We start from the raw sequence: 287007 nt of genomic DNA, 5'->3' as shown, positions 1-287007 counted from the left end.
CATCCACACTGGGGTTAAACCATTCATCTGTGACCAGTGTGGAAAGTCTTTTACTTTGCAAAGTGTCTTAAAATCACACCAACTTATTCATGCTGGAGTTAAACCATTCATCTGTGATGAGTGTGGAAAGTGTTTTACTCGGCAAAGAGACTTAAAATCACATCAAATCATCCATGCTGGAGTTAAACCATTCATCTGTGGTGAATGTGGAAAGGCTTTCACTGAAAAGAGTCATTTGACAAGGCATAATCTCATCCACACTGGGGTTAAACCATTCATCTGTGGGGAGTGCGGGAAGTCTTATACTTCGCCAAGTGCCTTAAAATCACACCAACTTATCCATGCAGGAATTAAACCATTCATCTGTGGGGAGTGTGGAAAGTTTTTTACTCACCAAAGGAACTTAAAATCACACCAACTCATCCATGCTGGATTTAAATCATTCATCTGTGGGGAGTGTGGAAAGTGTTTTACTCACCAAAGGAACTTAAAATCACACCAACTCGTCCATGTAGGAATTAAACCATTCATGTGTGGTAACTGTGGGAAGTCTTTTACTCTGAAGGGTAACTTGAAACAACATCAGCTCATCCACAGTAAAGCAAAACCTTAAAGTTTTGACTAGAAATGCACCAGTTCTACGTTTGGTTGGTATATCAGTCTTATCCAAATGAGTCAACAAGTTGGATCAGATATCGGTGCAAATCTATTGCTGTTCACTGACTTCAGTTATGTTTTGTGTAACACTTGTTTAGAAGATTTTACTGCGGTCACAGCACCATGAAGTATTGCTACCAACTCAGTTACTATCGTTTCGCTTCAGGTGTTTCAGGTCAACTCGACGAACAAAATATGAGAACAAGGGACAGAGTTCCTGTATGCATTCGTTAAAACATTTTTGAAGCTTTCAAGCAGATTGAAACAGTACCTCTGTATTTTTACTTTGTTTGTTATTTTGTAAGTATAAAGCAATACTTGGTAGATTAATACTGGTTCATGCAAATTTATTGAGCTATATTGTTTATTTCTTGTGCTTCTTGGGACTCTGTTTTGGTTGCTGGTCACATAGGTGTGGTGAGTGTTGACTGTTTGTTGCTGATAGATTTTTCTCTGGGTTTCTGGTGTTTATTTAACATAAAACTGTTAAATGAACACTGTCTGATGCTACAACCTGCCAAATTAACACTATAATTTTATTGTTAGCATAAACTGCTAGTTGCTACATTAATGAGGTCCATGCCCCAGTTTATTGGTGTGTTGTTGCCATAAAATTCAAAATGTTCTTTTTTTCTTATAATTGTACATTTTTATCAGTTTTTGTTTTCAACATTTTATCATGTGTAAAACATGTCTTTATAAGCTTTTAAATCATTGCATCCTGTTTGTAACTATTTTCGTGTCCATTTTTGTTTTTACATATTTACTCTTTATTCAGGGCATTGGACAATGAAAATGGGAGTGTGATTCCCCAAAATCCAAATAAAACATTTTTTGCAGTGTAAAGGTTGTGCAGTCCTGATCAAACTGAATTAATGTTTTAGTCAAATGGGTTTAAAACTCAGAATTGAACTTAATCTTCAGCTCATTTTCCAAAGTTCCCTCACTGCTTAAAAAAACAATTAAAATTTTATCATGTACACTGAAGTTGAGCGATTCAGCTGGGACCAGTGTGGAAGGTCTTTTGCTCAACAGTTCACTCCATTCAAATTCATTTATGTACAGCATAATACTCGGATTTTAGTGCTCTTATGGGACCATGATAATCAGCTCGGCCATCTGCTGCGACTGGTTGGGGTGAGAGAAGGAAGACAGGATAAAAGACATGCTGTGGAAGAGAGACAGAGGTTAATAACAGTTATGATTCAATGCAGAGAGGTCTATTAACACATAGTGAGTGAGAAAGGTGACTGGAAAGGAATAACTCAATGCATCATGGATATCCCCCGGCAGCCTACGTCTATTGCAGCATAACTAAGGGAGCTTCATGGACAGATAGAGCTGGGTGTCATCTGCATAGCAGTGAAAATGTATGCTATGTCTTCTAATGATGCTGCCTAGGGGAAGCATGTATAATGTAAACAGAATTGGTCCTAGCACTGAACCCTGTGGAACTCCATAATTAACCTCAGTGTGTGAAGAGGACTCTCCATTTACATGTACAAATTGGAGTCTATTAGATAGATATGATACAAACCACTGCAGTGCAGTACCTGTAATACCTACAGCATGTTCTAATCGCTCTAATAGGATTTTATGGTCAACAGTATCGAATGCTGCACTAAGGTCTAGCAGGACAAGCACAGAGATGAGTCCACTGTCAGAGGCCATAAGATCATTTGTAACCTTCACTAAAGCTGTTTCTGTGCTGTAATGAGCTCTGAAACCTGACTGAAAGTCTTCAAATAAACCATTCCTCTGCAGATGATCTGTTAGCTGTTTGACAACTACTCTTTGAAGGATTTTTGAAATGAAAGGAAGGTTGGAGATTGGCCTATAATTAGCTAAGACTGCTTTCTTATAAAGCAACAAACTACTTCTCCAGGCTAAATGATGATCCTCTAAATTTGTGACATGCCATTTCCTCTCCAGATTACGAGTCATCTGCTTTAGGGTACGTGTTTGAGAATTATACCACGGAGTCAGGTACTTCTGATTAGAGACCTTAGTTTTCACTGGCGCTACAGTATCCAGTCGTACGTAGTGAGGAGGTGAAATTATTAACAAGATAATCGACCTCTGTTGGGGTAGCGTTCAGATAGCTGCTCTGCTCTGTGTTGGTACAGGGCATTGACGATGATAACAGTGGGTGGATTATATTCTTAAACTTAGTTACAGCGCTTTCAGAAAGACATCTACTTTGATAAAGTCTACTCTCCACTGCTGTGTAATCAATTATTGTAAATGTTATCAGGAAATGATCAGACAGGACAGGATTTTCAGGAAACACTGTTAAATGTTCAGTTTCTATGCCATATGTTAAAACAAGATCTAGAGTGTGATTAAAGTGGTGGGTGGGTTCTTTTACATTTTAAGAGAAACCAATTGAGTCTAATAACAGATTAAATGCCATGTTGAGGCTGTCATTTTTAGCATCTACATGGATGTTAAAATCACCCACAATAATTATTTTATCCGAGCTCAGAACTAAATTAGATATAAAGTCTGAGAAATCAGACAGAAACTCTGTGTAAGGCCCAGGTGGACGATAGATGATAACAAGTAAGACTGGTTTCTGAGTTTCACAGCTGGGGTGGACAATGTTAAGCATCAGGCTTTCAAATGAATTAAAAGTCTGTCTTGGTGTTTCATTAATTGATAGACTGGTGTGAAAAATTGCTGCCACACCACCCCCTCGGCCTATGCTTCGAGATTTCTGATAGTTAGGATGACTCGGGGGTGTTGATTCATTTAAACTAACATAATCATCCTGCTGCAACCAGGTTTCTTTAAGGCAGAGTAAATCGATTTGTTGATCAATTATTAAGTCATGTACTAACAGAGACTTGGAGGCGAGAGACCTAATATTTAATAATCCACATTTCACTGTTTTACTCTTTGGTTCAGATGTGGATACTGTTTTGTTCTTTCTTTGTAATTGTTTATGTTTAAGTTGTTTGTTGCTGGTTTTTAGTTTGTTTTTTGTCTTTTTGGAAGCTGACACAGTCTCTATGGAGATGGGGTTTTTTTTTTGGGGGGGGGGGGGTAGCAGGAGGAGAGAAGCTGCAGAGAGGCGTGTAAGACTGCAACTCTGCTTCCTGGTCCCAACTCTGGATAGTCATATTTTGGGGGGTTTAATAAATTTGTCCATATTTCTAGAAATGAGAGCTGCTCCATCCAAAGTGGGATGGATGCCGTCTCTCCTAACAAGACCAGGTTTCCTCCAGAAGGTTTGCCAATTATCTATGAAGCCCACATCGTTTCTGGGACACCACTCAGACAGCCAGCAATTTAAGGAGAACATGCGGCTAAACATGTCACTCCTGGTCTGATTGGGGAGGGGACCAGAGAAAACATCTCTAAACCATCATGAGTTCAGGCTTCAATTTCAACCCAATTATACCCTGTAGTCTCGCAGTCAAACTCGTCTGGGTTTCACCTCTCACCGGTCTCTGTCCTCTTTTCACAGTGTCCTGTGTTGTCTTGAAATCTCCAGCCAACACAATCCCAAGTCAACGGTTTGCTGCTTCTCTGTTTCTCCTCCGTTGATCTTTTCAGTATTTTCCTTTTAGATCAAGTCCCAGCCTGGCAAAATATCACATTCAGTGCCTTCAGACAGTCATGTCACACTGCTCTTACCAGCCTGCAGTTCACCGTGCATGTTTTCATCACGTGGTTTCTGCTTCTCTGTTGATACTTTCAGTCGTCTCTTTCGAGATTGCTCCTTTCGAGATTGCATGGCAAATCTGAAAATCAGTGTCCAGTGCTTTCCCACAGTCTTTATCCCACTGTTCAACTGCCCAGCCTGTAATTCACAGTATATGTTGCATCACGTGTTTTTCTTACATGCTGCTGCTGGTGTCGTCAGTCGTCTTCAGTGTTAATGGTTCAGTTGCACTGTCTTTTGCCTGCTGTTAATTCTTCAAGTCCACGATGTTCTGTCGGTCTTCATCAGGAGATTAACTGTCCTTTAAGCTTCTCAGGATGGGGACAAAGTGAGAGGTCAAGCTGTAAAATTTTAAGCCAAACCCTGGCCTGTTTCCCCAATTCTGTTAATCTATCCTTTTGCCGCTGTACTCAAGGTTCCAGATTGAGAGAAGTCCACCTGTATTGACACACTAAAGCATACAATTAATATCCTTTTCATTTCTTTTCTTAAAACCTCCATTTGCTTCATCTGCCTAGAGTTTAACTCGTCTGTTTCTCTCTCTGGGTGCTCCCTTGACACAGTCAGTTCCTTTTATGGACATGTAAAGTTCCTGTCACACGCACCATTTCCTGTCACACATGCAGCTGCTCAGAGCCATATTTTCTGTTTCTCTTCCCTATTTTACAGCCTAATCAAACTCTTTGGTTTTACTACATCTTGATCTAAAAACAATGCACCCTTATTTCACGCACACACTTTTAACTATACTAAATTCTTTGCATTTGTCAGCATTCACATCAGTCTTCAGCGTGCTCCACATTGCTCTTTCAAACATCAGAAATCGTTTCACACCCAGCGCCTTTTCTCTCAAACTTTTTCACTCACTCTACTATCAACTTCCGTAGTGCTTTTCTTACTTATTATTTTTGTAACCATATTTTACTTCTCACAACATTCACACCCCTAACCTGTGACAGAAGTTGAGGAATATAACTCAAAATACGCTTTCCTAAGAGTCTTTTAGACATGCCTTTCATAATCAGAAAGAGCAAGTCAAAAAAAAACAAAACAAAAAAACAATTGAAACCTCCAATAATTCTCACAGCACACACAAGAAATTAAAAATAAAACACACCAGCATTTATTGCTGGAGAAAGGTTACTACTGAAAGTAATATGTTAGTCTTAAGCATATACAATGCACTCAATATATTTATATATATATATATATATATATATATATATATCAAAACTCAGTCATAGATCACACATTCACAGCAATCAATTCGAACTCAATTTATACTCTCGTAATGAGCAAAACCAGCATCTCAGTTACAGGCATTTAGCAATATTTGCAAACAATAGTTATAAAGCTCAATAACACTCTAAACCAAAAGCAATAATCTCCATGCGCGTCACCGCTCCTCATTTTCATTCACACACACACACACACACACTGTCTAAAAATAGAAGTCAGCAGGCAGTGCACTGTTGACCCAGAAACTCCTTTCACACTAAGATCCCTTATTTTATATTACACAGACGTCTTATATTTACAACCACTGTCAGACCTGACAGCTTTAGCGCCTAAACAATTTCGACAAATTTAAGTTAACGGTCCAACCGATAAAGTCCAACTTTTTTGTGCTCAATTAACCAGTATCAGACTCTAACTGTTTCTGGTCTAATTTCGAAAATCCCTAAGTCAATTTAAAAGTGTCAACCAACCCAAACTTTGCCTGAAGCTGTATTTTTGGCATTTCACAGCCAAGGCTTACCCCGAAGTTTTAAGTTAAAGTTACACGCCCGAAGTCCATCTTCTGCTGGCCAAAAAAGCACAGACTACCGTTCCAAACGGTAAAGTGGTCCAACCACTAGTTATTCTGGAGTGCCCCAAGCTCCACAGTGACCAACTGACTATCCCTCAAAGAGGACAAAGCCTAGGCGTCCCTAGCCTTGGAAAGCATTACCTCTAAGCACTGCGCCTCCTAGCGGTCTCACCGCCATTCTGAAAAAAATTCTAATACTTTAAAACAACAGTCCACATCCCAAAACAAGTGTCTAACTGATGCAGATCTAATCTGGTGACCAATGGGGACTTTAACCCACGAAATGACCAACACAGGTCTGACCTGGTAACCAATTGGGACTTCAACCCACAGAATGACCAAATTCCCTAAATCCTACGTGAGCCTCGAACTCACTTTCACTGTTTTCCTTTTCCTTGGGACTCCAACCCAGTACTGTTACTTATAAACTTCATCATCATTAATTCAACCACAATTCTCATGAGACCTTCACCAAAATCAAAACAGACATTCACCAGTAATTTCAGTGAGTAGACTTTTAATTTTCACTGTCCAATTTAGCACAATTTGGAAATATAATTCAATAGGTAGTGCGTTACCTCTTTAGATGTGATGCGCCGGCGTACGCCCCCTCACTTTTGACCACTGGTCAGGTCTCCCCGTCTGATCACCTTGGACCCCGGATTTCTCCGTCCAAAACTCACTCTCCCTCCTCAATAACCGGACGAGCCTCCCAAATGTTAAGGGTTCAAATATTGAGGAGAGTTACAGGAGGTAATCCAGGAATAACAACACTGATCCGGCCAGCTGAACTCGAACGATGATTTAATGAAATACACACGTGGGAAGATCACCGCCATACGCAGACAGCAATTGATCTTCGACTTACAGAGCATAGGCAGGTGTTTTATACCTTCTGGGCTTAAATTTAATGACGCCCCTAAAACGTCACTGAAATACAGTTTATACATAGATAGGATTCAAAATCACAATGAGTTTTAACACAATTAAAAATAACATTGTCTCCGTCTCCACGACAGATGCTTCCTGTCAGCCTTCTGACTTTCGCTTCTCGTCTGGAACACCAGACCCACACCCTCCAAGAAACTCTTCTTCTTTTTGCAGAGACAACAAGAAGCTATTCCTCTTTTTACATAGACAATTTTGCAGTTACAAGAAAACATGATTAACCTCTCACCTTACTGGCTGAACTTCGTAACCTTTTCCACTAGACAGAAGGTCAGCACGTACACAACTAAAACTATATGTGTAATATATTGAATAAATGTTTTCATCAAATGATACTACTTAAAACTTCATGAAAGAATATGAACCAATAAAGATAATAAAGAATACCCGGATATATGTGTTTTGTAAGCATGTACGCCCTTCTAGGCCCTAAGCCTCTTTACACAATAGATTGCCTGGACATTTGCGCCAAACAAAGCTTTTGACCTTTGTTAATAGACTGAGCCACAACTCTTTAAAATGCACAAACTGCAAAGTGTATAAAAATAGTTATAAGAGCATGTGGAATACAAGGTTAGTAGGATAACCGTATGCATAAACATTGTAAGGCCATCTTAAAGCTATCTATTACATTGTTAAGGCAATGATTATACTGCAGATTATATTGTGCTGGTAAAATACTTTTGTTCAACCCCACACAGCCAATAGGATTTCTGTTGAGCATCTTGAACAAATGTTGATTAAAAAGTACAATCGTGATTTTAATGAAAGATCCTTAGAGGAGCAGACTGAAATGTCCAGAGAGGATATGTGTTTCATGGATATTGTTAGTAGTTCAATAAAACTTATTGGAAATTATTATCCCATTGATTTGCCTTTCAGGAGGGAAGGTCCCAGCTTGCCAAATAACCTCTGTGTCGCGGAGCAGCATCTCCAGAGTCTCAGACGGAGACTCATTATAAGGATGAATACACTGAATGTGTAAACAACATGCTTGAACAAGGATATGCCGAGCTTGTGTCTCCAGATGAGTTGCACAAAGATGATGGAAAGGTGTGGTACATCCCTCATCACGGAGTGTATCATCCCACAAAGGGCAAGGTAAGAGTTGTATTTGACTGTGGAACAACTTATAAAGGAGCATCACTGAACAGCCAGCTTCTACGGGGACCTGATCTCACAAGCTTGCTGGTTGGAGTTCTGATCAGATTTAGACAAGAGCCTGTTGCATTAATGGCAGACATTGATTCCATGTTCCACCAAGTTCACGTCTCAGAAAAACACGTCAACTTTCTCCGTTTCCTGTGGTGGCAACATGGCGACACTACAAGGTCTGCACAGGAATACAGGATGAAAGTGCATTTGTTTGGAGCAGTATCTTCGCCAAGCTGTGCAAATTATGCTCTACAGAGAACTGCAGATGATAATGCACAACAGTTTCCAGCTGAAATGGTTGATACAGTCAAAAGAAGCTTTTATGTGGATGATTGTTTGAAATGCTTCAGAAGAGGAGGCAGGGCACATGGTGAAGAGGCTGACAGATATCTGCGCTAAAGGAGGATTTAAGATTTCAAAATGGATCAGCAACAGTTGCACAGTGCTCATGTCAATCCCAGAGGAAAGGAGAGCAAAGGAAATTAAGGATCTGGATTTGGACACAGATCAACTTCCAGTTGAGAGAGCACTGGGTTTACTGTGGTGCATAGAAACAGACAAGTTCCAGTTCAAAACCTCCCTGCAGGACCGTCCAACAACCAGAAGGGGAATTTTGTCTGTGGTCAGCTCACTGTATGATCCTTTGGGAATCTTGTCTCCCTTCAGTATGCCAGCTAAACTGTTGCTACAAGAGCTTTGCCAAGAAAATTTGAAGTGGGATGAAATTATTCCCCACTCTCTTTCACAGTGGTGGCATGATTGGCTGGAGGATCTCCAGCTGATTTCAAAGTTCAAAGTGGAACGTTGCATTAAACCAAGTTGCTTTGGAAGACCAAATAAGGCTCAAACTTCATCATTTTTCTGATGCAAGTCAAGATGGTTATGGAACAGTGTCATATTTAAAGTTGGAAAAGAATAACATCACGCATGTTGCTTTTATCCTGGGAAAGGCTAGAGTTGCTCCTCTCAAGCAAACTACAATTCCCAGGCTGGAATTGACGGCTACAGTTCTTGCAGTTCGAGTGAATATGCTGAGTGAACGACTCAGAGGGATTGGTGTTTCCTCCAGATTAAACAAGAGATCTTGTGCTTTTTAGGCAGGAGTGTATAGCACTACACTATTTTTTTTGTTTTGTTTTCAAATTGATTACATTGTAATGTGAAAATGTTACTTGTGACAATGTTCCTCCATGATGGAGTCCAAAGAAAGCAATCTACAATTTATTTGTCTGTTAAGACTGTGTGTAATGAAGTGGGATGAAATTATTCCCCACTCTCTTTCCCAGCGGTGGCGTGATTGGCTGGAGGATCTCCAGCTGATTTCAAAGTTCAAAGTGGAACGTTGCATTAAACCAAGTTGCTTTGGAAGACCAAATAAGGCACAACTTCATCATTTTTCTGATGCAAGTCAAGATGGTTATTTTTTTTTTTATCAGTTTTTGTTTTCAGTGTTTTATTTTGTATAAAACGTGTCTTTATAAGCCTTTAAATTATTGCATTCTGTTTTTAATTTACATTTCACACAGCATCATCCAACAGGCCCTTAGACAGGCAGCCAAAATCATCAACAACCCCTCTCACATTCTTCACCCAGCATTTCAATGGCTGCCCTCTGGGCGACGCCTCCGCTGCATTTCCTGCAGGACTGAGAGGAGGATGGCCACCTTTGTCCCCAACGCCACTCTGCTGTTTAACTCCAGCCGATGAGACCATTTCCCACACCAGAAACATAAACTTCCCTCTTCTTACACTACTGACAATTCTTCACTTTTAGTCACTTTCAGTTATTTATTCACCTTCAGTCACTTTAATTTTTAAAACTGTGTACTTTTAAAACTGTATATACTGTATATTCTGTGTATTTATTATTTCACTCCTATTGCCTGTCCTTATTGTCCTTATTTCCATCGTATGCTGCTCGTTTGTTTGTTAATTGCCCCGTGGGGATAAATAACGTTTTCTGATTCTGCTTTCACAGAAGTGTCACCAATGACCATATAGTGTAAATGCTGGGACTGGAGAGGACCACCACACCAGTGTTAACAGTGTAAAAAGAGCTGTGTGTAAAGGCAGCGAGTTAATAAAGTTTTAATCCAAATAGCGTCAGATTGAGAGCAAGAACCCTTTTTATTGTTTGAGTACAGACAGAAACACAGAACATCTGAATAGACCTTCTTCAAGATACCAATTTAAACTTAAAAAAACTCCACTGAAATCCTATTCATGCAATCATCGCTGGTGACTATAGGTGAGGATGGGAAATGTATCAACCAATCAGAAGACTGCATTGGCTTCGTGCTTTGCCACTATGCAGCAACGCACGATCTGATATCCTCATGTTGGTGTTGTTCCCAGATCATCATACTAAAGGTTGTTCCAGGATCAACATTGCAAGGGACCAATCAGAATGTTATGATGTCATACTTTTGCGACTTCGGGAAAAACCGGCGTAAAACAAAAAACTGTACTTAAGTTGCGAGAAACCGCCTTTGTCCGCCGATCAACGGACCCTAACCCTGACCCTAACCCTAACCCTTTAATAAACGCTAAGCAGAATTGATATTGTCCTTGCAACATTGGAATTTCATAAATGCACGAATGGGTTGGTGCGCAAAAGAATAACGTCACAATAATGTGATTGGTCACTTGCAATGTTGAACCTGGAACAACATTTTCATGATGATCTGGGAACAACACCAACACGAGGATATCAGATCATCCATACAGCAACACAGAGCCCAGATCACTGGAGATGCTCCATTAGTCCTCCTGTCAGTCACCTGCTTCACTTTTCCCTCATTCATGTTGCTTTGAGTGAACATGAACCATCACATTTTTATTATCTCAATAAAAACAGCAGCTGGTAGTTAAAATCATGCAGTTTGTAGGTGAAAGTGTAAAATATCCAAGTCATATCGATAACTGGGACGAGGTCACCTTCAGTTCCATCAATCAAACGTGAAGCCGATTAGCTTCCTTTCACATTATTGTAATGCATAAAACATTCACGTTGCCGGGCGACACTTGGGTTCCCACTGCAGAAGATCCTTTTTTCTTCAGCTCCCTTTGATTTACACTTACATATCAAACTTGTTTTTTTAGTTATTAAGGTTTGGAATCTATAGTTGGATGAACCAGAGGGACGTTTAGTGTATTAACAGCTTACAGGAGACTTTGCTTCTTTAAATCCATGAAGTTCAACTTCTCTGTTAACTGAAATTGAGGGGAAAACGCATTACAAGAATTAGAATTCATCTTTATTTTTTAAATTTCCTGATTGAAGGGGCTTTTGAACTCTGAGATTTACTGACATATTGTCATGCATCTTTTAGATCCATAAGATCAATACAAATATACAAATTATTCCAGTAGTTCAGACAGAACCTAGTTTTACCTCTTTTCCTTTTGCAGTACAGCAAACTCCTGCAGTAATTACTATAATAGTCATGTATGCATTTTCCAAATTAAAAAATAAGGTGTAGAAACAGTAACAAAGGGGGCCCAAGTTTGTCTATAAGTAGGCTCCAGTATTTGAGTAAATCACATTTCACCGTTTGTCAGCAGGACTAAGAAGAGAACCTTTATCTTCCTGCTTGTTGCTTTAAACTCCAGACCAGCAGGTGGAGCCAAATCAGCTGTGAACTGGTGGAACAACCTCCAATCAAACCAAAGTTGTTCACCTGGAGAATTCTTACTTGGTGGAGAACCGAGTTGGTAATGTCTGTTTATCTGCAGAGGTGAGAAAAGCTGTTTGTGCTCTTTGATTAATGAGCCAAAAATTGTTAAAGCTTCTTCACAGAGTTTTTCTCAGTTTGTGCCCTGGCCTCCTCTAAAGGTGAGGAGAACCTTTGTAGTTTTGTCATAGATAGTTATTTTTATACATTTGAAAACTTGCTGTGATTGTTGATTGTGGTTGTTTTTTTTCCTGGAGAAATCTGGAAAAGCAGCAGAAACCATCAGAACTAGGTTACTTTTTTCAACTATTTGAATGTTTTAACCAAACTGTACTTAAGTGGTATTTCTGTGATTGTGTGAGTACGGTCTCAGAGCCTTTGTGACTTTTTGTTTGCTGAATGCTCTTGCAGTTTTCACTAAGACCTGATCTGTTGCTATTGTGATGAAAAATAAGTTGAACTTTGTACAGAAGTGATTCCTGCAGGGAGGGATCAGGATTCACAGGATTCCACCCTCAGGATGACCTTCTTTAAAGCCACCCCCAGACCCAAAAGCTTGGCTCTTGGGTTCAGATGGATTTGGACCTGCTGGACTGAGGAGCATTAATTAGCATTCAGTTTAATTTTCAAATTATATTATCGGCCTCAACTGGCATTTGTGGATGCACAAAATGTATCTGCAGAGTTTTGTTGGATGTTTATCCCAACAGTCAAATTTGCATGAAGCTCAGGGGTTTCAAACATAAGTCATTACTCCAATCCGGCCCGCTGGTTGGTTAATCAGTGCTGGTAATTCCAATGTGTTTAATCTCACAGGTGATTGGTGATAGGAAGAGGAGACTTGAATGGATTCTTCACAAAAGGTAAAAAAATCTGTCTTTTGTTAATGTTATTGTGTGTATCTGTTGAACATCTGTTGTTGTTAGACAGCTGTTTAAAATCTGTAACTTATTCAGTAAAAACAAAAGAATATTTGTCAATTGAAAAAAGTCAAGCACAATGCATATCTTATCCACATTCTTCATAAACTGCATTTAAATTACATTTAAAGGTGCAGCAAGTATTTCTTTTGTTGCAATTACATAACAGCAGAATGTTTTGCTCATAAATATGTGTATAATTTTCATCTTCCAACAAACTGATGCGTTCTCATAAACGTAGAATTGGGCACTGGTTTGTGGAAGCTACTATATTATCTTCCCTCTGTACTTTATATGTGACAGTTAAATATTTTGTGATATTTGACATTTTATTTTACGCAGTCACCCCAGAGTAACTTCAAATGTTCTGCCTGGCGTTTATTTAGTGGGCGCACGCTGTCAGATCACCGTTTACTTCATAATGCCAGGTGTGGAACATCCACTATTTACTGTGGATGAGGCAAAACTTTGAATGGATTTTATTTAGAGGGAGTCAGTGAGGCTCACTCCTGTGACCGCTATGCTGAGGTGAGGGTCAGATGCCTAATCTGCAGAAAAATTGAAATTGTAACAATATCTGGAATAAATAAGCATCTTTTCCTCTGCTGACCAGATTGATTACACTTTCAGATTGTATGAGAGTTTGTTTCCTAAGTGTCTGAGTCCAGCATTGTTCGATTGAGTTCGAAGAACTTTTAAGAAATGTTTGTAGAACTGGTTAACACTGGCCAGCTCGCAGCAACACTTACGGACAGAATATTCTCAACAACTTGACTCCCTATTGCTGTCATATGTCAGAGGTGAGCTTCACTGACTATCAGACTCCTTTCACAAAGATTTACATCCTCCTCCAGAGTAAATACAGACAGACACCAGGTGATGTAAACATCAGACTGACATGACAGCCTACACTCGCTACAGATAGAGATGTTTGTCCTACAGCGGCCGTGATAGGTAGCACTATGAACTTAAATTAGGAGGGATAAGAAGACAGAATTTAGTTGACTGCAGTCTGCTGCTGACATGTAGCAGTGAGATTTTAAACTCTGTACTTTAAGTGACATTTTCATCAAACCTATGATTAAATTATGTTTTTTTAAATGAACCTTCTGACACAGGTAACCCACAGTGACTAATAAACCTAATAAATATTTATTATTTGTGACTGAGGGTGGCCGGTGGTGGTTAGCACCAGGGGCGATTCTAGGATCAGAGCTTTGGGGGTGCTGAGCACCCAGAGAGCTGCCCATCCAGGCGAGGTAAACTTTACTCATCACAATGAGACTTCTTCCCCGTCTGTCAGTCCCTGCATCCCTAAATGCCTCCAGTTGTCCCGAGTTCTGTCTGACTGCCTCCTTGGTGCATTTCAACCCCTGTCCTCATCATCTGTTGTCTTCATCTCCATTATCAGTCATCATAATTTTACCCTCTCTGTGCAAGTCTGCAAATTTCTTTAATAAATCATAAGTTTCTTAAATTCATCAAGTCTCTCTGTGCCTAGGTCCTCGTCACAAAAATGACATCACTGTTTTGTACATTTTAACACAATTTAATCCCCACATTTTTGAAAGAATAGCAAACACTTTTTTTGAAAAGTCTGTAACAAAACCATCAAATCTGATCAAGGTTATTAAAATGCTGCCAAAGAAGAATGGATTGAAATAAAAAAAAAATACATATCCTAACCTTAATTACTGGGGAAAAATGATAAATGATGCTCATAGTGAGTAAAAAGTAAACTGTGTGCATTTTTTGGACGTAGATTCACTTCTAAAGTGTATGTATAATACAATACAGATACATAAAAAATACACTCCAAAAATAGAAGAGTCCTTGAAATATACAAAATATTATTAGAAAATGGAGACACTTGGCCTTTGGTACAATGTATACAATGTATGAAAAGATCTTTACTGCAGATACTGCTATGGCTCTGCAGATTTTTTCTTTTCTTTTAACCTATGTCGCCTCACCTTGAGGTTGGTAAATCTGTCTATCACATTTTGGTGGTCAAGTCTCTCACGCATCTCTTTCTCAACTGACATCACAACCAGGTGCTGGAGTCTGCTTTAACCCATGGTCCTTCTCAGCCAGGTATGGAGCTGACTCAAGACACTAAAAGACCTCTCACAGCTACAGCTGCTAACTGGGTTTGTTAGAGCAACCTGAATAACAGTTTTCAGTTTGGGGAAGATCTGATTATCCAGAAGATTGTACAATGTTAACATATCTGGAATGGCACCAGCCTCACTCTTGAGCTTTATAAAGTCTTTGGCAACCGTGACTTCCTCTGACTGAAGCTCAATATGGTAATGCAGTGCCAGGGCTGACAACCCAGTTTGTTTTGCAGATTCTGTATAGCAGCTTTAATATAGGGAGAACACAACTTCCAGATTGTATTAGTTGTTTGTCTTTCTTTTTCTTTGCCAGTTAAACAGTTACTGTTTTGCCTGTTAGTACTCCCTGTCTGTTTTCTTACCTGGTACTTCCTGATCTTGTACTTTGTCCTCATGTTCCCCTCTTTCCTCTCTCCCTCTTTGGACTGACAATCTGTACACACACACAATAGGAGTTATAAGGTTAATGGGCATCCAGTCAGTTAGCTAGTTAGTACCTTGGGTTCAATATCGGCACATGCACATATGGCAAAATAACCAGTTTCTCTCATTACATTTCAAACAGGACAGTGGTAACAACAGCAGGCTACGGACAATGTTAAGTTTTAGATTTTAAATAGGCTGTATACATTTCAATGAGATCAACAGGGCAGTCAAATATCGCTAATTTTACTACAGAGCAAACATCGTCGGGAAAACACGTTTTCAACTAGGGCTGCCACAAACGATTATTTTGATAGTCGACTAGTCACCAATTATTTTTGCAATTAGTCGACTAATCAGATCATGCATCCATTGGATGTACAGCGTACAGCTTATTGCACCAGCATGCATCTGCTCTCATATAACTACCATTAGCTTACAGCTCTAAGTGTTTAAGGTATGTGCTAACTAAAAATAAAGACAAGATGATAGTTTATTAAATTTGAATGAAATTTGCAGATTGTTTCGGTGAAGTTTAATAAACTCATTGTTATCTAAAATATAACGGGACACCGGAGTATATTCTCGAGCATCTCACACTTCTGATAATCAGTTGTCTGCTTGATGTTTATTCAGCTGTGTAAAAACTATAACTTTAATCTCAGCCTAACCGATTTACTCAGGAACAAATAAAATACTAAAAAAAGCCAAACAATAACATTTTTAAGTTATCTAAGTGACTTATATATGTTTAACCTGAGTAGCGAAAGACCGCAGTGGGTTTGAAAACGATTTGCCGGAGTCCGGTGTTCTCACGGGCTCTAGAGAGCCTTGCCCCCGGCTAGCTATCAAGCTAGTGGGTAACAGACGTCTCCGAAAACGTCGGAGCGCTTTTGAAAATATGTGGTGTCTTGATAAACTGAGCAGATATTTGAGGTTTACACAGCTACATTCTCGCCAGAAAATATGCTAAACATTTATTTTGTGACCCAGAAAGAATAATAAGAGTAATATTAAAACTAACTAGCTGCTGCCATTGTTGGAAACTGAGCTGGGCTGCGCTATGAATTCTGAGACACAGCTCCTTCTTCTTCTTCGGGGTTTAACGGCAGCTGGCATCCTTGTACATGCAGTGCTGCCATCTTCTGTTTCAGTCTGTTATTACACTCTTAAATTCTACTACTTTTGTGATCTTACAAAGCTTCAAACGACGCATCGACTATTAAATCAGTCGTCGATGATTTTGATAGTCGACGTAATCGTGACTAGTCGACTAATCGTGGCAGCCCTATTTTCAACACAGCAGGTTACCTGGTGTATTGTTTTTCAGTTAAAAAGAAACATGGTCTGACTCCTACCTAAATATATAAAGAGTAACTGAAAGTTAAATGCAGCTAATATGTCCTGTTTTAAGCCAGGCACTTCCACTTCTGCTCCGCTGTGTCTCAGCCACCATCGCTCTAGCAGCAAAGGCGCTAAAGCAAGTAGGAGAGAGCCGAGCTGGAACAAACCATTTTGGGAGGGGGGAGGGGTTATCTATACTTTTTTTGTTAAAATGTTCCATCTCAATTAAGTACTGTATGCTTTTTATACTTTTAGTAGTGTGTCCCACAAACAGCAAATATTTTCAAAAAAAGTAAGACATCTTTGGGGGTGCTTTGATTCATTTTGGGGGTGCTGAAGCACCTCCAAAACTGGGCTAAAATCGCCCCTGGTTAGCACAATCGCCTAACATCAAAAAGATCCTTGCGTTCAAATCCACTGGAATGAAGTCTTCATGTTCTCCCCTTGTGCATATGGGTTCTCTCCGGGTACTCTGGCTTCCTTAAATAGAAAATGTAAACTGGCTGTAGGTGTGAATGGCTGTTTGTCTCTCTGTGTTAGCTCTGCAATTGATTGGTGTACTGGACTGGTGTCCAGTGTGTACCTCCCATCTCAACCAGGGTCACCTGGGATAGGTTTCAGCCTAACTGCTACCCTGAATTAGATAAACAAAAGAAAATATATGAATCGATGTACCTGAGCAGAGTCTTATATAGATGCTAGTAACTCTGCACAGTGTAGTTTGATAACTCTGGCATCAAACTGCATTAACTTCATCCACATCATAGGTTAGCCTTTTTCCTTTACAGCATCTCATCGGTTTATTTCTCTGTCACTACAGGAACAAAGAAGCAACAACCAACAGAGACCTCGGCACTCTTCCGATGATGACAATGCTAACCTCACACAAGCAAAGAGAGGGAAATCATTCACTTGTGGTCTTTGTGCAAAGAGCTTTATCACAAGGAGGCAGCTCGGGAGACACCAATGCTTCCACAATAAGAAAAGATGCTTCTCTTGTGATGACTGTGGAAAGGCTTTTACTAAAAAGAGTAACTTGACAAGGCATAAGCTCATCCACACTGGGGTTAAACCATTCATCTGTGGGGAGTGTGGAAAGTCTTTTACTTCGCAAAGTGGCTTAAAATCACACCAACTTATCCATGCTGGAGTTCAACCATTCATCTGTGATGAATGTGGACAGTCTTTTAATGAAAAGAGGAACTTGACGAGGCATAACCTCATCCACACTGGGGTTAAACCATTCAGCTGTGATCAGTGTGGAAAGTCTTTTACTTCGCAAATCGTCTTAAAATCACACCAACTCATCCATGCAGGAATTAAACCATTCATCTGTGATGAGTGTGGAAAGTGTTTCACTCAGAAAAGTGACTTAAAATCACATCAAATCATCCATGCTGGAGTTAAACCATTCATCTGTGGTGAATGTGGAAAGGCTTTTACTAAAAAGAGTAACTTGACGAAGCATAAGCTCATCCACACTGGGGTTAAACCATTCAGCTGTGACCAGTGTGGAAAGTCTTTTACTTCGCAAAGTGTCTTAAAGTCACATCAACTTATTCATGCTGGAGTTAAACCATTCATCTGTGATGAGTGTGGAAAGTGTTTTACTCAGCAAAGTGACTTAAAATCACATCAAATCATCCATGCTGGAGTTAAACCATTCATCTGTGGTGAATGTGGAAAGGCTTTTACTAAAAAGAGTAACTTGATGAAGCATAAGCTCATCCACACTGGGGTTAAACCATTCAGCTGTGACCAGTGTGGAAAGTCTTTTACTTCGCAAAGTGTCTTAAAATCACATCAAATCATCCATGCTGGAGTTAAACCATTCATCTGTGGTGAATGTGGAAAGGCTTTTACTGAAAAGAGTCATTTGACAAGGCATAATCTCATCCACACTGGGGTTAAACCATTCATCTGTGGGGAGTGCGGGAAGTCTTATACTTCGCAAAGTGCCTTAAAATCACACCAACTCATCCATGCTGGAGTTAAACCATTCATCTGTGATGAGTGTGGAAAGGCTTTTACTGAAAAGAGTCATTTGACAAGGCATAATATCATCCATTCTGGAGTTAAACCATTCATCTGTGGGGAGTGTGGAAAGTGTTTTACTCACCAAAGGAACTTAAAATCACACCAACTCATCCATGCAGGAATTAAACCATTCATGTGTGGTAACTGTGGGAAGTCTTTTACTGTGAAGGGTGACTTGAAACAACATAAGCTCATCCACAGTAAAGCAAAACCTTAAAGTTTTGACTAGAAATGCACCAGTTCTACGTTTGGTTGGTATATCAGTCTGATCCAAATGAGTCAACAAGTTGGATCAGATATCGGTGCAAATCTATTGCTGTTCACTGACTTCAGTTATGTTTTGTGTAACACTTGTTTAGAAGATTTTACTGCGGTCACAGCACCATGAAGTATTGCTACCAACTCGGTTACTATCGTTTCGCTTCAGGTGTTTCAGGTCAACTCGATGAACAAAATATGAGAACAAGGGACAGAGTTCCTGTATGCATTCGTTAAAACATTTTTGAAGCTTTCAAGCAGATTGAAACGGTACCTCTGTATTTTTACTTTGTTTGTTATTTTGTAAGTATAAAGCAATACTTGGTAGATTAATACTGGTTCATGCAAATTTATTGAGCTATATTGTTTATTTCTTGTGCTTCTTGGGACTCTGTTTTGGTTGCTGGTCACATAGGTGTGGTGAGCGTTGACTGTTTGTTGCTGGTAGATTTTTCTCTGGTTCTCTGGTGTTAGCATAAAACTGTTAAATGAACACTGTCTGTTGATGCTACAAACTGCAAAATTAACACTATAATTTTATTGTTAGCATAAGCTGCTAGTTGCTACATTAATGAGGTCCATGCCCCAGTTTATTGGTGTGTTGTTGCCATGAAATTCAAAATGTTCTTTTTTCTTATAATTGTACATTTTTATCAGTTTTTGTTTTCAACATTTTATCATGTGTAAAACATGTCTTTATAGGCTTTTTTATAACACAGGGAAAATGGGAGTGTGATTCCCCAAAATCCAAATAAAACATTTTTTGCAGTGTAAAGGTTGTGTAGTCCTGATCAAACTGAATTAATATTTTAGTCAAATTGGTTTAAAACACAGAATTGAACTTCATCTTTAGTTCATTTTCCAAAGTTCCCTCACTGCTTAAAAAAACAATTTGATTTTTATTATGTACACTGAAGTTGAACGATTCAGCTGGCACCAGTGTGGAAGGTCTTTCGCTCAATAGTTCACTCCATTCAAATTCATTTATGTACAGCATAATACTCAGATTTTAGTGCTCTTATGGGACCATGATAATCAGCTCCATTAACACTTGTACTTGAAATGAATTCTGTCAGGTCAAGTACACATGTAAGATGAAACACCATGAAGCCAACTACACTGGGGTTAAATGGCACCTCTATGAGCCGCATGGTCAATGATGTCACAGAAGTGTCATCACTGACCATATAGTGCAGGGGTAGGCAACTCCAGGCCTCGAGTGCTGGTGTCCTGCAGGTTTCCCACCCTGGGTTAACACAGCTGAATCAAATGATTAGTTCATTACCAGCCTCTGGAGAACTTCAAGAAATGCTGAGGAGTCATTTAGCCCTTTAAATCAGCTGTGATGGATCATGGACACATCTAAAACCTCCAGGACACCAGCACTCGAGGCCTGGCGTTGCCTACCCCTGATATAGTGTATATGCTGGGACTGGAGAGGACCAGCACACTGGTGTGAAAAGACAGCGAGTTAATAAAGTTTTAATCCAAATATTAGTGTCACATGGAGAGCAAAGACCCTTGTTATTGTTTGATTACAGAAGGAAACACAGGACATCTGAATAGACCTTCTTCTGGATACCACATCAAACTTCAAAACACTGAAATCCTATTCATGCAATCATTGCTGGTGACTATAGGTGAGGATGGGAACTGTATCAACCAATGAGAAGACTGCATTGGCTTTGTGCTTTATGCAGCAACACAGAGCCCAGATCACTGGAGATGCTCCATCAGTCCTGTCAGTCCCCTGCTTCACTCTTCCCTCATTCATGTTGCTTTGAGAGAAAAATTTGGTCCAGCCATATAATCGTTGTGTATTGTAGGGTCTACCTTACAAAAAAAAGCACCTTGAGGCAACTGTTGTTGTTGTTACTTGGCACTGTAAAAATAAAATTGAATTTAATCTTGATCTTCAAGGCTTATCTGTATCAGTAGGCCTCAGCTGATGTGGTGTTTATAGAGCTTGTGTTTATGATCACTATGGACCAAATGTTGGACATAGCTGAAAAGTTAAGCACATATAGAATTGTGTTTTTATTGACTGAGGTGATGTAGATGGTTGCAAAATCTTTGGTACCTGTAGCAGTCTGTAGTTATAATTTTGTAGTCCCATAGAAATCTTTCCAGCACGCAGATATCAATGCTCTAATCTTAGAAACCCAAACACAGATGTAAATAGATAAATAAACCAAATACAAAAATATTTTAAAAAGTCAAAAACCTGATTGTCCATCACATTTTTATTATGACAATAAAACCTGCAGCTGGTAGTTAAAATCATGCAGTTTGTAGGTGAAAGTGTAAAATATCTCAGTCATAGTGGTAACTGGGATGAGGTCACTTCCAGTTCCATCAATCAAATGTGAAGCCGATTAGCTTCCTTTCACATTATTTTACTGCATAAAACATTCATGTGCCTGGCTGACAGTTGGGTTCCCACTGCAGAAGATCATTTTTTCTTCATCTTGCTGTGGTTTACACTTACATATCAAACATTTCTTAAGGTTTGCAATCTTTAGTTGGATGAACCAGAGGGACGTTTACTGTATTAACAGCTCACACGAGACTTTGCTTCCTTAAATCCATGAAGTTCAACTTCTCTCTTAACTGAAATTGAGGTAAAAGCATTACAACAATTAGAATTCATCTTTATTGTTTGAATTTCCATTTGTCAGACTGAAGGAGTTTTTGAACTCTTATTCTGGAACTTTTTACTGAAATTATTTTGGCTAAGCTGAATTCATCAAAGTAAGATCTCAAGTAGGGAATTCTTATTTGACTAAACTGGCTTTAGGGAATATTTAGATTCATGTGTGAGAAAACTGGTCCTAACTCCATGATAAAAATGTTGTCCAATATGATAACTAATAGCACGGTGTGCATTTTTATTCACAATATTTACTTACATGTTGGGTTCACCACTCTCTGACGCTGTCATGCTGTTTTCTTGCTGACCTGAGACATGTTTTGGATCCATAAGATTGATACAAGTATACAAATTATTTCAGTAGTACAGGCAGAATGTACTTTTACCTCTTTTCCTTTTGCAGTACAGCACCAGGCAGACTGACGATAGGATGCATACGAGTACTACCACCCCTGCAGTAATTGCTATAATAGTCACGTGTGTTTTTCCTGAAACAGGAAAAGAATCTGATTTTTAAATTTCTCTTGGATGCCTTAATATGTTTATTTTGTTTGTACGTCAAAAAGATTTTAAAAGTTTTGAATGATTCTTGCTTTTGTGGATTAGGAGGACACAACATAAATCCCTTTACCTTGACTTATTCGAATAATGGTGTAATTAATCAGCATCTCCTCAACATTACTAATCTCACATGTGTATATCCCCTCCTTCTCTGAAGATAAGCCCAGTAATGTGAGGCTTCCTAACTCTGATACAGCCTTCACATGCTGCTTCCACTCCTTTGAGACGGTGTAGTTGGAACCAGACCCAGTCTTTTCCAAAATTGCACGATTAACGAATCTCCAAATGAGGCTTGTTGGAGAAGTGTTAAAGCTGGGGCAGGGGATTGTGGTTTCAGTGAAGCTGCCAGTAACTGAAGCTGAAACAACACAGAAGAAGGTTGAGCATATGCCAGGTATAGAAGAACAGCCTACACATGAAGTGCTTCTGTGTAAATCTAATGCATGTATATCAGTATTCAACAATAAGCAGCTTTCAACCTCATTTCCTAGCTCATATGAGAGGTCATACTCACGTAGCTGCCTCAGACTGGCTCTCCTCCTGTTCCTCTGAGTGCTCACAGTGCAGCTGTAGACTCGATCACTTTCATTGAGTGAAGCTATCAAAGAACCGTTGATGTTGTAGAGCTGCTGCTTGGTCTGCTCGACTATTGTTGTATTCTTGAAGGTCACCTTGGATGGAGGTCTGGTTGACCAGGTGAGCTCAGGTTTAGGGTAGATGCCCTCTGAGCTGCAGGTGATCCTGTTTCCTACATGCTGAATGCTGACTTTGACTGGGGCTGAAAAATACAGAGTAAACCTGTGGCTTTTCAACGTAACACTACAACTGCTACATATATTAGAGGTTGGTATAAATCTTTTGAAATATCGAGCACTTAAAAGAAAAGAAAATCCCCCAAAACCTCAGATTTGTCATACTGTGCACTTTGAGGTTGATAAATGAATCCTTTTCTGTATTAATGGTGCTGATGTAGCAGCTGTATCTGCCCTCATCCTGAACCTGCACCCCTGTCAGCTGGAGTGAGGCGTTTCCTTTGGAGAGCTGGTCCTGGAACAGCGACGTCCTGTTTCTGAATTGTTGGTCCTGGGTTCTGAGCTGGTCTTTGTTGCCATAGTACAAGTATACAAGAGGGTGTCCCTCTGACAAGTGCATCCAGTGGATGTATACTCCTCTAGTGTTTCCCTGGAAAGTGCACGGTAAGATGCACGTTGTCATGAAAACACAGGAAACTTCAGTATCTGAAACAGATAAAAAGACTGTTAATGACTGATGAAGTTTTGCACATAAAATATTTTGCAGTAACATGAAAGGAAATATTAAAGTGAGCCATTTCTCAGTCTGTCTCAGCTGGTGTTAGTGAATGCTTCACTCACCTCCTCTGGAAATGGTCAGAATCCACAGAAACATGACAATCGCCAGACACATGGTACTGCCAATCCTGGTAATCCTGATCCTGTAACATGTCATTTCACATGGAGCACTGGACTGCAGAGAGATTTGTTTGTATTTTAGAAATGTAGCTTTCACGGAGGGGAACAGGCTTTTATGATTAATGTTACCAAAACTATCCAATTTACCTGCACAACTTCATGATGGAACCTGCTGAAACAGACGTGAGACAAAAGGAAGTCCAAAGGCAGGTAACAGCCCTGTGAACACCTGCACCTGGTATCAAATCAGCCATGTGGGCTTAATTAGAGAGAAGATGGAAACAGGGCAACATGAGAGAGAGAGAGAGAGAGAGAGAGAGAGAGAGAGAGAGAGAGAGAGAGAGAGAGAGAGAGATAGCACTTGGAACATGAGAATAAATTCTAACCAGTGCACACAGTTATCATCCAAATGTAATATTCACTGTGTTGTGGTGATTACAGCTGGCTAGAGTTACTTTTTAAGTACCTTCATTTTAGTTTCAGTTTAGCTGTACGTTTGTACAGCTAAACTGAAACTAAAATGAAGGACAGTAGGTAAACTCAGATTTTAAAAACAAATAAACTGCAAATCCAGTGTTGACTGTTTTTGTCACAATCAATCTAACACAGAAATACTCACAACTCCAACGCCAAGGGACCATGCCAACTCAGTTCTGACCTCATGATTAGATCTCCCACTCTTTAAGGACAACGTGGTACATTTCAACAAACCCCAGTGGAGCTGGCCTGTGGTCCACACTGTTGACAAACAAGAAAGTTTGAGAAAAATGTTCTCAGTTTTCTCAGTTTCTGATATTTAATTGAAATTGACCAATTATTGAAACCTCCATAAAAACTGGCTAACCAGTTCATATATGGTACTGGCTTTATACTTTGCTAGCTTCAAAATGTTACAACAACAAAGGTCCTTTTAAATACACTCTTAACACTGTTTAAGATTAATTAATTTTCTGCAACCCCCCCTGGCTTCTGCTCCGCGGCTGCTGAGTGACCCCTCATCTGGGGCTCTCCTCAGCTCTTTCTGGGATAGTGGTGCAGCTGCCTCTCTGTTGGTCTTCCTTGGTCTCTTGTGTTCTGGGGGCCTCCGGATGTCTGGAGTCTTGATCTCCTCCATACCTGCTTCATGCCCTGGAGGACGGGGCTATGGCCCCCCCACACCCTCTAGCAGATCATTACATGAAGGAACCTTTTAAATACAAGCGCGTTCATGCTCACAGGTGTACACACGGGTGCTCTCACACACAAACTACACCCTTTTTGGTTCCTACCTCAAAGCACACTGTGCGCTGTCGATCTTACGTGCTGCACAATAATGTTTAATATTTAGTATTTACTGTTACATTCCCATAGATCATCGTGATGTTGTTTATTATGTTGCTCTTTTTTCTTCTTCTGCTTGTTTTCAATTTTTTCTTTCTCAACAGGTGATCCAGGTGATTGATATTTGTATTTTTTGTCTGCTTATTTTCTTGGTTTTTGTTTTTTTGCCCTTTATCTCGTCCCTCTTTCCCGCTGTTTTTCTTTCCCTCTTTCTTTCTCCCCTTTTATTTTCCCCAGTCAAGTCTGTCCCGTATTTAGCAAGTAAAAATAAAATAAAATAAACAATAAAAGGTGAATCAAATAGACCATTACAGCAAGACTGGGATGGTCCATATGGTAAAGTAAATCCGTTGGGCATCTTTCCTCGCCTTTAGACAATAATTCTGATGGCAAAAGAACCAAACGGGACAGGCAAAAAAAACCAAACCTGAATTAATTTTCTTTAATAAATTAATGAAGGGTATGATAGAAAAATAGTGACTGTAAAATGCATTTTATATATTATTAAGTAGATTCTGAAAAAAGTATAAGTCTCTTGCTAAAGGGAGTGCCTGAGGAAATATTGTTTTTGTGTTGATGGACGTCAGCAGAGGACACAGGCGTGGTTTAATGTTCACTCACAGCAAACACACCCACAGAGAGAGAAAGAGAAAGCAAAAGGATAAACTGACACAGGTAAGCCAGCACAGTAGGATCCTGACTATTGTTACTATTATTAATAGTAGTATAGGAGTACTGCTACTACTAGTAGTAATTAGTGGTACTAGTATTGATTTTTCTCCAAAATGTGTTTTTCATTTTGCTTGTTGGACTATCTACCCACTCAGTAAAGGTGCATTTTCACTTTATGTTGTCAGCGCGTCTCATCAGCCTTCATTTGGGTCCACAGCCAGTAATTCATGACAACTCTACTAAAATACAGTAAGTATTTGTACTTCTTTACTTCCCATTATTATGACAACATCTGCTAACATCCCATCTCTAAATAAGACCTAAAATACAATAATTAAAAAACAAAAAGTGAACTGCACTGATGTTCAGACTATGTTTAAATGCTTTGCAGTCAGTTTAGCTCTTTGTGGGCTCTTAAAAATAAGATTCAATAAAAGTGCGTAGAGAGAGCGAGAGAGAGAGAGAGAGAGAGAGAGAGAGAGAGCCGTCTGATCTGTTGTAAATGGAAAGAGAAAACTGGCAGATATAGGCCATAGGGGCCCATATCTGCCTGGCTGAGCTCTGCTAAATAACGCTCACTGTATGGACTGATAACATCCAAAGCGGGTGCACAAACTGAGCGAGTGTGTGTTATCTGCTTTATGCTCTGTGCTGTGTGGAACTGGTTCAACAGGTATAAACTATATACACAGTGTGCTGACTGTAAGGACAAATTGTTGATTCTTTTCCACACATAGGAAGAACATTTAGGATTGTGGTCAAACTGGTTTTCACCACTAGATCATTAAAACATCATACTTGACAAGTGACACAGACCGTGCAAATGTTCTTTAACAGTAAGATTTTAATTTCAGGCCATAGCCTGTTGATATGTTTGGACTTACAAACAAAAGACTGTTAAACAAACAGCTCCTTAGACCTACTTGGCACGGCCACTTTTATCCTTCAACATAGCGTGAACTCGCTTAGACAAGCTTTCTTGTAATTTCGTTAAATTATTGCCAGGAATAGTTTTCAACTTCCAAGCTCTTCTTTGCAGTTTGTCTTCCCTTTTCTCCCTTGTCCATCAAAGTGATCTCACTCTGCTTCAGTAATGTTGAGGTCTGGGCTCTGGAAAGGCCAGTCCATGGCATCATGAAGCCTGCAGTGGCTGGTCCCTGATCCTAGATCAGACTCAATTTGAAAAAAGAGTGAAAACAAAAGAAAACACGTCAATCTGATCTTGTCTGACTGTTTGTGTTGGGACCTTATGGTGACAGGGATTTGCTACAGCATCACTTTTAGATACTCTTCATCTTCTGTAGTTTCCTTCTTTTGTCCTCCATTTGTGCAGTTTCCACATTTCTTTTCAAGGGTACACTGGACACTATGTTAAGATATGCAAAATTCAGGTTTAAGATTTAGGTTCAGTTAATGAAATTGGAATAATTTAGGTTTTTGTGATAGTGTGGCAGGCTGCCAGTAACAAAGTGCCCACAGATACACTTTAAAAAAGTGGTCCTTTGCTAAGTCTGGTTTATCCTTCTGCTTTTTAACCAATTCAAATTAAATGTCTTAACCTTGTTTTTCAATTAGCAAAAAACTGTCATGCTATGTGAAATTGGACAAAGAAGTTTATGAGAGTGAAAAATTGATTTTTAGGACACTCAGACTAAAAATTGCAGGCATAATGTTCGCTTGACCAGCTGTTATTTTTAAGCTGGGTTGTTGTAGTATTTGCAACACCATAAACATACATGTTTATGCACATTTATGTGTATTAGAGCCCCAACTTCACTTCAGAAGATAAAGATTGAGGTGAGGAGGAAGAGGATGACAATTTGTTGGTCAGTATATCAGTATACTGTCAGTCGTCTCTTTTTTGTCCCATGTTTTCTTGTCTTTGGTTAAGGGAGCCCGTTCTCAGATGATACAACATCGGTATGATTCATATCTTGAGTCTGAAGGTTTTCCTCTATGGTCTGAACACCTACAGGTTTCTTCTTCTCTGACTTTGGCATAGTACCTGTATGGCCGGTCTCTAGGTACATTCATAAAATGTGATTGAGGTAATGATACTGCCCATCTTAGCCAATGTATTCAACACGGCAGGTTAACATAGCAGCAACCACAAACTAGTGCCTGCTCCTGAAAACTGTCTTCAGATTTACCAGATGAATGAAGTTTCTCTCTATTCCCTGTGTATCGTGATGATCTGGTTTTTAGTTTACATGACAATTCTGAAATTGGCTCGGTGGAGAAATCTGACCGTAACTTAATAACCTCTGCTAATGTGAACTCACTGTTTCTGGTTTACCTCTCAGACTGACTTTCAGAAGTTCACAAGATGAACATTTGTGCTGAGGAAGAAAAGAGTGGAGCAGAGTCCGAAGAAAAGACTGGAGCAGAGTCTGAAGAAAAGACTGGAGCAAAGTCTGAAGAAAAGACTGGAGCAGAGTCTGAAGAAAAGACTGGAGCAGAGTCTGCAGGATCCAGCTGTCCTTCTATGAGAAGTGACAGCTCCAAAGTTGATGCTATAAACTTCAGGGATGAACCTGGACCCTCAGACACAACGTAAGACTCAGTTTCTACTAAGATTTTCTCATCCTCCCTCAGTGTGCAACCACGACTCCATTTAAGTTTGACCTTTATGTGAACAGTACACCCTATTAGTCCAGTTCTTACTGAGGTCATTTTTATTTTCAAATTAAAACGGTTTCAGCACGAGATTAAAATATATTTTATGTTAAATGTAAATGTTTATGTCAGCAATATCACTACATAAACAAGTGTGAGTAACATAAATGATCCTCACATACAAAATACTGAGAGAAAGACAAAGGAAGCATTAAGACGACTAATGCTGCTAGTATACAATGAAGCAACTCCCCACAACTTTGTTTCCAAAAAACAAATAAAATATTCACAGTCAGCTTAAACAAATAAAATTAAGCTGTTAGTTGAAGTATATTTCATACACAAGACATTAAGTGTTTTATTATAAAACATCTGTCCTTTGGCTGAATCCTGTCTCAGTATAACAGGAAGAAAGAAACAAAGTTAGAGATTGGGTGTACTGTACTACCATACAGGAAGAATGAAAGAGAGTAGACCCTTTAACAGGACATAGTAAGAAAAAAGTATCTAAGACTTGATAAAAATGTTCACATAATTTTATGTTTGGAAATTCAGTTTGACTTTGGATACATTTTGCTCAGTTATAGTTAAAAAATGTATGAAAACGTACGGTCAGATAGCTTTAGAAATAGATAAATCCAACATGCTTATTAAAGTTTCTTTAATGAGGCCACATGTGTGAAACAGCAGATGTGACAAATGCACTCCATTGCTTAAATATCCTGTTCAGTAAAGCAGTTTCACCCCGGTTCTTTTTTATTCCTCGGGCATCCAGAGACGGCACCGGACTCAGTAGTCATTTCACAAAACCTTTAATCATCTTCAGTTACGCATGCATCTTCTAGTAAGGAAGACGTGCAAGGCCGGTGTCCCTCTGCAGATCTTCACTTCTTACAACCAGTTTTATAGAAGCGACCCCATCATAAAACCCTGGAGCTTTTCCCTTTTCTCGTTCCTCTTTTGGCCATCAGACCGTCTGCACAGTGTTGTCAAATTTTGATCCATTTTTTAAACCGATAAACAACAATTGACTTTAACGATTAAAAAATGTGTTCACAGAGAGAGGAAGGCGATCTCAGAGGATCCAGTCTCTACCAGCTGTGGACCAGAAAAATCCAGGACTGAAGCACAACTGCAGATATCCAGTAAGAGCAGCTGTCTACAAAGTAGGATTAAGCATCCGCTTATTCATGGACTCATTTCTGAGAAAAACTGTTACAATCAGAGTTATGTAATACATCCTCGGTACTTAATGTGGCATAGGGGAGGGGCCCAGGGAAGTGAACTGAGTTCTCCAGGTGGAACTGTCGATCTTTAATAAGTGGTATTGTGTAATAAAGACACACAGGCTTTTATTGGTTGTTATAAGTTGATTGAAAATAATTAAAAACAAACTGGAGCTGCAGAAAAAGAGTTAAACCAGTATTTTCCTACCAAATATTATCATAATAATATATATTAATAAAAAGGTAATATTGGCTGATTTTTTAACATGTTTAGATATTATTACCATATTATAAGGCATAAATTAATCCTACATTATCTTCCCAATATTCTACTTTGCTTAAAAGCAATAATTTAAATATTATGTTTAATGCTCTGGATTATTAAATGGAAACATTGGTGATAGTTTCTGTGTAAAAAGTGGGAAACAGAGCTACAAATTGAAAACCTACATGTTTCTGTTTAGTAACATATTAATAACAGTGTTAATAAAATTTTAAAACAAACTTAAAGAAAGAGACCTTCTTTCACGGGATATTTTATATCTGGATTCATTACATGACATGGTAAAAATATTTCAGGTACAAAAGAAAGTGCTCAGGGATTAGATATTTAAAATAAACAGGACACCAGAATAAAATGTCATCCCACTCCCACTTATCCAGTTTGTGGTTTGCACAACACCAGGATCCTGCCCAACCTCCATCACTGACTGACCTCTAACAATCCAAGGAGTGAAAGCACGTGCAGCGAATAGCACCAAGCTGCCCACTTACATACTGAAAAATTTAAAGTTTTGACAGAGTGTGATGTAATTGGCAGTTCTTTGACCATCAGTTTAACAGATACAGACTGTCCTAATCAAAAAATGCAGGATTACAATTTGTGTAACATTATGAAACACAGTGGAATACTTTACAGTCTATCTTTAGAAAGAAAGCACTACAAAATTCGTTGATGGTGGATAGCTGTATTCTGAGTACAGCACATCTCTAATCCCCTCTCCTAAACTGAAGTGCTTAATTTTTTGAATTAGCCACATTATATGAGCATTATCTGAAAGTATAACTAACCATAACCACCAGTTCTCTCTTCATATGTATAATAATAAATCCATAAAACTGAGTTTTACTCAACAGAGAGGTTCTATTCTGCTTTCTCTGTCAGCTGTCATATGACTTGATTAAAGTGCTTAGATAAGGACTTCATTTCCCATAAACCTTTGCAATATTTTTTTATCAGCGACATTTCAGTCCACATTGCATAGCAGTTGTTGGTGGTAATGCACAATTTCATTGTTTGGCAACTGCCAACAAAGTAACAAGAATAAGACCCTTTGCAGGCCAAACATTACAGTTAATAGAAAAGATGATCTCATGAAGGTTCACAGAGAACATTGTGTATCAGAAACAAACATCCTAAATCATCCTAAACAAGAGCCACAGACTTTGACCAACAGCTCACAGTAGGTTTTTCTGTAATTGCGCTTCCCTAATTTTCACACGAATTGCTCAGCAGATTCACTTGCTGAACAAAAACAGAAAATAAAACAAAACAAAAATAAAGACAAAACACACTTCTGCCAAGAAAAGCTGGGCATGTTCTAGAAAGCAGGTTGAGTAAAACTTTAAGTTTGTTCCTGCTTGAAGAAGGAAGCTCTGGTTTTCTGTTCCACATTTCCTCATTAAGACAGTCAATATTAAAGCTTACATCAAAACACAAATTTGAACAAGTTTATGTCTTTACAAACATATACAAACAGTAGAATCCCAGTTAGATGTTAAATATGTTTTATATTTAACAAAACCACTTTTTATATCAACCTGCCATCAATTTAAAGGCAGAGACAAGACCTATAGACTGCATCTCTGTAATTTTGTGACCAATAAGGCAACAGTTAGATTTTTAACCACTGCATTCAATCATTTACTATACATTACAATTGTGATCCCAGTTTGAATACAACTATGGCATCAGAGCTCCGCTGACGATAGCTTTTTTCATTATCCATGAACACAATTCATGGTGAGCATGCTCTGAACATTGTGAGTTTTCAGTTAAACAGACATGCAGGCAGATTCATTTGTTGTCATTTAACATGTTAAAACATGAAACATATACATTACTGGGATTAATTTAGCAGGCTAACATTAGAATAATAATAAATAGAATAACTTAATAATTTCTCTGACAAAACAGCTGATCAGAGTTGGTTCATTGACCTCAGAGTTTATTGTTGGACTAGTTTAGTTAAACATGCTTTTGGGAACAGGTCACTGCACAGCTGACATCAAGCTGCAGCCAGAGTAGTAATCATAATAATCAGCAGTAATTATCATCACTAGCTATAACACAGACTATTTCAAAATTTGTCATATGATATAAAAACTTTGCTAATTACTACTGATGAAAATCAGACTGTTTCTGCTCCTTCACAATAAAGGTTTTCACACATGGAAGCTTTTACTGTGAAATGGAAATGCTGTGTTTTTGTAAGCTGACTAGCAGACTTTGTTATTTCTTATTCAATTGTTCTCCACATAAACACATGAACACATCTCGAGGGTCTGAAAGAAAAAAAAAACTTATCTAATGTGTTCTTAAAAATATCTAAATATGGGAACAAAAAATCTTATTGCAAACCATTTAAATAATGTTATGGTTAGATGTAACAAAAGCATAACTGTTTTCTTATTGTGTTATATTTGCTCTTTTTTTAACAGCAGATGTTGGTCTGCAGGAGATTTTAAATGAACATAAAATACATCTAAAGGGGAAATATGAACGTGTGACTGAAGGATTTGGTGAATCAAGAAGTGGAACCCTCCTCAAAACGATCTACACTGAGCTTTACATCACAGACAAACAGAGTGAAGAGGTTCATACTCAACATGAAGTGAGGCAGCTGGAGACAACTTCACAAACAGATACCGTCCATGCCCCAACAATCAAACTCTCTGAAGTTTTAACTCGCCTGAAGAGACCAATCAGAGTGGTTCTGATGAACGGAATCGCTGGCATTGGAAAAACCTTCTCAGTGCAGAAATTTATTGTGGACTGGTCAGAGGGCTTGGAAAACCAAGACATCAATATAGTGATTCTGCTTTCATTCAGGGAGTTGAATCTCGTTAAAGATGAGCAGTACAGTCTTCTGGAGCTGCTCCATCTTTTCTATCCAACATTACAGAAAGTCACCACAGAGAAACTGACTCTTTGTAAACTTTTGTTCATCTTTGATGGCCTGGATGAAAGTCGACTTTCACTAAAGTTCAGTAAAAGGAAGGTTGTTTCTGACATTACTCAGACATTATCAGTCAATGAGTTAGTAACAAACCTCATAGAAGGGAATCTGCTTCCCTCGGCTCTCATCTGGATAACTACCCGACCTGCAGCAGCCAATCAGATACCTCCTAAATGTGTTGACAGGGTAACAGAAGTGCGAGGCTTCACTGACGCTCAGAAGGAGGAGTACTTCAGGATGAGATTTAATGAGAAAGAGCTGTCCAGAGTTATCTCCCACATTAAGAAATCCAAAAACCTCAATGTCATGTGTAAAATCCCAGTCTTCTGCTGGATCACTGCCACAATCCTTGAGTACATATTGAGTACAGACCAAAGAAGCGAGCTACCCAAGACCCTGACTGACATGTACTCGTACTTCCTACTGATTCAGACAAAGAGGAATAAGCACAAGTACCAAAAAGGACATGAAACAAGTGCACAGGAGCTGACAGATGCTGACAGGGAGGTTCTTCTGAAGCTGGGGAAGCTGGCGTTTGAAAATCTGCAAAAAAGAAATATCATATTCTACCAAGAAGACCTGGAAAAGTGTGGTCTGGATGTCACAGAGGCATCAGTTAATTCAGGGGTTTTTACTGAAATCTTTAAAAGACAGTGTGTGATTTTCCAAAAACCAGTTTACTCCTTTGTTCATCTGAGCATTCAGGAGTTTCTGGCTGCTGTTTACATGTTTCACTGTTACACCAACAGGAAAACAGAGGTACTAAAGGAAGTCCTGGGGGAAGAATATAACGAGACATCTCTGGACATTTTTCTGAGCAAAGTCATGGAAAAGTCCCTCCAATGTAAAAATGGCACTCTGGACCTGTTTGTTCGCTTCCTGCATGGCCTCACACTAGAGTCCAACCAAAGACTCTTAGTAGGTCTGCTGAGTAAGACAGAGAACAACCCAGAAGTTATCCAGAAAATCATCAACAACCTAAAAGAGATGAGACGTTCTCAAATCTCTCCTGACAGAAGCATCAAGATCTTTCATTGTCTGATTGAGATGAATGACAGCTCAGTGCTTCAGGAGATCCAAGAATTCCTGAAATCAGAGACAAAACTCTCTGAGATCCACTGCTCAGCTCTGGCCTACATGCTGCAGATGTCGGAGGAGGTTCTGGATGAGTTGGACCTGCAGAAGTTCAACACATCAGATGAAGGACGACACAGACTGATTCCAGCTGTGAGCAACTGCAGAAAGGCTCTGTGAGTCCTGTTGTGATCATTAACACAATTAATCAGATTAGATCAGTAGTTTAGTTCTTCAAATATACACTAAAGTATTTTTATTATTTTTAGGGAGTTTTCACATCTATAGTTGATTTACTCTTCCCTAAATTAGTTGTGAATTTGTTCTGATTTCTCTTCACACAGAGACACAACTCTTTATGGTGTAATTCACCAGTAATTTCATTCATCAATATTTTTCAGTGATTAGCTTCAGCACCTTTTGGTAACAGTCAGCAGATTTTTTTCATGTAGGTAGATGTGAACAATCACGTTGTAGCAAAGAGACAACACTTTTACAGGTGAATATTTCCATTAAACCGACTTTATTCAAAATCTTCTGGAGCCAAATTAAAAACAGGAAACAGTCCAAATGTTTCTCTTCACTCTTTAGTTTATAATCTAAAACCTTGTTATAGAAAAGGTGAATGAGGCAGGTTCTATAAAACACTTTGAGTAGAAAGGTTTTTACTCAAATAGAGTAGCAAGGTCCTATATAAGAATGAATCCATTTACCATCGACGAGGATCAGATTTCACTGACAGAATGTGGATGTTGTCATGGTTTAAATGCAACACAATTTTCTGTGTTTACAATGCAAAATTCCTGCTTTTATGATAACATATTTGATGTTTTCTCTTGTCACAGACTAAAAGCTTATCATCTCTCAGAGACTCACTGTGAAGTTGTGGCCTCAGCTCTGAAATCCGACCCCTCCCATCTGGTGGAGTTGGACATGACTGGAAACAAGCTGCACAATTCAGGACTAAGTATTTTGTCTGCTGGACTGTCAAGTCCAGACTGTCGACTAGAGACTCTGAGGTGAGTTTGCTGACTGGAGCTGTTGTTGTTTAATCAAAGTTTTACACTCTTGGTTAGTAAAGGTTCACGATTTTTATGAACAAAAATATAAAGAAGTGTCATTGATTTCAGAAATGTTTGCTTTTCCAAATGGCTGAACGACAATTTTTACTTTTGGCTCCAAACAGACGTGACAGACTTGAGCAAAGTTCAGTTAAAGGTTGACAGAAGTCAGGTTATGGTAGAGAGATATTTTTACAGTTGTTCAGCCTCCACAGATCCAAAGGCTCAGTCAGTCAGAGAAGATGAGGTGATTGGTGATGAGTCTTTAGGGTCTGTGTGGGGTGTCAGTCACACTGATAAATAGCAGATAAAAACAGGCTACAGAGATTTTGACAACCCACACAGCTGCTTTGGTGATGTATGTGTTAAAGATAATAGCAGCCTAACACAGGCCAAAACATAACAGCAAAGCAGGATTCTGAATGTATGTGAGGATTTTTTAAAAACAGCGGGAGAAGAGAGAGGCTTCTTAAAAAGACTATAAGAAGAGGGAAGCTGAGAGGTTTTTTTTTAAAAAGTTTCTGTTCCTCTAAAAATGATCCCGTTTTAACTCATTTTGAGTATTACAGCACCACAGATAGCTTAGATTGTTATAAAGCAACATAACAACACAAGAAGTCATACAAAAACAGAAGATCTGCATTGACAGCTGACTGAAAGCTGCCTTTACCAGCCCAATATAACCTCACTAACCAGGCAGACAGACTACCATGGTTTGCGAAGTAGCTTAGAGTCTAAAGTCTAAGAGTATAGTTCTAAATCATTTGTTCTGTAGATAGAGAATATTTTCAGCACTAAATCTTTAAAGAAAAGCTACTGACCAGTTTGAGTGTAAAGAACATTTTTTAAAGAGTTGTCAGTCACATTCTTCAGCGAACCATTTCAGGCTCTCATGAACTCAGACGTTGAGCTCAGGTAATGTCACTTCAGTTCACTTCAGGTTTAGAGCTTCAGTCTAGTGTAGAGATTAGGACTGAAACCGTAATAGTGTTCATTTAGAAAATACTAATGAAAAAAGATTAACTGACCACTGTTTCTATTTTAAGAATAAAAGAAACACATTCAGATAACTCTGTCATGTTGGTAGCAGACAGAGATAAAGTCATGTGGTCAGATCCAGCTGTTTCAATGTTTATTTAGTGTCCGCCATTCTTTAACAGTTTTGTACTTTGAAGACTGATGTAATAATGATTTTAAAATCCATGATAAAAACTTCTGTGCGTTAATCTTGAAGAGAACCTCACTGATGACTGATATCTGCATTTTTCATTCTTTATTCAGGTTGGAGAGCTGTTGGTTGTCACATATCAGCTCTCTGGCTTCAGCTCTGAATTCCAACCCCTCTCATCTGAAATATCTAAACCTGAGCCACAACAACTTGGAGAATTCAGGAGTGAAGCATCTTTGTGGTTTTCTGAAGAATCCCCACTGTCGATTGGAGACTCTGAGGTTAGACACCAAATTTTAACTGTGCTTAGATCCCAATCCCAGATAGTATAGTATTTATAGTCTAAGTATAGTATAGTGTTAATTAACAAACATCTTGGGAACATAGTTTGTACCAGGAATTTTGGCACATTTACAAACTGACACTGCTGAACAGTGACAGTAAACTAGATGAAGCTAAGATGACGAGTTATTTGTGTCAGAAAGCACAAAGAGCCACTGCAAAGCTAAAGTTGTACTTTACACCTTCACTGGGGTTTGTAGTGCTTTCATTTCAGTGTTGGAGTTTGTGATCAGTGCCTAATTTAATACATTGCTACATATTTAGTTATTTTAATGAAGGTATTTGCCACACACAGTTACAGTGATCTAAGAATGTTTTCATCAGTGAGGAATGACTGACCAGCAGCTTCAGAGGTAGACCTGCATGACATCTAGAAAAGACAAAGCAAGAAAAACCCTGGAGAGCTAGTGCCAGCCGCACACCAGGACTATCCTAGCTCAGTGCTGACCTTCTTCAGCTCCTGACATATTATGACACTGGATGCTTTCAAGCACAGACTCTTAGTAATAAACACTTTTTTAAAATTCCTTATGCAGATTGCAGCACTGCAGTTTGTCAGAGATCAGCTGTGATTACCTGCTTCCAGCCCTTCAGTCCAACCCCTCCCATTTGAAACATCTGGACCTGAGCTGGAACAACTTTCAGGATTCAGGAGTGAAGCAGCTGTGTGTTTATCTGAAGACTTCAGATTGCAGCCTGGAGACTCTCAGGTCAGACACCATGTTTTAGTTGTACTTAGATATATATGATGTGAAAGCTGGCATTAACCTACACATATATCCTGACATTAACCTAATTAACACTTTAACTGTGGCAGAACAATGGTTCACATTTCAAACCTTAAAACTGTGTTACTCATCTTAAGACCCACAGCCCACATCTGGGCTCCACACTGATTAACATTATTGCTATCAACTCTTGGTATACAACACATTGATGAATAATTTACAGTTAACTCGTTTTCATGGTACAAAGGTCATGACACACAGGAATCTGTGGAACAGAAACAGTTTGTGGCAGGAATAATTGCACATTTACAAATTGTACTGCTGAATGGCATACTGGGTAATGCTAGACAGGTCTGTCAATAGTGGCCAAAGGGTCCGTTGCTACAAAAGGTTTTTCAATCAGACTTGTTTTTCTCTCATTTCTGGTCATGCTGCTTGTGTGTTGAACCTTTTCCCAGATAGACAAAGTTTAGGTGGGGTTCAGGGAGATTTGAGTTTAAAAAAAGTATTATTAATCGATTTAAATAAAAAGGGATAATATACAATATTACTATAAATGTTGCCATTTGATGCATTATATCAGAGTTTATTGGCAGGTTACATCACAAAAATAACATAAAAAAAATTGCCAGCTTTTAAAATTTGTTTGGTAAAAAGTGTTCTCAAATATATAAAATTCATTCAAACAAAATCTTTAAAACTGAAGCAGTGTAAATACTTTTTTTCACAAAAAAATGAGGATTTTTGTCAGAATTTCATACCCCCACTCTCCAAGACCCTATTTTTTTCTTTTTTCTTCAGTGAACAAACAGCATGTCGTCAGTCAGTCAGATTCTTGAGAGCTCTTGTTTTCACTTGTACCTTTTGTCTGAACCTCCATCCTGTTGGCTCAAACTGTTTGGATTTTACATTTTCTAAACTTGAACATTTCAAATCTTCTGAACAAATTATCAAACCTTAAATGATTTTACCACAGACTTTGCTTCATAAACTTACATCTTCTATCTTCATTCAGTTTATGGGGCTGCAAGTTGTCAGAGACCAGCTGTGATTATCTGTTCAAAGCTCTTCAGTCCAACACCCATCTGAGAGAGCTGGACCTGACCTTGAACAACCTGCAGGAATCACATGTGAAGCTGCTGTCTGAGCTTGTGGACAGCCCACATCACACGCTGGAGGTTCTCAAGTGAGTAGAGGCTTGGACTCAGTCCAGGCTGATTTTCCAGTATAACACAGTTAGTGTGAAATCAGTGATCCAGTGTTTCTCGTACATCTGCAGTAACTCAGTGAGGCTGTAAGAAGAGAACAGTGGCAGGCTTCAATATTCGTCAGAAAGACAACAGACATCCAATCAAATGACACAGAAGTTTGTGATCATGCGTTTGAGCTGATGTGAAAATAACGTTCACATCTACAGAGAATAAAGCTGGATTTGTAAGGGTGTCAGCTGGAAACAAGCTCCCAGTTTATAACCAGACCCATTTAATCTCTAACCAGTGGTCAGCCTTCACCTGTAAATTACATTAAACTGCTTACTAAATGAACACCACTGCTCCAGGTGTGGAGTAAATACAGTACACAAAATTATGACCTGGGTCACCTCCAGGAATCAAGATTGCATATGTCTTACTGTCAGTGCTTTCATTGACATTTGTTCAGTAGTAGCCTCCATGTATATTAGTAAGCTGATATTTTAGCAACAGGTAAGAAGTTCAACAATACACAGCAACCTTTGGTTTTAGTGAAACAAGAGAAAATCCATTAGTAAAGTGTTTGTGCAGCAAGAAAGAATTCAGGCCTCTCAGCGGTTAAGCTCCACTGTAGACTTGTCTGAACAAGACTGAAGTCAGTGCTGCCCTTAATAGTATTAATAACACCCAAAAGTTTGATTCTGTTCATCTGCATGTAGCGTTTTTAGTGGGAGAAACATTTCATCACTCGTTCATGTGACTTCTTCAGTCTCAGCTGACTGCAGGTTTTCCTAACCTTATAAACAGTACATTTGCACAATCACTGAAACTAGCACCACTGAATGAACAATGGGCTGTGAGGTCAGTTCCTTAATCATTGATGCAAATTCTCTCTCACTGAAAACACCACGTTCAGATGAACAGAATCAACCTTTTGGGATGTACGCACCTGGATGATTGAGCATGCATCAAGAAATATCAATAATACTTAATACTGGATGTGCTTTAACACTGAAAAATGATGAAGACAGTCTCTGCAAACACTCATTTATCTACTCTGCCCTTTCTTGTCTTTGCAGATGGAAGGACCCATAAACACAGTTGTTTGTCTTTGTTGTGTGTGTGTGTGTGTGTGTGTGTGTGCGTGTCCTGATGGTCCAGAGAGGTTGAAACACCAGCAGCTTGTGTGTAGTGATGCTGTGACAGGGCCAGGCTACAGGGAGGTGGAGTGGACAGCAGAGCTTCATCCAGCAGTGACAGAAATCAGACGTGCAGATGGCTGACAGTGCTGTAAAAATGCTCTGAGAGCTCCTCTGTTAGACACCATGTAGAATCTATCGTCATCCCTTTGTGTTCTTTCATCACAGTGTCTTTTTGCAGACACTAGGTGTTGTTTCCTAAATGCACTTCAATATCTTTTGTATAATTGATGTAATTCTAACCCTGGAGAACCCATGGGGTCAGAGCCGACCCCATTGGTTTTCTAGGGAAGCCATGGGGTCAAATTTGACCCCATGGGTTCTCCAGGGTTAAGTTATTTATCGTGGTTTTGAAATATATCGTGTGACAATGACTTCAAGTATCCTTCTTGAAACAGTAAATGTTTTTTTTCATCTACATAATCTGTATAGTGCAACTGATCAGGTAAAAAATGTTCAATAATTGAAAAAAGATAGATTTGTTTTATACTTTCTAACATAATAACTGGGATCATGTGATATAAACACTATTGTAGAGAATTGCAAACTGTCCAGAGTTTGGTGTACTATATATCTTCAGTAATTTAGATAATGAAAGTATCCAGTGGTGCAGCAGATGAAGTGCAGGAGGTAGAAGTTTTTTCATGGATGCTAAATCCATCAGTTGTGTTGTTACTGTTAGAGATGTTACACAGTCATGTGACTTCCCTGGGTGAAGACAATTGGCAGCAGAGGAGTTTGAAATTCCTCAGCTGATGAATAAGGCTACGTTCACACTGCAGGTCTCAATTCCAATTTTTTGATCAAATCTGATTTTTTTTTTGTCTGGTTGTTCACACTTCAAATACAATGTGACAGCAAACGCGCTCTAGTGTGAACAGTTCATGGCCCTCAAACCGGCCCGCGTGTGCAAAAGAAGATGTCACACACAACACGCTCTGTTTGCAGAAGTAAAAATGGCGGCTACGGAGCCAGTAGGTTGTTGCAGCAGTCTATCAATTTCTGCACAGTCTCAACCGACAGAATTTTGATAAATTAATTACGGAAAGGACACTGAGAAAAAAGAGAGCCTGTGCTTTAACAATGGCCTTGTTTGTAGCAGTAGCTGCTACCTCCGTGCACAGGTATACATGGACACTGAGTCGGAACCAGGAGTGGTGGGACTGGTTTGTCTTCAGATATGTATCTGATTCAGTACCACATACGAAAGTGACCCAGGTCGGATTTGCAAATATCAGATTTGTGCTGTTCAAACTGTCAGACCATGATCGGATATGGGTTGCATAGGGTCAAAAAGTCGGATTTGATGCGTTTTTTCCTGCAGTGTGAGCATAGCCTTAGTTATCTGTCAATAATGAACCTTAATGTTTTATATGGATAACAAGGATCAATAAATGTGTGGATTTGACTCAAAGGAATAACTCTGACTCATGGAACGACTTCCTTCCTGCTTTTCTGTCATGTCGATCAAATTCAGACCTCTAGCTTAATTAGTCACCCACCACCACAGCTTTCCAATTAAAGCTCAACATTCCTGCTTCAGCCAGTCCACAAATTTTAATGAAGTGTTTTTTGTGTTAAACCTGGCAGTGATATAGATTTCAACAGCGTCATACTCCTGTTGCATATGGGATCACCCACATCTGTACTGGGTTACGAGGTGGGGTTAAGGCAGACAAGCCTGCAAATAATTTATAAACTTTTTAAAACAGTTAAAAATGCTTTATTTTATTAGAAGGAGGATATTCCTACGATCTCTCCAGGTTTCAGATTTCACTACACCACAATATAGTGAAAAAGTTTAATACTATACACCACAAAAATATCTTAAGACCATTTATGACCAACATCTTAAAAAAACATTTATGCATGATGATAATGCATACTTTTATTGTAGTAAGATATGAATGGAATAAGCTGCACACAATAAAAAAGTGACATCACTTGAAACATCATATGCACAGAGTGAAACAGGTGACACAGTTTAAATGTATGTGAATTAGCTAAAAATTATTACAATTTAAATTATTAAAAGTTTGATAATCCCAACTGTAACCAAAAGAAGATTGGCAGAAGGAACAGAATGAGAACACATGGCAGCAAATGTTACTGTTTTCATTCATTATGAATGAGAGGCTATTAAAACACAATCACCTGAGTATATAAGAACAGACTTCTGCTTCATTATTTCTTGTTATATTTACGTACCAAGGGAATTTAAATTTTACATTTATTTTTACTTTGTGTGCTGAATTTAAAAAAACATAATTTGGATTTTATTGTGTTTTTGTCCAAGTTAGGTTTGCTTCCCCTACAGAGTAAAAATATTTTTGCTTTCACAAAATATTCAAAAATCAATGAATAAATCCATACATGCTTACATGCACATGTAAACAAATACATAAATAAATAAATGGGATATTTAAACCACAGAAAAACTCAACAATTCATGAAAGAAAAAGTTGCTTCCACTGTAAAATATTTGACCACAGTGCCCCTGCTGGACTGAAGATAAAATACACCTAATGAAACAGGATTAAAGTAGGTAAGAAAAAGAAAACTCAAAAAATAAAACAGCAACAACACATGGCTAGAAAAAAAAGGTTAAATAATTTAACAAAACATGATAACATAGTGCTTTTCTTCCAATGTATTTTTTAAATTCAGGTCAAGGCTCTACTAAAGCCCAAAGGCGATATAAGGATGACTGCTCACCACAGTTTTTGTTTGCTACATGGACAATTTAAGTTCAGCTTTTTATTTGTGTTTCTTTTTTGTTATTATTTTTTAAGAGTTCAAAATGTGTTCATTAAATAAATACAATTTAATTTTTTCTGTAGCACTTCATGGATTTCATAAGCAACACACTATAGTTTATGCAAAGTGTAAAGGTAAAAAAACAAACAAAAAAAACAATATATACAGTCGGCCCCGACTTGACATGAATACATTTTACTCTATATTTATTTCCTTGCACTATAGTTAAAAAAATAAATAAAACTAAACTAAACTCAAGTTTTTCTTTCCACATTTCAACATTTTTCCTTCTTTTTCATCATTCAGTTTGTCAAAAACTCCAAGCTCCACAATCCCGGAAACAGCAGGGATGGATATTAAAATATTTAGGTTATATTATAAAATAAACAGTAAGTCTGCTCTGAGGAGGAGAGAGAAAAACATGCTGTACTTCAAGAGTCGGAGTCTGCTAGTAAAAAATCTTTGTTTGTAGTGTAGAAAATGTGAAGCATTCTTTCAGTGTTCTTGTTCCTCAGCACCAGTGTGTCCCAGTAACAGCTCCAAATCACAGATGTGAAGGTTTTCTTCTGTAGTTGTTCATCTGTTAAACTTAAAATGATTTTAGCTTCTAACTTAATGCTGGTCTGCTTTTGCTTCCCTGAGATCACAAAGAAATTGTAACTGTTCCGTTCTTAGTTGTTGGGGGACAAAATGTGTTTGCTCTGGAATTCATTGAAATCTTCTGGCCATCATTTATTCCTTCATATCCAGAACATAGGATAGGGAAGATAGGAACATAGGATTTTGTTTCCACCTGTCTTAAGTGTAATTGTTACTTGACAGAAGCAGTTCACTGTTCACCGGAAGCTGCTTGGTTGGTGTCAGATGTATTGGTTGAAATGAAAACTCATGTTCATTATTGCAAAAACCTCACTGGTACAGACAAAAAATCATCACATCAATCAACATTTTCTTAATTTGATATTCTGTTTAATTCTGCTTTGATTGAGTTCAGTGTTTTCATATCCTGAATGTTGTTCAACTTTATTCTGATGGTGAATTTTTTTCTTAATTTTATGATGACAATTCTGTCCTTTAATATGTTGTTTTATAAACTGTCATGTGTGCAGTGTTGTAGTTCATTACGATGCATTTCATTTACTTACTCTTGGTTAGTATGGAGATCTGAGGAAACATCTGTATTTAGAAAAACAACAATATTAGTACAAACATGCAAAAAAAAAAAAAAAGTACTAATAAAGGCAGAACTCAGTTTTACCCTTTTATTTTCATCCACCGAAGGACTGCAGCTAATACTGCTATAACAAAAAGTCCTCCAATGATCCCTCCTATGCTGGCTCTCAGCTGGTTTGGATTCAGACTCTGAGAACTGTCATTTGGTGGATCTTTAAAAAAGAAAAAAAATCTCTTCAGTTTAAAGACCGAGACAGTAAGGTAACAACTGTTTGCTTTTCCTGTCACATGCCAGAATGTCCTATGCAACACAGGACAGGGGGTAAATGTGTGTGCTACCACTGTCTCTAGTATGTCCTTATCTTTAGTTGTTTTTAGTACAACTCTAGATTTGTTCATATAAATGGACCCTGGACTGGACTGGACCCAGTGCAGGTAGTGGGAGACAGAAGGACTCTGGCCAAAATAACATCTCTGATGGACAGAGTCTCCCACCCCCTGCATGTAAATGTTGCTGAACTGCAGAGCTCCTTCAGTGACAGACTGCTACAGATGCATGAATGAGCGTATCAGCAGGTCCTTCCTCCCTGCAGCTGTCAGACTGTACAATCAAAACTGCTCCCAACAATCATCGATGTTTACATCAGCGCTGTAACTCCAATAAGTTAATCAACTGATTCACACTACAACCTGGGTTTGCCTCTTATCTGTAGTTATTTTTATTTAATTTAATAACTGTACAGTACTCTGTTTAGAGTAACCATTGTCCTTATGTAAATATGTGTATGTTTCTGTTCTGTGTCCTGTGTACTATTTGTTTGTATATGTGTCTTTCTGGCTGCTGTTACAACCAAATTTCAATTTACAGGCCAATATATGTTTCTATCTGCAGCTATGGGCACCACCTCTGTGTACAGATCTAAGGTCTATGATTGTGAATAAAATCAGTGGAAATTAGTTTCCTCTGAAGTGGGTCCAGTGTCAGCCTTAGAAGCAAGTTGTAGAACTTGGTTATTTGGGAAGACTCACAGTAGAGCTACTACTCCTCTTTACTAAAATAAAAAAAAGCCTGCTAATATGTTTCAGGCGAATAATGTAGGACCTGCAGCAGACCGGGGCATACTGGAGAGGTCACATCTGTTTCAATTATTATAAATTGGGGTCAAAATGACCCAGACTAGTATCATCATATAAATACGAGACAAATAATTTTACTTGGAGTTAATTAAAACTAATACCAGAATCAAAAGATGGCGAATAGACTTGGACTGCCTGTTGGACAAAAACTGCAAGCGGTGTTAAAGAAAGGGTTTACACTAAATGCAAATTAACTGTCACTTTGTAAAGATATTAATACTAATCTTTTTTTTTCCTTAGATGACATTACTAACAACTTATAATAATTTGAAAAAAATTACGTTTTTATCTCACTGTAAAACATTATTATGGTCTCCATGGACCTCAGCTGTACTTTATGTATGTTAAGGATGTTTATCAGATGTGTAAGGTGAAAAGCTGTTTTCTCTGGTCATTGACAGGATGTCCCGTTATATCTTAATTTGCTTCAAACATGAAAGAAAACTGCCTCCTCACACACCTCTTCAAAATCCTCAGACAAGCTTCAGATTCAAACCCAGAACCCTCCTGCATAAAGTGGAAGTACTACCCACCCCACCACCATAATGCCTCAGTGAGAACAATAAATACTGACTAAAGTTCCTACAAAAATATTTACATGTAGATGTATATGAATGGACTAAGCATATTTTAAACATGTTGAGACCAATCCATGGTCCTGGGCTCTATAGATAACATTTACTTGACCACATTGTTGCAGCTTCACCCCTCGGCTTGAAAAATGACTCAAAATTGGACTTTGGAACTAATAAAACTAAAACTGATTAATTATTAAATTGTGTAATATAATTTTAATATTTTTAGTTGAAGCCAACATGCATCATATTTTATTAGATCATACTTTTTAAGTTATATCAAAAATAGTAGCTGAAGATGTCATAAAATACTATTGTAAATGTGTATTGTAAGTATTAACAACTTTACATCCTTACTTGGTTTAAATAAAGTTGCTTTCTCTCCGTTTCTGCGAATGCTGATGGTGCAGCTGTAGTCCCGATCAGTCTCACTGATCAGTCTCAGCAATAACTATTGCTGATGTAAAATGGAAATTCTATATGTACTGAATTAACATGTAAATTTCCACTTAGTTACCTTCATCACTCCTTACATTTGTTTGTAACAGTTAGTTCCTTCCTGTTTCTGCGAGTGCTGATGGTGCAGCTGTACTTCAGATCCCTATCACTGCTCGAAGGGATCAAAGAACTGCTGATGTCGTAAAGAAGCCGTTCAGTCGGCTGGACTGTGATGTTCTTGGAAGTTATGTTGGATGAAGGACTGGTGGACCAGGTGAGTTCAGGTTTAGGGTAGATCCCCTCTGAGCTGCAGGTGATGATGTTTCCTACCTGCTGAATGCTGACTTTTTGGATGGGAGCTGCAAAAGCAGAAAAAAAACACATGTTTTATGTTCACATATGGACCAAGTTTAACAAGAACAAGGATTTCATTTTTTGTATCTGTGTAAGTTCTATGAGATGTTTTGAATCAGCTTTTTGTGAGCAGCAGATCTTTTAATGCTGTGTGGAAGCTTTTTTTATTATATTGATCCATGTTCCACAACAGAAAGATTTATTATCATGGTTGCTTTCCCACACATTTTTGAAGCTACCAGGATAAAAAAAAAGAAAAGCTCTAATAAATATAAATTTTTATGATGCTCGAATGCGAATATGAATATAAACTAAAACTCAACAATCTACTAGCTTTTCAATTCAATTCAGTTTTATTTATATAGCGCCAAATCACAACAACAGTCGCCTCAAGGCGCTTTACATTGTACGCATGACAAGACAGGGACAACACGAAACTGAATGTTAAATATTCAGTCTGAATATACCAAAAACACAAGACATTTGATCCCAGCCATGATCCTGCTCCGTTTCATGCTACACTGTTCAAAAGGTGAAGAGCGTAGGTAAAATCTGACCCAGCTGGTTTGGTTGCTTACGGCATTCACTGTGAAAAGATTCACACCCTTCATACCATAAATGTCTAAAATATTTTTCATGTAACAAACTGAGCCACAAGTTCACGAGAACTCACAGCATTCATGTAGGAAACTGTTCAAAGACAAAAGCTGTACAAAAAGGTTTGAGTAAATAAGAATACAAAGAACCAAAAAAAAGGTCATTTTCATTCATATTGCAGAATTGTGGCTGTGATGTTAGCCTTGAACATTGCCTGGGTTCTCTTACTCAGGCAGTGGCGGTCCTAGCCTGGGCGAACACCCCCTCTGGCTCACTCTGAAGTTGTTTTACTCTTTCATAGAAAATATTCAGGCAATGTTTTAGTTTTAATATCATTTACTGTAAGATTATTTTCTCAATATATGAAAAGGTGTCACTTCAGCACCCCCTGCTGGAGAACAAAGGTAACAGCGATTTATTGTTAGACATTCATTTTTCATTAAAAAAAAATATGAACTAAAACTAAAGAAAATATAACCAGTATGCAAAAAAGGAGATATAATCAATAGAATTGTTTTTCCTACTTTTCTATTTTGAAACATCACAATCACTTGCATAACCAACAATTTACATTATTGTTAAAAATCTTTCAAGAGCAGATCAAAAGAGCTACACATTGAGTTTACAATTACAAGATGTACCGAGAGACCAGATAATCTAATATGTGTTCACAAGAATCACATTACAATATGACATCCTGCTGTCCAGATGTTTCAGGTTTCTGTACTTTGTATTTTGCCCAACCCATCCTTTTTCATTCCTTTGCATTAACCCTTAAGGACCCACAGTGACACTGGTGTCACTGCCCCTTTACACTTAGAGACTTGGTTATATATGATTCATTTGATATAAGACCCCCGTAATTTTCATGAAAGTAGAAATAGGTCTGGGCTCTTAAGGGTTAATATGCTTAGCTGCATAAGTGTTATACTTTGAAAAGTATGAAATAAATATCTTATCTACATCTTGTTTTTAAAAAAGAAAGAAAATAAACAAATAAAAAAACAACAACAAGCAATCTCTTCCTGTTTTTGAGCCCACTCAATAACAAATACTCCTCATCACAACTCCCTACGTGTCTAAAGCACACCTGTCCATAGAACCCACAGAATCTTCCAGCATCTCCACCATCACGGAAAAAAAACAAAGAGCTGTCAAAGGACGTCAAGAACAAGATTGTAGACCTGCACAAGCCTAGGATGAGCTACACACAAATACCTTTCATCTGCAATTTCTATTTCCTTGCACCATAATTACAAAAAAGAAAAAAAGTTTTTCATGTGCTTTTTGCACAGAAAAACAGAGCTGCCTCTTTTTTCTTCTTCTTTATTGTTCAAGCTTCACAATCCAGGAAACAGCAGGGATGGATATTGAACATGTAGCTTAAATTTAAAAATAAACAGTAAGTTGGTTTTGCAAGTCAGTATTAAGGCATGAGAGGGGGAGAGAGAAAACCATGATGTATGTCATGAGCCGGAGTCTGCTAGTGAGGGGAAGAGAAGAAAAAAAAAAATCTCTTTTTGTGGAGTAGAAAATAGGAAGAACAGAGTCTCAGTTTGTGTTGTTGGCAGAATGTGTCAGTAACAGCTCAGAATCACTCATTTGTAATTATTCATCTATGGACGTTCCTGCTTCGTTGTTCGTTGTATGGGAGCCAAAATTATTTTAGTTTCCAACTGGTCGGTTTTTGCCTTCATGCGGTCACAAAGAAACTGGAACCAGTCTGTCCTTAGGTGCTGGAAGATAAAATGTTTTCTCTGGAATTCATTAAAAGCTTCTGAAAGCCGTTTATTTCTTTATGTCCAGATCAGATGTTAGGGAAGTTTTTTTGTTTCCACTTGTCTTAATTGGATTTGCTGCCTGACAAACTCGGCTGGTTGGTGTCAGATGTTGACCTTAAAAACGGCATCAAAAAACACATCATATATTAAAACCATATATTTAGCACAGAAAAATATCCTGCTGCAGACCAAAATAAGCCATAACATCAGTCAGCATTTTATTTTGACTTCCTGTTCTACCTTTACAGAACTTTCCGAATCTTGGATCTTCACGAACTTCAGTCTGAGACAGAAGTTAAATGAGCCTTTTTGTAAAAACTAAATAAATAAATGTTGTAATTTTATAGTCACAATAGTGCCATATTATGTCTAACATATTAGTTCATATGCTGTCATTCACATAGTGCATTAAATGCATTTTCTGCACTTTGGTCTGGTCTGACTCCATCAAATTCAAATTTAAAAAAAAAAAGAATCTAAGCCACAATTAAATTTTACCTTCTGTATATGCAGTACAGTATCAGACATACTAATGCTGCACAGCAAAGAATTGCCACTGCGATGGCTCCCACGTGGGTTGAATGCAGGAAATTAGGGTCCTTTGATGCTTTTTGATGTTTAAAAAAAAAAAAAAAAAAAAAAAAAAAAACTCTTTAGTTTTATGTCGCTTTAATTATATATTAAATAGATTTAATTAATTTGCAAACATCTTTTGACATTTAAACTTATGGTGCCTCACCTTGATTTTTCGGCATCATAATGTTCTCAGACACTTTCGTCTCCTCAGCATCACTGAGTTTACATGTGTATATCCCCACATGATCTGCAGTAAGTTCCCGTAATGTGAGGCTGCCTGACTCTGAGACGTGCTTCACGTGCTGCTCCCACCCTGCATAGACTGTGTAGGAGATGTCAGCCCCACTCCTGGTCACAATGGTCTGACTGTGGTTGAATTTCCAAATGAGGTATGAGAAGGGAGTGTCAGAGGGAGGGCAGAGGATTGTTGTTTCAGTGTTTGACCAAACAAGAACTGGAATAATAAAACAGAAACATTTATTAAGAAATAAATAAACACTTTAGATAACTTTGTTATAAGTGTGTTTGTTCGAAGTGGGAGAATGACAGATTGGTGATGTGGCTCTTTTCCATTATTCCCTAATCAATGTGATTTGATGCGACTCAAATCAGCTTGGCCCAGCTTTGGTTGTTTTCCTTTACAATTGAGTACCACATCAGTGTGGTTGGGGTCATCATAGCAAAGTAGCCTGAAGGTCCTGTGATGTTATTTCCTTGCGACACACAGACAGCAACATCGGAGGCATCAAAGCCCCGCTATACCAGCTTTTGTCAGACTCAGGCTGATGGTAGTGAGCCAGAGAAGGCAACGTGTGGCAGTGTTGGTTTTTGTACAGCTTGTTGTGGGATATCAAAAACAGCATGATTGATTCTTGTGAAGGAGTAGGTCTCGTGACTCATTGAGTGAAACCATTGCCTGGCCAGTCGGTGGCATGCACCTAATGGAAAAACCCTAGAAAACGAGTCAAGTTGAGTCAATCTAAGTAGCTACTAGTGGTAAAGGGCTAGTAGCTACTTAGATTGGGGTCATTATAGCAGAGTAATCTGTTAGTAACGACTGACAGACTAAAATTAAGCATAAATGAGTTTCCTCTGCAGGGAGTCTGGACTCAAGAGAGGGAGTGTTGAGCTTGCTAATGTGGGAGGGGCTCAGTTTAGAGCTACTACTCCTTTTCACTGAAAGGATCCAGATAAGGTGATACAGGCACCTGAATAAAATGCCTGCTGGACCCCTTCAAAGTGAGGTTTTTAAGCCATGTAATGTATTTTAGGCCTGGGGACAGAACCAGTACACCCCGGAGAGATTACATCTCCAAGTTGTGTTTATTATGTCTTTATTTCTATTATAACATATTGGATAATATCTACAAACATATTCTGATTGGTGTAATCTATAAATACAACATCAGTAGTTTTTATTTGAAATTACAAAAAATTGAGTGATACCAGAACCAAAGGATGTTAGATGGACTGAAGTAATAATGTGAACTAAATGTTGGATAAAACCTGGTTAACAAAAATATGCAAATTAATTATGACTTTACAAAAATAATAATACAACAAAGAAGAAGACTTTGTTTTAGAAGTCTGTTTGCTTTTTGTAACATTTTGCCATCATGATCGTTTCTCACAATACATTATCCTTGTGGTCTCCACGGAAGTGTTAAATATGTTTGTGTGAACAACATTAGGATTGGTTCAAATGTGAAAGGTGAAAAGTTATCTCCTCACGACATTTAAAAAAAAAAAAAAAAAAAATCCCTTTAAATGTGAATTTGTTGAAAAGTGAAAGAAAACTACCTCTTCAAACACCTGAAAACTCACATAACCTATGGAGTAACTGCCAGAACTCTCCTGCTAAGAAGTGGAGGTACCAACCACTGCACAAGCATAATAGTAGGAACTATTAGTACTGACTGGGTTCAGACAAGTAGGCCCACAATGCAACACAAAACAAGACATAACTTTAAGAAAAAAAAAAAAAAAAAAAAAAAAAAAAAAACTTCACACAGATGTACATGAACAGGATAGGCATATTTGCATGTTGCATTAAACCACACGGATATGCTTCTACAACAGGACCTCCCATCTTTTCACTCTAATCAACCAAATTTAGGTATGAAAGAAAACCTCTAAAGCCTAAGGTCCAGTTTGCGCAGAATAAAACAAAGACAACACCATCACCAGTTCATCACAAGATTTGAGAGGGTGGATTTGGTGGGTTTCCTAACCTAAAGACCTCGATCCAGATTCACGGTGCTGGATTATAACATTTACTTGACCATGTTGTTGCAGCTTTAACTCACTCCTTTGGGAAAATGACTCTAAATTGAACTTTTATGACAGGTTAAACTAATTTTTATTTCTAATGTCATTTTAATATTTTAGGTTAATTTAATATCTATTAAAGTTTATTAGATGATATGTCTTTAATGCAAAAATAAACCAAAGATCCTGTACATGCTTACCTGGTTTAAATAAAGTTGCTCTGTTTCTGTTTCTGCGAGTGCTGATGGTGCAGCTGTAGTCCTGATCGGTCTCACTGTCTGAAACAATCAAAGAGCTGCTGATGTTGTAAAGAAGCCGTTCAGTCAGCTTCACTGTGATGTTCTTGGATGAAGGACTGGTGGACCAGGCGAGTTCAGGTTTAGGGTAGATCCCCTCTGAGCTGCAGGTGATGATGTTTTCTGCCCGCTGAATGTTGACTTTTTTGACAGGAGCTGCAAAAGAAAGGAGCAGGTGTAATGTTCACATATTTTAGGTCTACTTCATTGATTTTAAAACAAATTTTGTGACACATATGTAACACATGGGGACACTAAAGCAGTCGCGCCAGAATGTCCTACTAAAAAGAAAGATTCTTTAAAATACAAGGGGGAGCAAGCGAGTCAGATACCCAGGGCACAGAGATGAAGCAGGTCTGATCAGAAACAGTTTATTACTAGGCCAGGGAGCACAAATAAAAACACCCTTAAAATGCACATAATAAAATGTTGTAAATTTAGTAAAACTAAATAAAACAATCGTAAAACCCGTAAAACTACCATTTTCTATATTCACTAAAAACCCCTGCTATAATTATGCCACATCTTCATTATGGGTCCATCAGCAGGCCAGGAATTCCGGCTTTAGAGCAGAGTCCACGCCAGCCCCATCTTTAGCAGACAAGGAAGAGCCTCCCATCTTCTTGTCCTTCCACTGGCCCATCATGTCCCAGCCCAGCTTGCGTTCTGCACCCGAATCCATCATGCGACCACCGCCACAGCTCCCCATGCATCGGTGTCCTGTAAAATAACAAATAGGGGCCAGAACAATGGCCATGGCGACCTTCTCCCAACCCAGCTGCACCCAGTAAACAACAGTGGAGACACTACTCACAACCTCTGCCCTGCTGCCAATCACACGCGTTGTCTCCTACTGTTGCCGGTCCATGAGGTCAGGACTGGGTCACCGCGTCACGCTGGCCATCTAGCATTAACTTTCCAGTCTGGGGCTTCTCTCCTTCAGTGCTCAGCTAGCCTGCTTTTAAAAGGTCTTTACACAGCTGATAGGCCACCTCTGGACACACCCATGCCTCAGCAGGTGGTCCCTATCAGCTAATTGGTCTCATGTGTAGCCAGTCCACAGTGGATTAAAAACTATGTCACATAAAACACTAAAACCCATGCAATAGAAACAGAATAAAACCGTGCAAATAAAACGACACTCATAAATAAACGCTAAAAATCAGAATAAAAACAATATACAAGATAAATACAAGTTTCCACTGTGTGACACATATTTATACAAAAATATGAGAAAGTTTTACAACAACAAAGATTTATTTTGTTAACCTATTAAAGTTCTGTAAAGCATTTTGAATCAACCTTTAAGTGGAAAATCTCTGAGTAGAAAATTATAACTGTCTCACATTTTCAGTAAATAAAAATAGAAAACAAAAACATACCAGAGGAGAAAAATTTCTTGAGTGAATAAATTTTTTGTGACTCTTACCATCTATCTTTAGGTTGATAAATGACTCCTTGTTTCCATCGATGGTGCTGGTGTAGCACTTGTATCTTCCTTCATCCTGAACCTCCACCTTTGTCAGCTGCAGTGAGGCGTTTCCTGTGGAGATCTGGTCGTTGAACAGTGACGTCCTGCCTCTGAAGCGCTGGTTCTGACGTTCAAGCTGATCTTTGTTGTGGTAGAATGAGTGGACAGTAATGTCTCCTGCTGATACCTGATGCCAGTGGATGACTACATCACGGCCACCATAGCTGCACGGCAACAAGCATCTCTCCATGAAAATGCAGGACACTTCAGTATCTGCAACAACAGGTAGAGACACATGATCAAAGTCATCAGAGGTTTTGTGTTTGTGTATTTGAGTTGTTTCTGTTGAGTTAGAAGTTTTGATTCTTTTAGTTCAATTTGGATGAATTTTATTTTTTTATTATTCTACTGAGGCTGTTGTGTGTTTATAGAGTTTTAGGTTCCAGTTTATCTATTTTACTTTTTTAATCCCAGTTTTGCATCATTGGTTTTTAGTGTTTCTCTGTCTGTCTGATCCTCTGTCACATTCTTTCTGTGTCAGTCACGGTTCCCTTATTATTATTATTATTACTTTGTGTTTGTTTATTTTTTTTGTATTGTACTGTATCAAGAGAAGAAAACGAGAAATAATAAAACACAGGTGCTCGACTGGAATGTAGTCTCGGTCTGCACCACAAACTGTTAAACTATCAGGAAGCTCTTTCTAGACTTGTTCATTAGATTTAAAAGAAGTTTCCTGAACTTTGACCTGAATCTCAGAATTACAGAAATACATTTGCTGACATATAAATTCATGTTAATGTAATTATTAATCATAATATATTATAATATAATTATCTAGAGTACAAATGAAAAATTGTTTAAATAATAATTTTTCACTAATGAAGGAAAAATGTTTTCAAAACAGGGCCTTCCTATAAAGTCATATATCATTCATATCAAAGATGAGAGTGTGGATGAATTATTGCAGTTATTACAAAATAACTCTAACAGACGTCATTCAGGCTTAAACACCTGAAAACCTGAAGTGCAAGGTTATGAAAATAGGACACTGCTACCATGAGAGCAGAATTTAACAAAACTACATCTGATAAATGAGAATCTAAAAATATACACAATAATAATTACTGATGACCTCACACCTCAAACATAAATTTGTCACATCTGCATGTTTTCAAATCTTTAACGTTATGAGAAATAAAATCATGTATAACGAGATAATTGTTATACCTTGTGGTTACATACACTTTGATTTGCTATAATTTATCCAACCAAACGAAGCAGTTATTTTGACATTTATCCTGACATGTGATCTTCTTAAACTTTACAGATAAAGTTAGAGTAAAAGGTGGATATATTTAAATTTGTTTTATTTTTATTTTTTTTAAAAGTGCCACTAAGAACAATTTTGCTTCTGTGCATCCAAACAATGTATAAACCTTATTCACATTTCATGATAAATAGTTTTTGACATTGTTGCCTCCACTCCCACACGCTGAATGTGTTCAGTTTCATTCTGCCTTCAACCCAGCGCCTACAGCAGGGTGCAAAATGCTAGCAAGCAGGGCATACGTGGACTGCTATGACCAAGTGGCCAGCAGAGTGTCCAGGAACATCTGCAACGTATACCCTGGAGGTACAAATGTTACACCGACCCTAGGGTGGTTAAGAAAGACCGAGCTAAGATCAGAGGGACTTCCAGATACAGATGGACAAAATGGTGGCATAGTAGTAGTGGGCAAACAGAGTAAGACAGCCGTAGTGATAGATTTAGAGATACTGAGTGATGGCAGCATCAGGGAGAATGAACATTCTGGCCATTTTGATCATTTTCTAGCTTCATGTTATTCATGTCATACTAAAATTTTGGGCTGCCCCTCAGTTTATCATCAAAGAAAGATTAAAAAAAAGAAGGAGCTCCCCTAAGATGTAAACATCATATCCATATACCAGAGGATGCTGCAGAAAGAGTAAAACAGGAAATGAGAAAAAGTAATTGCATGTTTTAAAGACTTACAGATTGAGACAACATAACATAACAGAGACATAAAGTCATGTACAGAAACATGAAAATGAAAAAAATAATACTTATTTGAGGTAAGGAGAGACAACACAGTAGCAAACTGAAGTATGTTGTCAGAGATTTCAAACCTCAGAGTGCCAGCTGGTTGTCTGACAGGCTCTACGCCCAGCTGTTTGTGACTCGCCAAGAAGAAAATATTCATGTAAGAATCCATCCTAACAGGTTGTCTTACAATCCTTTAAAGGTCTCTAAAGTTTAAGAACAGATTTACTTCACAATAACCATGTAAACCACAATTCATTAGGATATCTTGCAGTCACAGTTTGACTCCTGCTACCTTACAGAAAGTTGTAAATACTTCAGTTTTCCTTTAATTATAAACTCCTCTTTGTGTATGTTTAATTAAATTAAACTCACTATTGTGCAGTCAAACATTGTGTGGTGTGAAGCACATTCCTACTTCGCTGAATAATGATCACATTAAAAAAAGAGGTTTCTTGCTGCACCTGTCATTTCTGAGATTTATACCTGAGCTTTAAGTTTGACTCAGTCTCTCTCTTCAGTACCTCCTATATTTGGTTTGTAAACATCACAACTGTGATTTGTATTCACAATAGATGAAAGTAATAAGTGCAGTGAAGCTTTTACTCACCTGCTTTTACAAAAGTCCACTGAAAAGTCAGGACCACCAAAAACACGACACACTTGATCCCAGCCATTCTCCTGCTGTTTCATGGTACACTGAGTGACACTAACCCAGCTGGTTTGCTGCTTACAGCAGCTCAGCATATCCACTGTGACTATAATCACACCCTTCATCTGAATGTTTGAAATACTGTTTTGTGACACATCGAGGAACAAGTTAATCATAAACTGCTCACTGTGTTCATGTAATTAACTTCTTAACTCAGACTTCAACTGTCCAACCAGAAAGTGTTTGAATGACAAAGAATAAAAAGAACCCAAAATACTTCTATAATATTTCACTGACACTGTCTGATGTGTGTGGCAGGACTACATAGTACAGAAAAATGTTTCTGTTGTGGTTTAGTCTGAATATTTTCTCTGACTGGATAATTGTGGATGGTAGCCTTGGTCTGGCCTTAGCCTGGGTTCTCTTGCTCTGGTGCTGAAGAGGTAAGCTATAGAAATGCCTTTTTCATTTTAATGTGGAGCATGTTGCTGACTCAGTATAATGTCTAGGATACAATTCTGCTTTAGATCACGTTTGTCTAAATCTGACTGCAGTGCTTTAAAGCAGACACCGAGAAACTGAGCAAGGTTATTTGTACTGGTGTGACACAGGAGGAAGAGAATTTCCTTTGATAGATAATATTTGGGCTATTTTTAAGTTGTCAGACTGTACTGTAAGATTTTCTTCAAGTATATGTTTTCCACATTATATCATTTCAACCATTATTTCCAGGCATCTTCACCGAGTAACGTAGGAGATAACTTTGTCGTTTTGTGAAAAGATTTCACTTCAGCATCCCCTGCTGGAGAAAAAACAACGATTTATTGTTAGACATGATAAATTTTAATTAAAAAATGAACCAAAACGAATGAAAATATAAATCGTAGGTTAACAAGAAGGATAATGCATTTAATATTTTTATACTTTTCTTTTTTTGAAACATCAGAGGAAATTTGATGACTCACAGATGACTGAAAACATCTTCAAGATTTTATAAACATCATTTCATTTTAAAATTATATGCCTTAAAATAACTTGATTTAAAAATAAAATAAGATCACACTCAATAAAACAATCTCCTGTCCAGATGTTTCAAGTTTCTGTTCTTGCTTTTTTAATGTTTTTTGCTTGTGCAGTTTCCGAAAGTACCATCCTCGGTCATTGATGCTTTGTTCTTTTTTATTTTTGCAGTTTTTGCAGGTAAAGACAAACTCAAAGATTATTGCCACTCTTGAAAATACTTAATTACATTAATATCCTTCCTAATCATTTTCCTCTTTAAAAGATGTTAAAGAACAACAAAAAAAATCAAAAAACACATGATCTTCTCTTTGCTTTGAGCCCTCGCTCGTACAAACACAGATTTGTGGATTAACCAAACAAGATTCTTATGGAACAAGTGAAAACACTGTTTTCATCCAACTGTCACTTTTGATTGATTATATTGCCCAACTGTATTAAGAATACAGTTAGAGTCTAAATGCCACATAAACACAAGCACAAGAATGAGCACTTATTTTGATGTTAAAATGTCTAAAATAATGAACAGTGTCAACTTAAAAAAAAACAACAAAAAACCCAAAAAGTCAAGAAAATCAATCAAAAAAGACAAAAAACACACAGGTTCTTCCAGCAGCTCATCTGGTTACAAAAGCTGCAAAAATAATCATCTGCAAAGGGAGCAAATTTGCTAACATTCACCTCAGTTGATTAAAGATTGAAAATGAGTACATGCAGGCACGTGAAAGGGGGGAGGGGTTGAGCACCTGCGCCTTTCCTGTTTGGTGTCCAATTCCCTTTGCCTATTGTTGAGGTGACTTTTTTAAAATTAAATAATAATAATAATAATGTGTGCGTGCAGAGTCCTGTCTGTGCCCCTCAACAATAATATTTATCTATTAATCACAGTTTTGATAAATAAAATTATCTGGCTTGACTTGACTGGCCAGTCACATGACTACCACTAACCAATGCCTTTGATTAGAGTGCATGCTGGTTACGAACCAGGAACGTGCTCGCAAAGAGCACACGCATTTTCTTGCCACCTGAGCGGTGTGGAGCTGTAGGAGGAACACAAATTAACTCAGCGACACAGACTGACAAAACCAGTAAGTAGTTGTAGTCTATAGCACGCAGGAGCATTAGCTTATTATGTACACGTTGGTAAGTTGTCTTAAATAAATAAAAATAGTAATAAATAACAAGGAAAGGATTGTGGATCAGCACCATGATGGAAACTTGTGGCCGTAGTATATATAGTATTCTGAAGAAGCTCTAAAATGTCATTGTATGTGCGTGCGTGATTGTATTTTATGTGTATAGATTTTTACAAGTGATTACTCATGATATAAAATTGTCCAGACATGCCTGGTAAGGACATGAGGAGGAAACAGTAGGAGCTGTGTGAGGCTACTAAAGGCAGTGGATCCCTCAGCAGCTGGATTACAAGCAGCACAGGTAACATACGTGTACCAGTTGTTTCAGAGGTATTCAAGTATAAAATAATAATAAACATATTTGGAAAGTTTTGGTTCTAGCATTGCTTTGTTATAACTTTATTATGAATTAAGTGCAAGAGTTGTTAAGTGTGGATAATTAAATAACAGATTAATGCAATAGCAAATTGTGCCTTATTCTCCGATAGACAGCAAATGGAGAGTGTTGATGAGATGGACGGAGGAAGAGAGGCAAAGAGTGAGTCACAAGTAGAGCCTTGTTTATTTCTCAGTTTTGTTGCCTTATGATTCCAAGTGCTGTCTCAGATCAACACAGCTCTGCCCTCCAGCACTATCAGCAGCCGGTGCAGCAGGAGCAGCAGCAACCCCTCAACAGCAACATTGCACCCCATCAGGTAAAACATATGTTAGGTTTGCGCTGCACTGTCGCCACCTGACGACAATGATGATGCGATTTCATATTAGATTCTTGATGAATGTATGTCTTTCTTTGCCTTTAGACAATAATTCTGATGGCAAACGAGCCAAACCGGACAGGCGAAAAAAAGATGAATGTATGTTGTTGTTATTCAGCCTGGTTCTATATGCCCCTTTTTAACTTTGAGCACCGCCCCTTTAAACATCTCTGCACGGCCCTCGGTACGTGCACGTTTCAGTTTTTAATGGCTCCAAGTCACTGATTTCAAGGTCGTCATCAGCAGGTTTTTCACTTAAGTTTGTGCTTTACTGAGCAGAGAGCCAAAACTCAGCAGAGTTCAGAGGGATCGACGTCTTCACTACAGTCACAGAATTACACACCGGACCAAAGCAGTGCGTTTACCGGGGCGTGTTTGGATGGTTTTAGAGCTTCCATTTCCCATTAGCTGAAGTTTAGCACTGCCAATAACATATAAAAAAAGATAATGAATACAGTTTTTCAAACAAAGAGAAATCTTCTACAGTCCAAAACAAACACCACATCAATCTGAATTTGCCTCATCTTAAATAAATACTAAATATTCTGATTCTGATTCTGATTCTGATCTGATTTACTGTTCATGTCATGTATGTTGTTGAACGATGCTTCACTCTGACACACTATTAAATCATTTTTGACTAAACAGCAGTTACATTAGACTGAATATAGACATCTGGTTGTATCTTCATATTCATGATACTGTTTTCAAACAAGACCATTTTTTGGTGTAGTTCATATAAGATTTACTCACGTATCCTTTTTGCTGTCTCTACGTCGTTGTTCTCGATGCTCTGGGGCAGTGATTATGAAAGTGTGTAGCGCACCCCAAAGGTGGGGCGCAGAGTTCTGACAGGTGGGGGGCATTTTACCTGGCAGAAGCGTTATGCGGAATAAATGTTTAACATTGGATTCACTTTTACGGCGGAAAAAAAATATTTGCGCCAGTTACATTAAAATTGCACATCCGCTGAAAAGCTGCAGCCGCGTGTTTAAGTGAACAGTGGCAATAAGGAAGTGTACTGAAAAGTGCGAACATGCGGTCGGGTCTGTCGCGTGTTGTGTACAGTGGTTCCGAAACCCAGGATCGACCCGACCACATGTTTGCACTTTTCAGTACACTTCGTTATTGCAGATGTCGACTTACCCACGCAGCTGCAGTCTTTTGGCTACAGCCTACACACATCATCAACAACAACAGGACCTAGTTCTGTTTAAAACCGGCGAGGCGTGATTGCGGATGGCGCTCAGGTGCATCCGCCTCCCCCACAGCCACGCCGCCGACCACGACCCGCTCTGCGGTCAAAAACAGGCTCACAAGAGTGAGTAGTATTAAATGCTCACTAAATTATAAATTTTTCATCTCGCTTCACAAGTTTCTGGATTTATTTTTTTATATTTATTTATTTATATTGCTTTTTTAAAGAAGTGGTGCAGACTAATGAAGCAGTCTAGTGATAAAAGTTATAAATAGTTATTTGAAATGAAAGTTGTGTGTTTAAAACAAAAATTACTGAAGGATTTATTGTGAAAGAATTTATTATCTAAATAAAGTTGCAGCAAGGCTTTTCTGTCCATCTGTTTGGTTTTGATGGGGTGTGAAAATATTTCTTAGGGCAATGATGTAAAAACTCTGAGAACCACTGCTCTAAGGAATCGAGTCCAGGAAACATCACAATCAGTTGAAATGACTTGAACAAAATGAATTGCAAAGTGACGAAAAAAAAAGTAATTTACCTCTTCCTCTTCCTCGTCCATACATCTTAACGACCACTGCTGCTAGTAGTTTAAACATAATAGCAACAAACAAAGTTGCTACAATAACGGCAAAAAATTCTAAAACTGAAAGAAACAGAAAGAGGCATTTAGCTCCAATCTCTCAGGATGGGTTTAAAAAAACAAAAAACAAAAACAGTCCCATAAAAAACCAAATCAAATAAAAAAAACACAAGTTTCTTTGTCTGTACGTCGTTGTTCTTGTTTCTTTGAGGAACTGAGTCCAGAAAACATCATAATTGATAGAATTACAAAATAAATTTCAGGGAAGTAAAGTGAGATTGTTTACCTTTTTTGTATGTATAAATTATGAACGCTACTGCTGCTGCTATAATGACAGTGACTACAATGAGTCTTCTTAAACTAGATCCTGAAGTACCTGAAACAGAAAGAAACAGAGTCAGTTTAAATGTCTTTTGGTTTTAACTTCTTCATGACTCTGAATTAGAGAAGTGGAAAAAAATTAATTTAATTGATGAATTGATGGAAAAAAAATAGGTCCATGTAAAGTGAGACACTCTAGACAGGGCCAGAGGTTTTGTTCAAAATTATTAAATAATTTACTTTGTAGTTTAAGAAGAGATTTGAAGTCAGAGAGAAAGACATGGGAGTGAGAACCGTTTTCCTGACTGCAACAAAAGAGTCCTATATTTTAGAAATATGTACCAGAAAAAAATAAAGATTTATTCCTTTGCCCATCACATCAGCATGTAGTCTAATTCAGTACAACAGCAGCAATCAAATTCAGGGCAACTAGATTGTGAACAAAATTATATATATATATATATATATATATATATATATATATATATATATATATATATATCAATCATAGTGTATTGTATTGTCCAGTAAAATCTTAACCATTTAAGTGTGAGAAAACAAGAAATACTTTTTCACTGCACTGAACTTTTGCAAACAGTTTCATGGGTCCAGACTGAAGCTACCTTACCTTTATGAATCATCACAGATTTGAGACTTATTGTTGTCTCTTCAGCATCACGGACTTCACATGTGTAGATTCCCTCCTGATCTGCAGATATGTCCTGTAGTGTGAGGCTGCCTGACTCTGAAAGCTTCTTCACATGCTGCTTCCATTTCTCTGAGACTGTGTAGTTTGTGACAGTCCCACTCAGGATGAGCTGACTGTGGTTGAATCTCCAAATGAGATTTGAGAGTTGAATGTTTGATGGACTGCATGGGATTGTGTTCTCATACTCAAGAACATCTTGAGAAGCTGAAATAATATTACAAAAAACACACAAAACTTATATTTTTTAAAGCACATTGAGAAATTTTCCAATCTAAAAATTATGCAGATTTACTGCACATATGAATCATCATTTTTCAATGATCTTCAACTGAAAAACTGAATCTGTTTAATAACAAATTTCCACTTAAAGCATTAGTTACATTCATCACTGCTTACGCATTTTCAGAAAAGCTACACTCTTCCTGTTTCTGCGAGTGCTGACGGTGCAGCTGAAGTTCAGATCATGATCACTGCCTGAAAGGATCAGAGAGCTGCTGATGTTGTAAAGCTGCTGTTCAGTCTGGTTGACTGTGGTGGTGTTTTTGAAAGTCAGACTGGATGGAGGGCTGGTGGACCAGGTGAGTTCAGGCTTTGGATAGATCCCCTCTGACCTGCAGGTGATCCCGTTTTCTCCCTGGTAAACGTCGACTTTATGGACTGGAGCTTCAAGAAAGGAAAAGAAAATTGTATTCTTTTGCTAACGTTGTGGAGGGATTTGGACTACAGCAGTTTAAAAGGGAGAAACAGGTATTTGTACAGAATGAAGTAATATAGTGAAAAAATATATTGGAAGCAGAACATCTTTCCATGTTGAGACTAGTAACTGGCTACAAACTCTAATAAATATTGCATTTCATGTTTTTTGAATAGAAATCTCTTTACCGTTCTCAGTTTGAACATTTCACATACTCAACAACTATTTAGAGTTTTTGTAGTGTGTGAATAAGGTTTACATCTCCTGGTCAGGTATGTTATCTGCATATATACGACTACTGTTGACCACTAACCCTGAGTAAATAACTTTACACTCTTGCTTTCTAATCATAGCACAGAGTTACAAATGTAAAACTTTATTCAGTGGAAAACAGAATAGACAAATAAGTATAACTTAAAACTGAATTACTAAATAAATGTATCTTTTTTGTCTCATACCATCTGTCTTTAGGTTGATAAATGACTCCACGTTTCCATTGATGGTGCTGGTGTAGCATCTATATCTGCCCTCATCCTGAACCTTCACTCCTGTCAGCAGGACTGAGGCGTTTCCTCTGGAGATCTGGTCCTTGAAGGTTGACGCTCTGCCTTTGAAGTGCTGGGCCGAGTTTCCTGGCTGGTCTTGATTGTGGAAGAATGAGTGAACGGGAAGATTTCCTGCTGACACATGATGCCAGTGAATGACTACATCAGCACCCTCATAGCTGCATGGCAATGTGCAGTTCTCCATATAAACACAGGACACTTCAGTATCTGAAACAACCAGAAGATAGACATCAAAAAAGTTCAGCTTACTAGAAGTCTCTTTTGCTATGTCACTAAAGTCACTTTTTTTTCAGCTTCTTTGGTCGACCATGATGAGGTTTGTCCTGAGTGGAGCCCGTCCTGTTAAACCTCTGTACCGTCTTGGCCACTGTGCCGCAGCTCAGTTTCAAGGTGTTGGCAATATGCTTCTTCTACTTCTTCAGTCAAGTTTAACGACAGCTTGCATCCAAAACTGTTGCATTACTGCCACCTCCTGGCTGTTAATCGTCCGTCATTCCTGAATCCTCAGATCCTCTTGATGAGACCAGTATTTCTCAAAAAATGAAAAACCACCACTTTCCCTTCACCATGACTTAACTCTTTAACCACTCGTTCAAACGTAAGTTCCCTTCCACCACTCATTTCACCCCACACCACCCTCCTGTGACTTGCATACTTCCTGCAACTAAGGAGTACATGCTCAACCGTCTCCATATCAGTGCACCCATCACACAACCCAGTCGGATGTTTTCCTATCCTAAAAAGAGTACCATTCAAAAAGCAGTAGCCTGTTCGTATTCTACTGACAACAACCTCCTCCTGTCTCTTTAATCCGCCACTCCTCTTAGCTTCTATTGTGTTTTGCACCCTATATAAATGTCTCCCTTTTGTTTCATTATCCCATGCCATTTGCCAGACATTCCTACTTTCTGTCCAAACTACACTTTTCCCTTCAAATTTTGACAGTGGTATCTGTGCATCTATATCGACTCTTTGATCAGCTGCTTTGGCCAACCTATCTGCACTTTTATTACCCAAAATACCCCCATGAGCTGGAGTCCACATTATTACTACATGTTTATGGCAATGTGCTTTTAGCCTAGGCCTCTTTATGCAGAGAATCAATTCTTTTTTTCAGATCCTCAGTGAATTCTTTGCTATGATGTGTCAGGTTAAACTTCCAGTGGCCAGTCTGAGAGAGTGTGAGAGCAATTACACCGAATTCAACACACCTGTCCCCGATTTGCACCTGAGACCTTGGCTGTATCCCAATTCAGGGTCTGCAGCCTTAAAGTACGCAACCTCAACGGTCCTCAAGGGCCGCGTACTTAAAGACCGCTAAGGCCGGAAGTGCGAGGCTTGTGAAATGGGACAGTCTAGCCTCCGTTGCGCTGCCCCGGTTGCCTAGCAACCATGATACTAACAGCTGGAAACGTGTCATACAGCTTTGTTTGACAGAAATGAAGGAGAAAATCTTTTGTTCATTTGTTTGTTTGTTTCTACATGAGCTTTGATCATTCTCTGTAAGATTAAGCTCAGCTATTGAACGGCGTATATTTTAAAGTAAAGGCTTTAAAACCAAGTTAGTACAAACGTCACTAATGTCACATAACTTTGCCGACATGTGGCCAACAGGAATGTTTTAATGTTCTTCGTTATTAAACATTTGCACATAAATAAGTGACATAATATTCAGTACTTACTTAAAGTGCACTCTTCGGGCGCCCCTCATCCGCCGTTTTTTTTTTTTTTGGCAAAATTATCCACACCCACCGCCGCGCTATGCATTCTGGGATATGTTGGGCCACGAAGTCTACACCGCCACGTCCTTAAAACTCAGGGATATGAAGGACGCATTTGAGGGCCGCATTTCGAGCAGCCTTTGAATTGGGACAGCCTTCGTCACGTCGCTGTGACGTAATCGGCCTTAAAATGCAACCTTTAAGGCTGCAGACCCTGAATTGGGATACAGCCCTTGTAAACTAACGTGTCACATGACACCAGGAAGGTAAAATGGCTAATTGGGAATAATTTGGTCACTTAGGGGTGTACTCACTTCGGTTACCAGCGGTTTAGACATTAATGGCTGTATGTTGAGTTATTTTGAGCTCACAGGAAATTTGCACTGTTATACAAGCTGTACACTGACTACTTTACATTGTATTAAAGTGTCATATCTTCATTGTTATCCCATGAAAAGATAGAGTAAAATATTTACAAAAATGTGAGGAGGGTGTGCTCACTTTTGAGAGATAGTATTTTGCCCAGTCTCTTTCTTATTGTTGAATCAAAAACTCTGACATTAACTGAGATTACTGACGCCTGCTGTTCTTTAATGTTGTTCTGGGTTCTTTTGTGACCTCCTGGATCTTTGTCTAATATCAAGATTTGCTTGATGAAACATGTAAGTGTGATACGCAAAATACTAGCAAATCAGGAAGGGGGCAAACACTTTTTCACTACTGTATATGCTCTGGTAGAGGACTGAAAGGTTAAAGACTATCCACAGGGCAACTGGGGTGTTCATACATACATAGTGTAAAGTGGAAATGAGTTTTTCTGTGGAGGATGTCAAATGAAAACAGTTAAGGTAATCAGCCTCAGGACTGATTGTGTTCATTTTGATTATTTTCTTGCTCATAATTCATATCATTCTTATTTCTTCTTATTTATATCACACTAAGCTTTAGTGCTGCCCCTCAGTCCGTCTTAAAGCAAAGATTAAAAAAACAAAAAAATATTTTTTTGAAAGAGTTGCAGAGATGCAGACACCACGTTCCCAACACCAGAGCATGCTACAGAAAGAGTTTAGTGCAACAGGAAATAAGAAAACAGTAATGCTTTTTTTTGTTAATGCAGTGGTATTAACAGCAAATTTAAGTTATATCTGGTACAATAGTATCTAATGCTGTTATTGTTACTATTGTTAGATTAATGTAAAGCTAAAGGAATCACAAAGTACTTTTTAATTTTACATGATTTTGATTAATGACAAACAAACACACCTGATACATACATCATACATGCATGTTTTAAAGGCTCCAGATTGAGACATAATAACATATTTTAAATAAAGTCATGCAAAGAAACATGAAAATGAAAAAAAGACATCTTTGAAGAAAGAAGACACAACACTGTGAAGTATGTTGTCAGAGATTTCAAATCTCAGACAGTGACAGACTCGTGCTGGCTCGTCAACAAGAAAATATTCCAAGGTTTTATTTATAGCGATATGCAGGAATCCATCCTAACAGGTTTCCTTACAATCCTTTAAAGGTCTCTAAAGTTTAAGAACAGATTTACTTCATGTAAACCACAATTCATTAGGATATCTTACAGTCACAGTTTGACTCTATAATCTTACAGACAGTTATACATACTACAGTTTTCTTTTAATTATAAACTTCACACAATTAAAGTGACGTTTTTTTATTTCTGTTTTGCTCCTGTGTATGTTTAATTAAATCTCACTAATGTACAGTCAAATATTGTGTAAACTATATTCCTACTTCACTGAATAATGATGATAAAAAAAGAAGAAAATGAAAAACAGGTTTCTCTACACACCAATAATTTCTGAGATTTAGATCTGAGAGTTTTGCCCTGAGAGCTTTTAAGTTTGACTCAGTGTCGCTGAGTTGTTTGGTTTTCTAAACCACATATCCATGATTTATACTGGAATATACTGGAATAAGGTAGCATGTGTAGAGAACATCTCACTCACCTCCTCTTGCATGAGTCCACTGGAAAATCAGGACCACAAAAAACACGACACATTTGATCCCAGCCATGATCCTGCTCCGTTTCAAGCTACGTTAGTGTTCACAAAGTAAACAGCAATGGTGAAATCTGACCCAGCTTGTTTGGTTGCTAACAGCAGGTTAGCATATTCACTGTGAAAGATGTCACACCCTTCATCTATACTTTTTTGTGACACACTAAGGGAAAGTTAATCAACAACAAGAACCAAAAAAAAAAAGAAATATTTCTGTAATATTTCACAGATACTGTCTAAGGCTTGGTGAGTGTTTGGCAGAACGTCTTGGTGCAGAAAACAGACATTTTCATTCATATGTAGAATTGTGGAGGTGATGTTAGCCTTGGTCTTGGCCTGGGTTCTCCTGACCAGGTGCTGAAGAGCTAAGTCATAGAAATGCCTTTTTCAGTTTAATGTGGAGCGCGTTACTGACTCGGTATAATGTCTAATCTGGAGGATAAAATCCTGTTTTAGATTCTTCTTGTCTAAATCTGACTGCAGTGCTTTAAAGCAGACACTGTATACTGAAAAAGGTCATTTGTACAAGTGTGATACGGGAGGAAGAGAATTCCCTCTGAGGTTGTTTTAGTCCTTCATTGAAAATAGTCATGTTTTAGTTGTCATTTTGTTCTGTAAGATTTACATTATTTCGAAACACCTTCACAGACTAATATCAGAGATCATTTTATCAGATTGTGAAAAAGTTTCACTTTCTTCCTGGTGGAGAACAAAAGCTAACAGTGATTTATTGTTAGACATTCTTTATTTTTTATTTAAAAAAAATGAACTAAAACTTAAGAAATTATAACCAATATATGACAAAGAAGATCTAATCTAATTAAATGTTTCTCATACTTTTCTATTTTGAAGCATCACAGAAATGCCAACATTTCACCGAGAATCACTCATGTCTGAAAATCAGTTTGAGATTTTGCATAACGATGATTTAAGTTTAAATTTCTTTAAGTTACTCGAGTTAAAAATCTTTCAAGAGCAGATCAAAAGAGCTGCATATTGAGTTTATAATTACATGTACAGAGAGACCAGACAATCTAATATTTTTTCAATCATTTACATTAGTATGCTCAAATAGAGTCCTTTGCCCCCCGCCCCCCACAAAGACTAGTGTTATACTTTAAAAATTATTAAATAAATATTTTTTAAAAATATTTAACAAAACTATCTAAAAAATGTAACGACATTTATCTACATCATATCAAATAAATATTGTCATGTTTAAAAAATGAAAATAAATGAATAACACAACAACAAGCACATTTTCTCTTCCTGATTTTGAGCCCAGTCACTTATAAATACTCCTGATCCTAACTCCTTATATGTATAAACACACCTGTCCACAGAATTTTCCAACATCTCCACCATCATAGGAAAAAACAAAGACATTGATTCTTGTCCTTGACGTCAAAGGACGTCATAGGGAGCTGCAATGTAAAGGTGAAAGGTCGTCTGCACATGGCTCCAGAGCCATGGGTTGCCGACCCCTGAGTTAGTAGCTAAACTCAACTTATCAGCAGTTTTCACAGACAAATCAAAGCTGCCTCTGTGAGTCAGGCTCATTTCTTCTCCTTAGATTTATTCTGTTGCACACCCGAAGCTCAAGGGTCCAAGATGAAGCAGGGAGGCATATCAAAAATATTTAGGTTATAATTATAAAATAAAAACTTTCCTTTGATAAAATCAAGCATTAGGATATGACGCGAACAAAATGGGAAAAAAAAGGAAATTAATGTCTCAGTGTTCTTGCTCCTCAGTGCACGTATGAGTTTCTATGGCTCCAAGAAACTCATTTGAAGGTCGTCTTTAGTGGGTTTAGAGTCAACACATTAAGACAGTTCAGTGCTGAAGCAGAGCTGCTGGGGTCTGCTTGGGTGGTGTCAGGTGTTTCACCATTCATGGTAGACCTTCCCTTTGCCATCGGCACAAGTTCAGTGTTACTGTTAACAAGATAAAAAAATATAGCTTGAAAACATATCATTATGAGTGGAAAACAGTGTGTTCAGTTCAAAAATAAACAAATAAACATCACATCCATCTCAATGTGCTTCATCTGATTCTCTGTTTTTCATGTCATGGATGTTGTTGAACGCTGCTTCACTCTGACACACTAATAAAATATTTTTGACAAAGCAGCAGTTTAATTAGAGTCATTATAGACATCTGGTTTTATCTTCAAGACCATAACACAGTTTTCAAACAAGTTTCATAGTGTAGTTCATAAAACATTTACTCACGTATGCAGAATCACTGTCTGTACTTTGTGGTTCTTGTTGCTCTGAGGGATTGGGGTCGGACAAAAAATCATACTCAGTAGAAAAAACATAAACAAATTGAACTGCAAAGTGAAGGGAGAAAGTCATTTACCTTTTCTGCGTTTATAAAGCATGAAGCCTACTGCTGCTACTACTCCTGTAATCACGATGGCTGCAATCACTCCTCCTAAAATAGCTCCTGAATTACGTGAACCTGAAAGAAACAGAAAAAGTCATTTGGCTCCAACCTCTCTCTTAAAAATAGAGTCCAGCATCACATGTGACACAGTTGATGGACCTGAAACCAGTAAGTGCGGCAACATCACTATGCTGCTTCCAGATACACGCTCCCAAGTATGATCCTGGCATACTGCAAAAAATATTCATTCAAATCATTGTCTCGCTCGCTCCTCATTCTATTGGACTTTTTGAAGTCAAGACTGTCATCAGCCCCTCTGCAATGAGGCTCAAGCTACCACGATCAGTGCGCATCCATCCCATTTCATGTTTTGAAGGTCAAACTTGTCCCCTCGAGTCCAATGTCCCCAAGGAAAGCTCCTGGGTTCACAGTCGGCTCTGTAAGCAGGACGTGATCTTTGAGGGGAGGGTTTTCATGATTCGAGTGTTCAGTGTTTTTCCATCTTGGGTCTGTTTCTCTTGCAGGTTCCACACCTGCATCTCTCAAAACAAAACAAAACAAAACAAAACAAAACAGAGAAATTTCTTGAATAAATATATATATTTTGTTGTTTACCTTTTATCTTTAGGTTAATAAATGATTCTTGGTTTCCTCTGTCAGTGCTGGTGTAGCACTTGTATCTTCCTTCATCCTGAACCTCCACCTTTGTCAGTTGCAGTGAGGCGATTCCTGCGGAGATCTGGTCGCTGAACAGTGACGTCCTGCCTCTGAAGCGCTCACTCTGGAGTTTGAGCTGGTCTTGGTTATTGTAGAATGAGTGGACATTAAGGTCTCCTGCTGATACCTGAAACCAGTTGATGACTACATCACTGCCACTATAGCTGCACGGTAACATGCAGCTTTCCATGAAAATGCAGGACACTTCAGCATCTGCAACAACAGGTAGAGACACATAATCAACGTTCAGCCCTCTGATGTTGCAGAATTAAAAACTTTTCTCTCTCTTAATAAAGCCTTTTAACATTTTTCTGCTCCAGTTCAGGAAAATTTAACCCAAATATGCAGCACCGGTGTGGCGACTTTGATTAAATGATTTCCTGATATTCATCAAATGTCATCTTTTTCTGTGCTGTGCAGAGAACTTAAAAACATTAATGACACAATTTCCAAAGCAGGCATGACAACTGTTTTTGATAAATATATACTTTATCTGCTGCTTTATTTGACCCTTTGCTAAGTTATTTCATTTATTCATCAAGTTTTTTATGTTTGTGAGAACATGTCACTGTAAAAGATTGGATTAGGCTGAAAACGTAAACATTTCCAGTTTTCTAGTATTGAATGAGTATTGAAGTATAAGTAAAGTGAAACACATACTGTTTCACATTGTCATGAATCTGCAGTTTTGTGTTAGTATATTTGAGTTCCTGTTTAGGTTTCCATTTATTTTCAAGTTTAAAGCTGAGATTCTTTGTAGGGTGAATTTTAATCCCTGATGCATGTCTTATTATTCTTGTAATGTTAAATCACAGTTTATTGTATTATGCGAGTTCTAGCTACTGTTGATTATATTATTATTAGAGTTTAGATGTTTTAAAACTCCAGTCCTAGTTTTGCACCCTCTGTCTTTATTCAACATAATTTAGAAAAACATAAATTTGTCATATGTGCATGTTTTCCAGCCTTTAACATTATAATAAATTAAATCATTTAGATTAATTCACGAATGGAAACAGAAAAAAAGCTATGAGATGAGAAAAATAACACAGGCGACAAAATAAAATATGTTTTGTTGCTTTTGTGTTCATAGGTTTAAAATCTCAAACACTGACAGCTGGCTGTACTACAAACTCTATTTCCTGCTCTTTACACTCTGGATTACTTAAAGAATATGTCATGGACCTGGGTGACCCTGAGATCACGTGTTATTTTTGAGTTTAATGAATATTAAGAGTTTTATTCGTCTTTCTTAATCCTTTATGGTTGTTTGTGGTGTGATCTGCTCCTTGTCCCTCGTTTCACCGTGTGTGTTATTGTGTCAGTTTTGCTGCCCCACCAGGCTGGAGAGTCCCTGCCTTGGAGCCACCCACACTTGGGATAATCACTCACATTTTGCTGATCTGCTTAATCAAGGAGCTCTACTTAAGAGAGCAGTGGAGCAGCAGTCAGTGTGGGATTGTAAAACTTGGAGTTCAGTTAGTGCTCAGCTCATATAGTTGCGTTGGAATGGTTAATGTGTTTTGTCGGCCGGTGGCTAGGACGGTACTCATTATGGCATCTCTTGTTTTCAGGGTGATTACGGAAACGTGTGGAGGGAGCAGCACACTGTTAAACACATGCACCGAGGAGGACTAAACATTACCACGCATCACAGAGAGGAATCACGGCATGGGGAATTGGGAGGGCACAAACTGGATTGTTGGCACTGTTTTTCTTTTTCTTCTGTAAAAAAAAACAAAAAAAAACACACTTTCTCCATTGTAAAAGTCCAACATTTGGGTTCTCCTTCAGCCAATATGTTTCACTGACCTGTCAGTGAGCACAAACTCACTGCCTACATCCAAACACAGTTTAAACCACCTTCCAATTTTACAGAACCAATCTCATAGTTTGTATACTACGAGTATAGTTTGTGAAATTCCCGCCTCCACTCCCACGCACTCCAGTCAATTTCCAATAATTACATTTCCTGGAAGTTTGGGCATTTTTTTTTCGATGAGAGATAGGAAGTAAGAAACGTGCAGTAAACATGCTTTCTTAAATGGCATTTTATATATATATATATATATATATATATATATATATATATAAATCTACAGACCAGGCCCTGCTACTTTTCTTTTTGCTGTTAATTAATAAACACATGTTCATATGTTACAGTCACAGTTTGAAGGGACATTTAACCTGACTTGAAATTGTTTTTGTACCTTGTTATTTATATTACACTTTTCCTTTAACTATAAACTTCACACAGTTACACTGAGGGTTTGATAATTATTTATTTTGTCTTTGTGTATGTTTAATGAAATCCTCACTGCTGACACTTTGAACAAACTCACTATTGTGCAGTCAAACATTGTTTAAACCATAGTCCTGCTTCACTGAATAATGACGATAAAAAATAAAGAGAAAGAACAAGGTTTGTCTACACAACTTTCTGAGATTTACATCTGAGAATTTTGCCCTGGAAGCTTTTAAGTTTGACTCAGAGTCTCTGTCTTTATTACATTTCCTCCAGTATTTGGCTTTCTAAACAACATGACATTGATTTGCATTTATACTAGAATAACGTAATAGGTGTAGAGAACATCTCACTCACCTCCTCTTGCATGAGTCCACTGGAGAATCAGGACCATCAAAAACACGACACATTTGATCCCAGCCATGATCCTGCTCATTTTCATGCTTCACTACCTGAGTGTTCAAACAGAGTGAACAGCGATGGTGAAATCTGACCCAGCTGGTTTTATTACTAACGCCAGCTTAGCGTGTTCACTGTGAAAAACAACACACCCTTCATCTAAATACATTTTTGTGACATAGTAAGGTAAAGTTAATCAACAACTGCTCACAGTGTTCATGTAATTAAACTGTTCAAAGAGGTCGGCTGTCCAAAAAATGGTTGGCTGAATAAGAATAAAAAGAACCACAAAAAAGGAAATGTTTCTATAATATTTCACAGACGCTGTCTAAGGCTTGGTGAGTGTTTGGCAGAATGTCATTCATATTGGCGTTGATGTTAGCCTTGGCCTGGGTTCTCTTGACCAGGTGCTGAAGAGGTAAAGCTATAGAAATGCCCTTTTCAGTTTAATGTGGGGCATGTTACTGACTCAGTATAATGTCTAACCTGTAGGATAAAATCCTGTGTTAGATTCCCCTTGTCTGACTGCAGTGCTGTAAAGCAGACACTGTCGACTAAGCAAGGTCATTTCTGCAGTTGTGATACAGGTTGTTTTTACTCTTTCATGGAAAATATTCAGGCCGTGATTTAGTTGTCATTTACTGTAAGATGATTTTTCTCAATATGTAAAAAAGTGTCACTTCAGCACCCCCTACTGGAGAAAAAAGGTAACAGCGATTTATTGTTAGGCATTAATTTTTTAAAAATGAACTAAAACTAAAGAAAATAAACCAGTAAGTAGTAAAGAAGAAGAATCCATTTAAATGCTTTTCATACTTATCTATTTTGAAGCATCACAGAAATATACAAAACCAACATTTCTCCCGTGGAGATCTTCAGAACATCAGTGGATTTACCTGTTCAGCTCCATAAATACATGGTTTTAATTTGAACCACTAAACTTTACATTTCAGCTATAATAAATTAGCTGAAGAAAAACAACAACAATCATTATTATTATTATTATTATTATTATTGTTGTTGTTGTTGTTGTTGTTGTTGTTGTTGTTGTTGTTGTGTCTAACTGTATTAAATACCTCTAAATAGCATTCAGTCCAAATAGCTCTATATCAAAGAAGGGTGGATGGTAATTAATTACAACAGAACTGTGTCACATTTAATTTTACTTATTTTTGGCTTAAAATGCTAATTAGTACTAAGACCATAATTACTGTCTACATACCTGCTCCCACACTCCAGGAGGAGCCAGAGAACACGGAAACAATGAAATGAAAGCATTATGAGAAACGATGTAAAGAAAAACTGTACAGCTGGTTGTACAACAAAAACTGCTACCTGATGTTTGCCACCTAGTTTTCTAAGAAACATGTAGCTCTCACTACGCAAGTATGCAGGAATGTTTCCGCCTTCGTGCCCACGCCGACTGAACCGAGAGGTTTCCTGGTTTCTTTGTTTTCTTAGATGTAAACCACATAACTGTGAAGAGATCATTGCAATTACGGTTTTTCCCAATTGTTTACACACATTTTCTAAAAGCATGCCTCATATTGTCATATTGCAAGAGTTGCAACTGCAACTACTAGCCTACAGTAACAGTAGGGTTGGGTTTAACTCCTTATCCTGCTTCCCTCATTGTCATTCCATGAACAAGGACATGGTGTGCAATAGTTGCCTGAATTTTATCAGTAATAACTTCTCTTGGTCGTCCTCCTCCCTCGAACGGACTTTTATCCTGTTCAGTTGGTCTGATTAAATCATTAGAAACACATGTGTTCAATTGTGCGTTGCTGTGTGTAAAAGATGACAGCTGTTATACAAGTGTAAATGTGTTTATTGACTGAGCATGTGTTTAAGGTTTTGAAAAAAAAGAGTGTATGAGTTTTGCAAATTGTACCTAAGACCCTGATCAGTGTTTAAGGTTTGGAAAAAAGAAGATTTTATTCAACTACTAAGTTTAGGCCACTGAGAATTTGGTTTAGAGAATGAAGTTTAGTCTTTTCGGAATTCAGTAATGCCTCATTCACCTCTTCTTATCCACTAGGAAGTAACAAAGCTCATTAGTTCAAAGCTCATCTAATTTAACCTGCCTTCACCTAGATGTTTGAATAACTTTGGTCAGACAAGCTTTAAAAAAGTTAAAGATCTATGGTTATATCTTACAGACTTACAGTTTGAAAAATCTTAACTAATCTTCATCACAGCTGTGTTAGTATAAGATGGTTCTAATATAATCAGTGGTGTTCAAAAAAGTAAAGGCCACTGATAGGAAGCCTGTAACCTATGTGAGGGCCTACATTTCTCTAAATTAATTGTTTTTAATTGTTCTAAACTGCTGTAGTTCCTCCCTTGGTCCAATAAACTACATTTTGGAGTAAGTCTGTCTTTGTGTGTGTTACTGTGTTCGTCTTTTAGAGAACAAATGTGCAGATGTTGCTTCCTGCAGGAAGTGCAGAAACCATCTTCAGCTACTAAACATGGACTGAAAAAAATTGTTCTTAATATATTTTAGTCAAGTCGTTTATTTAGTTAAGTTTCTTATGCATTATATACACACATACACACAAAACATTCATTTTCGAGATGGCAGCATTTGAAAAGACACAAAGAAACCTACGAGTTACTAGTTGCTGCTCCTGTTGTGGAAGTTTCCATTTAATAAAGCTTGCAGACAAACGGTGGATGGTAGCTAACATCCTTTAATCAAAAAAAGATCAAAAAGCCAAGCTTGGTGAGAGAAGTCATCGCTGGGGCAGACGGTCAGCAGTGTCTCTCCCTGAGCCCAGGCCCTGGGTTAAATACCTCCTACAGGAACAAAAAGCAGGACATAGCTGCTTCAGACCATCAGCCTTTCTCCCAAAGACCACACTCCCTTGCTACCTCTCACAGTCGTTGAAGAGACAAAAGACTGTGGAGTTGTCTGCTTCCCCCAACAATCACCCGGCTGTTCAATGGCATGAATGTGTGAGACACTGAGTCATACTAAAACCCAGTGGCACCAAAACATTATACAGTAAAACAATACATGAATAAAAGAAATTCCTCTACACTACTCAGCTCTTTCTCTCACCCACCTTTTATTTTTAGCTGCCCTCCGAGACACAGCAGGTGAGATCCTGGTGACAGTGTATTTTTACTACAATACAGTACAAATCCACCTTAAGATGTTCTGTGTGGTTCTTCCAGCAGCTTGACGGTCTCCCCTCTGTGTTTATTCAAACAACAGCTGCAAACTTGATCATCTCTGAAGTTTGATATGAGGTCTGCTGCACTTAAATTAAACGGTCCCTCATCTCAGCCCATTAAGGACTGAAAATAGTTAGTAGCTGTAAACACTGTGCAGGACGTCAGTTTCAAACATTTACATTTATGTTAAACTGCATAAAACAAATCAATCATATGTAAACACAAATAACAAGAAAAAAAAAGTATCTCTCACATCATCTAAAACTGTCTGCAGTGCTTAAAATTATTTTTTCGTTCCACAGTAGAAGAACACATGTTGAAAAGCTACCAGCTAGTAGCTAAACTCAAGTTTATCAGCAGTTTTTGACAAACAAATCAAAGCTGCCTCTGTGACTGAGACTCATCTCTTCTTCTTTTTTAAAAAAAAGTGTCCTTGCTCCTCAGTGCACATATGAGTAACTAAGTAACTCATTTGAAAGTCGTTTTCAGCAGGTTTTTCACTTATGAAAGTTTGTGCTTTACTGAGCAGAGATCCAACACTCAGCAGAGTTCAGTGCAGGGCTGAAGCAGAGCTGCTGAGGTCTGCTTGGAGGATGTCAGATGTTTCACCATTCGTGGCAGAGCTTCTATTCAGCCCCTGAATAGATAGAGGGCTCAGTGCAGGAGCTAAAGCATCACTGCTGGAGCAGTCATGGGCTGACATTCAATGTTACTGTTAACAAAATGAAAAGAGATTGTTTGAAAACATATATTCATTACAAATGGAAAATAAATCAGTCCATGCAGTCCAAAATAAACACAATCTGAATTTGCTTCATCTGATTTTCTGTTTTTCATGTCATGGATGTTGTTGGACGCTGCTTCAGTCTGACAAATCATTTTGACTAGACAGCAGTTTAATTAGACTCATTATAAACATCTGATTGTATCTTCATGACCGTAACGCTGTTTTCAAACAAGTTTGTTTTATAGAGTAGTTCAGACAAGATTTACTCACGTGTGTGTGTCGTTGCGTTCACGTCGCATTTCTTGTCCCTCTGAGGAATCAAGTCCAGAAAAAAAAAAATCAAAATCGGGTGAAATAAGATAAACCAAATGAATTGCAAAATGAAATGAGAAAGCCATTTACCTCTATGGTGTTTATACAGTATGAAGCCTACTGCTGCTACTGTTGCTGCTACTACTCCGCCAAGAAATATAATGCCTGTAATCACCCCTGCTAAAACAGCTCCTGAATTACCTGAAACAGCAGAAACAGAATAACTTTTAAATGTCTTTTGACTCAAATCTCATCATGGTTCTGAATTGGATAAGCACCCAGTCCCTCTATATTATTATTATTTTTGCTTTAACTTCAGATTGTGGTTTAATTAGAATAATATTATTAGAATATAATGAAATCAGAATTTGTGTTTAACTAAATAAAATGTAATCAAAACGTGTAAATAACACTAAACTTGATCATTAACCGATTAAGGTCTAAACTGTATGTGAGAAGGCTGCATTGTACATGCATGTTAAAGAAAATTGACCCTGTAACACAAATTGTGGTCATAAATATTTTGTACTTTGTGAGTTTTGTAACCTTGTAAACCAAAATATCTGAAATTGTTTTGTTTGTGCATCTATAGATGAGAATTTGTGTTTGTTACACAATTAACATTTAATTAATTAATAATATTTATTAATATTTATAATAATAATTAATTACTATTTATTTATTTAAATAATTAATATTTAATTACACAAGTTACAAATTATTTTTTGTTGAGGTCTGGTTACAGATACAAAGCAAAAAACTACGTGTAAAACTGTAAAAAATTGTAACTTGTGTTTTACAAACGCACACAAATTCTCATCAGTACTCAGTACACAAATACACATTTGATTTACAAGTACAAAATATTTATGAGCACAATTTGAGCCCATATGTAACACCAATCATATCATGTATCACACTCATGCATCATATTTGATAGATGAGATTTTATGAGTTTGAGAGTTCAGAGATTTTTTTCCTGATAAAACTGAATAAATTACACAAAAATCAAGATGTAGCCAAATTTATACAATTAATTAATTTCTCCTTTTTTTTAATTCCAATTACAAACAATGTGAATTTATTATTCATCTATTTTGTGAATCATGGTTTGCAGAGTTAAAATTAATTTTAACACTCGGTGTGGATTTCCTTCTTGTATGACAAAACATTATCTGATGTCATTTTAGGATTAAGGTGAATTTAACATCCAGTTCATCATATTACAACATTATTGCCTTCACTGCTTACTTTGTTTAGATGAGGCGGAGGGCCAAGTTACACTCCTCTTGCTACGGCGAGTGCTGATGGTGCAGCTGAAGGTCAGATCAGTTTCGCTGTCTGAAGGTGTCACAGAGCTATTGATGTTGTAGAGGTGTTGCTCAGTCTTCTGCATTGCTGTGTTGCACTTGCTGTTCACATTGGAGGGAGGAGTGGTGGACCAGGTGAGCTCAGGCTCAGGGTAGATCCCCTCTGAGCAACAGGTGAGTGTGTTTCCTTCCCGCTGAATGTCGACTTCATGGACTGGAGCTGCAGAAAAAAGAAAAGAAAGACAGAGTTTATGTTCACATATCTTTATGGGTTCTTTTTTTTAGCATTTATAAAGCAAGTACGGTGAAAAAGCTGAAAAGGAGAAATATAGTCAAGTTTACCAGTGCTTTCTACACTGAATGATGTATTTTAACTGAACTTTTTATGAGTAGGACATCTTTGTCATTAAATCAAGTGTTTCATCAAAAGACTAATTGTAGTGCTTTTCTTTATTCTCATACATTTTCTGGACTGCATCAGTAGCTGCATTTTCTTTGCAGGTCTTTTACTTGCAGATAAATCTAGTTTTTACAGTCAATACATACATGCATGCTACATGATATTGTTTTTTATTTATATTTTAACTAGAGCTATTTCTGCAAAACAATATGTGAATATAAGTAGAAACATTTATACATACACTTGGAGAAAATGATAAAGATTAAAAACATAAATTTCTTTAAAATGAATGCATTGTGTGTCACGTACCATCCATTTTTAAATTGATAAATGATTCTTTGATTCCATTTTCAGTGCTGGTGTAGCACTTGTATCTCCCTTCATCCTGAACCTCCACCTTTGTCAGCTGCAGTGAGGCGTTTCCTGAGGAGATCTGGTCGCTGAACAGTGACGTCCTGCCTCTGAAGCGCTGGTACTGCAGTCTAAGCTGGTCTTTGCCTTCATAGAATGAATGAACAAAAAGATTTCCTGCTGATTGCTGGAACCAGTGGATGACAACTTTAGTGCCTCCCTCAGAGCTGCATGGGAGCATGCAGGTCTCCATGAAAATGCAGGACACATCGGTATCTGCAACAACAGCAAGAGACACATGATCATAAAGTAAGATCTGCAGCTCAAACCATTTTTAGATGCTTTAGAGTGAAAATTTGGGCTGGTAAGTAATGTTTTATTGAGAGTGGGATAAACAAATGCATGTATAGAATTAAATGTCAAACCTAGTAGTCCCCCAGAAATAATATAATCCTTCCTCCACCACCAAATGACTCTGAGCTGACAGGATACAGCTGTAGTACAGACTACTACTGACCCTGAAAACAATCTTAGTATGCCACGCCGACTGGTTTCAATTCCTCATTTGATAATTTCTGAATTATACAAGCCATTGATTGGGGACTCCTTTCTCCTCTCAGCTTGTGTCTTTTTTTCCCCCATTAGCTCAGATTTAGTGGGAGGGACAAAGATACAAAGATGGAGTCAAAGAGAAATGTCCAGTGAATGTGCATCACAGGTGAAGACGATCATGGACGAACCAAACCCAAAGCAAGAAGCAAAGGACAACTATCAAAGTAAAACAGGAAATAGGAAAAGAAAATACTTAAAGGAGGCTCTGATGGATGAATGAGACAACATTCAAGGAAAACTCAGACGGACATTAGAAGGACTTCAGACAAAACTGAGAGCAACACCAGAGACAAATAAAAATCAAGACAGAAGCTGAAAACAGGAAAGTATCTAAAACTAAAAATCATCAGGAGCCCAATAAATTTAAACATGAAAATACAGTAAATTACAAAGCAAGAATTGTAAACTGGAGACTGAAGACTTTCCCTGTACCACAGGCTAACGTCTCTGCTCTTTCCAGCTGACTCCAGAAAAACAGTAACTTGGTTTCAGTTAAACAGGTTCTCCAACAATCTTTTAGAGTTCTTAAGAACAGATTTAATTTATAGCAGTGATGCCAAAGTCAGCTCATCATTTTAAATGTGTATGTAGTTTTGTTTCTCTGTATAACCATTTTAGTTATTTTACCAAGTGACCTTTGACCTGATTTAGTAAAAATATGAGACGTGTGATAATGTTTTTAGAGCGAGGCATGTAAAGGCAGGGATGTTTTTGTTTGCTTCCTTGTTGGTAGAAGGTTTCGTGTTGAGCCGACACATGGAAACATTGCTTTGTTGTGTTGTCCAAAACTGATCTTAGAAAGATTGTGTCCCTGTGACTCCAGAGGAAAACATCTGTCATGACTGAGGCTCTGAGTGAGGCACATGGATCAAGACCAGCAACCTTAAAATGTGGATCCCAAAGATCGAGCACCATAGATTCTGTCATTTCACAGTTTCCATAGGGAATAATTCACAATCATTACTACTGGTTCAAATTTATTGTTTAAATATAAGAAGTATGAGAACATGTGTTGATTTCTAAACTTACTGATGTCTCTATTTGAAAAAAATAAAACTTCATTTTTTAATCACCATTTTCTACTGAAAACCCCATCGATAACTAATTTAATTTCTGTTTGTAACAATAACAGCAAAAATGTAAAGGACGCCCATTTCGAGCCAGAACTCTGAATTTTGATCTAATTAAGAAACTGTTATTAAAAGATGTTTCTGTAAGAGAGTGTATTCCTCCCTCGACAGACCCGACACCACGGTTCGGATAATGTTTTTCGACTTCTCTAGCGCCTTTAACACAATCCAGCTGAGAGAGAAGTTAGAGGCTGTGCAGATGGAGGCTCCACTGGTCCACTGGATCAGTGACTACCTGATAGGCAGACCACAGTTTGTGAGGCTGCAGAGTTGTGTGTCAGAGAGTCTGAACAGGAACATAGCAGCACCCCAGGGAACTATTCTGTCCCCTTTCCTCTTCACCATCTATACATTCGACTTCAAGTACATCACATAAACTTGTCACCTCCAGAAATTCTCAGATGACATGGCCATTATTGGAAGTGTGGAGATGGGAAGGGAAGGGAAGTACAGAGGACAGTGGTGTGATGTGAACCACCTGCAGCTGAATGTGACCAAAACAAAGGAGCTGGTGGTGGACTTTGACAGAAACAGATCCTGACCCTCCCCTGTCTGCATTGGTGGGACTAATGTTGAAATAGTCACATCCTGTAAGCATCTGGGAGTTCAACTGGATCACAAGCTGGAGTGGTCTGCCAACACGGACGCTGCCCACAAAAAGGGACTGAGCCGGCTTTGCTTTCTACTATGGTAAATGGCCTGTATTTGTATAGTGCTTTTTCTAGTCCCTAAGGATCCCAAAGCACTTTACACATCCAGTCATCCACCCAGTCACACACTGGTGATGGCAGCTACATTGTGGCCACAGCCACCCTGGGGCACACTGACAGAGGCGAGGCTGCCGGACACTGGCGCCACCGGGCCCTCTGACCACTACAAAGGCTCAGATCCTTCAATGTATGCAGCAGGCTGCTCTATATGTTTGATTAGTCTGTTGTTGTGAGCACCTTCATCTGTGCTGTGGCGTGCTGAGGTGCAGGCATCAAAGCAAAGGATGCAAACAGACTGAACAAACTCATCAGGAAGGTCGAGTTTCTTCTTGGCATAAAGCTGGCCACCCTGGAGGTGATCGGTGACAGAATGCCGGCAATCACGGACAATGACTCGCACCCCCCCCCCATAACACACTGGGCAATCTGAAGAGTTTCAGCAACAGGTTCCTTTAACCTCGCTGTCTGAGGGAACGTTGCAGGAGGTCGTTCCTTTCTGCTGCTATCAAACTCTTTAAATCATTCACGTGGGTCAGATCCACACATGTGGACCAGAATAATCCCACCTCAATGCACCCTGTCACTTTTGGACACTACGACACACATACTTGTCCTTTTATATTAATATATATGTATATTTATACCTATATTAATCTATTTATCTTTATATTTATTTATCATTACTCTATGAGTGTTTGTTGTTTATTGTATATTTGCTGCTATGACAACTGATTTTCCCTCTGGGATTCATAAAGTTTCTCTGATTCTGAAGTGTGACAGCCAGCCCTGATCTACCGTATATTCTCTATTTTCCTGTCACCAGCAGGTTTTAGATGTAGATACAAACTGATTGTTTAAACCACATTCCCATTTCACTGAGAGTGATAATATTTAATAATAAAGTTTTCAGGAAAATAAATCACAAACATTATTTGTCATGATCCTGCTCTGTGACCCAACGTTTTAAGTTTATCATTGGCTTTTGTGTTGGCAATTATATTTTCTGCTTAGTTTGTTCCTATTCTTGTCATTTAGATTGCCGAGATTTAGTCTTATTTCCTGTTTGTTTCTATTGTATTATTCTCGGGTTGTTGTCTCCTGCCTTGTCGACTGCTGCCTCAGCACAAATAAAGGTTCATTTTCTATTTCTAAGTTCTGTCTTGGAGACATTTGTTGGTTTCTGGTTATGACACTTCTGCCTCTCCTCACACATTCAGCTATTTTGGAGTTTCTCTCGTTGCACTTCCTGGTATTTGTTTTCTCGAGTAGTTTTCTCAGATTAAAACCAGGTAACTTCTGTTTACACTGGAGTAAGCTAGTGTGTGTAGTGAATGGCTAACTCACCTCCTCCGGTTAAAGTCCACTTAAATGTCAGGAGCACCAGAAACACTGCGCACTTGATCCCAGCCATGATCCTGTAGTTTTATCCGTTTGCCGGCGCATTAATGTTGAAGGATCTCAAACTCACCCAGCCGGTGTGTCTGTGAGGTAGTGCATATTAACGCACTGAGAATGAGGAAAACGCTCATCAAACTTCGCCTGAATGTTCAAGGTCAGCACGGAGACACACCTTACAAGAATTAATATTAACAGTTTGTAACTTCACCTGCACTGACGTGCAGAAGAGGCATCTGCTGATCAACGACAAACCGAGTTTCCGAGTGAACAATTATCCAAACAATAAGAAAAACATTTAGAGACGAGTCCCTCTCTGTCGAGTACTGCGCAGAGATTACTTTCGTTTTTATTGGGTGACGCTCGAAGCCTCACAGGCCGCACTACCACGTGACTGATTCAGGAAATGATCGCAGTAATTGAATGATCCGGAGTGGACTCCACCGTCATTCTGCGGACTTATTATGAGTTTGTTTGCACTCTGGTCAAACTTTTTTTGGAAGCAGCAAGAAATTTCACCCGTATGGAAACATTTTCAGCTGATGTCACCTAATAAAATATACACATAGTTATAAATGAGTATTAATAGTATTTATATAATTAATATTAAAAAAAAACGTGACAAGACATTTATCCCTTGTTCTAGTTTGTTTCTTCTAATTTCCAGTATATTTAAAGGTGAAGTGTTGTTTTGGCTCAACAGTAACACCTGATCTGACATTACAGAGCCCTCCATGAAAACCAGACCAGCTCAGGTAACGCTGCGTGGTATGTTTGTATTAAACAACATTAATTTATATTTTAATTGTGGAATTTGTAACTGATATGGCATTATTTGTTTATTTGTTTGTTTGTTTTGTAGTCATCAGTGGAGAATAATGCAGTGGATGAGGCCTTGGTTATTGAAAGAAAAAAAAAGATAGCTTGTTAAAGCTCTGAGTCCTACTGATGTTCTCCCCACAGGACAGGTGTGCATGTGAGCATTTCACCTCATTTCCTCATATTTGCCATCCCAAGACTGGCAAATTATTTCCTTTAGGCTTTGAAAGCTGTAGTGAAGGACAGATAAGCTATAATGATTCAAACCCACAGCCACTGTGTCAAAGACATCTGTAGTTAGTTTAACAGCAAATATGTGAACCTCTATCAGCACCACTGCAAGGATTATATGCTTTTTGTCATTGCAATATTCTAACTGATGCCAATTTGTTTAAGTTGCTGCTGCAGTGACACTTAATATATAATAATTAATAAATAATTAATAATTTAATTTAATTGATTTAATTATAATAATTAATAAATCACTTTTTGTTCACTGATTTTATAGGAGACGCTGACACATGTATTGGAGCAAACAGGTCAGCCAGCTTAAGGATGATTAAAGAGATGGATACACATATTTGAACAGCACATACCATATGCTCCAACATGTTTATGATCCCAGGGAACCTGCTGCACCATGCACCAGAGGAGGAAGGAAATGGCCACTGTCCATACTCCAGAGAGTCTGAGGTTAAAGGAGAAGCTGTACATTTTACAATAAATGAGCATCATGTCACTGGCAGCACATCTCGATCCCTGCTTTAAAAACACAGTCTTCATTAACTCTAGTAAAGCAGCAGCTGATGAGGAGATGCTCACTTCTAAATGTGCTGTTGTTGTACGAAACAGTGCTGCTTCCTCCTCCTCATCGTCACAGCTGCACATATTAGAAGCTTCTCAGTCTGTGCTTCAAGAAGAAATGGACACATTTTAATTATGTTATTGCATTTAGTCACTTACAGCCTGTTTATGTTAGGTAGCAAACTGTGCTGTTGGTTGGACACCACAGTCCTGCAGACGAGGACCAAGCAGCACTGTAGACTCTCTGTGGGCTCCTCCTGTTTGTCTTTTTACATTTTTATTCTTTTTATTATTCAAGCTAAGATCAGAGTGGTTATTATGCTGGGTGCTGTGGTGAGGGATAGGTTGGTGAATGAGAGAAGAAGAGTGTCAAACTGCTGCATCTGTAACAAAACACACTCTAACAACAAACGGCACTCAAAAAAAAAAAAAAAAAAAAAAAAAAAAAAAACAGGACAAGGTAAGCAAACTTTTGCTGTTGTGTGTGTCAGAGAGAGAGAGACATGTGCAAACTTGTAAAAAACTTGCTGGATAACTTAACTTCCTGAACTGAAGAAGCCTCTTGGATAAGAGGTGAAACCTAAACAAGTCCAGTCATGCTCCCAAAGAGCTCCTGAGACAAATCAATGCTTTTCTCAGCACTCCAGTGTTTTCTAAAGCAGGTGAAATCATCTGAAAAAGAAGAAACCGCCTGAAGCCCAGCGCTGTGGAAAAGTTTTTTTTAATTAAATAAAAGTCACTTTTTATAAGTAACATAAGCACAGTTACAAACCCAGTAACACAAACTCATTGCATCCTTTTTCCTAATCTTGTCTTTTGATCCTGCTATTGTAGCATAAACACACACACACACACACACACACACACACACACACACACACACACACCATATTTAAAAGGTCAGAATTAATTAGAGGTTCACAAAAATCATTAAGTCATACATTCACACCAAAGCCATGGTGTCATTGTAATGACTGCCTGTTTTACATTTGTTGTCCACTTGATGGCAGCATAGAGTAAATGAAGCACTGTGAAGCATCAGTGCATGAACGCAACAGGTGAATGGGAAGCTTCAGTGCTTCTTAAGGCTTAATCTCAGCACCACTAAAAAACAAATAAAATTAAAAATACTAATAATTCTTCATTTTGTAATATTTAACCAATACTGTGTGAGGATTGGTGAGTGAGTGGCAGAGCTCCTTGGATCAGGTAAGGGCGATTTTGGAAAAGAGAGTTAAATGTTAAGCACATTTATTCCTGGTCTTCTATGTCGCAGCACACTGCTGGGTATGAGGAAAAAAAATTAGCAGACTTGCTGCAGGTGTATTACTCACTCACCTGACACTGCTCCCCATAAGCTCCGCCCCCTCTCACCCTCAGCAGATAAGCCACAATCCACACATTTTACTCAGACTCTAGGTAGTTTCTTAGACTAGTTAGACCAGGGGTGGGAAATCTCAGTCCACGAGGGCCGGTTTCCCTGCAGGTTTTAGATCTTGCCTTGGGTCAACACACCTGAATCACATGATTAGTTTGTTACCAGGCCTCTTCAAGACATGGGCTGTATCCCAATTCAGGGTCTGCAGCCTTAAAGGCCGCATTTTAAGGCCGATTACATCACCGCGACAAAGGCTGTCCCAATTCGAAGGCTGCTCGAAATGCGGCCCTCAAATGCGTCCTTCATTTCCCTGAATTTTAAGGACCTGGTGGTGTAGACTTTGTGGCCCAACATATCCCAGAATGCATAGCGCGGCGGTGGGTGTGGATAATTTTGCCGAAAAAAATGGCGGATGAGGGGCGCCCGAAGAGTAAACTTTAAGTAAGTACTAAATATTATGTCACTTATTTATGTGCAAATGTTTAATAATGAGGAACATTAAAACATTACTGTTGGCCACATGTCGGCACAGTCATGTGACATTAGTGACGTTTGTACTAACTTGGTTTTAAAGCCTTTACTTTAAAATATACGCCGTTCAATAGCTGACCTTAATCAGAGAATGATCAAAGCTCATGTAGAAACAAACAAACAAATGAACAAAAGATTTTCTCCTTCATTTCTGTCAAACAAAGCTGTATGAAACGTTTCCAGCTGTTAGTATCATGGTTGCTAGGCAACCTGAGCAGCGCAACGGAGGGTAGACCATCCCATTTCACAAGCCTCGCACTTCCGGCCTTAGCGGTCTTTAAGTACGTGGCCCTTGAGGATCGTTGAGGCTGCGTACATTAAGGCTGCAGACCCTGAATTGGGATACAGTCTATGTCCCAGCACACTGCTGTGTATGAGGAAAACAAATTAGCAGACTTGCTGCAGGTGTATTACTCACTCACCTGACACTGCTCCCCGTAAGCCCTGCCCCCTCACTCCCTCAGCAGATAAGCCACACATTTTACTCAGAGTCTAGGTAGTTTCTTAGACTAGTTAGACTCTAGTGGCTGTGGTCCTTTCAGAAACGACTGACTTAGGTTCCCTTGATACCTGCTGAAAAGCTCAGATCTCTAAACTCCACCAGAACGGCCTCCTGTCTGTGTCTGAGTGCAGAGCAGGTCCTCTCTTGCTCTCTTGCTTCATAGAAAAATAATCATGATTTGCTACAACTTGTTGCAGCTCTTCGCAAGCAGCTATGAGGAAATCACAAACTTTGCCTCTTTAGGATTGCAGCATCGATTACTGTGCATGTTGTAATGTTGGTAAGAGGTGGTTTTATCCTCCCCAGTGGATTTCCTGCTCTGCCTGTTTAAAAAGCTTAGACAGTAAATTATTATACCCGTTATGTTGTCAGCCATCACAGCTGTTGTAATTTAATATTTCAATGAGTAAGTAATAAATCTTATTATGTGTTGGGTTTTGAATTCAATGCATGCTTTCAGCTTATTTGTGAATTATTTGTGTCAGTTCTCTGTTAGTTGGTATTTATGTTACTGTCAGCTCTTCTCACAGCGGGTGGTGACTCCACCGTGTCTCCACCATCCAAATCTCCCAATTTATCTCCTTTCAGTGTTTTTGTGGATATCATTTTTGGTTTATTTGTTTTTGCTGTTTTTTGCTATTTTGGACTTTTTTTCAGCTTCAATAAAGGTTTACTTTTTGTTCATTGGACTTCTTCTTTCTTCTGTCATTTAGGTCAATACCTGCACGTTATGGGAATAATGGTTGTTTGTTGAAGTTTGACAGGAAGCACATTCTTATATCTCAAATTTTTTACTTAAATTGAACTTCGATCATTTCATAGCCTCCAAAACAAAATCATATTTACACTTGACTTAAAAAATGTTCCAAATGCAGAATCAGATGAAGTTTTGACAGTGTCAATATAAAATTGTACTTATTAGTCAGTATAAGCTTTTAATGATATAAGTTTGCATATGATAGAATACTGCATGATGACCTTTTTATGACTTAGACTGTTGTTCACTACAAGACTGCTTTATAAATTCTTTCTCACAGCGATAACAGCTGAACAAGCTGTTATTATTTCACTCCTGCCAGGAAGAGGAGACCACTTATCTGCGCTCCCTAACAAGAAGAGGGGCCGTGTCCTTCAGAATCTCATAACACACACACACACACATACACCTGAACCACTCTTATCTTCACTCCCTACACACTAACATTCCTCTGCCTATGAATAGACGTATTCACTGTTGTATTACTTTTGTATATAAATAAAGACAAGTGCAAGAACAAAGCGCACATCACAGGGCCCCCACTCTGGTGTGAGCGTTCTGTGATCGCCCTTGCAAGTAAATGCTGCAGCGTCTGTGTGTTTCTACCTTTAGATTCTTAGATGAAGAAGTGTCTTTAGAATAAATCTCTTGACAGACAGGACTGTATTTTTTTTAATAAGAAAACTTTTTCTTTAATAAAGGAAATTTGTACTTAAGACTAAAAAATATGTTTAGCAAAGTCAAACTTACTTTACTTTTTTGTTTTGCTAAATATAACCAAATTTGCTATTTAACTTCAGATTATGTGTAGGTGTCACTGTGAGCATGAGAGCCTTCACCAGTCTGTAAGCAGGGTGGGCATTACAATAAACTCAGTATTGATGACTTACTGTACATTTACTGCAAATGCTGTAGTCTCGTATGAGCTCAGTAAGAGTACAAACACTAATGGCACTAATACTTCTAAATGCAAACATCAAAATTTATAAAGTCACTACATGAAGGTGTAGACATCCAAAAGGTGCATTAACAACAAACCATGTGACAGTCCATAAAAACGTTAGCAGTAAAAAAAGCAAAAATAAGTTTTCAACAAATAATAAAACAGTAAATCATAGTCAAGTCTTAAACATTTAATATTTATGAATGTTTTTACAAAACACTGAAGACGTGCTGCTTACAACCTCCAGATTTCAAAACTGTGTTTTTTTAATAAAAGAAAAACAAACAACTAAAACTATTATACAAGTAAACATTTTAATTTATCCATCCATCCATTCGCTTCCGCTTAGCCTTTTCAGGGGCGCTGGAGCCTATCCCAGCTGTCATAGGGCGAGAGGCGGGGTACACCCTGGACAGGTCGCCAGTCTGTTGCAGGGCCAACACACAGGGACAGACAACCATTCACACTCACATTCACTCGCACATTCACACCTAGTGACAATTTGGATTAATCAATTAACCTATCCCCACAAGCTGCATGTCTTTGGACGGTGGGAGGAAGCCGGAGTACCCGGAGGGAACCCACGCAAACACGGGGAGAACATGCAAACTCCACACAGAAAGACCCCGGCCTGATGTTGGAATTGAACTCAGGACCTTCTTGCTGTGCGGCAACAGTGCTAACCACCGTGCCACATAATTTATGTGTTATGAAATATAATGAGTGACTTTTTCTTTCTGCTTGATTATTTTGTATCAGTTTATCGAGTAGATGAGGAGGAACCATACGCTGTAATCTCAACCTCAAAATATCAAAGAACTTCACCAACATGTGCAAAGTGAGCATTAGTGTCACTGATGGAGAACAGAAAAGACATCAGAGTGTATCAGCATCATTTAATGATACTGAGTCAGGTACATTTAACAGATACATTTAAAAATCATTTAATAAATGAAGAGGTCACATTGTCTGAGGCCGTGTTTCTACAGGATTCACATTTCTGTGGGTTCTGCTGCTGCCTTTGGTAATAAATCATCTCCCTCATGGTCGTGACTGCAAAATGAAATTATAAAGAATTCTGTCCTGAAATACATTAAGAATAAACAAAAAAGCAAACCAAAGATACGCTGGATTAAAAAGAACGGGCGAGAGAGAGATTTACCCAGGAGCGATCAGTGTTTTCAGTTCCTCTGAAGTTTTTTCTGTCAGGACCAAATCGAGTTGACTTGATATTTCTGAAGCATCAGGAACCTGCTGAGCCTGATGGGACTGAAGAAAAGTTTGTCATCCAAGAGTTTATATTAGTTCTATAGCAAGTAGTACAGCTATTAAATCATGTACTAAAAAGGCTTTTGTATAAGTTTAATATCATTTTTAAAGGGTTGCATACAATCGTGTGAACAGTTTCCTTTTGACATGACTTTAAACATTTTAAAATACTTCCACTGTGTTGTTACTCTTTTGCTTTTGAACTTGCACATGTTGGGCTAAAGCATAGAAATATATAATTTTATTGGTTTGTTTCGTTTTTATAAGAAAAAAAGATCAACGTTGGACATTTAAAAGAAAAAAAACTGAAAATGGTTTAGAATTTAGACTACCACATACATTTCAAACATTATACAGAAACACAGTTGAAAAGGTAAAACAAAACAAAAAAAAAAAAGCAAAAGAAATGAAAGTATTTTTTATTATTATTATTTATTTATTTATTTATTTTAAAGAATTAAAATGGCTTGAATTAAATTTTGGACTTTCTAAGTAAAGTTTGGTCAGATTAAGGGGGCTCATTGCAACATCTGTCCCTGTCTGTACCTGTAACTCCACTGATCCTGTTTCCACTGTAGGCAGCACACTCATTGGCACTGAGCAGCTCTGGTGCATCTAAAATGTTGCATTATTAATTCAACACATCAACACAACAGATCCCCAAATTTCAGAAGTAGATACCCTTCCTGATATCTGTTTGTTTGTCTTTACCTTACTGTTAAATTTATTGCAGCATATCGGTATCAGGCCTAAGATTACCGCAATCATGATGACGCCTGCCACCATGGCTTTAGCGATGCCTGTAGCAAACACACACAGACACAAACACAAACAGACACAAATGAAAAGTGTTGATTTTACTTATTTAATAATCAATATAAATAACTATTATATGTATTTTGTTAATAAAAAATTCTGAAGATTTTTGCAGAACATTTTTTTATTTGGTTGGTTGAGTCTGACTGACTGAGCACAAATCTTAAAACACACTTACCTTCTTTCAGGTTGCGGTTTGACCAAATGGCTGTTTTGTGGTTGCTGCGAGTGCTGACAGTGCAGCTGTAGGTCATATCAGTAAAGTCATGTTTGGTGTCAGGGAATATCACAGAACTCTTAATGTTATAAAGTTCTCTGTTCGGTCCACTCTGCTGGACTATGGTTGTGCTCCTGAAGACGGTTTGACGGCTGGTGGACCAGGTGAGCACAGGTTCGGGGTAGATCCCCTCAGAGCTGCAGGTGATCCTGTTTTCTGCCTTCTCAATGTTGACCTCACGGACTGGAGCTGTCATAAAAGATATACTTTATGAATTATTTACTCTAAAAAAATTATTTTTTCTTGAAATGTCTTTTGTTTATAAGACAAAGATTGCTATATATCTTCATGCAAATATATAGTAAAAAATAAGTGTCTTGTGTTTCCTGTATGTTTCTCGTACCGTCCACTTTTAGGCTGATAAATGAATCATTGTTTCCCCCTGTTGCACATTTGTATCTGCCTTCGTCTTGAAACTCCACTGATGTCAGCTGGAGTGAGGCGTTTCCGTTGGATATCTGGTCTTTGAATAATGATGCCCGGCCTCTAAAGTGCTCATCCTGTTGTGTAAGCTGGTCTTGTTTGGAGTTGTAGGAGAGGATGGAAACATGTCTTGCCTTGAGCAGACTCCAGCTGATAACTGCATCAGTGCTACCCTGGAAACTGCAGGGTAAGATGCAACTTTCCTGGAAAACACAGGACACCTCAGTATCTGCAACACAAAGAGACACCCAACACAGTTCAACTTAGAGGACATTTCTCTGAAATCTAACAATTAAATTAAAAATAGTTAGTTTTTCCACCAGTAAAACCTGGTGTCTACATTAAACACTATGAAAATACAAAACCAAGCTGGTTGCTTGAATGTAGCTGAAAGCTGAAAGATGTGTCATTCTGGTAGCAACATTACATACTCCACATTTTCCCACGCAGAAAACAAAAGTATGTGACAGCTGGAATGCATGCCGACACAAAGGTCAAATTCAAAAACTACATTTCTCATGCGATACCATTTTTAAAGTTTACGCTAACACAGTAGGTGAATAGGAACTCGGACTTTGTAGCAAATCACTATTCAAAAAACGTTATCTTAAGTGTTTAAAATTTAGTTACACGTGTCTAAAATGATGCACAAGAGATCCAGGATTTTCCAAATTTGATGAATAGATAATGATTCTTATAGCTGCTCCCTTTGCTTCCATATCCTCACCATCTTCCTTTGAATGTTCTCTCTCTACATCTTCTCTATGTTCTTCCTCTTTTCTTCCTGCCTAGCAGCTCCATATTCAACATCGCTTGTCCAATATACCCACTATCCCTCCTCTACATGTGTCCAAACCATCTCAGACTTGAGTCTCTAACGTTGTGTCAACCTAAGCGTCTGATGTACCCTTTTCTTATCTTGTCCATCCGGGTCACTGCCAACAAAAATCTTCAACTGTTCCAGCTCCAGCTTGGTCTTCTGTCTTTTTGTTAGTGTCACATCTCTGAACTATGCATCATAGCAGGTCTCATCTCTTAATGAATGATGCACATACAAAATAACACAATTGCGGAAAAAAAAAAGTCTTGGGGCACAAATATCTCTGAAATTTCTGCCATTAAAGTTTATATCACGGAACATAACAGAAGACTGGATTTCTAGACAAAATACTAGTCATGCAACGTCAAAGTAAAAAAAAACAAACTCCTTCAGACATACCATCTATATAAACTTTCTGAGGAGTACAAACAAAATATTAATACATTTCTTATTGTAATTCTAAATGCTCGTCATATTTTCTGGCATGTTCATTTTTTCTTTGAATAAAAACCACCATGACCCGAAACACACCTGTATTAACGACGGTCATGGCAGCCTCACTCACCTCCATTTGTAAGAGTCCACAGAAAAGCCAGAACAACACACTTGACCCCGATTATCCTGCTCAGTTCCATATTCCTGCTGCTGAATCAAACTTCATAACAGAAGAAAAAAGAAGTCTCTCTTTGAACATGTAGTTTTGGCGTTCTAGATTTCTGCCTCCACGCCCACAGAATGAACTGTTTCTCTTTAGCCTGCCATATTGTTTCCTGGTATGTTTAGATCCATTCATAATAACTACCATGATAATGGTTAGTTATAATGGTTAGAATAAGGTATTATGCGTATGCACGCATAAGATAACACCTCACTCAACTCCTTTTATCCACCGACAGTTCAGCATGGTCAAAAACACGACGGACTTGATCCCAGTCATTAGCTCGTTCAGTTCTAGTTGCCTCCCTGTTACTTCATCAGTGTTTGAAAAAAGAACCAACATGTTACTGGCTCAGAACAAAACTCATTGAGCTTGTTTGTTTGCTTGTGACGCTCTCAAGTGTTTTCAAACTATGACTCAGGGAAGTGTTTGAAATAGCTAGGTGTGGTAAGAAGAAAAGAATGACTTGTCAATCATCAACTTTTCACAAGAAGAGTCATTCTCTGAAATGCTACCAAACCTTTTACTGCGTCTTTCTTTATTTTAGCTGCTCTCACAATCCAGGATTCGAGTGAAACTGTCCTCCCCTCACACATGCGCACACGCTAAACACTAAAAACATTGATTTCATTTATACAAAAAAAGGTAGGACTCCCGAGTGCCTGTGATTACTGATCCAGCATAGGTTACTTTGTAGGTAAACCTTTTCAGTGCATTCAAATCACGAGTGCAGATCACATTATGTTAATCAATAAATATCACTTTCATAAAACAGCATGAGCAACAGTGCAAGAGAATCATGTCATGCTTTTTGTAGTTATTTAGCAAATCGATTCATAACTGCACACCAAAATCACGTATAATATTCAATCACCAGCCACTCTGTTAAGTACACCTATTCAGCTGCTCATGAATGCAAATATCCTATCAGCCAATCATATGTCAGCACATCAATGCATTTAGGCACATAGACATCACCATCACAACCTGCTAAAGTTCAAACTGAGAATCAGAATTGGGAGGAAAGAGGTGATTTTGGTGACTGAATGTGCAGAAAAATAACATTTACTTATTGCTAAAATACAAAATTCATATATTTATTCTTTCATTTTATTACTCAAGTTTAAGAGTGCTTGAGGTTTGCGTGTGAGCTAAACTGCTGGGTGTTGTAGCAAACTTTCAACCAGAAGATGTCACTAAAAATATACAACATCTATAAAAAGACAGTTTAAAGTTTAGCTGCTCAGGATCAAACTCCATCAAGGAGTTTTTCAGGTCCTCGCAGAAGAACCTTTAAAATTCACTGATGTAAAGACAGAAGGACAGTGAGTCAACCCTGCAGGTTGGGGAGCCCGGCTAGTTGGGAGTCGGATTTTTGTTTTAAAACGTGAAAAAAAGAAAATTTAAAATTTCTGCTGCTTTAGTTAAACTTAACTGTGACAAAGACATAATTTTATTTTATTTAATACACATTACAAATAATCTACATCTCTTGTTTTTGTTGTGCTGACTACTTTTTTCCGTAAGAAAGACTTGGTCACATGATAATTTTTAAACAGTGAGATGATGCTACAGATTCAGTTAATTTCAGTGAATTAAATTACTGAGGTGAAGTAAATCTCTGCAGTTTTTTCCAGTGATACTGACAGACCAAACAGTTCATGACAAAATAAATTACACATATCTTTAAATCTATCTCGTTCATACTATTTTTTCATGAGCACTGTTTGTTCATAATACAAGACTCCACAGAAAAGTCAGAAAAATGCATTTGATCTCAGTCATTATGCTGCTGCTGCACCAGTGTTAAAAAAGGATCAAGTTAAATCTACTAATGTTTTTCTTTTTTCTTTTTTACTTTTTAAAAATAATTTCTTTTGTCAGACTTCATAACTCCCCAAATTTCCTCCCGTATTTGTATTATTTTTTGTAAAATTTGTACTACTAAATAAAACAAAACAAAAACTAAATAATTAAATCAATTAAAGACTGTGCAATCTAGACAGCTACTTTAATGTAGCTTATATAACTATATAATTTAATTCCTCAGATGTAACCACAGACAAGTTGTAATCTTGTTGTTATTTCATCATTATAGCAGTCAGTAAATATGGATGAAATGAAGCCAAACCTGACTGCAGGCTCGCTTGTGGTCACTGGACAGGTGTAAACAAATCCCTGCAGCTCAGTGGTTCCTCTCCAGTATCACATTTTGTCTTATCTACAGATGACATAAACTAAATCATGAAAACACAACATACTGATATTTACTGAAGCTTTTCACTAGAAAATGACAGAAAAACAACAAAACTTCTTCTTTAAGAGGAACACGTTTGTAAGAAATAGTTTAGAACAGTCAATGAAGCGTTTCTGAGTGAATGAAACAGAAAACAGTTGGTGTTTCTCTAACAGAAGGAGCTTCTTCATACTAAACAGGACACAGAGACACTGATGCATTAGGATTGAAACCAAATCCAGGATAAATAGGTTCAGTGAATGTGGTGTTAAAGGTGTGGAGGTGAATCAGAGTGTCAGAGGAGACTCTGTAGAAGGACAGAACGCCAGCAGGACAGTCCACGTACACGGCTACTCTGTTAGAGGCAGAAGAGGTGGAGGAGGAGTAGGAGGAAGACATGCTTCTGTTATTGTGCCACACAGAACGAGGGCGACCATCGCTGTAGCATTCCAGTCTCCAGGACTGATCGTTCCTTCCAAACACGCAGTCTTTACTGTCGCCTTTCCTTTCAATTCCTCTGTAACTCACTGATATATCGATCCCTCCACTCCACTCAACCTCCCAGTAACAGCGACCAGTCAGACCATCTGTACACAGCAGCTGATACCAGTAATCAAATCTGTCTGGATGATCAGGATATGACTGAACCTCCTTCACCTGTGTCACCTTCCTGTTGTTGTCGGACAGTTTGAGGTATTTGTTTATTGTGTTTGTGTCGATTGTGAGTTGACAGGAATCTGGTGGAGACAACAAACACAACAATGTTGTCGTTTTGATGACATCAGAGATGTGACTGAGTGATGCAACAGTTTGAAAATAGTTAAAACTTACACTTCCTCAGACCGTCTGGTCTCAACCATCGGACTCCAGCCGGCTCCACCCTGAGAGGAGGAGAGGGGTCATACCGCCGTCTTTCAGCATGCACACACAGTCCAACTTTTTCACAAAGACACTTTAATGGATTTTCAGTTCTTTGAGGCGGCAGTTGGATTGATTTTCATATCAGTAAATAGATAACGTCAAACCTTGGTTCAACAATTTTGCTGAGCACTGTATTGATAATATGATAATAAGCAAAGAGAATATCATCAAGATCCTTTTGCTACCCTGATTCATTACTTTTATTGAGGTGCTGCTTAAGTCAGCACTGAATAACCCATATATGTCCTTTACTAGCATACTCATATGTTCATTGCAGATACTGTACTCAGTTATTTTATTCTGTCCTCTTCTTGTTTGCTTTAAAATGACAGAGAACATTAATCACTCTGTGACCTTTTACTGGTATTTACTGATTTTTTTTGCAGGCCTTAGGCCATAAAATATCAGTCTGTTTTAAATGAGTTTTGCCTCAGAGACAATGTCAGCATGTTCCTGAGACCATGCAATCATTTTCATGCCTGAGGGCCCAAAGATCACAGGCATCCAATGCTGATTTACAGCCTTCAGCATAAATACGTCATTACTGGTAAACCCGACTAACGTTTCTGTTGTGAGCAATTTGTGCATCTGCATTTGTGATTGCTCAGGTCATATCTTTATGAAACAAACAGGAACAAAGCGAGGGCACAGAAAATGTTTCCTCCACTGTTAAACATTCTCCTCATACCTTAAAGTGTCTAGTTTCCAACATGGATCCTTCAGTCCACTTAACAACAATTTAATTCCTGAGTCTCCTGGATCATTATAGCTCAGATCCAGCTCTTTCAGATGGGAGGGGTTGGTGCTCAGAGCTGAAGCCAGAGAAACACATCCTTGCTTTGTGATCAGACAGCCTGACAGACTGAAGACACAAAAAACAACAATCCATCTGTGAACACTTCACTGAAGCTTTTTTCTTTTCGTGATACACAGCCATCTATTCATTCACTTCAGTTTAGCTTTATTCATATGTGATCATTTAGACAGATAACACCAGTTGTCTTGAATTGTGTAATGACGCACATCTATGTTCGGAAACTCTAGAAACTATATTGATCCAAGAACTACAGGGAGAGCAAAAGACTCTGTTGGTAAAATATGATGCCGTAAGGTCATTGAGATATGATGGTGCCTGAACGTTCAGGGCTTTGTACGTTAGACTGACTCTGGAAACAGTATGTTTATAAATTTAATGATATTGATCAGTATTGTTTGTTGTTTAATTGTAAAAAAATAATCCACAATAATTATTCTGAATTATTACAGTGAACTTTATATAACATAAAAATATAGAGGCCTGTAGAAGTTGAAGATTAACCTTTGTGTGTGAGAAACACTTTTCCATGAACAAATTAAAATCCATCCGATAAACAGCATTCAAATCATTGTAGCCAATTTCCTTTAATAAAAACATTGTATTCTAGCCTCTGTAGTATAATGCACTATATCAAATGCAGCACTCAGGTCTAGGAGGACAAGCACAGAGATGAGTCAACTGTCAAAGGCCATAAGAAGATCAATATTAACCTTCAACAGTGCTCTTTCTGTGTTATAATGAACTCTAAAGCCTAAAACTGACCTACAAGAACTCTTCAGATGTTTTTTAATGAAAGGAAGATTAGCAATTATCCTACAATTAGCTTATAAGCTGGATCATGTAAAGGCCTTTTAAGTAATGGTTTAATTACAACTACATTAAAAGCTCTGTTGTACATTCCTTTATATTAAAGATAAATTTCGCTTTAAAATTGAACTGTCTATGCAATATTATAATTACGCTTTTAAAAGATCAGAGAAAAAGTCGGATTCCTGACCTCAGAGTTTCCAGTGCACAATGCGAACTCTCCAGTCCAGCAGAGAGAAGTTTCACTCCAGAATCCTGCAGGTCATTATTACTCAGGTCCAGCTCTGTCAGACTACAGGACCGACAGCGGAGAACTGAAGTAAGAGCTTCACAGCTTCTCTCTGAGAGGTTACAGCCACTCAGTCTGTAAAAAAAAAAGAAAAGAAAAGTAAAACTTTTATTTTGACACTCAATGAGAAAAACAAATATTTCCTTGATAAAGTCATAATTTGTGAATAAGTAAAAAACTAATTTAAGTTTAGACCAAAACCAGAATACTTTTACATTTTCTTAGTAAGTCAAAATACTTGTAGGAGCCATTTTTGGGTTGATACCTTATGTATGCCGCTAGAGGTCACCTTTAGAGTTTTTCTGTATGTTTATGTGAAAGTATTTAAGGTAGACACACATATTTAACCGTTGTGTGTGAGAAACACTTTTACATGAACAGTTTGTGACTGCTGCACTGCTATGTTAAATCGTGAAAATAAAGAATCTAAAGGACAAGATGAGTAAGGCTGGAATTATTGAACTGCATCAAGTTTAATAAATGAATGCTTAACAGTGACATCGCGTCACCCCCACCAACGAACACCTCAGTGGCTTCAAGCATAGGCTTAGCCTCTACAGTACTTATACAAAGCTGGCAGATATAGTTCAGTACCCACTTCACTGGTACAAGCATACACCACTGGTGGTCATTTTCCTGATTTTAAACTGTGATTATTGTTCCTATGTACAGCTCCTTGTTTAATCACATAGCAATCCTTAATGCAGACCATTAGTTAACCCTTTCTAAAACAAGCAGGTTAGACCTTTCTCTTTTAAAACTACTCTTCCTAAAAGCATAGTTCTCTTTTGATTGGTCTATTTCAGGAAACAGAAAGGGCAGCACTTAATGTTTGGGAGCCCCACCTCCTCTGCCTTGTACTTTAGTTGTTCTAAAAACATACCTTTAGACTGGAGTTAGTAATCCAAGCACTGTGTATACAAAAAAGTGTCTCTGTAAAAAGCTGTGCAGTCCAAATTTTTCCTCCTAACTAGATATCATAGCAGACATAATAGAGATTTAAACAATAAGATAAGGGATTATGATGAAGGTTAGTTACACTGAGACTGAGCTATGTTCAGTACCATCAAAAGAAGAAAAAGTTACAGTCTGCTGACTAAATTATAAGGATTAGAATTGAAAAACAAACCTCCTGACTTAGAAACAAAATCATGAGTGAACAACCTGATTCTAGGGGGCTGAGATATCAGACCTATGTTGTTGTTGTTGTTGTTGTTGTTGTTGTTGTTGTTGTTGTTGTCTATCTAGGTTCTCAGTCACCCAGCACATAGAGTCCGGCCAGAAAGATATAACACTGCTCCAAGAAAAGTGAACCTGAAATTTCTTAACAACAGGCTCAAACTGAGGGTAATTTATCTATAATGATATTTTCCAGAAATGCTAATACTTTCTGTTGTTATGAAACATTAAAAATATCCTACAATTGATTGTGAGTGCATATGACCATTTAATTTAAAAGTTACGCCTATGTGAGCAGTGTAAAGTGCCAGCACCCATTACACTATTTAGGTTTCTTGAATTTTGCATGCCTGCTTTTTTGAAAAGTAGAATCAATATTTTCAAAACAAAAGGATGACAATGAGTTTGTTTACAGAGCTTTGTTGGAGGCTTTGATCACTGGCAGCAGCCTCAGCAGAGCCTCCTCTGAAGCAGAGTATTTCTTCAGGTCAAACACATCTAGATCTTCCTCTGATGACAGTAAGATGAAGACCAGAGCTGACCACTGAGCAGGAGACAGTTTATCTGTAGACAGCCTTCCTGAACTCAGGGATTGTTGGATCTCATCCACTAGAGAACGATCATTCAGTTCATTCAGACAGTGGAACAGATTGATGCTTTTCTCTGCAGGCAGATTCTCATTGATATTCTCCTTGATATACTTGACTGTTTCCTGATTGGTCTGTGAGCTACTTCCTGTCTGTGTAAGCAGGCCTTGTAGGAGACTCTGATTGGTTTGTAGTGATAGTCCCAGGAGGAAGCGGAGAAACAAGTCCAGGTGTCCATTTGTACTCTGTAAAGCTTTGTTCACAGCATTCTGGTAGAAGGGTGTAGGATCTCTTGTTTCAGAGTTCTGGGATGTCATCTCTTTCTCTTCCAGAAGATTAATACCAGAGTTGATCAAAGTCAGGTGGACATGAAGAGCAGCCAGAAATTCCTGGATGCTCAAATGGATGAAGCAGAAAACCTTGTCCTGGTACAGTCCTCTCTCCTCTTTAAAAATCTGTGTGAACACTCCCGAACACACTGATGCTGCTCTGATATCGATGCCACTCTTCATCAGGTCTGATTCATAGAAGATCAGGTTTCCTTTCTGCAGCTGTTCAAAAGCCAATTTTCCCAGATACTCAGTCATCTCCCTGCTCTCTGGACTCCAGTGTGGATCTGTTTCAGCTCCTCCATCATACTTGACCTTCTTTACTTTGGCCTGAACCACCAGGAAGTGGATGTACATCTTGGTCAGGGTCTTGGGCAGCTGTCCTCCCTCTCTGGTTTTCAGCACATCCTCCAGAACTGTAGCAGTGATCCAGCAGAAGACTGGGATGTGGCACATGATGTGGATGCTTCGTGTTCTCTTGATGTGGGAGATGATTCTACAGGCCTGCTTCTTATCTCTGAATCTCTTCCTGAAGTACTCCTCTTTCTGAGGGTCAGTGAACCCTCTAACCTCTGTCACCATGTCAACATATTGAGGAGGGATCTGACTGGCTGCTGCAGGGCGTGTGGTTACCCATAGGCGAGCAGAGGGAAATAGATTCCGTCTGATGAGGTTGGTCAGAAGCACATCCATTGAGGTGGAGTCTGTTACATCAGTCAGCGTCTCAATGGTTTCGAAGTCCAGAGGAAGTCTACACTCATCCAGACCATCAAAGATGAACACAACCTGGAAGTCTTCGAAGCTGCAGATTCCTGATCCTTTGGTTTCAGGAAAGAAGTGATGAACAAGATCCATCAAGCTGAACTTTTTCTCTTTCAGCACATTCAGCTCTCTGAAAGTGAATGGAAACATGAACTGGATGTCCTGGTTGGTTTTGTCTTCAGCCCAGTCCAGCGTGAACTTCTGTGTTAAGACTGTTTTCCCAATCCCAGCCACTCCCTTTGTCAGCACTGTTCGGATTGGTTCATGTCTCTCAGGTGAGCCTTTAAAGATGTCTTCTTGTCTGATTGTTGTTTCTGAACTATCTGATTTCTTGGATACTGTTTCAATCTGTCTAACCTCGTGTTCATCATTGACCTCTGCAGTCCCTCCCTCTGTGATGTACAGCTCTGTGTAGATCTGATTCAGCAGGGTTGGGTTTCCTGCTTTAGCGATCCCCTCAAACACACACTGGAACTTCTTCTTCAGTTTTGATTTAAGCTCACTTTGACTCGATTGGAAGTTCCTAAAAGATGTTTCTGAAGGAACAAACAGACAAAAAATATAAGTCAAGGACTTGTCAAGTGCATATGTTGTGAGTATATATTGGTCCATTAATAAATGTCCCATTTATCAGATAGCATGAATCTTTAGACGCATCCTCTTACTGCTCTGCAGACGGTCAGCAAGCTCCTCCTGCTTCATTCTCCTAAGAAAGAGCAGTGTGATCTTAACCAGTGCTTCTCGGCTGCTCCTCCTCTGCTCTTCATCCTCACTCTCTAACATCTCCTCATCCTCCCTCTGACTCTCTAAGAATTCTGGGTAATCTGGAGTCAGAACCTTCTGGATCTTCTTCAGTTCGTTCTTCACAAAAGTGACAATGCTGTCCTCCAGCAGCTGCAACAGAATACTTTAAAAATTACCTGGTCACCCCATAAACACAAGCAGTTGCAACACATAGGGAAATTTAAAAAAAGAAATGAAAAGTATAAAGACCCAGGAACAATAAAGAGAACAAAATGCAAACTACAAAAGAGAAAAGACAAAATGCAGTGATGATTTATAAATGCTTAAGCAGTAAAAGAGGGGATTAAAGACGTAATCAGTGCATCATGGGAAGTCCTCCAGGAGCCCAAGCCTTCAGCAGCATAACTAAGTGATGGTTAATGATCACCTCATTCAGTCCTCACTATAAGCTTCATCAAACAGCAAAGTTTTAAGGCTAATCTTAAAACTAGAGCAGCCATCTGTCTCCCAAACACAAACTGAGAGCTGTTTCCACACGAGAGAGTCCTGACAGCTGAACGTTTTCTCGTCTATTTTACTTTCAGAAACTCTAAAGTGCACTTTTGGGATAATAAGGTACAGTAACAAAGTAGAAATACTTTGTACTTAAGTAAATGTGTCAGGTATCTTCAGTATTTATTTTTCTGACAACTTTTTCTTTTACTCCCTACAAATTAACACAAATATTTGTACTTACTACTCCTTAAATTTTCAAAACAGACTTGTTACTTTTGGTTTATCTATAGCATTTATACTTAGGGGTTTAAGTGGGCTGGAATGGTGCACGTGTCCATAAACTGTGGTCATGGTACTTAAACATTTAGTTAGTTCTACAGAAGAGGAGCGAGCATAAAGGAAGTAACATTTTTTTTAACTCTCAGGTAATTTAATATTTGACATTTCTATCAGCTCCACAAACATCAGCAAACTCAAACTGTTTGTGTGCAGTTTGTCTCACAGTGTGTTGCAAGCTAAAGGTCCAGCTGCTGTTTTTCACAGGGAGAGAAAAGAGTGTGAGATAAGATGAAGGAAAGGCAGGACAGGAGGAAGAGAAGTTAGATTTAAAGGTAAGGCCTGCTCAGTGACACAGTTGTCACTTTTAACCACATATTGGATCTGTACATGATGTGTTTTGATAAATAATGTATTTAATGTAAATAATAATGTAAATAATGTATTTTAATATTGTCAGTCATCCTGCAAAACAAACTAAGCTATACTTATTTTGTGTTATTCAAATGTTACACCAAAGCACTGGTAGTTTGTAAAGAGGTTAGCTTTCTGCAAATTTATTGCAAATTCTTTTTATTTTTGCACGGTGGCCGGTCAGTGTTGGGTTACATCATGCGCAGTAGACTAACATGCATTTAAGATAATGATAGTTAGATTCATTCAAATAGCTGATTAAACTGCTGCCAGTTTGTTGAATTCAACAATTCATATTAAATCAGCTGAACACAGCCTGTGCAAAAATTTACTGAAGCTCACAATAAAAACTTTTTGTGAGTTGTGATTCTTTTCCCCACACTGAGCCACTACACCACAAACTGTGGTCCCTTCACATGCCAGCTCCAACTTTAACCCCTGACTGTACTCATTTTCCTGTTTACGTGTGCAGGCAAAGTCCAGGCAACAAAAAACAGTTCTTCGTTTTTTAAATTCTCTTTCACTGCATGTGACCTAAACAACAGAATAAAATTGAGTAAATTTATTAGAATTAAAATTATGATTTGAATAATATTTGTATTCTCATGTACTAATGTATAAGGTTCAATTAGCTTTGTACACAAATGGTTAGTAGAAATGTCCTTCAAGGAGATACTTGCTATATGTCTGTGAAGGTTCTCAGTCATCCAGGTCATCCTAGTCAAAGGAGCTTGCAAAGAAAAGCGTCTGGACTTCTTTAAGTTGCTTGAAGACGTTTCACCTCTCATCCGAGAAGCTTCTTCAGTTCGAAGGTCAAATGGTGGAAAGTCCCAGATATAAACCTAGTGGGAGTATCCCCCCCCCCCCCAGAGGGACAAAAGGACCCCCTGATGATCCTCTAATCGCCTGAGCCAAGGTGTGAAACTGGGTGTGGGTCCCAATCAGCCAGAGTTTTGGGTGAGCTCATTGTGAAACCTGGCCCCACCTTATCATGCAAATTCCTGAGGTCAGATGGCCCAGGGTGTGAGTGGGCGTCCTCGAAAGAGTGTCCTTTATCCTTAAGATGCAGATGGACAGCTGAATCTTGTCCTGTGGAGGTGGCTCTTCGGTGTTGTGCCATGCGCTTGTGAAGTGGCTGTTTGGTCTCTCCAATGTAGAGGTCTGGGCATTCCTCGCTGCACTGTACAGCATACACCACATTGTTAAGTCTGTGTTTTGGCGTTTTGTCTTTCAATCTTTAAGAAGATCAGACACCAGCAAGGGAGGATAAGAAGGACAGACGCAACAACATTGTCATCCCCTATGTAGCCGGTGTATCAGAAAAACTCAGGGTTTTCTCCAAGCACGACATCCCGGTGCATTTCAGACCCAGCAACACACTCAGACAAAAACTGGTTCACCCGAAAGACAAAATGCCAAAACACAGACTTAACAATGTGGTGTATGCCGTACAGTGCAGCGAGGAATGCCCAGACCTCTACATTGGAGAGATCAAACAGCCACTTCACAAGCGCATGGCACAACACAGAAGAGCCACCTCCACAGGACAAGACTCAGCAGTCCATCTGCATCTAAAGGTCAAAGGTCACTCTTTCGAGGATGCCAATGTTCACATTTTGGACAGAGAGGACAGATGGTTTGAAAGAGGAGTGAAAGAAGCCATCTATGTCCACTGTGAGCGACCATCTTTGAACAGAGGCGGTGGTTTACGACACCAACTCTCTGCCATCTATAATCCAGTTTTGAGATCCCTTCCCAGACGCCTTAACGCCCACTCACATCCTGGGCCATCTGACCTCAGGAATTCGCATGATAAGGTGGGGCCAGGTTTCACAATGAACTCACCCGAAACTCTGGCTGATTGGGACCCACACCCAGTTTCACACCTTGGCTCAGGCGATTAGAGGATCATCAGGGGGTCCTTTTGTCCCTCTGTGGGGGGAAACTCCCACTAGGTTTATATCTGGGACTCTCCACCATTTGACCTTCGAACTGAAGAAGCTTCTCGGATGAGAGGTGAAACGTCTTCAAGCAACTCAAAGAAGTCCAGACGCTTTTCTTTGCAAGCTCCTTTGACGAGATACTTGCTACTTTCTTACTTTGAGTATATTGCGGAGCCAGTACTTGTTCACTTTTACTTAAGTAATGAAGTTTCTTCAGTACTTCTACTGGAGTATTTCAGATACCCAGGTATCTGTAATTCTACTTAAGTACAGAATATCTGTACTTTTACCACATCTGGTTCTATATGAGAGCTGCACAGTACAAAACAGGATCATTGTCATCTGTCGTGACCAGACACGTTTTTTAACAAAATGGTTTCCAATTATCTATCTACCCAAATAGTTTACTAGACACTAACCAGCAGCTGAAGAAAAACATGTATCTGTAGAAGTAGAATTAGTCTCCAGTAAGGCTAAACCACAAAGTTTTATATTATTCAGTAAAAATAAGTTTAGTATTAAACTGTGCTTAATTGTGCTTCCATTTCACCTTACCTCATCTCCAATGCTAGAAGAAACTAGTGTTTGTCATATGTACCGTGTACAGCATGCAGATTAGAGCAGGCTGAAATTTGACACAGCGTTCTGTTTGAAGGAGAACCAGCTTTACCTCCTGAATCACAACCCACACACTCAACTTTGAAATAACTAAGAAGAGAATAAATGTAAAAACAGCTGTTGTGCATGTACAAACCACAAATATGGAGTCCAGGTGTGTTTGATGCTGCTGATCAGACCGACCACTGGGAACCTCTGAGGTCTCCTGATCCACTCTGTGGAGGAATCATGAAGCAAAAGTATAATCACACCATAAACAGCTACCCAAGGTGCCACTGGTCCTCCACGTTATACCAAAAAACACCCAGACTAACAAAACAGTGCCTTCCTGCTAATGTCTGGAGCTCTGAAGGTGCCCTGTGTTATCTGACACAGACAGTGAAAACAATAAATGCCCTCACAGTACTTGCTGTAAAATTATTAAGGATCCTGACAGTTGATGTGTGTTGGGGTGCATGGACCATTACAATGTTTATTAATCTCAGAACTCTGCCAACAACCACAGTGATGCTCTCATGAGCATGAGAGAAAGGGAAACAGTCAGTTAGGCTCATTATAGACAGGAAAGGCTCTCATTAAGACTGTTGTGTTTGTGGAAAAACTCCAGCACACACAAAATCACATATGAACACAGAAACGTGTGACAAGAGCCGGTCTGACGAGAAACATTTGGAGAAGTTATTCAGAAATAACAGAATCAGTTAGAGATTTAGATGCAGATTACCTCTCCATGACAGAAGCTTCTTCTTTAAATGTAATATCATACTGCTTTGAATGGCTGGTCTGTAATGACACAGAGCTGCGGTCAGGCCTCTGATGGTAGCTGAAAGAAAAATAATATTTGTTAAAATCCTCTCACACAGAAAATGCTAAAAGAAAAAAATGTGAATATATGTTCATGTAAATAATGAGAATGAAAGAAAATATTCAATTAGAAATGTAGACCAGTTTACAATAGAATTAAATATTTAAAAAATATCTCAATCTTAAACAATTAAAACATTTTGAAATATTATTTAAACCTAATTAAATAGTGAGAACTACTTACTATGCGTCAGATGAATGTCCAATGAAATTAACTGAGCGACCACAACATGAAACATTTCTTAGATTTATTTAGAAAAACAGATTCGGTTAGAATATTTGGACACAGATTACCTCTCCACAGCAGAAGCTTCTTCTTTAAATGTAATATCATACTGCTTTGAATGGCTGCTTCTTAAGGACACACAGCTGGGTTCAGCTCGCTGATGGGAACTGTGAGAATGAATGATGAGTAACAATATGAAATTACATTTGTAGACCATGTTATATTAAAAATGGCTAACAAACAATCAAAATCTTAAAAAACTCAAACTATCTTGTGAAATATTATCTAACTCTGATTGAATCCTGAGAACGACTTACTCTGTGTCTCACGAATGTCTTTGAAATATTAAATAATTTTCTGCTCAGCTCGTTCTTTAACTTTAGGTCCAGGTCAACGTTTAGTTTTTCTGTAAATAATGATGGTGCAGTGATGTGAGTGCTCCGCTGTGATATTTACAGATGTCATGTCACCTCTGAGCTTTGGGCTGGATCTCATGTTCCTCACACAGAGTGCTTTTAGAGGGAGGGACTCCCTCCTCTCTGTCCTCACGCTCATCCATGCTGTGGAATTCCACATCAGCTCGCACACTTTCTACCTTCATCTGCAGAGGAAACACAAATTATTCACATGAACATCAACTGAAATCCTTCTTTCCATCACGTGCGCTGAAAAGTGTTGGGTGTTACAAAGTAATACACTACTGTAATCACATTACAATTACAATTATGTGGTTACTTACATTACAAAGGTTCTTGAGTTATCTAGTTATAGTGAGATATATATATATATATATATATATATATATATATATATATATATATATATATATACATTATTTGTGTTTGTGTGTGAGCCTGTAGCCCGAGGTCTGTATATATAGCTGTTCATTTTCAGATAGTGTGTTTCAGATTATTTTCTGGATTAACAAGAAAGTAATGTAATGAATAGTGTAATGAATTACTTTCTCCGTCAAGGATTTAAACAATGCACTGCATTACTTTTTAGAAAAGTAATGAGCAATGTGTAATACATTACTTGTTTTGAGTAAGGACCCCAACATGCCTGCTGAACATCAGCACACAGGATGACTCCCTGACACAAACCGGTTTACTTTGAATGGAAGCTTCAGTGCACTGATATTCAGTCAGTATAAACATTTTCCATCTTTTCAGCTGATCCATGATTCAGAGTGTCGACAGTGTTAAAGCTGCACAATAAGTAATCCCGGTTACTTTTCAGAAAACTGTGCACACATTGGTTTGCTGTTAATGAGAAGCATTTTCCATCTAATAATGATCTATGTTTGTAAGTTCCAGGATTAATCAGGACAGCCTGATTATCTTCTAGATTCATTGGTTTTGATATTTTTTCCATAAAATATCTGAATAGCTGAATGCAGCATCGGTAGTCTAAAATTATTAAGTTCAGTATCATTAAAACAAAGATTATACATCAAATCCCCCCATCAGATGTTGCTTCAAAACACAAATTATTATCAACGATCTGATTAGTAAGGATCTTTACTGTCAGCTGATTATTCAGTTAATCATCTGATACCTGCAGTTCTACAAGTCAATACTTTTTTCGTATTTTTTAGCAGAGCAGAAAGCTGCTCAAACTGGGAATCATGTTAGCGAAACACTGAAAATTTGTAAGAACCTGAACTTGACAATCTGACTGAATCGCTAAAATCAAACTTCAATGTAATTTTATTTTAAAAGAACTGACAGGAAAAAGCGGTACGTTGTTCTTCCAAAACATAAAAACTCGATATAGTTTGTGATGTTTGATTTCAATCAATTATCTATACCTGTATGTTCTGTAATTTCTGTTCAAACACAGTTATCTAACGTGTGTCCTGAGGTAAGAGCCTGATAAGATGACTGCATCTTGTGCAATAATCACACCCAGAAAGCAAACCGTAAAGGTCGTCAAGACGAGAAAGAATCAAAGCAAACTCACAGGAGAATCTCGGCTCCATACCGGAAACTAGAGACCGACTCACAGGCGAGCTGCTTCCTGAAACGCCAAGAGCACCTGACTGCAGCCAATGGCTGTGTCCCAAACCAGCGACCGCCCCCTTCGGAGTACAGTGCGCACTAGGAAGTACGAGAAGTGCGGAAGTGAGAGGCTTGTGAAATGGGACGGTCTAGCCTTCGTCGCGCTGCTCAGGTTGCCTAGCAACCATGATACTAACCGCGAGAAACGTTTCATACAGCTTTGTTTGACAGAAATGAAGGAAAAAAAATGTTTTTTTGTTCATTCATTTTTTAAATGACTTCACTTTGATTAGTTGAGTATCTGAGGCTGAGACCACGGGACTGTAAAACACGATTGTTGGGCTTCATTTCTGTACTGAACAGTCATTCAGTACGGTATGTATGTTCTCCCTTTTATAATATTTTCAAGCCAACCCAATTTACAATCATAATTACTGTACTCCCAGAATGTCATTTGTTCATTATAGAAGTTCAAATAGAAGTAGTTACAATAATAGTAGTAATAGGTGTAGTAATAAAAGTGAATAAATTAGTAGCAATAGCAGAAATTACTAATAATAATGTACAAGTCCAATTTTAAAATAATAAAAAAGAAAATGACAATAAAAATCTTACCATTTAAGAGTGGACACCTCTCATATGTATTATTATTTTTATTAATGACTGATAATAGCAAAAATAATATGAAAGAAAAGCACACGTGAAAAATAAATATTTTGATGCCACATTCCATTAAAATATCTTAATATCAACTTGCATTATAACATATAAATTAATTTGTGCTCTCATTTTTCACAGCAACAAGACCAAGGACACAATCAAAGGGTCAAATGATGGCGTGATCTCTCCACCATTTGACCCTAGAACTGAAGAGAACTGAGAGGTGAAAATGTCTTCAAGCAACTTAAAGAAGTCCAGACGCTTTTCTTTTCAAGCTCCTTGGACAGCTATTATGGTTGTTACTCAGGCAGAAATATCTGCCCATTATAAATATGTAAGGATTATTATGAACTGTGAGTCATGTGAAGTGCCTGTAATAGATTTCAAGGATAAGCAAAATGGATTCTCATTAAACACACCCTGTACATTTAAATCTCAAACCAGGTGTGGTGATAAAGCATTTGCCCTTTAGCCTTTTGGTCTTAAAGGTAAATGATAAAATGTTTTTATTACATTTTATTGTGCATGATAAGTTTCCATATTATAGAGCAGCAAAGTTTCAGCTCAGCTGTCTGCCGTTGTTCTTTCACTTCAGTAGGAATCTGAGATATTTATCTTTGCTGTGATTTGTTTCAGCTGAAGTGAAACATGGGGGAAAACAAGTGATTATAACATTATGGTGGGTTAAAACTGTTAACATCTCAGACATTTGCAAGTGTCCCTTTGCAAGGTTTGATCATACTGTGTGTTTTGCAGTCTTTACAATGACCTCACTTCCATGGGTGTGCTGGAATGCTGTATCACCTGTTGTTTGGAAGTTTAATCTTATCAGCTAAACCTGCCCAGAAGTAGACAGAACAACACACTACAACATTTAAAAACAAAAGCCAGTAAAAAAAAACAAAAAAAAAAGCATAGAACATGTTTTAAATATTTTAAGCAATCTTAAATGCTGCTGTTTTTTTTCTGCCTATTAGTTTTCTAAAGCCATTTTATTGAAGTTTCACAGAGTTGATTTCCAGTAAAGGAGTAACAAGAGCTCAGAAGTGAAAGTGAAATATTCTAAATATGCCAAGAATGACACACCTCAAGTTTGACCAGCAGGTGTGTAACTACTGTGAAATGTTTGCAATGTAATCCATTTCCATTTAGCCAGCAGATGTCTGGGTTAAAGATTTACATTTCTGTATGTCAGCCGATGCATTTAAAAAAGCCTAATTTCCATTACAATGACAGTTGATTGTTATTCATTGTATTTTGGCTGACACTGTCCTTTTTTGAGTTCCACATACTGTATTGTTTGCCTGTGTGCGACTAAAGCCTGTTCAAACTGTCATGGTCCTGGGTTGTTGACCCAGCGTTTTGTGTTTCATTTTGGTGTCATCTTATGGTTTTTGTTCATTCTTATTTTGTATTATTTCTTAGGGTTTGGTTCTTGTGTTTAGTGTTCTCCCTCCTGTGCTCTGTTCATGTCCCTGAGTTTGTGTTGTAAAACAGTCTGTGAGTTTCCTGTTTTACTTCAGATTCAGCTGTGTTCCCCCCTGTTGTGTCATTCCCTTGTTAGCTTGTGTGTATTTATAGTGTGTGCCTGCCTGTGTTCCTTGTCGGTTCATCTGCGTTAGTTGGTGTTTCTCTGTTCTCATCTCGTGTTCCTCTCTATGTTGCGTGTTCTAGGTTTATTAGTTTCTTGCATATTGGGTCCTCTTTCCTACAAACACCACACGACTGCTGCCCCAGCCGACCAAAGTATAGACTCAGTGGATTCGGCTGGGGCAGCAGCGCTCACTTTTTTGACAGGACCCAGCTAGCTCTTGGAGGGCCTAAATGCTACGGTTCCTCGCACCTACCCTTCAACCCACTCATCCCTTTCCTCCTCTCAGACGCCAGCACCCCAGTCTTGCAGAAAACACTCTAAACGGTACCGGGAGGATTTCTATGAGCCCGCGAACAGCCAGCTCACGCCTGCACAGGCGTTTTACAAGATGGTGGTGGGGATTATCATCATGCCACCGGGCTCTCCCAGTGTTTCCACACTCACCTGCATCTAGCCGTTTCCTGCATATTGGGTCCTCTTTCCTACAAACACCACATGACTGCTGCCCCAGCCGTGACACAAACATGATTGGTCAATACAAACAGGACAGCTATGAGTACCTGCCAATCTATAATACATGTTCATGTTCTGGTTTTAGGGATTACTAAAAGTTAAAATTAAGTTATGTTTCTCTAATACTGTAAAAATAAATCAGTATCTTGAGCTCTTTAATTCCTTTAAACATCAAGATGATTATTTATAGTACAAACCACATCTTGTTTTTTAATTTATTTTCTTTGTGTTTCTCATAAAGTCCACATTATGGCAAATTTTAAAAAAAAAGCTTAGTTTTTAGAACATTTCCTGCTTAACCATCTGACGTTTAAACATATATGATGAGTGCTGTGAAATTTGAGTTTTATATATCAAATACTTTTCAGGATTTAATATATATATCATTGATCCACTTTCAGTCCATTTTATGCGCTGTGAAATCTGTTATTTAACCTTGAGGCAAAGGTTTGCAACAAGCTTTGCTGCTATTTAACTGGAGACAAAAAGAGGTTGGCCTAATAGTTACTAGAAACGTGTCTAGTTTTAACCCAGTTCACGACCATTAGCATCAAGTGTCAGTCCAGTTACTTAATGTGTGGCCTTTCACTTATTTTATCTAGTTGATTAAGAGATTAAGAAGAAGAAAAAAAAGATAAGGAACAATACAAACACTGTGTAGACCTAAAGACAAACACCCCACCCTTACCAGGGAAAGACCTCTTAGAAGTCTTGCTGTCAGGAATTTAGTTTTGTGTGAACTCACGTCTTGGTTATGATTAGGCCCCAAAGTACAGGCTTTTGACAATCTTAAAAACACCAAAGCTACATTTTCTAGATAATAAATTTTGATCCAGCCATGCACATTTCACCAGTAAGCAACCATCTTGGTAAATGAGTAGTGATTTCAATTTTTTTCAAGTTTCTGTCTAAATGAATGAGGAAGAGGCCTTTCTTTAAATCTGTCTTTTAGTGAACAGCTAAGATTAGGGGAGTGTGAAATAAATGGCATACTAATTTGTAAATGGCCTGTATTTGTATAGCGCTTTACTAGTCCCTAAGGACCCGAAAGTGCTTTACACAACCAGTCATCCACCCATTCACACACTGGTGATGGCAGCTACACTGTAGCTACAGCCACCCTGGGGCGCACTGACAGAGGCGAGGCTGCCGGACACTGGCCCTCTGACCACCAGCAGTAGACAACGAGTGAAGTGTCTTGTCCAAGGACACAACGACCAAGACTGTCCAGGCTGGGGCTCGAACCGGCAACCTTCCGATTACAAGGTGAACTACCAACTCTTGAGCCACCATTGTACGAATAGAAACTGGGAAAAAGTTGTAACTACACTGGTGATTCTGTTCGTCTGGATGTAGCATTTTCAGTGGGAGAAACTTTTTGTCATTCATCCAAGTGTTTTTCTTCAGTCGCAGTTGACTGCAGGTTTTCCCAATTTGTAAACAGGACATTGCACAATGACTGAAACCAGCACCACTGAATGAACAATGTGCTGTGAGGTCATAAGGGTGATCCCGTATGTGTCAGGAGTATCAGAAAAGTTGAGACACATGTATTTCCAAACACAGTGTCTCTGTGGCTTTTAAATGCCAAAAAAATGCTGTGCCAAAAACTGGTTCACCCCAAGGGCTGTGGTGGACCAACTGACAGGCATCCTCACCAGGCTGTTGAACCTCTACTTGACTCATGCTACCATTTCCACCTTTATACAGGCCACCATTATTTCCATCCCCAAAAAGACTGGTATAGACAGCCTTAATTACTGCACACCTATAGCACTCACGTCTCTAGTCAGACGGATGGTGAGTGGATAGTGTCTCAGTACATTTGAGATGGATCAGGTGAATCAGGTCCCACAACTCCAGACTCACAAAAAGCTTCTTTCCCAGGGCCACACAGACTGTTAACAAACACTATCCCCCCACACCCCACCCCTGTCCACCCAACTCACCAATCTGAGCCATGATCTGAGCAAGCCTCATCACTCAGTCCACTCACACTGGGACTCTGTACTAGGATCAAGTCTATTGCACTACTTCCAAGCACTTTGCTCTCCAGTGTGTGCTTTTCTTGAGTTTGTATTTATGTTTCCTGTTTGTTACTTATTCATGCTGCCTTAATATTTCTATTGTATCCCCACACAGTTGGTGTGGGGGACCTATAATTTCGTTGTACACGGCAATGACAATAAAAGGCTATTCTAGTCTCTCTCTCTCTCACTTTCTCTCTCTCTCTCTCTCTCTCTCTCTCTCTCTCTCTCTCTCTCTATATATATATATATATATATATATATATATATATATATATATATATCGGACATTCCAGACTCTGTGACTCACTGCTCTGGATCAGCCAGGCAAGTGTTAACATTTGTCATATTTGTTAATTTCACCACAGGTTTTTCTTCATATTTATGTGGAGACACTGTGTTTTAAACAAGATCTTAACACTGCTTTATCTGTGTAATGTCCAAGTACTTTGATCAGTTAAATCTGTTTTTCACATTGAATGTGTAAAGGTTTCTCAATATTTAACAATGTGTCTTGCTTTACAGTTGACATTATCTGTTATTCCTTTGTAATTAAGCAAAAGTAATTTTTGATTCTAAAATATATATCAGTCAACTTTAATTTCTTATGTGTTGAATATTGTTATGGTAAAGATCGGACAACCACAGCTGGCAGTATTTCATATTCAGAGGCACATGAAGGCATTTTCAAAAAATAGGATTTTAGTGCAATAATAAAAACCTTCATTTTTTTTCCAGCTTATTGATTCAAAAGAAGTAAAAATACACAAACAGAACAGAAAAGTGGAGCTGTTTTGCTTTGATCTGCAATTGATTCTCTCAACTTGATGTATATTTACATAAAAAATTATAAGCCAGGCAATCATTCTTCTTGCTTTCATACCTATGATCCATTTAGAGTAACCAGTTAACCTAACATACATGTCTTTGGATGTCGGAGGAACCCAGCATATTTGCATATTTGGACAGGACAAAGAAACATAGACTTGCACAAATACTGTTGCTGCAATACACTGTAGCACCTCACCTGCTCACTGCTCAGTTTACATACATAGCAAATATGTAAGCTTAACAAATCAAATGACAGCAATGGTTCTGAATGTTGTCTGTACAGTTAATAAAATGAGGACATGGATATGAATACAGTAAAAATTCTAACTATTCGGCTTTATCAAAATATTGCAGCAACATTACAAACCCTGATTCAAGACAGGAAAGAAAAAAACACCTTGATTTTATCAAAAATACATTCAGCTGTAGTATCTTATTTGAATTCAATCACATGTATCCAGCAATAAAGTCAGAGGACAGACACTTCATTCATGGCAACTTCTTTAAAAAGTTACATTTTCTTAAAATCTCCAGAAGAATTAAAGAAAATGTAATTTCTTCTGTTTCTATTTACATAAGTAAGCAAATAAGTAAGGTTTTATCTGTATAGCACCTTTCAAGATAAAAATCACAACGTGCTTCACAGAAAAGCTAAAACATAAAAACAGAAGCCAAACATTTAAAATGTATGCTCACATTGTAAGCAGCTTCAAAAATACAGTTTCTTACACATCGTGAGTTACACTCAGTTTTTGTGTGTATCATTGTGTTTCTTCATGTTAAGAATATTTCCATACCATTTTGTTCAAGGAGATGAGGTAGAGCAAGAACTATCAAAAGTGCTCCAAAGAAGGAACAGTGATGAACCAGCGACAGAGCTATGAGCAATCAAAGCTCATTTATGCATGTGGGGACCAAAGATTAGCCCATGTGGTCTGATAATGGTACTGGCAGTAGGATGTGAGAGTTAGTGATGGGTCGTTCGCGAACGAAATGGCTCTTAGAGCCGACTCTTTGAAGTGAACGACGCGAGCCGGCTCCTTATTGGGAGCCATGAGGTTTTCTTTTTCTTTTCTTTTTTCTCTCTCGCCCTTTTTTATTATTTGAATAAATATGAGTGCTTGTCTATAAATACACAAACAATACACACAGGCTTTCAATTGTGTAATTTAAGTGATCTGGGTAGCTCTGTTTTGAAGTTCAGTTAACGCTAGAAATGTGTTTTGGAGTTTGTATATGCTTTTTGGAGTTTGTACGTGCTTTGTCTCTAGGGGCCATATATAAACATATATAAATAAAACCACTTTTTTTTACATTAGTAATTCCTTTTCTGCATAATTTTATATTATTGTTAATGATTAAATAATTAAAGCAATGGAGCTTTACCCCCCCCCCCTTTCCACTGCCAAAAGTACAACAATGGCCACATGAGCATCAGAATTAGATCACAGAGCAATGGAAGAAGGAGGCATGAGTTCATGAATCACATTTTCTATCTACATTTGGAACACTTAGCACCAGGATGCACTTTTAAGAAGGCAAGCTGGTGTAGGCAGTGTGACACTTTGAACAATGTTTTGCTGGGAAATCTTGGGCCCTGCCTTCCTTGTGAGTGTTATTTTGCTGCTGGAGATCACATACACCCTTTAATGGAAAAAGTATACTTGGATGGCTGTGGCCTCTTTTAGCAGGATAATGCTCCCTCCTCCGAGCAAGGAAGGAGCATTGACTCGGACCCCAAATTCCTCAGATCTCAGTCCAATCAATCATCTGCGGGGTGTGCTGGACAAACAAGTCATCTCCATGGAGACTGCATCCCACAGCTTACAGGACTTAAATGATCTCTTGCTAAAATCCTGGTGCCAGATACCACAGCACACCCTACGGGGTCTAGAGGAATCCATGCCACGATAGGTCAGGGTTGGTTTGGCAGGAGCAGGTGGCGCAACACAATATTAGGCAGGTGGTCATAATGTTATGTCTTATTGGTATAGGTTAATCATTTCAAAATTCCAAGGTGCTGGCAGCAACCATTTACGTGGAGTCTGTAACTGTAACACCGTAGTTGGCTCCTCAAAAGTGCCTGCAATAAGAAATTAAACAGAATTCAGTTCATAAACACTTAAAATACTTGAAAAATATTTTATAAAAAACACAGGCATACCCTCCAAAAATTATTTCTTGAAAGCATCTTACTTTAAAAACTTTAAAGTCACTACTGATTGAGGGTTTAAGGGTTTAATATATTACCTCAGAGAGTTTATTTTCCATGTTATGTTCCAGTTTCATTTTCACTCTGTGGAAAAGAAAAACTGTTGTCACCATAAATGACTTTAACCTCCTCAGAGTGCTTCAGTGAGTAATTTAAATATCTTTAGATGTCTTTAGATCCTAGATAAATTAACAGTTATTTAAGTTTTACAGTTTCCACGTAATCTTGTAAATTGTTTTGAAATTGTTTAATTGTTTTGGCTCTGAAAACCGCAGACATTTTGATGTCAGCATTTCAAGTCAGATCTTAAATATAACTGAGCAGGGCCATCAGAGATGTTTAAAAGGGCGGGTGCTCAAAGTTAAAAAGGGGCACATAGAACCAGGCTGAAGAACAACAACACACATTCTTTAAGGTGACAGAATGAAACAGGATAAAGACATACTGTGGAAGAGAGCTCGAGATTGGAGGCACCATTACTTTTGAGGAGTTTATTCCGCTCCTCCTGCTGTTGCTGCTCCTGCTGTTGCTGCTCCTGCTGCTGCTGCTCGTGCCGCTGCTGCTGCTGCTGCTCCTGCTGAGTCCATAGGAGAGATGGTAGCTGATTAAACATGTGTTGTGAGATAATAATAAAATGCAAAGATTGGTGACAGCATTTGGAACCATAAGGCAACAAAACTGTGAGAAATAAACTACGCTCTGCCTGTGAATCACTCTTCGCCTCTCTTCCTCCTACTATCTCCTCATTTCATCTGTCACTCTCCACTTGCTGTCCATCTGAGAATAAGGCACATTTTGCTATTGCAATAAACAATTATTTAATTATCCACACTTAACAACTCTTGCACCTAACCCATAATAAAGTAAAATGTTATAGAACTAAAACATTGCAGGTGTGTTTATTATTGTTTTTAACTGGGAACGTGCTCTTTGTGAGCTCATTCCCGGTTCATAACCAGCACGCTCTGCCGTCAAGGGCAATCATTGGTTAATGGTCATGTGACTGATGCAAGCTAGATCCTTTTATTTAGCAAAACTGTGATTAACATTTAAATATTATTGTTGAGGAGCACAAGCAGGACTCCGCACGCACACACACATTAAAATAATAATAATAAATGTTTTTTTTTTTAAATGCCTCAAGAAAAGGGCACTTGGGGCACCCATTAGGAAAGGGGCAGGTGCTCAAGCCCCCCCGCACTTGATGTGACTGAGACACATTCTGCTGGTGGTTGACAAGTAGAATAGCACAGAATAAAATAAGTGGTGGTGTGTACTTCTTACCGTATTGTGTCTTGTACAACGTACTACCAGGAATATTAGTAGTGCTAAAGCCAAAACTGCAACAAGCACTCCAATAGCAATGCCTATGACATTAGTTGGCTGTCCTGCAACAGAAAACACAAATTCATAATGAAAACCTTTTTTGTTGGAATTTTGAGGCATTTGTTTTTAACCTGTCCTGTTCACGACCTGAATGTGTTTTTGTGCAAAACACATTTGTCTCCAAAAGTTGATTCTGTTCATCTGGACGTAGCGTTTTCTGGGAGAAACGTTTCGTCACTCATCCAAGTGACTTCTTCAGTCTTCAGTCTCTTCAGTCACTTGGATGAGTGACGAAACGTTTCTCCCACAAAACGCTACGTCCAGATGAACAGAATCAACTTTTGGAGATTTATTTTCCCTGATGATTGAGAATGCATCAAGACGTTTTAAAAACACATTTGCTTTGCCAACAGAAGCTCTATAAACCTTTTATAGGCTGCTCTACATAGTTTTTTCTTTTTTTCAGTGAAACATGGCCACAGCCAATCACTCCCACTAAGCAATGTAATTGATCAGTAGGGACCAGAGAGAACTGAAATCACCCAGGTGTTTTTTCAAGACTAATGCAATCTAGAAATACATTACTCTGCTGAGTACCACAAAAATGATTTCTTGATGTCCAATTAATGAGCATTAGTGTCTTAATAAATATAAACATATATATAAACTTTTTTACTGCACATCAGTGACTGACGTAATAGCACCAAGGCAGCCAACAATCGATATCACTCGATTAATGTATACCAACAAATTGCTTATTGTGTAGTACTTCAGGTAAAAGAGAGTGGAGCTATGTGCATACAGTTCATAAGGAACACCTATAAATTAATTTCCCACTTCCAGCACGAGCTGGAATGTTTCATACAGTCTGGTGAGAAATTCTAGGCCTCCAACCTTGTAATAAAAAAGTGGAAACATTTAAATAACAACTAAAACAAGATGAGTCTCATTAATGGAAGTAACAGAAGAATTTCCAGATCATGGTAAATGGTAAATGGTCTGTATTTGTATAGCGCTTTACTAGTCCCTAAGGACCCCAAAGCGCTTTACACATTCAGATCATAAACAAATATGAAAAATAACTTGCAGTAATTTTCTTCAAGTCCTTACTCGAACTTACCTTCTGTAATCTGAAGAACTATGTTTTGTATGAGTGTCTTGTCAGCATTAGTCAGTTCACACGTGTATATTCCATTCTGATCTGAAGATAAGTTCTGTAGTGTGAGCGTGCCAGTCTTTGAAACATCCTTCACGTACTGCTTCCATTTATCTGAAACTGTGTAAGTTCCTCCGGATTTCATCTGTGTCGCAATGAGCTGACTGTTGTTGAATCTCCAGATGAGATTGGTTACAAGAGTATTTGAGTCGGTGCATGGGATTGTAATTTCAGAGTCAAGACAAGTGATAGAAGCTGAAATCATCAAAGCAGGGATGAATATGAAAATCAATTATTTTGATGTCCGATTCTGACACAAAAAGAAAAACTGTGAATGTTATCTCTTGCCATAATAAATAGAAAAATCTGCACATTCAGATATTTCACAGCAGTAAGACCAAAGATGTGATGAAGTTTTACACTAACTACAAATCTTGTTTAGTACTTACTTGGTTTAAACAGAGTTGATGTCTTTGTGTTTTTCCGAGTGCTGATGGTGCAGCTGTAGGTTATATTAGTATCACTGTCTAAGTGTGTCAGAGAACTACTGATGCTGTAAAGTTGCCCATCACGCTGGACGTGTGGATTTGGCACATGAGCCAAAGGTAATGAAGGTTCTGTGGACCAAGTGAGTTTAGGTTCTGGGTAGATTCCCTCTGACATGCAGAAGATCATATTTCCTTCCTGGTTGATGTTTACTTTCTGGACTGGACCTGGGAAGAAAAAAAAAACAGACAAATTAAATTAAAAGAAGAAAAAAGATTTCCAAGGCGAATAATATCAAATTCAACATGAATGAATGCAGGACACATGAGGATACAATACTGAGTGAATGACTTGTGATTGTGGTTATTCAATAATAATAATAATAATAATAATAATAATAATAATAATAATAATAATAATAATAATTGTCTGTTGCAACGCCAGATATTCATGGTCAACTTCTATATGTTAAAGTCACTGCATGTACAGATAATTCCTGTTACCTAAATGCTCAGTTTGAACAGCTGTTTCTACTCTCTTGGCTCTACTCTTGGCTCTGTATGATGTTAGAGATGTTAGAAATACTCTAAAATGTCTGAAGAACACTTGGTCTGTATAATACAGACTAAGCTTTCAGGATGGAGGTGCTAAGTTTGTGGCCTTTTTTGTAGCCAGCAGGTGTCTATGGGAAAGTTTCAATGTGTGTTTTCTGTATTTGTCATACCATCTACAATCACATTGATAAATGACTCCTGGTTTCCACTGGTGACACTGGTGTAACACCTGTATCTCCCCTCATCTTGAAATTCCACTCCTGTCAGTTGAAGTGAAGCATTTCCACTGGAGACTTGGTCTTTAAAGATTGATGTCCTGCCTTTGAAACGCTGGTCCTGGTGTCCAAGCTGGTCTTGGTTGTGGTAGAAAGAATGGACCTGAATGTTTCCTATTGTCTGAATCCAGTGGATGACTAGTTCAGGACCAGGTTTAAATGTGCACGGTAAGATGCAGTTTTTCCCAAACTCGCAGGAGACTGAATTATCTGTAACACAACAGGTCAAAAGAAATCATGTAATTCAATTTAATTAAAAAAAAGTCTTAAGTCTTTTTTTTTTAGATGTGCTCCCTGACAAACAACATTTGTGACATGTATAGCTGTATTGTTGCATTTTATTTGGTTACATGTGCTTTGTTGCATCAGTGTTGAGGGGCTCATTCTCTAATATAAAACATTATCTTGTTATTTTGATGAACTCTGGAAAGAAAATGAGTTGTCAATTTTTTTTAGGCAAACGTCTGCAGCAAATCAGGAATGCCATTTAACAGAGGTTTCTCTTTTACAGTATGCTCAAACACTACCCTTTCCTGTGTAGAGAGATGATAGTATCATATTAGCTTAGGTTTTTCTTTATTTTGGGTTGCAAGCCTGCACTGCAGTGGTATTAAAGTTCAACAAGTAATTGTTGAACAAAAAACTCAAATTCAACTTTGTAAACATGTATCTGTATACAGTTTTCTTTTTTTCAGGATTACACTCTTGTGTCTACTTGTGTTTAATAAAATGAATGTAATTTTAACACAGTTCAGCAGCACTGCATTTTATGTTTCAATACAGTTGATCAATGTCTGGCCTGTCGTTTACTTTGTCAAAGTTAGTATGGCACTCTGAGCAAAAAAAAAAAAAAGTCAAGCCTTGCACTAGAGTGCTTGATATGCTTCAAGGGGTCAGAAAGAAGGAGAAGAAGAAAAGGCAGAAACAAGACGTGGGGCTCAAACATTATCCTTCTTGGAGGATGAAATTTGATTCTTATTCAAGACCACTGTTACATTTTGCTATTAAGCAGTTTGCTTTAAATTTTATTCTTTTTGGTTATGTTTAAGTAAAAGAGAGTTTTAAACACATGTTCCAAAGCTCACTAAGTTTCACTAAGTCAAAATCCTAGCAACTTTCTTAGCTCTTTAAATCTTGGATATAGGTTATAACACTACTTAAATAGAATCAGTCAAATCTGGTAAAATAAGGATTATTTAAAAAAACACACACACACACACACAAGTTATTCTTATGCATTGAAAAAATTGTAGCTCCAGTGTACAGACATTGTAGTTTCTTCCTCAACCAACCAGAGCACTGAACACATTATATTATCATAAAAATACAGAAAGTAAAGAAAAAAAGTATACAGAGAAGTACACTTGCACAATTTCTACAGTAGCAATATGTATGACACAAGCGCCTTGAGGCAACTGTTGTTGTGATTTGGCGCTATATAAATAAAAATGAATTGAATTGAAAATTAAATTGAACATGTCACACATCCCCAAAAGTTGATTCTGTTCATCTGGACGTAGCGCAGTGGTTGTTGATCAATTGTCATGAGAATTTGCACTAATAAGGAACTGACCTCCCAGCCCATTGTTCATTCAGTGGTGCTAGTTTCAGTCATGAACGGAATCAACTTTTGGGGATTTACTTACCTGTATGATTAAGCATGCATCAAGACACATGCCACGCAGCTGTTAAGAGAGAGGTAATTACTGATCAAATAGCAACTTAGAGAGAATTCATGCTTCTGTATTGAATCTACACAGCACAGTAGGTACATCAACCTGTCTAAAACCATAAAACATAACATACACTGAAGCCTGTGCCATGCTCCTCTATGGAAGTTTGTGTAATGGTCATGGGGGTGACCGTGGTTCAGGGGGTTGGGAAGCTCATCTGTAACCTGCACTCTATGCCCTGGTCATTGTGTCCTTGGGCAAGACACTTCACCTATCGCCTACTGGTGTTGGCCAGAGGGGCGATGGCGCGATATGGCAGCCTCGCTTCTGTCAGTCTGTCCCAGGGCAGCTGTGGCTACAACTGTAGCTGCCTCCACCAGTGTGTGAATGTGAGTGAATAGTGGAATTGTAAAGCGTTTTGGGTGCCTAGAAAAGTGCTATATAAACGCAATCCATTATTATTATTATTATTATTATTATTATTAACTACTTAAAAGATCAGTCGCAATAATTGCCGTATTGTGACTGATCTTTTAAGTACTGTTGATAATATAAAACACCAGGCAAAAGCATGAATGCTAAGGCTTAGAAAGATTCCCCACAAGTCTAAATCAGCTATAAGGGGTGATCTGTTTCCATGTAGCTGAGCAATGTTCTATTTTTAGAGTTGGTAAAAGCTGACAGTAAGTGAGGAGACAGAAACGTAGTTTAGCTTTAACACTAAACTTGAAAGAAGGTTGTGTTTAAATTATATCTTTCTTTGATCCATCGTCAAAATAACCAGTAAATAACCACTAGAAGTGAGTAGAGTGTTACAATTGATAAATATAGGTAAGTAATTTACAGGTTGCCCATATCTAGTTATTTGCATGAAGAAACACAACTTAGGTCCAGGCGGTAAAACAGAAATGTAAAAACTTTATTTATGTGTTGTATTTAGTTTTGTTATTTGAAACTGAAAGAATTCATTGTGCTAAATGAGCCAGTTTGGTGAGATTCCAGAGTTAGTCATGTGCACTTCGCACTGAACTAAAGTCCACTTGTAAGAATGAAGGTATGTGCTGGTAATAAGCAATCTGTTTTTGCCATTATAGTAAAAGTTAGTATACATTGTTTTTTCAAATAAACAATTAGCTTTTCAGTACTCAGCTGGCCTATTTTAGAAAGTGTTATTCTTCTGTCAATCTGTGTTATCACATAGAAAGAAAGGAAGGGAATATTTAAACATATTTTCTTCCTGCTCTTTCAGGCTTCTTTCTTCCAGGTGAATGGTTGCTTGATTTCCTAACACCCTGAAAACCTAACAGCACTTCATATATGTGTTTATATAGAGAAAAAGGTTAAACCACATAAACTAAAGAAATAAACTAAAAACCAGAAACCTTGGTACATAACAAACACTACATGTCCTTGGGGTAAATGTGAAAACAAGGATAAATTAGTGAATACGTTTTCTGATATTCCTGCTTTTTGTGGCTATTTTTTTTAACATGCCAACATAACAGACTAATATTAACAGATCTGAAGTCAATGTTTAGACTGGAAAAGGTTAGAAAACTCTAGAATCCTCACTTACCCCCTCTGGCAATATTCCACACAAAGTTCAGATGAAAGACCACCAAAACTACAAGAAATCTGAAGACAGTCATTCTTTGAAGCTTGATTTCAGCACTCTACTGGGAACTGGAGAGAAATTCTGGAGCAGTCACTGGTGTCAAGCCAGCCTACAGTACCTATTACGGCAAGGTCGAAACTTGATTTCAAAATAAAGGTCTTAAAACCTGATTTCAAAATAAAAGCTCGTTAAAATTCCTCTACTCTTTCTATGAATTATTAAACGGAAAATTCACTCTATATAATAATTTCACTCTAGATCAACAGTATAGGCCATCACAGTGTTATCATGCAAATATAGGGTGACCGGCCGTCCGCTTTTCACGTTCCGTCCGGGGCGTCCAGATGAGATTGATAAATAAATGTCCTGGTTTTCATATAGTCCAACAGAAGACCCCTCTGTGTGACGGCCTAATGATGTTTAAAAGAGCCCAAAGCGTAAGTGCATCTTTTCAGACGAACTGCAAAAGAAATTTCCCTCGTACCGACCCAATACTGGTAATTTTTCTTATGCAGATGAGGCATTATTTCTGTACCGTTATTTAATTCCAGAGGCTTTTAAGTTGGTTTTTTTTGCACTTGTAGACTTGTAAAAGCCTATTTGATATGTTTTTATTTCAGAATTTATTAACTAACAGAGAAGGCATTGTTTAAACATGTTAAAAATGTTTATTTAAGCAAGTTCTTCATGACTGAGCCAAGTGTCCTCTTTTTTGGGAATCAAAATATGGTCACCCTATGTTAATATCAAGTCAGTCAGGTTTTACCTTCCAAAATAAAAGTCATTTAAAACTACCCATATATGAACTACTCCTTCAATGTCTCTGGAATGCTAATAAAAGGAAAATCGCTGTGACCCATGTGTGACCCATCACACCCCTCACACAGACCCTTTTCCCTCCTTCCATCCGGCAGACGCTATCGCAGCATTGGGGCCCAAACCTCCAGACTGCGGGATAACTTTTTCCCCCAAGTCATCAGACTCCTGAACTCACTACCAGCTCCTTCCCCCCCACCCTCCACATACCACTGCCTTTCTAAATACAGGCGATGCTCTATGGACAATCCTACTCTTCATTTTTAACCACTTCAAAGTCACTTTAAATCTCAATTGTAAATTGTACATTTTAGACTGCTATTAACCCCTCTACCTCAAAGTGTATATTTACTCCCCTTACCTCAGTCTCAAGTGTATATATATTTATTCTTCTTATTCTTATTCTTCCTATACTTATTGTTGTTCTTTTGCACTGCTGTAACTGGAGCCTCGTTGTCTCGTCTCTCTATGTACTGAACTGTATATAGCAGAGATGACAATAACGTTTACTTTGACTTGACTTTTGTGTCATTCTTTGCTTACCCTTGGTGGATTTTGGTTTGGATCTTTGTCTCTGCTAAGTCTAGTTTGTTTGTTTTGTTTTTTCATCTCAGTCGTTGTCTTAAATCTCGCAAATGGGTTCTCTTCCTCCACCACAAAGACCTATAACCTGCCAATGTTAGTGATTTGTGCACTTCTATTCTGCCATCACTGAATCCATGCTCACCTCTTTAACCTGTAGGTTGAATACTTAACAGTGTCAATTACCATCTACTTTGTCATTTAATAATTAAGATGTTACATTAACAGGTCCCTATTCACACCATTTAAAATTCCGTATTCATGTTTCTTTTTCCTCTGTCCACTGTTTGCACCATTTCACAAATTCTGCATTTGTATAAAACCTCAGACACACAGGAAACCACAATTCTGCCTGATTCTGAATACATTTTGTTCTCAAAAATTTACCTCACTTGCCAGGCTCCTAATTTTGTATTTTTCCTTCAGTGGCTCTTACAGTGTGTCATGGGATCATGACCCCATAACCTTAAATTATTACAAATTACTAGCGGCACCTAAGTAAAACTAGTCCTCTTGCAAATAGTGTCATAAATGAATGTCTTAATGTTTCTGCAAATCACTAGTAGGCAGTTAAGAAACAGCATTTTAGTGAGCAGAGCAACTTCAATTATAAAGATATGCAAATGTGTGCTTTTCTGTTAATGTAGTTAAATGCAATACAGTGGTCCCGTTTATCACGGGAGTTCCGTTCTACAAAAACCCCGTGATAGGTGAAATCTGCGAAGTAGCCAACTTTATTTTTTCAATCATTATAGATGTTGTAAGGCTGTAAAAGCCCTCACCACACACTTTATATACTTTTCTCAGACAGGCACGAACTTTTTCACACTTTTCTCTCTTGTTTAAACACAGTCAAAGTGCAAACCTTCGTAAGAAAAAAAATGTCCAGTATTATAGAATGACGGTGCAAAATCTTTCGTCGACATTGTCGGTTTGTTGGGGAGAAAACTTAAAAACTGAGTATTTCAGATTTATGTAAATTTGACAAGCTATTAATATGACTGTAATTGAAAATGTCCTCATGTCAAAATCATCAGGCTGGATGCAGATAAGATGGATGAAATCATCACTCATCAGTTTCTTTTTGAAGCCTGAAATCCAGATTTTTTGACAGCTTGGCTTATTGGAACAAGATGCCATAAATGAGGAGGGACACTACACAGTCATACATTAAATGGACAAGATAGTCTCAGCCTGATGACAAATACACTGCATTATCTTCTTTAAACAAGACCATAATTTACAAAAGAAACACCCTCTATTAAATGAGACCTCCAACTCCAAGTGGAGGAGAGAAACTCAACAGGAAAGTGCTTTACATGAAGCTTTTTCCCCTGAACTCCCTCCAGCTTAAAGTAAAGCAGAATAGCAGACTTAATTACATTAATTTATTATGACACATTTTTCCTCATGTTTCCTCATGATGTTTCCTCAGCAGTAGTACTAAAGTACTGGTACAGTACTTTAGTACTACTGCTGAGGAAACATCGTCTGAAACTTCAGACTCATGTACTCCCTCCTCAAACATAACTGAGAACTTTACTGAGGCACCACAGGCTTCTACATGTGTTCATCTTCATTTATTTATGAGAAGTGTGAGTGATTTAATGTTTGTGCTGGATGTTTTTGGGGGCCTATATGTAAAATCCCATTTAGGGCCACCAAAATCCTAGGTCCAGCCCTGTATTCACCACTGGCTTGGTCTGAGAATAATGGCCTGGTCACTTCAGCATTTGCAAATTCAGTTAATTTTTAGTTGGCTTGATTATGAAGGTTAAGTAATTTGTTGGACTGTTTCAGGCTTAAGTTGAGATGAAACTGCTTAGTTTGATTTCAGTTGATAGAGCTCTTGTGAGAATGAAGGAACCTGTTTAACGTAGTTGCTCTATTGCCCCAGTTACATTTCTTCCCTCTGTTGGAGTATAAAATGTTCTACTACAAAAAACAATAGTTAATACAGTATCTCTTTAATTAATTTTCTTTCTCATTAACTTTTATATCCAGGAGAAAGTGTCCAGAGCTGTGAAGAGACAGGCCAGGAGCTATTTTTTACTTGCTGATAGTTTGTCTTCCAAAGGGAGCGTGGCTAGGTCGCAAGCTACTATTAATACATGCGTAAGATGAGACCAGGCTTTAGAGGTGCATACAGCAGTCACTTAGTTTGTTTTTGTGAGGAGTGTTCAGCCCTGCAAACTTTGACTCAATAATTCCTGACTGTCCCCCAGGGCTAGGCCTCATTTGGGTACAGATGTGTTAAAATCTTCCAATTCTTTGATCTTTGGGCTGAAGGAAGAACAACAATTCCATACAATTCTTATTATTCCATAAAACACTTTTGAGCATTAACCATCTGGATGGGAGATGTGGACAGGAGGGTGTCGGCCAAATCTCGAAGTGTCTGATTGTTTCTCACATTCTTATAGCTTTGCCCCCCCCCTTCCACAGTCACAAAACCTAAACATCCAGATTCTTTGTATCTCAGTGAGCCTGAGTTATGACCTTGGCTTTCTGTGCAGTATGTTCTGTCCCTTCCTAATCAGACAAATAAGACCTTGATTCTCTGAGAACAGTATTTCTTATGAATCAGCAGTATAATGCATCATAAACAATGCAATTCATTCAAAATAAATCAGCAGTCTCATGTAATACAAATCAGTCAGGAGAATAATGCAAACTAAAACTACATAATGATTTCACAATCTTTCATTAGAGGTATAATGTGGCATAAGATAACATAATAATCTCACAGATGTTTCAATATATTTCAGAGCCTGACTTTTTCTAGAGAAAAAATAGTTTCTGAATTCCTTAAAAAACAATCTCCTGTGGATTTTGTTTGTTTATTTGTTTCTAGGATTGAGAAGAAGGCATTTTTGGGTATCTTTACAAACAAATGTTTCTGTAAGAACACTTTGAGTAACTGCAGATACATAACTGCAAGTACTAAATGTACCAGCTCCCCAGGAAGATGCTACAACATCGCTGTTTATAAGAGATGAAGCATGCAGACTGCTGTACTTCCACTATTATTATCCACTCTTTCTTAGAAGTTCTCTTCAGTGTGTAGCAGTGTGTGTGTTTGTTGGTCTCCGGTTAGCTTGTAGCTGGCCTGACGGTCTGATTGTCCATTGGTGCTGCCAGTCAGACGGCTGTTCTCATTCAGGTTACTGTCAATGTGGAACAAGAGAAATGCATTCTGGGTAAGAGGATTAGATATTATAGAGTAGGCAGCTTGGTCTGCAATTTAATTGGTTCACTTGGTCACACATGAGTTACCTAAATAGGCATATTTTCTTTAATAAGGAGAACTGGATGAGAAGGTGGGCAGTGTTTAAATCTGTAAGTAATTAAGTCATTTCAAGCAGTTATTGGATTTCTTAAGACTTAAAACTGAAAATGCCAATTAAACAACAATGTGTGATGTGACAATTAGATTATACTGCTGTTGAACTTGCTGTAACCTTGTTTGGTGGTTGATTATTCAACTTTGCCTAATATTGCAGTTGTTTGAAATATATCACACTCCCTGTTAGTATAAATAACATTTCACTGTCACCTTTGAGTTGTAACCAGTTATGCAGTTTTTTGGGAAACAATAAAGAGCTTAGTGTTTGAAGTTATTCTCTGGCTCCACCTAGTGTCTGGTTTTGTAAGTATATACAAAACCGTCTTAATGACTTTTTGACTGCATGCAGCTCACAAACTGTTTTGTACTGCATATGAGAGAGAGAGAGAGAAAGAGAGAGAGAGAGAGAGAGAGAGAGAGAGAGGTGTGTCTGAAACAATAAATAAATCAGCAATGACTTCAGAAGCTGAAGTTGTCTGTCTTTTCTTTTTTCTTTGACGTCCTGCATTGTGAGTGAACCTTGTGGGAAAAAAACAGCCATAACTCAAAACCACTTAGTACAGCAATAGACTTGACTTGATCTATTTATTTATTGTGGTTTGATGGTATTTGAATTTATTTTCCTTGTCCATTGTATAGATCCCTGAATCACCTCGACTGAGTCTCGCTGAAGGAGTAGCAACTCTACTGCATTTCCCTTCTTAATCACTAATCTCCTCACCTTATCTCTAAGGGAGCCACCTTTCGAAAGACGCTCATTTCATTGCTAATATATATATTATCTCAGTCTTTTGAGATACCAGATCTTAAGACCGTAGGATAATGTAACTTATGTAGTTTGACTGGCAATTCAACAGCTTCAGTTCTGTGCTCAGCTCTGTTCTCCATAACACATCAGTACATTGTCCATGTTGCTGGTAATCTGATGCAGTACCAATCTGTCTGCACTCTACTCTCCTACCACCTGGGAACAATACCTTGAGATATTTAAACTCCTCCACTTGTGGTAGCGATTCATCCTCAACTCCACTTGGCCTGCTGGTGGAGCTTCCTTAACCTTTTTATACCATCTGGTTCTGGGAATACCACCATGACATCCACAGCTCCATGCATGCATCCTCACTATGTAATATGGCACACCAGGCCCGTTCAGCATCTTCCTGTGACACCCGATCCAGCTAGCTACCAGTTGGTGGTCGATTTAAAGTTCAGCCTCTCTCTTTACTCACATGCTCAGAACATACAGGCACAGGAAATTGTTGATAAAACTGATCAATGACCTGGTTGTTTTTAGCCCCAGTATCAGGTGTCTCTCTCCTGGAGCTGGACTCTGTTCCCTTCCAGTCCAACGTGTGTTGAGCCAAGACCTAATCTAATGATCTGATTAGTATCGCTCAACCTTACATACCAGTTCAGGTTCCTTCCCCACCACAGAAGTGGCACTCTGTTTACCATAAGCCTGTTTTACAAGCTGGGCACCAAACTGCCAGGAGCTCCAGCCAGTACACAAGATAGTGAACCCTGCTCTGGGTGGTGGACCAACAGGAGCCATGTAGGGCAGGGTAAACTGAGCCGCAGATCTTCTTGCCAGCTGGTGACTAACACTTCATTAGCAGGAGAGTGTGTAGGTTCATTGCAATGTCAACGAGCTCCAGCCTACCCATAACACCTGATTTGAAATCAACATGGTAATGATAGCCTGCTACAGTCTCTGCTTGTAATGATGTCGTTTTTTTTGCTTTCTTTTTGTAAAGGCAAACTGCCTGCAATTAGAAGTGAAACAGAAATCAGTCTCGAAACACTAAAAAGAAAAAACAACTGAAAATTGATGGATAAGGAGATACTCTTCCAAAGTAATCTCTTAAAAGCATTTTATTTTCCAGACTTTCAGGTTATATTGCTATGCAATTGTTTTATTATGCAAACAGAATCCAATCCACTCCAGATTCTACACAAGAGTCAGCACTCCGTGTTGGGAAATCTGAGCAAAGCTGGTCAGAAAGACAGGCAGGGAAGAGTCACTTTTGCACACAAGTAAATGCAACAACAAGGCCAAGAGCCAGGTAGCATGAACTGTTTCAACATGTCATCAACAGCTGATGCGTGATTAACGGTAGGTGTGTGCCAAAATGGTCTGTTACTGTTTGAAATAAGCAGCATTGATAATGATTAATATTCCTGTTGCAAAAATATTATTCACTGTATCCAGCACAAAGCAGAAGAGGTGAGCTTCCTTTTCGTTTTTGGTGCTTTCCTCCTTATTCTCCCCAAAGTAGGTTAAACATTTACTGTCACAGCGGGACTGAACGGACTCACGCACAGGCTCTAGGTCTTGAAAGCACAAGAGTCTTTATTACAATACACCAGGTGATTATTTACAAAGGTGAGGGGAAAGCCGGGCTCCAGGGGTCCACACACAAGAATGGGAAAGACGCCGAAAGTCACACTCACACTCCGTCCACTCCTCACGCTCCTCTTCACACTCCAATCACTCGGGTAACACAGGGGTTGGTCCAGGGAATCTGTACACAGAGACATGAAGGGACTATAAGGGCAAATCGCTGAGAAAACACTCTAGAGGTAACTGAGCTGGGGTTACACTGACGAGGGTCGACAACGGTCCAGCGACGAGAAACACAGAGCTGCCATCTTATAAAGGAGCTGGAACACTTGTGATGAGCCACAGGTGCGTGATTGCGACCAGGTGCGTGGGCCAAGGGCAGGAGCCCACAGGTGAGCTCCGCCCAGGCAGAGGGAGGAGGGAAAGAGGGGAAGGGAGAGAGCAGGAACCAACCGGGTAGGCACAGGGACCCTGACATTTACTCCAATAAAATCCTTGCTGTAAAAATGAATTTTTACATAAAGTACACAGGTAAGGTTAAGGTCATGACCTTAACCTTACCTGTGTACTTTCTTTGAGCTCCAGGGATTGACAAACCAAGATTTAAGTCCTTTTGATGATTTTCTGTTCTTTTCCTGTCTTTCAAAGTCATTTAATGTGTCTTTGTTCGAAGTGTTTTCAGATCTGAATCCTCACAGTTCAAATCATGCCCGATAAAAATGTATTTCTTCTGACCATAACATATAAACACACACATAATTTATACATATTTAGACAGTGAAGAGAAAGGGAGTTCAAACATGATTTTTACTGTATTAGGAAAATCAACCAGTTAAAATAAAACCAGTGTTAATTCAGATGTCTCAGTTTGTACCACAAAAACAAAAACATTGCACATCGTCCTGTCCAAATTGAACAAAATGCTGGGAGTTTCCCGACGGTACCACAAATAATTAAAAAAAAAATTATTTAAATATACATCAAATTCTTGTAAAGTGACATATTTAAGCACACGCTTATTAAAAAACTATAAATTGCAAGAGATCGTTGATTCCAAACCTTCATGAGGCTGGAATGGGATCCAAGACTGTCAGCAAGTCGCTTGTCGAGAACGTCGCAACTGTTGGTGTGATTATTCAAAAAGGGAAGAAATATGAAATCCTCATCAGTCTGCCCAGCTCCACACGAGAGCTTGCCTCATGGGCTGAGGACAATCATGATAAAGGTGGTGGATCAGCCCTACAATGAAGGAGCTTGTCAATGCTCAGAAATCCAAAAAGACCTTAACACATACTGGACTGAAATATTTCCCCTGCTCACGTTTACCATTGAATATCTAAATGATTCATAGAAGATTCGGGAGAAGGTCCTGAGGTCAGATGAAACCAAAATCAAAACTTTGGCATCAGCTTGTCCTGTTTGAAGGAGAAATCCTAATGCAACTTGAGCTTTGAGTTGCCAAGCCATGAAAACTAAAGGATTTAGAGAGTTTCTGGAAAGATGAGTGAGATAAAATCCATCCTAACATTTGTGCAAACCTTCAAGAAGTGACTTACTGCTGTGCTTGCGAACGGGGATTTCTCTAGAATAGTAAGTCATGTTTTGCTCGTGGGTTCAAATACTTATTTAACAATATGCAATTTAATATATATAATGTGTTTCTCTTCATTTGGTTTATATTAATGCTATTTTCATTAAATGAAGCTATTATAAAAACGAGACACTGTTCATGTACTTGTGAGCAAACTGACAAATTCAGCAGGGGATCAGATAATTATTTCCCTCGTATGTAACGAGATGTAAAATATTGAAAGCAACTTTCCTAATAATATGACTGTAACTGTGAAAACATCCTCATGTCAAAATCATCAAACTTTATGCAGATAAGATGGATGAAATCATCTTATCAGTTTGTAAAGTGTTGTTTTAAAGCCTGAACTCCAGCTTGGCTTATTGGAGCAAGATGCCATAAATGAGGACGGACACTCACCCTAAAGCATTATCTTATTTAAATGAGCCCATAATAAACACACTCTATTAAACAAAACTTCAAACTCAAAGTGGAGGGAGAACCTCAACAGGAAAGTGCTTTCCTTGACATTTTTCCTCCTCCAACCTAAAGTAAAACAGAATAGCAGACTTAACGAGTTCAGTAATTAGTCTTTTTTTAATACATAAATTTATTATGACACATTTAAAAAGAGGTCTAGTATAATTCATGAAACATGACTCTTAGTGTGGAACCATGACGATCACAGACAGATCAACATTAATCTCTCCACGTTAAAACACGAGCGCGTCGTTTCAGTCACGTCATTGAATTATGTTTACATTCATTTTTATAACTCATCTTGTAAAGAGTCCTTTAAAGTTCAGTGATGTTAAGACAGCAGGATAGTGTGGGACACGTTTCTTTTCACCTCTGCTGGGGTGTAAAATCTTCCACTAAAAATCACACAATGGTACAAATGTCTCGTTAATCTTTTTTTCTCCATAATAAACTTTTATACCAGCAGAAAGTGGCCAAAACGTTCAGCAGCTATTTTGAACTGACTACTGACAGTCAGTTACAAATAGCTTTGGCTTGCTAGCTGCTATTACTACACTGCTAAAGCATGTGGAGCCATATATGTGCAAACACCATCCAGATAACTGGTGTGTGAGATGACACCAGGTCTCAAAGCTATACCCAGCAGGCACTTGGTTTGTTTCTGTTGTTAAACAATAATTAACAATAACAATTCCTGAGTATCCTCCAGAGCAGGGCCTCATTTGGTGAAGGATCGTGATCTTCAATATAGTTCAGAGCCTGTTTTTAAGACGAAAGTAGGCATCTCGATCACTCAAAGAGTTTTCTGTGAATTTTTTAGTTGAGAAGAAGACATTTTTAGGCATCTCCACAAAAAACCATTTCTGTAAGAACACATCGAGTTCCTCGCTGTCTGGATGCAACTTTGGCTTCTGAAGAAGAAAGTATCCGTTCATCCAAGCACACAGACTTGCCAAACAAAAGTATCCAGTACTCTTGGAAAATAGAAAAATAAAGTGAATCTCTCTAAGAAGCTCCTAGTTCCTCTTCAGTGTGTAACTGTGAGTGCTGGTTGTGTTAGTATTTCATCAAAGTCTGGTCTCAGGGCTGTTTTGTGGCACTCCTGAGCGCTGACTCTCACTTTGTGTCTCCATCTGAAACAGGACAAACACAGAAGAGTAAGAGGATGGATACTTGGTCTACAATTTAATCAGTGTACCTGGCTACAGCAGTTTATTACCCAGATAAGTTCATCTCTAATTATCAAGATACTGCATATTTATAAGGCTGTTAGTTTAAGATCGAAGAGCCTGTTTTTTCTAGACATGAGGATAGATCAAATTTGGCCTTTAAAAAAAGAAGAAAAAAAACTCACTCCAGTCCAGTTCTGTTCTGACATTTGTTTAGGCAACAAAAGTCACCTTTGTACCAACCTTTGGCTGAACGCAGCTCAGTGGCCTCTTCTGGATCTTTGCTGGCCTCGCTGTTTCTTCCTGCAGACAGAAGAGAGGGAGAGAATATCAGCAACACTGAAGAAATAAATCAGCAATGGCTTCGGCTTACAACATTTCTGTACACAAGGACAATAGTAGCAATATACCTATAGCTTTTTTTATTTTAACTAGTTAGGAGCATTTTGCTTTTTCTTTAGTGCTATTTAGGAGCAAATAGTTTTCAAACAGAGTGCCACAAACAACATGTATCCCTTTAGAAATAAACTGTGATACTTCTAAAAGCACATATTCACACCTAGCCACACCCTGTAACAGTTAGACAGAGAGGGTTGCAGTTAGGCCCCCATCAGTCAGTGAGCGCTGTTATTTAGACATAGATGATTTAATTTAACCAGTTTAGGGGTATTTTAACTAGTTAGGAGCATTTTGCTTTTTCTTTAGTGCTATTTAGGAGCAAATAGTTTTCAAACAGAGTGCCACAAATAACAGGTATCCCTTTAGAAATAAACAGTGATACTTTTAAAAACTGTGTATTCCCACACAGCATTTAATTTAGCTAGTTTAGGAAGATTTCACTTTTCTAATAGTTTCACAGGCTAATAGTTTTTAAATAGAGCACCACAAATAACAGGTATCCCTTTAGAAATAAACTTTTCTTGTGATACTTCTGAAAGCACATATTCACACCTAGCCACACTCTGTAACATTTAGACAGAGAGGGTTACAGTTAGGCCCCCAACAGTCAGCAAAACAAGTCATAAAACAATAAAAGAGGTTCCCTTTATCAAGAGCATCCCAGCACACATCCCAACTGCAGCTCCATTATCTTACCATCTCAGAGGTCAACTGAAACCATGTCCAACAGAGTCTCCAAAGGCTTTCCACCTTTCTTCTTTACATCCTACTCTTTTATCTCTACATCTCAGAGGTCGACTGAAACTAGCCCCACCTATATAAAACACCCTAAGCAGACACCCTGTATTTTTCCTCACTACTTCACATTGACCCTTGAGAGCATAACACTTCGTTCATCAGCACGGTCAGCAAACCTAACAGCGTTCTTTTTAACATGGACAACATATATGGTAAGTAAAACAAGACTATTCATGGATTCTTAAATGTATACCCCAGTATATCATAAAATATTCAAACTGTTTTCTTTTTCTAAACAAAAGCCTGATTTTTAGGAGATCGGCACAACGGGACACCATACGTTTCACTTACACAAGGTTTCTGTTTCTTTTTCTTTTTTAAAAACAGTCATTAGCGCACACAAAACGGTCTGCGCCTCATTGTTTTAGAAGCAATCTTACCTGTTTCTCACATAGTAACATTTAAAATGTATATTTCTTTTTCTTTCTACAGGATCACAAAGCTATACTGGGCAAACTACACCTCTAAAAAACACAAGGTAAATACAGTGTTAGACATGTTTTAAATATATGCGTGTTTGTTTAAACCTTGTATTAACTGGGCTCATCCCCCGGGCACAGGTTCAATAAGTTGTCCAGAAAAACCTACAGAAGCAGGTGCAATAAGACCAAGCCATACGCTAGGTGTGTATACAAGTCTCTATACATGACGCTCAATTTAAAGGTAGAAAAGGTTTTAAATATTTACAAATGTTCTAATACATCAGGCCTGAGACAGAGTACGCAGCGTGTCAAGAACCGGGGCCATCCGGAATAACGCAGAACAAAGTGTGAGTGTAGGCATAAATAAATCAAAAGAGCCAAACACATCCTGTTTTTGAAATGATACACCATGTATATATATATATATATATATATATATATATATATATATATATATATATATATATATATGTATGTATGTATGTATGTATACCCATTGTTCAGTAGTTTGTATCTGCACTCTGAGGGTCTGCTGAATTGTTTTTTAATACGGCACTTTTTGACGAACTGCAGATGATGAAATCCTCTTTATTATGGAAACTGTCCCTGTTGTAGATTTAAAGAAACATCTTGATTGAAGCAAAGGCTAAAAATTGGAATGAATTTTATGTGACTGTTCATATTAAAGCCAACAACAAGTGAAAATCCAAAATCGACTCCAATCCTTTGTATTAATGATCTCCCCCCCTCTCTCTCTCTCTCTCTCTCTCTCTCTCTCTGTGTGTGTGTGTGCCCTCACAGAAGGAAGGTCACAGCAGGAGGTTTTCTCAAACGCATTTCCAATCAGTTTATTTTTTACAAGAAGTGTAGCTCATACAATGGTATAAATGTATTCTCTGCGATACTTTATAAATATGAAACTCTAAAGATTTTGAGTTCAGGCACACACAACCACATTTATCATCTAACACACACCTATGAGTCATGCCCGAGTGCATTTAAAGCAACCTTTTTACTCCAAAAAAGCAAAAACTCATTTGGCTCCAATGGCTGGGCCCAGATTTCTTACCCAGATGTCTTAAATTGGTCAATATAATAAGTGTGTCGTGGTTTGATTAGCTGACGCGGTAAATTTCCAAGACAAACTTGAATTCTTTAAGATTAAAACGTTAAATATTTGCAATAAAAACTCAGAGATTCATTTTAATTGGAGGTTGAAAAAACAGTCCAGCTTATCTTAATCTATTTATGTGTATTTATTTGTGTTTCTTTTAAGTCTTATGTAAAGGCCACCATTTCTTCAAACTAACTTCCACTTAAAACATCAGTATGAGAATTAGTTAGCGCTAAAATGTTTCAAGTTCTGAGTGCAGTAAAGTTGTTGTTTCACAGCTTTCTATCTTTACCTTTTAGCTTCCGGTAGACCAGAATCCCTCCCAGAGACAAAAGCAGTAGTCCAACCACCAGGCCCAGAATCCACAAATATGACGGACTGTCTTGTGTAGACTTCTTATCTGCAAAATGCAACAAAAATAAAAAAGTAACAGAAACAGGTTAATTTCAACAACACAGATCATTATACAAAACACTCAGCCTTAAGGGGTATTTGTTATACTCAGTTTGTTTTTTACCTAATTAAACGCGGCCAAGGGTTTAAAATAATGAGGTGAGAATATGTTCAAGTCATCTCTGTGAATCAAAAGCTCAGACTGAAATCTGCTCTCAATGCTTAACATCCAGGCAGTTGTGGCTCTGTAACCTATACTATTGGTTGCTGCTCATGTGGTTGTCTCAGGCACACAGCTCTGGCTGTGATCACAGAAACCCCGCCCACCTGTTATAATATTCATTTTTTGGGAGGGGCAGCCAATCAAAAGTAAGTTGGTCTGAAAGGGGACGTGCTAAAGGCTTGTCGCTTGACTTAATTTGAACAGAGGGCGTTAAAATCATAAAATCAGCCAAGCCGCTGTAGTAGAGTCTAATTTTAAACTATGGAGCTGGAAATGGTCATAATGGGGCTTCTTTTTAAAAATACAGTAATCAGCTGTTTTTAGAGAAAGAAAACAACATTATATATTACATTTATCTGTATTTAAAGCCAAATAATGTAGCGTGTGGATGCACAGATAAGATCATTTAAAAAAGACAACTAAAAATTATTTTAAAAAATTAATTTAAAAAGCACATTGCTTAACCTTCGACATATCCCAGTGCTGGATGTTTGATTGTTGAAATAATTTTTGAATTAATTTCCTGTGTCTGTAACCTTACCAACAGGACTGCCAATGATGATGTCACTACGTTCAGTGTGCGTGCCGTACGGCATGGATAACACACACGTGTATCTGCCCGTGTGCGCCGACTCCTTGGGGTCCATCAGTCTTATTGAGCTATCTCCAAATGAGATCTTGAAGGGGTCCAGCTCCGCGTGGCTCTTCCAGGGCGGTGAGGAGATGATGTTTTCTGACCGGCTGTCATAGGTTAAGATGGTTGAAAGGTCCTCGCCATTAGAGAAAGTCCACTTGAGGGAGGGTTTGTTCATGTAACTGGGGACGGCGCAGGGAACTGTCAGGTCTATCCCTGGAGATTCTCTTATTTCTACAGGAGAGACACAAATAGGATTACTGCCAAAATAAGGTACACGTTGCATTTTAAAAAAATAAAGTATTTTGTTACTTTTTTACTCTGTTGGAGTCTGTTGGAGTACTGGGGTATGCAATTCTACTTTCAAATGTTCTCCTTTGTTTAAAAAAAACAATCTCATACTGAGTCTTGGTGTAAACCCCTCAGTTCATCCAGGTTGTTTTAGCTCCTCCCCTTTAACCCAGCCTTTTTATGATTGGCTGCCACTTACAAACAGACGGTTTGAAGCAGGTGGGTAGGCCCAGTATGTAGTATATATTAACTGAAGGGGGACAAAAACTACAAATACCTGGAGAGAAAACAGGAAGTTCTTTTGTTGTTCTCAGTGAGACCTTGGAAGCCACTTTTGAACTTTTGGACAATCCTTTTAGGAAAAATATTATAAATATTATAAAATATTATAAAATGTAGCTCGAAGGTTAACATGTATTTGTAAATATTTCAAGTAGATGGGGTGTGCATTGGCAAGGAGTAAAGTCCTTGTGCAATTTCTACAGACTGTTGAAGACGGTGTAGTTGAAGACTGAATCACCTTGCAGACCTAATGGAATGAAGTCTGTTGGTTTTTCTTGCCATTTATGCATTTGTACTGTATTTTATTGTGTATTTAATGTTTTAATGTTTTATGAATGAAGATGTTTTACTTCTATTATGCAGTTGTCAGTGGGCAATGGACTAGAAGTTGGTATTGTGTGTATTTTCTTACTAATAGGTATGACTGTTGTGAGTTTCTTCCAGGTAATGTAAATGTTGTATTCTGATTTAAACAAGGCTCTGTAGTTTTTTTGATGCATTCAGTTAGAGAAATGTTTTAATCCAAAGAATTCAATTTGTTGTTTGGACCTTTAAATATATTTGGTGATTTGTCCTGAGCATACACCCTACACTTTTTGCTTCTAATGAGTCTATTACTATCATAAATGGAAATGTTGAAAGAAAGAAAATATGTTCCTCTATAAAATGATTTCAGCTTTATCAAATTGTCCCTCTCGCACAGTCTGCAGGTTTACAGTTTAGCAACCGAGTGCAATATGAAATCCTTCCACTAGATGCTATCATAACACTCCACATGCGGAGTCTCCAAAAGGCCTGAGTGCATGTCATAAATCACTGTAGGAAATCTGGAATGTTTTTTTTTACTTAAATCAACAAAACACAAAACAAAATTACATGAACTGAAAAAATAAGTGAAAGGTCTGACTGTGGCACGTTTTCCTCCGTCCACAATGGAAACTGCACCCATCGTGACAGAGAGGTGGAGTAGTGGAATATATTTTAACACACAGTGGCATCATTCAACTCTTACAACTATAAAGAATGAATCACCTCGCTGTCTTATCGAAGCAGTCCAGGTCTGTCCACTGTAGAGTCTGGTGACTTTGCAAATGTAGATGATGTCCAGCTCTCCTTTCAGCTTCTTGAGACGGCTGTCCACACTGTACAGACCCATCTTGTTAGGTATTATGCGCGTGACTGGTCTGAGGGCTTCAAACGTTGGGGGTTCAGTCTCCCAGGTTACTCGAGGAGCTGGGAAGACATTGTTAACGGTGCACTTCATCTCCTCATAGCCACTCATCCTAGACTGCTCCAGGAACAGGCCTCGGATTGGGGCTACACACACACACACACACACATGGGAGGACATAAAAACACAACATGGTAAATGCTCCCTAAGAAACTGCTTTAGCTGATATCATTCCTATATAGACAATGTTGCAGCTTTGTGACCACAATACACAAACACAGGGAGAATGTGATAGGTTGTGAATGTGGGGTGGCTCAGACGAGCAGATGTCATAATGAGATAAAGGAGCTCAGAGTTCAGGAAGCACTGTGCTGAAGAACAGAGAGGTAGGGAGGTGTGGGATTGTGGACAGACTTGAAAGTGAGAAGCAGAATATTAAAATTCATGTGATATTTCAGTGAAGCTGTTGAAGGATTTGAGTAATATGTTCTATGACATGGACCTGCTGAATCTGTGGTAAGCCAGAGACGATAGAATTACAATAATCAATATGGGTTATTTTGCTTGTTGTTATTATTTTATTAGCAAAACGAGAATGCATTGATTCATTGTAATATCTGCAAAGATAAATGGAAAGTGTAGCACTGAGAGCCGTGAGAGCACAGTAATTTCAAATTCCTGTTTATGATCTGTGCAAATGGTTTTTGACAATAAAGCTGACTTTGACCTTGACTTTGAAAGACAGTCTATAATAAAAACATTTATTTTACAATTCTTAGAAGTCTGAAAGTCAATATTTGGTATTAGCAAACACCACCGGAACTCTCTTGGGCAAGGTTTGTTATAATTTCTTTAAGTAGTCTTCAGGGATAGTTCTCCAGGCTCCTTAAACAAACAAATCATAACAGCAGTTGCCTCAAGGTGCTTTCATTCCTGTCAAACTGCTTTAAAACAGAAAGAAAAACCAAAACATTGCTCCGAAAACAGTCAGGTACAACATACTGAAAACAAATGACAAAGCAGCTGATGTGCAGCCTGGGGGACTATTGCTCAAGACCACTAAAAGTCTCACTCCTTTAAAGCAAACTAGAAAAACATAAGGATTGATTCTTTTGCACAAGACTGCATCTGGAATCATTAAGTATCTAGTTGTGACATCGAATCGAAACTCACCTTCTATCTTCAAGATGACTTTTGCGTTGTGTTCACCCGCTGAGCTGTTTACGTGACACCTGTACATGCCCCTGTCCTTGAGAACGCTGCGCCTGAGCATCAGGGTGGCATTGCCGCGAGATAGCAGAGGTTGAAAAACGTGGGCCCGTCCACTGAGATGATCGTGATTGAAATACTCCTGATGATTGAAATACTTGTAGACTATTATGTCTTGCCTGAACCATTCAATGGTCTCGTTGCTGCCGGGCTGGAAGCTGCAGGGGAGCAGACAATCCTCCGAAAAAACGCACATCACATTCACATCTGGAGAAGAAGAGTGAAGATGAGAACATGGTGATTTTCATTGAAATGTTTGGGAATGACTCAACATGTTAATTATATGTCATCAGACTAGGAATCCTCTGAAACTGAAGTAACTCAAGTTGAGATACAGCTTGAATTTTTCCTTGTCTATCTTAGTTTATGAAACTGAATAGCTAAAGCTGGGTCCTGCTTATGGAACATGGCCTGAACTTACATGCTGTATAACAATGCACACTACAGACCACCTTCAGACAGCATTACTACAGTCTTTAATGACTTACCAGGACAACATGTTCACCCCTTCACACAAAAACTCAACATGCGCTCAGCAGATTACAACAACCCCAGAAACATTTCAGTATGTTCTCATCCTGCGGTGTCACATAACTCTGTTTTGTCTCAGTGCACTACAGAAACACTTTCTTTTGGCATCTGTGCTTTTATCCAATATTGACCACCAACAGTTCTTCTTTCAGCTGCTCCCCATTGATAATTGGTGGTGACATAAGTTGTACGTTTGTAAGGAGAGTGAGGTGTGGGTGTATTTTGCGTTCGGTGTCTCTTTTATCCCAGGGTTTAATCTTCACTCACTTTTAATTTAGTTTTCAATTGCTGTTTAGGTTTAGGCATAAGAAACAACTTGGTTGGGCCTTGAGAAAAACATAAACGGTCACTATAGTAATCTTCTTTCTTAAAGAAAGGACAAGTTGGGAGACACACCTGCCTCACTAAAGCCATGACATAAAAATAAATAAGCACAAAAGAATAGCACAAGGCTACTAGCACAAAAGAACTGTGCTGGTAGCCTTGAGAAAAATGTGTTATTTTACACAAAACAGGCTGGAAATCTTGCATTAAGTTCAGCACTTTTTCATTTCTGGATCCAAACCAAATTGGTACTTAAAGACCTCTGAAGAGAAACATATGGAAGAAATCTGTAATGATGTTGTTGTCCTTTCATTATTAAGCTGCTCAGGACATGACACATTATTTCCTCAAGTATGATGCAGGTGTTGCCAAAACAACAACAACCATGTCAAATCACTGCATGTAGTTTTTAGAAACAGAAACTGTTTTCAGACAGAATATCCCACTATGTTTTTTTTTAGTTCCTGTTCAGACAAAATATAAGGAAAATGTATATATAAAATGTATATATATATATATATATATACTTTTATATATACATTTTACTTATATTTTGTCTATATATATATATATATATATATATATATATATATATATATATATATATATATATATATATATTTTTTTTTTTTTTAAGTATATATATATATATATATATATATATATATATATATATATTTATATATAAAAGGTTCATAGATGGTACTCCTCTGGTTGACCCTTATTATTTAACCTGTTAAGCACCAGGGGTTTTCTGAGCTTCCCCCTCAAAAATAAAATGCCCAAAATAAATGGAGTATTTCTCTGCAATTACAAACTCTGTGTAAACAGTCTCGGTACCAAAATAAAGCTAACACTTGTGAGCTTTCATCAGAGGTGTAAACAGTTCTGCCAATGTTATTATGTCAAAGTCACTGTGACTCAAACATAGAAAAACTTGATTTTTTATTTCCCTTGCCTAATTTCCTTAAAAGTATTTTATGGCATATAACACCTTTGAAAATATGCTTTGGTTCACATTTAACTCCAGAAAATCATGTAACTGTTCTTTGGTGTCTTTTTGGTGTCTTTGCTTTGTTTGGTGGGTGTAGAAATGGTTTATATGAGATTTTAACAGAGATTCAGAGGTTTCTGTGGCTACTACACATGTTGGGACTTATATTTCTGACTCCGTGTTATAACCGATTAGACGCGATCGCCTCCCTTTTCCCCCCTGTTCTGGGGGGAAAAGGGAGGTACAATAGGGAGGTACAATAGTCAATAGTACAATAGTCAATATTATTCCCACTGCATGGCTGCTGCAATATCCCTTTTAACAGAACTGTATTATATGTGTATTCTTAATTTTATATTTGCTATTTTATTCTGGGGAATGAGTGATTAGTGCAAGCATGTATATGATCTGCTCTGCTGAAACGCTGTGCTCCAATTTCACTGAACAATGCCCAAGTGCAACAACAATAAAGGAGTCCTTATCTTTATGTTCATCTTTTATTTTATTCTTGATATTCATCTTTATCTTTATTATTTCACACCCCTCCAAAGGCCTGCTTTAGGCTTCTCAACTTAGACTAGAAGTACTTCAAGTTTCAGGGAGTGGTGCTTAACTGTGACAGTTAAACGTTACGGTTGAATAACTGTTGAGCTCATGGCATTTGGGTAAGCAGTTTGCAAGAAATTTGCAATGTAATCCTACTTGTTTTCTACGCAGTGACACACAAACACACAGAAGTGATCATATTCTCGTATCTTTTTAAAATAGTGAAACTGATACAAAAAAAAAAAAACTGGGTTACACTCGCAGCTCTGCACTAGTTCACAAGTTCCAAGAAAAAGGTGCTGCTTATCAGATATCGGTATCATTCTGTTGATGTTTAGTTGGTTCAGATTCAAGGTAAACGACAGCCTGGCTCTCTGTATCCTCACCTGATCAAACAAGCCAAACTACAGGGTGGGAAATTTATATGGATACACCGTAATAACATGGGAATGGTTGGTGATATTAAAGTCCTGTTTGTGGCACATTAGTATATGTGAGGGGGCAAACTCCTCAAGATGGGTGGCGACCATGGTGGCCATTTAGAAGTCGGCCATCTTGGATACAACTTTTGTTTTTTCAATAGGAAGAGGGCCATGTGACACATCAAACTTATTGGTAATGTCACAAGAAAAACAATGGTGTGCTTGGTTTCAACATAACTTTATTCTTTCATGAGTTATTTACAAGTTTCTCTTTGTTCACAGCCATTGACATGTCGAAGAGGTTAACACGTGAGGAGCGGATCGAAATTGTGTTCATATCTGGTGAACGCAGTAACCGGGTCATTGCAGCAGATTTCAATGCAAGACACCCCACGAGACCACCCATCTCCCATGCTACAGTTAGCAAACTGCTTGCTAAGTTTCGTGGAACTGGTTCAGTGTTGGATTTGCCAAAATGTGGACGCAAGAAAACTGTCACTAATGAAGAAACATCAGTGGCTGTCCTAGCTTCATTCAGCAAGAGCCCACAGCGTAGCACTCGCCGCATGTCACTGGAGAGTGGCATTAGTCAAACATCCCTTCGGCGGATATTAGCTACTCACAAATAACACCCTTATAAACTCCAGCTACTGCAGCATCTCAACGAGGATGACCCAGATCGGCGCACAGAATTTGCAGAAAGGGGAAAACAAAAATTGGAACAGGACCCTCAGTTCACACAGAAGATTTTGTTCAGTGATGAGGCAAACTTTTACGTGAATGGTGAAGTTAACAAACAAAACCACCGCTATTGGTCTGACACTAACGCACATTGGATGGATCCCTCCAAGACTGTTGGAACAACAAAAGTGATGGTTTGGTGTGGTATATGTGGTACAATGATAGTGGGTCCATTCTTCATCGATGGAAACCTCAAGGCCACTGGATATTTGAAATTGCTACATGATGATGTGTTTTCTTCTTTTTGCACTGAAGCTGGCACGTTCCCTGAGTTTTTCCAGCAAGATGATGCACCACCACATTATGGGTGCCAGGTCCGAGCATTCCTGGATGAACAGTTTCCTGGAAAGTGGATTAGTCATCGTGGGCCAGTTGAATGGCCCCCAAGGTCTCCCGATCTGACCCCCATAGACTTTTATCTTTGGGGTCATCTGAAGGCAATTGTCTATGGTGTGAAGAGACGAGATTTGCAGCACCTGAAACTACGGATACTGAATGCCTGTGCTGGCATTTCTCCTGCGGTGTTGCTATCAGTGTGTGAAGAGTGGGAGAAGAGGGTTGCATTAACAATCCAACACAATGGGCAGCACATTGAACACATTTGGTCACAAGTGGTCAGAAACTTGTAAATAACTCATGAAAGAATAAAGTTACATTGAAACCAAGCACACCATTGTTTTTCTTGTGACATTACCAATAAGTTTGATGTGTCACATGGCCCTCTTCCTATTGAAAAAACAAAAGTTGTATCCAAGATGGCCGACTTCTAAATGGCCACCATGGTCACCACCCATCTTGAGGAATTTGCCCCCTCACATATACTAATGTTCCACAAACAGGACTTTAATATCACCAACCATTCCCATGTTATTACGGTGTATCCATATAAATGGCCCACCCTGTACAATAGGCACACTCACAAAAAAAAACACTCTGGATGAGTTCCATCATCTTTTATTCACTCGCTCATCTCGTTGTCCGAGTCTGGCACATTGAGAGTTTACTCTGTTTTGCGTTAACGTCCTGCATACAGAGGACAAAGTGTTTCACCAAAACCCACATTCATACACATAATACTGCAGAGAAGAAGTATGAACGGCTTAAGGATGAGAGGAAGCAACTTAACTGAAAAATGTTTAATCCCAAAATTTGAAAAGTGTACACTCATTGTGTGATGACGAATTTGCCTCTGATACCATTGTACACAGGTGTTGATGTGCATGTTTAAACAAAGTAGTCAGTGAGAGAGAAAAACAGCCAAGCTTTGGAAATAAAACACCAAAGAGGAGCATCGAGCACTACTGGATCATCACCGGATAAGAAACATTTTATTATCAAATATTCGTGACAGCAGCAGAGCGAGAAACCTGCTGTTCACCAGTGAGACACGATCTTAACACCAATCTTTGAACTGTTTACATAATCTCAAATGCAACCTAAATCTCAATATTACTCTTGTTCAAAACACAAAGTGGGAGTAACAGGAATGTCTTCATTTTCACTCTAATGGCATACAGCCAGTGCAGGCAGGTGGGTATTTCCTGGACAGCAATGAATAGACTGCAGTAATGTTTACCACATGAGGTGACTCAAACAGGAAATCAAACTGCATTCGTGAGAAATACAAGTTTTAAAAAAATAGCCTGTTTCTTGTTCCTACATGCCCTCCTGTCATATACAGTCAGGAAGTTTGAAGACATTCCTGAGATAAGTTTTTTTTTGATACACAAACAGCATTAATAATAAGAACAATGTTAGTGCAGCCAGTGCTAGTAACTCGTCACAACTTAAATGTCTCAGGTTTGTTCATTTTTTATGACTGCTGAGCTGTGATTGGAAGCACAAACAGTTTAACTGGCACTGAGTGGATTCAAAGGGTCATCAGTGAACTCCACAAAAAGCTCAAGAAAACGAGCACGTTGTCTGTTCTCGTTTGTTCTTTTACTGGACACGTACAGTTGCAATACACTTAAGTTTTAAAAACCTGCTCAGTGATCTCCTAAAACAGACCAAAGGCTGCTGTTTTTAATAATATGTCCAGAAACTGGAGGATTTAGTGCATTTGTCCCAGACTGTTTTCTACAGCGGATTAATGCATTTGCATTTAATACTGCTCAAACATGCTGCGTTTATTCATCACCATCAGAAGACCCTGACTATTTGAGAAGAGCACAACTTTTAGTCATGTTACACATCCTTTTTTTCCACAGAGTATTATCATGTAAACATTGTTATCAGCTAATATCTGCCATTTTATTTGTCATTAGCCTGCTGGGAAATAACAGTGGGCGGTGTTTATCTCAGATTCAGATAAACTTTATTAATGCCCAAATAAGGGCAATTTGTTTGCAGCTTACCCACACGACCTACTCTCACACGACCACCAATCACAAACACTGTTCCATGTCAAGACAAACAACTATAAGGTCAATAAATAAACCAATAAATAAATACATTCAAAGAAAGAGTAAACCATAAAATTAAACATCCACAGAAAGATTGATTTAAATGTGTCCTGTCAGTGTTAAGTGATCTAACAGCTGAGGGAATGAAGGATTTTAAGTATCTGTTTGTTCTGCACTGGAATGTAGAACAAACAAAGGGAACGGCAACCTGAGAGCAACTTCCTGAACTCAGATGACAAAACATGTTGCCTGACGATGTGATTTTGGAGGAGGTATTAATAATGCTGCAGAGGGCGTTTCTGTCCTTAATAAATAAAAACACTGAAATTCTTACAGCCTTTTAATTAATGAACAATAGAAGTTACATAAAATGTTCTTATAACATTAACAGAGTCCAGCCTGCTTTACAAATATGTTCTCTGTTGACGCTGTTTCACGATGGACTTTGTGTTCACATCGAACTTTAGTTGATGGTCAAAGACTGAGCCTGAGATATTTATAAGACTGTGCTATCTGGGCGTCCATATCTTGAATTGCATCGGCGTTATACTCAACGTTACAGAGTCAGAAGTCAATAATCATTTCCTTCAGATTTAAGTTCACGTAGCTGTCATTACACCGCTTCACACATTCAGGTAAAACAGGACCAGAACCTTGAAGCAAATGCAAGAGGACAGAAGGACAGCGTCATCAGGAAACTGTTCCCATAAGACGTCAGCTGTCGGTGTGCATAATAAGTAGAAGGCGTGACAGAACATAGCTGTGAGGCAAACTGGAGCTTGACGCAATCCTACTGGACATTTGCTGGGACCTGTTGGACTGTTTCAGTGAGAAAGTTTAAAATCAGCATCAGGTGCTGATCTGAACGTTTAAAAGGGAATGCTCTCCATCAGATGATGAGGCTGAATCTCACTGAAAGCAGAAGAGAAATCAACAAACAGAAGTCCTGAGCTGCTCATAGACTCTGTTTAATATAAAGAGGTTGGCGTCATCCACACTTTGACTTGGCTCATAAACAAATTGCAATGAACTGGTCTGGTCTGAGATCAGCCTTTATTTGAGTTGTTTTGTTTTCGGAGTAGGTATGTTAGTGGATGTCTTCCAGATTGTGGGGAATTGTCCACTATTAAGATACCACTGAAAAACTAAGATGATCAGCAGAGTTCAGAGTGTGCCCACAAATGGCATCAGGACCCGTAGCCTTTCTTAACCCTATAAGACCCAAACTATTAAAAAATACCCAGAAAATTCTGATTTTTTGGAACTGATATGTTTATCAACCCTTATAACAAAATCCACCAAATCATGTTTTGTTTCTTATAGATTTCTTATATATTTTTGTATCACATTTCTTACATTGGGAGTTTTTGATAACAACAATGTTAATTTTAGACAAAAAAAAGTTTTGTCCATAACATTTTGAAATTATGGCAAACATGGATCGTGGTCTCAGAAACTCAGGTATCAAATATGACACTAAGGGCATTATAGGATTAACTTAACCCTCCTAAATAAGGCCGTGATTTTTTCCTGAGATACTGTATCACAGTCTCTTTAAGAAGATTAAGAGGTTGTCTGTGAAGGTTCTCAGTCATTCAGGTCATCGTAGTCAAAGGAGCTTGTAAAGAAAAGCGTCTGGACTGAACAGAGGCGGTGGTTTAGACACCAACTCTCTGCCATCTATAATCCAGTTTGGAGTTCCCTCCCCAGACGCCTTAACGCCCACTCACATCCTGGGCCATCTGACTTCAGGAAATCACATGATAAGGTGGGGCCAGGTTTCACAATGAACTCACCCAAAACTCTGGCTGATTGGGACCCACAACCGCTTTCACACCTTGGCTCAGGCGATTAGAGGATCATCAGGGGGTCCTTTTGTCCCTCTGTGGGGGGAAACTCCCACTGGGTTTAAATCTGGGACTCCCCACCATTTGACCTTAGAACTGAAGAATGGATGAGAGGTGAAACGTCTTCAAGCAACATAAAGAAGTCCAGACGCTTTTCTTTACAAGCTCCTTTGACTAAGATTAAGAGGTTCTTTAAATACAATTGTATTTCCTTACACGTCAGATCTTTCAAGGGAAAAAAGAATGAGATACAATTTATCTGTGTTTGAACTATGTTGTGGGCCTTATCTGACAATTACAATTTATAAAGATATCTTTGCTTTTATTACACAAAAAAGAAAAGCAAATGAGTGTATCCACAGATTCCCATCAACTCTCCCTTAAGTCTGCAGGAATGAGGACATATGACATATGCCAACTACCTGCACCCATTGTACAAACAAAACAACCTCTGAATTTATTTCCTCCTCTGGAAACACCAACGGTTTGTAAAGCTTTGATCAGAACTCCACCTTCCTCATTTCTGAGAAAAGCACCTCCAGTCTACTTTCATTTTTAGTTGCTGTACCCAAGAGTATGCTCAAAGCATGATTGCTGCCTGTTTACTTGGGTGAGATATGACGATCATACCACTGCTCCACATCTGCATTCATGTCCAGATAGAGAAAACAAGGGTTTGAGAACTAGGTGTACCAAACTCAGGAAGTACTGCGGCACACCACAGGCAGAGAGAGATCAGATCCTAAACCTCTTAAAACCATATCTTTTAAAGAGACTGTGGTCATGCAAAGCCAATAAGCTGAATAATTCACAAAAATGTCCAAAAAACACACTAAAGGTCTTCCAAGAATAAGTATCTATAAACACAAGGAAACACAAATATAGAAAAGAAACCCCTTACTATAAATGCTAACAACTTGATCTGGCCAGTAAAAGTGTTTCAAATAGTTCGAGGAAAACTGAGGCTGTGTCCACATGTACATGTGCATTTCATTTTGACAGAAACTGTCTGGTATAAACAATAGTTTCTGAATTCAAATTGGTATTTTAGTCAACTTTTTATTTATTTTTTTTGTCTGGGGGATCAATGCTAACACAGCTCATTTGTATGAATTTTAATAAGACTTAAGGTAAGGGGTGTGGCCACGTTGACTGCCTGCTAGGCTTCATTTCGGCTTCCTGGAGTCAGTGAGCTGGACCTGTATAGTTAGCAGCTCGCTAAACAAGTTTGCTAGCATTAGCCAACACGCTTTCACTCAGGCTGTGGTCTAAATCTGCAGATTGCTCTATTTCAAATGTGTAGACCAAAAACCAATGGATGCCTCTGTCCATCGTTTATATGCAGTCTGTACAACTAAAAACTTCATTGGAAAACTTGTCTGGAAGAACTGCATCAGTAGGATTCAGTACACACTTTGTAAAACATCCCACGTGGATGACAGGATTAAAGTTGGGGAAGTTGAAAGAGGGTGGGTGCTCGAGCGTAGTACAGATTGCCTAATTATCCTGCTCAGAGATGGCTTTTACTCTCCCTGTTTTAGGACAGGTCTGAGCCAAACCTGGAATCAGGTCACTGGATTGTGCCAGGAGATTATTATTATTTGTTTGTTTATTTGGGGGATTTTTCTCAAATTCAAATCCATGTGTTTGCAAAATTGTGCGACAGTTACTGCCACTGCAGCATTTGAATAACTAGAGGGATTAATCGTTGCTTTATCACTTGAGTGTTTCTTTCATCCCCCTCTCCACCTTGGGCAGTATTATGATGGAATCTGCTGGCTCATGCTGCTGCTTTTTTGACTCCTTCTTCCTTTTCTTGTAAATTTCCACTTTGGCAGCAGCAGCAGCTGCAGCAGCAGCAGCGTACTGATTCAGACTGCTGACTCATACCTGTGCAATGTAGCAGGCAGCTTTCCTGCGTGAATGCTCAGTGATATCAAAGCCGGCTCCTGTCACACAGGGAAATGACATTTTGTGCCCTTGCTAAAATGTTTGCAGTGAAGCAAATATGTTATCTTCAAAGGGTGAAAATGGACTTCATACATGCATTTACTGAATGAAATAAACACTCAGCCTAATATAATTACGCATGTTAACTGATAGGTGAGCAGATTAAAACATTAAATGGGATTACAAATATTAGCATTATTTCCCCTCCACCTTGAACTTGCTTGTAAAATCTGATGAGTCAAGCCTTAAAAGTCTATTTCACAGTTCACACTATTCATATTCTTAGTTTTTAGATAGAAGAACTCATCTAATGTGTTGTCTGTATTTTTCTTTTAAATAACAAATCATCATATCTCAGTTAAGGCCAATAGCTTTTGGCTTCAGTTACATGTGGCCCTCTAAAGCCTCGCTGCCTGCTTACTCAGTCAGTGTGGCAGTTCAGCGAGGGAGGCAGAAATGAAGCAATCCAGAACTGAAAACTAGAAACTAAAACTGTCAGATCAATGAAACCTATAAGTCACGTAAACTACAAGTACAGACAAAGTTGTGACATTTGGTGAGGGGTGTGCCACAGGTCCCAACCTCTCCCTCTGAAATGTTTGTGGTGATATGATTCTGCAGAAGTATTTTTTTTCTTTTGGATGCTTGAAGTAGATAAGGACTGCAAATATTACTTTAAGCACTTTTCAAAGCAGTTATTCAAATTTGCGAAGCCTTACATAGTGGAACCTTCCTCTTACGTCCCCTGTATGAAGTCACAGGAGGGCTGTAGACTCAATGTTTTCTCCATCAACTTTCTACAATTAGTTTCTGGTCAGATAGTCTGATTTTCAGCTGGGTGTAAAGACAGAATAGAAAAGCTACTTTGAGCTCTGAGGCAATACACAATATTTTTAAATCAAGGGAAAAGCATCCACTTTGATATAGACGGCTCGGACGATGTTTACGAGCTCCTTCAGCTAGTAACAGCCAATCCCAGCAGACCACTGACACCAGCCAGCTAACAAACCAAATTTTGCTCACTGTCAGTTAAACTTCCTGCCTTCCTCCAAAGAGGAAGACAAATCAACTTGACCTTTTCGTAAAGTTCAGTTTGGGGAAGAGAACATGCTTCTCTTAGAAACGCAGCTAGCTGTTAAAATCTCAGCTGCGTCATTTTCTGTTTCCTTTCCAAGTTAGTCTCTTCAGACCAGATTAAAACCTTGCAGATGTCAGCAGCGAAGTCACAGATTGAAAAGTGATCTCAGAAGTTAGCAATGTTGCTATGAGCTGTTCGAACTGTTTCCCCTGTAAGTTCAGCTGCTCGTTCACTTGCTGTGGCCGGATTCTTTCTGATGTCACAATTTAACTGAGAGGAAAAAACTTGAATCTGCTGCCTGACTAATCCAAGAGTTTCCTTTTCCAAGAAGAAAAGGATGACAGGATTAAGATGCATTCATTCATTCATTCTGTTTCTTCTTAACAAACTGGATCTGTGTGTCAGGTGCTGCAAAGAAACCCTTCAGTCCTTTAATCCGTGTGAGTGGATCAGATGAAATGAAACAGACAAAGAGGCGTTTGTGTCTTACCTGGGGTTTTGTCCTGTGTGGTGAAGCTGATCCAGAGGAGGAAACAAGCCCAGGTGTATATCGCTGACATGATTTCCTTTCAGCTATGCACATTTAAAACGCAAGCAGACACACACACATACAGAGTGATGACACAGAGAAAAGTATTCAGACAGGCCTTCAGTCCAAAATCCTTCCACTGAGTGATTCCAGCCAAATTTTGCCACTCTTCTTTTTTTCCTTTCAGCAGTTTTTTCCTTGAATCTCTCTGGGTGGTTCGGTGTAACACAAGTACTAGGGAAACGCAGGAGAAAAGGCATAATTAGAGAAGCATTCATGATAACACGGAAACAAAAAGATACAGAGTGGAAAACGTGACAGAACATGTTTTTAGGGAAGAAATTCAGGTTTGATGTTTTGATTTTATTTATTCAGCACATTTCTTCACAAATTAATTCCACACAGTAGCTCATCTACAAGAAATGGGACATAAACAAGCAGTGAAATGTGCTGTTTCAAAAAAGTTCAGAGCTTTTTCCACATTAATAATCCCCCTTTAAACTAAACGGGCTGTGACTATACCTCAAGTTAAACTCAGCCTTGTGAAAGCTGGTTTAGACGAGTAAGATGGGCAAAGCAATAACCAGTTGTGTTTTGGTGGGGATCTAATTTGGCATTGGCAGGTTTATACTAGAGATGGACCGATCCGATATTACGTATCGGTATCGGTCCGATACTGACCCAAATTACTGGATCGGATATCGGTGAGAAATAAAAAATGTAATCCGATCCATTAAATATCAAAAAAGCACCTCACAAAACTTGCGACACGGCGTAACTCGGCTCATAACTGTAGCACGTCGCAGCAGTATGCATCACGTGATAGAGCAGCTGTGTGTATTTGTAGCCTTGCTAGCAAACCAGCATTTCATCTCCGAGGAAGTTATCCCAGAGAGAAGTAAAGCAAGTGTGTAAGTTCATCTCTGAATGTCTGTAAAGCATTCCCACGTTAAGCTTAACAACACATATATGGAGCGACTGCCTCTCTCTCTCCCTCTCCTGCTGCTGCTTCAATCGTGAAACTGCTTAATGATCAGCTGATCGGCTTTTCTGTCGCGAGTCCGTCTCTCTTGTTTGTTTTTGGCCCACTTCTCACCAGAAAGAGGAAACCAGCGGCTGAACAACAGCAGCACGTTTAAGCTTGATAAGCTGTTGTTAGAATTTATTTAATATTACTTTCTACACCAGGATCCTTTTCTAGCAGCTGACCGCTGGTAACTGTGCAGGGGCGGATCTAGCAAAGTGTAGCCAGGGGGGGCCGATAGGGCATGAACAGGCAAAAGGGGGCACAAAGACATACTTTTCTTTCTTATTCTCATTTAAAATGTCTAGCTTTTAATAAATAATTATCTGACTCTTACACCCAAAGTTTTAATCTGATGTAAAATATATAGAAGTCCATTACTGTATATAGTAACTGTTAAGTCTAATATAGTAAGCTATACTACTTTTTCCTTCGGGAAGATACCATCCGTGCAGTCTACAATTCTGTTGAAGAAAGATGTTGAATCTATTTAATTATTCTTGAAAAATAATTTATTTTTGTGCATTTTCCCCGCATCAAATTAATTTTGATTACATCGATTAAGCATCATGAGGTGGAGGGTGGTTCCCTTTTTTTTTTTGCTGGGAGTTTGCAACCCTATTAGTATAGTACTCATACCAGAATAGGGAGGATGGAGCAGGTTTAAGTTTATTAGATTGATCAGTATTGCTGAACTATGAAATATTTTGGGCGCAGTGTATTTTTTACATACAGGTTTAACAGAATAGCTTTAGTGTTGTTATTTATTTGAACTTGAGTATAAACTTATACAAAATGCAGCAAGATATTAAAAAAACGTTTTATTGATTAAAAAACACACTATATCGGATTCGTATCGGTATCGGCAGATATCCAAATTTATGGTATCGGTATCGGACATAAAAAAGTGGTATCGTGCCATCTCTAGTTTATACCAGTGCCAGTGTGGTTTCTATTACTCTTTGAACTCTAAATTTGTTTTGTTTGGGCATTCTCATGTTACAAAAAAGAAGCTTACCAGACAAATAAAGTGAGGAGTCCAAAACCTACCATAAAACCCACTACCCATTCACCTCACTGTGAACCAGAGGTGATTCATTGCATTTGTAGACACAGAGTCACTGCAGAAGCAGTGAAGTGGCTCAGTAATGAGAGAGTTAATTTCTAAACAGTTGGAGCTCATCAAAGAGTGCAGGTTGCACTCCCTCCAAAACGACGCCATGCACATTGTGAGCACAAGTATCCAGCGAGGCATCTGGATCCAGGCTTGCTTCTTTAGATCAACAGGTAATCTCTCCCAGTTTTTCTTTTTGCAGTTTGATATGTATTTGATATTTATTCGACATAAGAAGCTAAGTTCAAAATTTTCCTTATCTTTTAATGGTAAAGAAAACTGCAAATGGTTTCACAAGCTGAGCAGAGCTGAGACATTTGTGTGGAAATCTGGCCACAACTGTTTTTAGTCATCTTACAAACAAACCGACGAACTAAATCAATCAAGACGTAAAGTACCGTCAGTCACCTGACCTTCTAAAATAAACGTTTTTAACCTTTTACCAATATAAACACAGAAAACATGAACATAGACAAAAGTGCATCATTTCAAATTAAGTGTGCACAGAAGAGACGTTTAAAAAAATCCAAATGCCATGTTTATAGAATTTAACAATAGTTCACCTGTCATCATTGCCCAGCTACAAAGTGTCTCATATCTTATCTCACATCTAGGATGCTATGGTGCGCTGGCTGATTAGTTTTATGAATGAAGATAATGGACATATTATTATAGTCTTGTTTCAAAGCTGCTCTTAAATTACATAAATCGTTTTTTTGTTTTCCACACAGACACAGAAAGCTCAAAGTTTAGCTTCTCTTAGGCTTCAGAGTTGTCACAAAGTCCTTAATGTGTGAAAAAAACTTGGCAGATGTGGTTCTAGTGTCTATATATGTGCAATAAATGATAGAAAAATAAAGCAACAAGTACTTACAGGAATTTCCAGGCATCAACAGTAAACCTTATTTTAGCATTAGTCCAAAAAGTCAACTTTGTAAAGAGGTGAAGCCTGTCAGAGAAGTGGTGATGAATCAGTGGGAAAGCAGGGAAACACCAACCCCGGTGACTTACGGTGACTCAGCTCCAGTTCAGATGAAATCCAGCAGAAAGAGGAAGAGATGGAGGGCAAAGGAAGAACCGAGCTGATCTGAGCCTCCTGCCTCCAGAGACTGAGCGTTAGCTTGACCGGCTCAACAGGTTATCCAGAGAATAGGCTGAACACAGACACACTCACACACGGAGGCACACTTTTCACCCTTCACACAGCACCGTCAGACACACACCCTCTGAATGGGTGGAGTTTGGTTGTAATTGGCAAAACACACACAAACACACACATCACACATGCACACAGGCTCACACACACAGGCACACAAGACCCTCGCTGCAATTTCTCTGCTTCTGCTGGCACAAAATGTCAGAGGGGTTTGTTTTCAAAGTGCAGAGCTGTTTTAGTGGGTGTGCTGTACCATGTGCTATGTGATGTATGCCAAAACGTCCAACCGTTTGACACCTGCTGAGGCAAAGACACACAGAGAAGCTGCAGTGCAGCCCCTGAATGTTTGCTTCTAATTCTGGGCTCCAGTCTCGAAACAGAGCATCGAGGAGACACAGGATTTACATTTATTGCTCTTGTTAAAATAAAGTTTCATATAATGATCTCAGTGTATGAACAGGTGATCCATGTAATCCAAAGTATGAGTCTTAGAGCTGCTGCAAATGCTCCATTTAAAATGATTTTTCTGCTCATGGCTCTGTATGATGTCATAGAGAGGGGATCTCCCTAATATGGCCACTTCAGACACACACACACACACACACACACACACACACACCTTCTGTTCTGTTTAGATGAGATGGAGAAAAGCAAGCATGAAGCTTGAGGAATAAGAACAATGTGGCCGTGAGCAGAGGAACCCCACACACCTGCTGCTCAAACTTCTGTTTGTAAGCCACGGCCAATCAGAGGACGAGGATGGGCTTAAAAAGACGTGAGGTAAGCAGCTTGTTTCTGACAGAGGACAAACTAAAGGGGCTTCACTCAGACCTGGATTTCAGACAGTTCTTTTATACTCTTGACTCTTTATGATGTTGTATGACGTTCTGTTTGTGAGAGGCAGCCAATCAGAACAAGGCTGGCTTTAAGGGAGATGTGTCAAACTGACAGGGTTCAACAAGGCCCAGTAGAAGATAAACAGAGATTATTTTGAAGCATAGTGCTAAGCTACAGTAGAGTGCAAAGAATGAAAAAATGTAGGTGGAAAGAAATCCCTTTTAAATGTACTTTTAAGTCCTATTGTTTGCAGATACACTTGTGCGCTTGTCTTTTTACAGAAACACACTTACTCACAGTCACACCTGGAAACTGGACACCGGCACAGCGAGCTCCTCTGCAGAGTAGGGCTCCTGTTTCATGGGATAAAGGCAGGTAAGTGGTAATAAGTGGTGATAAAGTTCTTTTCCTTTGTCTCTTGTGCTATTTACGAATAGTTAAGAAACCTTAATCTGCATTGTGAACAGTTTCAAAGACGAACTGTCTGAACAAGTGCAGTCAGGCAGCAATTACCATATATCATAATCCATACATGTGCCCGGGCATGTCTTTTGAAAAGTCGTTCTCCAATACACACAGCTGTTATCACTGGTTAAATCCTGTTAACCTGTTTATTGTGAGTATTGGATGTCATTAAAACATGCAGAGTGTGCATGGAAATGTTGATGAATGTGATTTAATGCGATGGATTAGATTAAAAAAAGATTCAGATGAGATCAGATTCTGAAAAAAAGGCAGAGCTGTCATTACAATCATGTTTGTTGTTAGTTAATATAATTAAATGTGTCTGGAAATCCACAGAGAGAGTCTCAAAGTGGGCCCTTCTTCAAATTCAGCACCATCTTTATGTTTTATCATATGCTGTTCATTCAGTGGTACGTTATTCCAATTAGCTTTCTGATATTGATGTTAGAAGCATCATTTTAGGACTAAAAAATGTTGTAAACATTGAAATTGCTCATTATTCTATTAATAGTCACTTAAGAACAACCAGCTTTAAATGTTGGAGGGGGGGGAATGATTAATAGACTCGTGTGGTTCTTGGAAGAGGACAGTACTACATGATCATGAGATAATGGTTATTGTATAAATAAAACAAGTAATGACTCCAAAGTCCTTTGCAGCACATCTCCCCACTCCAGGTAACGCCCCCATGCAGGTATTTACTCCATTACCATGCATCAGTGCAACAACAACGTTGGCTGGGTGTTTCCTGTTTTCACTGTCATAGCAGAGATAACTCGAGCGGGAAAAGTGCCACATGAATGACATCCTTGACATTATGGAATTTTCTTATGCGCCTCTCTCAGGAACTCATCAGCTATGGCTGACTGAATCTTTTCAGGCATTTGCGGCTCAGCTGGTAGATCGGAGTGTAATTACAGTGCCAGCGGTTTGTCCCTCAGCTACTCCACCTGTCCACGAGTCCTTTATTAACACAAGGAATCCAAAGCAGTTCCCAAGTCTCAGTTTCTTCCTGATTGTGTTTGGGACATTTAACAAAAACTTTAGTAATCCACTTTCAAGTTCTACTTTTGCCTTTTTTTCAGGGAACAAATCATAAATTAGATGGGCGAGAAGAAAAAGACGAGGAAACAAAAAGGTGAACTTAAGGCAGCAGCTTTATTGCTGAGGAAATCTTCCATAAACCAAAACAAACTAAAACCCTGAGCATGACAACTAGAAACAAAACACTGGGAAACTAGAAATGTGGAAGGAAGTAATGAGGGAATGGGAAACAGGAGGAAAACACAGCTGGGACTAATTACACATAAAGAAACAAGGAGAAGCGAAACTAGATACGCTGACAAATGACATGGGACAGTCAGAGGAAAACAGACCAGACACTGAGACATGGAGACAAAAGTGACTCGACAAGGAACACAGGGAAGGCAAAGTAACAGAAACAGAAATCCTGGGAACTAAAAATAAACAAAGCAGAAAACCATGAATGACAATAATCTAAGAATATAAATTAACCAATAAACACAAAACCCTGTTAGTTGATCTTCATTCTTACTCCTTGTCCTCCAGTCTTTCTTGAACATACTTAATAACATCTGTTATCCTTTATCACAAGCATTAATTATAGATCGTAGCTCCATGATGGAGTTTTAACACATTTTCCATGTGTGGAGACACAACATGGAGACACAAAACCCATCCTCAGGGGGTCACAAACCACCTCAAGACCCAAATGGGAGGATTTCAAAATTTGTATAAAAATGAAACATGTGGATCTATCTGCAGTGGTAATGCCTCGGAGAATGAGGGAGCGGCTGCACACATGCACTAACCACACAGTATGTAAAAACGAACACAGACACTCTGACATCACACACTGGTTTTAGTATTTTGGGCACCACCACAATGGGTTGGAACCAGAAATGATCAAATTTGGTCAAGATAGTGGTGCAAGCATGGTTAGCACCCATACACTGTACAGGTGCAACACACAGTAATAGATTGTTAATGGGGATATGGGGGACTGAGGACCCAAAACACATGGTTCTGCAATGCAAACAGTGCACTTTATTTACAGTGAAGGCTGTAAACACAATAACTCCCTGTTGCTCCCTTGAATCCCGTGTGTGTGCTCCCCTCCGACGTCTGTGCTCGTGCTCCCCTCCGTTGTGTTCTGGTCCACCACAAAACCACAAAAACAGCCATCAACACCGACCCTGGCGGGCATACACGAACTGCACCGTCGTACGCTGAAACACACTAACTTGGGACGACAACTCAATGATCCCACGCCGGTGGGAGCTCCAACACTCTCCTAAGTAGCTCCCCCGACGAGCCCTGATCACCAACAGGTGTGTGGCAGGAACTTCAGGTGTGGCCAGTCCTCCTGCAGGGCCACACCCATCAGGCCTGCATGTGGCTGCTCTCCATCCTCCAGCCACACATGTACACACCCACACCCTGCCTCTACATATAATGAGTGGAACACCAAACAACACAGCATAGTGCAGAAAAACACACATCCCCAAATAACAACACTAATAATAATAATAATAATAATAATAATAATAATAATAATAATAATAATAATAATAATAATAATAGTCCATCCTGCTCACGGACCCCCGAATCCTCCAGAGCCGGGTCCGTGATAGTTAACATACAAGAATTTCATTCACCAAAAACTGGAGCACAGATTTTTTTTGGAGGCACCATAAAGCACTAACAACACAAACACAGTTTAGGGACAAACCCTAGAATACAATTGCCGGCTAGAGCTGCCTGTGACACGATAATTGTCAAACAAGTGGCCACGCCCCTAACTTGAAGTCTATATAAAGTTTAAAATGGTGCAAATAAAAAGATTTAAAAAGAAAAACTATAAATAATGATAACAATAAAGATGTAACTGTTAAATGAAACCATGTTGCAAATAAAACAAGAGATTATGTAGATTTAGACACTTAAAGCTTTGAAACTTTAAATTGGATTGTAGCGGGGTGTGGCTTGCGGTGCATCCACAGTCATGCTCGCCAACTTAAGCATGGTACTGAGTCCTGCAGTAGGGAGGTTTTTGTCAGTGAGTGTAGCTGGCAGAGAGAGAGAGAGCTGCAGCTAACAGTGTGTGAACAACAAACCATTAATAAAGAGATGCTGCAAAACATGAACGTGCACCTGGGTCTGCTGTCGGTTTGTTACATGGATACATTTAAATATTAAATGTTACCATCCCATAGCCTCACTTTAGTTTGACTGTAGATCAAAGTGAAATTATTTTATTCATTGATCAGGTATTCTTGCCATGGACAGTTTGGACTGCTTAACTTTACAGCTGGGCTTCATCTAGGCTTCATTGTGCACATATAAAACATATTGCCTCATACTTAAAACATACTGTGAATAAAATCATCTGTGAAAACACTGAGATTTGAGCTCATTTTAAATTAAAACTCTCAACCTGCTCTGGCCAGGTTATGTGTCCAGGATGTGTAACCATGGCGATTTAGCCAGGCAGGTAAATAGAGCAGCCTTCATGAGACAGAAACTTTATCTTTATCTCACTTTGTAGTACAGAAGGTTACAGCCTGATACTGACACAGTTTAGTTCCTCAAAATGGCTCGAGTTAATTAAAAGTAATCGGTCTAATTAAATCAAAGGAGAACAAATGTTGTGAGAAGTGAAGCATTAATTTTGTGCTCTTCCTGCTTTAAAAACCTGTTGCTGTGGCAGTGAACATTAACATTATTAATAGTGATGTAAGGATTCAAACGTTTTGAGTATTTCAGACCTGCAGAAACTGTAAGAGGATATGTGTCATGTTGAGATCACTGAACTTTGACAACTCACATGCAAAGCAGGAAATTCCAAAAAGTTGCTTAAATTACCCAAAACACGTCATTGAAAAATGCAGTTTGTGTTCATTTCTGTGTTGCGGCACCGCTTGTGTGTTCAGGATTATGTCTTCCAGAGGTGTAAGCTGAGGAAGACGGTAGGTAAAGCGGGATTAGACACATTTCCCTCCACTCTAGCTCAGATTAAACCGCGGCTGAGCTTGATGAGCTATTGTTGTTTGTGCCGCTTTCAAACCCACGCTTCATTTTCCCTCGCAAATGCTCCACCTATACAAAGTGGAGGTGTGCGCTAACCTCGTGCTTCTTTTTTCATTGTCCCACTGAGAAAATCCTGATTACTGATGAGTGTGCGTGTGTGCATGTGTGTGGCTGTTTGTAGGTTAGTGAAAGATTGCTGTGGCTGTAGATAAGAGGATTAGGGTGGAATTAGTGTCATTCCTCTATCGCCGCGAGGAATAGATTCATATCGATTTTAATCAGGGATAGAGAGATCCACACAACTGCAGAAACAAACAGACTGGGAGAGAGAGGGAGGGAGAGGGAGTGAAAGTGGGAGAGAGGAGAGCAGCGGATGGATGATTTGGTGGGAAGGCAGAAGATTCCTGGAGATCATCGAGCTGGGATGTTCAGCTGGAAACTTGGGAGCTGCAGAGATCTACGCTGCAGAGACACATGAATACTTCAGGAACTTCCTCATGTGTTTGTCCTGGTTGGAAATCTCACTGACGTCCTGGAGGTCTCTGGTTGAGGAAACGTCCAGCTGCTGTGGGATGTTTGACCAGCGTTAGTCAGCAGGACTGGAGGGGAGATGGTCGGGATGTTAGAGCTGTGTCTGCTTTGGCAGGGAAACCTGTGAAGAATGAAGGTGGACGTACTCACCTACCTCGCTCTGGCAGCAGTCAGCTTTGTCGCCATGGTGACTGGCGGCCGCAGTTCGAGCCGCAGGAAACACAAGGATGTCTTCCTCGGGGAGAACAGCAAGTTCAAGTTTGGAGGGTGAGGCAGACTCGCTGTTAGATCTGTGTGTTCCTACTGAGGCAGTTTGAGCCAGTAGTGCAGACGAGATGAGAGCTGACTTATTGTTTGTGTCTTATTTTGCTTTTTGGGACTTTAGATGTGTTGAATGTGCTGTCCTGCTGTTGGTGTTCAATTCAATGCTTCAGATCTATTTATGCTTAAAAATGTCTTTGTCTACTTGATTCGTGTTGCAAAGTAATCCATGAGATGTTTCTTCTGATTATGAAGAAAAACTAGAACAGTAGAACAAATAAAGAGGCAAATAAAATAGTAAAAAGTGTCTCTCACAGCTTCCACTAGTTCGAGCGTGCATAGAGGGGTAGAGTTAAACTCCCAAACACAGCCCCTTAAACGTAGCCGTTCAGTTTAAGTTCAAAATTTGGTGCTATCTATGTTTTCTCAGTGATGGAGGGTCTGAAGCCACATGACCATAAGCCCAACCAATCAGTGCAGATGCTTTTTATTTTTTTTTGTGAATGTCTCCAATTTGTATTTTTGAGCCTGAAAATTTTGCCTTTTTTAACATCACAGATCACAGAAACTGTGACGATGTACACTGGCTGGCTGAAGAGGTTTCTGTATCTATTGTTGTGTTGTATACACAGCAGAACTAACAGCTAAAATATGATGTGGGCCCTGCACAGGGTAGAAAAGGTCAGACTGAGGAGAGCTGCCATACGGTTTTATTGGTACCTAAAGGAAATCAGTTGCTGCTGGATCCAGCTTTATGGTTTAAGATCCTTTTTATTAATCACTTATGAAATATGACAGGCGGGATGATTGCCAGTCAGTCACATGGGCAACACACAGTGATAGGCAATCATTCAACCCTATGGTCAATGATAGAACTGCATATCTTTGCACTGTGGGAGAACATGCGACCTCCTCACAGAAAGGCTTCAGCAGGCTTTCAGATTTGAACAAGGAGCCGTCTTCCTAAGAGACAACGCCAACCATAAACATCTAAAAATGAATTACTTTTAGTCTGCGTGAACAGAAATATTATATTACTGCCTGCTGCGGTGGCCTTTTGTGATGAGGGAGCAGCTGAAAGTAGCTTATGTGGCTTTGTATGAGTTTAAAATACAGATTAAACCTCAGAGACTTCACATTTAGGCTGTGAAGCTTTTAAGTAAATATACTCTCCCCCACTGACATTGCTGAGTGATCTATTAATGCTTTATGAATTCCTTTCACTGTTACAGCAACACAATTATTTAAAGTTACTAGAGCTGACGGAGGAGCAGGAAGCTGAGGTTTCTACAGCATCAGTTTAGGGAGAGCAGAGACTTACAAGAAATTCTGTGGATGTCAGGAAGCTGTGACTCACTTCTGAAGCACACGTCACAAAGAGGTTCCCATATGGGCTGCTGACTCTCACATCCCAGTTTTACTGAAAAACCACAGAGTCGGCTGCAAAGGAAATTTCACTTCTGTAGATTTCCTTTCATTTGCTTAAAATAAATAATAATGTGTAAAAGTAACGTCAAGGCTCCCTGCCCTTCACAGCGTGGCAGGATTATTTTTAGTTTAAAAGTAAGTCTGCAGCACTTCACAGTTAAGTGGAAAAGCTGCTCTTTTTGCCTAGTCTGCTGTCTGCAGGAGCACCAGCCCACAGAGGAGTGACCACTGCAGGTTTAGCATACTGCAGACTTTGAAAGCTTGCATCTCAAACAGGTTTTGAATGGGAAAAAAACAGCAACAGCCAGTTTTCCAGAATCGGTGAATGCAGCTTCTGTTCTGAGCAGCTCACGCTGTTTAATAAGCTTCTTCAGATTCCTGTAGGAGAACCAAATACATAAACTGCCTGAATGGACTTCACTCTGTCCAACCCAACATACATTTAAAACTCTGATTTCTTTATCTCAGCCAAATTCAATATAAATATCTACTCAATATGTACAGTAGTTTGCAATCTGAAGTGCAATTTGTGCATAAAAATGTTTCCAAAGCATGTCCAAGCACAGACAGTTATAATAATATTAATGACTCTGCATTTGATTCCATATAACACACTTAAAATAAACACATAAAACAAATAAATGCAAATGCAACAAAAACAGTCATGCAATAAAGCAGTGACTGAGTTTGACCCTTTGTCGTTTACACCACCTGAGAGCTGATGTATGTGTTGCAACAGTGAGATAACAATATGACCTTGATCCATGTATATAATACCATAACCCAGCCCTCACTGTTTGTACAGCAGGTAATCTCTGTGAAATTAAAGTGCGAAAACAGCCGAGTGAGTACACAGCAGAGCTGAAATTACTGCGATAAAACGAAATCGGCCTGTGATTGATGTTTGAGGTCACACTAAAAATGTTCTTTTACGTACATATGTGTTGAATATATGTTACAATAAATGTAAAGAAGACATAAATGAAGGTTTGTAAATGTAGCACAGAACTGCATTGAACACTTCCCAGTAATGCAGCAAATAAGCCAGTTTCAACAGTGTTTCCTTTAAACGGAGAAGATCAAATCCCTAAATTAGATTTGAATTAGTTGTGTGTCTGTGTGTGTGTGTTCAGTGTAGTATTACAGCGGCAGTTGTGGGTGAATCCTGCTGCTGACAGCAGGCAGCCGGCCCTCATCTGTCACACTGACCTGTGCTTTTGTGTGTTCGTCTATCTTTGTGAGGACCAAATGTTTCCAGCAGTAGTGGAAGTTCTGCTCACAGCTTCTGCTTAAACTATTTTGCTCATTTCAGGCAAAATATTTCATTCTTGGACTCAACTTGAACAGTTACAGGGGGACGACCCGGGGGTGTTAAGATTTCACTGGGAGTGACCAGAAGGGACAAAATTAGGAGGAGTAAATCAAAGGGACGGCTCAGGTTGAGTGTTACAGCCCTCTGCAAACCCCAGCAGCATTGCAAGAGTCTAAGTGTTGCCGAAGCTTAACTGTCGACACTTAAACCTGACGAGGTGTGAAAAACAGCATGCCTGAGTTTGAGCAATGCCTTCATGATCTCTGGGCTGTCATTTTGAGCTGAGGTTATTAAATACTTTATTTATTAAATACTTATAAATAGGGATGCACCGATACCGATACTGGTATCGGGTATCGGGGCCGATACTGTAAAATGTGCGTGTACTCATACTCGTAAAAGTTAACCGATACCAACTTATTTCATTAATCAGAGGGTTGCTTGTCATTTCTGTTGTAGTTTGTTAGATTGGCCACTAGGGGGGGCAATTATTATTTTATTTATTATTTATTTTATAATTTTTTATATTTTATTATTTATATAATAATAATTATTTTGTTTGTTTACAATATGGACACTCTGCAATAATGTAAAAGTTTATTTTATTCGCAAACCTAATTTGTATTTATTTTATTCCAAACAGAAGTGTTTATTTATTATCTATTTATCTGAAAGCTCGAGACAGTGCCAATAGTTCAGTGATATTTTGTAAAATTACAAAGTGGAGACTCTGCAATAATTTAACAGAAGTGTTTATTTTTTACTTGAAATTTTTTTGTGGTCATTTTTATTAAGATTTTATTTTTTATCGGCAGGGAATATAATAAAACCTGTCTTCCAATTAATTGTATGTGTGTGTGTGTGTGTGTGTGTGGTAGAAGTATTGTTTTTGTACTCTGTATCGGCAAGTACTCAGATCCAAGTATCGGTATCGTATCGGTTTGAAAAAATTGGTATCGTTTCATCCCTACTTATAAAATAAAACACATTTTTCTACAAACTCTGGTGTTAGTCTCAACATTACTCTTTTGAGCATAACAGCAAGACTGAGATGGGTTTAGATGTGCAGAAGGATAGTGGATATACTGGAAATGTTAAAATGGTTCAGCAAGGAAGAAGACCAGAGAGAAGATTTAAGGTCGTAGTGAAGGAGGAGATGAGGCGCCGCTGTGGTGACGTCTAAAAGGAGCAGAAGAAGAATAAATAAGAAAAAACTTTAAGACAGGTAGGAGCATTGTGTGTTGTTGAAAGCTCCTGAAAAAAATGAAACACAATTGGTGCTTTTTTAAGATTACATACAGTGTCCCTAAAGCTAGTTTAAGTAGCTGGGAATTGCACCACTAAAGCCCCCGCCTTCAACTGCTGCCCAATCCACAGAGCTTCTTTAAACTGGAAAGGATTCAGCTGAGGTGGCTCCACATCTGATTAAGATGCCTCCTGGAAGCCTCCTAGCTGAGGTGTTTTGGGTGTGTCTAAATGGGTGAGGGCCTTGGGGCAGACCCAGGACACAAAACAGAGATTATGTCGCTCTGCTTGCCTGGGAATGCCGCTCAGAAGAGTTGGAGGAAGTTCTTGCATCAGATGGGGCTTCTGCGCTAACACAGCAGAGATGTGCCTGAGATGACCACAATGAGGATATCCAGTCTCAATGAGCCCAACGCATCCGTGTGAAGTCTGGAAAAAGGTTTAGAAGTTGAAGCCTGAGCTTTGGGCTCATCTGCATTATTTATCAATATGCTAACCTCCTTGTTTGATAAGAACAGGCACAACTGTAACTGTATATATTTAACTAAATGTACTAAAATCACTGTGTACATGTGAAAAGTACAATCCCTGTACTGAAAATGATATTTTTATTAAGGTGTAAGCATAACGAGAAGGTTTATTTTTCAATTATTAAAAAGGAAATTATTATTTATCACTTTCATTCATGCTCATTATTAATACTCATGAATGCGTTTGTACCAGCATTTTCAACTTCAGCTGATTAAGGTAGAGTTCATTTCTAATCTGTTTTCCTCCAGAAGGAGATCAGAGGCTGAGCTCAGGTTTGGAGACAAAGTTAGAGAAGTGAGGCTGACATGGTTGCGACATGTGCAGAGGAGGGAGCGTGGATTGTGCGTATGGAGCTGATACTGGTAGGGTGAGATAGCATCTGTCAAAGAGAGCGGTAAAAGAACAAAGAAGATGAATGTCTTTCTGTGGTTGTGACCTGTCGAGGGGATAATGCTCCAAATCAGCTGAATCAGACTGTGAGTGTTGGTTTTTAAAAACAAAATATCAGCAAATAGTTATTTTTTTAATCACAAAAATAAAATGGACTGCTTTTGTCACTCACACACATCGGTGACCTTTGGATTTAGTATCATCCCCAAGGACATGCGAACCAGGAGAGGGAGGAATCAAATCACAGTCCTGCTAAAATCCTCTAACCTGCTCCGCCTGCTAAACCACAGGGACACCCACTGTGGCAACTCCACAATGGAGGTTTTATCCAACCAAATTTTAAAAAAAAAAATAATTAAGTGATTTGAGCACAAGACCTGTACTTTCAAAGGCCATTAACGAATACTGAATTGTGTAGTTTTACAGAAAAACAAAAGGAACTTTTAGGGGAGAAAACTTTGTGTGAGTCATAATTTTCAGTATCTGAATGCACTTCCTCCTCCAGCCTCTAAGATGTCAGGACTTTAGAGTTTAATGTCTAAAACGAGAACTCTTTATTTCATTTAAGCAACAATTTTTTAAAAACATCCAGTGTTGATTGTTAGTTGATTAAATTAGCTTCAGGCTTGAGATTAGCGCTACATTAGGTTTGTTCTGGCTGGATTTTGGAGTGTTAGTCAAGGTTAATTTAAAGGATTATAGAAATAGGATTTGGCTGAAATTATTTTTTTTAACCTCACAATAACAGAGGAATGAATGTGTGTTTGTGTGTCTGTGTGTCCATGTGTGTTCTCCTTGATGTGTGTCGAGGTGTGTGATTTTTAAAGAGGCTTTTCATCCACGAGCGGAGAAGATCTCAAACAGCTTCCATCGCTTTTACCACTGCATGTTCACCTTTGCACCGCACACCAGTGTGTGAATGTGTGTGTGGATGGGTGGATGATTGTGTATAGTGTAAAGCGCTTTGGGGTCCTTAGGACCAAGTAAAGCGCTTTACAAATACAGACCATTTACCATTTTACCATGTGATTACCACGTCCACACACACATGCAATTCTGCATCTATTACAACCAGTGTTGGTAATAGTAAGTAATCCCGTTACTTTACTGATTACTTATTTTCAAAAGTAATTAATTACTTAGTTACTTAGTTACTTTTTAACCTGAATAGGTGATAAAGCGATAGATCTTTCAGCCCAATTCTACTTTTTCTACATAATGCATCAGACAAAATGTAACCAAAAGGAAAAGTCTCTTTTTAAAACTTATTAGTTTTAATCTTTAAACTTTATGCATCAAGCAAAAATGTAATTATCTGCAACATTCTCTGACTGAAAGAAATTTGTTTAATATTTAAACCTATTTTCTGCACATTCCAGCACATAAAATAATTATTTTTTGTGTTTACACTCAGTCTTTCAAATAGATGCAAGTGAAACACAGCAGAAAATAAATAAAATTAAAGACTCAGCAGTCCTGTTGCTCTATTTTCACCTGTAAAGCAGGAGTGGGGTAGGCGGAGGTTTACCCTGGTGCAGGTGTGCCACAGCGGTCAGTGGAAGGATACGGCAGTTTCTCTGTGAGTTTCCCATTACGTGGTAGCGCACTCGGCGCTTGCTTGGAAGTTTAGGGGAAGTTTTCTTCCCACGCACAGCGGACACTAATGTTTTTGTCACTTTTTATGGAATCAAACTCAAAGTAAGGTCAGTACTTCCACGCTTTAAACGCTGCACGCTCATACTCTCTCCCGCACTCGATGTATGATCCATTGTTGATCTGCACACAGCTGTTGTCACCAACGACGCACTCGCTTACGTCACTGTCATGAAACATTCCCGCAAAAAATCACGGTTTTAGTAACGCAGTAACGCAGCGTTCCTACGGGAAATAACGGTAATCTAATTACCGTTTTTGCAATAGTAATCCCTTACTTTACTCGTTACTTGAAAAAAGTAATCAGATTACAGTAGTGCTACTTCCCATCTCTGACGTCCACACACACGCATGCAATTCTGCATGTATTACAACTGAAAGTCAGTTATGCTTGAGCTATAATTACACTTTATGCATCCTAAATGTCGTCTCTCTGGGGCTCCCTGTTTGAATGTCTTCCCTACATAACAGTATCACCTGCACGATGACTTTGTTCTTTGTCATTTGCGGACAGTTTCAACCAAAAACACTCGACACCATTGACAAGCTGCTACATAGCAACCTTGCAGAGTTCCCACAAGGTTGTGTGTGAAGAATCATTGTTCACTGCTTTCTCAAAAATCTGGTTAAAAGCTCTCTAAACATTTCAGCCACACATCACAGACAGCATCTGTCTCAGCATCACAGTCCCCTCCATCCAAAATCCTCACGATAAATCCAGAAGCTTTTGAAGTCCCCTGATATCAACAAAGCCTCACAACAACCTCATGATGAAGGTCATAAGTTGCATAAAACAAGAAAATCTTATTATATATTATCTACAGTTTGATTAGATTTAGACTTTAGGCTTCATAAGCTTTCTACGTGTGTGCTTATGTTTTGTTTGTTTGTTTCGTAAATATTTGAAGGCGTTTATCTAATTGTGTGGTACTTCCCGTGTCTCTTTTAAGCACATCTGTTTTGGATTGTTTGTATGCTTACATGTAAACATTATTTTCTCCTTGTGGTAGATTTGTGTCCTTTTTCTTGTGTGTCTCTCTGTGGTCATTTGGGTTGTTTGTGGCTTCCTATGGTGTGGTCTGGTTTAGCTGATTTGTTTAGCGTTGTGATTCCTTTGTGGTTGTTTCTTTTTTCGTTCGTTTGATTAGTTTGTGTGTTTAAATGACGTCATCCTGTTTCTCTTTTGTAGAAATTTTCCATTGCGCTGCAGTATTGCGTGGTGTCTCTGTGCTCTGTGCCTGGGGTTATTAAGCCTTACCAAATCGAGCATTAGTTCAGGCAGGCCACAAAGTCAAACCCACCTGCAGTCCAGGCCAATGTCACTCTGATCTCAAGGCTATGCATCAAATTCTCACGTAGATTGTGTTGTTTAAGATGCTTAAGCCTGCCTGTATCTGCTACGTGTCTTTCAATCTGCAAACCACTTTGCAACCCAGCTGCTCTGAACTAATCCACGTCTGGGGAGATGAAAGGGTAGGAAACATCATTTTCAAGCATACATACAAAATGTATCCATTTAACACTGTAGATTGAATTTTCCCAACATCCTCTTTGTTGCATCGCATGAGATTTAATATAAAACTTTGACAAAGACCAAGCAGCAGCCTGCAGAGTCAGTTCCTCAAAGTGAGTCAATCCCCTCAGGCAGACATGTAAATAAGGCTATGTTGACACTGCAGGCGAAAGCGCATCAAATCCGATTTTCTTGACTCTATGCGACCCATGTCCGATCATGGTGTGACAGTGTGAACGGCACAAATCCGATATTTTCAAATCCAATCTGGGTCACTTTCGTATGTGGTACTGAATCCGATACATATCCGATGTTTTAGAAAGCGACTGCTGTGTGAACGGTCATGTCGCATTAAATCCGTCTTTTACGTCACTGACATAAGACAGACACCAATTATCAGCATCGGAGAAGACATCGCGAACGCTTCCTGGCCATCCGGTAAAACTGCTGGGAAGACAACGTTGGAGAAACGTGAACATTTTATTTGTTCTGTATAATCTGCAGATTCTGACAGAAATCTGCAACTAGTCCGAAGTCTTTATATTAAGGCCATCAGTCAAACAATACTGTTTGCTCTGGGTCTAAACAGAGCGTGTTGTGTGTGACGTCTTCTTTTGCGCATGCGGCCGCTTTGAGCGTTCACACTAGAGCGCGTTTGCTGTCGCATTTTATTTGTAGTGTGAACAAGCAGACAAAAAAATTGGATTTGATCAAAAAATCGGAATTGAGCATCAAGACCTGCAGTGTGAATGTAGCCTAAAAGGTGCTTACAGTAGAAATGAAACTGGTAACAGCTTTGTTGAAACAGTTCCGGTGTCACAGCTGTCCTGCTCTGTTCTGCTCATCCTGCTGTCCTCGTACAACTGAACCACACTGATAAATACACATTTCTGCAGGTGGAAGTAACGATCGCTTACTGGACCGGGCTCAATTATATGAGTATTAGTGTTGATGTAGCAGCTGTAGAAGTTTTGTTTGTCCTTGCTGTCTTAGCATGTTTACATGATAAACAAAACAATAGGTTTTTTATTGTAAATTTTAATTTGATTATCACCGTCTTGATGGCTTAAATGGTGTTTTGAAAGTAGCCTAAGGTGTGTCCAGACAAAACAAACTGTGTCTTCAATTTTTATATATTATTTTATGTATTATTAGATTTTTTTTTTTACCATAATGCTATTCATATTATGTAGTTTAGTATTAAAGTATGTTGTAGTTTAAATTATAAACTACTCTACCCTCTTTTTATACTACCGACACTTTATTCACCTTTCAGTCACTTTAATTTTAAAACTGTATATTCTGTGTATTTATCATCTCACTCTTATTGCCTGTTCTTATTGTCTTTATCTTCAACGTTATGCTGCTCTGTTTTATGTTAATTGCCCCTTGGGGATAAATAAAGTCTTTCTGAATCTGATTCTAATATTATAATAATAACAAATAAATTCAAATAACACTGAAACTAATAATAAAAAGACTTTTAAACAATAAAAACACAATTGAAATGATAGACCTCACTTTGGATACTAAACTGAACCCTGTTGTTTTTGTCATGTACTGTAAACATTTTAAGCCTTTTATATTATAATGTGTGTTACAATTGTTTGGAGGATTAGTCCTGACTTCTCTGTGAAGGCCAAGAAGCCACCTCTAATGGTCCATGCAGCTGAAAATGCTCATTATCTGTGTTTGACTGTTGACTCTCAGCAGCTGTGTTTATCAGGCCTGCAGTTGCATCGAGGTTGTTTTGGGACATAATAAAATGCTTTGTGTTTTAGTTAGATGGGGAATGTGTGCGAACATGTGTGTGTGTGCATGTGTGTTATTTTTTCATGAAGCCTGGACATGCCTTTGAAGGTTTTGGTTTTAGCAGGGCTAGAGAGAACTGCATGATGGGAAGAACAAAGAGTAGGAAGAAAACTACAAATTGCATTTTTTTTCTAATCAAAATGTGCAATTAATTCATAACTAATCACTCAACATGATGTGTGTCTATGTGTGTGTGTGTGTGTGTGTGTGTGTTTACGTCTCTGTGTGTGTTCTCTCTGCAGACGTATTGACTACAAGCTGAAGAGGCAGGACAGCACCAAAACTTTACTAATAAAAAGTGAACAACTACTCAGGATTGAAGAGCACGACTTCGCCATGAGACCAGGCTTCGGAGGTCAGGCGCTCACACACACACACACACACACACACACACACACACACACACACACAGCCAAAGAGACAAAGGCAGTCCTCATTTCATCTCTGATCCCTGATGATTTAATCCGTTCCCTCACACATCACCTAACAGAGAAAAATCACTCCTCGCTCGCTGTGGTTTGATGTGATGATGGCTATTGGGTCACACAAACAACGGATGTGATAAAAAACAAAATATTACCCAGCACTGACCCAGATATCACCATTGTGCAGCAACACCAGCATCCGTGTGTGTCTGTGTGTGTGAGAGCATTGGAAATACAGTAGGACTCAATGTGCTCTCTCAGAAGCAACTGTGCATGTGTCTGTGTGTGTTTCCAGAACATAATGAGTGTGTGTAGATGTGCGAGTCGCGGGGGTTCGAATGCATTAATCTGGATTATATTCCAGGTCTGGAGCAGATGGAGGGGTGGGCAACAAAGTGACGTCTGCAATGAAAATCATCGCTATCAAACACACGACAATGCATTTCTCCACACAGATGGTTCATGTGATGTCATGTGATGATGGTTCATCCATATCATCCATGATATGGATTCAAATATTAATGTATGAACTTGGAACGCTCCATGTGATCTGTATTGTGTGTATATTAGTGCCTCTGTGTGTTTGCATTAAGGGATCAATGTACTGATGGTTATTATGCAAAACCAGATTTGGTGTTCAGCTCGAGTTCTGTGATTTTCATTGTTGACTTTTTAGGATTTTGTCAAATTTAGATTTGAGAGAATTTACTGAAGGTGCACTTTTTTATTTTGTTGTCATCTTTTAAAAACCTTTTTAAAAAAGACACTTAAAAAACCGCACTTCCTTGAATGTCCACTTAAGGCTGCTGCCAAAAGCGAGTCAGTGCCCATCGACTCCCATATTAAAATGTCCAACATCAGAGGAGAAATAAACATGTTTACAGCCTGCTACAAGAAAGGTTTTGATCTTTGGTGACAGCTTCTTGTGCAGCAGGTGAGTATTTTAATGACTCGTGTGCTTAAATTACATTTAGGTTGAAAGTATGGATTGGGCTTTGAATAAATTTTATATAATAATTTTCCTTTCTGCTCTTTTTAGTCTTTTTTTTAACTTTAACTTGATAAATATTATAGTTTGTTATAAGGTTATTTTACTAATAGAGACCCTCCAGGATGTCTGTGCCTCAGATTTGGATTTTATTAGTTAGTTACTCAGCATTAAGATAAGATAAGATAAGATAAGATAAGATAAGATAAGATAAGATAACCTTTATTAGTCCCACACGTGGGAAATTTGTTTTGTCACAGCAGGAAGTGGACAGTGCAAAAGTTATGAAGCAGAAATTAGAATACAATAAGAATAAATACAGTACACAACTGTACAGAATAGAATAAATAAAATACTATATACAGTAGAATAAAATAGAATAAAATATACAATAAGAAAAAAATAGAATACAAATATATGGTAAATGGTAAATGGCCTGTATTTGTATAGCGCTTTACTAGTCCCTAAGGACCCCAAAGCGCTTTACACAACCAGTCATCCACCCATTCACACACTGGTGATGGCAAGCTACATTGTAGCCACAGCCACCCTGGGGCGCACTGACAGAGGCGAGGCTGCCGGACACTGGCGCCACCGGACCCTCTGACCACCACCAGTAGGCAACAGGTGAAGTGTCTTGCCCAAGGACACAACGACCGAGACTGTCCAAGCTGGTGCTCGAACCGGCAACCTTCCGATTACAAGGCGAACTCCCAACTCTTGAGCCACGATCGCCCCCATATATATACAACTGAGTAAAAAATACAACTATGCCAGAAAAGATTATTGCACATTAGTGTTATTGCACATTTGTGGATGTGTTTGATCAGTTAAAGATCAGTTAATGAGCCGTGTCTGCACTGTATCCTTGCAATATACAGCAAGGACTGTTTCCAAGTGCCCACTGGTTTGATTTAATCCAAACCATATAAACAAACTCCGTTGATGATGAAGCCAAGCGTGTGAGCTTAGAGCTGGTCGTGAGCAAGATTAATGTGGAGGCAGAAACGCATCAAGAAGCGATTTTGCTGGAACATCTTTGTGAAACTGAATATGCTGATCATCAAGAATGAGATTTCCATATTGGATTGATCAAGGCCTTGTTTAACAACACCTGGGGAAAGACAGTTTACTGACACAGAGAAGGTTCATGGCTGCAGTGAGGGAGGACATGCAGACAGGCAGAGGAAGATGCCGGCGACAGGGTGAGATCGAGACACGGGGGCCCTGCAGCGACCCCTAAATGAGCAGCCAAAAGAAGAAGAAAAGAGGACAGCATTAATTTTGTGTATATGAACAAAAAAATCATCTTTGAGGCCACGAAAATAAAATCAAGAATAATATCGTTACTGCCTCCTTCTGATGTAACACATCCAACATGGAAACATTTTATTTTTAGACAAGAAAAAGTATTTTCTTAAAAAAGTCATGAGCATCATAGGCTACATTCACACTGCAGGCGAAAGCGCATCAAATCCGATTTTTTTGACCCTATGTGATCCATATCCGATCATGGTATGACAGTGTGAACGGCACAAATCCGATATTTTCAAATCCGATCTGGGTCACTTTCGTATGTGGTACTGAATCCGATACATATCCGATGTTTCAGAAAGCGACTGCTGTTTGAACGGTCATGTCGCATTAAATCCGTCTTTTACGTCACTGACACAAGACAGACGGCAATTATAAGACCTGCAGTGTGAACGTAGCCAAAGTGTCAGTGGTGACTTTTCTATCTTTAGTCACCAGCAGTGGGAAATGCGTTTTTCCATGACTTAACTTCTGGCTGGTTGACATTTTTAACACATAAATACTAAGATTGAACAAAGCCCACTGCTACGGATGGCAGATGTTTGCATGAGTTTTGTCAGGATGGTGATTTCTCATCATTTAGATAAACTCTCTGTGTGGAACAAAAGCTTTAGTTGATTTATTAGCGCTGGCTTTCACACCGTGCCAGTCGTTGTCTGAACTTGTCTTCAGACTAAAGGCAGAATTAAAAGAAGCCGCTGTTGACAGCTGTTTGAAGCCAAGGTTCAAACTGCGGTCTCCACCCGATCCTGAAAGGTTTGTTAGAGGTTTTTAACGTCATTATTTGCACGACCACAAAAGGCTGCGCACAGTGAAAATCTAAACACAGGTCTTTTTGACGTTTTAAGGACAATGCAGGCATTTTTCTGCTGGTGACAGTCTCTTCCTTTAATTCTTCCACTGATCATTTTTTTTCTTGCTCTAAACTTTACTCATCTTCACTCTGAAGCTTTTACTTTGAATATTTCCTGTGGGTTTATTTCATAGATAATCACAGTTTTTGTGAAGTTATTTTCTCAATTCAGGACTTTTAAAACAACAAAAAGTAAATGTAACCATAAATCTACAAAATGAACCGTGTTTCTAGCACACACTTTCACACAGACACAGCCTGCTTGCTGCTTTTGTATGTTCCTCTATATGCCTGGTCTGCCGGCGTCTTTGTGGTTCTGTCTGCCATTCAGGGTGGGAACACCAAAAGCACCACTGTCTGCACCATGACGCTGCGGCATTTCCACGGACTATAATTTTATACCGAGGGAAATATCAGCATTTTTCTCCCTCAGATAAGCCTATAGCTTCTGTGTGTGTGTGTGTGTGTGTGTGTGTGTGTGTGAGAAGTCTGTCTGAAGAGCCAAAACCATCCCCTCCTCAGAGTCCTTGAAGGGCAGCCCAAACTCCAGAAATACTCCTTATGACATTTCTCGATACCTCTTTCTCATGTTTAGAACTTTTACTGTTTCTAAATCAAGGTCAACCTTTAAAGGATGTCTATAAACTTAAACTTGTCCCCATAAACTTCACACATGTGTTCCAAATAACACGTCATGTTGCCAGATGCTTGCGATTTACTATCAGGGCTCGAATTATGCTGGTATCCAGTCGAGTGGTGCTATACTTTGGCTGCATCTTCCCGCTCTGTGCGCTCACTCGGCTGCAGTGTCAGGTACAAACCTGACATTTTATTGGCAGATTCATTGCTGCCATCATAACCACACCTCGGAGCATAAAACAAAAGAAAAGGTTTTGATTGCAGGTGTATCCAAAATATTTGATGACTTCTCAAACAAAGTGTGGCTGCTGCTGAAATGATGGATTATGAAAGCTCATTTAAATGGTTTTATACTTGTTTTGTACTTCTACGGCGTGAAGTAAATGTTCCAATACTTAATGTCTGTGAAGGTTCTCAGTCATCCAGGTCATCGTAGTCTCATCCGAGAAGCTTCTTCAGTTCACTGAAGAAGCTTCTCGGATGAGAGGTGAAACATCTTCAAGCAACTTAAAGAAGTCCAGATGTTTTCTTTCCAAGCTCCTTAGACTCCAATACTTAATGATGATATGAGCTGAAATGGGATACAGCAGGTTAGTCATATTAAATGTCCTTGTATCACAGCCACATTGTTTTGTTGTGCTGTTGTTCATTAATACAGTAATCGGTAATCTCAAAAACGTATATGGTCACACTGTACAGGACCACAGCAGGACTTTTGTAAGTTTATAGTTCATATTTACTTTAGTTTTCATTTAAATCTAATTCAATCATTGTCTGCCTCTGTTGTGATCCGGAATCTGATAAATTATTCAGACCGGCTTTATTTTTCTGCTGTAAATGTAATGAAACCTTTAACTCTGTTTCACATTTTCTGCTGCCTCTTTTGCTTCTGCCTCAGGAGAATATCTATCCTTAATCCTCCTTACAAAGCTCTGATTATCTCGGTATTTGCACAACAACAACAAAAAGTCAAATTGTGGCCATCACCTGACAGCATATTTGAGGGGAGACAAGGAATTCAGAGGGAAAATGCACCCTAACTGTACAGCGAGGTTTCCCTAAAAGTCAGCTGTGATTTAGGGCACATACACTGAGAATGTGCATAGAGACAGAAAACCTGTTTTCAAAGCCTTTTGCTGTAAATTCTGCAAAAAAGTGTTTCAGGCAAAGATGCAGCATTACACATGGTTAGGCTTCGGCAGTATGGATTCTGTAGTCTGACGCACATGTTGTCTGAAAGCTGCCTAGAGATTCACCTCTTAATCCCTGTCCACCTCTCATCTTCCCCCTCGTATGATTGGTGCCGATAGAAAGTCAAATGAGAACACACATGCGGCGATGAGGCTCCAGAGAAACATCCTGCCACCTTAAAGCTGCATTATGCCGCTTATGACTGCATGGATTGATCCATCTGCAGCGTTGTGTTCGGGGATTAAGGCGACTCGTTCTGAAACGCTGAACACACAAACATTATGGGACAAAAAGCTGTCCGTTAAAGCTGCACCAGGCAAGGTTTCATGTTAAGCTAAATCTGGAGCAAATCACTAACCGAGAATATCACAACACTACTCGAGTAAAAGTCCAGAGTGAGATTTAGCGGCCAGCAGGACAATGAAAGGAGAGAGCAGAAGTGAGGTGGAAGTTTGCTGCCATTAAAGGTCGCATGTGGAAATATTCTGGTTTTAAAGGAGAGGTAAAGAAGCAGAAGAGCTCACAAGAGACGTTTGCTGATTGTTCAGGCTGATGTCACCTAAAACCACCAAAGCACTGATAGCATCACAGATTCTCAGTGTTGCTAAAACAGGCTCAACAGGGACTTAAGAAGATGTTTTCTCCCTCTTTCCTTGTAGCAGAGCTAATCACGTGAGCTGATAAGAAAAAGAAACAAAAAATATGTTATGCAGGTCAGAGAGGCTTTGTGACAGCAAGCGGCGTCCTGCATGATCTTTTGATCCAGCGCTTTGTGTTTTTTATTATTATAATCTTGTGTTCTAGTTTGCTCATGTTGTGTACTGTGGTTTAGACTTTTTAGTTCTTTGAGTTTGGTTCTGTGCTCCCTCTGTTTAGTGTCTGTACCATGTCTCTGTGCATTTCCTGTTTTATTGTGAAGGCCCGTGTCTCATGTGAGTGTGCTTCCTTGTCTCGTCTTCCCTAATCAGTCCCAGCTGTGTTGCCACCTGTTCCTCGTTCCCTCTTAAAAAAATAATGTCATTAATGTGTCATTGTTGCTTTATTTAAAGAAAAATGTTGTTCAGATTTTATTTTTTTTAAACTGTTTATACAGTATTGTTACAATAGTTCTTCAGAGCTGATATCAAACAATAAGACAGGGTTTAGGTTATAAATTAGGGTTGAAGCTGCTTTGCATAGCACAAAAGTGGAGAATCAGCTGTGGCCTCGCTTTGCACGTCTGCCTCATATGTACTCTGACTGGGTGTGATGTGGGAAAAGGAAAGCAGTAAAGAGCCAGGAGAGGGAGAGCGAGTGACCTTCTGTTGCAGGTTTTTCTTCCTGACAGCAGTCGTTGTCGGGGCTACACTAAATTTTTGGTCTCCACTGGTTTTATTGAGTCACACGGGGACAAAGCCAGTCTGTGGCGGGAGCTTTATGGACCCGGCTGTGAGATGAACTTCACTAAATAAAGTGTTCATTTAGCTGCCACCATGCAAATATCAGGGCCAAATTAACACACAATTATCCAGTAAGTGCCTTCTCGTTTGGCTCTCGGCGAAGGCAGTCGCACTTTTCTCCTCTCCTCCTTCCCCTTATCTTCCTTGCTTAGCCTCTTGTGTCCTTGTCTTGTCTCGTGTGTATTACTTTCCCTGGAACAGTCTCTCACTGTCTGTTCTCTAAATCCTAAAAGAGAATTATGGATTTGATCAATTGGTCTCTGAATGCTATTGACACCCTTTTCTCAACGAGAAGTCTGGGCTCGGGAGAGCCCGAGTGCCCTGGAGGGACTTTCCCTGCCGGATACACGATGGACGGGTGGCAGAAGTGGAGGGTCGTGTGCCTGGCGGGACTGTCAATCGAGGACACTGAAGATATCTACCTATTCGGAACCATGATAACAGGGTTCTTGCTGATCGGAGCTGGCTTGGCCCTGACTTATCGGAGAATTAAGAAAGTGGAACCGGCTGTTCAAACCCCCACAAGGCTGCCCGCTGGGATTGAAACAATGGGACGAGGCGCGACTTCTCAGAATGGGCTCATTGAGTGCAGCACGGATAAGATCTTGGAGAAGCTTACGGCTGTCATGAACACTCAGAATAAAACCTCTGAGCGTATATTGGATTACATCAAGGTAAGTCCACTCAAAATAACACCCCTGAGCGAGAGTTGGATTACATCGTGGAACAGCTCACTGCAGTCGTGAGTTCTCAGAATCGGCTCTCTGAGCACAAGAATGACAACACCACGGAGCACAAGTTTGATAACATCATGGAGAAGCTCACGGCTCTCCAACGGGAGATTGAGAGACCAGTGTCGGAGTGTTAAAGAACAGCTTTGAAATTCTCATGAGCTGCTCGCATAACAGAAATATCAACAACATCAACATCATAATGCGGATATCCCCTCAGCGCCAGCTGTGGGCTCAAGGCTGGAGCTGCACAAAAACTCCCTGTTAACGACTGTGTGTTGACTGTTCTTCCCACTCCATGCAAGGCCACCTGGGTTAGCTGGTAGACTGTTTACTTAGCCTGGCAGGGTGAAGGACACTGTCTTAGCTGAACTATAGACACGCACACACATACACTTACACTGATAAGCACTCACACATCCCCCCTCCCCTTCCAATGCCTTTGATGCTTGTTGCCTCCTGGGAACACGAGGCAGGTCTGGGCCCGCGCTAGAGAGACGGTGCAGTGGCAGGATGGCTGCTGTGTTTGCTTAGGATTACTCCTCACCCCCTACCCAACCCTGTTGCTTGTCACGTGTTCCATAATGTTGTGCTGTGGACATTTATGTGCTCTCTGTGCAGAGGAGTTTTTTTGTTTCCTGTTCTCATGCTGTCCTCCTATAGCCCAGCATGAGTAGAGGTCTCTTTTTTTCCTCTTGTACTTTCCCATTGTAGTGTACATTTCAGTGTTTTTTTTTCTATAATGCAACCATTCTCTGACTTGTATCCCCATGTGAAGTCTGTATTGTGTGTGTCGGGGGGCGGGTTCATTCCACTGCAGGGCAACCTGCCACTGCATGTGGCGAATAAAATTTGAACTTGAACTTGAACTTAAAGAACTTTAAGGTTTTTTTTGTTTTTTTTTAACATGCTGTCCTTGCTGGTGAAAACAGGCATGTAACCTGGTTAACCACAACCAGATGAGGGTCAGAGAAAAACCCAAACCACTGTGTGTGTGTGTGTGTGTGTGTGTGTGTGGGACTGTCCAAGAGAGAGTTTGTGTGTCTGTGTTTGTGCATACTCAACTTTTCAAAGATTTCCAGCAAGGCAGTTTATTTTGCATCTAAACTGGATTAATGCAACGAAAGAGCATCGTCGGACGAACTCTTCCTGAACACTGATGACTCATGTCTCCCACTGTGATGTTCCCCGTTGGTTTACAAAGTTAGCTTCAATTTAGCAAATTTCCCATCTCAAAGGAAAAACATAGCCTGGGTTACTGTCCAAAAAGAACATCGTGTTGTGTAAAGTTTTAAAAAACTAATGACTCAGACCTCGTCCTCCTATGAAGGTGATGCACAGCTGGCTGCACTCAGCGATCCTTCAGCCCTCAGTATAAAAGCTGGGGGAGAGGAGAGAGCTCTGGCAGTTTAAAGGTGGCTCACCCTAGAGAAACATGTGTGCCAACCTTGTGAGTTGTTAGTAACAGTCACCTCCTGCCAACACTTTAGCTTTTTGCTGTTCCACCCCCTCATGGCCTGGCTCTTCTTGGGGAGGATGTAACAGCTGTTTCTCACAGATACCTGGTGCAGTGTTAGTTTCAAAATTCTTGGTTCAAATAGAAATTTTTGGAAGCAGTGAAACAGATTCTGCCTGATTCGCAGTAACAAAAAAAGCGTCAAAACCAAATATTTGAACTGGACCTTTTGTATTTTTATATTTTTTGTGGTCATTACAATAACTGTTCTGCAAGGTCTGTCAGTCTGCACTCAGAGAAAGTAACTTACTGTGTTTTAGGGTACAAGGCTTGTCACCAGCACAGTATCCTTTGAGGCAGTGGTGTCCAAACCCAGGCCTCGAGGGCCGGTGTCCTGCAGGTTTTAGAGGTGTCCTTGATCCATCACAGCTAATTTAAATGTCATTGGGGGGTCATAGACAGACAGAGAGCTGGATTGCATTTGTATGGAGGTGTGGTCTCACTCCTGAAATTCAGATAAATTATCTCCAAAAAATATGGCCTTAGTTTCAAGGTCTGAATAGTGACATCATTATTGTAACACTGCATTTGTTTTTGTTTTTTTGGTAACTAGGGATCAAAACCTGAAGACTTCTGATCTCACATATCTGTGTGAAAATGGCCCCAACTTCGATAAACACCCCTCTAAGTTTAAGTTTGATGTCTGTCATTCATTTCCGGTCAAACTGAATAAAACACTGAAGTTCATTAACTGTATTCTAAGTGTCAGAAAGAAAGATTGTCCAGGATATGCTCATTGACCTCATATGTGAACATGAGGATTCACAGGTAGCCAATGCAGTTATAAGTTCATTGCTATGAAAACATGTCAGGCAAAACTGCAATATGATGGGAATTTTTAAGACCACCTTTTTAACCACTCTCTGCTTCCAGCCTATATAAAAGGTCGCTGATATATAGTTATACAAATGTAAGTATGGCAGGACTTTGCTAAAACAATAAAGTGGATGATAGTCTTCTTCATTTTAAACTCTACTACTGTATATGTAGCTTGACTCATACTGAGGCCTTTAAATCATGAATTATGGAGCCTTATTTGTGTCATGTCCCTGGGTCTGTTGACCCAGCGTTTTAAGTTTTAGTTTATTTGGATGTTGTTTATGTTTAAGTTCATTAGATTAGCGAAGTTCATTTGGTTATTAGACTCCTTGTGTTTTCTTCCCCTGTATTTATGTTTCCCTCACCCTTTGTTTCATGCTGCGTGTCTTATGTTATCAAGTTTGTATTATCATGTCTGTCTCATGTTTCCGGTTTTATTTTGAAGGAGTCGTGTGTTCTTTGTTCATTGTATTTAGTTTCACTTCCCCTGTCCTGTCATTAGGCTCACGTAAGTCAGCTGTTCCTCCATGTGTTCCCACTTCCCCTAATCACCTCCTGTGTATTTAAGTCCTCTGTTTTCAGTGTGTCATTGTCAGGTCGTCTGTTGTCCTTTGTGTCATGTTTCCAGGTTCTGTGCTCTAGTTTTTTTTTTGTGTCCGTGTTAGGGTTCATGTTTTGGGTTTCTATGTTATCTTAGCGCTCCCAGTTTAGGTTATTGTTTAGCTTCTTCTCTGCCTTTTGTTTTGTAATGTTTTCACCAGCCTTAATAAACGGCTCGCTTTCTGTTAACATTTAAGTTTTTGTTTTATGATGTCCGCATTTTGGGTCCTTTTCATAATACATACAGTCTGCCTCTGCCAGACTGTGACAATTCATGTCAAGAAAACACTACCCACACAAACATTCCACCCACTCCAATCACAGTGCAACAGCAGAAATGGAAAGTTCACATATTTTTGAGCAGTTTTGCATTGAAAACAGCTGTTTTCTATACCGTAACCTAGATGTCCTAAGACATTCCCATTTAATCCAAATTTAGCCCGGATTAAATAAAGACATCTAAGAATGGAAACACACGCTAACAGGCTGAAAGAGTGGTCGGAGCTGGTTTTCCTTCTGTGCATTCTCCTCGTTGTTAACCTTTTAACATTACCTCCAAATGAATGGAAACATTTTTCTCCAGCAGAACGGCAGTGAAATCATTGTTGTTGCTTGTGGTCGGCGCAGGAATGAGCTGTTTTGTCTGCATGTCGCAGCTGTGGATATATCCTAAAATTAACAGTATAGAATTCCAAAGGAGAGCACGGCCACTAGGCACTGTTATGGGATAGACAAACTTCTTTCCTAAACTTTGTCAGGTCATGATTGCTTTGTGGAGCAAACAGCGAGCGAGTAACCATAATTTAAGTGGTGTTTTTTATGATCATTGGTAGGTCGCAGAGCCCTCCAGCTATGTGTGTTCTGCTTGTTTATGTGCGTTCAGCCTTTTTAGGAGCCGTTAAACAATCTGCTGATGAGGAAGATGGGGTGGGGCGGGAGAGATGAAGACAGATGTCAATGGCTGCACAGGTGAGTTGGTGCCAAAGACAAAGGATGTCACAACACAAAATGAGGTTTCCAGGTCAGGACAGGTGATTGGATTAAAGCAATAAACGAGAAGCGACTGATCCTGATATGCTGTTAAATTATTATCGGTTTTTATTCTATCCCATCTCACTGGGATACAATAATATTTTTTCAGGCAGGCTTCCGGTGCTGTTAAAAAAGCCTCAGTGCCTTAAACATATCAGTACTGAGTCCACATTAAAAATAGTATTTTTTATTGTTATCACAGGATAGTTTTCTATTCTTTTTTTCCTTTAACTGTGAAGGCATGTGGATTTCTATGAGCTGTGTTTCTGTTTGCACTCCACTGTGTGTATTATGTGTTTCACTAAGTGAGAAACTCATAAAAAAAAATTTCAGTTGACAAATTAGATCCGAGATTCCAGGATCGTCTGTTGGTGTGTTGGTGTCGTATGACAGTATGGTCCAGCCTTGCAATAACTGCATGGATTCGTCCAACTTTATTGCTTAGAATACTTTGTTGACAGTTATATTACATTTGTCTTTATTGCAATTTGATAATGTCAATTAAAGCTGCAAGCAGCGATTAAAGGGCCCTTGCACCTTGGTGCATGCAAGGTGTGTTGCAGTCGAGGCATTTCATGCATTTATGTGGATGTTTTACACCCTGGATTCTGACTGACAGCAGCACAAACTAGTTCCTTATCAATTCCTGTGCGCACTATCTGGCATTCAGGAACCACTAATCATATGTGTGTCATTGATGGAACGCACAATAAAAAATTCAAATACATGAAATTGTGTTTATTGCCTAATGTTGTTTTTCTTTTGCCTCCCAGTGGCGATACAACTGTGGCACCTAGATGTCTCCAATCTGAGGCTTCTATCAAAAATGTTCAGTCAGTCCTAAACTTGACAATCTACCTTTGAGTTATGAGATTATTTGTGCTGTGACAAATGATAGAAATACAACTTGCTGGCAAGAACATGCTTCAACAAAACCACAGCTCATATTCATCTGTGGGTGGAGTTTGTGTCCTGGGTTTGTAAGTTTGTGCCTGAAAACACAGCAAAACTGTCCTGGGTGTGGATTCAAACCCAGGACTTTCACAGCCTTTCTGTGGGGAGTTTGCATGTTCTTCCTTTGCTTCCTCACACGGATCAAAGACATGCCTCTTAGATGTAGATCCTAAATTCTGTTACAGCCCGAGGCCTTTCGTGGGATGTGTGTGTGTGTGCGTGTGTGTGTGCGTGCATGTTTGTGTTTTGATGCAGGAGACTGCAGGAAGTGCCAGTGTTTTGCGAGGCTAGTTAAATGTCGCCAGATGGTATCTGTTGGTGTCCATGCACCATTATATGCCATATACTCGACAACTCATCCATGCACCACATTACATCACTGACACAGGCGTACACATATTATTACTATTGTGGTAAACACTTGGTTGTCCCTATACAGTTGGTTTTGTGGCTCTCTTCTTTGTTGCAGCAAACAGGCTGGTTTTACCTTGACTGTTGATGGTGTAAGGAGCTAAGAAAGGAAAGCGTCTGGACTTCTTTAATTTTCTTGAAGACTCTTCACCTCTCATCCAAGAAGCTTCTTCAGTTCTGAGAGCAAATGATGGAGAGTCCCAGATTTTAAGCCCTTTGGGAGTGTCCCCCAAGGGAGTCATGGACCGCTATTGATCCTCTTTCTAATCACACGAGCAAGGTGTGAAAACAGGTGTAGGTCACAATCAGCCATGGTTTGGGGTCAGCTCATTGTGAAACCTAGCTCCACACTATCATGTGATTTCCTGAGGTCAGATGGCCCAGGGTGTGAGTGGCCGTTAAGGCGTCTGGGAACTCAAAACTGGATTATAGATGGCAGAGAGTTGGTGTCGTAAACCACCGCCTCTGTTCAAAGATGGTCGTTCACAGTGGACATAGATGGCTTCTTTCACTCCTCTTTCAAACCATCTGTCCTCTCTGTCCAAAATGTGAACATTGGCATCCTCGAAAGAGTGACCTTTGACCTTCACATGCAGGTGTTGTGCCATGCGTTTAAGAAGTGGCTGTTTGGTCTCTCCAATGTAGAGATCTGAGCATTCCTCACTACGCTGTACCACACACACTACGTTGTGATTAGATAGAGGATCAATAGAGGGTCCATGACCCCCTTGGGGACATTCCCATAAGCCTTAAAAATCTGGGACTCTCCACCATTTGCTCTTACTACTGAAGAAGCTTCTCAGATGAGAGGTGAAACATCTTTAAGAAAATTAAAGAAGTCCAGACGCTTTTCTTTCCAAGCTCCTTAGACTACAACAAAACTGGATGACTGACAAGCTTCACTGACATGTTTGGCTGTTGATGGTTGTTAACCTTGGAGTAGATGATCATGAGGGTCCAGGCTGTGTCTTATCCAGTGACAGCTGGGATAGGCTCCAGAAAACCTTAAATTAAATGGGTGGTGCTTTAGAATCATTCTGTCACACGCACTTGCGAAACCCATGAAATATGACCCATGTGTCGAGTCTAAGTTTATAACTTTTTACGGTTTACACCATTCACACCCCCCACCCCCACTCACACACAGAATTGTGACACCCATAAAATATGTGCAGAGCTTGAGCTGCACAGTTCTGACTGTCTGAGTTTCTTTACTAGCACTGATGAATAATTTATGAGTTAATGGCATTAAAATGAAATACTTTCCATGCCTTTGCTTTAGGTGCGCCCATCCCCGTAGGCATTGATGTGCAGGTGGAGAGCATCGACAGCATCTCAGAGGTCAACATGGTGAGGATTTTTAATGGCATGTCACAGAGGAAAGGACCCAAATGCAAGATGTCACAATAAAAGTCCAAAAATCAAAAATAGGAAAGACAAGAAATAGCAAGATCCATACATGAAAGGTAGGATTTTGAAGGAAGGCGAATAAAAACAGCTAAACCTGATTTAGGAAAGTAGCAAATAAATCCAAAAGAGAAAAAAGGAAGCCCGGGAAGTGAGAGGATAACTGAACACAGAAGATACTAATTGGACCAGTAATCAGAAAGGGAGTGTGACTAACAGGAATGAAGGAAGGTCACAAGCACATAATCATAAAAGAGGCTGCCTAAATATATTCCTGAAAATGTTGGTTAAATGTCTTAATACAATAGTTTTTACACTGTAAAATAAATAAACAGATTAGTAGATTAAATAAACTATTGGGGTGTTTAACAGAGGTTTGCAGAATCAGGCCCAAACAGCTGGTGCTGTTCTTAAAAAAGGCCTCAAATCATTTGTGTCAAATGCTGAATAGCCTGTGGCCCAGATATGGCCTAAAAAGAATCCAGTCAGACCTGCTGGACTGCTCTGCACACAAAGAGGGCTTAAATTATGAACTTTTCACTGTATTTTAGATTAACGGCCTTTATGCTGCCAACAGTGGCTCAATAATTTACACATTTACTAAACAGGCAAACACTTCCTGCTTTTGTCTCTCCTCCCAGGATCCCTCTGGGGTTGCATCAGGAGGGCCATCCAGGATAAAAATATATATATACATATATATCTGCCAAATTAATCACATAGATCTAACCAGTGTGTCAACCTCTTTGTGCATTGTGCTGCAAATCATTAAGAATTTATTGCGTCTTAGAGTTTGGTATTAAAAGCGCTGCCAGACCACACCTAAATAAGATCGTATAAGTCATTCTGATGAGCCAAAAACAATGTTCCTAAGACAAATTACACCAAAAGCTGTCATATTTTGCCCTTTGGTAAAAATAAAATCATGTAGATAAACTGAACTAAAGAGATTCCTTAAACTGTAGTTTTATGACTTTATAGTTTTATGACTTTATAGTTTTATGACTTTATAGTTTTACTGACGTCACTGTTTGTCAGTTGACTCTCTGGCTCTTGATCTCTCAAGTGGCCAGCTTTGAAGTCAGCGCCATGTCTAACTTAAAAGTTCTTCCAGCCAAGAGAGATGAATGAGAACAGGACGGTGCTGTAATGACAGCCTGATCTAAAACAATGGAAGTGTTGACCGGGTTCAGGCTCTGTCTGGAACCACATTTTCTGAGCCCCCAGATCTCCCATGAATTCAAACTTGCTTGAAAAAAATGAATAAAAATTAAAGAAACATAAGAAGTATATGTTTCTCTGGTGTGTGTCTGCCTTCTGTAGGACTTCACCATGACTCTGTACCTGCGTCACTACTGGAAGGACGAGAGGCTGGCGTTCCCGTCTGGAAACAACCAGAGCAGGACTTTTGACTCCCGGCTGGTGAAGAAGATCTGGGTTCCTGACGTCTTCTTCGTCCACTCCAAACGTTCCTTCATCCACGACACCACCATGGAGAACATCATGCTGCGGGTTTACCCTGATGGAAAAATCCTCTACAGCGTCAGGTAGAGGGCAGGTGTTCAGGTGGATGCAGAAGTGTCAAGCTGCAGAGAAGACGATGAAATCCTCTGAAGCTTAGTGCAGCCAATGTTTACTTATATATATGTGGTGTCAGGAAAACATTGATTTATTAGGTTTTTTTTCATATAATAAAATAAGTAAGTAATTATTATTTTTCTAAGCATCCCATCTTGCACTGTGCATGTCTGTAGCATCCCTTATGAACCAAGCGTCCCTTAAACTATTCAGAAGCCTCACTGATGGTTTATAAGATGACCAGGAATTTCATTAGGTGCACCTGTTCGACTGCTCATTGACCTAGACATCTGATCAGCCAATGATGTGACAGTAACAGTGACATGGCAACCTGCTGAAGTTCAAACTGAGCATCAAAATGAGGAAGAACGGTATTTAAGTGGCTTTAAATGTGACATGAATGTGAATGTGAAGGTGATTGTCTGCAGAAGAGCATCACTGAATGCACAACACGTGCTTGAAGCAGATGGGCTACAGCAGAAGAGAACCCGATCAGCTGCCCAACGGGAAACTGAGGCTACAATTCACAGACAATAGGAAAAATATGGCTGGTCTGAGAAGTCTCAATTTCTGATGCAACATTCGGAAACTGCATAAATGTACAGATCATTCCATCTCCACAATGACCACATCTCTATGCATGGGATGTGTTAGATCAGGAGATCTGCATCACGGATCTGCAGCCAGCTAATTTGCAGGAACAGCAGGAAGCTACTGTGTCAATAGCTTCACACAATTGGACCAAAATTTCTGAGGAACAAATTTCTGCCACGAATTAAATTATTTTCTGAAAAAAGGAGGTCTGGTATTAAGCAAAGTGTAACTATCTGAACTATCTGGTGAGTGTGTATCAGATGTGACAAACTGACAAAACAGAAATTGTTGCAGCTAGAAAAAAAACAACTTTTAGATTCTTGCTTTAATCTTTGTTTCCCTTCCCTATTTTCACTTTTCTGACTCTGCTTTGGTTTGCTTGAGTTTCTAGGGAGTAAACTGTAAGAACGAACAAGTTGTCACAATGAACTTTATCTGGAGTGCAGGGACAGCTGCAGGGGAAGCTGCTTTATATCTGTGTGTGTGGGTGTTTCAGGGTCACTGTGACGGCTCTCTGCTCGATGGACTTCAGCAGCTTCCCTTTGGACACGCAGAACTGCTCGCTGGAGTTGGAGAGCTGTAAGACACATTCAGTATATACACACAATAATAAAAACGTCACGTTCTTTAATCATAAAGTAACACATAAATGAAAGGTGGATAATGTCAGCTGACCTCAGTCCCTTTGTTTCTAATTGTTTCTCACTGTAGACGCGTATAACGAGAATGACCTGATGCTTTACTGGAAGAATGGCAACGACTCTCTCAGGACGGATGAGATCGTACTGTCACAGTTCTTCATTGAGCATTTCCAAGCCTCCAGTGGCCTGGCTTTCTACAGCAGCACCGGTGTGTTTTTGTGTGCCTGTAGCATCTGCGGGTACTCACGTTTAGAGACAAAACACAAGTCCTAGTACAGATCATTAGGCTCTAAAGCAGGGTCTCAAACTCCAGTCCTCAAGGACCAGTGTCCTGAAACGTTTCCATGTGTCCCTGCTGCAACACAGCTGAATACAATTAGTAGGTCATTAGCAAGATTGTGTCATAAAATAATGGAAGTGGGAGCAGATTCATATTTAGTAATCACAAACAAACATGTCTCTTTACTTGTAGATTATATTCTTTTAGATTAGCGTGATTTTAGAGACCTTTGGGATGAACAGGAACTCCAACCTTATCATCAAGAGTCACAGTTTGCTGAAAAGACTGAAGTTTTTCTGTCTCTCTTTGTCAGGCTGGTACAACCGTCTCTTCATAACCTTCATCCTGCGGAGGCACATCTTCTTCTTCATGTTGCAGACGTACTTCCCCACCATGCTGATGGTCGTCCTCTCCTGGGTCTCCTTCTGGATCGATAGACGGGCTGTTCCTGCAAGAGTGTCTCTGGGTATCATTCATTAAGCAAATCCTAAGTACAACCACCTCAAATCCCAGTCTTTCTGCTCTCTCCTGGCTCTTTAACCACAGTTAAAGAGGCACATTAAACCTGTAAATAGTGCCGTTTTGTTCTGTTCCTTTATTGGGGTGAAGCCTAATGACTTCAGTGATGCTCTAACATTTTAATTTACACCATCATTGATCTATTTTATCCTACACTCTGCAAGACAAATGATACTGCCAGGATAACATTTATATGAATCTAAAACCTACTGCATCAATATCAATTTGACACAGTTGATGGATATTTTTGATATTTATTTGTATTTTTCATCACATCTTATTCAGAGTTATATAAACCACAGAAGACAGCAAAACCGGGTCAAGTTGAAGCAAGTGTATTTAGTTTGTTTTGAGTCAAAGTTACAATATTAACAGGTGGAGTGCTAAGTCGATGCTAGCAAGCTCCATCTATAAACTGTGTGAGTGAGATACCTGTTAATTAGTGCTAACAGACCAATTAAAAACTAGGATTTCACATGCTCAGACTGAAGAACAAACATCATGGATGCTCTGTACTTCACAGCAACATGACGAACACAATCACAGTCCACAGGTTCATTTCAGTGACTCCAGCTGGTGGAGCCAAGGCTCAGCAGACGGTTACCATCTTACACCTCTGTGTGTCAGCACACCTGCTCATCAAAGTTATAACAGTAAATGGATGAGTTCCAAAGAAATGTCACCCTCTGAAGAGTTGCTGTAATCACATGTATCTCTGCTGTAAAGGCTTTAACGTGGCAGTCTGTGGAGGAGGATTCATTTTGAAGCCAACCTCAATTTGAAAAACTGCAGTTTTTGGCTTCTTGGTGTCTACACTCATGTCCAAAAACAAAACAAGAACAGCCAGTCGTCACCAAACATCACACGTTATTTGAAAGAATTTGAATGTCATATGTAAAGTCTGTCTGTGTTTTCTCGTCCCCTGCAGGTATAACCACAGTGCTCACCATGTCCACCATCATCACAGGAGTGTCCGCCTCGATGCCTCAGGTAACAGCTGTTTGTGAGAGTTCAGGAGGCCTATGTTGGCTCTGGGTGACCAAAACAGATGATCAGAAAGGAATTTAACAGCATATCAATGCCAATGTCAAATTTATTTTAAATGTTTTGCATTTGCAGTATATTTATTTACCTTGTGTGAAGCAAAATAGCCCAAAAGATCCTTCTTTGACTTCTTTGAAGATCAAGATCACATTTGCGAACTGAAAGTTTCATAATTTGTATAAACATGACGCCGTTTGCTATTTGCCATAATGCCATTTCCTAAATATGTGATAAAACCAACAAAAATGTGTTATGAATTAATTTACAATATATACATTTTGCAGCTTATCTTTAATATTGATAAAACTAGAATTATGCAAAATGAGGAGCTTTGATGGCAATTTTGTCACTTTTTTCTATTTTGTAACTAAAGTAGGAGGATATACCATTGACTGTACATCGCTTTGTTTTTGTATTTAGGCTTTTTTATAAAGTCTGTTGAAACCCCATTTAAAAATGGCAACAAAGGAAAAAAATAAGGTTAAAATATAAATAGATAAATGACAAAGGCGTGAACCATATTAAATGTGGCCCTGTATATGTGAAAATGTGCGATGCTTTCCAGGTGTCGTACGTGAAAGCGGTGGACCTCTACTTGTGGACCAGCTTCCTGTTTGTCTTCCTGTCTGTGATTGAATATGCAGCCGTGAACTACTGTACCACTCTGGAGGAGATGAGGAAGATGAAGAGGGGGAAGGTCAGCACAGGGGGGAAGGGGGATTATTACTGTGCAAAGAGCGAGGCAACATTTTGCTTAATGTCTCACTCTAGTGGCCAATCAGGGCCATTACATGTGCTGCACAGAACGATCCAGCTGCCTCTTGGATCTTTACTAAGATTTACTCAAACTTTGACATTTTCGTGCAAAGCGTGAGAGCCTTTTTGGAGCCAGAGTATCGATTCAATTCAGTTTTATTTATACAGCGCCAAATCACAACAGTTGCCTCAAGATGCTTTATATTGTAAGGTAGACCCTACAATGATACATAGAGAAAGACCCAGCAATCATATGACCCTCTCTCTGCAAGCAGTTTAGCAACAGTAGGAAGGAAAAACTCGAGTTTAATTGGAAGTAACCACTGGCTGCAACCTTCCCTTTCATGTGTGTGAAAAGTCAGTGATTGAGTCAATAGATTTCAAGCAAAGTGGCCTCTCAAAGCATTAACAAAGTACTTCAGAAGGTGGAGCATATTTTTAAACAGCTGAAATCACTAGTTTATTATTTGAGTTGTTTTAATCATAAATATCGAGAATTCAAACTAGCTTTTAAAATGTGAAAATCTCCAGCGGTTACTGTCTTCAGGAGGTTTTGGACTGTTGAAGGACTCAAGAGAAAAAGAATCGTCCTGGTGAAACACTGACACCTTGTGGCAACAGCAAGCATTACGTTTTGCAAAAATATCTTTAAAATGTCAAAAGTAGTTAAAAAGAAACTGCAGTCAGGTGAACATTTCCTGTCATTTCAAAACATCCACAAGTTTTAAACTGCTTTGTGTTGTTATCAGCACTTTCAGTAAGTATCTCAATAATCTCTACATGTCATGTTGGAATTTGGATTTCTGTGTAAATCTGAAACAAAGTGTCCACTGATGCGTTAAAACTGCACATGTTTGATCACCACTCAAATCTGATTTAAAGAAATTATTAAAACGTTTGTCTTTGCCACAAAATGGAATTTTTAGGAGATGTCCCCCCTTTTATTTATATATTACCTCTTTGCTTTTAAAGATTAATCCTCAGATTGTAATTCCAGATTTTTTTTGAGTGCCGGGTCTGTCGGTGAAATCTCCACCTGCTCGTTTCCTTTCTTTGCCTTTAAAGATCCCGTCCACCTTCAACGCCAGTCAAGCAATGGCCTTTGACGGGTGTTTCCACGACAACGATATTGAGCTGACTACATTCCCCCGTCTGGCACCCACCTTGACCTCTGACCCTCTGGCATCGCCAACCCAAAGCTCAGACATGCGCCCCACGGAGGGGACTCGGCTTCGCCGGCAGCGGTCTGTACGTGAAAACGTGGACCTGCTGGTCAACAACAGCTACATGATCGACTCGTACTCCAGACTGGCCTTCCCTCTGTCCTACCTGCTCTTCAACATCATCTACTGGAGCATGTACTCCTGATCCAGCACCAAATACTCAACAAATTGAGTCTGAGTGCTGCAGAGGAGATTCCTCATCTCGACAGAGGTCCGAAGAGACTTCACTGAAATGGCTCTCGGTTAGAGGGGCCTCAGCTACATCCAGCTGATGTTCTTTGCCGAAGAGCTGAGATAAAAACCCTCGAGGACCCTCAGCCTGAGTACGAACTCTGTAATTGTGCATTTATCTCATCAGAGGGGCTTCAAATCCTGAGAGTCAGACTTTTTCTGTTTGGACGATTTGTACATGTGTCTTTTCTTTTTTGTGCGTCATCGTAAAGGTCATATCAATATCTGCTATTGATATATGATATCTTTATCGATTTCTTTAGCTACAAGATATTAAATTAGACATAAACAGCGTAAACATGTTTGAACACTGACTGGAGCAAAGCAAACACTGTAAGTGTAATTTGATGTGTTTCTTGATTAATTTCTCTCTTGTTTGCAGTGTTGGAGTGTACGGGAAGAAATATTTAGCTGGATTCATTTTTATTTGAGAAAAAAATATGGTTTATTACATATTTGCATTAACAAGAAAATATTGTTAGGTACAACAGGTGGTGGTTGGGTAAAACAAGCAGTATAGTGTAAAGGGTTAAAAGTTGTATTTTGTTCACTTGTCCTAAATAATAAAACAGAAGTTTTATGTAAAGTTTTCAAAAGATCGATTTACGGTTTCTGCAAAAACTTGGTATTATGGTTGCACGTGAAAAAAAAAAAAAAAGAACTATACTAAAAATTTTACCTCAGCAAATCATCTGTCTCCTATCATCCTCCACTGTTGCACCAACCATGTCCTTCACCACATCCATGACTCTTCTCTGCAGTCTTCCTCTTGTCCTCCTGCCTCGCCGCTCCATCCTCCACATCCAATTTACACAAGGCCACAAGCCAGTATATGCATAGTGGAGATTCCAAGCTGATGATAATGGAAGGGCTTTTGTTGATATGATGTTATACTCTATAGCTATATTAATCTAGGGCATCCATAAACTGGCAGCCCAAAATCTGAAATCTGAAAAATGTCTACAGCCCACCTGACCCCTCAACCTCTACTGTGACATGATCTGATATCGTGTTCAACACCATAACATGTGCGCTATACAAAACATTTGTGAAATTAACAGTAAAATTGTGTAAAATCTTGACATCAAAAAAGTGCAAATAGAAAAACAACAAAGCAAATGTTTAATTTACATCAATATTTTCTAAATAATACATTTACTTCTGTAAAATAATGAACCATACAAAACTGTTAATTTTACAGTAAGAATATGTTTTAAAAATTGTGTCCTTGTTGTCATATAAACACTGAAAAATTGTCATTTAAAAATCAACACAAAACTGAAACTGCAACAAAATAATGTTAAACTTACATTTTTGTCCGTTTTTTTTAAAACACAAAGTGACTGTATTACATTTTACATTTTGTATTACATTTTATAAATTCATTAAAACTCATTTAACACATGGGCCACATACAGTCCACTTTGACTTTAAGTGGGCCAAACCGGTGAAACTACAATTTCCGTCAGTGTAAAGAAGAAATTTAAGGTATCGTAATATGACAAAAAACTGTTTTTCTACATGATAAAGAGATGCTGCTATAGTACATAAAAGAAATATGTCAGCACGAGTCTTTAGGCTTAACCTGTAAATAAATGTAAAAAATGACAGAAAATCAGTCATGTGATGTGCAACAGCGACTAAAACAATGTCTGAGATATTTGACCTTATTATTGACAACAAGTTTACTATCTGACGGGTCTTAGATGCCCGTCCTCCATGGTTCTACAAATCATGACCGCCCTCTTCCAGCACTGTGTCTGACCTCATGTTCAACACCATAACATATGTGATTATCTCCTTTTTGTTTCTTTGTCTGAATTATTTTGATTTTCTGACAGTTTGCTTGTTGAGGTTGGCATTAAGAGCCTTACTAGGGAGCTGACAGCCAACTGCCCTGTAAAATTACAGGTTTGTGTACATAAGATCAAAACGAAATAAAAATAAACAAATAAAAGAGATTAAAAAAAGAAACAACGTGCATTATAGGAACACTGATGCAGAGATAAAATGGAAAAATAAAGAGGATTAAAAATGAAAAGCTATTTTTGACTTTTAAGGTTAAATATAAAAGTCAAATTTACATTTAAATTACACAATAGAAACGTTTTTTAAAGGGTTTTTTGTTTGTGTATTTGTTAGTTTAAATTTCCCCCTAACCTCGCCGTACTCGCCCTTATCAGAACTAACTAAAACGTCAAATGATAGCCTAACCCAGACCTTCCCAAAGTTTGGGGCCCGCCCCCGGGGGGGGCGCAGTGTGAAAAGGGAAAAGAAAAACCCACGCTTGGACACTGCTAGCATGGGGCGCCCACACAAACGCAAAGCATCGCTGAATATGTTTCCAAACCAACTTCATTCAAAGCCAAAGACTAGAAAATATGATGAAGCATATCTTCTCTTTGGTTTCACCTGCACAAGTGCTGAGGTAGGTCTCCCCTGCAGAATTGGTTTTCCCTCATCGGGAACACACGCTGGGCTCTTCAAATCACGGACAAACAGTATCCCACATTCTTGATTTTTAGTTCACAAACACTTGTTGTAATGACTAACTACTCCTGACATTTTGGAGATGTTAGCTCTTTATACAGTAAAGTTGCAGCGGGATACAAATAATATCAGGTTGATCCTGCCACGATTTGTTCCCCCGGTTCAAATCACGGACATTTCGGTGTTTCGAAACGCCGTTTACGTGTGGACGAAACAGCTGCGTTTTCAAAATTACCCGTGTAGGTGCAGACGTAGCGTAAAATAGTTAGTAGATTATTTTCTTACTACCTGTCATTTATTGCAGATTTCTTGTATTTGCTTAATTGTTTACTAAATGTTTGAGGTGTGAAATAAAGGCAATGGAGCAAAATGTGGGTGTGTGTGGTTGGAGGATGTGTGCTTGCGTGTGCGTACGCGCGCGGGGGGGCATTTTTCTTGTAAAACAAAGGGGGGCCTAGCAAAAGAAAAAGTTTGGGAACCACTGGTCTAACCCAAATTTTATTAAGATAGTATCTCTGAAAATATCAACTTAGCTTTGCTTTGCAATTTTTTAAACTTTATTTCATTTTTTCATTTATTTAGTTTTTGTCAATAGTTTAAATATATATTTTTATCATTTTTTACGATCTCGAAATATAACAACATACTATTATGAATACGCATTATCATAATTTATATATTTATATTCAGACGGATATTTAACAGTGGTTACTTTTCACAATTGCATAAACATTTGGTGAGAGTTTTAGAAACATTTTTATTTTTTATACAGGAGTTAAAGTGAGTTTATTGGAGGGAATAAAGGTTTTTTTTTTTTCATTTTGTAAGCACGGTTTCCATGGCAGCCGCAAAGTTCACGGAGCAAAATAAGTTAAACCTGCGGAAGAAAATCCACCGGGAGCAGAGCAGAGAGGTAACGGGTGAGTTTCTGTGTCTCACACGATGAAAACACCTCAGAGAGGCTGAGCTTATCTGTGTACAAGCTAAGCTCCAGCAGTGTGACACTAACGAGGTTAAATATATATTTCATCTTTTTTATATCGAAATATGACTACATAGTATTATGAATCTGCATTATTATATGTTATATATTTATATTCAGATGGATATTTAACAGTGGATACATTTGACAAATGCATAAACATTTGATGAGAGTATTAAAAACATATTTATTTTATGTCATACTGGCCGTTAGCACCGTAAACGTTAAAGTTAGCTTCACGGACGTTAACAATGGTTAACCGTTGTTAACGTCCACGGTTCGTGTTAAACGGAAGAGGCTCTGATCCCGGTTGACTTGACTTCCACCCGCAGAGGTGTGTGTCTTTAAAGGCCGGTGTGGTCAGTTTCACTCCGCCCATCGAGGCTGATTTGAGGTCGGAGCGCAGAAACGTAACATCAACACGCCCAACTCAGAGACTGCGAGTTCTTATTTACATCAAGGTTTAGCGCTAAGGTGTGTTCAAAGTGCTGCTTTTTATTAACTTGTTTTTCGAAAGTGCTAAAAACACGTTTTAATTCAGCCAGAGCCCTTTTTCCTGGACCTTTTATGAGTTTTGGGATTTTTCTTTTATTGAGGCAGTGAGTATTAAATATGTGTGGGGATGTTGGTGAAATGGTGAGGCACCGTGCACAAACACACGTATCTGGGGATATGATCTACTTTGTATTGCCTTCTTCATTTGACACCGTTTAAGCAGAGATGTTGTTTTCTAATCAAACTGTGATATCCATGTTGTGTCTAGTGGTGTTTTGCTCTATCTGTTTTTGTTAGTATGAGCTCAAAGATGGGGTTTGCATGGGACAGGGTGGTTTTAATTATTTAAATGTTTTAACTAGTGATTGTTTATGTATCTTCCCCAAATTGCAGATCCTGATTTATTTCTATTTACAAAGAAATGTCTGGAAATTTCAGTCTTTTTTTATTTAAAAGTTCAAAAATTGCCTCATTTAGTGTGTGGAGGAAAAATAAATTTGCCTTAAAAAATCTAGAAAATTATTTGATATATGAAGCCAAAATTTCACAGCAATCATTTTATACATGACCAGGTTTTAAACTATAAACTTTTCAGGGACATCAGAGGTGGCTGAGCAGAAAATGTTGTGAAAATGTGATGATTTGAGATGTAATGACCCTCATCAGTTCAGGTGTATTTATACAGAACCAGCTGAGCGGTCGCCATGAGGTGCAACAACAATATTCATTTGGGTCTTTATCTTTATACCAAATTAAGCAACCCACTTATGAGCGATCACTTTTCACTTTGGCGGGAAGGAAGAACTCGGGGGGTGGCAGTGGTCTCCCATGACAAAGTGGAAGTTGTGGGGAAGGGGGAAAAAAGGGGGAGCATAGGGAGGCAGGACAACGCACACTATGGGGGAGAGAGGACAAAAATCTAATGAAAAAAAATGAAGAAAACTCAGAACCACTGACGGATTTCATTTTCAGGGCGTGTAGATTAATTTTTTTTCTCTACACAATTAGAAATAATTGCAGTAGAAGAAGAAGACAGACTCACCCATTTTTAAAGGTTTTCATTATTAAGTCATCCTGAGATCAGTGGTTTCAGTTGGCTGTGGACAACCACACACAGCAGCAAAGAGGACTACACCTTGGCTACCTTAGACCCCAATCAGATCGATGTTTATGCTTCAACTTCATCTTACGAGATTCACTTCCTGGGTCATGAACCTGCTGCTGCTCCTGAGGAGGTAGAGAAGGAAAGAGGTATAAGTGATGGTCTCTAAACTGCTGGGAGACGATGCAGACTCCTTCATCTGTCTTCTCTGCCCCCACTCCTGGATCGAACTGGGTCTGGAGGTGAACTGGAAGGCTGAGCTCAGGGGGCGTCTGAGGCTGAGCCTGGGCAGGGCGAGAGCAGGAAGTGTCCTGAATCTGTCTCAGAGCTCCAATCCTCTATGGCTCTGCTGGGAGCTTATCCCTACAGCACAGTGATGCCTCAGGGGACCTGCATGTGGGACTGGCACACAGATTGCATTCAGTCTGTACATGTTCGCTCAGTATGCCGACTGACTGGGCTGAGCGATAACATTCACATGCTAAATGTTTGAAGAAAAACCCTGTAAGAACAGGATTTGGTTCATGTGTCGTGGTTTCATTCACATACAGGCAAAAATTGAGCAACTGGACAACTGGAAGCAGCCATTGTGCATTAAGAAGTTACATAACATGTTACTGTTCATACAAGTGTCCTTGATGCATAAGCACAGTCTGACTGAACGGTGAGGTGCATAAACTTCCTGTTAATGCTTTGATATCACAGGATCACAATTAGCAGAAACATTTAAACACAGAGTGGATACAAGGTTAACATTTGAGCTACATTTCTTTTTGGCTTCATGGATTTTGTTGGTCTTTGTTGCACCTCTGAACTAACACAACAATTATTCTCTGCCATCTTCTCTGTGGTTCAAATAACAAAGGTGTTGTATTTGTAGGTTTTAATAGGCTCATAAATATGGTGTACATTTGTGCATTTTTATTATAGGAACCTGCCACCGCTCCAGGCCTCAACAATAATCCTGAAATATGGACCACAACAATATTTACCTGAGCTACCCTGACCCCGCCTACCAGCAGGTTCAGCAGCCATGGCTGGTCCATGACAATCCGACCCTTCAGGAAGGTAGGCTAGATCTGCTTTTTTTACATACACAGGCATTTTATTGGCTGCTGGATATTGTTGAGTTATTATTTATTATTTGGTTATTTGTGTTCTTTTTAAGGATATACACCAGTGTTTCAGCAGGAGAACATGGTCCTGGGTGATCCTAACGCACTGGAATATCAGACACTGAGAGCCGACGCTCACATATTTAACGGGGAGTCCTGTGACCCACCTGTGACAGGTACAAAGCTGAATTAAGTTTCTCTTTGAAGTCCATCCAGCTGTGTTTTTAAAATCCGGTATTTCTCACACACGTTGGCTTTACTCGGGCTGCGAGCTACGCTGAGGCAAAATGTGTTTAAAAAGAGACAGTTTGATTCAACAGCTCCCTTTATTTTGAAATTTCTCAATTTCCTGACCAATTTGCTCATTGGGCTTATTACTGCAGCATGGTGGTTAGCACTGTTGCTGCACATCAAGAAGGTCCCGAGTTCAATTCCCCCATCAGGTCTTTCTGTGTGGAGTTTGCATGTTCTTCCCGTGTTTGCGTGGGTTCCCTCTGGGTACTCTGGCTTCCTCCCACAGTCCAAAGACATGCAGTTTGTCTCTGTGTTAGCCTTGCGACAGACTGGCGACCTGTCCAGGGTGTACCCCGCCTCTCGCCCTATGACAGCTGGGATAGGTTCCAGCGCCCCTGCGATCCTGAAAAGGATAAGCGAATGCCGTGTTACTGTTGTGGTGGAATCATTTAGCTACTCCTCTAGAGGGGATCTCCTATGGTCAGGCAGACCCCCAACAACTGGAAACAGTAGTCCTCGTTCTGCTCTTGAGATTATCACCACCTGCAGGTGGAGAACTAGATCGTGTGCTGCTCTGCTGAGCTAATGGCGGCACAGTCACAGCACGAGAGACTCACTGGAATAGGAGTTTAGTTGTCACACAGTATGTACATTTAAATACAAAAACAGGAGTTAATCATCTAAACTAAAATCATCTAAAAGTATTGTTCCTTTAAAAAGCAGTTTGTTTTATAGTCATCACAGATTTTAAAATCATCAAACAAAAACACACTATGATCTAAAAGTTAAGAATAAAAAACATTAAATATACAATGACTTATTTAAAGGTTAAAGAACTGAACCAAACAATTCCTGCTGCCTGTTGCTTTTACCAGCATCAGTTCAGTCAGTCGAATCGAAGTCTGTGGGAAACACTGAAATTCATCTTAACAAAATTTCAAATTCAAAGTTACAAATGGGACCAATGACTTCTGTGATTTCAGATGAGATCAGACAAGAGCTGAGGACCGTTTTGGAGTCCTACCTGAACAGGTATTAGCTTTGCACACATACCCCCTATTTTACAGTAGTTGGTACAAACTAAAAGACGTATGGTTTAGTATTTTTGCTGTGGTTGTAGTTTAGTTTGACCCGTTTATAAGTGCACTTATATGTAAACCTAAATACCCGAGTGGGACATTTAAATTTCTTTAATCTGACAATATATGCACTGTGATCTTTGGTAACCCCTCCGTCGCCAGCATGTATCAGTGTTCTCAGCAGTTCTTCCGTCCCTCCTCAGAGAGCACCTCAGCAACGACCTGTATCTCAAGTCTCAGATGGACAGCAACCAGTATGTTTCCATCTCTGCTCTGGCCTGCCTCGACCAGATCAGGAATCTCACCACAGACCTGGACCTCATCTCCGATATTCTCAGATGTCAGTGTTTGTTTCTGTGGGTATAGGTGGAGGCAGAGTAACTCCAGAGGTTGTGTCAGTTTTGAGTTATAATATTTAATGTACATGGATCAGACTTTATTTCCTTTGCTACAAAACCACGGGATCGTGATAGGGATTAGTGAAGAGGAATGTTTTGTTTGGTTTTGTGTTCAAAAACGAAATCGGGTATTCTGACGATGCACATTAGAAGGAACTGTTCTAGTGTAGAGATGAGAGTGATGAACGGGGTTTATTGTTGTCCTGAAAAACACTCTGCTGTTGTTCTCCCACAGCCATGCCATTGGTCCAGTTTTCCCCGTGCGGACAGAAAGTCCGGCCCAGACCTAGCCGGTGCGTTTTAATCCTGAGGGAGATTCCCAACACCACACCTCAAGAGGTGAGACTGCACAAAATACCCCAACGCAACCAAAATCCTCAGTTTTAGTTCAGGTGTTGTTCTTACATGTACCTGCGGGGATAGAGACGTGTGTTGTTATTTAAAGGACATTTAAAGGTAAATTGTGTATGTTGGCAGCGTGTTTGATATTGCTGTTGCTGTGCAGGAGGTGGAAGCTCTCTTTGAAGGGGAGAACCTGCCTAAATTCAAGACCTGTGAGTTTGTGAGCAACGATAACTGGTTCATCACCTTCAAATCAGAAGCCGATGCAGAACAGGTAGAAAAGGGCCGGTCCAGGAGAGAAATAAATTAGCTGCTGCTTTTTTTGGGCACATTTTTTTGGCTAATGCCATTTAGGTTTGTTATACAGTCAATATCTACAAATATGACTACCTGAGAGCTAAAAAGTGCTCCTGTTAGCCTTCTTTGTTAGGAGATCTGATAATACAATAACTGAAATAATCTGAGTCCATGTTTTCAGACCTACAAGTACCTTAGAGAACAGGTTCGAGTGTTTAAGGGAAAACCCATCATGGTGAGGATAAAGGCCGAAACAACAGCAGCCATTGCTTTGGCTCCCGCTCAAAGCTACCGACACCCCCAGCCGGACCAGTGCAACCACTATTATGGCTTCTACTCCCCCGCTACCACCTACCAGCAGTCCTGCCCGACCCACGCGTCCACACAACAGCTAAACGAAGTCCTCGGTGAGGTGTGGACTGCTGCATCTGGATACCAAGACTGGGCCGAAGTGAGTTCGTTAAAGATGAATTTGTGCCTGGAAAATGTATTTATGACCCTTAATTTTATATCAGTGTTAAACAGATTAGCATTTTTGTTTTTGTTCATTTCCTGTGATTTGTGGATGTCGTTAGTGTTAACGTTAACTCTCTGGCTGCTTCTCTGATTAAGTGGTTGTTGTTTCCATCATTAGCCTCCTCTACTGATGAACCACTTCGTGGATGACTTCACAGCAGCTTCTGCTTTCAAACCGTACCACCCACACAGCCACAGGTAGCTCCTTTTTATCCTCTTATGTCATGACACTTTATGATCATCAGTGTGAAGACTATTGTTTGTTTCTTCAGGAGAGGCTCGAATTGGTCAAACTGTGACCGTTGGCAGTCCCAGCAGCCTGCCTCCTCGCACTCATCTGAGCAGCCATCTGATTGTTTCTCTTCTCCCACATGGTCCGGTCAAGGACGGTCGCGCGGAAAGGTGCGCCTTCCGAGTAGAGGCGGAAGAAAGGAGCCCAACAAGCAGGTCACGTCTCCCACTGAGCAGGGAAGGTAACAAAAGATCAGTCCAGGTTTCAGATGTCTCTTTTTTTATTCTCTATTATTCTCAAGTCCTGCTATGCCCAGTTCATTAGTATAGTTCATGCAGTGAAGATAGGATATGACATAAGGGCAGTGTTGGGGAGTAACGGAATACATGTACCGCCGTTACGTATTTAAAATACAAAATATGAGTAACTGTATTCCGTTACAGTTACCGTTTAAAAAGGTGGTATTTAGAATACAGTTACTTTGTTGAAATAAATGGATTACACGGCGGTACTTCCCTGTTTCATATTGTGGCGGGTCAGGACTGGTTGGGTTTTGTTTGACAGCTACGTTCTGTTGTTCCAGGCGGCAGCGTTACGGTTGCCATGGTTACAGGGCAACGCTCTCTCTCTGCGTGTTTCCTGGGTGAGAGAGGCCTTTTTGTTGTTGTGCTAAGCTAATAGGCACAATGCTACCGGCAGTGTTGCCAACTTAGCGACTTTGTCGCTATATTTAGCGAGTTTTCAGACCCCCTAGCGACTTTTTTTTAGAAAAAAAAGTCTAAAAAAAGACGTGAAAGCGCATATCGCTTTTACTCTCAACAAGCAGCGGGTGCTTCTTCTTTTACTCTTATGCTGTTTTGTGGATCACAAGGTTTAAAACTACTTATAAACACACACAAAGTAACTCCACCAGAGTGCCTATTTCGGGTCACTTTTGCCGGTCCAAGCCCGGGTAAAGAAGCAGGGTTGGAATTGTGACATTAAAAAAACAATAATTACTAAAATAAATTAAATTTGTAGTTCTAAATAAATTCTAAATGCATTTAGGACGTTTTTTTACTCACTTTATGTCTCTTCCACTATGTTATTTCTCTCTCCAACAACATAGATTACAATTACATTAGCATGACCAATTATGCAAATTAGGCGATGACGTCATTTAGCGACTTCTAGCGACTTTTAGGACCGCCAATAGCGATTTTCCTTACTGAGGAGTTGGCAACACTGGCTACCGGTATAGCTCTAAAGAATGTAGCATCATAGGCAGTGTAGTCCGTGCTGCAGGGAGAATGGACTGTCATACCCGTTATGTGTCTGTGAGTGAGGGAGGGAGAAAAAGGAAAAGTACGAGCTGTCATCGAGCAAAAACGGGAGCTGGAAGCATGTAAATATAATAATAACCACTGCAGCCCAGAAGAGAGCCTGACGAGCCCAGTTGTAAGTAAGCTATTAAGACTCGACTGTACACCGTGTTCGTGTTTTCCTCCAAAAACAATAAGTCCTGTTGGAGCAGCCTTTCAACGCCTCTCTCTGTCTCTGCTAGCAAAGTTGACCCAGACAACAAAGTAAAGCTAGTTTTCAGCTACGAACTCGACAGGAACCCACCGTATTAGCCAGAGGTCCTTTACTACGGTTCGGAGCCGCGGACCTTCAGTAACAGTAATAAATCACAGCAATAGTACATTCATGTAGTTGTAAACAGCATGATAATATATTAAGTAATCCAAAGTATTCAGAATACGTTACTCTCATTGAGTAACGTAACGGAATACGTTACAGAATACATTTTGGGGCATGTAATCTGTAATCTGTAATGGAATACATTTTAAAAGTAACCTTCCCAACACTGCATAAGGGCATGTTTTCTTTATACTCTTACTTACATTTAGTTCGGAGACAGGGTTAAAATGGTAACCTCTTCCTTCTGGTTCATTTCACACTAATATGAAGTCAGATGGAGCGGTAACTCATCGGACAGTTTTGCCACTGTTATCATGGAACCCTGCAGCTAAAAATAAACTCAAAGTCATGCTCCACTTTACTCCCCCTAATGTCCTTACTTTCTTTTCACAATAGTACACGAAAAGTTGTGTTTAACAGATAGAAAAAACAGCAAACAAATAGATGTGTATTCTCTGTATGATATTAATAAACCAGCTCTTAACCTTTGGAAAATGTACTTTGAAGGGCTTAGAAAACACAAGAGAAACCTAAGAAGTTCTCTCTTTCAGTGCCCTGTCTCTCTTATAACGTCTCTGCCATAATCAGCTCGTTTTGAGCAGACACAATCGCACACACATTCAGCAAGTGTGTGTTTATCGTCTCCTCTTTTCAGAACAGTAACTCACTGACTGCCTGTATCAGACATGTTCAGGGGAATTAAAATCCAAATTAAGCCAAGAATTATGCGTATGGCATGAACCTGACCTGGAAGGGTGGAGGTTTGACAACAGTAGCTTCAAAGATAACAAACTGTAAGCAATAAAAATTAGAGCAGCAAAGACGAGTTACAGCCACAGTAGGCTAAAAAGACTAGATTTAAACGTCATCAGGTTCTCAGACTATAGGCAGACGCCTGTCTGTCACATTTTTTTTAAACTTGTAGGATGCTTGTTCTTTAATAAAGTTATAAATCAGATGTTCGTCAGAGCTCTGTGTTTCCTGTGTGTCCCTGAAGGAGAGGAAACTTTAACCAGAGGAGGAGAGCGACCGCAAGGTCCTGGGAGCGACCCGCTCGAAGCAGTCAGGTAAGTCACCACTGAGCGTTGTGCATGTGCACTTTGTTCAGAAAGCATACTGACCGTTTCTGTTTGTGTAGAATTCACAGAGTCAGTCCCCTCCTCGTCAGCCGTCTCCCCATTTTGAGCTCACAATGTTGAACTTCCCTCTTCTTCCTCCTCCAGCCTCTACCATGGCAAGTCTTCCTCCAGCTAACAGTAACACCGAGGCAACCAGGTCCCTCTGTATTACACACACACACTGCTCACCTGGGCTCATGGCAGAGTAACTGAGGCTCTGTTCACTGTAAAACTCCAGCCATACTGACCATATGTGGATAATCTGCTGGACAGAGACACAGTGTCTGTAACTGTGATGTTGTCTGTTAACGTGTAATCTGACCTTCTTGTTCTTTACTGTAGCCTTTGGTTTGCACCTTGGCTGTAGTTTGGCAGTTACACACCTACCTCCTCAAAGGTGTTCTTGATGTTTAGATCTTGTTGTTTGTCTCAACCATGGATCGCTTTAGTCGTCCTCTGTGGTCTATCAGGCTCGTTCTTTATAAGAATGAAGCAGATTATCTCGATTGTCACATTATATACTTAAAGTACATGAATGAACATGAAGTGATGAATGAACAGTGTTCTGTTTTTCTTTTTTCCTTTCTGATTTTTTTTAAGTCCTCACAGAGTGAATTAAAAAGCAGCAGCTCCTGCGCCTCAGAGGCAGCAGCTTCACAGCAGCCGCAGCTGGTCTCAGAGCAGTGAGTATCTCTGACACAGCAGCTGGACGCTCTGTGTTCTGCTTTCACATGTAAGGTGTCTATACCGCTCACTGTTACAGTTGATATGATTAACCGTCTATGGCTCAGGCTTCTACAGTTATTTCACTTTGGCTCGTGAGATATCTGAAAAGTGAAGAAGCAGCGGTTTTCCAGCTGTCTGTGCTGAGATAGTTGTGTTTGTGTTTGCAGGGCTGCGAATGAAGCCTCAGAGATGACCACTGAAGAGAAACCAGTTCAGCACACACAGGAACCAGTAACTGTGAGACTTGCTTCTGCATCGTTCCAGCATGTCTGCTTTAAATGCTGTTCTGCACCTACATCTGTTAGGCTACGTTCACACTGCAGGTCTTAAAGCTCAATTCCAATTTTTTGATCAAATCCGATTTTTTTGTCGGCTCGTTCACACTACAGATAAAATGTGACAGCAAAGCGGCCCGCATGCGCAAAAGAAGACGTCACACACAACGCGCTCTGTTTAGACCCAGACCAAACAGTATTGTTTGACTGATGACCTTAATATAAAGGATATATTAATTAATTAATATAAGGACTTCACGTTTCCCTATTTTTGCTTTAAGTTATTTTGTTATTTACATAATAATGTAGATAACCTAATAATGATCCTTGTTGCTGTTTTAGAGGAGCGGTGCTTCAAAGGATAGTTGCAGATTCCTGTCAGAATCTGCAGATTATACAGTACAAATAAAATGTTCATGTTTCTCCAACGTTGTCTTCCCAACAGTTTCACTGGATGGGCAGGAAGCGTTCGCGATGTCTTATTGGGCGCTTCTCCGGCGCTGATAATTGGCGTCTGTCTTGTGTCAGTGATGTAAAAGATGGATTTAATGCGACTTGACCGTTCACACAGCAGTCGCATTCTGAAACATCGGATATGTATCGGATTCAGTACCACATACGAAAGTGACCCAGATCGGATTTGAAAATATCAGATTTGTGCCGTTCACACTGTCACACCATGATCGGATATGGGTCGCATAGGGTCAAAAAAATTGGATTTGATGCGCTTTCGCCTGCAGTGTGAACGTAGCCTTAGTGGCACCTACCAAACACTTGGAAGGAAACAGGAAGCCAAATGTTTTTGATAGCTGGTGTTTGGTAATTCTAAACTGTACATAAAAAGCTATAAATCACAAAAGGGGGTTGATAGAAACAAAAGATAAAAATACAACAAATGAACTTTTGTAAAGGAAGTTAAAAATCAAAGGTAGCACAGGTGCACAGTTTTAGAGTCATATTTCATTTTATTTTTTTAATTTAACCTTTACTTAACTAGGAAGATCCCATTGAGATTAAAAACGTCTTTTTCAAGGGAGACCCGCCCAAGATAGGCAGCAGCAAGTGTCTCACAGTTACAAAAATGACTCAATCAAACATGTTGTAAAGGTGTTTGACCCCATCTTTACTCTGATTGGCCAGGAGTCCAGGAAACTGACCTAAGCCGAGGTCTGCAAGAGAGGCTTATGCAATAAGTCGGGTCCTGCCTTCACAGAACTGGAGTGATGCACCAGAGCCAGCACAGTGGAAGCGCTGATGAAATGAGATGAAGAAAAGACACTTTTTTTGTTGTTTAGGTGTTATGAGTGTCTAAAAGATAAAATTTAATTGCTGCCTTCAGGCTGCATATTTACTATAAAGAATGATCTCTTATACTACACTGAGTAACACATTGAACCTTTAAATCACCTTAATCCAGGTCTGGATGTTTGGGGTGGGCAGAGGGCTCCGACTATTTGGCAAAACCAACTTTTCAGTTTTTTAGACAGGAAGATCTGTAAATTTTGATCTGCTACTTTAATTTCTGTTTTATTTCTTGATATGTAGTTTAGGTCTGTTTGTTGAGCGTGAGCTTCCATTTTTTTGATTTCTTCTTGCTTTCCTGATGCATCGCCAGTTATTTTCGTCCTGTTCGAGTGTGTTACATGTTTTCTTAGTTGTACAGGACGTTCCGCCATAATTGTGAACTTATGTTAGTGCCGTTGTTGTATTTCTCCACCCATACATCTGTGTTATCTATGACTGCTGTGGACACACATGAAGCCTTTTTCCATTAATATCATTGCTGATCAGCTGTATTATTTCCATTTTTAGATACCAGAGAGCTGCAGGGGCCAGTGTGTTTAATGAGATCTGATTTGATCTTTCTAGTCCTGGGATTAAATTGATCAAAAGCATGTTTCCCTTACTTTAGAAAAGTTTTATTTATTTTAAACAGGAGTGCATTTCAGTGTCACATGGTCTAATATTTTGGACACAGTTGGGCTTCCATAAAGGGAAACACCCTTTTGGCTGGGTGGGTACTTACTGTGTGTCTATAAACAACATTGTTTCAGCACTTGAACTGTATGTGACAACTTGAATTTGATTGTAATGAAGCCATTTTTCTTTTCTTTGAAATATAAAGTTTTAACTGTTAAACAGGTGTCATGGAGACAGAGTGGGCACGGTTGTGGAAAGTTATTTTGTACAGACTGTACATATTGAACAACTATTAAAGAAGTGCCTTTGAAGTTAAGTTTTGTTTGTGTATGTATTTATTCTGCTCTATCCGATCATCCTCTCCATGATTAACATTTAAATATAGAGGCGGCACCTTTTACGTTAGTTCCTTCTTTGGACCAGCAGATGGCAGAAGAGTAACATCACAACACTCATTACTCCATTATCTGGCACCACCACTTGTTTACAATGAGGATGATTTGATTCTCAGAAGGCTATAGGCCTAATGAATGAGATGAGGAATACTAATGAAATACACAGCATTCTGCAGACAAATTGATGCTCAGTTATGTGTCACAGGCACATTATGCTCATTCAATCATACTGTGCTTAATTGAAAGGCGCTTGACCTTTAATATTAATGATATTATTCTGCTGAGGCTCAGTTTTCACACACAAACATCGAATATAGAACAGCCACATTAAAAGTAATGGCTAATGAGAGAAGGAGAAGAAAAGCTATGTGCTAAACTGGAAAAAATCACTACCCAAAATGCAGACAGCGGTTTGACTTAAAACTTAACAAACATGACTAATAAATCTGCACTTTTAGAATGTAAGCTATGCAGTTTAAATGCAGTTTGATCAGGCAGCGCTTCCTTAGTTATTCAACTTTTGTTTCCCAACAGAAAACTGTTTTAGAAATCTACGATGCAATTTCTAATCATTTTAAATTCATTAATTTAAAAAGTGAGTAATAAAAAGAAAGTTGGCACTGAAACTTGATATGCCACAAATTTTTTATTGTAGAGATTCAGCTCTACAATTTTTTCCCTCAAAACTTTGAGTGTTGTTGGGGTCTTTGAATTGTTCCTAGGAACCAAACAACTTTCATAATATTAAGGTAAACAAAATTTGCATTGCAAAAGACAAGCAGAACAGGCACAAATTATTTTTAGGTGGTAGAATAAACTTTTCTTGAGTGCTTTTTTGTGTATCCTAATTTTAAACCATTTAAATGAAAGAAAATATAGGTTACGTTTGAATGTCATATTTTTTTGCAAGAAATCTACAAATAAAAAAATTGCAGTTTTTATTTTAAAGGGTTCAAAATGAATACAAGTGAAATAATTACCTAATGTTCCTAATGTGAAAGAAAAAAACATTTGAACTTATAAATAGTAATAGATTAAATAATCATACAAAAACGAATGTTTATTTTTATTTATGTGTAATTAAACCAGGAATTTATTTATTTATGTATTTATTGTGCCACTTTTGGGCTCCCATACAGGTTCATTTGGGCGTTGTAGGTGTGGTTGGTTGATGCGCCCCCTGCCGGTGATGAGCGGAGCTCCCTCCCTTTTCCCTCCTTCCTCCGTAGAGTCACGTGACACCAGCGGCAAGAAGCTGCAAACGGCTCTGAGACCGGGGCTGCGCGAGCCTCATCATCATCATCATCATCACCGCCACAACCGCCGCAACGACAGCATAGAGAGCCGACCGAAACCGGGGTCTTTACCGATTCAAGGAGCGGGCGTCATGGCGGGCCCCCGTTAAACCAAGAGCCACATTTATCCTCTTTGTTCTCGCAGTCTTCACGCGCCTCCGCCGAGGAGGGGCCGCCAGGAGAAGCTCTCCTTTTCCGAGGAGAAGGAGGCAGGAGGAGATACAGCAGCGGCGGCAGCGGAGGTAACAGTCGAACCGGGGACGTGCTTAATACGGTACGAGCCGAATGGCGGACCGCGAGGCGTCGCCGATACCGCTGGAGATCCGAGCTCGGCTGGCGGAGCTGGAGCTGGAGCTGTCAGAGGGTAAGAAATGGATCAAAAAAACACGAGGGGTGCGAGGGAGAAAAGCCTCCCCCTCCTCCTTCTCTTCCTCCTCCTCTTCCTCTTTTCTCTTGTTATCACGTTATCTCATCACCATCACCATCCACACCGGGAGCCCGTACCTACTAACGGAATCTAACCGTTCATTCCTGCGGCCCCGTCCTCCACCTCCTCCTCCTTGTCCCCTCCCGCTCCTCCCATCCAGATGTTTGTCAGTCGGGGGACCGGCCTGAGCAGCTCTGTGTGGCCGGGGGAGGATGAGGGCTGAGCGGGAGCAGGCTGCGGGATTCTCCCGCTGCTCTTTGTCTCAGCTGCGGAGGAAACACACACACATACACACACACCCGACACGGCCTGTTCGCCCGTTTTGGGTCCGAAAATCGAGCCATTGTTTGACCTTGAGATGTTGACACAGTCAGCCGAGCCTACCTGTGTGTGTGTGTGTGTGTACGCGCGTGTGTGTGTGTTTAATAATAGCATTGCGATGCAACGCTGCGTGACAGCGCAGCACAGAGGGGGGCAGCTTGGCTTTTGATGCCCGTGATCGCAGACTCCGTCTTGCATCCCTGCCTCGCTCTCTCTGTTTTTTTGGGCCTGAGGATGAGGAGGAATATTCTTCCCACCACCACCATCTTCTTTTTACACACACACACACACACACACACACACACACACACACACGCACACTCTCCTCTGTATGGGCCATTGAATCCCAATCACAACATCCCACCCAGTTGTTATCCCAGTGCCAGTGAGCATCTCTGCCTTATATAATGTGGAGGGCATATTTTATTTATACAGGCCTGAGAGGGTCTACATTGCACAGGGAGAGATCCTGGATACACGCTGGATGTGAGCCACCCTTTTTTGCCAACAATTTACTGCTTGTGTGCAGGTGTGCGTGTGTGTTATGCTGCCAAAATCTGATGTGTTGAAGGTGATGGAGATTGTGGTGTATATGTGTTTGAAAATGCTTTCACGTGTTCTCCGAGGATGATGAAGACCGAGTGTAAATTGTGGGGCGAGTGCCGAGTAATTAGTCCAGACAAGCAAGAATCCGCGGCTTTAATCTAAAAACATCGGCGCGCGCCTTTGAAATCCCCTGAAAGCAGTCAAACCTCGATGCATCAGACTGTCCCGTTTCTTTCTGATCAGCCTCATCATTCATAAAAGGCTTTATTTTCTCTCTGCAGTGACACACACATGCACGCACACACACACACACGCTGAGGTGAAAGTGTGGCAGCTGCAGGCCGACTGGAGCTCCTAATCCAGCCGAGAGTGTTTATCAGAGCAGAACCTGCTGCTGGCAGATGTTATTAATGATGGAAACGGCGGGACGACGAGCAAACGTCACGCCCAACGTCAGCCAGCCTGAAAACATTCAGGTGTGTGTGTGTGTGATGGAGGGATTGGTGGAGTTAGTGGTGGATCACAGCAGGTTGAAGGATGACAGGCCTCCTGATTGTGCGACGGACATGCCAGCGTGGGCCTGTCACATGTACTGATCCAAACACGGGGTGAGAACAGTGTGTGTATATATGTGAGTGTGTGTGTGTGTTGGATCACTTAGGGATCGTGTTGCTGTGGTCATTACAAAACAGGAGCGCGGCGAGCAGCAGATGAGGCCGCTCAGATGGATGGCGTCTCTTCAAAGAGATTTTAAAAACTCCAATTTGTTAACATCAGCTAATAGGAAACGATGCTTTGTGTTCTTGTTAGTTGCATAAAAAGTGTAAAAAATGGACACAGCCACAGCGACGTCACCCACTGGTTTTTGGAAGGCCTTGATTACTACCTTGTTGTTTTTTTTAGATCCAAAAGTGTCCACATTTGGAAGCTAGGGTGGAGCGTTAAGCTGTCAGCGTAACCACGGTCCATTAATAAACTGCACGGGTGAGAAAAGCAAAACACTAACCAATTAGTTTCAAAGTAAGAAACAGTCCAGATAAAGTCCAAGTAAAGAAACTTGAAACCTTATGTCTAAAATAATAGCACAACAAACAACAAACATTATGTTGTTTTGTTTGTGGTACATGAGTTGCTGTGAAACAAGCCCTGGTCTTCTACGCTTTTCCGACTTTCCTACTGGAAATCACTAAATCCGACATCCAAAGTAACTGGAACGTTGCAGTAACCTTGGTGTTCTGAAATGAATGTTCTCAAACAGGAAGTGATTGAAACAAGTTGCTAGCCAGCTGGTTAATACTACAGTCCCACTCTTTGGATGAAACGCCTTTTGAAGGCCGCTGGTGTCGGGTGTGGATGTTAAATTTAGGGTCAAGACTTTTTCACAGTGAGTACCTCAGACCACACAGCAGCAGATTGAAACGTTTGGCTTATTTGAAGTTTGCTGATTTTGGTTTGTCTCAGGGACCATCAAGGTGAACTTTTACTGAGTGCAGTTAAACCCTCGTCCTACAGTTTCCCGGGCTAATGTGTTTTTATCATCCTAATCATAGTTCTGTAGCTACTCACCAGGTCGCACATTGTTATATGTGCTTCACTAATCCTCCAGACATCCTCAGTGTGTAGATTTTCGTGTCTGTTTACGACCTTTTACCTACAGCGGTGCTGTACGTTTTTGATTGTTTGAACCTTGTGAAGCAGCCGGCCTGTTTTCCATTTGAGTAAAAGGAATTTGGATTGTTTTACCTCTGGGTGGTGAGCCAGTGACTGTTTGCTTTTGGGAACTGATCGAGCATTTGGACCCGGAAACAGATAATAGTGTCGTATGTACCAAGTGGATTTGGGGATGATGTAGTCCTGCTAGGTGGCATCTGTGTGTGAAGAGGTGTGGATGAGAATTAGCACCTCCAAATCTGAGGCCACAGTTCTCCAGCCAGAGAAGGGTGGATGCCCGCACTGTTTTGGGAATTAATCGCTTCTTCAGGATCTATTAATGCACGTAACTAATCCACGGAAAGTGACATCACATCCGCTGGCACGAGCTACTCTTTGGTGTTGTTTCAGCAGTTTTTGTATCCTCGCGTTGTTGCTACAGTTTGAAGAGATGAAACTTTCTTTGCTTCCTGTTCTGACTTCTCCCCCACATACCAGATGTGGAGGTTTTATATGAGGGGCGACTCCGATGTTTCAGGAGAATGCTGCAGGGAGCGTTCGCGCCTTCAGCACTAGTATGTTTCAGAGCTGTGGCAACGTCACTGTTTGCGCACAAAGATCAATCAACATAGCGAACAAAAACGATCCATCAAGTGGAGGAGTGAGTGCGGAGAGGGAGGTCTAAACGTATGTATGCACCTGTAACTCAGATAAGGAGGTTCAGAAAAATAGATGAGTGGATTATGTGTTGTTTGTGAATAAGGGATTAATTCGTTTGCAAAAAAAACCCCTGAAAGTATCGATCACCTTTATTGATCACCAGCGTCAGTTGTTGTTAACTGATGTTTGAAAGGCTGATTTAAAGAACTCCATTTCATCACTTGTACAGTCACTACATAAAAAACTTAAAGGGGTCCTATTATGCTTTTTACTGAATTACCCCAACGAGGGACAGTTCTTAGTTTCTTAGGTAAGTACTGAGTTTTTAATTTTTTTTTTGTCTTGGCTCTGTATGATGTCATAGAGTGCGTTGTATCTAGAATGGTCATCTCAGGCACATAAGTGCCACTCAGCCTTTATTTACACTTGGCAGCCAATCAGGAGAAAGTAGCTTTGAGAGGAGGACAGTGGATGAGCTGAGGGGCTGCGTCCCAGCCTGGTATAAGATACTTAAGGATTATTTAGACTTGTGAATCACGCAAACTACTCTAAGAATAAAATGTGATGCTGGGAATGAGCAGAATTGTTCTCCTTTAAGAAGCTAAAACATGCCACAGAGGATATTTGTCTGATTAGTGGCAGAGAGGTAAAGCAGGTATTCTGCCTCCTAATAAAGGTGTTTGAGGACGCCGTGCCTTTAAGGTTATTGAAATGTGCAGCAATGAAAGTCAGGCTACAATTTCCTGCTGCATTTAGTGAGTATGGCTGCAGGATGAAACGTCAGTCTTTGTCTTTGAGGAGACGGTGCGGCGCTCCACCTGTTTATTAGATAAACGCAGCAATCAGCTGAGCTCCGGTAGATAAGCCTCTCCCTCACTCCCTCGCTTACTGTCGCCTAAATCGCATCATCTCTGCTGTATTGCTGTGACCTCGAGGCATTAAGGAGCCATTCTCAAGCGTTTAGCGTTCGCTCTTATGCAGAGTGACTCGCAGATGGGATGCAGCGAGCTGTCGGTGGATGATAGCAACGTCAAAGGACGGCCGCGTTAACCGCAGAGCTCTCAAAGTCCGGCTCTCCTGCAGTCCCTGAACTAACTGTTAGGTGCTGTAGAATGAAGCTGTGAATGTTTCTGGTGTGTTTAAGGACCTCTTGAGATCACGCTGTGAACTGTGGGTCCAGTCTCAGGTGTTAAAAGTAAAACGCTGTAACCAGGAGAAACAAAGAGATTGAAAATGAGGGGATGTCCACACACTCGTTCATGTTTAATCACCAAAGAGCTGCTCAGGTGGGAAACCAGCAGCAGCACATTTTCTTCGTCTTGCTAAATATTTCACATGGTATCAAAGCTTTTGTTCATTTTTCTCTTTTCTTTTTTGTATTGAATATTTATCAGGAGCTGGTGAGGGTGATTGTTGCGTTTCACTTCTAAATTCTTGCAGATTTGGGGGTTTTGTAAAATGCAATATTGCAGTTTTTTTCTCATTAACAATGAAGGCCTAGATTCTGCGTGTGCATGAACACGACAACAACAACAACAACGTGCATCTGTGGCCTGAAGCCGTACATTTCAGGTCAGTGTAGCCTTGTTGTTTTTTTGTATCTGCAGTGCCTCACGCGGCCTCTTTCCCAGGGATGTTGATGAATAATTAATGAGTATTTACACTATTATGTGTGATTAAGTTGATCAGGCTTGATGAATGAAGCATCGCTGTGGAGGAGAGTTTCCAATCAGGATGGGATGCAAAGTTCTTCTTATTGTACTCCATAGATTTAGGTGTTTATAGTTCCATCCAGAGTCCAGCGTCTGTCACAGAACTGACATATATAGACAGACAACCACATTCGCACCTACATACAATTTAAAATCGACAGCTAACCTAGTGTATAGGTAGTGTATGTGTTTGGATTGTGGGAGGAAGCCAGAGAGAACCCACGCAGGAACAGAGATAAGATGCAAGCTCCACACAGGAAGGCCCCGGCCAGCTGGTGGGTTTGAACCTGAGACACTCTTGCTGTGAAGCAACAGTGCCAGTGACCACACCAACATGTCACTCAGCATATAGTTGTTGTTTGAAATTTCAAAGCACTAGATTATGTAGCTTTTGAGGCCAGGAGTAGTGTGTGGAACATGTGTAGTAGGTTGTTTTGGGTGTCACAGTTAGAGGAGCACAAGTCCAACCTCTCCCCTTTTTTTGATTGAGATGCTTTGGGTTTGGATATCTGCCAATCCTGATTATGGATCCAACAGCAGTGATAAATTACTGATCTGTATTCCTCACTGTGAGGACAAGGTTGGAAATGATTCTTTATTGTTTAAAAGCAACACACTTGACTTAAATGTTGCTTTCCTAACTTGAAGAATATAAATGTACTGATTTTTGGTATTATTGCAATTCATAAGGGAAAACTGCTCTGCTGTTATTCGTGTAAGTTATTTACACTAGGCTCATTTCACTACATCCTATTCATCTTTTTCTGACATTTACAATTGGATATCTCCAAATAATTATTAAAGTCTAAAATCCTCTTGTATTATTATTATATTTCATGTAAATTAGGGGGGGCAGAACCTGGCAGAGTTTTGTTGCCAGAATGCTCAAAGCAGATGCACTGTTCGATAGTGAAAAGTGCACTGACATGGAGATGTGTGAATTTAGTAAAAATGGCCTGTTGGTGCTCCTAAGCTCAGAAAATGCAGAGTTATTAATCTGTATTCATAACCTGTACAAATGATATATCAGCTTGTTGCAGATGCTACACAGGATTCATTTGTTTTAATAATTAAACCAAACCACACACAGACACAGACACACACACACACACACACACACACACACTGGTGTCTTGAGCTCTAAGTAATGACAAAGCAAATTTTCACAAACAGTATGCGCTGAAGCATAATAAGTATAATAATGGTCACATATTTGTGTCGAGTATCATCTGTACTGGTGAGTCCACATTTGCGTCAGATAAGTATTTAAATTTTGACCCCCCAAAAAACCGCAGTTGTGAAACTCCTGTTTGCATTGGTATGATCTGACTGTAAAGTTGGACTTGAAATTTCATTAAAAATTCTTTTAAAAGTTGTAAATCTTAGTTGACATAAGCTGTTCCTTCCTAAAGATAAATTTTGTTATATCTGTGTGTATGCAAAGTCCTGCTGACAAATCAAGTTGTTGGGTTTGTTTTACACATTAAAGCCTAAATAGTAACTGATGAGAAAATGTCTTCAGGCATTTATCGTATTCAAGTTTAGCTGCAGTTCAGGTTTTACCCTTCTACACATCCAGTTGATAAATCTCTTATTAGTGGTGTTTCATCCACCCTATATTTGCATCTGCCACTGTAAGCTGCTTTGCAACCCACCCCCACCCCAGGCCCTCCTTTCTAGCTGTGTCATTGCTCAGTTCTGTAATGATGAGTCTTGTAGTTGCTGCATTGCTGCAGCCAGATATAAATAAGGGCAGGTGAAAATGGCAGTCTTCTTGTGACTGCAGTCTGCAGGGTAAAACATCTTGATATCATCATGTAGTATGAAGCCTGGTAGAAAAGGGCAGCTTGACTCTCTGACATGGACAGGATTATTTTAAGTCTCATGTATGACAGCATGAAACCTGCCTCAGCTGGGTTGATGTTTGTCTCGAAGCTTTGCTTGATGATTTCTAGCTTTTCAAATCTTTTCTGATTGATCTCTTCTCTAATTGGCTATCTGACCCTCTCTGCCCTATGACAGCCTGACTTCACTGTGCGTATTGATTATTGGGGATCTTATAGGTGGAGGAGAACATGAGGCATGCTACAGTCCTTTATCTTTGTCTGGTCTAAGTAAAGGCAACATGTTATACAAAACTGTTATGATAGAGGTTTTTGGACAAAGTTTGTGTTCTCCATTCTTTAAGCACTGGTTCGAGCACCATTTAAGCACAGGCACCGTTTCAAAAGTACTGGTTTGGCACCGGTATCGGATAAAACCTGAACGATACCCATCCCTACTCACAAGGCAGGGTGACCAAGGTTTGATTGGCACATAGTTTCAGGCAAGTTAGCTACTTGTTACTGATATTGTTCATATACAGCAGGCTAATGAACTTATCCGTCATTTTTAGCTGCACAAGCAACGACCTGCTCTCTCCGGATATTTTCAGAATGCAGTCGTCTCTGGGAAAACTTTCTCTGTGACATCAATAACACTTCCCTGATCTCTTCATATGAGAATTATCCTCCACTATCATCCTCCTTTGGTTCAGAAAGGAGGATGATTGTGGGTATACCCATTGGTTAACTTGACAATCACAGATTCTTAACCAATAAGCATGCAGTTTCACAGTCTGATGGAGATGGCAAAAGTTCTTACGTACGCTGTAACCGTCATGACTTGATGGGCACCTCCCCAAACGTTACTGGCCGTGATTGGCCTGTTCGATACCGTCTTTTTCTCCGAGGCATTTTCTGTTTCTGGCATCATTTTTCAAATCGACTTGAAAGAGAATAAATCAAGTCAAGGAGATAAACTAAATATAAACTATTGCCGACTACAGTTTTGGTAATTAAATTGCACAGGAGCGCTGGCCGCTTGCATAGACTACTTCACAGGCTTTACGTAGCTTCAGCACAGACATTTAAATTAAGCTTCAACTTGACGCTTTGCAATTGGACTTTCTCCATCTTTTATACCAGCGGTCCCCAACCCCCGGGCCTCGGACCGGTACTGGTCCGTGAGTCGTTTGGTACCGGGCCGCGAGAGTTGAGGCTCAGGTGTGAAATGTTTAGTTTTCAGGGTTTTTATCGGTTTTCAGCGTTATTTTGTTATTGTTTTTATCGTTTGCTCGGTTTTCCTGGGTCTTTTCACATGTGTTATGAATAAATCTTTTTTTTTTCGGTACCAGTACTAGTTTTATTATGTTGTATTTATCCGCGACACCTTAAAGGCCGGTCCATGAAAATATTGTCGGGCATAAACTGGTCCGTGGCGCAAAAAAGGTTGGGGACCGCTGTTTTATACCATCTGCTCTATCCGCCTATTCAAAGTGAAATGGGAAGCCTGAAACACGTCCATGTGAATCCTGTACCTCACCTTTACTCTAGACGTCAAAACAAATTAGCAGCGAGCAGCTTTAATGTGTTGTGACTACGTGATGGTTTCGCGGTGTTGTTTAAGGAGTCCTGATGGCTGATCATCAGCACAATCCTGACATTGATTTTCAGTCAATCTGAACGCTTCTGATCTGAGTCGTCTTCATTGAGCAGTCAAATTGCACAACACGCCCACAGAACCGAGGCCCACAGTCTAGTTTTGCTTGCTGTGAGACTCAGCGGGCATGTGATGGAGACAGACGTCATTTCAAAGACGCTGCATGACAAATGACTGACAGCCCCTCTATTCTGATGACACTCCAACGCACCACTCATCGAGCTGTCACTGGTCTGCTTCCCATTTTTAACCGGAAACCACGTGGCTATTGTTCTCCGGACTGGTTCTGTCATCCAGTACTGACTGAAACGTGTCAGCAAAGAAAGCTATTGTATAGTATAGCTTTCTTATAGGACAGTTCTGTACTTAAGTTACCAAGTAATTCATGCTGAGTTTCATTGCTGCTTGTCTGTTTTGTTTGTGCAGTTTGTCCATTTTAAGAAGAAAGTTACATCATCGCCTAAATCACTCATCTAAACTCCCAACTTGGCATGACTTTAAGCTGCTGGACTCAACTAATTCTCAGTGGTACTACTTTTAGTATCACTTAATTTGCCCAAGAGTTTTTTTTATTTAGTCTGGAGAGTGAGTGCATAGTGAAGACTGTGAAGTCCATGGCTGGATTTTAATACTTTAAAATTACATCCAGACCCAGTACTGGATTTTAAATGTGAATAATGGTGTCATGGTATCACTGATTGTGAGTTCAGCCTTCCCTGCACCGTCTGCTGGACAAACTACTGTGTGTGAATGCACTGAGTGATATTCCACTATTATCCCCAACTTTGAAAAAACTAGAAACACAAAGTTTTATTGAGTCGTATTAAAAACTTGCTGTGCAAAGATCATGATTTGGCATTTATGCCCACAGAAGCTGCGAGCTCTTACATTTAGGAGGTTTGAATAAAAAGGTAAATAATTAGTTAATCAGAGTTTAATTTGTCTAATCATTTCCAGCCCTCTTCAATCAGTATATTAAAAAGTATTATTTATTTTATTTTATATATACAGTTATTTGTATGATGTCTTAAAGCAGGTGTGGGGAACTCCAGGCCTTGGTGCCGGTGTCCTGCAGGTTTTAGATCTCACCCTGGGTCTACACACCTGAATCACATGATTAGTTCGTTACCAGACCTCTGGAGAACTTCAAGACATGTTGAGGAGGTAATTCAGCCATTTGAATCAGCTGTGTTGGATCAAGGACACATCTAAAACCTGCAGGGACACTGGCCTTTGAGGCCTGGAGTTTGACACCTGTGTCTTAGTGGGAGGATGTCTCTAAAATGGTCATCTCAGGTAGGGCTGGGCGATATGACCCAAAATTCATATATTGATATTTTTTAGCTGGATGGCGATATATAATATATATATCTCGATATTTTTTTTAAAGCCATAAAGTAAGAACAAAAACAGAGTTCTTAGTCAAAGCTGTGTCCCAGATGTCACACAGGCACTTTAATTAACATACAGCATAGACATGTACATGAAAAAAACTACTCAAAAATAAATTATGAGCATTTACTAAATAATAATGCTCCATAAATAAAAGAAAACAATGTTGTTTTTGTGCATAACAAAAACTCACAATTGTGCAGTCAAAATGTAAACTAACAGACGCTGAGCATAATAACAAAGACAGATTTCACAGCTGCTCTGTTCATAACTTCCTTATATTATTATTATTATTATTATTATTATTATATTATTCCTTATACACACACAATACGGTAATATTACGTTGAAGCACAGTGCGTATCACTCCGCGAGGCTCCTCGGTAGCCGTAATGCTCCGACAATCCATCAAGCGGTGTAGCTCTGTAGTTTAGCAAACTTGTACTAAAACATTTTTTGACAGATTTTGAGCGCCGTGTAGCACATAAAATCGGTTCGCGGTCATCAAGCACAACCAGAATATATACATAAGGCGCGCTGTCAACTTTTGAGAGAATGAAAGGATTTTAGGCTGTGCAGCGCCTCTGGGCTGCATGGCGTTAGCGTGGTTAGCTCGTTAGCGTGGTTAGCTCGTTAACACGTTGACGCCGTCCAGCCCCACGCACGGGGCGATGCGCAGTAACTCGTTAACGGAGATTTGCCGTGTCCATCTTGTCGCTGCCTGCAGGTGAAGCGATGGGGGAGGAGGGGGAGTTGTGTTCAGTGAAGGAGAGGCGAGGTCGAGTAACGTTGCGTAGAGACAAAAGTGGACAAAGAGAGGCAAACTTGCGGCTCCACAACTATAATTATAACGTAACATAGACTATATCGATATAAAGGATGTTGTCACATCTTATATGTCGTATAAAAGCCCCAATCTCAGGCACAGAAGCCCCACTCAGCTGTTGTTCATACCCATAGTCTTTGCAAGGCACCAAGGCCCAGTATAACCTACATAAGGATTATTTTAAATTGTGAGTCATGCAAAGCTACCCTAATCGAGTTTAAAATGGTAAATACTGAGAAGGATGCTTATCATTATTTACGCAAACCACAGTGACGTCTTCACATTGCTTGTTTATTATACTCCATTGATACTAATCATTAAAACCAGTCAAATCCCAGTTCTTGAAAAGTGGAAACAAGCACTGGTTAGACATTTGTGACCAATAAATGAGCAGAACTGTTGAGCTATAGGAACAATTACTTACATGCACTGATGATGTCAGAATCCAGAATTTTTCTCTGCAGGTTTTTTGTCCTACATAGATGATTTTGTTTGTGTATTTTACCCAAAGAGGTTTTTATTTTCCTCAAACAGATTTATTAACTCCTCGGGCATATTGCATATTTTGGTTCCTCCAAGACTCATCGGCTTTTACATGGACTGATCCCGTGAAATGTCGTCTCACCCCAGAGGTCCCTTCATAGGCAGGAAAACGTTGCTTTGCGTGTCTGTTTCTGCCTTAATTTGACAGTTTAACCTTTTAATTAGGTCAGAGTGAGGAGCAGCAGAAACAGAGAGAGAGGTGTCACTACAGCTCAAACGCTGAATGGATTCAGTGTTGAACTGCAAATTGAGTCTAATTTTGAACAGTTAGTGTCGTTTATTGAGCGAGGAGCCCGAACATTTACTCGATTAAGCCACTTGAAGCAAAGACGAGCTTGTAGAGTTTTTTTCAGTGTGACTGCTTGTTTACAAGGTGCCAAGTATAATGAAAAGTTTGCAGAGCACAGTAATGCCATCAAACGGTTTATTATCCCGACTGCAGATACACTGATTGTTAAATTGCAGACCGATTCAGTGTTTTCTTTTTAATTTTTTAATATCATTTATTCCCAGAAATAAATATTATTTGGATATGGATCAATGGATCCATAAAACCAGGCACTCAAAAATGTAATTACAAGTCAATTTGTGTCATTGTGTTACATAAGTACAATATGAAAACAAATTACATTAAATCAGTCATTTGTGACGTGCTTTAAATTGACATCTTTTTAAAAATAAGTGGAGTCATACACAAAGGAAAAATATTCATTTCTTCTACATGGACACAAATAAGTACAAATGAGACCAGACAGATCTGAGCTCAGGCACAAAAATCAGGTTGGAAAATTCATGTCCAGGAAGTGCAAATCAATACACGAGTGACTGTTTCATAAAGCGTGTTTGAGCGAGCGAACGATCAGTCCTGCGAAATTCAGTCAGACGACTCTGGTTTGAAGTAAGCGACTTATTGCAGCAGCAGAATACCGTCTGCTGACGAGGCTGCGAGCTCATTACCCCTCAGATATGTTTCTGACAGAAATTAGGGAGTGACGAGTAAATGCATCTCTTAATAGAAGTAATGCATTATTAATAGATGCATCTCCTCTGATAATAGATTGGACTTTTGTCAGTAAATGTATCTGCAATTATGATATATGTGTGTAGTTCTCTGCCTCCTCTTTGTAACCATTTGTAGCCTTTGTCTGTGTTTCATATCCCGAGCTGAGTTTCTTTGGACTGTGGGAAACTGTGATGGACGCGTATCACTGTTTCCCCCCGGACATGATACTGTATGTCCACTGGTGGCATCTTAACCCACTGCTCCGACGGGGCGCCCTGGTTTTCTGCTTTTCTGCCATTGTGGACGTGACGCTTGGCTGCTGCTACAACTGTGTGTATATTTAGACATATACTGTATAAATGTGTGTGTTTCTGTGTGTTGCCCCTGGCTTTGCTGTGGACACACAAGTTGTAAAGCCAGAGGACGCCCCGCCGTCCACACGGGTCCCTGCATGTGAGTGTGACAGCCCAAGGTCCCCAAAGCATGACGCATGCTTTAGTCCTCCTTTATGTGTGTGCATTTGTGTGTATATGTGTGTGTGTGTGTGTGTGTGTGTTTGAGTGTGCCTGCTGGAGGTAGATTTGGTTACCATGGTGGCTTTGTGGGTGGACTGGCTGTTTATGATTATGTGATAAGAAAGAGAGAGATCAAGTGAAAGCTGGATGTTAAGGAAAAGGATGCAGAGCAGAGTCCAGCCAATAGGAAGATTGTGTGTAATGCAGAGCCAACGGTCTCTGCGCTGCTGTGCATCTAGATTTTGCTGCAGCCAGTTGACAGGAGAAAAGGTTCTACATCCTCTTAATTATTTTTTAAGATTTTTTCTTAATTTAAGAGATGTAATTATGATTTCCCATCCAGGCACCCCTTTTCCATCAGCTCATAGTTCCTGATATATTGTTAAAGGTGCAGATCATCGAGCTGAATGAGCTAAAAGTCACTCATTTCTGGTCATACTGAAGAAAACATTAAGTTGGTCTTGTAAAATGTGGTTATTTTAGGTGTAAGAAAGGAGGATTATTAGGGGTGGGGGAAAAAATCAATACTGTGTAGTATGGTGATATTTTGTTTGCTAATAATGTATCGATACAGGGACAGCAGAAATTGATATTTTGTTACAAAAAAGGTTTTTGTGCTCTGACTTCAGAGCATGTTGATCCTTTTTCTGAGCAAGAATCCTGACATTCCTTCACTGTCCAAATGTGTTTAACTTGTTTTTTTGGCAGCAATAAACATGACAGTTTACTTATTTTAATTTAAGACATGTTTTATTTTAATTAAGTTTAAAACTTTTTTATTTAATGTAAAATTATATTTTGTTTTAATTTACTTTCAAATTCTTCAGTTGCTGAAGGGGCTGCATAGTTTTCATAAACTGCATAGTTCAGAATAGCTATAATTGTACCAGATGGTTGATTCAGTTAAGTTGGACTAGACTGTAATACAAACCGTTCATACAAAGACTGAGTGTGAGACTTTGATATTAGATAAAATGAATATTGATAAAGTTTACCTTTATGTACAGAATCTGAATATCGCAAAATATTTTTAAAAATTGCAATAATATCGTATCGTGCTTTAAGTATTGTGATAATATCGTATTGTGGGATGTATGGTGATTCCCTCCTCTAAGGATTATCCAGGATAGCCTCATTGGCTAATCATTCACAATCACAAGTATTCAACACCGAAATTTGGATGACAAAAAAATTAGGCTCGAGGCTTTCATGATGTCACCTGTCTAACAGGTGACATCTATGTCGCCACATCCGTTCTTCTTACTGCTTATGCGTAGTGTTGAACTCTGTGTTAGCTTTTTGGCCATCGCTGTTTTTTGGTTTTGGTTTATTTGACCAAATTTAGACCAAAGAATGATCAGAATCAGCTTTATTGACTTTATTGAATGATACATTATCAGGTAACATTAAGTAAAGCAGTCAGAAAACTGCACTGATTGGGTGCATGGTCTGCTAATCGGTGCTAGCCCTGACAGCACCCTCACCGCCATTGCTGTGACACTGACATGACAGTAAATCACTCTCCATCCAGCACAGCGCCACACGGCATTACTGATGTAACTTATGTGCTGTGTGGGTGGTGTTAGTGCGTAGCAGACGCATGTGTTTGTTTGCTCATTTCTATACCGGTTAGTGTTGCTTCGTCCATGTGATCCACGAGGACCACTTTAGGGCGATATTGCTTACCTCTGCTTCTCCAACTTCCTTTCTTTCTCTGACCACGCCCAGGATTTACTCGGTAGCTTGGAGATCGTTTGGGGTGTGTGAGTCGTGTAGCTGGTTAGTGTAGTAGCAACACTTCCATGTTTGGAACGATAGATCGGGGTTTGAATCCTGACCAGCCCCTGCGTCTGGTAGGGGTCCTCACGCTAGCATTAGATGTGTATTTTAAGGTTTTATTTACTCCTATGACGAGTAATTTTGGATTTTGGACTGTAAACGTCTGGTTTTCTGCTGTGATTAAAAAAACAAAAGATAATTCTTGGTTTTGGAGCACTGATCGAGCCAAACAAGCAACACAAACACACAAGATATTCTTTAGGAAATTGTAACTACTACTCGTTGTTTTATGGTTTTATTAAATCAAGTGATTAATTGAGACTGTTGGGACTTTTTTAGTTTTTTGTGACTGACATGATCGTATTGTTGCAGAAAAAGTTGGTGGTAAAACATCCAGAAATCTGGAATGATGCGTTCTCTGCAGACAACATCACAGGTTTATGGTGAACTTGGTAAAATAAGTTTTCATGGTTCTCTCTCACTTGCTCTCTGGCACTGTTTTTTTGTTTTGCCAAACCTTTCAACTGCGCGTTGGCAGCGGGCGTAAAAACTCCAATCTGCAGTCAGCCGCGATCGATCCTCTCTCAGCTGTGTGCCATTAAAACAGGTGAGCGTCGAGGAGCGGGGAAGAGAGGGAGCGGCGAGACGGAGGAAAGTAATTAGGCTGCCAATACAGGCTGCTGCGACTCACACACACCTCACAGACTCGAACATATGCACTCCCCCTGGCAGGTATCATTAGCCCACTTCTCACATCTGATGCTCCAAATCCAAGATGGCCGTTTCAGGCCTTCTCCAGGAGAACCGTTGCTAGGCAACTCCCTCCCTGCTCTGCTGCGCTGCAAGTGGAAGATGGCGTCTCCCTATGGACCGCTCGTGTGTGTGAATTAGAGACAGAAGAAACCAGGAATAAACAGAGGAAACACCTCAGTCAGATGTAACACACACACACACCCACACACCTATCTATCTATCTATCTATCTATCTATCTATCTATCTATCTATCTATCTATCTATCTATCTATCTATCTGTCTGTCTATCTATCTATCTATCTATCTATCTATCTATCTGTTTTTTTTCATGATTTTTTAAAATTAGTTTGTGTGTTTATTAGAGAGTTAATTGGGTTTAATTTCAATGATGATTTCTTGCAGTGCACAGGAGAGGTGAAGAAAAGAGTGTAGGCAGGGTGGAGATGAGCGCCAGTGGTGATTTGATTCAACAAGAGTAAAAGGGAAGGTTTGCAAAATGGTAGAGACCAGCTATGAAGTAATGTCATTAGAACAGGTGAGTGCCAATAAAAAGACAGGAGGCTGAGCTGGAAGTGACAGAGTTGGCGATGCTGAGATTTTCGCTGGGAGTGAGCAGAATGGACACAGGGTTAGAAATGAGAATGTCAGAGGAAGAGTGCAGGTTTAGCGGTTTGGAGACAAAGTTAGAGAGGCTGGATGAGCATGGACATGTGCAGGTTCATGGATGTAGTGCAGGAGGATACGCAGAGGGTCGGTGTGACAGAGGACGAGTGAAGAAGAATTTCATTTATGGCTTTTTCCACTTTTGATTTTTTCACTTCTCATAAAAGCCCAAATTCAAGCCGAGCTAATGGAAAGAGAGCCTTCAGATATTTCCTAGATGAAGGTGATTGCCATGCTATGGAAGGATATAATCATCTGCACAGTATCATTTCAGTCAGTTTTATGGGTCTCAGTAGCTTCCAGTGTCCAGTTTGTATTCTGTTTCGATTCACTGCATTGTTTTAGTTAGCTGTAATAACCCTAGCTCGTTGTCGTTCAAGCTAAATGTGATGCAGCTCATTTTGGAAGCATCCATGGACGGGATAAACTCATTGGGTTTTTAAAGCCTCAACGTTATCAGCCGGGTTGTCTCGTTTGATTCTTAGAGCCAGATTTGACCATATTTGCGTTAGAGGTCTCCTTGTCAACTAATTTACTGTTTTGTTTAAACGACTGAAAAAATGAGACTAGTTAAATACTCTAAAAGTTAGAAAAAATCTTAAAAATATTGAATAGAATTAATGTAGTTAAACACTGACCATACAAATATTGTGTGTGTGTATTTAAGAGCTACAGTGGGGCAAAAAAGTATTTAGTCAGCCACCGATTGTGCAAGTTCCCCCACTTAAAATGATGACAGAGGTCAGTAATTTGCACCAGAGGTACACTTCAACTGTGAGAGACAGAATGTGAAAAAAAAAATCCATGAATTCACATGGTAGGATTTGTAAAGAATTTATTCGTAAATCAGGGTGGAAAATAAGTATTTGGTCAATAACAAAAATACAACTCAATACTTTGTAACATAACCTTTGTTGGCAATAACAGAGGTCAAACGTTTACTATAGGTCTTTACCAGGTTTGCACACACAGTAGCTGGTATTTTGGCCCATTCCTCCATGCAGATCTTCTCAAGAGCAGTGATGTTTTGGGGCTGTCGCCGAGCAACACGGACTTTCAACTCACGCCACAGATTTTCTATGGGGTTGAGGTCTGGAGACTGGCTAGGCCACTCCAGGACTTTCAAATGCTTCTTACGGAGCCACTCCTTTGTTGCCCGGGCGGTGTGTTTTGGATCATTGTCATGTTGGAAGACCCAGCCTCGTTTCATCTTCAAAGTTCTCACTGATGGAAGGAGGTTTTGGCTCAAAATCTCACGATACTTGGCCCCATTCATTCTGTCCTTAACACGGATCAGTCGTCCTGTCCCCTTGGCAGAAAAACAGCCCCATAGCATGATGTTTCCACCCCCATGCTTCACAGTAGGTATGGTGTTCTTGGGATGCAACTCAGTATTCTTCTTCTTCCTCCAAACACGACGAGTTGAGTTTATACCAAAAAGTTCTACTTTGGTTTCATCTGACCACATGACATTCTCCCAATCCTCTGCTGTATCATCCATGTGCTCTCTGGCAAACTTCAGACGGGCCTGGACATGCACTGGCTTCAGCAGCGGAACATGTCTGGCACTGCGGGATTTGATTCCCTGCCGTTGTAGTGTGTTACTGATGGTGACCTTTGTTACTTTGGTCCCAGCTCTCTGCAGGTCATTCACCAGGTCCCCCCGTGTGGTTCTGGGATCTTTGCTCACCGTTCTCATGATCATTTTGACCCCACGGGATGAGATCTTGCGTGGAGCCCCAGATCGAGGGAGATTATCAGTGGTCTTGTATGTCTTCCATTTTCTGATGATTGCTCCCACAGTTGATTTTTTCACACCAAGCTGCTTGCCTATTGTAGATTCACTCTTCCCAGTCTGGTGCAGGTCTACAATTCTTTTCCTGGTGTCCTTCGAAAGCTCTTTGGTCTTGGCCATGGCGGAGTTTGGAGTCTGACTGGTTGAGGCTGTGGACAGGTGTCTTTTATACAGATGATGAGGTCAAACAGGTGCCATTCATACAGGTAACGAGTGGGGGACAGAAAAGCTTCTTACAGAAGACGTTACAGGTCTGTGAGAGCCAGGGATTTTCCTTGTTTGAGGTGACCAAATACTTATTTTCCACCCTGATTTACGAATAAATTCTTTACAAATCCTACCATGTGAATTCATGGATTTTTTTTTTCACATTCTGTCTCTCACAGTTGAAGTGTACCTCTGGTGCAAATTACTGACCTCTGTCATCATTTTAAGTGGGGGAACTTGCACAATCGGTGGCTGACTAAATACTTTTTTGCCCCACTGTATATGAAACTGTTAGTCACATTAATTTATAATAAAGTCCTATTTAAGTGTTACTGAAATATAACATGTAATTGGATATGTACAGTTGCTTGACAAAAAAGCTTTACTCTCCATCTGATTGGTCAGTAGTTGCTAGTGGTTACAGCTTTTTGGTCACAAAAAGGCATATGGTACTTGAGAGAAAAACTCCTTCCAGTTGTTTTGTTTGCAAACTCGTTGCTGCAGTCACCCATAGTTTGAGTGGAAGACATAAACTTGTCTTCAAAGGTGTAGCACCCTCTCTGTGACCAAATTCACCTAGCAACAGCCTGCAGCCTCTGGCAACCATTTGGAGAGTAAAGCTTTTTTTATAGTAAGTTACCAGGGGATTGTCTCTAGAGCCATATTTCGGAGGCCTTACAGTGAAGAGTATAGCTAGTGTTAGCAGAGCACCAGCAGCAGGTCTTGCAGGCTAGAAACATCTTGGATTGTCTGTATGGCCTGCATTTGTATAGCGCTTTTCTAGTCCTTAAGGACCCCAAAGCACTTTACACTACATTCAGTCATTCACCCATTCACACACGCATTCACACACTGGTGATGGCAGCTACATTGGCGCACTGACAGAGGCGAGGCTGCCGGACACTGGCGCCACCGGGCCCTCTGACCACCACCAGTAGGCAAACATGGGGTTAGTATCTTGCCCAAGGATATTTGGCATGCAGCCAGGAGGGATGGGATCGAACCACCGACCTTCTGATTAGTGGCTGACCTGCTCTGCCACCTGAGCTGCAGCCACTGCAGTCTGTATAATTTGTTTCCATTAAAAATAGGGCCGTAAAGCCTTTTGTAGACTAAATGCTCTGTTTCTGAAAATCTCCTGGTGCGATTTGATACATGTGTTGGAGATCCGGTATATTTGCACGGTCACTCTGAACATCCTGATGACGTCCATACGATGGAAATATATCACTGACCCTTTATAGGGGTCGATATAACGATATATATCGGATGACGATATAAAAACGTCTATCGTTTCATTTTACGCTATCGCTTGTTTCGTGGTGTCGCAAAATAAACTGTTTACGGCAATATTTTCTCATCGTTTTGATGGTCACTGTAGTGGCTATATTAATTTATTAAAGTTCTCTCTTTCTCTTATATTTTATATAACCACACTACCAATGGACAAGCGCCTGTTTTTATGCGTTGTCGTTAGCAACAACGACGGTAACAGCATCACGTGTCTGCTTGTTTATGTTCCACATAAACCTTTCACAATAAAGCTCAAGATCCTGTTGAGACTTTTCAAGATAAACTGAATCACGTGACAGAGCAGATTATTTAGGGATGAGAAGTAAAAAAGAGACGCCAGGTGCTAAAAAATAAACCTTAGGCTCAAACGTTAGAACAGGATTTTCCCCGCAGCACGCCGTGTAATAAATACTCACAAAGAAAACGGCGGCCGTTACAACTTATGTCTAAAAATGTATTGTTTCATGCATCAGTTAAAACACTCGACTCCAGCTACATGATGCGCAGCTGGAAACACTTCCCGCAAGTCGAGCTGCCCGAGATTCACAGAATTTAGAGAAAATGTTACATTTTTGTGATTTATATCGTTATCGGGACGATAGAATTCTTATATCGGGATATGAGATTTTGGTCATATCGCACAGCCCTAGCAGTTAACAATATTTCGTGGCTTGTATGAGAGGGTCTGACTGCACCAACACTGGACATGGAAGCAGCGTCCCGTTCGGCAGCCTGCCTTAAAACCATCTTGGCTGCTGTCATGATGTTCGCAGGGTTGTTTTGTAAGAAATGGATAAAGCTGTTGAAATGGATGAGCAGCCAGCGTGAGCTCACTGGACCTGATTTGTGGTCCTTCAGAGACTTTCTTGGAAATATATTGTTTACACCATAATAAGGTTCTCTCTCTAGGAAGTGATTTTTATGGAAACTGGATTCGCTACACTTCCACTGTTTGTTTGTAGCCATAAGTTGTTTGTATTCATAGACGCACAATCACATCTGTGCCCTGAAGTCACGCACTGCAAAAAAAAAAATCTGTGTGCAAACAGCTGAGCTCATCTTTTGGTAAATTGAGTAGCAGTCTCCACTCAGGTGTGATAAATTCACTTTTTACAGAAACAGCAGCTTGAAATAAGCAGAAGACTGCAGATAAAACTAGTGAAGCCGAGCGTCTTCTCTCCTGGCAGGTCTACAGAAATATGTTGGACTCTTTGGTATCACGTAGATCTGACAGTGTAGATGTGTTTGTGCTCAGATAAACAGGAAGCCTGGTGATATACTACATTTTTCTAGCTGTCAGAAAGCCCAACAAAAAGACCCAAAATCAGCAGTGATTTAGCGTCTGTGTATCCAAAACCCGAGCGCTCCATTGTTGGTCTGAAAACACATCAGCGAGCCACAGCGGTGCGCAGGGGGACATTTCCTTTCACTCCCATAAACACAGCGTAGTTCACTTTCACTGTTTGGACCATCCTGGTGCTCCACACGCACTCTGTCCTCGAAATGTTTATGAAAGCTTTGCTTGAAAAACAAAGCCGGGATGTTTTATGGATGTCTTGGTGTGTTTGAGCTATAAATGTCATTGTATTGTTGTATTTCTGGTTCTTTTATTAATTGCTTTGTTCTGGTTTTCGGTAGTTTTGTGCTTTTATTTGCCTCAATATTTTCCTTTGGGTTCCTCCCTCTGTCCTCTCTCTCTGGTGCTGCGTCTGCTTGATCCCTTCATGTTATTATGAAGTCTTCTTGTTTCAATGTGTTTGTCTTTGTGTTATTGTGTCCCCTTTTGTCCATGCTGACTGGTGTTTTGTGCTTGCTCTGGTTCTGTTTGTTCTCCATGCACTTCAAGCTCTGGAGTCTTTTTCATTTGGATATTTTCATTCCCAGTTTGGACTTCCTGCTGTGTTGCTTCCACTGAGGGAAGTCTGAGAGTAGAGCCACTGGACTGCTTGCAAAGTGTGAACATTTCAGAGAAGGATGACACTTTACTACTATTAATGCTGCTTCTCTATATTTCTACTAAGAAGAAATCAAGACGTTTAAGATAAAGAGCCAAAAAGGACGTTTTTGAGTTACGACTTGGTAACGACAGTCGTTTGATAGAAAGTGGAACAACATGAGACACATTGTTGGAATGTTTTTACATATGAGTGTTTTCACAAATAGCTTTTACTTCTATAAACTTTAAGAAAGGAGTTTTTGATTGATGTTCCTGCCCCGGCCCGCTGCTGATCAGATGGGACTAAGAGTTGCCCGTGGACTAAAAAGTGGTTGAAATGTTGAATTCAGGCTCTCGCTTAGTCATCGTCTCTTGAGCTATACTTGTCTTTAGAGCCTCTAAAGACAAGTATGTTTGATGTGAACTTGATAGCAAAATAAACTTATTAAAGTAATCATTATTTGCCAATCTTTTTTTTAAATATTTGATTTATCTTTACTCTTAGCTGAGTTCATCTCTTTTCTGTTCTCAGTCACTCATTTTTTTATTCTCTTGGCTCTCTTGATGTCATAGAGAGGGGAGATGAGCAGAACTGATGCTTAAAAAAAGAAACTAAACAAAAAATAACCTGAATGTTGTATAAAAATCTTTTATATAGAGACAGAAAAGCGACATCGTTGGTTGATTTTGATGTTTTTAATGACATTTGATGACTTTAAAGGCATCTGCTGCGGTGTAATACTTTCACTTGTCTCAGAGCGACTGATATTGTAGCCTCCCGGCGTCCTTTTGTCTTTGGATGTGATTTGTCTCCCGTCTCCGTGGCAATCAAACAACAATCAATAATTAGCGAACTGGTGTGAGCCAGTTTAACAGCATTTAATTGGGACAAACAAGGAAGTATTAGCACACATTAACCCTGCAGCGAGAACCGTGGGGTGCTGTGATTGATCAGCGGCCGTGTTGGTTTTGCTGGGGGTGGGGGGGTCGCCTAGGCAGCCACGACCTCCCTTAGGGACTGGAATGAATTTCTGCATCGCTGCCTCTCCACGCTGACCTCTGCCTGTCCGTCCATTAGTCTCTGCTGCTGTCACTAATCCACACTAATACTCATACTCGCTCTTAAAATCATCATGTAGTCACATAACAGGAGTACTGATGGTGTCATTTCACTTGTCATGTAGTTTATATGAAGAGATATGTTACCTACAGCTATACTATATGTTTTTCCTCTGGTGGTAGATTCATGCACGCGTGATTGATCTGTGTACAGTCGATGGAGCTGAATTTTTGACAGAAATCAATGAATTTTCGACTATTTCTGAGTCTTTTATAAAGAAAAAGCTGCAGTTATTCGAACTGAATTACTAAAACCTCAGATGACTCTCATGGTGGGAGTGCAGGAAGGAAAAGATCAAACCCTGCCCGTTGACGGTCACTGTGTATACAAAGACTGCTGGGTGAGGTGCTTCCTGGATCAGATGTGATTCAATGAGCAGCTTCTTCTAGTTGCTTTCTATGGCCCCGGGTGATGTTTTGGACATGTAGCGTACAAATGATAGCACTAAGTATATTTACTCGTGTTCCCTGCTGGACAGGAGTCCAAAAGCCAAGATGAAATTTCCTTCCCCAGTCATCCATCACGGGTCTCTCCAGCTTTGTTTCTGCTCTTTCAGGTTTTCATTTGGGACCCTTTATCTCCAGAAATATAAACGTGACACCCGAGACAGAGGCTCCTCCTGCTGTGGCGCTTAAACCCGACATGAATGTCAAGCATTGATGTTCTCATGTCAGAAAGCGAACAAGACCTTGGTGTGCTGTAGAACAAAACAAAGACTTGTGCCACATGACATTATAATGATGCTCAGATTATCATACGACCTTGAAAGCTTCTGTATGCATTGGGGGAAAAAACATCATGTAGCATTTGACTGTTGAACTGCAGAGTCTGTGCAGTGCAGAACATTATTCATCATCTCCATTATTCATTATTCATTTCATGTTGTTTTATTTATGTTTATGTTCTTAATTAACAGTCGGACAGAAGCATTAAAAGACTGTGAGAGACAGAGGAGGCTGGGTGACACGAGACCAATGAGGCTGCACCGTCTTATTTAAAGCGGACCTGTTATGCTTGTCCTTACTCTCTGTGCTGTAGCTATGCTGTCACAGTGGTAGAGGTTTTAAACATGGCTGAAATGCTACTGCCCACTAAATACTGAGGTCAGTGCATGCACAGGTAATCCCAATAAAGCACCATCTCAGGCGTTTTGGTAACACTTTATCATAACTGTCATTAATAAACAGTAAATTGTTAAATAGCTATTTAGTATATAGCTATTGGGGTGTTAACAAACAATTAGATTATCCTGTAATAATAACTGGTGTTATTATTGTGTCATAAAAAGTTGCTGGTACCTCAGACACAAGGACGAGGTTTGTGTAAATGTTGGCCCCTTTGCTCATGTGGCCACAACAGTGAGACAGATCATCCCTCACACAGCTTCAGATCCCACCTGTGTCCGACTTCCTGCCCACTCCTGTGAAAAACACACCTGATGCCATTTGAACAGAGAGACATTTCTGGGATCCTCTCCTTGCCTTGAGAGGATGCGATCAACTCTCGTGCAGCCACGCCCCGTGTATTCTCTTTGTGAAACAGACTGTAATAGGTTGTAATTGTATCTAGCGTGGCCACGATGCCGATGTTTACTTATACGCTCCAAGCCCAACATGAACAGCTCAGATCAAAGCAGACACACTGCAACGCATGTGTAACGACACACACATTGCTCTTTACTGTCATAACATCCAATCCACAGTCTTGTCTAACAGCCTGTCAGCTAGCATAAATGAATATAAAGCAGTGAAAATAAAACCACCATCTCCAGGTAACAGTTTCGTTATTTATCCAGCTGCTAAACTACCTACTCAGCCAAATCAATCCATTATATATGCATTATCCAGTATGAATTATTTAAAAAGATTTATAAATATCAGATACAACTTTACAATAATGGAAATTCCATGTGAGGATTAATAAACTATCAAATTTCTAGTTATTCACAACTGTAACAATAAAGTGTTACCACCATTATGATGTCAGCAAAAGCAGATTTCCTTATATGGTCATGTTAGGCACACAGCTCGAGTACAGAAGCCCCACCCACCTGCTTTTTAAAATGTCTCTTTACGAGGGGCAGCCAATGAGAAGACAACTGTATCGACAGGAGGGGAACAGCTTATTTCATACACTGAAGACGGCTGCAATAAGTACTGTGAATCAGGGTTTAAAACAAAGAGTGGGAAATCAGCATAATAGGTCCTCTTTAAAGAAAAACAAAAACAGTGTGATGGACACAATTTCTGGGGGAAAAAAGATGAAGGGAAACACCCACGCAGCCTCCGCTGGCTCTCTCATTCGTTATCTATCTCTATCTGTTCGCAGGGGACATCACTCAGAAGGGTTATGAGAAGAAGAGGTCCAAGCTGATCAGGGCATATGTTCCACATGCTGGAGGTAATTTAGCAACCTCTGACTCCCCCACACACTCCCCACGCCGCGAAAATATTCCCATACCGCTAGTAGAGAATCGATCCGGTATCATGACAAATACAGTGGCAACGATACTGTACTCGACTCTATCGATTCAGTCTTCAGCCGCCGGCATTAGTGAATGTAGGTTAGGACTCCCTAGAGCTCAGCTTGGGCCTGCTCCTCTTTATCTGAACGTGCTGTAGTCGCTGTCTTCAGACAAACACACACACACACACACAAGCCCTACAGGCTCTCCTGCAGCTAAAACACACACACACATATGTGTCACCCAATCTGGTTTACCCTTATCGTATATCGGATGATTTAGCAATAACGGCTCACTGGATACTGAGGGATGTTCTATCAGAGAGCAGAGAAGCAACTGCCACATTTTTCGAATTATTATTATTATTATTTTACTTTCTTTTTCTTTATCAATTCTTTCATTTTAAGATGCCAGAAAAATCTAATTTTTCTGCTGAGTCAGATCATCTCCATGTTTATTTTTCTTTGTTGGCCCTCCTATCTTTTGCTTTTGTCGAACGTATTTGTCCACGTGTGTGTATGTCTGTGTCTCTCTATATATGTATGCATCTGTCGCTGCTTGTCTGCTTGGCTCTGTAGGTATGGAGGGGCCGATGTCTCACCGGGCCCCCCTCGGCCCTCCCTCTGCGGCCCGTTTCCACCGACGGAGAACCTCCGGCACCAGAGACGAGCGCTACAGATCAGGTACGGAAACTACAGCTGCATAAACACCACCGGCGGATCGCTGAGACTTCTTATATAGTGTCCATATTCACCTCCTCTTCATTTTCTCTCATATTTCCTCTTCCAGCAGTGGATACTCGTATTAAACAAGGTGAAAGCTTCAGATATAATGAAATCAGCATATGTACAAGTAATCCCTGTGAGCCTAGTTCAGTATTCTTAGTATAAGATGAAGAAGGACTGTGTAGTATGCAAAGCTACTATAGCAGAGTCCAAGAATAAAAATACAGAGCTGGTAATGAACAGAATACGTTCCACTTTAAATGCATTAAGAAAAAAATGAATTCATAAAGCAGTGTAACTAGGGCTGCCACGATTAGTCGACTATTTAATAGTCGACGCGTTGTTTGAAGCTTTGTAAGATCCCAAAAGACATAGGAATAAGTAGTAGGATTTAAGAGTGTAATAACAGACAGAAACAGAAGATGGCAGCACTGCATGTACAAGGATGCCAGCTGCCGTTAAACCCCGAAGAAGAAGAAGCTGTGTCCCAGAATTCATAGCGCAGCCCAGCTCAGTTTACAACAATGGCGGCAGCTAGTTAGTTTTAATATTACTCTTATTATTCTTTCTGGGTCACAAAATAAACGTTTAACATATTTTCAGGCGGGAATGTAGCTGTGTAAACCTCAAATATCTGCTCAGTTTATCAAGACACCACATATTTTCAAAAGCGCTCTGACGTTTTCAGAGACGTCTGTTACCCACTAGCTCGATAGCTAGCCGGGGGCTAGGCTCACTAGAGCCGTGAGAACACCGGACTCCCGACTCGTTTTCAAACCCACCGCTGTCTTTCACTACTCAGGTTAAACATATATAAGTCACTTAGATAACTTAAAAATGTTATTGTTTGGCTTTTTCAGTATTTTATTTGTTCCTGAGTAAATCGGTTTGGCTGAGATTAAAGTTATAGTTTTTACACAGCTGAATAGCAGACAGCTTATTATCAGAAGTGTGAGACGCTGGAGAATATACTCCGGTGTCCTGTTATATTTTAGATAGCAAGGAGTTTATTAAACTTCACCGAAACAATCTGCAAATTTCATTAAAATTCAATAAACTCTCATCTTGTCTTTATTTTTAGTTAGCACAGACCTTAAACACTTAAAGCTGTAAGCTAATGATAGTTCTATAAGAGCAGATGCTGCTGGTGCAATAAGCTGTACGTTTTACATCCAATGGATGATGATCTGATTAGTCGACTAATCTCAAAACTAATCGGTGACTAGTCGACTATCAAAATAATCGTTTGTGGCAGCCCTAAGTGTAACCATGTTACTGCACATACTTGGCATTCAGTCCTTATGATTAGAAAAACAGAAGTATATCACATCGCGCTGCTGGCACCGTGGTAGTTAAAATGAACTTGTTGCTCTTTACTGTGAATTGAAGGATGATTACAGTCTGGCTTTATTCATGTGTAAACTGTAATTTTCAGTTAATACATTACAGGGACATGCAGTGTAATCAAAATGGATGAGACTTCAGCGGCTTTGTTTGTTGGAAAAGACATAGATGAAGGGGACAGTGCACTTTTTCAGCAGTGCCATCCTTCTTTTTGTTTTCCACTTGCATTTTTTAGGAAAACTTTCTCCCTCCTCCTTTGCATGAATGAGCCTGTTTACCTGTCTCTCTCTCTCTCTCACTCAGACGTGCACACTGAGGCGGTGCAGGCTGTGTTGGCGCGACACGTTGAGAGGAAGGTGGCGGTGCCCATGCCCTCCAAGAGACGCTCGCTGGTGGTGCAGACCTCCATGGATGCATACACGCCTCCAGGTGACGACACACAGACTGAGACACACCTGTATTTGTGCTCCATGTATTTTTCTGATTGAGATGTGATCAAACGAGACAACATATACTTGTGACGGTGGATTAAAACTGCAAGCTATAACAAAATACATCAATCAAGTAGAAATAAAATATGACAAACTAGAAAAAACCCAAAGTAAAATATAATAAGGAAGCTCAGTAATTTAACTTATAAACAGAATGTGTGAAAGTGGCTGTGTAAAGTTACACGACTTAACAATATTGAACAAAGAATAGCTCAGTGGTTCAGTTTAACAGGTCATGTGATCTTCTGATGTGCACTTTTGAGCAGGAGATTAGAAGCAGCCAAGCGTTGGATTGTTTTTTCATGTCTTTAAAATAGTGTTTAGTTTAAAGAAAAAAGTACAGAGAAAGTGCACACACTCATACACACACTCACACACACACATGCTGTGGTTATCTCCGCTGAAATGGGTTGCACTAAGCCGAAAATTTGACCCCGGAGAGGCAGGCCCGAGCCCAGACGGGATTATGTTGTAATGCCGTGTCTCTGCTTTCTCAGACGTTTTCCATTCTGACAGAAACACACTCATCTCTCCAAAAAACTGCAAACATGCACATTTCCTGAGGTGCTGATGGTTTTACAGTGAAAACAAACCACAGACAGATGTAACGTTGCACGCAGTCAGCTACTGTAAATGCGATCTGCCATCAGAAAAAGGAAAAACACCGATCAGTAGCTGACTATTCTGCGTATTTGTAACTGCAGAAAACGTGGACGAAGGGGGAAAGTCGGAGCTGACCTTTACCTCAAATATGAGCTCATTAGATTGAACATAATTGGAGTTGACGGTGTAATTTTGCTGCTGATTGGATTTTAATGGAGGAAATGTAATAACTTTGTTCACTGCCAATTTGCTTTTTAACCTTTGAGAAAATTCTTAAGCGATCCCGACATCACCCCAAAGGCTCGTCTTACTCATGAGCCTCAGTGGTCGACACGGGACACTTACTTGCTTCCTGTTATAGGAAAGTCAGAGCAGAAACTGAATCCCCATGTTATGTTTACTGCTCCTCCGTGTTCACACGATGAACTCGTTTAAAGAAGTCAATTCAGCCTTTTTCCTAAAGTGCAGCCCAAAGCCAGTTTTACCTAAATTGGTTCTCGTGGTTGTTACTACCTTAGCTGACTAATTATTGACATTTTCAGCTCTAGAGCCTGCTGTGTCGCCCAAAGCTCATCAAACTTCAGCGGTGAACAGAATGAATCATGGTCTCCAGGCTTTTTCTGAACCATTGTAATACTGACTGGAGACAATTGTCTTAAAAACACTCAATTCAGATCTGTTTCTTATTACCGGGCTCAGATGTGGATCAGTAGTCGTGGATTAAATGCCACGCTGGGTATAAATGAAGGGATGTGGGGTGGCACAGGAGTGGGACCTCAAACAAGGGAGGCGAGCAAGCCCACAGGAAATCCGAATGTTTGATTAGAAATAAATCCAGCGTAGAAAATTGGTGTAAAACACAATTTTCAGGCGCATGTGCAGCCACACGGGTTAGGTGAAAAATAATATGCATCAAGAGATTTGTATGCTTCTAGTTTTTCTTTTGCATAAATAGATATATAGAGATATATTTTATTTATCCAAAAAGTCGGAAAATTACTGTGTAAAAACAGCCAAAGCATGAAAAACAACCTAGCTCAAAATGACCTTAATGTGACCCAAAAAGGAGCTTGGTGAAATGGAAAAAAAGTGCAGGGCTCACTGTATCAAGACCTAAATATAAATACAGGAAGAAGACAAAGTGCCTGCTGGTTCAGTAAATGTTGTATGAGGTGGTTTGGGGTATCCATTTATTAACCATAGTCTTTCTTCACAAGCACAGTTTTAGGATTATCTCTGTGTTAGCTGAATTCAAACTGAATTCCCTTGGCGAGTAATATAGACACATTCCACGGCTGCAGTTCAATAATCAGGGCAGAAAAACATGAAATCACAGGAAAACGTCCAGGATTACATCACTTTGAATAACAAAAACAGTGCAATTGCTCTACTTAGGTTAACATCCCGCGCTCACTGTGTTCCCTCTGGGTCTCGATTAGCTCTGAGCTCATCGTTGTCCAAACACTATACATTCCCCATGATTATCGCTGGAACCTACTGTTTGTATTTCTCCCTCTTCGTTCTGAAGCCCTGTTAACTCCTCCGTAACTCTTACACATCTCGTAGTGTCATCAGCTAGTGTCATGAAGAATGTAATATCAAGAAACACCACAAACAGACATGCAAAACTAAAAAGGTTGCAATTGAGCACAAACAACACATTGAGCAAAAACAACTTTATTAGGTTATTTCTTTACATTTAGCAGCACAAACTTGATGTAACACAACCTGTCCACTTTGGTCAGAGCTATTTCAAATCCCATAAACCAATGACTCACCAGTTTCTTGCTAAGAAGAATTTTAATACCGTTCTCATTCAAGCACTTAGTTAGGGGACGGTTAGCTCAGCGTGAAGACTACAAGTAACAGTAAGACAATAAGAAAGTGAGCCTCTAATTCACCCAATAAGATGTTTTATCTGATTATTTCTGTAGAAAAACAAAGAACCAAAAAGGATCTGAGCTGGGACATTAACACAAACTTTTATCTTTTTCTCTTGAGCTAAATTGGATGCCGAGCTAATCTAGCAAACAAATGGCTCTGGCGTCGTAGCAGTGTTTATCATTTCATTTAATTGGAAGAAGCTAGTCTCCCAAACTGCTGAATTGTTTATTAATATTGTTTAAAGGTCTTATATTGTGTTAGTACTCATTTCAGTTCCTGCTTATTTATTATTGTTACTTTTATGCTGTGAAAGTTCTGTTATTAACATATGATGTCGGCTACTGTCCCTCTCTAGGTCTGTCCCCCCTGTGCTCAGACTCCTCGTCGGGCTCAGAGGAGGAGGCGGGGCCAGGTGACGACATGTCGGGCATGGAGCACTGGATGAGCCGCCCTTCCCAGCTAGGCCCCGCCCACCTCGGCTCCACCTCCTCCTCGTCCTCGTCCACGCAGAGCGGAGGCAGCGGTAATGCCGGACGGCTAGCCGACTCGCTGGCGCACATGCACATCTCGCACCTGGCGCACACGCACCTGGCGCACCTGGGCCAGTCGCACCACCAGCAGAGCCACCTGTCACAGTCGCACCACGGTAAGACTTCAGTCCTCTCGTGCATTTTTCCTAATACAGCTCCAGCATTTAGAATTTTCACCTGTGTCTTTTAATAAAGGTGATTCCTAAAATGAGGAAATTCACATTATTTTTTATTATAGTCTAACCCAAAGATTGTTACTGATAAAGCGTTTGGTCTACAAAGAGTGAAAACAAGGTCAAAGAGGTCAAAGGAGTCAGTTTTCATTTTCTGACACAACTGAGGTTGTAACAAGGAGGACTAGAATTTCGTTGGTGTTGCAGTACCGTTATGGCCCAATAGGAGTGCAGTTCAAGAGCCTTTGCAGTAATTCACAGTATTTGACTGTGATGCAGCTGTTTATTGCTCCTTCAGGTATCGGCCACCTGTCTCTGAAGAGGAAGGGAGCTCTTAGTATAGCAGAGAACGGCGGCTCTCTGCGACGGTCCTGTGAGTTTGGCTCCGACATGCTGTGGCCTCCGCCGCTGGAGTCAGACGGTAGGTTTCACCTTTTTCAGAGTCTCTGAAGACTGCAGAATGCCTGCAGAATGCCTTAGTGAGTATAAACAATCAAAATAATGCAGCCTTTAATCACCATTCATGATAAGACATGATAGGTGGTAACCCCAACCTTGAGTTTGGAGAAAGGCAGAATGTGTGATGTGAACAGTTTGACTTGGGGGAACTGTTTAAGTAAAGTTTAGGGTTACATTTAGAGTTGGAGTCACCACGGATGGCCGGATAGACCTCAGCAGGTTAAGAGAAGAAATGTCAGCTATTCCCAAAAGAGTATGTGGACATTAAATCGTTTTCTTATCAATTTCTGCTTTTAAAACCTTTGAACATGCACTAAATCACTCCATAAAATGTGGAAGAAGACTGTGAGGTATTGCCTCAAGTCGAATTGATGCTGAGGTGCAATTTTGTCTAATACCAGTGAGTCAATGCAACTTCTCTTTAGAAAATAGGTTTGGCTGAAAAGAAATACATAAAGCTAAACAGCTGCATATCTTGAAAAAGACTGCACACATGTGCTGGTAAAATGCTGCTCCCTGGTGGTAAAAGGTTTAGTTCAATTCTGTACAGGATAGCTACAAAGTGCACCTTTAATATGACCAAAAACGTCTGTTGTTATTGCTGTTTGGAGAAGAAGTTTTCCGTTGAAAGCTTTACACTTGTGTACGCAGCAAGTGATGTTTTGAAGCGCAGCTATTCCAGACCCTGCTGACTCCTGTGTTTGTCAGGGCTGTGACCCAAATTAGCAGTGAAACAAGATGACCATCAGAACGTGTCTAATTGCCCGTGGACTCTATAACACACGGCACTTGACAAACAGAGCAGTGATAAAGGTGAACAGTGAGTCACCGCTGTCTGTTTCAGCTCTCTCTCTCTCCATCTGCCTCACAGAGAACCACTCGGCCCCGCCGGACGTGACGGGATACTCGTCGGACTCGTCCCACTCCCACACTGAGCGTCACCACATGGCCAATATGGGAACCATTGCCAGGAACACGCAGAAATACGGCAACGCGGAGCGCATGGAGACAGGCGATGGTAGGAGTCACAGCCAACGTCACACCTTTAGCCAGCTCCCAGCTGGAGCCTCTGAATAAAAATACTGGAGACCGTCTGATAAAAATAGCAACTCTTTAATCAGGAAGTGAGCTCAAATTGGACCAGTGCCTCAGAGAACTGGCCAATTACACGGTTTGTGTTGATGTCAGTCCCCTGGAAGAACAGATTGGACTTTTTTACCATTTATTTTTCTAAGCAGAGCTGACAGAGCACCTTTGTTGTTCTTTCTTCAGCATGTTTCACAATCACAGTCACAGTTAGAGAGCTGAGAGCTCCTCAGAATAATCACAGGCTGTGGTCCACTTAGCAGAGCCTTGTGCCAAAAATACAGAGTTTCTACTTCAGCGCCTTAAAGGGAAACCAATCTGCAAATTTCCATCTTCATACATTTATTATTTGCTTGTACTTGATTAGTATTTTATTATTTACAGTCCAAATTAATCCATATTTATCATGTACCAGGCTCTTGGTGAAGTTCATCTTCTGTCAGAAACAACCTGCTTTAGCTCCTCCCTCTTTAAGCCAGCTTTCCTCAGATGACCATATAAGGGATATTCTCACATGACATCATACAGAGCCAGGAGTCTAAAAAACTGTTGAAATGCAATGTTTAGACTGTAGATTGTACAAATGTTGCAGTGCTGCAAGTCTGCATTCTGTTTAATAGTCTCAGTGCGGGGACGCCTCCAGGTCCAAAAGTACCATATTTCACTAACCTTGAACTAATGGTTTACGTTGGCTAGAAATGTGTTCCCCTCGTGGTTAAAAATCTGGGCCCTCTTGCTTCTTATATTAAATCCTCCATTAGGAACCTTGGTGTTATTTTGATCCAGCTCTGACGCTGGACACACACGTTAAATCTTCAGTTCGCTCTTGTTTTTACCATTTAAGAAATATCACTAAGCTGAGTCCCGTTGTGTCACGTTCCAAATTGGAAATGATTATTCATGCTTTTGTTTCATCTCGCTAGACTATTGTAATTCCTTGTTTACTTGCTTAAGTAATGCCTCCCTGGAACGACTGCAGGGTGTTCAAAATGCTGCTGCTAGGCTTCTGATAAAGCATCACAAATACTCCCCTGCTGATTCAGCTGCATTGGCTCCCTGTCAAGTTCAGGGTCCAATTTAAGATCATAATCATGACTTATAGGGCTCTGCACGGTGTAGCGCCAACTTACATAAGTGATCTTCTTCTTCCTTATCACCCCAGCAGGTCCCTGAGGTCTTGTGACCAGGGGTTGCTGGTTTGTCCAGCATACAAGGTTAAAAACAAAAGGTGACAGAGCGTTTGTATCAGTGGCTCCCAGACTCTGGAACTCGCTCCCTTTGAGTTAGAGATCTGTGGACTCAGTCACATCTTTAAAAAGCAGTTAAAAACGTTTCTGTTTAAACTCGCTTTTGATTGATTTTGTTTTGTTTGAGATTTTAATGTCTGTTTTCTGCCTTTGTAAAGCACTTTGTGATTTTATCTTGAAAGGTGCTATATAAATAAATTTTTACTTTACTTACTTTACTTTACATCTTTTATATACAGTCTATGGTTTAAAAGCTTGAACTGTTTGCTTACAGGACTGACAAATTCTTTATTTCTCTCTCATATATGAAAGAAAGTCAGAAGAAAAGCAGGATCGTTCATTCAGTATTTGTGCAGGGTTTACATCACAGGCAGCATTTAGTCTCAGTCTTTGCAACACATCATGTAACATGGAGGTTTATTATAGTTATCACGATCGTCTTGTAAGCTGTTCACGTCACCACTTTCCTTTTTGCAGGTGTTCCGGTCAGCAGTCGCGTGTCGGCTAAGATCCAGCAGCTGGTGAACACGCTGAAGCAGCCTCGCAGACCTCCACTACGAGAGTTCTTTGTTGATGACTTTGATGAGCTTTTAGAAGGTAAAAACCGTCTTTCTGTTCATTCTAAAAAACTATCCCCAAGTGATTCATTTAATAAATCTCTTTAATAAACACGTAATGAGCTTTGCTACAGGTCAGTGAGCAAAATCAGCCTTTTTCAAAGAAACACAGCTCAGTGCTGAGGTGTTAAGTGGCATTCATGGGTGCAAATAAATGAACTGTGAATGTTAATTTTGCAGGTCTCAAGAAATTTTGGAAAAAAGAGTTTCTGTTAAGTTGAAGCTGACAGTTGGTCAGCTTGCAAATAAGTTTGTTTGCGTGCGATTACAGAACAGCAGCAGTTACAGCATCTTTCTAACAGCTGAACGTCTTGTAAGCTGGTTAAGTCCCAGAAATTGCAGTTCCTTCAATGGCCACTCGAGGCAGGATCCATGTGGGAGTAAATTCCCATAGACTCCCATGTTAAAAACATTACAGCAGAAATAAACCTGTTGGCAGCTGACAATAAGAAACAACGTAACCTATTTAAATTTTATTAGCACTTAAAGTTGTGCAGTATTATAGGCGTGGCCACACTGATTTTTGCAGAACAGTGCGCCCTCAGGCAGGTTTGTGCTGGTCCTGTGTGGTTCATAGCACTAACATAACATGTAATATGTCTCAAATTCATAACATGTGGTAAGCAAAGTTCTTCTCTTAGTATCTTATTCCCCAACTGGTCGCATCAAATGGCGTCCCGTCCCTGAGCCTGGTTCTGCCAGAGGTTTCTTCCTGTTAAACGGGAGTTTATCCTTCCCAGTGTCACCAAGTGCTTGCTCAGACAACCTTACCTCTACAATATAAAGACCCTAGGTAAACAAGTTCGCTAGCCTTAGCACTCCAGCCTTTTATGGTCCACTCTGACTCCAGAAATATGAAGCTGTGAACAGACATTAGACTGAATTTTGACGCTTCCAAACAGAGTGGCTGCCATAAACTTTGTGCAGATCAATAATCATCTGCTACCCTTTAAAAACCTCTTTCTTTGAATTAGTTCATGACAGTTAAAGAACTTTCAGAATTTAAAAAAAATGGGAAATGCAGTCAGATTTTTAGTTTTAGTTAATAATAATGAATAAAATAATACAGGAAGATGCTGGGCAGTGGTAACCAATGTGACCAAAATCTTCATTAATGCTGAGAACAACACTCACGTCCATGTAAAGAACTGTCTTCATGTGGACACTCCAAGTCATGGAAAGGTTCATATAGAGCACAGATGTGTTGTTAAAGGGTTAAAGTTGTAAACGTACTGAAATATTTGCTGCTCTTTGCTCGCCTCTCTCCATCTGGGAGTGTTTTCTCTGTTTCTTCGACTCTCTGGGAAACTCATACTTTTGTCCAGTTTTGTGGTCTTTTAAATCATATCCTGGAGTCATTTGACAATGTAAACATGTGTGTTATAATCATACAACAAAATTTTGAGCTTGGGATTGATGTAGCGGTTAAAACTTCCAATTGACTCTAACTCTATTTTTTATGGCACTGGCTGAAGATTGAATCCAGTCAAATCCCTCCCCGCTGCTGCCTCGCTCTCAGCCTCTCTGTAGTCTGAACTCAATATTCAAAGAGGATCAGCGCTCCACTCACAAATTATTCACGTTCCCCTCAGTACATCTGTGTTCATAAAAGTTTTTTATTGTTTCTTTTCTCTTGAAATCAAATAAACAGTAAACGTTTGTGAGCTGTGCACTCATGAAACTCTCGGCCTCATCCTGTTACAGTCCAGCAACCCGACCCTAACCAGCCTCGGCCGGAGGGGGCGGAGATGATGCCAGTGCGAGGAGAGCCGCTGGGGGTGGTCACTAACTGGCCTCCTTCTCTGGAGGCGGCTCTCCAACGCTGGGGAACCATCTCCCCGAAAGCCCCCTGCCTCACCAGCCTGGACACAGCAGGGAAGCCCCTCTACGTGCTCACATATGGTAACCACACACTTAGTGCTCACTCATTCATGTCCACCAGAGCTACAGTTAGATAAATGTTTTGCTAGTTCAAGAATTTAAAAATGCACAGACATGCATGCTGGTTAGGCTGAATATGATTCACACCAGGGGTGGTGTACAGCCGTATGTTGCACACTCCTGGTCTTTATATTTATCATTCTTAACTTGGTCTCCTGCTCACTACAAACAAGAACAAGCATTAAATTTGGACTCTTAACTGTACTTTCATAACTTTTCCAGCTCTTCCTGCTGATAAAAACCTCTCTCATGGCTATTCATCTTTCTTTGTCACAGTTAAATATGTGACTGGTCCGGCCTGCTTAAGATCAAAGTGGGCTGTATGTGGCCCACAATGTAAAATGAATTTGACACCCCGGCTCTGACGCTGACTGAGGTAAATGGTAAATGGCCTGTATTTGTATAGCGCTTTACTAGTCCCTAAGGACCCCAAAGCACTTTACATATCCAGTCATCCACCCATTCACACACACATTCACACACAGGTGATGGCAGCTACATTGTAGCCACAGCCACCCTGGGGCGCACTGACAGAGGTGAGGCTGCCGGACACTGGCGCCACCGGGCCCTCTGACCACCACCAGTAGGCAACGGGTGAAGTGTCTTGCCCAAGGACACAACAACCGAGACTGTCTAAGCCGGGGCTCGAACCGGCAACCTTCCGATTACAAGGCGAACTCCCAACTCTTGAGCCACAATCGCCCCAAGGTGCCCCTGCTGTCAGACCAGTGAATACATTTGGGGTTATTTGGCGTCTGTTCTTGTTTGGTTACGGTTAATTTACAGTTTGTCAACTTGTCAACAACTCCGGTGACACCTTAACCCCATTTGCACATACAGAGGGTGATAGACTGAAGTCTGACAGAGAGAAGCTAGTGCAACCAGAAATCGGTGAAAATGCTCAAAGGGACCTAAATGTGCCTAAATAAACTAAATATAATATTTTAATTTTATTATTTTAATCTCTGAAACAAACTGCATGAAAGTGAAGTTGTTATTAAACCGCTGCTTCACTTTTTTACTAAAGAGAAGAGGAGTCATGCAGGAAAGTGGTGGAACAACAAAAGATAAAACATCCACAGAAGCATCTGGTGGTTTTGTTGGCCCCTCTGTGTCCCTCTGGTGTCTGTGATGGTTATTTATCTTTTTGGTTACTTTGAAGGTTTCTTCACTTCCTGTTCAGTATCCCGCCCACCCTCATTAGTTTCACCTGGTCTCCTTTTCAATCACCAGCTGTTGTGCCCTCTTTCCTCTTTTCTTTATGAGATCATTTGTTTGCCCTCTGTTGGTCTGCCTCTTCATGATTCCTCTTTTAAAAGTCATGTTGGGTTTTTGATTTGATTCGTTTGATTTCTTTTTGTTTTGATTTTTGTCCAATAAAGTTGTGCTTTTTTTTTTTTTTGTGTGTGTCTTTTTTCCCGCCTCCATCTTTCCAGGCACAAAAAAGTTTGAACTCTGTTACAGTTCTCATAGCAAAATAAATCCCCCTAAAATCAATATAGTAATATATATATATAATATATATTAAAATCCATCAGAACAGACACATCTTAAGTACTAATTAAACATGAATAGTTATGTCCATGACTCTGTTATAAAGCTCTTTTATTGCCTGACCTTTCTTTTCATTTTTTCATTCATTTTTTGTATTAATTAAACAACATCATGTGTCCTTTTTTCCTAATTGGCACTCGGTCATCACAACATTGAGAACCTCTGATGTGGACTATAATGAGACACTCCCTGAGACTAACACATATAATGACCTGACCAGGCCATTAAAACCAGCAGCCTAATGATCCTGTGGGTCCTGCTGTGAACTGGGCTTCTCCTCGATGCTTGATCAGACTGGGATCTGGGGATTTTCTTAGGACCTCGACACCTTGAAAGCTTTTTTTTGCTGTTTCTCAAGTCGTTCCTGACCAATTTTTCATTGTATTTGCAGCTTCTGTAACAGCATATGACAAGGCTGCACAGGGAAATCAAATTATGCAAAAGAAGTAGCGGCGTTTTTTTAATATTCTATTTTTAATAAACTCAGAGCTGAACGTGTGCAGGAATGCGCCCCCCCTCCCCCCACCATCTTTACATGGTTTCCTCTTTCCTGTGCACCTGTCCACCAACTGTGCGTTAGACACTTGCTTTTAAGTATAATCCATCCATTCTCCAAACGTCAGTAGTGACCTCTCCTGACTGCTGAAAGCTCTTAAATGTCATCACTTCAGACAGTTTTTTTTCTCTCTTATCGACTGAATTGCCTCAAAATAGAAGTGCAAGAACACACAAACACAATCTCAGTCTCTCTCCCTCCCCCTCTCTCAATCGCACCCTCATATCCTGTGTCCCGCTCCCCGCAGGGAAGCTGTGGTCTCGCAGCATCAAGCTTGCCTACAACATCCTCCACAAACTGGGCAGCAAGCAGGAGCCCATGGTGCGACCGGGCGATCGGGTGAGTCACACTCGCCCACCACTGCAGCTCTCACTTTTCACTTTTTTCTTTTTGTTTGTGCTCACTTCACTCCAACCCTTTGATACTTTGTTCAGCCAAGTTAGCTTTTTTTTAAATCTATTAAAACAGATAATTATATATTTGCTGGTATATTGATGATGATGATGATGATGATATGCAGTTTTTATTATTGACCAAAAATGTCTCTATAATAAAGCTCCTGTTGTATTCCCTTGAGAATGAAGGGGATACTTCTCTGAGATATTGATACCACTGTAATATCTGTAAGCAAAATATTGAGCTGCAGTCTGCAGCTTAGCACAGCGAGCAGAAGCAAATCTAACCTGACTCTGTTCAGCACAAAGAAAACGCTTTTAAACCTGCACTTAAGGTGCTTTTGACCTCCTGTAGGTTTCTGTTCTGTTCAGAAAAACACATTTGCTGGAATAGCAGTAAAAGATTGCAAGAAGTACATCACCACATGCTTACAATTCAGTTTGTCCAGTTTGCATATGCAGCTGATGCATATGCAAAGCGGACAGACCACCAGTGCCAGTTTCAATAAATGGGAGGTGCTCAAGCAGTGGAAATGACACCAAAGCAACGTGAGGCTGTTATCAACTTTTCATTTACAAAAGCAGTACCAACAGCTCTCTGTCTGTGGAGTGGAACAAAAAGTCCTCTAGAAAAAGTTGGGAGATGTGACACTGGTGTCGGGGTTAATGGCGCACATGTCACTGTGTGGCTAGCTCGCTGCTCTTCTTTCATCGAGTCGTTCCTGGGGAGATTTTTATTAGGAAAAGCATAATGGGTCTGAGAGGGTAGTGGTGCAAAGAGTTTTGATATATCGAACAGTGATAAAAAATATGTGCAGCATAAATGTGAGAAACAGCAGCAGGATGCATAATACAGAAGTGTGTGTGCTGTTCAGCTGTGGCAAAAAGAAGAGCTGTTGTTATGTTTGATAGAGAACAGAAGGAATGATGAAGTGTTCTTAAATAAAAGGAGTATTGATCCCCTGCGCTAAAGTCTATCATAGCCTCAGTTCAGCCTTCCACAGTGCGGGAAGATCAACTGATTTCAGTGCCAGGCCACGTCAGCTGAAATTCTTCTACATCTCATATTGTTCGTGTGTTTTTTAAGCAGCTGTAGACCTCCTACAGCTGCTGCGCATGTGAAAGCTCCTCCTGTTCGCACAGTTTCTGACTTAATCAGTGTCATAACTACTCTCACTGATGGCCGACTGCTCTGTGCTGCGGTCTTGGATCACCCTCCGCCCTTAACTGCTCTCAGATAGTTGAGCACACTTGTGATGCCAGCTCTGCCTGCCTGTCACAGTTTATACTGGGCCTCATCTCTGTTCATTTAAAAGGAGCTGCACACAGTGTTTTTTGCCAGATGTAGCCACGATCACTTTTTCTTGTAACCTAATGATTATTAAACTCACGCACATGCCCAGTGTTGATGTTATCCTCACCGTCACGTTTCAGTGGTGGACATAATGATCTTCCAGACTACTGCTCTGGATTCATGTTGAGTGCACAAACACAAGACTGTTATCAGTCTCCTCACTCTGCTCTCAGTGAAAAGCAAATAAACACAGAGCTGTATGTTAGTCATTCTAGCGAATTAACTTGTGCTGAGCATACAGATAAATGTGCTGGGGACTTTACATGAACTTGCGTGTTGCTTAGAAACTGACTGAAATTTTCACTCCTTGTGTTGCTTTCTGAGCCTTAGAAAATGATTTCAGTTCTCTGAACCCCCGTGCTGTCTTCTGTCCTTCCCTCCTAGGTGGCGTTGGTGTTTCCGAACAACGACCCAGTGGCCTTCATGGTGGCCTTTTACGGCTGTCTGCTGGCAGAGGTGGTCCCTGTTCCCATAGAGGTGCCCCTAAGTCGCAAGGTACTTCAGAGCACTGCAAATCAGCTGTCTTTAGCCGTGGCTGCAGCTCTCTGGTTCCTTTCCTTTACCTTTAAATCTGTTGCTGAAGGTGTTTGGTGCAGGATTAGTCTCTACTGGATGTTAGGTAATTAGATTTTTCATAAACCTGCTGTGGCCACATCTGTATTTCACCTCGCCCCCCCGGAGCTCCAGACTCCCGCTGCGTTTCATTTCAGTCGTGTTTGCACAGAAGCCATATCCATACCTCAGACAGTTGATAAAATGTTTTGGATCTTCAGCTGCAGCCTTTTACCAGCAACAAGTATTTCTGAGGAAATAATCACGTCTAAACAGAAAGCAAAAAAATACAGTTGACACACAAGAAACGGGCCCTCCTGCTGCCCCACCGTCACACAGGAAACACACATCAGCTCAGCTACAACTGCTGATCTTTCACCTTCAGTGACCTCAGATTTCAGCAGCTTCTTTTTTGGATGCCTCCCTGTATCGTAGTTGTTTCTGCTTTAGTCTCACTCTGAGACAAAGCTGCTTGTCTTTGCAGCGCAGTGGCCAGCATAGGGGTTGGCATGGTTACACGGTGATGACTTGCTTAGCAGAAAATGCCTTTTGCTGCATGTCGGTAGCCTCTCTTGAACCCCTTCCCCCCTCCTGCATTTGTGCTGCAGGATTTTCCATAAAATTTACGTTTGGGCTGCTGAAGCAGTGCAGCAGCAGTGCAGCAAGAGTCACTTCCAAACCAGCGCTGCATGTTCACAAGTGTAACTGCAAGTTCGCTGTACACGTGCAATAACATTAAAGGGCTGTTCTGTTCTATTCTGTGCTTCAGTAGAAGTCTTTTACAAACATATAGCTCTGCATTTACTGTAGTTATGAGATATCTGAACAGCAAAAGCATCAGCTTTATTTTTTTCATCTTATTCTATATCATCCAATAGGATGCCGGCAGCCAACAGATTGGATTCCTGTTGGGCAGCTGTGGCGTTACTGTGGCGCTGACCAGTGATGCCTGCCATAAGGGTCTTCCCAAGAGCGCAACAGGAGAGATCCCACAGTTCAAAGGTGAGGGAAAGTCATCAATCATAGCTGAGTTGTAAAGGCGTGATGCGGGGTGGGGGGATGGGTGGCTTTGCTAAATGTGCACAACGAGAGAAGAGAAAGGGTGTTCATTCAAAGTGAGCACACTGTCAGAGAAACATCTTGTCACTCTCCAGAGTTTTACTGGCTTAGAAAAAAAAAGCTAATTTGAATCAGACTGCTGAGTGGCTTTGTATTATAGTTCATCAGTAGATTTTTATTAATAATCTAGATTTACAGAGTAATTAGTAAGCTTGTGTTAGGCTCTCACTGTGTAAAACAAAGCGAGTGTATATGAAAGCAGCTGAAAAGATTGTTTTTCTTTATTTTGAACTTTTCTGCACAGGTGGTTCGATTCCACCGTCGCAAGTTTTTGTTGTTACAAATTACAATAACAAAATGCTGAGTTCTGCAGCTGTAACTGTCTCTTGACTGCAGCTCGACCATCTTAACTGCAGTTGTTGTTGAAAGCAATGAAAACTCCTTTGTGCTGAATCTCATCATATTTTTATGCTCCAAACCACATTTTACAATCTGCATGCATCTATTTCCAGTCACAAATGTGAGTGAAACTCCCTGCACTACTATCATCGCCTTCCTACACTGTGTTAGTGCCAGTAAGAATCTTCTCTTTCTTTCAGCGGCATTAAACGTTTCCATGGGTGTGAAAATACTAACTGGAAGGGAAAAAAATGCTCGTTAGTGAGGACTCTGTTAAGCTGTTTTGCTTCTGTGATTGGTGGAAGCGCTGTCACTGTCAGAGCAGCTGGCCAATCGAATTGCCCAGCATACATGAAAGGTAAAACTAAACAATGGACCAGCCAGTGCAGACGGAGAAGGTGATACAAGGAACTTGGATAAAACATAATCTGACAAAGACTCACAGAAAGCATTTGGACCTGAGTCCAAACACAATCAGGGTCAATCATACAATTACCCACTCCAGTAAGGCTACCACTGCGCACACCAATATAAATACAAGGGTGTAGCAGCTGAAGTGAAGCATTGAACCCCGGGCGTCCTTGTTGTTTTCTGTGGAAGTTACATTAAGCTCCATGGAGCAGGTGAGGAGGGCAGCAGGTCAGACACAGGAATGCCACACAGCACCCAATCTTCTCCAAATACAAGATCCTGTGCAGGCTAAATGCTCCCAGTGTGGCTTTCAGCTGTGGGGAGGACTCAAAACCACCAAAGAAACCAAGATGACTTTCTAAATAAAACAGCAAAAATCAGCATCGTGACAGTCATATCAGAACTCCTCTGTCTCTCTTCATTACTTATCGTACCTTTTGCTTCCCTCTCGCCCCTGCAGGTTGGCCGAAGCTGCTGTGGTTCGTAACAGAGTCGAAACACCTGTCCAAACCGCCCAGAGACTGGTTCCCCCACATCAAAGATGCAAATAATGACACTGCTTACATAGAGGTGAGGCTAATACACACACACACACACACACACACACACACACACATATATGCAAACACAAAGGCACAATGAAACTGTTGCCTGTGGTCCATCTCACCAACCGCTGGGTTGCTGCTTGTGCTGTTTGTTTGCACTTTGTGCTGATAGGATTAGTGTTACAGGCTTACTGCATATGTCTGCATTGACAAAGATTTGAATTGTGGTAAACATGTTTGTTTCCTTTCTCTGGTGGAGAGAATAAAATCTGTAGGTGTAAAGGTATGTGTTTACATCGGGAACCTGTGCCAGACTATTTCTGTCGAGAAGCATCTGCTTCCTGCTGACAATCTCATGTCAGCTTTTGTACTCAGTAAGGAAATCAAACTTGTGTGAGCTTGAAAGGAGCTGGTAGCCAAGTTTGGATTTTCTCTCACCTTTGGTCAAAGCCAGACTGGACATACACTCAGCTGAGACTTTTTCCACACGACCTTAATTCTTCCATAGATTCAACAAAGTTCTACAAACATTCCTCACAGATTTTAGTCCATATTGACATGACAGTGTCACACATTTGCTACAGATTTGTCAGCTGGTCATAAAACGATAGACAAGATGAGCAATGATGCTGAGGTAGGCTGTGGTGGTTAAATGATGCTTAACTGGTACTGAGGGCCAAAGATCATGTCCCCCACACCATTACACTACCAGCTGCAGCCTGAAGCATTGATATGAGGCAGGATGGATCCATGTTTTCATCTCCTTTATATTTAATTCTCACCCTACCATCAGAAAGTGACACTCACCAGAAAAGGCAACATGTTTTCTTTTTTTGTGGGCCAAATTTTTGTGAGCGTGTGCAAATTGTAACCTGAGTTTCCTGTTCTTAGCTGACAGGCATGGCCACAGTGTGGCCTTCTGCCGCTGCTGTCGTCCATCTGCTTCGAGGTTCAGTGTGTTGTTCATTCATTCAGAGATGCTCGAAGCAGTCTGGCCGCACTCCTCTGACCCCTGGCACCTGTCAGAGAACTGCTCACTGGATGTTTTCTCTTTTTCTCACTATTCTCTGTGAATCTCAGAGATGTTTCTGTGATCAGCAGTTTCTGAAATACACCAGCCTGACACCAACAAGCCTGCCAGCTTCAGAGTCAGCTCAGCTTTGAACTGCTTACATATTAATGTTAACAAGCAGCTGAACAGGTGTACTGAGGTGGGAGTAGCTATGGTAATTTGGGGGGGGGGGGGGGGGGGGGGGGGGGCAGTCATCTACTAATTTTCTTTTTTCAAAGCATACTCTGCTTTATCATCTGTTTACATGTGACCATGAGTCAAAGGTTCGCCTCTTGCTGGTCAAAGGAAGGAAACCAGGTTTCATCTTTTAAATGCCCACCTTTCTCTCAAGACCATCTTTGAGAAAGAATCTGATTTCTAGGCTTGGATTGTGGGTGTGCTATTTCTATAGTGTTTTTCTCAACATGTTTTACATTAAATAAATAATAAACGTGAGAAAACAGGTTATATATGAAACATTAATGTGACCTACTCCAGTTGCTGCATGTAGCTGCAGACATAAAAGTGGCGTCAGTCGGCGTATGTAGGCCAGAAAGCAATAAAGCACATTTCCAAATATCAGCATGTGGTATTTTATATTGTTTTTAAAATGAATGTTTTTGCAATTATCTGGATTTTTACGAACTAAAAACAAAGGAATAAATAATCAGCAACATTTATCTTTAGTAATAATCTATTTGCAGAGACCCACGAATGTGATTTCTTCAAAGTTGAAATGAGATTGTGTTTTTGTACTGAACGACAGGTACAGCAGGGTTGAGTCTGTCACTTACAGCTTCCCTCTGCTTTGCTTTCAATGATCCATCTGTTGTTTTCCTCCCAGTATAAAACCTGTAAGGACGGCAGTGTGCTGGGAGTCACGGTGACGAGGATCGCTCTGCTCACACACTGCCAGGCTCTCACTCAGTCCTGCAGCTACACTGAGGGTAAGGACGCACACACACACACACACACACACACACTGTGCAGTCTCAGGGTTATATATAAGTAATTTAACCCTCTTCTGTCCCATCTCTGCCTGCAGCTGAAACCATAGTGAACGTGCTGGACTTTAAAAAAGACGTGGGTCTGTGGCACGGCATCCTGACGGTAAGATCTGCCTGCAAGAGGTCATAGGTCATGACACTAATTTCCTGTTGGTTTTAGCTGGGAGAAGGGCTGTCACTTTTTTGACTATTCCTCTTTAATTTCCACTATTTTTAATTGTCAAGCAAATATTTTTCACACTGGGCGTCCTAATGGAGTCAAAAAATTTGAAAAATGATCAGTAAGACTTTATATCAAGAGCTGGCAGTTCGTCTTGTAATCGGAAGGTTGCCGGTTCAAGCCCAACAGTCTCGGTCGTTGTGTCCTTGGGCAAGACACTTCACCCGTTGCCTACTGGTGGTGGTCAGAGGGCCCCGTGGCGCCAGTGTCCGGCAGCCTCGCCTCTGTCAGTGCGCCCCAGGGTGGCTGTGGCTACAATGTAGCTGCCATCACCAGTGTGTGGATGACTGAATGTAGTGTAAAGCGCTTTGGGGTCCATAGGGACTAAGTAAAGCGCTGTACAAATACAGACCATTTACCATTTTAAGTATATTAACGAGCCTTTAAGTGTAAGTTAACCAGCTTCTAGCATCATTGTTAAACGTCCTTTCCTTCTTGTGTAGAATAAACACATATTTGATGAAGCATTGATCAGAGCTTTGGCATCCACCCTGTCCAAACCAAAAACAGTGGCTTTGCAAGATGAATAAATCTCTCAGTGTGAAATTAACAAGCGTTTTCATTGCTCTGACATCTGGAAGAAGAACTATATTTCAGGGTTGATTAAATACATAAATGATAATTGTGTTTTTAATTTTAATTTTTACACTTTATTAAGTCACGTCAGTATTTTTAAAACTCACAATTAAGCATGCCGTATATAAAGTGCTGCACAGAAAGCAAGAAAAACAATCAATAAAAGAAATAATTAGAAGATAAATAAAAGCAAAATTATGATCCACATAAAAACAATTCAGAAGAATAAATTGGGAACAAAGAAAGATGGAAAATTAAAAGTAAGTAATAGGATTCACAGAAAGACAAGTCCATTACTTTGATGTATTGAACTTGCGGAGCTGTTTAGCTGTGCTGAACGACGGGTTATGGAAGAAAGGAAGAAAAAGGCCAATGACGTGTAGCCGGACATCAGTGACCCTCTGCATTTGTGCAAAAGATCATCAAAGATGACTTTTAACACTTGGTTTTACGACACCGCCCCCTGGTGTCAGTACGCAGGTTAAACGTGTAGAGGCTGGTCTGCATCTGAGGGCTGTAAGTGTTTCCTGCAGCAGCTTGAGCTCAATTCTGCCTCGAGCTTTACTCTGGCAGTCACCCGTCTCTCACGCTCTGCCTCTTCTGTTCCCAGTTGCTTCCCAAAAGCAAAAGGATCTCCTCCAGCTGCTGATGAACTCCACTGTCCTTGTTCTGTTCTGCTAAAGTCCAAACTAGTGTTTCCGTCCAAGCAGGGGGACTTGGGTTTAGTCCAACAGTGGGACAGGATCCTTTATCTGCAGGGAAGCGCCTGAATTATATTAATGACCTGCACATTAACAACCTGGCCAGTGAGCCAGTTGGTAAAGAAAACCAAAGAGTGAAGGGGCCAGAGCAAGATGATTAGCAGTGAATGAACTTTCAAAATAAGAGCAAGAGAACCAGCCTAAATTGGGTGCAGAGGGTTTTTCTTGCAGACAGATTTGAAAAATGTAGAAATGCTAAAATGAATCACTCGGCTGGGACTGATGTAGCTGGCACGCTGCCCGAGTAAGGTCTTTGTGTGGGAAACACTGAAGCGTCTCATAAGGGATTATACCTGTCTTACCTAATGCACAGATATCTTCGTAGCTTACCTGGTCGACTTCAGCTCAGGCTTTCAGCCCACGCTCCCCAGCCTCCTGCCCATTTATCATTTATGATCAAATAATGCATAAAAAACAGAAGAGTTTTATTCCAAAGATATTAACATGAAGCCTCACCTGAATAACTTTCTCTGTGTGTGTGTGCAGAGTGTGATGAACATGATGCACGTGATCAGCGTGCCCTACTCGCTGATGAAGGTCAACCCTCTGTCGTGGATCCAGAAAGTCTGCCAGTACAAAGGTCAGGCACACACACACACACACACACCTGTCACTCATCTTAGTCAAGTCCGTCCATTCACCTGCCTGTCAAAAAGATTAAATGCTAATTTCACTCTTTTTCTCTGCACGCGCATCTCCTCCTGCAGCCAAGGTGGCCTGTGTGAAGTCCAGAGACATGCACTGGGCTCTGGTGGCCCACAAAGACCAGAAGGACATCAACCTGAGCTCGCTGCGCATGCTGCTGGTGGCCGACGGATCAAACCCCTGTAAGGTCGCGCTCAGCCTTCACAGCCGAGCTCTTTCACTAACGGGGGAGTTTAGCGAGGTGTATTCCAGATAGAGAATGTCAGGGAAATGAGAAAAAAAGAAAACTCTCTCGGGATTTCAGGAAACTGGGTCACTTTACAGGAATAGAGCAGGATGTGTCCGACTGCACAAACTTGGTACATTAAAAGGTTTTCAGCCTAACATGAGACAAAAATACAACAGCTTAAAACCAGGAGGTCATGTTTTCACCATCCAGACTGATGGTTTGTATCTTTAAGTTCAGTAACTGTTTAACTGGTTTAGCGGTGACCACAGAAAACTTGTTTTTCTGCATTAAGCTGCAGTGACTTGAAACTTGCATCATGTTGCATCATGTTTGGCACGAGGCAGGATTTTCAGGTCATAGCATTTATTCTGAGCAGGTGCTGTCTCATGGTGCCTTCAGGTGTGCTCTGACATTAGAGGATCAGCCCCAGGATATCTGGATCTGGTTGGTGATATTTATTTGAAAAAATCAAACGAGTTTCTCCCAAAGTTTCTCATTTCAGTGTGATAAGCATTTATGAGACATGACATTCAAACTTTTCTATCTCTGATGAAACCTTCCTGAAATTCCCCACAAATAATGTAGAAATTGGGAGACAAAACAAAAGCAGGGATGTAGCTTAACTGCTTCTCTAAACAGAGGAGTCGCGATCGAAGGAAAGGTGAAGGAGCGAGAGACACAAGTGTGTCGGTACACCTTTAATCTTAGCATATCATCAACATTCAGAAATCACACAGGTTTGTCTGTCAGTGACGAACATTTTCAGTTGTAGTGAAGCACACAGATGGATGCACGATAACCACTGTGGACACGTTTCAGTGAGAGTGGACTATTGAAAGCAGCAGTGATAGTTGAGGGGAAATGTTATGTTAATGACACAAAAAGGTGTTGATTTGTTTTTTCAGTTGATCTCTCTTCACAGTTATGAATACACACTTTATTTTTACCATACAAAACACACAGCTTTCTGGCAACATTACTGATTTTTAAATGCTCTGACATGGTGACACATGTTAGCCTGAGTGCGCTGGGATGAACTCATATTCCTGCCCTAAATAATTATTTCAGCTGATCCCTGCATACAGCTGCCCTCCAATGAGAAAATAAAAAACCCAAAAACACAATATAAAACCAGCCGTGCGCTGTTACCTGTGCTAATAAAATAGAAAAAAACGTCTAGCACCTGCCCAGAGACGTGGTCATAAAAAGGTGACTGGCCTGGAACATTTTAAAACTTCAGTCTTTTGAGTGTTTTTTAATCACATTCAGGGATCTGGTACGCGCCTGCACGTGTCAGGAGTTTGCGGGAAAAGTGGCTCGACACCTGAGCTGAAGCTGTCCTGACACTCTGTTATTGTTTCTGTCTGTCAGGGTCCATCTCGTCCTGCGACGCCTTCCTCAACGTCTTTCAGACCAAAGGGCTGAGAACTGAAGTCATCTGTCCCTGCGCCAGCTCCCCCGAGGCCCTGACGGTGGCCATCAGGAGGTACGTAAACACAACCTCCACGTCACAGATTATGCAGAGATGTGCAGCAGTCTCATATGCATGCACCTGGGGAAACACACCTGCAAAGACTCTATGTACAGCTGAAAAACTTTACATAAAGCAGTCCAGTTTATTCTCTTTGAACAGATTTTATCACAGGAAGTAACAGAAGGAGCCTACCTGCATCCAGCTTAACATCCGAGGAAGTCTTAAAATATCTGAAATATACATTTACTAATGAAAGTCAGCTTCATTTTGGATGGATATGTCAAGCTTTTGGCTAATAGCTCTCCAGGAATCACTGCGTGTTTTGCCTGTCGAGCTGTGTTATCTCTGACAAGTTTCATAGATTCACCTGAAGAAATGGGAATAAATGATGTGTTTAGGCTGCTAGTAGCAAAGTGCCTAAAGATTCAATTTAAAATTGCTAAGTTGTCTTTGATGTGGAGACACAACACTGGTTCATCATTTGAGGTGTCTGTTTCATGCTAGAACAATCCAAAGGTCAGTGTTTAGTGACTCGTGGAAAGAGAACGATCGGGCAGGAGGACTGCGACGAGGATGAGTGAAACAGCAGCCGCTGTCTAAAGAAACACGTGGAAGCTGAATTGAAATACACAAGGGGTTTGCACAGTAGTGTGGCGGTCTGTCAGTTTGGACAGATGCGAGCTGTGTCAGAGGATCACCGCTGTTTGTGTGTGTCGGCTTGTGTGTTCAGGCCGGTGGAGGACAGCAGCCAGCCTCCAGGTCGGGGCGTCCTGTCCATGCAGGGCCTGAGTTACGGCGTCGTCAGGGTCGACACGGAGGAGCGGCTGTCGGTGCTCACTGTTCAGGATGTGGGGACCGTCACACCCGGAGGTACATCGTTCTCTGTGTGTGTGTGTTGTAAGAGGAAGTGTGGTTGAGCTGGTGTAACTGAGATTTATATAACTTTAGTGTCACAAATGTTGAATTTTAATCGTGGAAGCAGGAAGTCGGAGGTGGGATACGTTTAAACAGCAGTATAATGTATCTTGGAGAAGACAAGGGTTTTAAACAGTTTCCTAAAATGATTGTGAGCTTCACACATGCCTGACTTGGGTTTAGGGAATTTGTGTTTCTACAAAATAAAAGCTGATTGTAATCGAAATGTGCAATTCAAGCAAAAATGTGACTGAATGTTGACGTAAGGAGCAAACGTTTCAAACTTTTTTCTCCTTTCTAGTTTTCCATCTATTGTAATTGAAGTTCATTAAATCGTAAAATTAGTTTAAGACCCAGCTTCTCTTTTTCATCAGTGTCCGGTCTTTAACCCCTTTCTCTCTCCCTCCTCATGAACGAGCGAGTTAAGCGTTGTTCTGCTGTAAATTATGGAAACTCAGGAGAGTTTTCAGTACAGCTGCAGAGCCTGCAATCTGTTCTAATGAGCCGAGTTTTCCCCTCCAGGGTGAAGCCCACACATAGTTTAACAAGGTAACACAGAACATTGAAAAGCATTTAGGACCAAACATCATCCGTTCAGGTCTTAATGAAGAATCCACAGACACCAGTGGCATATTTTGTTTGTCCCATTTTACAGCAGATGGATTAGAGTAAAAATCTTCTCACTGATTAGTTTTAGTGCAGATTAGTCTGCAATTAGAGTCGTGAATAAAAATGCAATCCAGGGTTAAATGTGCTCATTGAGCTGCAAACTAAAAGATTTTAATGTTGATAATAAGCAGTTGCACTCAATAATAAAACGGTTTCATCTCAGGGGTTAAAAGTAAATGAGTTAGAGTCGTCATTTTGGATCACCTCTTACTGTGCTGCTTCACTCAGTTGGGAATCTTCCCAAGATAAAACTGATGCTCCATAATAAAAGTTGGTCCTTTCCAGTCGGTCTGAGTGAGCAAACAGGCAGCAACAGCCTCTGTGAAGTCGCTCTGCCCAGCGTTCACCACAGAGATTATACGTGCAGTATAGGGCTGCCACGATTACGTCGACTATCAAAATCGTCGACAACTGATTTAATAGTCGACGCGTCATTTGAAGCTTTGTAAGATCACAAATAAGTAGTAGGATTTAAGAGTGTAATAACGGACTGAAACAGAAGATGGCAGCACTGCATGTACAAGGATGCCAGCTGCCGTTAAACCCCGAAGAAGAAGAAGTAGCTCTGTCCCAGAATTCATAGCACGGCCCAGCTCAGTTTACAACAATGGCGGCAGCTAGTTAGTTTTAATATTACTCTTATTATTCTTTCTGGGTCACAAAATAAACGTTTAACATATTTTCAGGCGGGAATGTAGCTGTGTAAACTTCAAATATCTGCTCAGTTTATCAAGACACCACATATTTTCAAAAGCGCTCCGATGTTTTTGGAGACGTCTGTTACCCACTAGCTCGATAGCTAGCCGGGGGCTAGGCTAACTAGAGTCCGTGAGAACACCGGACTCCCGGCAAATCGTTTTCAAACCCACCCTTGTCTTTCGCTACTCAGGGTAAATATATACAAGTCACTTAGATAACTTAAAATGTTATTGTTTGGCTTTTTTAGTATTTTATTTGTTCCTGAGTAAATCGGTTTGGCTGAGATTAAAGTTATAGTTTTTACACAGCTGAATAAACGTCAAGCAGACAGCTGATTATCAGAAGTGTGAGATGCTCGAGAATATACTCCGGTGTCCTGTTATATTTTAGATAGCAAGGAGTTTATTAAACTTCACTGAAACAATCTGCAAATTTCATTAAAATTTAATAAACTATCATCTTGTCTTTATTTTTAGTTAGCACATACCTTAAACACTTAAAGCTGTAAGCTAATGATAGTTATATAAGAGCAGATGCTGCTGGTGCAATAAGCTGTACGTTTTATGTCCAATGGATGATGATCTGATTAGTCAACAGATCGCAAAAATAATCGGTGACTAGTCGACTATCAAAATAATCGTTTGTGGCAGCCCTAGTGCAGTATCACAAAGGAAACTAAAGTAAGGAGCAAAATCTGTTTTCCTTCAGCTTCTGTGGAATCTTGCATTCATTTCTCTTTGTAATGACTGAAATAAGAAGATGCTGAAGCAAAAAAAAATGTTTGCTGAGTCACTTGAAACTGATCTAGATGCAGCATTTTATAGTTGTGCTGTGTAACGTGATCGCTGTCCTCACAGCCAATCCTAGAATCAGAAAGCTCGTGAGACTTTGTCACAGGTACTGCTGTAGCTCCCTGGACGGAGCAGGTGACCTGTCTGCTGTAGGGCTAATGTAGAGGCTTGGGTTTGAACCCAGCTCAAGGCCATTTACTCTGTGCATTACTGCTGGTGTTTCTCCAGCTTTCCTGCTCTCTCTCCACTAACATATTACAATTAAAGCTAAGAAACCCAAAATATTTCTTTAAAAAAGGACTACATTGTCACCAGTTCAGCTTTACATGGGTAACCTGGTTTTGCTGTGACACAGACAGGAGGGGCCGTCATCTCGGGTTGGAACAACCTACTTTAAGCTCAGAGTTTAGCTTTGACAAATGAGAGTCTCATAAACAGGTGCACTTGGAGTGAATAATGTTCCTCCTCGTGCCATAAATAACTTTTTAAAACAAGCAGAAACATTTCAGGAGTGTTAACCGTGTGTGTGTCTCGTCCTCTCAGGCCTGGTGTGTGTAGTGAAGCCGGAAGGCGTGCCCCAGCTTTGTCAGACCGATGAGATCGGCGAGCTCTGCGTTTGCTCCATCGCCACCGGGACATCGTACTACGGCCTTACGGGCATGACCAAGAACACCTTTGAGGTGAGACGAAGTGAAGACATGAACCCGAACACTAAAAGTCAAAATAAAAAAATACTGTGATGCTGTAATGTCCTCTGCAGGTTTACCCGGTGAGCTCCAGCGGAGGGTTGATCAGTGAGTACGCCTTCGTGCGGACTGGCCTGCTGGGCTTCATTGGCCCCGGCGGCCTCGTCTTCATCACAGGCAAGATGGACGGGCTCATCATGGTGAGCGGGCGGAGGCACAATGCCGATGACATCGTTGCCACTGCACTCGCAGTGGAGCCAATGAAATTCGTCTACAGGGGCAGGTGAGTGTGAAGTGGGTGGGGTTTGAGGGTCACAATAGACTGTATGTAAAAGATGAACGTAGGTCCATCCCTCGCTTGCTGTTTCAAAACAACAAGATGGCCACAGTGCACACGCTCAGCTTCACAATTCAAACAGAAGGTGTCATGGTGGCCATCTTTTACCTACAGTCTGTGGTCGTCGCCATGAGGTCATCATAACTGTTCATTAACTAATTTGGTTTTGGAAAAGAAACAAACCTGAAAACAATTTAGTTCCAGGTTTTAAAATGTTAAAACACAAAGACTAAAGTTTGCTGGACTTGAAAATGTAATATTGCAGTCACACATTTCTCAAATGTCACATGACTCGACCGCCAGCGAATCGGTTTTTATTTTATTATATTTTTTATCATCGTTCCTATCGACAGAAGCTGAAAACCAGCGAGCTGTCCGACATCGGTACGCTGGCTGATAAATGCTGATACGCTGATAAATGAGCAATGCCATCGCTCATAATAAATCTAATAAAGTAGAGCAATAGTGGATGAATCCAGAAACAGTAATAGAGTGAAGTTTAATTGTGTCCACGGCCACCGAGCAGGAAATTCATCTTTTACCTGACAGCCTCTGATGACGTTTCCCGGAGCTATTTAAAGTTTCTACTCAGGGAGGAAGCAGCTGCAGAAACAGTCTCAGGAAACATGAAGAAGAAAGTCCATCAGGTTTCATTATATTTATACCAGCATCCATGTTTGCCTTTAGTTTCTGCTTTTGGGCTTCATTACAGGAAAAACGAAGTCGACGGAGAAACAAAGAAGAAAATATGTAAAGAGAGGAAATATGCAGTGAAACAAGGAAAGGAAGCAAAGGATTAAATAAGGATGCAGGAATTAAGGTGACAAGGGTAGAAAAGGTGATATGCAAAAAAGAAGGAGGAAATCAAGAAAAGGACATGCAGTGAAACAGGGAGGTAAGAAGGAGTCATGGAAAAAATATTTAGACATTTAGAAATAAAGGAAACAAAAATGTTTAAAAGTATATAAATAAGGATGAAATGAAGGAAATGAGGAAAAGGAAAAATAAGGAAAAAGCAAAGGCATGAAACGAAGAAACAAACCAAGGGAATGGAAACAAGCACAAGGAACAGAATAAGCAAATAAGGGTGATAAGGAAGCAAGCTAGTTATAAGGGCAGAAAGAAGGACACATGAAAAGCCAAGGAGAAATGAAATCGACAAAGGAAGAGGTTATGAAACAAGGAAAGCAAATGAAGAAAGATCCATGGAAAAAAATGGAAAAGGAAAGAACGAAGACTTGGGAACCCACCTGCATCAAACAGTCCATCTGCAGTGACCTCTCAGAGTTTCTCAGTGACCACTGCTGCGCTCCTCTTATGTGACATCACACACTCGCAGCGTGAAAAAACTAAAGGAAACACATTTTTCAAGTTTGGACACCAGTCTAGATAATCCATCATAAGCTGTACTTTTTTTATCCTTTGTGAAATAACTGTCACAAACAACATGAACTAACCAGTCAACCAATAAATAACAGAATGGAAAAAATAGATGATAAAACACGTCAGAATAGCTTAATAAAATAAAACTGCTCTACTAGAAAGAGCTCAATAAATAGAACAAAATAAAAGACAAAGAAAGCAGCTTGATGGGTAAAAAAAGCTGAATAGAATTGTGCTTTATAAAATAAAATCAGTTGAAATGATCAACACAGTGGAATAAAACATTCGCCATGTAATAGAAAACAAACAGGTTGGTGTTGCTGTCCCCGTCTGTGCAGGATAGCTGTGTTCTCTGTGACGGTGCTGAGAGATGAGAGGATCGTGGTGGTGGCCGAGCAGAGACCCGACTCCACGGAGGAGGACAGCTTCCAGTGGATGAGCCGCGTACTGCAGGTGCTTTCCCTGCACGTTCAAATGTGATGCAAATGCAGCTTTATTGCATTTAGATCAAGTCTTATTTGAAATGTCGTTTTCTTGCGGTTATGTTGGACACTGTGTTGGACACTTGGATCGTGTACTGTGTTTGGTGCGTCTGACTCCACTTAGATATGTGTGTATAGTGTTAGACTACTCTCAGCAAAGCGAGTTACCCCACGGGGACGTTAAATCCCATCTACAGTCTGACCAAACTCCCTCATGACTCTCAGGCCATAGACAGCATCCACGGGGTGGGCGTCTTCTGTCTGGCTCTGGTGCCGGCCAACACCCTTCCCAAGACTCCTCTGGGGGGCATCCACCTGTCGGAGATCAAGCAGCTGTACCTGGAGGGGGGGCTGCACCCCTGCAATGTCCTGATGTGCCCCCACACCTGTGTCACCAACCTGCCCAAACCGCGGCAGAAACAGCCAGGTGGGTGAGCGTCCGCTCAGGGTTTTTAGGTGGTAACCTTGTGGGTAGTTGTAGTTGTTGATGTGCTGATTGTGTCTGTGTGTGGCAGAGATCGGTCCCGCCTCTGTGATGGTGGGAAATCTGGTGTCAGGGAAGAGAATCGCTCAGGCCAGCGGCAGAGACCTGGGACAGACTGATGATAACGACCAGGTGAGGCAAACAGCAAACAGCTGTGTAACAAAGTCTCAGCTCAAGAAATAACATCACAACTCCATTTAAATCAAGCTCCGCCCAAAAAAAGGTAACTTTTTGTTGAAAAGCCGAGAGATCAGAAGATCATTGAGTAAGCGACAAGTTGACTGACAGGAAGAGTAATCTGCTACACTTCTGATAAACTATTAATAATTTAGTCAAGCAAAACCATCAAAATCTCTTTGACTCCATCGTCTAGAACATTTTTCTGCTCTTCTATGTTTGACATCTCATCAAACAGAATATTCTGTATGAAAAGTTGTGTCAAGACTTCACCTTCACTTATGACTCAGTAAACTCTGATGGAAGTTGTTCAGTCCTTCATAAATATTTGCCAAACTAATCGTCTGCATAGTCGAATAACCACAAACACACAGACACTCGGACTCATGCACGCTTTGTCAGGTACACACAGCTTCTGGGCTGGAGCCTCTTTTATCTTACATTAAACAAGGTGCTGCAATCCTGCTGCATCAGCAAAGATCAGAAGATGGGTACACTGCCCATGTCATAATAGCAGGGGCATGGTCAGCAACAATACTCTGGTAGGCTGTGATGTTTAATTGATACTCAGTTGATACTAAGAGTCCCAAAGTGTGCAAAGAAAATCTCCCCCACAACATTACACCAAACCAAACAAGCCAGGATGGCTGCCTTTGTGTTTTTGTACCAGATTCATCAGACCGGGCAACGTTTGTCCAGTCTTCTGTTGCCACTTTTGGTGACTGAGTATGAGCTGCAGGGGCACCCAGTGTGGTCTTTTGTTGCTGCAGCTCATTTTCAGAGATGCTTTTCTGCAGATTTTGGCTGTGACGATGGGTTATCTGAGTTAGTGTTGCCTTCCTGTCAGCTGCAAGGCAACATGGCATTTTCACAAAGAAACCTGCCACTCACTGGATATTCTCTCTCTTTCGGCTCATTCTCTGTAAACCCAAGAGAGGGATGTGGAAAAATCCCAGCAGATCAGCTGCTTCTAAAATACTCAGATAAGACACTTAAAAACCTTTCTTCCCCCGTGATGCTCAGTTTGAACGTCAGCAGGTCGGCGTTTTTGCGACTCCTCTATACTCTGTATCCTCCCTCTCATGGGTGAAGACGGTGGTATGAGGTTTTGGAAGCTGATAAAAATACATTTTAAAAAAATCTATTATACAGTATTTTTAGGTAATTAAAATGTTGCTTAAAGTTTTAATCTTGCTGAAAAGAGAAGTTGCTCCTCTTTACTTTAATAGAAATATTTTGATGTCTTGTTTTTAGGAAATCTGCTGAAATGTTAATGAGCAGCTACAGAACTGGGAGAAGTTGCAAATTTGACATTTTATGAAAACAACACATCTAGAAAAAACTGTTTTTATGAAAAGGACAAATTGATTTATGAACAAAAACTGACAATTAACTTTCTGAATAGGCCGCCTACTTTTTCAACTGCCTGATGGAGTCAGATTTTCAGCATCATTCAAGTCAGTCAGTCTGCATCAGATTATATTTAACTGCCTGTAAATATAATTTTCAGATGCAGTTTTTTGTTTTTTTCACCTGCTTTGAAATTTCACCGCCTGTGATATTGATTAAACTGCTTTAATGTGCCGGACAGAAGGCAGAGACTCAGCAGTAAAAAGCAGTAAGTGGTGAGTAAGCACACGTTGACATGGAGTTCCCTCGATGCTAAAAACTTTTTGTACATGCGCTGCACTCCCTCTATGCTATCAGCTCTGTTTCAGTTTAATGTCTCTTGTCTGCTTTGCAGTTTTATCTCAAAATGCTGATGTTGCAATAATTGAAATGATGGGAGAAATGTATCATTTTATTCTCCTTGTAAACGTGTTTGATGCACCTCTGCTGTTCTTTGAATTACATCAGCAACTTGAACTTTTTACAGAAATCAGAGCACACACACACACACACACACACACACACACACACACGCACACACACACACACACACAGATTAAACTGTCAACGTGTGTGTAAAAGAAGTGTTTATTTCTGTTTTGCAGTTTCTGTTCCTGTCCGAGGTTTTGCAGTGGCGAGCTCAGACCACACCGGACCACATCCTCTACACCCTGCTCAGCTCTCGGGTACCAGCACACTCGCGCACAACTGACCGCCTTAAAAAATTTTACATTTTGAACTGTATAACCTGCAGCTGGTGAACTGTAGGTGAAAAATCTGTAGATCAGTCATCGCTTCTCTGTGATGTTAAGATGCTGAATGCAAGGAGAATAAAAGTGGATTATAATTGATATGGAATCAGTGGCTTAAAATCAGGAATTTCAGGCTTCATTATCATGGTTAATTTAAGTAAATAAATAAAAACAGGTGTGACCATATTTGACGTTTATGAGCTAATTCAAGCAAGTAGAAAACTGAATAATAATTATCCATAACTGTGGATGAACTGGCCGTTAGATGAACTGCAGTTTTTGTCCTTTGAGTGTGGCAGGTTGCTTCTTGATGGCTCACACCGTTCCCCTCTCACCTCCTGCAGGGGGCAGTGTCCAGCTCTCTCACCTGTCTGCAGCTGCATAAGAGGGCGGAGCGAGTGGCAGCTCTGCTGATGGAGAGAGGCGGTCTGCAGGAAGGAGATCATGTCGCTCTGGTGTACCCGCCAGGTGAGACACGATGCAGATGTTCAATGTACTTTTCAGGTGACAGCACCTGGACACTGCAAGCATCGTTCACACCTGTGTGTCTCCTTCTTCTGCAGGTATAGACCTGATCGCAGCCTTTTACGGCTGCCTGTACGCCGGCTGCGTTCCCATCACAGTGCGACCGCCTCACCCTCAGAACATCTCCACCACCCTGCCCACTGTTAAGATGATTGTCGAGGTCAGACTCTTAATTTGTCTGTTAAACCGATGCGGTTTCTCTTTCAGTCAGACCTCCAGGGTTCAAGCTCTCGCTCCCAGCTAATTCCAGACTCGTATGGCTCTGGCTGACTTCTGATCTCCTCTGGGGAAAAAAGGGAGCTTAATTTCTTCTTCTGTCTTTCTCTTTCTAATTGTGCAGGTGAGTCACTCGGCGTGTGTGATGACCACCGCCGTCATCTGTAAGCTGCTGCGCTCCAAAGAGGCCATGGCCACGGTGGACATCAGGAACTGGCCCCCAGTCCTGGACACCGGTACAGCGTTTCATTCATATCTGCAAAGGGAAATCACGCTACTTTAATTTAACATAAATGCAGGTCGTGCACAGCCGCCTCACAATGTAGTCTGAGTAGTTCTGGTTGCAGATATAAACCTAAAGAATGCACATTAAATAAAATCCTCTGCTGTGATGAAACCTGCCTTTACTGCTCCATCACTCTGTGATTTATCAGAAAATAAAAACTCGCTGTAGCTGCAAGTCTGTTATCAGTTTATTGAATTGATGCGTGTGGAAGTGTCTTTTCCACACCCCTCAGTCCGTATCGCCGCTAGTGTTTTGTCTGCTGTCAGCACGGGTCTGAATCGAATTAATTGAATTACAATTTTGGCTTCCAATTATTATTAAAACAAAAATAATTCTGTTTCTTTATGTGTGTGTTATAAATCACAGACACTCTTTCCCTTTTTGCCCTTCAAGAAAAATCTCCAAATCGCTCTACTGAGTTCAGCTGAGCCAAGACGACTAAAAGCAAAGAATAAGATCTAGATCACCCTTTAAATAGAACAACTGGAACACTTGATGTTTTCTTCAGTGAACCCACTAAAGAAATTGGTTATCTGCACTTGCTGTGGTTTTGGGATCACTTAGGGTTCACTTTCATGTGACAGTTGGCTGCCTGTTTCAGCTCCCTGTCCTTCGTCCTGTGGCTGCCGTCCAAATCTCCGGCTGCTTAAACTCACCCCAGAGAACCAAACCTTTCACAGCCTGCAGTCTGGAGGTGCAACTGCCTATTAATGAGTGCACAGACCGGACAGGCTACATCTAGGCAGGTCACAATTTCAAGACAGTTGTAGACCAGATTAAATGTGAGAGCCTTGAGTTTAGTGTAGCTGTAGAGATTTTCTTACCAGCAACAAATCTCCAGCTAGTCAGAAACTGGTCAGATGAGAACATGTGAACTGTGCATGGATGATCATTTAAATATGAAGTTTGTAGGTTTGTGAAAAATATCAGAGGGACCAACATATTCCCTGTGACTGCAAAACAGAGATACATATTCAGATGAATATTCAGATACATGCTCTTCTCACACACATACACCCTAATGCTTTTTTTACTCTCATCTCCGTGTGGCTGTTGTGCTTTTGCAGCAGAGTACGAATACAGATTAAGAACACTTGTATATATGGATCAGGTGAAAATAAACACCGGTGGGTGAGTGCCACTGATTGTAAAGGAATATCTCACCCAGCGTAACGCTGATACTCAGTGATGTAGGAAAGGGATCTATCAGGCTGCAGTTGTACACACAGAGCTTGTTAGCACTGTTTGTTGTTGGTTCTGTCTTCCCTTGGGATTTGTTAACAGTGAGACAAACACAGAGTATCACTATGCTTGTGCTTTAAAGCTCTTTTTATATGGAAAGTGAGACATCAGTCATGTTGCTGTGATTCTGCTGCAGCAGAGTATTTGAGGCCCTTTTCTCTCTGGGTTCAGCTGGAGGTCAGTGTTTGAAATGAGACTGTACTCTTGAGTGCAATGAGATAAATATATATGTGTGTGTGTTTGTGTGTGTGTGCTGCAGATGACCTGCCAAAGAAGAAGCCTCCAGCTCTCTATAAGCCCACCAACCCGGACGGCCTGGCCTATCTGGACTTCAGCGTGTCGACGACCGGCATGCTGGCCGGAGTTCAGGTCAGCTCAGCCCTAATCCTCACCAAACCACTGCCGCCTGGTCCCACTCCCCTCCTCTTCCTCCTCCTCCTCTAGTCATTTTCTTATTCCAGAGGGAAATTCAGCCATCAGAGCGGCAGCAAAATGAGTAAACAGAAAGCAGAATGAAAGCACATTTGGCTCACAGTTGAAGGGCTTAGTCCAAACACACAAACTGCTTCTTCCAACTAAGATGTCGCTCGCTTTTCAAAGATTCGTTTACTGGGGGAAAAATGTGAAATGTTTTAATGTAAATTTAAATGTAAATTCATTGTGAACCTTCCTATCTTGCTCCTTGTTTGTCTTTTTGTGTGTTTCGTGTGTCTCTCTCCCTCCCCTCTCGTCTCCTCTCTGCTCCAGATGTCCCATAATGCAGTTGCAGCCTTCTGTCGGTCAGTGAAGCTGCAGTGTGAGCTGTACCCGTCCAGAGAAGTTGCCATCTGTCTGGATCCCTACTGCGGCCTCGGCTTCGTCCTCTGGTGTCTCTGCAGGTTGGTGCAGCTCCTAAATGCATCTCCACCCACTTACAAACCATTAAATATGCATTTTACTCTCTTTGAGGATCCTCCAGTCATTTCATTTTGCACTTCTTTATGTTAAAGAATGGATGGTCTAAATCAAAGCAGCACAGATATGAGCTTGTACTGTATGTAGCTGCAGTCACTTAGTATCCCACTTAAGACAATGTGTATTATTCAATCAGATTCAACATAGCTCATCAAGCAGCTCAGAGCAGATAAGGAGGACAGGAAATGGCAGGAATGGCACAGAAAGCACTCTGAAACACTCCCGCCGTGATTTGAAGGATGCAAATCAAAGGCACACCCACCTTACTCCCAAAGTAGCTCCCAGGTTTCCAGAAAAGTAAATAAAAGCAGATGTTTTGTGAATCATTAAAGCCCTACATCTGTTTTAAGGATTAATACTCTTATTTACCCTCTCAGGCTCAAATTGAGTTTTTGTTGCTAATGCACAACCAAGTCCTGCAGTGGTACTTCTGAGTAAAAAAACTCATAAAATATGCACGTGGGGTAATCGGGTTGTTAGTTTTTAACTGTTGCAAATCGGCAACGCCTGCCTCGAGAGGGTTAATATATATTTATATATTCATTTTAAAATGCTTTACATCTGTTTCATGACTTCATCTTTCTTTGTTTTTTTCATTTAATAACGTGTGAAAACCCGAGCTGCATGCACCATGAGTACTGCAGCACGCTGCTAAAAACAAGCTTGCATGTTGTTATTTTGAACACCCTCCTGTTAAATGGGGGGAAATGAAAACCTTAAGTTGAACAATGCTTAAAAACTGCTTCACTATATGGATTTATCCCTGTGACATGACACAGGCTGAGAACTACAGATTGGAGCTGCCCCCTTCATCTTTTTCTCTTGCATTATATTGCATGAACCTGTGGATGCAGTGACTCATTGTGTTTGCTGATAACACTTAGTGGCAATTTAAGAAATTCATAAATAAATATAACTTTTTTATGTTGAACATTTAAAATATTCTAAAGTATTTGAGCATTTCCTGCCCAGATACCCTGACTAAACTAACCTGAATCCACTTCCTGGAAGAGTTGGGTAGAGTTGTAAATAATAAATTAAGTGTTTATTGATGTATTTTCAGTAAAAGGGGGAAAATTAGTTTTTTAACATGGAAGGTTTGGTTATACTCATCCCTACCTCACCCTCTTAAAATACAAGAACAGTGATTTGTACTTAATGATAATAATAATAATAAGTAATATTAATGTTTAAAGGTCTCCGCCTGAAACTCGACAGTCTTTAAATCGTTAAATCTTGGCTCCAGCCTGCCGGTCTGCTTACTTTCAAATCTTCTTCTCATAAATACTCAACTCGTCTGGAGCCAATATCTGCTGCTAAATGTCTTCGGAATAAAACAAATCATCCTCGGCTTGAGGATTTCACGTCGTCCTCGCTGACAGTAGCTCACATTTACATCAGATTGTTACACAACCCTGTGGTGCTGGTTGGCCAGTTTCTCAGGACAATAAATCATAGTCTTAGTAAGTGTGACCGGTTATAGAGTGAATGTTAGTTTTACTGTCCAAACCAGTGCAGTACAAAACCAGATCATCAACACTCGTCAGTCTCCTGATGTTGTTAGTGCTTGTAAACATGTTGTCCATTTTTAAATTTGTGTTATTGTTCTGAGTCGGCACGTGCAGATCCCCGACACACACACTGAAAAGCCTTTGTGTTGTCTGCAGCGTGTATTCTGGCCACCAGTCCATCCTGATCCCGCCGGTGGAGCTGGAGTCCAACCCAGCACTGTGGCTGCTGGCCGTCAGCCAGCTGAGGGTGCGAGACACCTTCTGCTCCTACAGCGTCATGGAGCTCTGCACCAAAGGACTCGGCCTGCAGACCGAGGCGCTCAAGGTCAGCACAACAGTGAGACGAGCAACGTGTCGGTTTCAAGTTCTGCCTGTTTACATATTTAAGAGCATTTTCAAACATGGGAGGTTTTTCAGAAGGCTGCAGATGCAGAAGAGCGAGCTGCAAGCAGTCCTTCAACAGTAGAGACAAGCTGGTGGGCCATGAAAAACAACTTAAATCCCTGATATAAAATATCAATATAAAAAAATGAACTTGATGTATAAACATAATGTGTCCAGCCTCCAGTTTGCTCCTGTGATTAACTGTAGGACAGTCTGATGGCTGTGCAGCCTGGTCGAGGCCATCGATTGAAAAAAACATTCTATCGACATGTTTTACGTCATCTAGATGTGAAATGTTTTTATTACTTTGTGTATAAAAGAGAAGTTCTGTCATGGGCCTGGTTTTTGTTTTGTTGGAGCTGCTGGATGGATTAGAGTTCAGGCTTCAAGTGTTTGAAGAGTTCATTTCTGTGTGACGAGCTTCTTGTCTTAGTTTCCATCAGTTCAAGTTCCTTCAGTGTTTCCCTGCTTGTTCTTCCCTCTCTCTGTCCTCATGTCTGCTGTGTGTCTTCCTGTTTCCATGTTTACTATGTTTTCCTTTGGATTGTTTCCTCTACTCGTACTTGATAGGTGGGAGTGTTCATGTTTGTATCACTTTCCTTTGGTTACTTCCTTTACTTTTTACTTTTGTTTTCTTTCACGTCCTGTGTTAGTTTTGCTTCCTGTCTCCCTCTGAATGTCCTGATTGTCCTGTTACCCTCGTGTTGGTCCTTCCCTAATCAGCCCTCCCTGTCTATAAATAGTCATGTCTCCCCCTTGAGCCTCGATTATACTCTGCTGCAGACACAGACAGCTGGAGACACGACAGTCGCGCAGTCATTCCTGTTGTACTTCTTTAATATTCACCTGCTGGACACATGCAGGTGGTGCATTGTAGTGTAGTCTCTGTAACAGCATCTGCTATGCTCCATACATTTATTTATTTATTTGTTTCTTTACTTTCTGACCTCTATTATTCTGGATTCTCTGTTAAGAGCCATATTAAAGGCACACTTGTTGATGTTAGCAGTATTTGGATCCTCACCCTTACAATCCACACATCCTGACACAAGAACAATGGACAGCACTCGTATACATCACACAGACTCACTGTAAATGTTTCATGCAGCCTGCCGGCCTTGTCCACAGTGCTGCAGGCTCTGTGAAGTTCTTGTTGAGTAGAGTGACTCTACTCCGAGCCTGCAGGTGGATCTGCTTGGAGGAGTCAAAAATAAAAAATGAAGACTAAGAAAACACAGCTTGCTTGATTTTAACAGGAACCATGAAAATAGAAATATGACCGTCGGTATTTACTGAGCCTCCCTAAAAAATCTTATTTGTTTTCAGTACTCGTGGCTTATAGCAAGACAGGTTCAAACCTCTAAGCTGGCCTGTGTGGAGCTGAATGTGCTCGTGGGTTCCCTCTGGCTACTCCGGCTTCCTCCCACAGTTCAAAGACATGCATGTTAGGTTAGTTGAGTCTATACTGGCCAGAGGTGCGAACGCAGAGTAGTTAAAGCACCTTAGAGAAGATAATAAAGTGCTGTGTGAAAAGGTGAGTGTGGGTTGGAGAGTAAATTGCTTTGAGTGTTCAGAGAACTCAAAATGCACCAAATAAATAAAACTAGTTGATTCAAATATGAAGACAAGTTGGTCTCTCCCCTCGATCCCCTACAGTTCAAAGCCTGCTCTGTAAAATACGGCCTTCTAATAGATATATATGTTTTTCTGCTGGTGCATACAGATGTCAGGACCGTGTTTTTCCCAAAGTTAGATTCAGTCAGCGGGAACATGTACAAATATGTTATCTTGCAAAAGAAGGCACACCAACCAAGTTCCTCTAGTTGTTGCTCTGTTTATCAGACCTCTGTGAGTTTGTTGTGTCAGCATGTAAACAAGCTCCCCACCTGCTGCGAGGACTGGTTAAAGTGGATCTTGACGTTTCAGCAAATCTCCAGAGCAGAACTGTCGCCTTGTGCTCTCAAAGATAGTTGAGTTGTCTGAATGTGGTCACAGTGGCTAAACCTTCAAAATAAGACGATGGAACAGTAAAATGACACAGCAGATAAACCCACAGCCTCCATGTGAGTGAGCAGACAGCAGCTCTCTACCAAGTCTGACGCTGCTTAACTCACTTCCCTCACGCTCTCCTCTGCTCAGCGGTAATAAACTCTGTCTCCATCTGCTCAGCCCGAGGACACATCTGAAAGCTGGAGTTACAGACACCGACGCCTCTGATTGGTCACGGATAGAAGCCACAGAGTTAATTTTAGTGACTATCTGTCTTTAAGTTTCCATGGAGACTGAGCGTTAAACGCTGAGAGAAAAGCAGAAACAAAGATTTTTTCTTGTCTCCTTTGCAGCTACAGATGAAGCAAACTTTATACTTTTGTACTTTTTTATTTTTAGTCAGTTTTTTTTTTTTTTTTATGTAACACCTACACAAGAAGGGATTTGAGCGTCTTATTATTCTGGTGAACTAAATAGGTTAAAGAGGCAGAAAGTCAGAAGAAAAACTTTATATTTGAAAGGTTTTTTTCTCATCCCAGCAGTCCACAGCTGTACTCTCTGCGATTAGATATCATTTTCCTTTCGTCTCTTTCGCAGGCTCGGGGTCTGGATCTGTCCCGGGTTCGAGCCTGCGTGGTGGTGGCAGAGGAGAGGCCCAGGATGGCGCTCACACTCTCTTTCTCTAAGCTCTTCAAAGACCTCGGCCTTCACCCGCGCTCTGTCAGCACAGCCTTCGGCTGCAGAGTCAACCTGGCCATTTGCCTGCAGGTAAAAAGCAAACCAGCTGCTCCTGCAGACTATTCTGTGCGTGCAGTTATCACAAGAACTTGGTAGAGTTCAGACGGAGCTTTGCACTCAACGGTTTTATCCTTCTAAGTATTCTGCAGCTTAAATTCTTTGAATTTTTATCAGTGGGTTAGGGATGTTCCTGCTCACTGATTTCTAGTCCCTAAGTAGGAAAACTTGGACAAGGTTAAACTTTGTCTAAAGAAATACTTGAAACTGTTAATCAGATGGTTTGACAATAAAAATCATATTTTCTAAGCCACTGAAAGCTGTTGCATTGCACATACGCAGTCTCAGGTTAGATTACCAAATGCACCGAGGAAGAGCAATGAACACATATTTCTGATTTGCATGGAAATCGTGCACATTTATTATCCCCAAAGTCGGTCTGTCTTAAGGTGGAGCCGAGATTTATACAGACAGTGGTTAATGGATATCAATTGTAAGACTTCCTCCTATGTGCACTGGTTATCAGGAGATCTTCAGACAGACTACCTTATAGTAAGAAATGATAAAACAAAAGCCCAATCATGACAAACTTACTTTGTGAAAGTCGCCAGGAAGTCGTCCAAACTAGCGCTCCCATCATCATCGAGCTTTTCTCGTGATATCCTTGCATGTGAAAGCAAAATCAAATTGAAAACTTCATAAATCAGTGGATTTAACCCAGTTAGTGACCTAATCTTCTTCATCTTTATAGTTTCCTTTTGAAATTTCCTGGATTTGCTTCCTCTGTATATTCGCATAAAGGAATCAGTTTGTACCTCCTTTCCTGTGCCTCCCCCTCCCTCCTCTTGTGTCGGCACCGAACCCTTTGTTTTGGCACCACAGTGGCTCATGTGTAGTGCTGTTGTCTGACCCACGAGGGTCCTGGTTTTAAGCCCAGGTCAGGTCTGGGCTCTTCTGTTGGACTTCAACTGGTTTCCTGAATCCTGCGACTATTAATAATCCTCATATGAGGATTAGTTAAACGTAGAGAGCAAATATCCCAACAATATCCCACTTAGCTTCACTTCTTCTTAGCTTCTTTAACCAAAAATAGTATTTTTTTAGCTGCTTCTCTCCCATTTAAGTTGTTCACCCACTGTACAGTCAGCTCATCGCTCCAGTGAAACGCTGTCGGAGAGTTTGGGAAACTAAATCTTTCTGATCACTTGTTCTGTGATTGGCTGCAGGGCACTTCAGGGCCGGACCCCACTACTGTGTACGTAGACATGAGAGCGCTGCGTCACGACAGGTACGGTAACTTGTCAGTAAGTCCCGTCAGCCGTCTTCCTCTCGCTTTACTGTAAAAAGTTTTGACGATAACACATTTGTTCCAGGGTTCGATTAGTGGAGAGAGGTTCTCCTCACAGTCTCCCCTTGATGGAGTCTGGCAAGGTGAGTGCATTAATATGTATACATTAAAATTTGCATGTGGTTTCAAATCAAATCAAAGCATCCAATCAGCATAGTCCTAAGAAGTACAAAAGGTTTCATTAAACCCCACAAAAGTTCAAGTTCCACATGAGCGGCGATTCATGAAACTTCAGGTGAAACATGAACGGACACTGAGCAGCTGACAGCAAATTACCAAAGACGCCGCGATGAAGATGTAAATTGAATGGCAGCACCTTCCAGGACTATTCTCTGCTTTTCACTGCACGTCCTCCCACATTCAGTGAGTCAAAACAGACAGCAGGTTTGAGTCGATGACGAGCCTTCAAATGTTCATCCTCCCTTTCTGTCGGTGGGCATGTGGGAGGAGAGAGACGACTATTAGATAGCTGTCAAACATGCGTGCGTGTCCATTAGTGCAACTGCAGAACTGCCCGACCCGAAAAGTTTTACAGGTTTTAGATTAGGATTCATGTGGATGTGAGGAGGAAGCCTTAAACATACCCTAGAAAAACCTGTAACGTATCACGACCATTTTTATTTGCGATGTCTGAGCCTTTTCCAAATCTCTGCCTCAAAAGAAAGATTTCTTTGTGGAGGCCTCTGGGTGAATTTTATGCCGAAATCTAAAGGATGCGATGCTTACCCTCAGTGCCTCTCAGTTCATGCCCTCTTCGAGCTCAGAGTTTGAACTTTGCCACTTCTACAGCCTTCAGAGTGACTTTGAGCCTCAACAAAGTCTAAAACAGACAATTATAAAAACGTGTCACCCATCATAGAGTTGAAGTAGCCACAGACACCAAACCCCCTTTTTTGTAGCAGGCTGTGTATGAGGTTAGAGATTAAGTAACTTTTTGAGCCAGTCCTCTAACGTTAGAGGAACTGTAATTTTTTTAACTTCCATGTTCATTTTTCAGTCTCTAGAAACTCTTACTTAGCTCTTCCTGCCATGCAGTCCACTTCTGCATCAGCAAAGCTGCTGTTTAGTCCCTTTTTAAGTGTAGCAGGAAATAAACAGGGTGTCTTGTAATGATGGCTTTATTATTTAAATAAAAAAGTTTTGACCATTTATTATATAGGAAACTATTTACTTCTTGATGTACAAATAACTGTGACAAAATGCAAAAAGATAAAGACATTGCACCTACTCATGTGCACCTGGCAGATGGCAAACGAAGAAAAAATCATAACCTTTGGTAAACGGCTCGCCCACATTTAGTAGCTGCAGTCCAGTGAAACCAGGTTATTTTTAGAGTACATTTAAAAAACAGCAAATGCTGCACAGCGTGTTATTTGAAGCTTATTTCTTTGCATTTGTCTTTCCATGTATCAGTGAAAGGACAGCTGCTGAGCAGCCTTTTTGCCTTTTGCTGCGGCAGAAATATGAAACTCACACTAGGATATTTAGTGAGGTTTAAACAGTGATTTCAATGCTGTAATCAGAAGAAACATCAGTGGTATAAATGTTTAGCAGACTAATAAAATTAGCCTTGGTTAAAGTCAGTTTATGTGGTGAAAAAAGCTCAACATGCCACGTCATGTTTCAAATTATCGTGAACTTTGCAGAGTCGGTGAGGGTCGAGTGTTTGGGACAGTGCCATAACATTTCTAATAAAAAAGGCAGAGGGCACCTCACTTTAAACAGAAACCTATGGAACTGTTGTTATTATTTGTGATTCACGGTGCTGCATTATTTCTCTTTACATCTGTTTATGGCTCGGCACAAAGGGAGTAACATCGATTACTGAGTCCAGACTTCATACAGCTGTAACATCATGCTCCTCTATAACTCACTCCTGCTTCTGCCCCTGAAAAACATAAATTGGTGACAGTAACATAGATCGTCTGTATGTCGCAGATTTCTTGGTGTTTTAAGACCAGGTGTGACATGGCTGACCTACAGCGATACACAGAAAACCAAGAAAACCCAACAGTCAGATGAGCAAACACTTTGGCAACAGTGGGAAGGAAGAACTCTCTTTTAACAGGAAGAAACTGGGACTGGTTGGGGATGGAAGACACGTTGTGCAAAACACATGTTGTGGAAGAGAGACAACTCCAAACTGGAATTTTTTTTATAATCCGAGGAGTTGCCACTGGTGGCCATTGGAAAAGGTAACAGAGTTGTTGCCTGTGACCTCTGGAAAAAGGTTAGCCTTCCTCATATGTAGGACAGAGCAGGAAATCTCCAGCCTCAGATGTGTCGTGACGACTGGAAATACTCTGGTTTAGCAGAGAGAGATGGCTGGAATGAACCTGCAGAGGGCAGGACACATGACACCTGATTGCTCACTGTGAATTCAGAGGACTGTCATTTGTGTTTTTCCTCATATGGGCTCAGTCAGACTTAACACAAACGTTTAAACTGTTGGAATGAAAGCTTTCATTTCAGATCTGTCAGATCTTTGTGATTTTAGATAAAGAACCATTCGATATTTTCTAGAAGAGTTCAAGGCTGCAGCATCTGTGTGGCTTTAAAGTGATTGAAATGAGCTTGATGCTTTTAAAGGAATGAAATGAAAGTGGCGCTCTGGCACTAAGGACGGGGTTTTTGGTCCATGCCGCCCCCTTCTCACTCTCTGGCGTCTTTGCTCCAGCTCTGTCAGCCTGATAAAGACGTCGAACCTCCCTAAAAAGCTTTTAAAACTGGTTTTGGCATTGAAGGTCTAGTGATACGTTCCTGAATACAGAGCTGTCATACAGCAACTTGGATCTGCAGAGATACTGATGGCTGAGCAGCACTTACTTCAGTTTCATTACTGAGCTCTGAGCAGCTGAGTGAGACCAGCAGGACTGACAGCAGTGCAAAATGTCTAAATATTAAGAGGCAGCATGTCTGCGGGATTTGATTGATTGACACGTTGAAGCTCTGAAACTAAGACTAAGCATACAGAGTCCAGTGTTAAGATGTTGATGTTGAATTAAAGCTGCCAGAAAAGCATTTCGGTTGAGACAGAAGATTCTAGATTTCTGTTATTTCCATCTTCAGCTCATTTATATTTGGTGGTTTGTCTCCTGTGGGAGCTGCAGCGAGGGCTCAGTGGAGAACAGAGAGAGATGTGGGATGGAGGTGGATCCACAGCAGCTCGCAGATGCACAGTAACTGTTCGTAGGCTGAAGCAGTTTAAAAAAGGCACCCCGAATTATACTTTACAATTGGAAGAAGAGTGTCAGCTGACAAAACAACTGCTGTGGGCTACCACTGAGATCAGCTGACACCATGATCAGTCTGTTAAAACCTTTAGTTTCTTTATTCATTCGGGATATCTCAAGACCAGAACCTCGGAAACCAGCAGTCCATAGAGAAAGACTTTTTTTCTTGGTTAAACACCAAGCCTGGGGTTTCTGAGTCTGTCTTCATTTTGACCAAAAGTTGTGAATTTGAACATTTTTCATGAGTTTCTAACCTTGGATGCCTCCTAGACCTAATTTTACAAATGAAGAGTAGCGGCTTTGTGGCCACTTACTAGTCCTCAAACGCCTTTCAGCTCTTAGATTTAACAAACTGTGCTTGGTTTGATGTTTTAAAGCTCGCTGAAGCTTTGATGAAATTTCCTAAACTCTCCACTGTCCCGATCTGTCCTGAAAGCAAACTGATGGATCTTTTCTCGGAGCTCGACGAGTCGTCCACGTCTTCTTCCCCCACGTTGACACACAAAGAGAGGACGTCATGATTCAGGGCCGGTCATCGATCGGCACGCTGTTGTTTTTGACTCACTGCATGTGGGAGGAGGAGAGAAAACGAATGATTGCTTTCCACTCAGTCCATCGCTTCTTTTATCGCTTCACTGACACGATGTTTGTTGTGTACGTGCAAAAACATCAGAGGACTTCTGCTCAGTAAACATAATAAATGGCTGTTATTTGAAGTGCATTCACACCCGTTTATAAGGTTGTTTTATGTATTTTATGTCCGAGCAGCTTTAACAGGCGATGGTGTGAACCGACAGTGAAATGTAAAGTGTTTTTAACATAAACAGCTGCTTCTATTCGTGGGGCTGTATTCCTGCATGCGTCAGAGTGAAGCAGGAAGCAGGGAGATTGTTTTGATTCTTTATTTTTACATCTTATTTTTCAGATCCTGCCCGGTGTTCGTATCATCATCGCCAATCCGGAGACCAAAGGACCGCTTGGAGACTCGCATCTCGGAGAGGTCGACAGACACGACCCGTTTCTTTCTGTCTTCTTTTTCTTCTTCCTGTTCTTTCTTTGTTTTTGGCATTTTTGGGGCAAAATTGTTGAGCTCCTAACTCAACCTAAGAATTTATGAGCAAGAGTCCTGTGATTTATTCCATCGCTAGGCGTTCAAAGTGTGATTGGTTTATTAAAAATATATATTTTTACCGATAATTAGAAGACCAAAGAGTAAACTCAACACAGCTAATCATAGATTTTACTGGTATGCAGATCTGGGTTCACAGCGCTCATAACGGCAGCGGTTACTACAGCGGTTACGGTGAGGAGGTTCTTCAGTCCGACCACTTCAACTCCAGACTCAGCTTCGGAGACACTCAGACCGTCTGGGCCAGGACGGGCTACCTGGGCTTCCTCCGCCGCACCGAGCTCACGGACGCCAACGGAGGTTGTTTGTCTCGCTGTGTGCAACGTGTCATCGCCCTCGTCGCGCCGTGACTAACCGTGTGTCTTTGTGTCTGCTTGAACAGAGCGACACGACGCTCTGTTCGTGGTGGGAGCTCTGGAGGAGGCCATGGAGCTGAGAGGGATGAGGTACCATCCCATCGACATCGAGACCTCCGTCATCCGCGCACACAAGAGCATCGTGGAGTGGTACGTGTAACAACAGCAGCAACGTCTTTGAAGGATATTAAATGATAAATAACAAATAGCATATAACAGAGGACGATAGTTCACTGAGACAAGCAGTGAATAAATGTCAATGATTCACACAGTGCTGTCGAACGCATTTTAATGTAACAGGTAGAGTAAAGATGGGAAACCATCATCAACAAATCCGTAGTTTAGTCCTCAACAATCACCAGAGCATCACTGAACAATAGCTGCTTGGTTGTGAGATGTGTTTCTACCAGTGTGTAAGAGAAGAAGCTGCAAGAGGAAAATCTTATTAGCAGTAATCAAGCTACTTTAATCAGATCCGAAGGGTTTGGGGAAGAATGTTCTGCAGTTTAGATACGACTAAAAGAGACCTGCAGTAAACTTTAAGATGAGTCAAACCATGACAGTTCTGCCTCTGAACTAAATGTCATTAAAAATGCATGCTGTTGGTGAAATGTTCATTTTTCATTTGCAAACAAAACTTTTATCTTTTTTTGTTCCTGAACCGACACAATAGGGCACATGAATGTGAGCTGAGAGATATATGACAGATCAGATCCACTGAGCCCCTCGTCCCATAGATGGACTCCCAGTTCCACTGTTTGCAGCCGGCAGCGCTCCTCGTTCGGCTCTGCAGCCTTAGTGAGCTCGTCGTAGAGAAGCATACACCAGTTTTCCAGTCGTGCTGCAGGTCGTTGTTAGAGCGACCTGAGAGCAGGTGGTGGAGCTGGAGTCAGTCCAGCTTCATGATAAAAAGGTTTAACTCCAGTCTGGTCCCTACACCCTTCCCACCCAGTGGCTCCTCCTCCTCAGACTTGCGGCTGCTGAAGGGTTTCCTAATGAAGGTGTGGATTAGAGTCTGCTGTGGACACAAACATCTCCAGACATCACGAACGAGTGATTAATTGTTATTCCAGGTTTACTTTTTAGTCGTTGCCCCTGCGCCTCGCTCTTGGCTTATTGCTTTTATTACTTCTTGGCCTTTATTATTGACATTTAAAGCAGCAAAATAGAAACTAAAATCAGTTCTGAATCTGTTTTTGAAAACATGAGCATTAATGTGCAAAGTGTCCATGAAAGGCACTGGATTTAGTTTATTACTGTAGTTATGTGTAGTTGTGTGCGTTGGACATAAAGCAGTGCTGTGCATGGGTGCAGAGTCAGTGCTGGCTTTGTGGCTCACTTCTACTGAAAGTTTTTGGTTTGGATGTTCCAGGCGAGCAAGCAGGGTTTAGAGGCCAGATTGGACCTGAGTTTGAGTCTCGGGTTTACCACAACAGCAGCCTGAGCTACCTGTGGTAGGATAACATGAGAAACCTGTGCTAGCTGATTAGCACAGGCCAAACTCTCTTTGTCTTTACGCTGAAGCTCCACCAGCTTGTTGTTGTGGAGCTTTTCTTCCCTCAAGTGGCTGAAAAGGGAATGAAAGGAAAATTCTGTTTCGTTCAGCCTGTTTGTTGTTCAGTCATGTGATTCTCTGTAGAGACACGTGGCCTTATTTAAACACAGCGTTTCTACTTTAATGCAGCTTTGAATTGAGAAACCACTGCAGATGTTACAGTTCCTGCACGTCTCTGTCTCCATCAGTGCGGTCTTCCCCTGGACCAACCTGTTGGTGGTGGTGGTGGAGCTGGAGGGCTCTGAGCAGGAAGCCCTGGACCTTGTTCCCATGGTGACAAAGGCGGTGCTGGAAGAGCACTACCTGATCGTGGGCGTGGTCGTGGTGACGGACATCGGCGTCATCCCCATCAACTCCCGCGGCGAGAAACAGCGCATGCACCTCCGCGACGGCTTCTTACAAGACCAGCTAGACCCCATCTACGTGGCCTACAACATGTAGCCTGAGTGTGTGCGCGCGTGTGTGTCTGTGTGTGTTTAAGAGAGAGCGAGCATGCGTCTGTATGCTTTGCATTTCGCCGTTGTTGTTCATTTATTTCCCAGAATCAAGATGTACTGTATTTTTGAACCTGCATATGGTGTTGGTCTTAAGTCGTCTGTTTTCTTTCTAGTCGTGTTGTGCTGGTTGATTGATTGGTTGATTGATCGATCAGTTGGTTGCTCAGTGGTGTTGCGACCATTTTTACGCCCCCGCTTGACCTCGTGACCGTTACCAGGAGCTCGTCACTGTAGAAAGCCTTAGGGGAACACTGTGTAGGGGCGCCGGCTCCCGCCGTCACACCGCGTGTCGTTTTAGGAGGTAAACGTAGAGCGAGAGAATTACTAGAGCCTGTACCTGTCATCATGTTTTACCGGTTGAATTAAAAAAATCCTGGATTTGTGGTATTATTTCAAATTAGAGCAGGGGCAGCCAGATTATTGTAAAAATATAAATATTGTACATAGACATAATAATCTATATGGAGAGGTACTTAAAACACAATGAGGTGTAGTAGCCCCTTTATGCAGCTCTCTCCGCCCACACCCTCTGCGCGTGTGTGTGTGAAGACTGTGTGTGTGTGTGCGTCTCTGTCTGTGTTCATGTGTGCAACAGGGACATTTTATGTCGTTTCAATGTGAATCAAACACTGATTTTAAACAGATTTTTATCCTGAGACGATCAAAGAAGAGACATTTATGTGGAGACTGGAAACACACTGAAGAAGAGAACTTCAGTGGCTGTGCGCGTTTCGGTGTCCAAAGTCTGAGAAAAAAATACACCGATTTATCTTTTTTGGATCTAGTTAAGAAAGATTTGCGTCTTTTTATCTTGTGACCTTTCTGGCTAAAAAGAAAATACCACAAATGCAATTTTAGCAGCTTTCTATAAAGTGTCTCATTTAAAGCAAACGTGCGGCAAGTTTTGTAACATGCACATTAAACGTCTTCGATCATCTTAGCTGTCAACCAGTCCTTCAGTTACCTTCCTGAATTACTTGCAGTCCCTATAGCACCCAAAGCATGTCAAGCAAAGTGCACTGTGTGAATATCAAAGAAATGTTATTATTATCGTTATTTAAAGGGAGTTTAAGGGAAAACTGTGCATCATATGTCAAAGACAACAGCATCAAGGTGTTGCTGCAGCAATTTTACATTTACTACCTTCTGACCAGCAAGACTCAAGGAAACATTCATTGTCTGTAATATTATTATTATTATTTTCAAACTGACCAAATTTGTATGGGACACAAAAAATATGCCAAAATAAATAAACGAATAAATAAAATGTGAGATTTAATACAGCGAAAAGAAATGTTGTATAAAAGCATTTTATGAAATGTTTTAATTTTCAAAAACCTCAAAAATAAATTAGTAATTTGCAGAAAAGCAAGACAAAACATAGAAATTATAAATAAAGTGGAAAATTCTAACGGAAACGTAAATTTATTGAAGAATTCAAACAGAAATTGAATATGCAGGTGAATAAACATAGAAACACGTTTATGACGATGTAATAAAGACAATAAATGTCAACCTTTTTATTAGGTTTAATCTCATATGAATTCATTTTTGAGATACTGCTTTATTTTTGACTTTGGCAGCTTTTGTCCTCCATATGTCCCATATGAACTGGCACAAGATGGCTAATGACAGAAATTGGATGAACATAATAAATCATATATATATGTGTATATATGTATATATATATATGAGAGGAAACATGGAGATATATATATATATATGATTTTGGCAGCTTTGGATGGAGACAGGTTTTTGTTTTTGAAGGTATCTTTGGTCCTCCATGTAAAGAAAATTGATAATTGTAAAAAATAATTGTGGCTCTCCATACATATGAACAGTTAAATGCATTGAAAAAAAATATGCTGCATAAAATATCCTTTTGCTGACATTTATAATGAACTCCACACACGTCCTCGGGCCTTTTTTTAATGAACGAATGTGCAAACTTGGGAGACAATAATCACTCTTAATCACAAAGTAAACACTTTTCCGTCTTATTGCCAAAAAAGACGGGTGTACCCAATCATTACTGCGGGTAATAAATCAAGTAGCTGCTTGCTGTCTGGGGAAGTAAATGCAGATGTAGCTGCAGTAACATCTGGAGTCTGTTGGGACAAAGGGAACTCCAGATAAAGTTTACATAGAAAAGCTCCTATTGTAGCAATAATCCCCCAGGGACGTTCTTTACCGCAGGGATTCAGCGGCTGCCTGCGTGCACTCTACACATATGGGATAATTATGTTTAATGATTGTTCCAGTTTTATAATCTCCCAACTTTAAACATCAGACACAGCTGTGTAACCTCTGTATGTCGTGGAATTCCCAAAGCTTTTTCATGTCGGCTACATCACAGAAAACAAGAACGAAGTCTAAACAAACTTTTAGTGTTTTTTATTGTGTAAACTGAATGAACTGAGAGGAAACATGGATCTAATGTGTTTATGGCCAAACTGAAATGTTACTTTGTTGTTGTCGTCGCTCAAAGTACGATTACAAAATAACTGCCTCTGTACAACACCACAGTAGATACTGCTGTAAATGTGAGTGCAGACGATATATGTTTAATATGAGCGTCCACCGGTGTTTGGCAGCAAGTGCAGAGTTAATAATATATCAGACAACAAACATTTCCAAAAGTTAACAGCTCAAAAAAAGAAAAGTGAGGAGTCCCACAGCAGAGTGAAGAATCCCTGGTAGAGAACGTCCTCGGAGCTTTGGTACAACAGCTACCACCTGATGTGCACTGACTTAGACACTTCCTCATATGTACTGAGGGTATATAAGATTTAAAGATAGATAGTTTAATAACTCTATGAAAAGCTTTTAAAATAATCTATATCAGTTCACGCCGAGACTCTCGGCTAACTGTGACCTGTGGAAGCGTCGAAACCTGCGAGACACTCCGCAGGTTGTATAAAAGGTTTTATTCAGAGCGTTGCCGTTGTTTAGAGGAAACAGTGAAGCGTCGTTTGTTTACATCCCCGTGGCTGAATCACGTGTGACATCATCTCATCGCTCTTCTTCTTTGTTTCACTTTGAGTTTCCTCATCAGTTTTCCTCCACACGTTTATGAGCAGAAAACGTATTTTTATGCATATCAGAAGTTGCTTAGCGCTTGTTTGGATAACTTAGCAGTTTGGGTTTGTTAGTAGCAGCGTAGCGGTCATGTTTCAGTCCCTGGATGTGTGTGTCTGTGTGTGTGTGTCTGTGTGTGTGTGTGTGTGTGAGGTGGATAATGTAGATCAAGACGGAAACCCCATCAGAAACTCGGAGGACTCATCTCGGGGATTGATGGGAGGGAGACTGCATGATGTGTGTGTGTGCGTGTTAGGTGTGTGTGTGTATATTGTATGTAAATAGTGTTGATTTTGTACGGTACAAGTGTGTGTGTGACTTGTTTTGTACACATGATAAAAAGATTAAATGACACTTTTATAAGAGCCTGCTACTGGCTCACCGTCACACTATACAGTGCAATAAAGTGCTTTGATTGGCTAAAACTCAGACTCGGGTTGTTATTATTTGTCTGTACAAACTCTTCACTCGTTAGTTAAAGAAAAAGCGTGATGTCTTACTTTCCTCACATCGTCACACTATAACTAAAAGTCAGTTAAGCTTCAGCCTCTCCAGGAAACATAAACCATTAGCAGGTGGTGGGAGCAGACGTCTCTCTTCATCCCTCCCAGCTGATTTTTCTCAGGTTTGACTTTTTCATAATGTCTTTGTTACCGCTGGTAACACGAGGCACTGCCTGCAGCCTGTTCAAGCAGCTCAGATGATCCAGCTCCTCCGGGATGGCCTCCAGCCTCGAGCGCGTGGAGGAGGCCGCAGTAGACGGGCTGTAGAAGGCCATCAGCCCGGTGTCTGCCATCACAGCTGTCTGCTGATCTTTTCAGCTTAAACTCAGCTTCTGAAATGTGTGTTCGTCTTATTTGGATGGATGATGGGTTGTGATCTGTGTCGTTACAGTTCTGTATTTTAGTTTTATTTAATTTTTAGTTTTTGTTTTCTATCAATTTCAGGTTCAGTTAGTTTCCAGAGTCTGTTGCACTTTTTTTTCATATTTTTATTGAGAGACAAGTGTACATTAGTTTACAATGACAATACAATCTGTTCACCTCACATATTTTTTAGTTTTTCTTACATGAACAGATACAATAATACACACACACAGGCACACCCACACACACGCTTAAATAAAATTGAAAAAACAAACAAAACAAAACCTAAGAAGAAACCCAAAACAAACACAAACAACAAACCCCAAAACACACACACACACAAAAAAAGGGGGGGTGGGGGAGTTATGATATTAATCAGCTGGTAGAGCGTTTAATGACTTGCAATAGTTTACGAAGGGGCCCCAGATACGATAAAATTCTCTGTAATTGCCCTTCGCCACAACGCCTATCTTTTGCAATTTAAGAAATGACATCACATCTCTAAACCAAAAAGAGTCTGTTGCACTTTAGTGTTTAGTGTCAGTGTTAGTTTTAGTCTTTACGATTACAGTTATGGGGGTCAAACTCATAAAGACTAAACCTAAACTCTAGCCACATTTTATTCAGCTAGTTTAAGAAGTTCACAAAATTATTTCTTTGTTCAATTTTATTTTAGTTAACTAAAATGTTTTTTTTTTCACTTTAGTTTTAGTTTTTAGTTAACTGAAATAACCTTGTTTGGCTGGTGGGGCTGATTTTTGCTTCCTCCTCTTTAAGGTCATAAGTATCAGAAGCTTCCATCTATTAAAGGAAATGACTTCACCTGCTTGGCA

At 40.0% G+C, this 287007-nt stretch overlaps 13 protein-coding genes, 2 long non-coding RNA genes and 1 pseudogene across 40 annotated transcripts in view; 8 read left to right on the top strand and 8 right to left on the bottom strand.

The window, feature by feature from the left end:
• LOC146511789 (uncharacterized) overlaps positions 1-1712 on the top strand; it is a 4802-nt gene extending 3090 nt beyond the window's left edge. For all 3 annotated transcript variants that reach the window (XM_085171959.1, XM_085171957.1, XM_085171960.1), the window contains one exon: positions 1-1712. This exon is cut by the window's left edge and continues 485 nt beyond it. In XM_085171959.1, the coding sequence (XP_085028085.1) occupies positions 1-613 (613 nt within the window). In that variant the 3' untranslated portion in view covers positions 614-1712.
• A 9635-nt stretch (positions 1713-11347) lies between these two features.
• Positions 11348-23919, bottom strand: LOC146511786 (CD276 antigen-like). Of its 3 annotated transcripts, none has more exons than XM_085171955.1 (8): positions 23799-23919; positions 23595-23706; positions 23139-23459; positions 22736-22999; positions 22292-22579; positions 22047-22148; positions 21920-21968; positions 11348-11450 (listed from the first exon to the last, which is right to left on the bottom strand). In XM_085171955.1, exons 2-8 carry the CDS (start codon positions 23686-23688, stop codon positions 11447-11449), a joined length of 1122 nt encoding a protein of 373 aa, XP_085028081.1. In that variant the 5' UTR covers positions 23689-23706; positions 23799-23919; the 3' UTR covers positions 11348-11446. The 3 variants fall into 3 exon arrangements, with proteins under 3 accessions (XP_085028081.1, XP_085028080.1, XP_085028082.1); XM_085171954.1 differs by lacking the exon at positions 11348-11450 and adding an exon at positions 21058-21620; XM_085171956.1 differs by lacking the exon at positions 11348-11450 and having other exon boundaries at positions 21916-21968.
• On the top strand, positions 11803-19994 carry LOC146511787 (uncharacterized). Of its 3 annotated transcripts, none has more exons than XM_085171931.1 (3): positions 11803-11974; positions 12728-12774; positions 17536-19994. In XM_085171931.1, the coding sequence occupies exons 2-3, from the start codon at positions 12757-12759 to the stop codon at positions 18967-18969; spliced, it is 1452 nt and encodes a 483-aa protein (XP_085028057.1). In that variant the 5' UTR covers positions 11803-11974; positions 12728-12756; the 3' UTR covers positions 18970-19994. The 3 variants fall into 3 exon arrangements, with proteins under 3 accessions (XP_085028057.1, XP_085028056.1, XP_085028058.1); XM_085171930.1 differs by having other exon boundaries at positions 11959-12072; XM_085171932.1 differs by lacking the exon at positions 11803-11974 and adding an exon at positions 12079-12203.
• On the bottom strand, positions 15235-17172 carry LOC146511788 (uncharacterized). Its single transcript, XR_014875978.1, has 2 exons — positions 16128-17172; positions 15235-15381 (listed from the first exon to the last, which is right to left on the bottom strand). It is a non-coding gene; the product is annotated as an uncharacterized LOC146511788 (long non-coding RNA).
• A 1725-nt stretch (positions 23920-25644) lies between the features above and the next one.
• On the top strand, positions 25645-41715 carry LOC146511785 (NACHT, LRR and PYD domains-containing protein 12-like). 3 transcript variants are annotated; one of them, XM_085171878.1, is made up of 10 exons: positions 25645-25892; positions 27407-27469; positions 27947-28196; positions 29319-29404; positions 32207-33974; positions 34644-34817; positions 36141-36308; positions 36906-37079; positions 38113-38283; positions 39367-41714. In XM_085171878.1, exons 3-10 carry the CDS (start codon positions 27970-27972, stop codon positions 39380-39382), a joined length of 2784 nt encoding a protein of 927 aa, XP_085028004.1. In that variant the 5' UTR covers positions 25645-25892; positions 27407-27469; positions 27947-27969; the 3' UTR covers positions 39383-41714. The 3 variants fall into 3 exon arrangements, with proteins under 3 accessions (XP_085028004.1, XP_085028005.1, XP_085028003.1); XM_085171879.1 differs by lacking the exon at positions 27407-27469 and having other exon boundaries at positions 32210-33974; positions 39367-41715; XM_085171877.1 differs by lacking the exon at positions 27407-27469.
• Positions 41716-42823: 1108 nt separating this feature from the next.
• On the bottom strand, positions 42824-67090 carry LOC146511784 (programmed cell death 1 ligand 1-like). 3 transcript variants are annotated; one of them, XM_085171970.1, is made up of 6 exons: positions 66309-67090; positions 52868-53182; positions 51343-51594; positions 49038-49328; positions 48797-48905; positions 47279-48412 (listed from the first exon to the last, which is right to left on the bottom strand). In XM_085171970.1, exons 1-6 carry the CDS (start codon positions 66373-66375, stop codon positions 48361-48363), a joined length of 1086 nt encoding a protein of 361 aa, XP_085028096.1. In that variant the 5' UTR covers positions 66376-67090; the 3' UTR covers positions 47279-48360. The 3 variants fall into 3 exon arrangements, with proteins under 3 accessions (XP_085028099.1, XP_085028096.1, XP_085028097.1); XM_085171971.1 differs by lacking the exon at positions 66309-67090 and adding an exon at positions 55585-56499; XM_085171973.1 differs by lacking the exons at positions 47279-48412; positions 48797-48905; positions 49038-49328; positions 51343-51594; positions 66309-67090 and adding exons at positions 42824-43419; positions 43502-43628; positions 45662-45925; positions 55585-56519.
• On the bottom strand, positions 56616-72154 carry LOC146511783 (CD276 antigen-like). Its single transcript, XM_085171938.1, has 8 exons — positions 72070-72154; positions 62498-62812; positions 61742-62008; positions 61265-61549; positions 60602-60691; positions 60274-60378; positions 59291-59408; positions 56616-58958 (listed from the first exon to the last, which is right to left on the bottom strand). The coding sequence occupies exons 1-8, from the start codon at positions 72152-72154 to the stop codon at positions 58865-58867; spliced, it is 1359 nt and encodes a 452-aa protein (XP_085028064.1). The 3' UTR covers positions 56616-58864.
• Positions 72155-75893: 3739 nt separating this feature from the next.
• On the bottom strand, positions 75894-82633 carry LOC146511782 (V-set domain-containing T-cell activation inhibitor 1-like). Its single transcript, XM_085171982.1, has 7 exons — positions 82453-82633; positions 82191-82352; positions 78353-78670; positions 77585-77863; positions 76424-76534; positions 76292-76331; positions 75894-76006 (listed from the first exon to the last, which is right to left on the bottom strand). Exons 2-7 carry the CDS (start codon positions 82255-82257, stop codon positions 75961-75963), a joined length of 861 nt encoding a protein of 286 aa, XP_085028108.1. The 5' UTR covers positions 82258-82352; positions 82453-82633; the 3' UTR covers positions 75894-75960.
• A 5780-nt stretch (positions 82634-88413) lies between these two features.
• LOC146511781 (programmed cell death 1 ligand 1-like) lies at positions 88414-94521 on the bottom strand. Of its 2 annotated transcripts, none has more exons than XM_085171979.1 (7): positions 92146-94521; positions 90681-90989; positions 90239-90526; positions 89956-90044; positions 89791-89859; positions 89138-89244; positions 88414-89028 (listed from the first exon to the last, which is right to left on the bottom strand). In XM_085171979.1, the coding sequence occupies exons 1-7, from the start codon at positions 92213-92215 to the stop codon at positions 88968-88970; spliced, it is 993 nt and encodes a 330-aa protein (XP_085028105.1). In that variant the 5' UTR covers positions 92216-94521; the 3' UTR covers positions 88414-88967. The 2 variants fall into 2 exon arrangements, with proteins under 2 accessions (XP_085028105.1, XP_085028106.1); XM_085171980.1 differs by having other exon boundaries at positions 90681-90963.
• Positions 94522-94542: 21 nt separating this feature from the next.
• LOC146511780 (NLR family CARD domain-containing protein 3-like) lies at positions 94543-108235 on the bottom strand. Of its 2 annotated transcripts, XM_085171861.1 has the most exons (11): positions 107708-108235; positions 106216-106346; positions 105814-105912; positions 105380-105478; positions 104792-104870; positions 100831-101059; positions 98901-100701; positions 97210-97383; positions 96084-96257; positions 95306-95355; positions 94543-95211 (listed from the first exon to the last, which is right to left on the bottom strand). In XM_085171861.1, exons 2-11 carry the CDS (start codon positions 106344-106346, stop codon positions 94667-94669), a joined length of 3381 nt encoding a protein of 1126 aa, XP_085027987.1. In that variant the 5' UTR covers positions 107708-108235; the 3' UTR covers positions 94543-94666. The 2 variants fall into 2 exon arrangements, with proteins under 2 accessions (XP_085027987.1, XP_085027989.1); XM_085171863.1 differs by lacking the exon at positions 105380-105478.
• Positions 108236-114757: 6522 nt separating this feature from the next.
• On the bottom strand, positions 114758-122762 carry LOC146511779 (programmed cell death 1 ligand 1-like). Of its 6 annotated transcripts, none has more exons than XM_085173500.1 (8): positions 122629-122762; positions 119275-119589; positions 118514-118777; positions 118029-118319; positions 116867-116970; positions 116028-116183; positions 115621-115666; positions 114758-115453 (listed from the first exon to the last, which is right to left on the bottom strand). In XM_085173500.1, the coding sequence occupies exons 1-7, from the start codon at positions 122699-122701 to the stop codon at positions 115643-115645; spliced, it is 1227 nt and encodes a 408-aa protein (XP_085029626.1). In that variant the 5' UTR covers positions 122702-122762; the 3' UTR covers positions 114758-115453; positions 115621-115642. The 6 variants fall into 6 exon arrangements, with proteins under 6 accessions (XP_085029626.1, XP_085029631.1, XP_085029627.1 ...); XM_085173505.1 differs by having other exon boundaries at positions 116063-116183; XM_085173501.1 differs by having other exon boundaries at positions 116028-116159.
• Positions 122763-155470: 32708 nt separating this feature from the next.
• On the top strand, positions 155471-192195 carry LOC146511777 (gamma-aminobutyric acid receptor subunit rho-3-like). Of its 2 annotated transcripts, none has more exons than XM_085172434.1 (10): positions 155471-155840; positions 170899-171011; positions 184851-184918; positions 186299-186522; positions 187644-187726; positions 187859-187996; positions 188382-188534; positions 189516-189577; positions 190197-190328; positions 191453-192195. In XM_085172434.1, exons 1-10 carry the CDS (start codon positions 155656-155658, stop codon positions 191753-191755), a joined length of 1461 nt encoding a protein of 486 aa, XP_085028560.1. In that variant the 5' UTR covers positions 155471-155655; the 3' UTR covers positions 191756-192195. The 2 variants fall into 2 exon arrangements, with proteins under 2 accessions (XP_085028560.1, XP_085028561.1); XM_085172435.1 differs by lacking the exon at positions 155471-155840 and adding an exon at positions 160053-160778.
• LOC146511778 (uncharacterized) lies at positions 173765-180216 on the top strand (annotated as a pseudogene).
• A 2925-nt stretch (positions 192196-195120) lies between the features above and the next one.
• LOC146511776 (la-related protein 4B-like) lies at positions 195121-207158 on the top strand. 6 transcript variants are annotated; one of them, XM_085172380.1, is made up of 15 exons: positions 195121-195251; positions 197841-197978; positions 198079-198201; positions 199243-199291; positions 199542-199678; positions 199972-200075; positions 200242-200352; positions 200557-200826; positions 201010-201089; positions 201164-201364; positions 203801-203870; positions 203942-204037; positions 204531-204604; positions 204815-204884; positions 206063-207158. In XM_085172380.1, the coding sequence occupies exons 2-15, from the start codon at positions 197882-197884 to the stop codon at positions 206081-206083; spliced, it is 1503 nt and encodes a 500-aa protein (XP_085028506.1). In that variant the 5' UTR covers positions 195121-195251; positions 197841-197881; the 3' UTR covers positions 206084-207158. The 6 variants fall into 6 exon arrangements, with proteins under 6 accessions (XP_085028506.1, XP_085028501.1, XP_085028505.1 ...); XM_085172375.1 differs by having other exon boundaries at positions 204522-204604; XM_085172379.1 differs by having other exon boundaries at positions 195126-195244; positions 204522-204604.
• Positions 207159-208486: 1328 nt separating this feature from the next.
• LOC146511774 (disco-interacting protein 2 homolog C-like) lies at positions 208487-286510 on the top strand. 3 transcript variants are annotated; one of them, XM_085172332.1, is made up of 38 exons: positions 208487-208896; positions 233483-233554; positions 234197-234301; positions 235991-236116; positions 239021-239311; positions 239667-239789; positions 240699-240845; positions 242638-242757; positions 244482-244679; positions 247076-247167; positions 248962-249072; positions 250008-250131; positions 251459-251568; positions 253439-253541; positions 253640-253704; positions 255645-255738; positions 255866-255985; positions 257404-257518; positions 258237-258376; positions 261124-261260; positions 261341-261549; positions 263325-263439; positions 263694-263895; positions 263984-264084; positions 266124-266204; positions 266615-266738; positions 266834-266955; positions 267136-267247; positions 268799-268908; positions 269287-269417; positions 271161-271329; positions 273975-274145; positions 275339-275400; positions 275486-275543; positions 279619-279693; positions 279948-280122; positions 280205-280328; positions 281922-286510. In XM_085172332.1, the coding sequence occupies exons 1-38, from the start codon at positions 208818-208820 to the stop codon at positions 282172-282174; spliced, it is 4866 nt and encodes a 1621-aa protein (XP_085028458.1). In that variant the 5' UTR covers positions 208487-208817; the 3' UTR covers positions 282175-286510. The 3 variants fall into 3 exon arrangements, with proteins under 3 accessions (XP_085028458.1, XP_085028459.1, XP_085028460.1); XM_085172334.1 differs by lacking the exon at positions 208487-208896 and adding an exon at positions 231077-232470 and having other exon boundaries at positions 232514-233554; XM_085172333.1 differs by lacking the exon at positions 233483-233554.
• Positions 244686-246360, top strand: LOC146511775 (uncharacterized). The gene is made up of 2 exons (XR_014876044.1): positions 244686-245094; positions 245427-246360. It is a non-coding gene; the product is annotated as an uncharacterized LOC146511775 (long non-coding RNA).
• Positions 286511-287007: the final 497 nt, after the last annotated feature.

Source organism: Neolamprologus multifasciatus, chromosome 9 (assembly GCF_963576455.1).
Source record: "Neolamprologus multifasciatus chromosome 9, fNeoMul1.2, whole genome shotgun sequence".
In the NCBI taxonomy this organism is placed as follows: Eukaryota; Metazoa; Chordata; class Actinopteri; order Cichliformes; family Cichlidae; genus Neolamprologus; species Neolamprologus multifasciatus.
The sequence above is the reverse complement of the archived record's forward strand: the minus strand, read 5'-3'. Positions and strand labels throughout refer to the sequence as shown.

What these genes read in the sequence shown, in the direction of transcription:
- LOC146511786 (XM_085171955.1), bottom strand. Translation starts at nt 23,688, where the DNA reads ATGACATGTTACAGGATCAGGATTACCAGGATTGGCAGTACCATGTGT. An exon ending in AGCCAGTCTGAGGCAGCTAC is followed by an intron (nt 22,580 to 22,735) that starts GTGAGTATGACC and finishes GTGTTGTTTCAG; the next exon opens with CTTCAGTTACTGGCAGCTTC. An exon ending in CATTATTCGAATAAGTCAAG is followed by an intron (nt 22,149 to 22,291) that starts GTAAAGGGATTT and finishes TTCCTGTTTCAG; the next exon opens with GAAAAACACACGTGACTATT.
- LOC146511785 (XM_085171877.1), top strand. Translation starts at nt 27,970, where the DNA reads ATGAACATTTGTGCTGAGGAAGAAAAGAGTGGAGCAGAGTCCGAAGAA. An exon ending in AGCAACTGCAGAAAGGCTCT is followed by an intron (nt 33,975 to 34,643) that starts GTGAGTCCTGTT and finishes CTCTTGTCACAG; the next exon opens with ACTAAAAGCTTATCATCTCT. An exon ending in TGTCGATTGGAGACTCTGAG is followed by an intron (nt 36,309 to 36,905) that starts GTTAGACACCAA and finishes TTCCTTATGCAG; the next exon opens with ATTGCAGCACTGCAGTTTGT.
- LOC146511784 (XM_085171970.1), bottom strand. Translation starts at nt 66,375, where the DNA reads ATGGCTGGGATCAAATGTGTCGTGTTTTTTGTGGTCCTGATTTTCCAG. An exon ending in GTGGACTCATGCAAGAGGAG is followed by an intron (nt 53,183 to 66,308) that starts GTGAGTGAGATG and finishes CTGTTGTTGCAG; the next exon opens with ATACTGAAGTGTCCTGCATT. An exon ending in TATCAACCTAAAGATAGATG is followed by an intron (nt 51,595 to 52,867) that starts GTAAGAGTCACA and finishes TTTCTTTTGCAG; the next exon opens with CTCCTGTCAAAAAAGTCAAC.
- LOC146511783 (XM_085171938.1), bottom strand. Translation starts at nt 72,154, where the DNA reads ATGAAAATGAGCAGGATCATGGCTGGGATCAAATGTGTCGTGTTTTTG. An exon ending in TATCAACCTAAAGACAGATG is followed by an intron (nt 62,009 to 62,497) that starts GTATGAGACAAA and finishes CCTTTCTTGAAG; the next exon opens with CTCCAGTCCATAAAGTCGAC. An exon ending in TGGACGAGGAAGAGGAAGAG is followed by an intron (nt 59,409 to 60,273) that starts GTAAATTACTTT and finishes CGCTTCTGCCAG; the next exon opens with GTAAAATGCCCCCCACCTGT.
- LOC146511782 (XM_085171982.1), bottom strand. Translation starts at nt 82,257, where the DNA reads ATGGCTGGGATCAAGTGCGCAGTGTTTCTGGTGCTCCTGACATTTAAG. An exon ending in CTCCGCCTCATCTAAACAAA is followed by an intron (nt 76,535 to 77,584) that starts GTAAGCAGTGAA and finishes CTGCTGTTTCAG; the next exon opens with GTAATTCAGGAGCTGTTTTA. An exon ending in GAACGCAACGACACACACAC is followed by an intron (nt 76,007 to 76,291) that starts GTGAGTAAATCT and finishes TTTTGTTAACAG; the next exon opens with TAACATTGAATGTCAGCCCA.
- LOC146511781 (XM_085171979.1), bottom strand. Translation starts at nt 92,215, where the DNA reads ATGGAACTGAGCAGGATAATCGGGGTCAAGTGTGTTGTTCTGGCTTTT. An exon ending in AAACCGCAACCTGAAAGAAG is followed by an intron (nt 90,045 to 90,238) that starts GTAAGTGTGTTT and finishes TGTTTGCTACAG; the next exon opens with GCATCGCTAAAGCCATGGTG. An exon ending in AAAACACTGATCGCTCCTGG is followed by an intron (nt 89,029 to 89,137) that starts GTAAATCTCTCT and finishes TTCATTTTGCAG; the next exon opens with TCACGACCATGAGGGAGATG.
- LOC146511780 (XM_085171861.1), bottom strand. Translation starts at nt 106,346, where the DNA reads ATGAAGGTAGAAAGTGTGCGAGCTGATGTGGAATTCCACAGCATGGAT. An exon ending in ACCTGGACTCCATATTTGTG is followed by an intron (nt 101,060 to 104,791) that starts GTTTGTACATGC and finishes ATTCTGTTGCAG; the next exon opens with CTGCTGGAGGACAGCATTGT. An exon ending in TGCTGACCGTCTGCAGAGCA is followed by an intron (nt 100,702 to 100,830) that starts GTAAGAGGATGC and finishes TTGTTCCTTCAG; the next exon opens with AAACATCTTTTAGGAACTTC.
- LOC146511779 (XM_085173500.1), bottom strand. Translation starts at nt 122,701, where the DNA reads ATGACTGTCTTCAGATTTCTTGTAGTTTTGGTGGTCTTTCATCTGAAC. An exon ending in AGTTCTTCAGATTACAGAAG is followed by an intron (nt 116,971 to 118,028) that starts GTAAGTTCGAGT and finishes TTTCTGTTGCAG; the next exon opens with GACAGCCAACTAATGTCATA. An exon ending in ATCTCGAGCTCTCTTCCACA is followed by an intron (nt 115,667 to 116,027) that starts GTATGTCTTTAT and finishes TCTTTTCCACAG; the next exon opens with AGTGAAAATGAAACTGGAAC.
- LOC146511777 (XM_085172434.1), top strand. Translation starts at nt 155,656, where the DNA reads ATGAAAAAATGTAGGTGGAAAGAAATCCCTTTTAAATGTACTTTTAAG. An exon ending in AAAATCCTCTACAGCGTCAG is followed by an intron (nt 186,523 to 187,643) that starts GTAGAGGGCAGG and finishes TGGGTGTTTCAG; the next exon opens with GGTCACTGTGACGGCTCTCT. An exon ending in CTCGCTGGAGTTGGAGAGCT is followed by an intron (nt 187,727 to 187,858) that starts GTAAGACACATT and finishes TTCTCACTGTAG; the next exon opens with ACGCGTATAACGAGAATGAC.
- LOC146511776 (XM_085172375.1), top strand. Translation starts at nt 197,882, where the DNA reads ATGGACCACAACAATATTTACCTGAGCTACCCTGACCCCGCCTACCAG. An exon ending in CCAACACCACACCTCAAGAG is followed by an intron (nt 200,076 to 200,241) that starts GTGAGACTGCAC and finishes GTTGCTGTGCAG; the next exon opens with GAGGTGGAAGCTCTCTTTGA. An exon ending in CTCCTCCAGCCTCTACCATG is followed by an intron (nt 204,038 to 204,521) that starts GCAAGTCTTCCT and finishes ATTTTTTTTAAG; the next exon opens with TCCTCACAGAGTGAATTAAA.
- LOC146511774 (XM_085172332.1), top strand. Translation starts at nt 208,818, where the DNA reads ATGGCGGACCGCGAGGCGTCGCCGATACCGCTGGAGATCCGAGCTCGG. An exon ending in AGGTGCCCCTAAGTCGCAAG is followed by an intron (nt 249,073 to 250,007) that starts GTACTTCAGAGC and finishes ATCATCCAATAG; the next exon opens with GATGCCGGCAGCCAACAGAT. An exon ending in GGGGACCGTCACACCCGGAG is followed by an intron (nt 258,377 to 261,123) that starts GTACATCGTTCT and finishes TCGTCCTCTCAG; the next exon opens with GCCTGGTGTGTGTAGTGAAG.